General features: G+C 49.9%; 4 protein-coding genes across 10 annotated transcripts; 2 read left to right on the top strand and 2 right to left on the bottom strand.

Annotated features, from left to right (window-relative positions):
- Positions 1-4078: 4078 nt before the first annotated feature.
- Noto (notochord homeobox) lies at positions 4079-8413 on the bottom strand. Its single transcript, XM_028860184.2, has 3 exons — positions 8035-8413; positions 6957-7171; positions 4079-4397 (listed from the first exon to the last, which is right to left on the bottom strand). The coding sequence occupies exons 1-3, from the start codon at positions 8411-8413 to the stop codon at positions 4251-4253; spliced, it is 741 nt and encodes a 246-aa protein (XP_028716017.1). The 3' UTR covers positions 4079-4250.
- A 60053-nt stretch (positions 8414-68466) lies between these two features.
- Positions 68467-108700, top strand: Rab11fip5 (RAB11 family interacting protein 5). 3 transcript variants are annotated; one of them, XM_028860186.1, is made up of 6 exons: positions 68467-69034; positions 94738-95174; positions 95282-95969; positions 101152-103125; positions 106037-106226; positions 106474-108700. In XM_028860186.1, exons 1-6 carry the CDS (start codon positions 68604-68606, stop codon positions 106675-106677), a joined length of 3924 nt encoding a protein of 1307 aa, XP_028716019.1. In that variant the 5' UTR covers positions 68467-68603; the 3' UTR covers positions 106678-108700. The 3 variants fall into 3 exon arrangements, with proteins under 3 accessions (XP_028716019.1, XP_028716020.1, XP_028716021.1); XM_028860187.2 differs by having other exon boundaries at positions 68468-69034; positions 101458-103125; XM_028860188.2 differs by lacking the exon at positions 101152-103125 and having other exon boundaries at positions 68471-69034.
- A 1425-nt stretch (positions 108701-110125) lies between these two features.
- Sfxn5 (sideroflexin 5) lies at positions 110126-234134 on the top strand. 5 transcript variants are annotated; one of them, XM_028860191.2, is made up of 14 exons: positions 110129-110296; positions 126652-126720; positions 147775-147852; positions 157546-157572; positions 158061-158115; positions 160336-160361; positions 176283-176336; positions 177020-177076; positions 178245-178310; positions 190635-190725; positions 208217-208332; positions 210318-210403; positions 216549-216666; positions 231403-234134. In XM_028860191.2, exons 1-14 carry the CDS (start codon positions 110195-110197, stop codon positions 231469-231471), a joined length of 1014 nt encoding a protein of 337 aa, XP_028716024.1. In that variant the 5' UTR covers positions 110129-110194; the 3' UTR covers positions 231472-234134. The 5 variants fall into 5 exon arrangements, with proteins under 5 accessions (XP_028716025.1, XP_028716024.1, XP_028716022.1 ...); XM_028860189.1 differs by lacking the exon at positions 110129-110296 and adding an exon at positions 110452-111177; XM_028860192.2 differs by lacking the exons at positions 208217-208332; positions 210318-210403 and having other exon boundaries at positions 110126-110296.
- Positions 234135-242538: 8404 nt separating this feature from the next.
- On the bottom strand, positions 242539-259300 carry Emx1 (empty spiracles homeobox 1). Its single transcript, XM_028860194.2, has 3 exons — positions 258760-259300; positions 253150-253334; positions 242539-243096 (listed from the first exon to the last, which is right to left on the bottom strand). The coding sequence occupies exons 1-3, from the start codon at positions 259280-259282 to the stop codon at positions 242929-242931; spliced, it is 876 nt and encodes a 291-aa protein (XP_028716027.1). The 5' UTR covers positions 259283-259300; the 3' UTR covers positions 242539-242928.
- Between the last annotated feature and the right edge of the window lie 23973 nt (positions 259301-283273).

Genomic DNA, 283273 nt, shown 5'->3' with positions numbered 1-283273 from the left:
TGGCCAGTGTCGGAGTCCACCAGTGACGGCTGACAAAGTAGCCCAGGGGTAGACCCCTAGTCTTTCCCTAGCTACAAAACAGACAACAAAAACCAAAACAAAAAACCCAGTCTGTGTTCTTAAGTATCCATTGTTGCTTCTTTTCACGCTGTCTTGTTTTTGAGACAGGGTCTCACTATGTATCCCAGGCTGACCACGAGCTTGCAGCCATCCTTCTGCTTCAGAAGCCCCTCACCATCCTCCAACACTAAACAAAGCCCTTTTTTTAGACTGAGAGGTGTGGGACAGCAGAAGCCTGACTTACTCATTTTCACTTTGGCCCTCATCCTGAAAGGACAAGCAGTTTAGTGGCTGGGGCTCACTCACAGGTTAAAAACGCCCCTCCATCCGTTGGCAACATTTCTGCTAGTGTTTGCCTTGAATGCAGGTAGAGGGTTTGAGCCCCAACACTACTTAAAGCCAACACGATGAGCTAAGCCTAATACCTCCGAGCTCAGGTGGAGGCAGGAGGACCAGAATTTCAAGGTCGCCCTCAGCTACATAATAAACATAAGGCTAGCCTGGAGTACGTGAAAACCTGTCTGAAAAGAAAATTTAGGGACTGGAGACATGATTGGCAGTTAACACTTGTTGCTCTAATAGAGGACCCAGGTTTGGTTCCCAACACTGGTTCACAACCATCTGTATGTGACTCCGATTCCAGAGGGCTTTGATGCCCTCTTCCAACCTCCTTAGGCACCAGGCACACACATAGTGCACATATACACATGCAGACAAAGCAATCATACATATAAATTTAAACAAAAATTAAAAAGGAAAACATTATTTCCTTTTTCTATAAACCCTCCTGCAGCTGGCCAGACTGTCTTATTTTAAGCAGGCTGGACCAGTCAGTGCCTCTGAGTTGACAGGGACTCTCTTGACTTCGCAGAGTTGGAGTTAGGGAGCAGTAGTCAGAGGACCTCAGGTGTGAGGACCCCTTAACTAGATGCAGAAATGAAGGTACACAGGCATTGTTCTGAGGCTTGGAGAGGGGTGTTCCTGTTCCTGCAGCTAGACCTGGCTACCATACCTTATTTTGTTTTGTCCTTCAGTTGACTATGTAGTTCCTGAAAAGGGACCTATATCTGCTCTGCTATGGTTTCATAGTGAAACTTGGGGATTAGGTAACAGCCTAGTAATTATTTCATAAGTAACGTTTTTATTTTTTGTATATTTTGAGGCAAGGTCTCTATGTAGATCATGCTGTCCTGAAACTCACAGAGATCAACCAGCCTCTGCCTCCTGAATTTGATTTTTTTTTTTTTAAGTGAGCCAGTTGGGGCTGTTTGCCACATAAGTATGAGGACCTGAGTTTGAGCCCCAGCGCCACGTAGCAGGCTGGCCATGGTGGCACACGTTGGTAATCCTAGGGCTGGGGAGGTAGAAAGAAGATGATACCTAGGGCTCCCTGGCCAACTAGCCTATTCAAATGGACTCGCTCTAGGTTCAAGAGGAGAACCTGTCTCAAAACACAAGGAGAGCGGTTAAGACATTTAGTGTTGACCTCCAGCCTCCAGTGAACACATATAGATATGCAGACACACAATGAGTCAGTTGTTCCTGAAGGAGACAGCTGTGGCTAGACTCCTTGATGAACAGGACTTTTGAGTCCAGCATTCAGAAGGATTTCCCTGAGGACATGGACAGAGACAGGTTTCAATTTTTTAATTTCTCTTGTCATTGCGTTTTTTTGTGAATTTTTAAGTTTTTTTTTTTTATTTTTTACATGTATGAATCTTTGCCTGCATGTACGTGGTGCCTGCAGAAGTTAGAAAAGTGCTTTGGATCCCCTGAACTTGGGTTATATGGTTGTGAACTAAGAATCAAACCCCAGTCCTCTGCAAGAGCAACAAGTGCTTTTAACTGCTAAGCCATCTCTCTGGCCCCATTTTGTTTGGTTGTTTTTTTGTTTTGTTTTGTTTTTTTCCGAGACAGGGTTTCTCTGTGTAGTTTTGGTGCCTGTCCTAGATCTCGCTCTGTAGGCCAGGCTGGTCTTGAACTCACAGAGATTTGCCTGGCTCTGCCTCCTGAGTGCTGGGATTAAAGGTGTGCACCACCACTGCCTGGCCAGTCCCATTTTGGGGGTAAAATTTTGGTTTTCTTACAGTTACTTTGTGAGTGTGTCTGTATGTGGGTGGATGTGTGCATTGGGGAAGACAGTTCTCTCCTTCCATCATGCAGGTTCCAGGGATCAAACTCAGATCTTCAGGCTTGGCAGCAAGAGTCTTTGTTAAGGCTTCTACCAGCTCTTGTTTTTGACCTACCAGCATCTCACTGTTTACTCTAGGCTGGCCTCAAACTCACTATGGTAGCTCTGGCTGACTTCAAGTTCACCATCCTTCTGCCTTAGCCTCCCTACTGTTAACACTACAGGTCTTCAGATGGGGTGGTGGTGGTGGTGGTGGTGGTGGTGGTGGTGGTGGTGCATGCCTTTAATTCCAGCTCTGGGGAGGCAGAGACAGGCAGATTTCTGTGAGTTCAAGGCTAGCCTGGTCTACAGAGTGAGTTCCAGGACAGCCAGGACTGTTTCACAGAGAAACCCTGTCTTGGAAAAAAAAAAAAAAAAAAAAAAAAAAAAAAAAAAACCACTAAAGGTCTGCACTACCCTCTCAGATCCAGAGGATGGCTTCTTGAGACAAGGCTCTGGGTTCCCTTTAACCTGCCATTTAATGTCTACAAGTTGTTGGGGTTTTTGTTTTTGTTTTTCAAGACAAGATGTCTGTGTAACAGTCATGACTGTTCTGGAACTCACTCTGTAGACCAGGCTTGTGCGGCTGCCGCCGCCGCCGCCGCCGCCGCCGCCGCCGCCGCCGCCACCCAGCTAAAGTCCACTGTATCGTGTTTGCTGGGACTTTTGAAGCTCAGTTCCCACCATCCACCTTCCTTCCTCTTTTTTTTTTTTTTTTTTAAAGTAACAAACACTCTTTTTTTTTTTATTCATTTATTATGTATACATTGTTCTGCCTGCACACCAGAAGAGGGCACCAGATCTCATTACAGATGGTTGTGAGCCACCATGTGGTTGCTGGGAATGGAACTCAGGACCTCTAGAAGAACAGCCAGTGTTCTTAACCTCTGAGCCATCTCTCCAGCCCCCTTCCTTCCTCTTTCCCCAGGAAACTGGGCCCTGACAACAACCTCATAGAGGAAGATCAGGCCTTCTTTCTCCCCGTTACCTCACCTTAGCCCAGGAACTGTGGGTGAACAGTCTGCACTACAGAAATCAGCTCTTAAACGGTGGAGGCTGACTTCATGAGAATAAGCTCTCAGCAGGCTTCCTGGCAAGAAATGAGCAGGGTGAGAGGGTCATTCAGGGAGGAACTACATTGTCAATGCTGGGTGAAAAGGTGTGACAAAAGGAGGTCAACATAAATTGAGGGGGGAAAAGGTCGGCGCTTCAGAGAAAAAGTTGGTGGGTATTGCTCCAGGGAAACAATTACATAAACCTGAGCTCATATTGAAACTGGTAACAGACAAAACAGAAAACTTTGGGCAAAGCATGGCGGCTTTCACCTGTTATCTTAGCACTAGAGAGGCTGAGGGAGGAGAGCTTCCATGAGTGTGAGGTCAGTCTGTGCCACATAATGAGAATCTGTGTCAAAAAAAAAAAAAAAAAAAAAAAAAAAAAGCTGTCATCCCAGCATGTGGGAAGTAGAGGCAAGAGCCTCAGGAATTCAAAGTCATCCTCAGATACAGAGGTGGGTGGAGAAGATGAAGAGGAGTAGGGTTGAAATGTGGGACATTGTACCAAGTAGGCTAAGCAATGTGCTTCCCTCCAGACTCCAGGGAGAGTCTTCCACACCCAGATGATCATCAAGGGTGGTCCCTTCTCCACAGCGAGGCCAAGAAAGAGTGGATGAATCCGTCCTCAGGGCAGAGCTGGGAAAGGAGCTTCCATTTCCTAGGTGACAGGACCTTTAAACCTCACAGGTTCCACTCCCTGACCATGGGGCTTGCACTCTGTAAGTGCTTTACAGACCTCCTGTCACCCAGGAGAGATGTGTAAGCTGTCAATACACCTGCTGTCCTAGCCAAGGACGTAGATCATCCCATTAGTCTGCTCCCAGGGATCTCTTGTTTGATTGTTCAAGTACAATTGGTGTCCTTTGACTTTAAGGAAGCCCTTCACTGAGATGTGGGACTGGGAGGTGGTCCAGCAGGTGGCCCAGGAAGAAACTAGCCCACGTAGCAAGCCTCTGACTCAGTCCTTAACTGCCATCTCCTGACTCAGCATCTTCACTCTGGATGTTGCCATCTGAGCTGCTGGAGGGCTCTTCCATGGCAGAGGAGGAAGGAGATTTCAGTTTTTGCTGCTTCTGATACTTCACCCTGCGGTTTTGGAACCAGATCCTCACCTGTAATTGGGGGCAGTGGACAGGCATCAGCATTCAGCCAGCAGGTCCCTCTCACCTCCACTCACTTCCGGAGCTGCCCACCTCTTGCTGTCTGGACAAAATCTGTTCTTCCTGACAAGTCAAGCATCTCCTCCAAAAGGCCATTCCTGTCACCACCCATTCACCCCTGGTGTACCTTTGTTGTTTTGTGATGGAGTCTCATACCACCCGGGCTAGCCTCAGACTCACTGTGTAGCTCCGGATGACCTTGAACTCCTGGTCCTCCTGCTTCCACCTCCCAAGTGCTGGGATTGCAGGTGTGTGCCACCGTGCCCCGTTTAACGTGGCACTGGAAATTGAATCCAAGACTTGGTGCATCTGAGACAAGCACTCTACCAGCTGAGCTATGCTCTAGCCCCCAGGGAGTACTTGTGACTACAGTGTGCTGTGCTGTACTAGGTGACAGCGACAGTGGTAAGAGAGGCAAGGCCCCTGTCCCCTGGAGCTCACCACCTAGTGAGAATCAGAAGATGTAAGCGGAGGCACAGAGTCTCGGGTTGGGTGATCTCCTTGAGGAGAAGGTCCATCCTGGTGGGGACAGAGAGAAACAGACCGGGTAGAGCAGGGAGACAGCCTACGGGGTGGCCCTCGGTTGACATCAAACTCAAGGTGAGGACCGGCAAGGAGAGCAGAGATGCAAGGGAGGAAGGGCAGGGAAGTGGGAGTTCAGAAGAGCCAGGACACCCAGGACCTTGAAGGCCACAGGGAGGGAGAGTCCCTTTGGAGGCTTGTACATGGGATGTGACATCGTCCTGAACTGCACAGCTGGCTGAAGACAAAGGCAAGAAGACAGCCAGGAGACCGTAGCAGTGATCCGGGGTGAGGGAGGGAGATGCAGAGATAAAGCGGGGCGGTGGGAAAGGGAAGCAATTCCATCTGCGGTTTAGAGGTAGAGGGGACCAGTGAGGGCTTGCGGAGGGTTAGGAGTGGGAGGAAGAAGAGAAATCCAGGATGACTCCATTGTCAAGTAATTGGCTGGGGGTGTCTGACCATGGATAAGGAAAGGAACAGGTTTAGGGAAGAAAAGGAGTTAAGAATTGAGTTTTGTAAAGTTTGCAATGCCTTCCCAGAGACGTCTAAGTGGAGATTTTAAGAAGAAGGCAGTTAGGGGCTGCAGATGTAGTTTAATGGTAGAGAACTTCTGTAGGATGAAGTTCGGTTCCTAGCAGAGAAGTTTGGATTGGGAATATAAATCTGAGCTATCCACTTAGAGATGGCATTTAAACCATGGCTATAGAGGAGACTAGATGGCAGGAAGTCCCGAAGGGGAGAGTAGCCTAGAAAGGAGACAACGATGGCTGGAGAAGTTGGAGGAAGGCCAAGAGGAGAACGTGTTCAAGTCGGGGAGGTGTAGTTAATCATGAGAGCCGTGAAGCTCAGGAGTCAGCTGAGCGGAGGAACAGTTGTTGGCTTTGACAACTTGGATGTTTTGATGAAACAGAGGGAAAATCATCATGGTAGGGGTGACTTCAAGAGACACCAGAGAGCCGGTATTTGATCAGTTGGCAGAGCACTGGTCTAGCACACATAAATCTCCCAATTTGACACTCAGCACCGTGGTAAACACGTGTCATCCTAAGCATTTGGGAGGTGAGGCAGGAGGATTAGAAGTTCAAGATTATCTCTGGCTATGTAGCAAGTTCAAAACCAGGCTGGGATACATGAGAACCTGTTTCAAAACAGATAGGCAGACACACATCACACACACACACACACACACACACACACACACACACACGCACTCACGCACGCATGCACACGCACGGAAAAGCAGAGTGAATGGAAGAGAGGACAGGATGGGAGTGAGCACAGCAAACTCCTGAGAAGTTTGCCTACAATGGGACAGAGTAATGGCACAATAACAGGACAATATGGGGCCAAAGGAACAGTCATAACCTAAATATTGAGTCTCTTGAATACCCACTTGGTTTTGCTGACAGCCCCTTGTTTAGCATGGAAACACTCAGAAGGTACTAGAGGAGGCTGGGGAAATGGCTCAGATGACCCAAGTCTCAGGCTTGCAAAGAGCAGAGTTCAGATCCCCAGAAACTCACATGAATGCCAAGTGGCCCACCTGTAACTCCAGCCTCAGCAAGCAGAGACAGGCTCCCCAGAGCAAGCACCCCACATGGACCAGCTCTGGGTTTGATTGAGAGACTCTGCCTCAGCGAACAAAGGGAAGAGCAACTGAGAATGATCCCTGACATCAACCCTGGGCCTCCTCCACATGCACATACACTGGCACACAAGCGTGCCTGCCCACATGCAAAACATGCATACACATATGCAAAACACACAGGAAAAATAAAAAGGAGCAAGGGCTAGAGGAACATTACGTTTGTAATGTGACTCCAAATAGGAATATTATATGACATAGGGAATGTGTAAACCATTAGGGCCTGTCCCCCCAGCATCCTAGTCCAGAAAAAAGGTCATGTCTTCCTCCCATTCCTTACTATGAGCCTATCAGAAGGTGGTGACAATCCCCACACAGCCTGAGCCCCGGGTCCCTGTCCTCACCTGGTTCTCGGTCAAGTGCAGCCTGGCAGCCAGCTGGGCCCTCTTCTTCCCTACCAGGTTGTGCTGCTTTGCAAACACTCTCTCCAGCTCCTCCAGCTGCTGCAGGTTAAACATCGTGCGGACCCTCTTTTGGTGTCTCTCTGCGTCCTGAAGGTCCATGGTAGGTGCCCAGTCCAGAGGGCTCCAGAGGCCTGGACAGTAAGGCAGCTCCGAGCCTGAAGAACAACCAACAGCAAAGGAAGTCAGCCAGCAGCCACCTGCCCCCTTCCCCGCCCCTACACACACACCATTGAGGAGAGAGAAACTCACAGGCTCCAAATCTCTCCCCTCCCCTTGGCCAGGCAACTTAGGGCAGTGGGAAGACGCTGTACAGAAATAACCCCGAAAAACCCGGGCAGATGACTCAGTAAATCAGTAAATGGCACAAGACTGAGGACCCGTATTCTGATGCCCAGCACAAAGGAAAAAAAGAAAATAGCAGGGCTGAGCTTGTGGAGACAGGTGGGGGTGCTTGGGAAGCTTTTCGGCCAGCCAGTCTAGCCAACTGACGAGCCCCAGATTAAGGGAGAGGCCCTCTCTCAAAATTAAGATGAAAAGGACTAGAGAGATAGCTTGGCAATTACAAGCAATCGCTGCTCTTCCAGAGGGCTCAGGTGTCGTTCCCAGCACCCATGTCCAATGGCTTACAACCACTTGTAACTCGCTCCAGGGAATCCGATGTTTTCTCTGGCCACCTCAGGTGTACACACATGGCATACATTCACACATACACATAAATAAAAGTAAAAGCATCCTTAAAAAAATAAGGTGGAAAGGTATTGAGGACACCTGATGTTGACCTCCGATATCCACACCCATGTGCACTCACCTGCATACATATGAATATACATTAAAAAAATAAATAACCTGGAAGTGTAAAAGAGCCAGAGGACTAGGAAGGAATGTGTGAAAAGCTGTCTTCTGAACTTGACATGGTTGTTACAGCGCTGTGATTACAGGCACACACCATCGCCCCTGGCTAACTCTAGGATTTCCCTTCGATGCCATCTGCTACGGCTTCCAAGCTCCATCCCTGTACCTGTGAGGCCGAGGCCCTGCTGGCAGAAGAGGCAAGCCACGTTCAGTCCAGGCACGCAGGGCGTGGAGGACAGCGGGTAGATGCCCATGCTCAGGTAGGCGGGCAGCCAAGTCGCTGCCGAGCACACCCAGGGCAGGACCGGGTATGGTGACCTGGAGCTGAGGTTCAGACTGGCGCAGGAAGAGAGCTGCAGAGGGGTGGCAGCTGTCTCACGGCTCTCGGGTCTCGCCAGGATGGCCTCGACAGAAAAGGAGGACTCCAGGCGTCCCCGAGCTAGGCGCGGGACCACTGGGGACGCAGCCACGGGACAGGGGCCCAAGCGCCCCGGCTGGACCTCAGCGCCTGAGGGAACAAGCGGCTGGGGCTCTGGGCTGGACATGGCGCGACCCCTGAGGGCACCTACACTGGAGAAGAGCGGGAGGACCTAACCGGCTGTGCAAGGAGCTCACTAGGAGAAAGAGATCACCCTACTAACGGGACAAGAGACTTGCGAATCAGGATCCTTGGGACCAGCTGCTCGCCAGGGCTTTTAAACTTAGCGGGTGGGAGGAGGCGGGGCGAAGGCCAGACTTAATCTTCCTAGAGTGAGGCCAGGCCTCTAAAGTCCTGGCAGTAGCTAGGTTGCATCCCACCAGGGCAGGTTGGGGTGGGGTGGGGGTGTGTGGAGCGCGGGGTGGGGGGGTAGGGGTGGAAGGCAGAAAGGGGGTTTCCTCCACCCTGGTGCTTTGGAGGAAGGACTTTGAGCTTACTATAGCTCACTACGGCGCCCTCCCCCTCCTCCACCTGCTTTTATTTTAGAAGGTCTTACTGTTTAACTCTGGCTATCCTGAAACAGACTATGTAGATCAGGCTGGTCTTGAACTCACAGAACTCCATCTGCTTCTGCCTTGTGAGTGCTGGGATTAAAGGCATGCTCCAGCATACCCCACCCCCACCCTTCTCAATCTGTAGTCCAGGCTGGCCTCCAAATCACGAATCATGGCAGAATCATGGCAGTCCTGCCTCAGCCTCCCAAGTACTAGGATTACAGGCTTATACCGCGGTGCTTGGCTTCACTGTGGCTCTCTGATGATCCTAGATGTAGGTTCTCTGTGATCCCAGTCTCCCCTGCTGGTGTGGGGAACAGCGGTCTCAGGAGGATGGGGCAGTGCCTACTGTCTTGTTTTCCTAATCTTCACCCTTTTCCCAAATAATTTTGGGCCCTGCCTCGCTGCAGCTGGGACTGCGCCTCACGCTTGCTAGGCAAGCACTCAGCCAGGAGCTCCTGGGAGAGCCCTTCAAGCAGAACCCTGCTTAGATTCACATAAGGGCTGGAATTTTAAAATGGGTAAACATTTTATCCATAAGCACAATGAAAAATAAACTTCCTAGACTCCTCCTGCTCCTGCTCCTGCTGCTGCTGCTCTTTTCGATCTTTTTGGGAATGTCCTTACCCTCAGCCCAGGGTCTCTCTAGAAAGGTCTTTCCCGCTGGGCATGCTGGCACTTGGGATGCTGGAGAAGGAGAATCTAGAGTTCAAAGCCAAGCCTGATCTACAAAGCAAAACTCTGTCAGAACAAGAAAGAAGGGTAAGTCAGCAAGAGGGCATGGTGACACTCTCCGGGGACCCCAGGACCAGGAGGTCAAAGCCATCCTCAGCCACACAGAGAGTCTGAGGCCAGCTTGGGCTACATGAGACATTGTCTCAAAAACTCAGAGGCTTAGGGAGATGGTTCAGAGGTTGAAAGTTCCTGCTGTTCTTTCAGAGGACCTGGCCTGGAGTCCTACTACCCACTTGGTGGATCCCATTTAATCCCAGCACTCAGCAGGCAGAAGCAGGTGGATCTCTGAACTTGAGGCCAGCCTGGTTTATATAGCAAGTTCCATGCTAGCCTGGTCTATATAGTGAGACTCTGTCTTTTTAAGAGAACTAGACAGGTGCCTGGGGAAATGGCACAGTAGATAAAGCACTTTCCAAGCCAGCATGGAGGGCCTGACTTCAAGTTTCCAGAATCACATAAAATCAGATGTGTCAGCAAGTATCTGTCGTCCTCAGAGTTCCCACGGGGAGACGGAGTCAAAGAGGCTGAGATCCCCAGAAACTCCAGGGCCTTAGGAGAGAGGGAGAGAGAGGGAGATGAGAAAGAGAGAGAGTTCTTGTTTCAGACAAAGTGGGAGGGGAGGACAGACAGCCAAGTCTGTCCTCTGAGCCTCACCATACAGGCACCGCGACACTCATGTATACAGGTACGCTCGTGGGCATGCGTGGGCACACACACACACACATTTTGAAAAAAAGAGAAGGGGGAAAGGAGGGAGGGGTGGGAGGAAGAGAGAAGGAAAAGAAGGGAAGTGGGCAGGATGTTCTCTGTAGGCAGTAAAGAGAAAATGGCCCATGGTAAAAGAGAAAACAAAGGCATCACGTATAGTTTAATTAACATCAGGCCCCCAGGACACTAGTCAAAGTCAACTGGCAACACCTGTGAGATCCCAGTCAGGCCAGAGGCGCAAGGTAGACACTGTGAGGTTCCCAGGTCCAGTGGCCAGCAGAGCAGCCAAGGTCAGACACTGCGAGGTCCCCAGGTCCAGTGGCCAGCAGAGGAGCCAACGTCAGACACTGCGAGGTCCAGTCACAGAGACAAGGTAACTGCAGTGGCCAGCAGAGGAGCCAAGGTCAGCAGATACAAATCACAGATGGACAGAGGGGCTTCAACATGTGGACCACTCCCGAACTGAATAAGCAGTACATAGCGGCTCCTGATTATCTACCTGGTGAGCCTGGGAACATGACATGTGGACCCCCATTGGTCTGGCCTGGGAGAAGCCTAGAGAATTAACCAATCTCTGTAGAAACTGTCTCCAGCCTTTGCCCAGTTCCTGCTGGAGGCCCTATTCAAAGCCCCTACAAAGTGGCTCTGTAGTTCTCGCCACTCTTGAAAACCCTCCTAATCTTAGGAGTGTCTCTCATCCCCCCACCTTACTTTCTCATTTTCCTCAGTTTCCCTTAATAAACTTTGTTTACTTTGTTTTGTTTACTCCATGTGCTCCATTAATTAATCATCATTGTCCTGAGACTGAGACCAGCCACTCAAGAGGCAATTTTGGAGCTGGTCATGGAGGCACACGTGTTTAATCCCAGCATTTGGGAGGCAGAGGCAGGCAGCTTTCTGTGAGTTTGAGGAAGAAAGATCTTCCTATAATCAGCAATTTACATTATTATTATTATTATTATTATTTTATTATTATTATGTGTAGGGTAGTCATTTATTTGTGTCCCAACTTTGCAGACTTATCAGTCCTTTCTGGCTGTGTCTTTGGATAAATTGCAAGTTACTCTTTGTATTTACCATCTGCAAAGTGGAGAATAATAGTGGCTACCTTGGCTTTGAGGTTGGGCTTGAGTGAGGTAATTCATGCAATGCTTTAGAACTGGTCTGGAGTGTGGTGAGCACTGGGCTATGACAGTGGAGTCCTGAGAGTCCCAATTCCTGGGCTCTCCTGGCCTTCTAGCTTCCCAAATCAATGCCTAGCACTAAAACTGCACCAACATGTTGCAGCTGGTTCCATGTCACCCCGTGGTCCTGGGCTATTTGGGACATAAACGTGCTCCACTGCTGTGCCCAACAGAGGTAGAAGGAATCTTCTTGAGCATGCACTGATGTCCTGGTTGACCCAGTCAAAGCAAATGAGGAGTAAGTTCCAGTCTATCACTGAAGGAAGTCAGGGCAGGAACTGAAGCAGAAACCACGAGGAAGGACGAACACTGCTTACCTTGCCTAGGGATGGTACCTCCTCATCTCATCAAGTGGGTTGGATGCAGCCTCCTAGCATCGCAAGGGTTAGCTAATCGAAAAGAAAAGTTCCCGGGCGTTGGGGATTTATAGCCTCAGGGAGAGCGATCTTCGACTCGTGAGTCAAGCGCAAAGGCTCCTGGATTCGGTCCTCAGCTCCAGGAAAAAAAGAAAAAAAAAAGAAAAAAAAAAAAAAAAATTCCCTACAGACATGCCCACAGGACAGTCTGATGGAGGCATTTCCTCAACTGAGGTTCCGTCTTCCCAGGTGACTCTAGCTTGTGTCACTGTGACAATAAAAACTAACCAGGACACCTCTCCTGCTTTCTGAGCAGCCCAGCAAGAAAGTGAAGGTCTAGGGATGTGGCGACTAGCATGTGTGAAGCCCCGGGTTCAATCCACAGTACCTCATGAAAACTGGGCACAGTGGTGAACGCCTGCAATCCCAGCGTAGTGGGAGGGAGAGCCAGGCAGATCAGCAGTTCAGGGTCATCTCTGGCTACATAGGAGTTTGAGGCCAGCCTGGCCTACATGAGACCCTTTCTCAAAAGAGCAAAAGCAAAAGGCTAGGGAGATGGCTCAGTAGTTAAACATGTATTGCTCTTGCATAGTACCAGAGTTCAATTCCCAGCACCCACATTGAGCTGCTCACAATTACCTTTAACTCCAGCTCCAGGGGATCTGGTGTCCTTTCTGGCTTCTATAAGCTCGTCTCTCTCTCTCTCTCTCTCTCTCTCTCTCTCTCTCTCTCTCTCTCTCTCTCTCTCCACACACACACACACACACACACACACACACACACACACACACACACACACACCTGGGTTCCACCTCTTTGCACCTTCCCAGGTTTCTGCAGATGTAAAATGGCAGTTTGTGCAACTATCTGGGTTGGTGGCACACTTTCTCAGGGGCTGTATCTTGAGCTGCCTTCTCCAGAACCTTGATTCTACAAGCACCCAGGGATAGTGGAGATAGATCTGTCTGTTACCGGTGGTTCCACAAAAAAGACCTGATGCCTCTAGATAAAAGTGGAAAGCTGCTTCTATGACAGCAGGTTCAAGTTGGCAGAATTCAGGAGCTTGGTTTCCCAGCCTCACTAGCACCTGGACATATATATCTCCCATCATCCCAATCATTGATCTATTGTGTGTGTGTGTGTGTGTGTGTGTGTATGTGTGTGTTGCTTGTTTTGTACGTGGTGTATGTGTGTCTGGTATGTGCACATTGAGTATGCAAGTGTGTGGGCCCATGGTTAGACATGCGGAAGCTAGAGAAAGACATTAGGTGTTTCCCTATTGCTTTCTGCTTTATTCTATATTAGTTAACTTTTCTATTGCTGTGATGAGATGCCTTGACAAGAAGGATTGATTCAGGCTTACAGTTCCAGAGAGTTGGGGTCCATGATGGTGGAGCTAGCATGGCCTCAGGCCAGACATGGCAGCTGGAACTGAAAACTGCTCCCATCTTAAACCACAAGCATGAAGGAGAGAGAACTGGGATAACGTGTGGCTTTTAAAACTCAAAGCCCATCCCTAGGGACTGGAGCGAGCGACGGCTCAGCAGTTAAGAGCACTTTGCTCTTGCGGAGAGCCTGGGTTTGGTTCTCAGCATCCACATAATGGCTCACAACCATCTGTAACTTCATTTCCACTGGATGTGATGCCCTCTTCTGACAACCAAGGGCACCAAATATGCATGTGGTGCACATACGTGCATGCTGACAAAACATACACATAAAATAAATTGAGTAAATCTAAAAAAAAAAATTCTAAAGCCTACCGGCAGTGACATACTTCTTCCAAGGCCACACATAAGCCTCCCCAAACAGAGCCACCAGATGAGGACCAAGTATTCAAACATCTGAGCTCATAGGAGACATCCTCATTCAAACCATCACATTGCTTTGAGAAAGGGTCTCCCCAATAACTTCTTGGGATCTCCCAAGTGCTGAGGTTCGGGCACATACAGTTGTGCCTGGCTTTTTAAGCGGATGCTGGGAATTCAACTGAGGTCCTCATGCTTACATAGCATGCCCTCTTATCCACTGAGCCATCCTCCCAGCCCCCACTGATCTGACTTTTCAAGATTTATTTCTTTATTATGGAAGGGAACATGAATGACATTCATGTGGAGGTCAGAGGACAACTTGCTGGGGCCAGATCTCTCTTTCCATCTTGTGGGGCCTGAGGATTCAGTTTGGATTATTAGGTTTGGTGGCTGCAGCTGGTGCCTTTATAGGCTGAGCCATCTTGCTTTGCTGGCCTAACTTTTTTCTTTTCTTTTCTTTTCTTTTTTTTCTTTTCTTTTTTTCTTTTCTTTTCTTTTTCTTTTTCTTTTCCCTTCCTCCTTCTCCTCCTCTTCTCCTTCTTCTCCTTCTCCTCCTCCTCCTCCTTCTTCTTTGGGTTTTTTGAGACGCAGTCTATGTAGCCCTGGCTGTCCTAGAACTCAGAGAAATCTGCCTGCCTCTGCCTCCCCAAGTGCTGGGATTAAAGGTGTGCGCCACCACACCCAGCCCTTGCTGGCCTACCATCGATCTAATTTTTACCAAATGTTTGCTGCTCTGTGACTTTTCCTTGGGGAGACATGAATAGACATCTTCCTACCCCAGACTAAGCATCAATGACAGACTGAAGAAATGATTCTACCCAAGTCTACTGTAGTGAACCTATAAGGTCTTTTGGGTTACTTCCAGGGACATGGGTGGCTCAAAGGGAGCTCTGTCACCAAGAAGCCCAATACAGTATGGGTGACAACCCAAGAAAACTGCATCCATGGAGCTTCTGACTCCACCTCTGCCCTAGAAGAGAGTCTCCTCTCCCTAGTAATTAATTGCTCTGTTTCTATAACATTATGGAGGGACCTGTCAGTCCTGTAAGTTTCAGGATCTTCCTGAGCCTTTAACTTCCCTTTATTTTATAGGTATTATAGATTTCATTAAGTCCTCCCTCCTCCTTCCAGGAGAGAATGTTTCAAGTTGGAAGAAAAAGCTACACAGTGGAAGAGAACCGTGAAAGTGGGGACATGATTTGTCCCACAAGATAGCCTTGACACTTTCAGGCCTTTCTCACTTTCTTGAAACAAGATTTTTTTCTTTCTTCTTTCTTTTTTGTTTTTTTTTTTAAAGACAGAATCTCAAGTAGCTGAAGCTGGCCTGAAACGTGTTACATAGCTGGAGATGACCTTGAACTACTGACCCTCCTGCCTCTACCCCCAAAGTGCTGATATGAGTGGTGCAAACCACCACTCTAATTTTTGAGTTTTATTCATTGCTGGAAATTGAACCCAGGACCTGGTGCGTGCTGACCAGCACTGTACCAGCTGAGCTCTACCCCAAGACCTACTTCCTGCTTTGGGTGCAGGATGTTAATACCAGGGCCTCCTGTATACTAGGCAAGCTGTCCACTGAGCCATCTCTCCTGCCCTGTAGCAATTTTATAACCCCTAACCGGAAGCCGGCTGGAGATGGAGCTCAGTGGTAAAGCACTTCCCCAGCGTTCCTAAGGTCCTGGGTTTAGTGTGCAGCACCACAAACAAAAACCTGGAGATAGGGCCTGGGACAGGGCTCAGCACTCACAATGGCATTCACTGAACAAGAGTAAGGACAGATGCCGGGCAGTGGTGGTGGTGGCAGTGGTGGCGGTGGTGGTGGTGGTGGTGGTGGTGGTGGTGGTGGCAGTGGTGGTGGTGGCGTCGGCGTCGGCGGCAACGGTGGCAACGGTGGCAACGGTGGCAATGGCGCACACCTTTAATCCCAGCCCTTGAGAGGTAGAGCCAGGTGGATCTCTGTGAGTTCAAGGCCAGTCTGGTCTACAGAGCGAGATCCAGGACAGACACCAAAGCTACACAGAGAAACCCTGTCTCAAAAAACCAAAAAAAAAAGAGTAAGGAGTTCAAGTTTGGATCTCCAGGCCGGTAACAGCCAGGTGGGTGTGGTGGCCCACATGTGATTCCAGCCTCAGAAGGTGGAGATGGCATCCACAGAGCAAGCTGCCAGTGAGTAGAGCCGGGTTGGCCAGCTCCAGATTTGATTGAGAGCCCCTGCCTCAGTGAATAAGGTGGAAGAGCAACTGAGGATGACGTGTCCTGACATTAAACTCCGGCTTCCACATGTATATGTACCTACATACACGTGTGCCCACATGCATATCACACACACACACATGAAAATGGAAAAAGGGAAAGCAAACACTTGGAGACAACTTCTGAATTCCCTGGATACAGAATGCCTAGAAGGATTCTGCAGCCCAGAATTTTCTGAGGAAAGTAATTTTTGCCGTTCACTCAGACTCCTCCCTCCACGTCATCGTGTTTAGAACTTTTATTTTGGTGAGGGTGCAGCACTCTACCATGGAGCTGCATTGCCAGTACTGACTAGTTAATTAATTAATTAATTAATTAATTGTATTTTTAAAGACAGGGGCTCACTCTGTAGACCAGGCTGGCCTCAAACTCACAGAATTCACCTGTCTCTGCCTCCCAATGGCTTGAGTTAAAGGTGTGCGCCGTCATGTCCAGCCCCCTCTTTCACTTTTTTTTTCTCTTTTCTGCCTCTTTATTTTATAATTTGTTTGTTTTTTCGAGACAGGGTTTCTCTGTGTAGTTTTGATGCCTGTCTTGGATCTCGCCCTGTAGACCAGGCTGGCCTCGAACTCACAGAGATCCACCTGGCTCTGCCTCCTGAGTGCTGGGATTAAAGGTCTGCACCACTGCCCGGCTATTTTACAATTTTTAAATTCCAAGTTTAAAAATGTCATTTAGAATTTTAATTGAAATAATTACTTCATTTATGCAATTATTATTTTTTAATTTATTCTCTCATATTTTACGTTCTGACTGCAGCTTCCCCTCCCTCCTCTCCTCCCAGTCCCCTGACCCCCATCCACTCCTCTGTTTCCCTTCACAGAAGGGCAGGCCCCCTAGGGATATCAACCAACCATGGCATATTAAGTTGCAATAAGATCAGGCACTTCTCCTCATATTAAGACTTGACAAGTCAACCCAGGAGGAGGAAAAGGGTCCCCAAAGCAGGCAAAACTTCAGAGACAGACAGACAGACACTCCCACTGTTAGGAGTCCCACAAGAACACCAAGCTACACAACCATAACATATACACAGAGAGTCTAGGTCAGACCCATGCAGGTTCCTTGGTTGTCTGTTCAGTCTCTGTGAACCCCTATCAGCCAGGTTAGTTGTTTCTGTGGGTGTTCTTGTGGTGTCCTCGACCCTCTGGCTCCCCATCTTCTGAAGGATTCCCTGAGCTCCACCCAATGTTTGGCTGTCTCTGCATCTGCTTCCGAAATCAGTTGCTGGATGGAGCCTCTCTGATGATGATACACTAGGCTCCTGTCTGGACTTCTCCCAGGCTGTGTCCTCTCATTTTGAGACGAGGCCTCACCAAGTTTTACAGGCCTCGAACTAGCATCCCTCCGCTCCGGTCACTCACGGAGTTGTACTTACTGGCTTGTACCCAAGCCAAGGCTTTAACTTGTTCCTTGTAATAGCCTTTTCAGGCCCCATGGTGTAGGTAAGCCACAATTACTCAATCCTTCCTTTGCTGAAGAACATTCTGTAGCTTCCCAGCTTCTACCTCTACAAAAAAAAAATTTTTTTTCTTTTCAATGTTTAATGCGCAATTGATGATCTTATTTCTGTACAAAAAATTCTGCAAATAGGATTAATGGACATAAATTTATATGAATGTATATTTTATGTCACATTGATCTCCAGACTAGTTTTTAATAATTCAGCCCTTGCTACCTGCTATATCCAAGGAGCCAGCACAATGCCAAGGACTCAAATGGTCAAGTAAACAATATAAATATTTAAAGCTTGGTATGATGGTGCATGTCTGTAATTCCAGCATCAGGAGGTAAGGGCAGGATGATCAGGAATTCAAGGCACACTCAGCCACATAGCAAGTTTGAGACCAGCCCCTGCTTTTATTAGAACCTGCCTCAAACACACACACACACCACACACACACACACACACACACACACACACAGGCTGTTATAACTCAGCTGGTAGAGTGCTTGCCTAGCATGTATAAAATCCTGGGTTTAACCCACAGTACCCCATAAAACTGGGCATGGGGACACAGGCCTATAATCCTAGTATGTGGACATGAAAGTAGGAAGATCAGAAAATCAAGAAGATCAAGGTCATCCTCAATTGCATAGCAAGTTCAAGGCCAAGCTGGCAACATGAGCCTTCCCTCAAAGATGAAAACACAGGCTGGCAAGGTGGTTCAGTGGGTTAGAGCGCTTGCTAGGACTGTCAATCTAAATCCATCGCCACAGGGTCTGCAGAATGGGAGGAGAGAACTGGCTTCTGGAAATTGTCCTCTGACCTCCACACCTGTACTGTGAGCTACACACACACACACACACACACACACACACACACACACACACACACTGACTTTAAAAAACAAAACAACGGCCGGGCAGTGGTGGCACACGCCTTTAATCCCAGCACTCGAGAGGCAGAGGCAGGCGGATCTCTGTGAGTCTGAGGCCAGCCTGGGCTACCAAGTGAGTTCCAGGAAAAGCGCAAAGCCACACAGAGAAACCCTGTCTCAAAAACCAAAAAAAAAAAAAAAAAAAAAAAAAAAAAAAAAAAAAAAAGCCAGGCTTGGTGGCGCATGCCTTTGATTCAAGCACTTGGAAGGCAGAAGCAGGTGGATCTCTATGAGTTCAAGGTCAGCCTGATCTACATACTGAGTACCAGGTCAGTCTGGGTTACACAGGAAACCCTGTCTCAAAAACCAACAAAACAAACAAAAACAAGAAACAAGAAAGTAGTGGTGCATACCTTTAATTCCAGCACTTGGGAGGCAGAGGCAGGCAGATGTCTGGATCTTTGGGAGTTCAAGGCTAGCCTGCTCTACATAGTGAGTTCCAGACCATCCATAGCTACACAGTGAGACTCTGTTTCAAAAAAAAAGAAAAAGAAAAAGAAAAAAAGAAAGAAAGAAAAGAAAAGGAAGAAAGAAGTACACACAATTTATCAATATATTGTGTGTATAGATGTTTTTTTTTTTTTTTTTTTTTTTGAACAGTTTTCTTGTACTTTGCGCTTTCTGGACTCACTGTACTGTAACTAAGAATTGCTCTGCTCGATGCTGGATTAAAGCGTGCCACCACCGCCCGGCTTATAGATGTTTTGTCTATATGTATGTTTGTACACCATGTGTGTGCATTGTTCGCAGAAGCCAGAGAAGGGTATCAGAGCCTCTGGACCTGGAGTTGCAAGTTGCCATGTGGGTCTTGGGAACCAAACGCTGGTCCTCTGGAAAATCAACAAGTGCTCTTGACCTCTGAGCCATCTCCCAGTCTCCAAATTTATATATTTGTCATGGTTAGTAGCACGCACCTGTAACCTGGGAGGCTGAAGCAAGCCACTGGTCATGGGCTACAGGGGGAGACCTGTTCTGTTTCCAACACAGTAACTAAAGGAGAGTTGGCTATCCAGCTGTTCCCACCCCAGTTCCTCCCTCATCTCCCGCCTTCTCTGCAGTGAGGGGCTCTCTCTCCTCTCTCTGAATGCACTGAGCACTGATAGTGAACGAGGTGTGTGGCAGGAAGTGAGCGCGATACCATCAAATGGAGCTTTGCTTGGCTATCTCCCTTAGGTCGAGAGCAGGTTTCTTCCAATGAACTCAGGGGTGCCCTCGCTGAGATCTTAGAGCCGCTGGGGAGCTGAGAATTGGGGAGAGAGTCCCTTGCCACCCTTTCTCCCAGCATCCCTGTTTCCTGTTTTCTTTCTTCACTGTCCCTTTTACAATGGTCCCATCCCCCCACCCCCAAGGGGAGTCATCTCCATCCTAAGGCCACATGCTTGGTGATAACCATGAAGCTTCTGGAGCTAAGGCCTCCAGCCCACAGCCCACACCACAGGCTTCAAGTGGAGCGCAGCCTGCAGAGTGAGGGGACCTGAAGGCCCCCCGGGGGGTGGGGGGCCCTCACTTTCCCCCCTGCCCGAGCTTCCTCAGCTCCAGCGCACACCTGCTCCCCTTTCTCTGCCCCTCCTCCCATACCGCACCTGACTAAGAGCAAAGAGCAAACAAAGTTGTTTGTTCCTCCCTCCCCGGAATGCTCTGGCCCAGGAGGTGCTGTGTGTTGACACACACACGCACTTAGGCAGTTTCCAGGGCTCTCCTAACTTCTTCTTATGTGTGTTGCTTTTAAGACCCTCTGAAGTTCTATGCTCTTTAATTAGACCGAAGTTAACAAACATGTGTTTGTTTGAGCTCTTTTCTGTGAGTTGGGTTTTATGAGGGGTACAAAGAGCTATGGGTGTGTATGTGTTACGTTTCTGCCTTGGGAACTACCGGTCTCATGGTGGGGTGGGAGATGAGACAGAGAGACCCGTCTACAATTTGCTAATGCAGCTGCCAAGCCCAGGACAGAGTCTATGGGAGGATGAAAGGCAGAGAGGTTAGGGATAACTTATTTTATTTTTTTCAGCACCAGGGAATAGAACATGGTGTCCCAGTGCATGCTAGGCTAGCTCTCTGCCATTGAACTATACCCCTTTTTACTTGGAGACAGGGTCTTCCTAAAGTGTTTAGGCGGGCCCTGAACTCACTCTATAGCCCAGACAGGCCCTTAGCTTTCCGATGTTCCTGCTTCAGTCTTCCAAGTGGCTGAGCCAACAGGCCTGCGCTATTGGAGATGGTTTCCCAGAGATTTCCCTCTGTAGTTAAGTCCAAATCGAGCAAGGCTGGCCAGAGCACCAGAGTCTGGGTGAGATCCAGCAGAGGGGGAATTCTGTGGAAGGAAGAAGAGCTGGTCTGCGCCTTAGAGACTTCCGGAATGAGTAAGATAAAGGAGGATTGGTCAGTGAGGGGGGCAAGGATATAGCCTAGGCTGCCCTTGGCCTTGCTATAGCTGAGGACGACTTTGAACTCCCAAGCCTTCAGCCTCAGCCCCTCAAGTGCTGGGCTTGGGAGCACATGCCATAATGCCAGGCTTGAGACAGTCCATGTCCCAGCCACTTGGAACAGCCTGGTGCTGGGATTTGGCTGTAAATCTAATGAAAACCCTTTGATGTGTTGAGAAGGACACTGAAGACCCACCAAGGGAGGGAACTTCTCCAAAGGCAAATCTTGGTTCAGGCTCTGAACATCCCGGTCACTCTTCCTGGCCGCTGTGAGATAACACAGGGCCGGGTCAGCACTCCCTCAGTCTTTACCCTTTGGCCACGTGGGGCTTAGTGCAGATATGCTGCCCTTGAATTCTCTTTTTCCCCTCCTCTTCGAGTCAGTTTCTGAAGAAAGAGGCTAGAAAGAGGATGCCCCTGGACCTGATAGCGTTGCAAACACCACAAGGTGTGCAGGTGTTCCCACGACCCCCACCCCTCTCCCGTTGGTACTTTCTTCCCATTTCACACGTGTAGAAAACAGAACCACTGGTTTTGTGACAGGGTATCATAGCCCAGGCTGGCTTTGAACTCACTGTACGAGGATGACCTCAAGCTTCTCTCCTATCTCCACTTCCCAAAGTGCTGGGATTGAAGGTGTGCCCCACCATGCCCGGTTCATGCAGGGCTGGGATTGAAGGTGTGCCCCACCATGCCCGGTTCATGCAGGCTGGATTAAGTGCCCCCACCATGCCTGCTCATGCAGTGCTGGGATTGAAGGTGTGCCCCACCATGCCCTCTGTTCATGCAGGGCTGGGGTTGAAGGTGTGCCCCACCATGCCCTCTGTTCATGCAGTGCTGGGATTGAAGGTGTGCCCCACCATGCCCTCTGCTCATGCAGGGCTGGGGTTGAAGGTGTGCCCCACCATGCCCTCTGTTCATGCAGGCTGGATTGAAGGTGGCCCCATGCTGTTCATGCAGTGCTGGAATCGAACACCATGGATTCTGCTGCGATGCCAGGACTTGATCCAGGAAGTAGCCTGCTAATGGAGCCACATCTCCAGACCTGTGACTTCTCTCATAGCTGGTAATGTCTAAATTCAACCTGGATTTGTCCAGCTCTAATTTCAGTAAGTGCTAGGGATGTGGCTCCATTATGCAACACCTGCTTCATATTTTTTGAGACCCTGCATTTGATCCCCAGCCCTAAAGGGGAAAGAAAGAGCATGGTGGATTATATGTGGAATCCTAGTACTAGGGAATGCCACGGCCAGAGGATGACCAGGAGGGCTGATAAGATGGCTCAGTGGGTAAAAGCATTCGCCACTAAACCTGAGTTAAATCTCCAAGGACCAGCACAGTGGAAGCAGAGAGCTGACTCTCACAACCGGTCCTCTGACTTCCACACGTGTTGTGACTCACACATGCCCATACACAAACACATACACTCACTCAAAATAAAATAAAAGGTAATTAAAAGTTAAAAATAAAGGCATGATGGCAAATGCCTTTAATCGCAGCACTCAGGAGGCAGATCTCTGTGAGTTTGAGGCCAGCCTAGTCTACATGGCAAGTTCCAGGCCAGTCAGTACTACTTTGTTTGTTTGTTGGTTGGTCGGTTGGTTTTTCGAGACAGGGTTTCTCTGTGTGGTTTTGGTGCCTGTCCTGGAACTCGCTCTGTAGACCAGGCTGGCCTCAAACTCACAGAGATCCACCTGGCTCTGCCTCCTGAGTGCTGAGATTAAAGGCGTGCGGCACCGCCACCTGGCCAGTCAGTACTACTTAGTGGGACCATGTCTCCAACCAACCAACCAATAAAAACCAACAGTAAAGCAACAAAGACAAAATACATGTTTTAAAAAGTCAGACTTGGTAGCACCTATCTTCAATCCCAGCACTTAGGAGAAGTGCTGGTCACTGAGAGCCTGTCTAAAACAAACAAACAAAGGCCAGGGGCCTGAGAGATGGCTCAGTGGTTAGGGGGAGTACTGCTGCCCTCACAAGAGGTCCATCAGATGGCTCTAGGCCATCCAACGCCCCAGGCCTCCCCAAATCCTTCATATTTCTTTCTCTCTCAAGAGAAAATCTTAAAACAATAAACAAACAAACAAAAACTAGAGCAAAAATTTGAACTTGGATTGAGTTGATTTCTCACAGCCCATAGAGGGGAAAGGTAAGTTTTTCTTTAGAGATTGGGAGATGGGGTTAGTAAGAGTTGGGGTGGGGAGTAACTCTCCTTCAGAGCTGTTTTTTTCTTTCTTTCTTTCTTTCTTTCTTTCTTTCTTTCTCTCTCTCTCTTTCTTTCTTTCTTTCTTTCTTTCTTTCTTTCTTTCTTTCTTTCTTTCTTTCTTTTTTGAAGAGTATGCATGTAGCCCAGGCTGACCTCTAACTCTCAGCCATCCTCCTGCCTCTGCCTTGGGAGAGCTTGCCAGGTATGTGTTCCAGACCTCCTAATTGTCCTTTCTTTCCAGATCTCACAACGGTGCAGGCTGGTCTAGAACTGCATGTAGACCAGGCTAACTCACAGAGTTCTCTCTGCCTCTGTCTCCCAAGTGATAGGATTACAGGAATGTGCCACCATGTCCAGTTTTAATAGCTCTTTTTAAAAAGGTGGAGTTGGGCATGGTGGAGCCAGCCTTGAATCCCAGCACTTGGAGGCAGAGGCAAGGACATCTGGGTCTCTGTGGATTTCAGGTTAGGCAGTGCTGTGGGCTGCAGGAATCTATCATAAGAACTCAGCTGGTTATGGCAAAGTCACTACCTGGAGGGATCAGGGAATTCCTCCAGAGGAAGCCAAATCCCAAGGAGTTTTTGGTGTTACTTGGCTTGTTATATATCAACTGTATTCTGTTATGAAAATCATGTGTGCCTTCATAGTTTTCCCAATTGATTTTTCCCTAAGAAGGGCTAACAGTATGGACTGGTCACTCTCTGGACATACACATTCCAGGTATTTGGCGAACAGCCTCAGGAAAGGTTTTCCCTGGAATCAGATTATCTCCCCTAGCCACTTTCAAGGACTAAAGGAGATGCCACCCAGGTGGTCGCCCAATTTCCGAGGACTAACAGTGATAACAACCCACAGGCGAGTCTCCTGACTTAAATTCCACAAGGAGACACAGCCCAGGTGGGCCCCAACTTTCAAGGACTAACAATGATAGCAGCCCACAGGCAAGTCTCCTGACTTAAGGTAAATTCCACAAGGAGACATCACCTAGGAGAGGTGGGCGGTAAGTAACAGCTTTACACAATTTAGCTCGGACCCTCCCTTTATATACCCGGACTTCCAGGGCAGAGGACGGAGAAGAGAAAAGAGAATGGAAGAACTAGATGGGTAAGAACTTGAGAGGAACGAACTGAGATGGGGAAGAACTAGACTGAAGGGCTAGAAGAGAGAACTAGAGGAACAAGATGGAAGATGAGGAAGAGCCAGATGGGGAAGAACAAGATGAGGAAGAGCCAGATGAGAGAGAAGGAGATGGGAGAGGAGCTGATAGGGGAAAGAACTAGACAGATGAGAACCTAGAAGGGACAGAACTAGATGAAGGTATTAAGATAGAACCTAGAGGGGACAGTAGATAAATATAGAGAATTCAGGCAAGAAAGGAGCTAGGCATGAGAGCAGAACTGAAGCTGTGTATAAAGGATGTTATGTCAGAGGAATTAAAGCAAGTGGACGATAGAGCTCAGTGTGCTGAGATTCTATTTCCTGAAAATAGTCCTCGCCGTTAGTAGTTCTCTCTCCTGAGCCCCTGGGATGTATAATATTAAGGCTGGTCCCTCTAATATTATACAAGAAGGCAGGGCTAAATAGTGAGACCCCTTGTAACTTCACTACTCCAGAGGCTGAGGCAGGAGGGTTGCTTCTAGTTCAAGGTCAAACTGGGCTACATAATCAGACCCCATATCAACATTGCCCTTGCCATTCATTGGTGCCTACTCTGAGGATGAGGAGCACCATTGGAATGATAGAGAGAACTGAGTTAGGATGCCTTGTAAGCTGAGGAGTCAGAGTAGAGAGAGCATGATCGAACCACCTAGAAGTGTCTATTCTCAAAGGAAAGAAAAACAGATGCTGCCGATGGTATGCCCTGCAGATGCCAGGTGGTGCTGCACCAGGGGACAAGGACAGACCTTGTCACTGGCCTATTGATCAGCTCGGATGTTCTCTCATCCCATGTCACCTTTCAAGCTCTTCCAGAGCTGGACTTCCTGGTTGGTCGCTAAGCAAGCTGTTGCCACCGGCCCCAAGGCTGGGGTCTGAGCCTAGGGGAGCAGGCTGGGGGGGGCGGCTCTGGGGGAAGGAGTGCTGGAGGTCCTGGGAAAGCTCGTTTCCCAGGCCAGGTGCAGAGCCTGGCCAGGCCTGCTGAGGGTCCCCTAGTGGGATGGGGGCCTGACTGGCTGTTTGCTCAGCACAGACCTGAGATTCCTGTGAGGAAGTTTGTGTTCAGACTGATTTGTTTGCTCTTCACACTTGCACAAAGTGCTGCCCCTTGGGGGCAGGCCTAGGAAGGGGTATAGGCTGAACTCAAGAGTCCCCAGCATCCAGAGAATAACCTAGAAAAGCCACTGTCTTCAAGCTCCTGGAGGGAGAAGAGAGGGTTGAGCTCGGTTGGAAGCTGTAAGAGATGTGAGGGGTTCAACCTGCCCCCTCCTTTCCTGGAAGGAACAACATGAGTCTCACCCTGTGAGAATCTTGGGTAGAAGAACCTGGGTTTTGCAGGGACCACCCAGAGAGGAGCAAATGATCTTATTCTGATGTCCCACCTGGGAGGTTCTGACTTGGTTGGTCTAACCCGTGGCTACAGGGTGGAGGTCGGGGAGGCTAGCTGCTTCCCAAACCTCAACTGGAATATGAACAAGTGGAGCTGTGTCCTTACCTACTCAACAGGTCTAGCTTGGACTCTTAAGATCATTATTTACTTACTTATTCAGTGTGTGTGCATGTGTGTGCATGTGCCTAAGGAAGCCAGAGGTGTCTTCCTCAGTTGCTCTCCACTGTTTTTTTTTTTTTAGACAAAGTCTCGCTATGTAGCCCTGGCTGGCTTAGAATTCACTGTATAGACCAGACTGTCCTCAAACCCACAGAAATCCATCTGCCTCTGCCTTCCAAATGCTGGGATTACGTGCCTTCAACATCATACTCTGCTTTCCACCTTGTGTTTTGAGGCCGGTTCTCTCACTGAGATGTATTTCATCCCCCATGGCCAGGAGTGCTGGTGCACAGCACGACACCAGGCTTCCTCACATGGGTTCTGGGCACATGAACTCAGGTGTGACTTGTTTACGTCAATGGAGTGTGGAATCAGTGCTGCGTTATAACTTCTGAGGCCAGGCCTTATGATCTGGAGCCTTCCCTCACGGTTGCGTTGTTTGTTCTTTGGGTCCAGTGGCTATGTGAAGAAGCTCAAGAAGAGATAGAAAGAGAGAGAAGAGAGAATACACACACACACACACACACACACACAGAGAGAGAGAGAGAGAGGAGAGAGAGAGAGAGAGAGAGAGAGAGAGAGCGCCGGGCGGTGGTGGCGCACGCCTTTAATCCCAACACTGGGGAGGCAGAGGCAGGCCTGGTCTACAGAGCGAGATCCAGGAAAGGCGCAAAGCTACACAGAGAAACCCTGTCTCGAAAAACCAAAAAAAAAAAAAAAAAAAGAGGGGGGGGGAGACTGAAGTCCAGTTAAGATAATTCCTTTGGGGGCTGGAGAGATAGCTTAGCAGTTAAGAGTATTGGCTACTCTTCCAAAGGACCAGGATTCAATTCCCAGTACCCACATGGCAGCTCACAACTGTCTGTAACTCCAGTTCCAGGGAATCTGGCACCTCAGACATGCATACAGATGAAACCCCAGTGTACATAAAGAATAAGTAAATCTTAAAAAATATGTAATTTCTTTATGTGTATGAGTGTTTTGCCTGCATGTATGTCCATGCACATGTGTGTGTGCCTGGTGCCTACAGAGGCCAGAAGAGGGCATCTGATTCCCTGGAATTGGAGTTACAGACAATTGTAAACAACCTTATAAGTCTGGGAGTTGAACCCAGGTCTCCTGGAAAAGTACTTAGTACTCTTTACCACTGAGCCATCTCTCCAACCCCAGTTGGGTTATTTTTCCTGGAGAAATGTCTAGTCATCCTAGATCAGCCACCAATGACAAATCAAAGTAGCATTTCCATTCAGGTCCAGCTTGGTGGACCAATGATTTTATTAGACTTACTTACAGGTATATGAGGGTTACTCCCAGGAGCGTGGGTGATCCCAAACACTCCATCACTGCAGTGTGTGTAAACAATCTCACAAAAGCTGCATAGATGTGGTCTATGCAGTCAGGCCACCACTTCCTGTATACAGCAGCAGCTCCTGAGACCTCAGACAGCTGGGGTAGAGTGCCCCATCACTAGGGACCAGGAAGGGGTGAGTGGCTGGAGTCTCAGGTGGACCCCCTGAGGCTCCACCCTCCAGTGAGGGCCTATTGATAGGCTGGATCTTGTGACGACCTCAAGCTGGCAGGCACAGCTACTCTGCTTTCATGACTGTACTAGTCATGTCCTGTCCAGACACCAGCATGGACCTATTGCCCAGGCCAACCTGCCGGGACCCTAGATTTATAAATGCAGTTATCATCCTAGACAGTCTAGTCCCAGCACCTAGGTGGTTATAGCCAAGACCAACTACATGATTTGTAGGGGCCAGTGCACAATGAAAATGGGGATTGTGGTTCAAAATAAATCGTTTAGGATTCAAGATAACAATAGCAGAGCATTGACCGAACCCCAACGTCCCTGTGAGCTTGGGCCTGGGCACCCACAAGGTGCACACCCAAAAAGCCTGCTTTCTGCAACCTTATGTGATCGACCCTGGGCTAGGGCTGGGGTTCAGTTGTATAGTGCTTTCTTTAGCATGTCCACAACCTGGGTTTGAGTCCCAGCAATGCATTGAGCAACTGAGCATGGTGGCACTCACATGTAACCACAGCACCCAGGAGGTAGAAGCAGGAAGATTACTTTTTCAAGGTCACCTTTGGCTACATAGTTTTCAGTCAACAGTAGTTACATGAGACCATGTCTCAAAAGACAGCAAATAGGACAGGCATGGTAGTGTGTATACCTTTAACTCCCAGGGATTAAATCTACCTCAGGAGGTAGAGGAAGGCATGTCTCTGTTAGTTCAAGGCCAGCCTGGTCTTCATAGTGAGTCTCAGGATAGTTGGGGCTACATAGAGAAACTCTGTTTCAAAAATCAAACAAACAATTATGTTTATTTCATTCATTTCTGTCTGTCTGTCTGTCTGTGTGTGTGTGTGTGTGTGTGTGTGTGTGTGTGTGTGTGTTTTGTGCTGTATTGTGCTATGGCATGTATGGAAGTCAGAGGGACAATTTGTGGAAATTGGTTTTCTGTTTCTATCATGTGAGTCCATGACCATCTCAGGTCATCTCAGGTCATTGGCAACAAATGCCTTTACCTGCTGAGCCATCTTGCTAACCCCCATTCTCAAAAATTTCAAGCAAAGAAAGTAGTTGCCAGCCAGGCAGTGGTGGCACACACCTTTAATCCCAGCACTCGGAAGGCAGAGGCAGGCGGATCTCTGTGAATTCGAGGCCAGCTGGGTCTACAGAACAAGTTCCAGGACAGGCTCCAAAGCTACACAGAGAAACCCTGTCTTGGAAAAACAAACAAACAAACAAACAAACAAAAAAACAGGTGCTATTAAAAGCACAGTGTTTAGGAGTGGTTTGTTATATAACCACAGAAAACCAAAACACAGTCCACGGTGGTCTGATTCTTTGACAACACAGGAGGGACTTGAGGGGAGGCATAACATGTTGTGACAGTGACAATGCATTTAGCTGTTTTTGTCTGGTTTTGATAGGGTCTTTCTGTGTAGCCTTGAACTTGCCATCCTCCTGCCTCAGCCCCTTGAGTGCTAGGATTACGGATATACTTGAGTGGACTGAGAAATACCTAGGAGATTTGTTAGGCACACTTCTGGGTATATCTTCAAGGGTATAGCTCCCAGGACATCAGCTAAAGAAGAAAGACCTGTCCTGAGTGTGGTATCAGCCAGTGAGCTGGGGGAGGGGGCCGATGGAGGGAACGGGAAAAGGAAAGCTTGCTAGTGTGGGCCCTCCCTCTCCCCTTATCTCTCCCTGCCTCCCCTCTTCCTCTCTTTCCTCAGCTCCATCACACCCTCCCACCACGACACTCTTCCTCACCACAGGCCCAGCAACAATAGAGCTGTGACCATGGACAGTGACCTCTAAAGCCAGGAGCCCAGATCCTTCATCCTTCTCTGTGTTGACATTGCATGGGTGAAAGCTAGCCGTCACACGGGCCACTGAGTTGGGCATCCCCGGGTTAAGATCAGTGCCAGGCTTCTGGGGAGGGGAAATCTCAGTTCAGATGATGGAGAGAGGCTTCACAGACCGCAAGGCAAGGACTAAGCCAGGGCTGGAGAGATGCCTCAGTGGTTAGGGACACTTGCTGCCCTTCCAGAGGATGGAAGTTTGGTCTCACATTGGGTGTTTAAGTGTCTGTAACTCCAGCTCTATGGTATCTGGTACCCACTTCCGGCTTCCTCAAATCCCCTCTCCCACATTCATGTACACACACAGACACACAAACACATACAGCATAAATACATTTTTTTTTTAAACTAAGCTGGTGGCCAGTGAGCTGACTCATCAGGGAAAGGCACTGGCTGACAAGCCTGACCATCTGAGGTGAGTCCCTGGAGTCCACACAGGAGATGGAGAGAACTACTGTTACCCACAGAACCATCTTGTCAGCCCTCTTTTATTTGATTTCAGACAGGCTCTCACTATGTAGCCCTAGCCGGCCTGGAACTCACGATGTAGGCCAGGATGGCCTCAGACTCACAGAGATCTCCCTGTCACTGAGTACTGGGATTAAAAGCATGTGCTATCATGCCAGGCAATTTTGTGTTTGAGACAAGATCTCATGTAGCTCAGGCTAGCCTCAAACTGGCTAGGTAGCCAAGGACGACTGAACTCCTGATCTTTCTGCCTCTACCTACCTAGTGACAGAATTATAGGCCTGAGACAGGGACCACGCAGGCTTTTGTGGTCTTTGGGTATTATTTTTCTTTCTCATTATGTTCTGGTGCACCTAATACACTAATGTATTTTCCTCGGTTAATCTGCCTGCTGGCCTTTATTTCAAACCCTGGGGTGGGGGCATTTTCTTTTTTCCCTTTCTCTACAGTACCACCAGGTGGTATTAAACCCTTTAAACGGACATATTATTTTGTTTTTGGAATATCGCCCTCCTAGGTTCTGTCCCAGCCAGAACTCAAGAAAGCACCCAATAAGGGTCCGGCAGGTGCTAAATCGAGGACCTGCGGGGCCAGGCCTACGCAGAGTGTCATTTCTCATAGTGGGCAGCAGAGGGCGCGCGCAGACTGTTCGATGGGGGCGCCCAATTTCTGCCGCGGCTGCTGGGGACGCGACTGCGCTGTCTCAGTGATCCAGACTGGGGATGACGCTGGAAGGGAGAGGCCCTCACTGAGAAGCCTAGGAGCTGGGACCATTTTGGCTTACAATTCCCTCCAAAGCTAGGGGAAATGAAGCTGGCGTGGGGGAGGAGAGGCAGGGCCCTGAGCCCAGAGGGCAGCAGAGGACAGGGGAAACGGGATTACAGCCTCCCTTATTCCTAAATGAGGGAGCTGGGAAGCATTCAGTCCCAGAAGCTCTGTAAGTAATTTAGAAAGCAATGAGTTCAGAGAGCACAGAGCCGGGTAGGGACTTAACTGGTCAATTCACAAGTGTCCGGATAGCAGGAGAAGACTTCACAACTCCAAGGAGAGGGGATTGATTGCTACGGTTGTCCTGTCTCCCAAAGGTGGGGTCAGAGTGAGGCAGGGTGGAGCATCCCTGTGTGACTCCCGAGAAAAACCTAACACATGGCCCAAAGGAAAGGGGAGAAGGCTGACACCCCATTGCTGGACAGCTGAGGGGGGGGACAGATGCTTGTTCCTTTCATCTCTGAGATGAAGACGACCTGGAGGGCTTCCTGCAGGAGTAGGTTCGGAGTCAACAGGGCAGATGGAGGAATTGTCAGCTTACACCGGGAATGTGCAGGGAGGGAGGGAGGGAGGGAGGGAGCAGGGGCAGGGATCCAGCTAGGGACGTGGCTTCTGTGTGAGTCCCGTAGCATCCAGAAGTGGGCGACTGCCTTTCCACTTCTGAGAGCTCTGAGAAATTTAGTGTAAGACTCAGAAACACATCCCCGGCCAGGACCAAAGGAAGCTGAAGGCTTCAGGGCACCAAGCACTCAGAGCTGGGCTGGGGACCAGCGGGGTCTTCTGGACACCATGGATACCTGTGCGGGGACCTGCCCTGGTAGCCTGCGGACTGAGGATGAGAAGAGGGAAGAGCCATCGGTGGGGGTGGGGCGTATCTACCTGGCAGCCCGGAACTGAGAATGGGAGGAGGGAAGGGTCACGGGGTCTGGAGATGGTGAACTTGGGAGTGGAGGTGAGATGAGAGGAAAGGGGGCCTCTTTACCGCTCCCTCTTCTTCCCACGTCTTTTCTTGTCCCCCCCCCAGCCTGCTCTCTCTTCCTCTCCTTTCCTTCTCTTTCTCCTCTCCTCTAGCTTTTTGAAACAGGATGGCATAAATTCACTATGTAGCCAAGGCTATCTTGAATCTGATCCTCCAGCCTCCACCTTTCCACTGCTGGATTACAAGCATATGCTACCACCTCTTGCCGTAGTGGCCATCTCCTTCCCACCTCTCTCTCCTCCTCCTTTTCTTCTCTCTCTCGCTCTCTCTTTTCCTTTCATTTCCTTATTTTGATATTTGAAACAACCCTGTTTCCACCGGGAGTTGGCCCCCCACGTGCTCAAACTTCAGAGGACAGACAAGTTGCAGGTTTCGTGGCACTGGAAGGAGGGAGGCCTCCCTGGTCCTCAGCAGGCGCCCCTAAGCATCTCCCCTGGGTGCTCTCCCTCCCCGGGACCAGTGCTTAAGCGGCCAACGCCCCGCGGGCGGAATCGCAGGAGGGGGATTGAGGCGGCGCCCTAATCTCCGATACACTTGCGAGTCGGCTTCCAGCCCCGGGCCTGCTTCGCGAGCAAACAGGCGAGCGCGCACCGCATCCCAAATGCCGCATTTGAGCTGCGGGCGGAGGACGCGGGTGCCGCAGGCTGGTCAGCGCCCTTCCTGGCCTAATCCCTGCGAGGCCCAGCCGGCTGCGGCCGGGGGATTAGCGCGCCTGCCTCTCCGCTGACTCCCTAGGGCCGCTGGCTGGCGCCCCTCCCCTCCCCACGTCCTTTTCAACTGAGGCTCTCTGTCCCTAGGAAGGACAGCAGAGTTGCCAGTAGGGAGGTGGGGACACCTTCTGACTTGACTTGCAGGGGCCGGGGCGGCTCTTCCCAGGCTGGGGAGGACATGCCCGACCATGCTGTCCATCGAGGGGTACAGGGTACAGGGATTTATTGGTGTCGGTGGGTTCCACACCCTGTGAGCTCACTATGGGGCTGGGGAGATGCCTGAAACCAGTATCAGGGCCTCAGCACGCCTGCCCCTTCAGGTCGACCATGAGTCCTCACCCAGCTGTAGGGTGGAAGGCAGGGATTCAGGGGCTCCAAGCCAGGCAGACACAGGCTGCTCCACAAGTAGTTAATGAGAAAGGTCACACTAAGAGGAGAGAGATGGACTCTGTGGGAGTCTCGAGAACTGGATGGGCTTCCAAGGCTAGACCCTGTCTTATCTGGAGGAGTTCCTCTAGTGCCTCTCAGCTTTCACTTCCCAGTCCAGGCGAGTCATGGCTGTCTCCCTCCCAACCGAGGCCAGGAAACCCGAGCACAGCTTCTCTGGCCCGAGCTGACAGTGTGGTTTTTACAGACAGAGCAAACTTGATGCTGTGGCCTCCCCTCCCTTGTCATCTGTCTGGGTAAAGGAGGCCTAGATCCCCACCGTGGCCCTCAGCAGCCTGAGGAGTTCCTTGGAGTTTTAGGAACCTCAGCTTAGACTGAAACAAGGTTAGTCGCTTTGACACAGCTAAAAATGTCAGTTTCATGAAGGAGAGTGGGAGATTTTATTGAAGATTTTTTTTTTTTTTTTTGGGGGTGGTGGTGGTGATGGTATTTGTGTGTGTGTGTGTGTGTGTGTGTGTGTGTGTGTGTGTGTGTGTGGTTTTTTTCAAGACAGGGTTTCTCTGTGTCATTTTTGGTGCCTGTCCTGGATCTTGCTTTGTAGACCAAGCTGGCCTCAAACTCACAGAGATCCGCCTGGCTCTGTCTCCCGAGTTCTGGGATTAAAGGTCTTCATCACTGCTGCCCGGCTGAAGACATTTTAATATAGGTTTAAGCATGAGGACTAGGAGGAAATGGGCACTCAGAAGAAAGGAAGGCAGATCCAATAGCCTAGATGTGTGCTTCTCAGAGTTCTCATCATTGGTTTTTACAAGATCACTGGGTGGTTCCTGAAGGGCAAATGGCAGGCTTACAACAGGTAAGGTCAAAGTCTAGCCCACAGAACAGCAGAAAGGTGTCTTTACTGTCAACAGTTTTGTTTGAGAATCTTAGGAGATGGCTGAGCAATGCAATGAGACCATTCCCAAGGTCATAAACCTTAGGCCTGGGTTGCTGTTATTTTAACATAAACTGTCTATATATGAAAGGAATGTTGTGATGGTTTGAAAGAAAATGGCCTGCAAAGGGAATGATGGCACTATTAGGAAGTGTAGCCTTTAATCCCAGCACTCGGGAGGCAGAGGCAGGAGGATCTCTGTGAGTTCGAGGCCAGCCTGGGCTACCAAGTGAGTCCCAGGAAAGGCACAAAGCTACACAGAGAAACTCTGTCTCGAAAAACAAAACAAAACAAAAAAAAGTGTAGCCTTGTTGGAGTAGGTGTGGTCTTGTTGGAGGAAGTATGTCACTGTGGAGGCGGGCTTTGAGGTCTCATATATGCTTGAGCCATGCCCAGTGTCTCAGACCACTTCCTGTTGCCTGTGAGTCAAGATGTAAGAACTCTCAGCTCCTTCTCCAGCACCATGTCTGCCTGCACACTGCCTTGCTTCCCACCATGATGATAATGGACTGAACCTCTGAACTGTAAGTGAGCCACCTCAATTAAATGTTTCCTTTATAAGAGTTGCCGTGGTCATGCTGTCTCTTCACAGCAATAGAAACCCTAACTAAGACAATTCTCAGCTTCATGTCGGTAGCCTTTACAGCAAATGTTGGTTTAATAGAAGTTCCGTTCTGGAACTGGAGACTTTGATCAGACCCCAGAGGCAGGATTCCTCACCCTCTCGTGTCCCCATTATTTCCCTGCCACGGTAACACGCTGCACTCCTGGAAGGGAAGCTCTAGCTGGGAGCAGGGATGCTGGACAGAAACACAAAGACAGAGATGGAGGAGGACTCCAGAGCAAGCTGACCCCTGTGTCTCACTAAGAGGCCAGCAAGGCCCACTGAGTATCGGTTGTGCATGGTACTTGTACCATGGTACAAGGCAGAGTGAGCACCTGAGAGGAAGTGCCTCCTTGCCTCACCATGGTCTCAGGCCCTGAGAAACCCTTGCTCTGCCTCAGATAGCCATCACCACTGTGTCAACATCCCCACACTGCCTCATCCACTTGGTTGGTGTGACCAGGGGACTATGTCCCAGTGAAACAGCCCAAGGCAGAGGCCTCATCTCTTGCAGTCACTGCTAAGAGCAGTACTCAGCAAACACTCAGGAATTAGTAACTACCCTGAATCCACCACTCTCCTCCAGCCTACCAGAGAGAGCCAGCTGCATGGCCACATCTGGCTTGCTTGTTCTCTACAGCTAGGATCTAGCTGACACCAAGTGCTGCTTTGGTCTCTGGAGAGACACACAAGGCCCTCAGGGATCAAGCCCAGCTTTGAATTCCTGGAGCACTTAATGGAATGGGTCTCCTTCACACTTGCTGAGCTGGCATCCTAAACTCCACTTTTTTTGGTGGGGAGAGGAGGCATTGAGGCAGGATCTCTTTACGTAGCTTTGGTAGTCCTGGAATTCACTATATAGACCAGGCTGGCCTTGAACTCACAGAAATCTGTGAGTCATATGGGATGAGTTAAGGGAGGTGCAATTCCTGGGTCTTATGTAGGTAGGTAGGCTGGTGGAGGTTTCCCAGCTCTGTTTTTGTTTTTTCCAGACAAGGTTTCTCTGTGTAAGAGCATTAGCTGTTCTGGAACTCACTTTGTAGATCAGGCTGGCCTTGAACTCACAGAGATCTGCCTGCTTCTGCCTCCAAAGTGCTGGCATTAAAGTCATGAACCATAGGTTGGGGATTAGCTTAGTGGGAGAGCGCTTGCCTAGCAAGTGCAAAGCCCTGGGTTCAGTCCTCAGCTCAAATAAATGAATGAATGAATGAATGAATAAATAAATAAATAAATAAATAAATAAATAAATAAATAAAGGCATGCACCACCACTATACCCAGCTAGTTTCTGAGCTCTTCTCATGGCCACTAGCTCCAAAGAATGAAGCAACATACATATGTGTATGAGAGTACTGAAGTGTGTGTGTGTGTGTGTGTGTGTGTGTGGTCTCCTGAATGTGTGGGGTTTATTTGTGTCCTCAGTTGATGACGTGTATGGATTCTGTTAGGTGGGTGTAGGCTAACAAGGGTCTTGCCTTAGGGATATACATCTGAGACTTTGGTGTTCATGCAGTATGTCTTGAGTTATCTAGTTTTGTGGTGTTTGTGGAAGGTGAGGGCAAACAGTGTCCGTGGGATGTGCACGCAGTGTGTGCAGGGCTAGGAATACACTCATGTCTCAGGACTTCTGTGCGTGGGTCGATAAAGGCGCCTGCTGACTGATTCCCACCCCTGCTCTGGTTCTCCCAGACAGGCAGGGCCTGTGAAGACCGGTATCTCAGGAGACCAGGAGCTGAGGAACAGCAGTGACTGCCATAACCAGGGCTTGGGATTTACAAAGAGACAGGTGATGGCTGCCAATATGGGCAGAGGTCCACTTGGCTGTTCCAAAGCCTGTTAGAGATGCATGGTTTTAGGTGTAGTGGTCTATGACTATGATCTCAGCACTCAGGAGGCAGAGGTAGGAAGATGGTGGAGTCAAGGGACCAGCTGGCTACATAGTAAGACCCTGTCTCAAAAAACAAACAAAAACCAACAAGCAAAACAAAACCCAAAGAACCTGGCTGGTGGTAGATGCGTATAAATTCAATGCCCAGGAGAACGAGGCAGGAGGATCAGAAGGTTCAAGGGCACCTTCAGCTACCGTAGTGAGACCCAGCCTGGGCTACAAGAGACTCTCTCAGACAACAACAAGATAACAAGGCCCTGCACACATCACAGACCCCAGAGATTCTGGGCGAGAGGAGATGGTAAATAATGAAGTTTGAGTCTCAGTTCAGACAGCACACTGAGGCTCAGGAGAGGAACTCTCCAAGAAGGCTGAGCCAGGTGGTTAGAGGAGATAGAGAGGTGAGCCAGCCTGCAGGCCCAGGCTTGTTCACACACCATCCTTCTGGGCCAAGTCAGCCCCACACTAAGGCACAGGACTCTGAGGAGAGAGCAGGACCTGGATCCCAGCCCCTTACCGTTCTAGCCAGGTGCTCTCGTGCAGTTGACATCCTGCCTGCTGGAGGCTGGAGGGCTGAGCAGGGTAGACAGCTCACACTGTGGAGGAGAGGAAGGTCTGGGAGGACCAAAGGTGGTAGGTAGCAGGCCTAGTGGCTGAGGCCTGGGAAAATGACATAGAACCCAGGGACTTCCTGATTAAGAAGGTCAGAGGGCCGCTCACTGGCCACAGAACTCTGACAGTGGAGGAGACCTGTTACTAACTGTGACCTGTGGCTGTGACTACACTGTCTGGCCTTCGCTTTGCAGAGAAAGGGTTGTGATAAGAATTGTCCTTTCCCAGGCCATGTCCTTATTCCCAAGAGGAGCTGGGAGATGGTGGAGAGGGTGGCCTCTCTCCAGGCTGAAAACCAGCTTGTGGCTAGTATCTGGCTGGCTAAAACCTGAGCCTCCTGTGTGAAGAAAAATGTATGGCTCTTGCAGTGTTTCAGCTCCAAGAAGGACCCCCTCCCTTCCTCTCTCCCTTCCTCCCTCCCTTCCTCCTTCCCTCCCTTTCTTCTTTCTTTCATTCCAATAGTATCTCACTATGTCCACCAGGTTGGTTTCAAAACTTTTAACCTTCTGAGCACTGTGATTAAATGCCTTATTTTCCTTCCTCTTTCTTTCTTTCTTTCTTTCTTTCTTTCTTTCTTTCTTTCTTTCTTTCTTTCTTTCTTTTTCGTTCTTTGTTTTTAGAGACAGCATTTCTTTTCTCTGTGTAGCTTTGGCTGTCCTGGAACTCACTCTGTAGACCAGGCGCCTCAAACTCAGAGATCCACCAGCCTCTCTCTGCCTTCAAAGTGCTGGGACTAAAAGTATGGGACACCATGCCTGCCTTTTCTGTCTTTCCTAATCCTAAATAAAATTTAGAGCTTGCTGCGGCGGCTCACAGCTTCACATAATCCCAGCACTCAGGAGATAGAGGCAGGAGACTGGAAGGTGGAGGCTATCCTCAGGAATGTAGGCTTCTTGGCTATCCTGGGCTACATTCCGGTAATGAGGTTATTTATCTGCCCTCCAGGGCTCAGAGGACACAGAAGGGCAAGAGGCAGAGAATTCCAAGCCTTTGGAGGGCACAGAGAACGTGAAAGGGAGGGGCTGGCTGCTGCTTTAAGCAGCAGGGAGGGGAGTGATGGGAAAGATTTTTCATCCCCCAGTGAAACAACAACAAAAAAAATTATTTCTCCCATTTCCTCCTCCGAGATTAATGATAAACTGTCTGTCCCCTAAAAGAAAATGATAACGACTTTAATTTTACTTGCAGGCTTAGAAATGCCATTTCCACGCAAAACAGGAGCCGTAATCAGAGCTGAGCTGGGCATCGCTTTGATAGAAAATGGTTTCCTTTCTCTCTATTGCGTCCCTCCTTCCCCATGCAAACCGAGATGCCCGACAGCTAAGAACAATGCTCAATAAAGTGAAATCATATTTTAGTCAAAATAGGCTGAGACTGCTCCCAGCCAACTGTAAATTAGCATTTTGAGGGCAAATATGCAGACAATTTGAGATAATGAAGGCTGATTATTCAATCCAATGAATGTTAACTAGGAAGCGGGACCTCGGCAGCCTTATCTCGCTCTCTTCGATTTATTTTTTTAATCGTTTCACATTTGAACTCTTTATTTGTTTCTGTGTTCTGTGCAACACACACACACACACACACACACACACACACACACACACACACACACACACGAGTGCCCCTCCCCTCCTCATTCTGCCCAGGTTGTAGCACAGTGTCATTCAGGAGGTTGTCAGTTTGTCTATACTCACCTTAGGAAGGATCAACAAGCTTCACTGAGCTCCTGCAGTGTTCGGGATCCTTTGGGGAACTGGAGGGGCCCTGAGGTCTGTTGATGCTGTTAAACACAGGCTTTGTTTCTCTGGACTCAGAGTAGCAGGCGTTGGGCAGGACCTGGAAACTCGGTTACTGTTTGTAAAAGAGGACACCAGGGTGTGCAAGAATTGGGGAGTATGTGTGTACTTGAAATCCAAAACAACAAGAGGAATACAATCCTCCAATACACCTTCCTTGAGGTCTTGAGGAGGCTCCTCTGCCCCCCAAACCAGGGGCTGTGAAAAACTTCTTTAAAATGGCCTTAGCTTAGGCAGGACAGACTTCATGCTTTGTGGGCCCTAGATACAAAGCCAAAGTTCATCGAACCTTGATGAAAATGGCTGAAAAAGTTGACTGGCCACGGTGGCGCACACCTTTAATCCCAGCACTAGGAGTGCAAAGGTGGGTGGATCTCTGTGAGTTCGAGGCCAGGCTGGCCAGAGTGAGTTCCAGGCCAGCTAGGCTACATAGAGTGACCTGGTCTCAAAACAAAACAAAAGGCTGATCATTTCAAGACAGACAAAACAGAGTACAGGGCACACACCAGAGCAGCTGAGCGTGGCTCTTAGAGCCAGAGGCACCCAGGGGAGGGTCAAGGCATGCCGCTTTATACCTATACTCTCAATGCTCTGGAAGTGGAGGCAGGAGGATCATTATCAGTTACATAACCAATCCGAGGCCACCCTGGGCTACAGGAGACTCTGTCCCAAAACAAAGCAGGAGGCAGTGCTAGGTTTGGTGGTGCATCCCTGCAGTCCCAGGATTCAGGAGGCAGAAGCAGGAGGATCGCCATAAATCTGAGGCAAGCTTGGTCTATGAAGTGAGACCTTGCTCAAAATGAACATAGCTAGTTCTCATTCTCAATGGGTAAGAGTCTGAGAACCTGAGTTCAGACCCTGGGACCTACCTGAATAGCCTGGTGTGGCCATCATGGTGTGGTGTGCATGCACCCCACTGTTGGGGGTGTGTGGATAGGAGGATCACTGGGGCTGGCTGGTCACTAGCCTAGCTGGAAAACAGCAAGCTCCAAGCTCACTGAGAGACTCTGTTTCAAGAAAATAAGGCAGACCCATAGAAGAAAATACCCGAGTCCTCCTCTGTTCTCAGTGCACATGGGCACACACATGCAGACACCGTACATGTTCGTTGCTATGCACACAAAACGACACAGAGCTAGGTATGCAGAAAGTCTCCCCTGGAGCCAGTGCCCCCCATCCCCACCCCGCTCCCCGACCGGTCCTGTGTGCCACCGTCATATTCCTGCGTCTCTCCGCTCATTCTGGGCCCTCACTGGGTCTTCCTGCAGCCTCTCCTCCTTGAACTTGCTGTTCCACACCCAGCCCACACCCTGTAGGTTGTATCACCTGTCCCAGCCTCAGTCCCCACCTGTAACTGGAATTGTGGTGGGTGGGACCCGCTTGATGTGGTCATGGGAAGCTGGATTGTTTGATAAGGGTAACAAGTCCCATTTGGGCTAGCCTCAGGAAAGTGCCCACATTAGCTCACTGCTCTGGGAAGCCTCTCACATTGCAGCCCACAGGACCAGCTGCCCTCTTGTCTTAGATTTCCACATATTTGGAGTCTCATTTCATCAACCTAAGATTATAGAATTTTCTAGAACTTGCTCCTAAATGTCTGGATGTTCAGCTGACATCTCGTTTTTATCTCTTGCTTCCTCTTCTTGCTTTATCTTTCTTCTCAAGGAAGTCTTGGTTTATGTGTATGGGTGTTTTGCCTTTATGTACTTACCATGTGTATTTCTGGTGCCCTCAGAGGCCAGAGGAAGGCATCAGATCCCCAGGAGCTAGAGTTATAAAAGGTTGCAAGCCACCATGTGGGTGCTGAAAACAGAACAGGCTCCTTTGGAAGCTTTATTTACTTATTTTACATGTATGTGTTGTACAGGCACAGGGGCTCATGTGTAGCAAGCATCTGTGGGGAGGCCAGAGATGGACAGTGAGTGTCTTTCTCAGTTGATACCCACTTTATTTTACAGAGGGTCTCTTGTTGGACCCAGAACTCAAACATTTGGAGCCAACATGCTCTAGGGATTTGGTCTTCAGCTCCTGAACTCCTGAGTGCAGGGCTTACAGGCAGGGAACCATGATCATGTGGCTTTTTTAATTTTCATTTTTTAAGGTAGATGCTGGGGACTCTGAACTCTGGTTTTTATGCTTATAATGCAAGCCCATTTTCCACGGAATCTTCCTAGTGTCTTTTTCCTTTTTAAACAAAGCCTTAAACTCATAATGAAGCCTAGGCCGGCCTCAAATTGCTGACAGTCCTTCTGCTTCAACTTCCCAAGTGTTGGGATTTCAGGGCATGAGTCATTATGCCTGGCTACACTTTTAGAAGGATCTGTTTTTCCACTGCATCTTTCCTTGGGGGCTGGAGAGATGGCTCAGCAGTTAAGAGCACTTACTGGTTTAGTAGAGGTTTTGTGGAGTTCTCAGCACCTACTTTGGGCCACTCACAACTGCCTCTAGCCCCAGCCCCAGGGGCTTTAATGCCTCTGATCTCTTCAAACACTTTCACTGGAATGCAAATACCCACACACATATGCATAATTTTAAAAGATAAAAGCAAATATTATAAATAAGCTGGGTGTGGTGGCTTATGACTGTGTTTTGTTGAGACAGGGTTTCTCTGTGTAGTCCAGAACTCTGTAGACCAGGCTGGCTTCAAATCAGAGATCCACCTGCCTCTGCCTCCTGAGTTCTGGGAGAAGAGGCATGCCTCCCTATGTTTGTCTAGCATCTGACTTGAATCCTGGTACTCAGGAAGGAGAGGTGGATCTCTGAAAATTTGAGGCCAGCCTGATCTATATAGCATGTTCCAGATCAGGGAGGTACACATTGAGAACCTGTCTCAAAAAATTAAATCAAATTAAAATAAGCAAATCTTTGCTTTGTAAAAATGCTCAGTAGAGCTTTCTAAGCTTAACCCTGGCAGGCAAAGTACAGAACAGGCTGCGGATATCTTCTTTGATTCCCTGACACAGCCCATCAAGTGGATGCTTACTCTCCCAAAGAAGCCTTGTTCTGTGCACAGACTCCCTGGCTCCTTCCTGGCTTCCTTCACCTCCTGCTGTCCCTATAGGGCTCTGTGCTCCATAGCTGGTCCTTGGGCCTCAGGGAAGCTCCTGTACCTCTTAAACACTGTCCATGGAGATCTCAGGAGAGCCTGTGTGTATACCTGTGGTGTATGTGTTCATGAGTGTATACACATGTGCTTGCAAGGGATGCACATGTGCGTGCATTTAGAGGTCAGAAGTTGGTGTTCTATGCCTTCCTTAATCACCCTCCACCTTCTATTTTGAGACAGGGTCCCACTGAACCCAGAGCTCATCAATTCAGCTAGACTACCTGGACAGCGAGCTCTAGGGATCCATCTGTCTCTGCCTCCCCTAGGGATGAGGTGGGAGGTAACAGCAGCATCCCGCCATGTCCAGTTCTTCAGTTTTATTGTACTGTTGTCTTTGAGACAAGCTATCACTGTGTAACTCTATGTAGACCAGGCTGGCCTGGAACTCACAGAAATCTGCCTGCCTCTGCCTCCCAAGTGCTGAAACTAAAGGTGTATACCATGCCTAGCTTTGTTTATTTTAGATTTGTGTGTGTGTGTGTGTGTGTGTGTGTGTGTGTGCTGCGCGCGCGCGCGCGCGCGCGAGCTCTTTCTGCTCTGCCTTCCTGCATGTGTGCACCATGTGACTGGTGACTGTGAAGGTCAGAAGAGGGCATTGGATCCAATGGAACTGGAGTAACAGGCAGTTACTGTGAGCTGTCACGTGAATGCTGGAACTCAAACCCAGATCCTCTGTAAGAGCAGTAAGTACTCTTAACCACTGAGCCATCACTCCAGCCCTGATTTACTCATTTAAAAACAGGGTCTCACTTTGTAGCCCTGGCTGTCCTGGAACCCATAATGCAGACGTGGCTGGTCTAAGCATTCCCAGAGATCCTCCTGCCTCTGCCTCCTGAGTGCTAGAATTAAGGGCAGGTGCCACTAGTCTGGATTCATGTCCATCTCTTACGTGGGTGCTGGGAATTGAACCAAGGTTCTGCTGTTTGCATGGCTGTCACTTTACCATCGAGTCATCTCTCCAGCCCCAAATGCTCACCGTTGAGGGGCCCCAATATCCTGCTTCCAGCTCTCTGAACACACAGTTAACGGCTCCAGATTCATCCTCTTTATCCCCGGTTACCTGACAGAAGTGGCATTCTTGAGAGTTCCTTACCTGCCGCTATACCAAGGTTAGCTGCAGGTCCCCTGGCACAGCCTCCCACCTTCAGGTCACGGTCTGTCTCAGAGGCTGCCTGGCCAGCCTCGCCTGGTCCTGCCTGCGGAAACATCTGGGCAGAATCCTCCAGGGTCTCCTCCTCAGCTGGAGAATGGGGGGCGGGGGAGGAGCCAGGGTGAGTGGCAGCTTTCATGGACACCTCACTCTTCTCGACATGTTTACTCACAGGCTGTCTGGGAAGTGAGAATCCTCCCTAATGGGTGTTTCACCCAATTAAATAATTAACTCAGAGTGTTGCTAAGCATTCTGGGCTCAGGCTCCCCTTCCCGGAGGGGCCCTCCCGCCAGGCAGAGGCTGTTGCCAGCCGGGGCCTGGCCTGGGCCAGGAGGAGAAGCTGCTGGGAGGGTGCCCAGCTCCTTGGAGTGCACTAAGCAAGGAAAGGATGGGGAGGAGTTTAGATAAGGGAGCTGAGAGTCACAGGGGGGTGGCAGAACTTTCTAGAGCTTTTCCATTGGCTTTCTAAGTTTTACCCTCCCCGCCCCAATCCTTGCCATACCCCACTACAGGAAAAGAAAGAGGAAACCCTCCTCTACATGTATGTAGGAGCAGGGAACTCTCCCTGCCAGGTACACAGGCAAGGAGTCCACAGGGAGAAACTAAATGCATTTGGTTCATTCATGCTGTAGAATATCACTCAGCCCTCAAAAAGAATGGATTGCTGAGCATCTGTGGCGGCACATGTCTACAGTCCCAGCACTCGAGAAGGGGAAGTAGAGGCAGGAGACTTAGGAGTTCAAGGTTATCCTTGGCTATATATGGATTTTGAAGTCAGCCTGAGCTACATGAAATCGGACTTCAAAACAAAAACAAAAACAAAAAAATAATGACACCATTTATATGTGGATGTGATGGTTTGAAAGAAAATAGCCCCCTAGGGAGTGGCACTATTAAGAGGTGTGGCCTTGTTGGAGGAAGTGTGTCACTGTTGGGGTTGGCTTTGAGGTCTCCTATGCTCAAGCTAAGCTCAATGTGGCACACAGCTACTTCTGCCTGTGAATCAAGATGAAGAACTTGCTGGGCGGTGGTGGCGCATGCCTTTAATCCCAGCACTCCGGAGGCAGAGCCAGGGGGATCTTTGTGAGTTCGAGGCCAGCCTGGTCTACAAAGTGAGATCCAGGACAGGCACCAAAACTACACAGAGAAACCCTGTCTCCAAAACAACAACAAAAAGATGTAGCCCTCTCTGCTCCTTCTCTAGCACCAGGTCTGCCTTCATGCCACCATGCCACCTGCCATGCCAACAATGGACTAAACCTCTGAACTGTAAGCCAGCCCCAATGAAATGTTTTCCTTTATAAGAGTTGCTGTGGTCATGGTGTCTCTTCTCAGCAATAGAGACCCTAACTGAGACAGTGGACAGAATTACCGAGAAAGATAGAATGGCAGAAGATAACTTTGAAAAGTTAGGTTCTTGGGCAGGAGAGGCAGCTCAGTGTTCAGAGCATCAGCCGCTCTTGCAGAGGACCCTGGTTCCGTTCCCAGCACCCACATGGCAGCTCACAACCCTATAACTCCTCTTCCAGGGCATCTGACAACCTGTTTGGCCTCCATGGCTACTGAATGCACATGGTACCATAATACATACAAGCGAAACCACTCCTGTAAATAAAATAAATTTAAAAAAATAAAGAAAATAGATTCCTAACCTGAGTGAGTTAAGGTTCTTCTTTTTGAGTTTCTTTTGAGACAGGGCTTCTCTTTGTAACAGCCCTGGCTGTTCTGGAACTTGATTTGTAGATCAGGCTGGCTTTGAACTCACAGAGATCCTCCTGCCTCTTCCTCCTGAGTACTGGGATTAAAGGTGTGGGCCATGCTGGCCAAGTTAAGGTTCTTGAATCTGAATTTTTTTAATCATATTTGCTTCAACTCAAAGTAAGATCTCAGCACACAGGTGTGGGAGCCCACAGAGGGAGACTACCTAGTGAGAACTTACTCAGGGTCATAGAATCTGGGCTTGCTTTACCCAGCAGGGCTGCATAAGGATTTGGCCAGGAGAGTGTTTACCAGGTGTTTGGAAGTGTCTACACTTGGCTGTGTGGTGTGCTTTGATCTTGCAAGGGGAAGGTCTTTTGCCTCTCCCCTTGGCATATTATAAAAAGCCCCTTTGAATAAACAAAGGGGCTGAAGCCGGGCAGTGGTGGTGCACACCTTTAATCCCAGCACTTGGAAGCAGAGCCAGGCAGATCTCTGTGAGTTCCAGGCCAGCCTGGGCTACAGAGCAAGATCCAGGACAGGCACCAAAACTACACAGAGAAACCCTGTCTCAAAAAAACAAAACAAACAAACCAACCAAACAAAAAACAAGAAAACGAAGGGTCTGTTGGGTATTGACCCAGGCCCTCCCAAAGCTATCCTGTGTTTCTGTCTGTCTTCTTGTCATCTAGGTCTCTTTTTCTATCTGATATTTCCTCATTCCTCTCTCCCTCACCTAAGAAGCCTTCAAAAAGTGGGAGCAGGCTCCCACACACAGGTGTGCACTGCAGTCCTGTGTCTGGTGGCCCACAAAATCAAGTTTTCGTCTAGTACAGACAGACCATGACCTTGGCTTTTTCATTTCTTTTTTGTTGTTTTTGTAACAGGGTTTCATGTGTCTCAGGCTATCCCTGACCCTCCTGCCTCTACTTTCTGAGTTCTTGGATTATAGGCATGTGCCACCATGGTAGTTTCTATCATTTCTTTCTTTAAAGTTTGCTTTTATTATTTCATTTTTTTAAAAAAAATGTGTTTGAGTGCTTTGCCTGATTGGATGTCAAATCCCCTGTAGCTGGATGGTTGGGAATGGCCATGTGGGTGCTGGGACTTGAACCTGGGTCCTCTGCGTGATCTGTAGTACTGTCATCTTAACCCCTGAGCTGTCTCTCCAGCCCCCAGTTTCTATCATTTCTAATCTTCCCTTTGAGAACACTGTTTGCCTGGCATGGTGCCCATCTGCAACCCCAGCACTTGGGAAGTAGAGACAGGAGGATCTGAAACCCAAGGTTTCAGAATCAAGAAAGAGCTATCAATCTGTCAATCCTGTCCGTGTCCAGGCCGGGTGAGGTTTCCCGTGTTGGCTACTAATAATTTGGTCTTGATTGTCATTGAACAGAACCTAGAGCAGTGGTTCTCAACCTGGTGGTCCTGACCCTCTCAAAGGGTTGCCTAAGACCATGAGAAAACATAGATATCAGGGCTGGAGAGATGGCTCAGAGGTTAAGAGCACTGCTTGCTCTTCCAAAGGTCCTGAGTTCTATTCCCAGCAACCACATGGTGGCTTACAACTGTCTGTAATAAAAATCTGGTGCCCTTTTCTGGCCTGCAGGGGTACGTGCAGACAGAATATTGTATACATAATAAATAAATCTTAAAAAAAAAGAAAACACAGATATTTACATTGTGATTCATAACAGTAGCAAAATTACAGTTATGAAGTAGCAACAAAAATAATCTTATGATTGGGGGTCACCACAGCATGAGGAACTGTATTAAAGGGTTGCAGCATTAAGAAGGTTGAGAACCAAGCTGGGTGGTGGGGTGCATACCTGTAATCCCAGCATTCAGGAGGCAGAGGCAGACGGATCTCTGTGAGTTCAAGGCCAACCTGGTCTACAGAACCACTAGTCTAGAGGATGAGCCTCTGGATGTGCCTGTGGGGGGTGATCTTGATAGCATTAATTATGTGGTAGGATCCATCTTAACTATGAGACGGACCATTGCCTGGGCAAAGAATCCTTGTTTTTATAGAATAGAGAAATCCTGCTGAGCACTAGCATGCACTGGTCTGTCTCTGATCCAGCTCCTACTCTGAATTTCCCCACTCTGATGGACTGTGACCTGAACTGGGAACAAGAATAAACTCCCTTAAGTTGCTTTTACTAGGGAATTATCACAGCAGCAGACAAGAATCTAAGATGGGAACATAGAGAAGTCAAGGCCAGTGTGGGCCACTGAACTGAAACCTTGTGTCAAAAGACCAGGATAAATAAATAAATAATTACAAACCTGGCTGTGACCTTCTAAATAGATCCAATCTTTACAAAGTCTCAATTTTTCAGTCCCCAAAGGAGCAGGGAGCTGTCCTTCAGGACTTGGCCACTAGGTGGCAGCCTCGATACACTTGCCACCATTGCAGGTTCAACTCAGATGGTGATGACTGGTGATGGTGATAATTATGATTTGAGACAGCGTATGGCTTGGGAGCCAAGACTCGCTCAGCCTCCCTAGTCTGGGATTACAGTTTACAAGTGTGCTTCACAATGCTGAAGGAAGTTTATCTTTTAAACCATTCAGGATCCAAAATTGCCTCCCTACCTCCTGCAAGTCCCACGGGCTCCTGAAATGAGAGGCATTATATTTGTACCCAAACAAGATGGGGCTGGGTGCGTGTGGAAGGTGAGGTCAAACTCCAAGGTAATTCTGAGAGGGCCTGGCTCTCTCCCACTGTCGTCGTGGGCTGAAAAGGAAGCAAGGGCACCTCGTTTCAAACCGCAAATCTGCAGCAGCTGTGGCCTTGGGCACGTTCCTTATCCTCTTGGTGTCTGATTCCTCACTTATAAACGGACTTAGGTAATAGTGATAGCTCTTTCCTTTGAGGAAGTGTGTAAAAGAAGCACAAACAAACCGGTTAGTACACAGCTAAATCCCTGAGACACACAGCACTTGGAGCTGTTAACTACTCTACTCTCTGGAAGTGCAAAGAAGTTTGGTAAAGGTCCATTAACTGTGGAGTAAATGAAGCTGGATCCCATTCCCACGCTCCCTGGGGCAGGCGGGCTGAAGCTGGGCTTGAGCAAGTGGAAGGTGACCCTTTGATGGGATGATAAGCCATGCCTGGTAAGGCACCCTACATCCCAGCTGCTGTCCCCCCCCCCCCCCCCCCCCCCTGCCAACCCAGCCAGGCTGTTGAACCCTGGCCCCTGAGCCAGACCTCGCCTCCCGGTGACTCTGTGGTAAGCCTCTGTATTAGCTCTATGCACCCTCCAGGCTGCATCCTAACTGCCATTCCCTCCCTCACACCTCTGCCAAAGCCACCTCCCACTCCCGGAAGTCCCCACCTTCTCTCCTTTCTCAGATCTGACTGAAGGCCTTCTCTGCATGCCTGCTCCCGGAAGTCCTTGGCTCATTAAGGTCTCTGCCACACACCTGAACCCCAGGCATATTAAGACATGATGGTATCTACCTGGATGCCTAACCTGAAAATTGCCTTCTAAACATTAACAGTATGGCTTTATAAGGGCCTTGGGACTTCTTTTGGAATTGTTTCGGTGGATGGAAACACCATGGTGGAAAGCAGGCTCTGAGAAGTAGGTCTTTGTTTAAACGTGAATCCTGCCTGTCATGGTTTAAAAACAAAAATACTGGGGCTGGAGAGTTGGCTCTGTAGTTCAGAGAATTTGCCGTTGTTGCAAGGGATCAGGGGTCAATTCCCTGCACCCACGTGGAGTCTCACGACCTCCTCGGGAACCGGGCGTGAATGTGGCACACAGAAGTACAAGCAGGCGAAACACTCATACACAAAAAATAATAAAAATAAATTTAACTTAAAGGCATTCCCAGTAGAACACAAACCCCGTAGACTCACAAGAAAAGCCATTATCATTTTGTAGCTTTTGTAGGATTTGGCAGTAGTCCAGAGCCTACACATAGGAGTAGGCCACTCATTGAGTGACCTTATAATGAGGCTGTGTGGCCTCCAGACCTTAACAAATTCAACTGTTCTTAGCTCATATTGACCTTCCCAGAGTGTTGGTCCAATGATATCAGAGCTGGTCAAAAGTGCCCCCCGCCCCCATAAAACCAGCTCTGATGGTAGGTAAGTCTGCCACTCTAGCGCTTGTAGACCCCGGGCCCAACCTGCGTGCTCACTGTCATCTGCAGCCGATCTCCGCTGTCCCTGTGTGTCCTCCTCATTCCCTGGCCTACCTGGCTTCACACATTCTCTTCCTGGAGGGCCGGTGCCCCTCATTTTGACCAGATTAGGCAAAACACCACCTGCATGGTTCAGCTAAATGTCACCGCTTCCATAAAACTTCCTTTCCCAAGAAACTTGCCAGCCATGCCTGGTGGAGCATGCCTATCATCCCGGCAGCTGGGGGACTGAGGTAGGAGGATCGCCTCCAGCTAAGTCCAGCCTGCGTTACATAGTAAGTTCCAGGTCAGCCTGGGACACATATCAAGATGTTTTAAAAAATTTAAAAAGGTAGGGGTGCTGGAGAAATAGCTCAGCAGTTAAGAGTACTGGCTGCTCTTCCAAAGGACCAGGGTTCAATTCCCAGCACCCACCTAACAGCTCACAACTGTCGGTAGCTCCAGTCTCAAGGGATCTGACACCCTCTTCTGGCTCCTTCAGGTACTGCACACACACAGTGCACTTAAGTTCAGGCGAACACTCACACACATGATAATAAATCAAGTCTCAGCAGCAAAAACAAAAAGCCAGGCACGGTTGTACAGGGAAAGACAGTGCAAAGATTCCTCCATCCTGTATTCTTGCTGAGGCTATTTCAGCTTTCACTAGAATTTGATCTGCTTGATGGAGAATCCCATGAAAAATCACCCAACTCTGTTCTAGGCCCTGAGGTCAAAATGCCAGGACTAGCTTAGCTTCTGTTAAGTCACCTCTTGTGCCGCCACCCCACCCCCCGCAGCTGCTGAGTGAGACAACAGGATGTGGTTTTTGCCTTTAAGCCCCCCCCCCACCCCCGACCCTGTCCCAGTCTAAATGCTCAGGGCTACTCAGGTTCTGAATACCTGAGTGTCGTCCCATCCAGCTGGAATAAAGACTTTCAGTTGCTATAAACTGTGTCTGAAAGGTCATCTCCGGTGGGCTCCCTATAACACCTATAATCCTAGCACTTGGTAATGCAGTCAAGATCAGAAGAAGGTCAAGGCCAGCCTTCGGGCTGGAGGGTCTCTGCTAGATTAGTCAAGGCTAGATGAGACTCTTCCCCCACCTCCCAAGAAACTACGAGAGAGAGAGAGAGAGAGAGAGAGAGAGAGAGAGAGAGAGAGAGAGAGAGAGAGAGAGAGAACACTGCAGCAAGAGGATTGCTTTTAGTTCAAGGCCAGTCTTGATTATATAGTAAGACTGTCACAGAACCAATGTCAACGGAGAGGAATTCCTCACCATGACTCCCACCCCCCTGCCCCACACCACTCACCTGCTCACAGGACTCCTGTTCACAGCTGAGCAGGACCTCAGCTTAAATCAGACTGGAGGCTGTAACAATTCGATCTCATAAAACAGCACCCAACAGTCTGCAGCCTTTGTAAATGCGTTTATTTTGGAAAATTATAGATTTACATTGTTAAAATTCCGAAGTTAAAATGATACAACCCAGCACTCTCCGCACAGGCAGGGGGACCCCGCTCGAGCTGGAGTTAGAGGAGGTTAAGCTGGGAACCTTAGCCCAGCTTTTCTCTGAAAGAGCAGCGAGCACTCTTAACTGCTGAGTCGTCTCTCCAGCCCGGGTTGTTTTTTTTAACTTTGTTTTTTTATTTCTTATTTAGTTCAGGCTGCAGTGGTTTTACAATTCTTTGGTCTTCCGACTTTGTAGCAAAGGGAATTGAGGGGATATGGACGTGGGTAGTCATGGCAGTGGGCAGACGACCTCTCAAAGGAGGGCATGAGCGGCATCGCTTCCCCCTTGCTTTGCTCTCGATTACGTCATTCATTCTAGGGCAAGCTAGCTGCCTGGTCACAAGAATGCTCAGCAGGCGGGTGTGGTGGCACAGATCTGTAACCCTAGCACCGGGAGGTGGAGGCGGGAAGAACGGGCCTTTAAGATTTGCTTCATTTCTGGAAGAGGCTCAGACCAACCAAGCCACCCGGAAAAGACATTTTCCAGCCTATTGAGTTTCTTGCAGGCTGTGGGTGTCCTCCAGATCCCCAGCTTTTATGTCTTATTACCCATGCTGGGGTGACTTTAGAGATATAGCTGTCCTTGAGGCATTTCTGCTTCTGTAAGTTACCACAATGAAACCGAACTGGACTTTGTTGGTATCTGGAAAAAAAAAAAAAAAGATTGGCTTCAACTACATGGGGAGTTTGAGGCCAGCCTGGGCTACTTGAGACTCTGTCCCAAAATAAAACAAGACAAACTAGGATGCTCTAGCCACCCTGTGGAGAGACCTGTGTATCAAAGAACAGTGCTCTGCCTACAGGTGACTGCAGCCCAGGTTGATCCTGACTGGGACTTCATGACAGTCCTCAAGGGCTTGGACTCAGAACAACCAGCTAAGCTCCCCAATTTCCGACCCCAGATTGCTCCCTCTTTTCTCCTGATTGGCACTCGGGTTGTTCCATGAAGTCAGCTGCAGTGCGGACAGCAGACATTGACCCCAGCTCCTGTGGGAAGTGCAGGGCTCCTGGGAGCCTAGAGTCAACTGAAAGGTTTTGCACCCCTGATAAGCCTCTCCGCCAACGCGGCAATCCAAATCAGACCGAATTAGAAAAAGCCCTGGGTTTAGTGGGTAAAGCGCTCCCGGGTGGTTCTCCAGCCCCCCAGAGGGGAGATGAGGAGGAGAGACTGGAAAACCATGTGTCTGTTTTCTGGGACGCAGTTTAAATGCCCTGTGGGTGTGGTCTTGAGCATCTCTGGGGGAGGAGCCATTTTGGAGGCTTTGAGGAGAGGGGCTTGGGGAAAGAGATGGGGGAGAGGGGAGTCGAGGTGGAGCTTCCACCAGGGCATCACCCAGGCAGCCCACAGCTGTTTTTGTTGCTGTTGTCGTTCCCCCACTCCCACTCCCACACAGGGTTTCTCTGTGTAACCCTGGCTGACCTGGAACTCTCTCTGTAGACCAGGCTGGCCTTAAAGGTGCACACCACCACCACCACCACCACCACCACCCCAGCTTGTTTGGTCTTGTTTTGAGGTAGAGTCTCTTGGAGGCCAGGCTGGCTTTGGACTAGCTGTAGAGCCTAGGATGACCTTGTACTCCTGATCCTCCTGCCTCTGCCTCCCAGGCGATGGGGTTACTAGTGTGCTCAGCCAACCTGGTTTTACAAGGAACTGGAGCTGGAATCCAGGGCTTTGTGCATGCTAGGTAAGCCCTCCACTAACTGAGCTGTATTCCCAGTCCACATAGCTTGCGTGTATGCGTGCTTGTGTTTGAACATACAGCAACCTCATTTAAATCATATAGTAGTTTTTCTTTTCATTTATGTATTTATGTGCATGTGTGCAAGCGTAAGAGTGGTGCCACAGCATATGGAGGTCACACTAAGAGGTGGCTGGTTCCCATGTGGGTCCTGGGGATAGAACTCAGGTCATCAGGCTTGGGTGCCGTCACCTTTGCCTGCTGAGCCATCTCGTCTACTCTATGTGGCAGAGCCTGAACATTAAACTCACTGTGGACAGTGGGTGAACAGGAGACTACACTGTTACTGACAGACTTCTGTTCAGTGATAGCCCCATAAGATTGTATACCCTGTTGGGGCATTGTTGAGGGACAATCTTTTTGCACACTGTGAAGATGTGTCTCTGCTAAGGCACCTTCTGATTGGAGGCGGGCTTTGAGCTCTCATATATGCCCAAGCGATGCCCAGTGTCCCAGTTCACTTCCTGTTGCCTTCTGATCAAGATGTAGCCAGCACCACGTCTTCCTGCATGCCGCCATGTCCTGCCATGATGATAATGGATGAAACCTCTGAAACTGTAGGCACCCCATTAAATGTTTTCCTTTTAAGAGGGCCATGGTCATGGTGTCTCTTGACAGCAATAGAACCCTAAGACAGGCTGTCTCTGTCTAAAGTCTGAAAGGCCAGCTCTCACTCTGACTCCACCAGGTTGAGCTCAAGGGAAGGTGGCTCCTGTGAGTCCGAGGTGAGAGGTCTGCAAGGGAAGGGGCAATTCTGCCCTGCCTGGAGCACTTTGGGCAGAGGAAGGGACCAGGGCCAAGGAAGAGGGATGGTTGGTTATTTTAGTTAGGATTTCTATTGCTGCGACAAAACACTATGATCAAAAACGAGTTGAGAAGAAAGGGTTTATTTGGTTTACAATTACTTTCAAATTGTAGTTCATCATTTAAGGAAGCCAGGATAGGAACTCAAACAGGGCGACAGGAGCTGATGCAGAGGCCATGGAGGGTGCTGTTTGCTGACTTGTTCCCCATGGCTTGCTCAGCTTGCTTTCTTCTAGAACCCGGGACCACCAGCCCAGGGATGGCATCACCCACAATGGACTGGACCTTCCCCATCAATACCTAATTTAAAAAAAAAAAATGCCTTATAGCAGATCTTATGGAGGTATTTTCTCAATTGAAATTTCCTCCTTTCAGATAACTCTGTGTGTCAAGTTTACATAAGACTAGCTAGCACAGTCGGTTTCCTCAAACTACACAGACCCTGCTGAATGTATCCTTGCAAGCCACGGCAAAGAGTTTTATGCCCTTGGAGAGACAGGGTAGGGGTGGGGTAGGACTCCAAACCCTATTCAGGCTGGTAATTGCCAGGGCTCATGTCCATAGAAATTGTTGTTCTCCATATGAGCAGCAGAGGGCGCACCCAGCTAAATGCAGAGCAAACATGGGCTGCAGGACTGGAAGGAGCTATGCTATGGTCCTGAGCAGAACCGGGAGATGGACTCCATAATTTCTGATAACGGTGCAATGAGAAGCTGGCCTTGGTGATGCCTGACCGTACTTCCCGCACTTGGAGGAGGAAGCAGGAGGATCAAGAGTTCAAGGTCATCCTTTGCCAATCTGGGCTATGTGAAATTTTGTCTCAAGAGTGGAGAAAGTAAACGTGGGTGAAAGCTACCTATAGTGACTATAATCTCAACACTTGGCAGGCAAAGGCAGGAGGATTTCAAATTCAAGGCCCAGCCAGGTGTGGTGGTGCATAGGGCCATCCTGGTCTACATAGTGAGTTCCAGGACAATAAATAGAGCGTCACAGTGAGGCCCCGTCTCAAAATAAGTAAGTAAATAAGTAAATAAGAAATAAATAAGAAAAAAAATCAAATCAAGGCCAACTTGGTCTACATGGTGTCTTTAAAAAAGGGGGTGGGGTGGGTGGAATGGAGAAGTGTTCTCCCACCCTTGGGAGCTGTCTAAAAACCCTTTACCTGCCTTGTTCCGTTTTTGTTTTTGTTACTGTTGGGTTTTGTTTGTTTGTTTTTGTTTTATGATAAACGGACCAGAGAATTCGAAGGCAGAGAGATAAAACCAAGAGGCTGGATGAAGGATTCTCCCCTTACTCTGAGAAGCTAAATTCATCGGTGTTGTAAAAAACAAAAACAAACAAACAAACAAAAACAGGCCAGAGAGGCTGGTAAACGGCAGGAGAAACCCGGTCACTTGCAAACAAACACCCCCACAAAACAAATCATGAAGGTGGAATTATACAGCGATCTCACGGAGGGGGCTCCCACTTAGCTCTCCCTGTGCCCGTTGATTTGCTCATTATTTCTTCTCGGATCGCGGCTGTCTTCCTGAAGAACGCTCCTCAGCGGGGTTTTGCACCTGCTTACCCGGCTAAGCACAGCTTTTGTTTATTCTGAATCCTCAAGTTCACCTTGCTCTCCAAGGCTAGCTATGCTGAACATTTTATTCTAACATGGCAGCTGTTTTCTTTCCAGCCTTTGAGGTTATTATTCTGTTATGGTCTGTTTACCCTTGCTGGCGAGAAACTTATCCGTTCAATGGTTGCTTTCTTTGTTGATGATACGGCTTTGCTTTCTAATTGTCTGGGGGAAAAAAATCCTTTTTCTTGTGGAAGTTTTCAAATACTCTAAAACAGAGAGAAGAATACAATGAATGTTTTCATTTCCAATATCTGGTTTCAAAAGTTGTCAGTATTGATCTCCATTCTGCCCATCTCCCCACAGACTCCCCCCTCCCTGAGACAGAGTCTCACAAAGCCCAGGCTAGCCTTAAACCCCATATGTAGCTGGGGATGACCATGTATTTCTGATCCTTGCGCCTTCATCTCCCAAGTGCTGGGATTAAAGGCTAGCACTGCCATGCCTGGTTTATGAGTTTCTGGGAGTCAAACCCAGGCCTTTGTGCCTGCTGGGTAAGCTCTCTGGCAACTGAGAGACAGCCCTAGCTCCGGACCACATAAACTATCAAGCACAAAAACAAACTATGCCCTCTAATCACCATTCTCTGAAGGCTGAGTAGGAGGGTTGCTGGGAGGTCAAGCTGTGAGTCCAGGATGGCCAGAGATGAATACAAAACCTTGAACCAAACTAGACTGTGTAGCATGAATCTTAAAGAGTCTTATTAACAAAAACAAACCTGGAGCCAGGTATTGGGGTGAATTCTGGAAGATCAGAGAAGCAGAACAAGTCACAGCCAACCTCAACTCGCCAGTTCCTCAGCTGATCCTGTTTCTTCAGACTGGAAGCCTTTGAGTCCTCATCCATAATCTCAGCTAAACTGCTAAAAGCCTAAAAGCTTAATCAAGCCAAAAGCTTCTAGTTTCTGGTCTTCACGCCTTATATACCTTTCTGCTTTCTGCCTTCACTTCCTGGGATTAAAGGTGTATGTTACCATGCCTGGCTGTTTCTAGTGTGGCTTTAAACTCACAGAGATCCGAATGGATCTCTGCCTCCCAAGTGATAGGATTAAAGGCCTGTGCTACCACTGCCTAACCTCTATGTTTAATATTATGGCTGTTCTGTTCTCTGATCCCAGATAAGTTTATTAGGGTGCACAATATTTTGGGGAATACAATATCACCACAAGACTGAGCATGACCTGAGTGGAGGGAAGTGAAAACCAGGATTTCAGGTTGGAGAGAAGATTCTTGTCCCTGATGAAGGAGAAGAATCCATCCCTCTTCCCTTTGGAAGAAGAGAGTCCCCAGCTTCGATGCCCTGAGCTCAGTTATCTGAAGCCAACTTGGATCCTGAAATGTTAAATAGAAAATTCACACAAGAATGGTGGTATGGGTGGTCCAGCAGGTCAAGGCACCTGGCACCAAGCCCGAAGGCCTGAGTTCCATTCCCAGGCCGACTGGTGAGAAGAGAGAACCAACTCTGCAAGTTGTCCTTGACCTTTACACGTATGGGTGGCATATACGCACACCCCAGCTTCCCCCTTCCCACATACGCTTATTTATATTTTCCTTGTCCTCTTTGTCCTCTTCTTCAATTAGGGTCTCACTATGTAGCTCTGGCCGGCCTAGAACTCACAAGGTAGATCAGACTGACCTTGAACTCCCAGAAATCTGTCTGCCTCTGCCTCCCAGTGCTGGGACTGAAGGTATGTTCTACTATACATGGCTTTAAAATTTTTTTTTTTTTTTGAGACTGGGTTTTACTGTGTATCCCTGGCTGTCCTGGAACTCACTCCATAGACCAGGCTGGCCTCGAACTCACAGATATCTGCCTTACCTCTCCCTCCCAAGTGCTGGGACTAAAGGTGAGTACTACCACCACCCAGCTTTTAAAAATATGATGATAATGCTTTCTCTAATGGCAAAGCTTGGAAGACTTTATAAATGTTTTAAGACATAGTATAATCTTTTTCTAAGAATTTCAAAACAATTAATTATGAAAAAGTCCAAATATCTCTCTAAAATGAAACAGTGACTGAGCTGGCTACTCATCGCCAAGACAAAATACTTGAGACAATCAACCTGAAGGAGGAAAATGTGTTGGGGTTGACGACCTTGAAGGGTTCATTCAGTCCAGGGCCACTTGGCCCCGCCATTTCTAGGTCAGTATGTGGTGAATAAAGCTGCTCACCTCATGATGGCCAGAAATCAGAAAGACAGAAAGGCCCAGGATGAGTTACAGTCCTTCCAAGGACCAACACCCTCAACTGGGTGCACCCTCCTAAGTCTCTATCACCCCCAATAGCGGATCGAATTCTGACGCTGTCCAAAGATCAGTCTCCTGATGACATCAGAGCCTTTGTGATCTGATGATCACTTTCCAAAGCCTTGTCCCCAACACTGCTGCAGAGGGGATTGAGCCTTCAATACATAAGCCTTGAGGGGACACTTGGGATCCAAACCATAACAGGAGGCGGAGTAGGTTATATATCGTGTGAGATTTAAAAAAAAAAAAAAAAAAGCCCAGTCACCCTGGAGAGGGCACAAACATCAGAACAGAGTGCTTTAGTGATTCCAAAGTCCAACTTGGTGAATGGGTGAGGGGTTACTTACAGACTCCCGAGTGACCAACAAGCAAACCTCTAGAAAGTCTAACCCCAGCCTGGTTGATGATTTCCCCACAGCTGCATGGACGACATTTCCCCTCCACTCAGGAAGCATCCACAATCTACTTGCTGTTCCTTTTGTGTGCTGTTTTTATTATCCCTGAAGTATTTTGAAACAAAGTCTACACTTAGTGTCTCTCCGGTGGGTGGCCGTTTTCTTCCACAAATATTGTCCCTACCACACTGAACACAACTAATAACACTTCCGTCTTATTCTCGACTACTAGGTCACATTCCCTGATTGTCTCAAAAATGGCCTTCCATCTCCAGCCTGTTGGCACTGGGGTACACAGATTGCATTTAGTAATTATGGCTCTTAAATTTCTTTGAATCTAGAGTAGTCTTCCCCTTTTTTAATTTCTTGTGATAATGACGTGTTGAAGACCTGGATCAGTCAATCTGCGGACTGCCCTAATTTCTGCTTTTGTCTCTCACCTTCTTCGTGGTACCACTGAACCGGCTTTTCTCTGCCCTCTGTGGCTGCTCCTTGGAGCGCAGCTCTGGGGTCTTGACTAGGTGAGAGTTCTCATGTTGGGAGACCACTTTGGATCTGGACAATGTAGGGGTTTTTTTTTTTTTTAAGGTTAACTTTTATTTTCTGTGTATGAGAGTTTGCTCATACGCATGCGTGTGCACAATGTGTGTGCCTGGTGTCAGAGGAGGCCAGAAGAAGGTGTCCGTCCTCAGGGACTGGAGTTACAGCAGTTCAGTTCATATGGGTGCTGAACTGAACCTGGGTCTCTTCAGCAGCAGCAAGTGCTCTTAACTAATGAGGCCACGGTGTAGTTTTTTATTTGTTTGTTTATATGGCTGGTGTGTTTTGAGTCCAAATCTTACCGCCTCAATTAACTTAGTCAAGATAATTCTCCACCCAGAAGCTCAGAGGCCCACCCCCAGCTAATTCTAGACCTCCTCGAGTTGACAATGGAGGTTAACCATCACAGGGAGATTATTCTCAACCCGCCTTACAGGTAACTACAAGAGCCTTTAAGGTAGGAAGAGGGAGGCCAGAGGGGGGTGGCTCAGTGGGTAAAGACGCTTGCCGTGAGAGCCTGGCAACCTGGTTTCAATCCCTGAAGCCCACATGAAGGTGGAAGGAAGGAGCCAACTCTGGAAAGCGGCCCTCGGACCTCCGCAAGTGTGACCTCCACAAGTGTGTCGTGGTGTGCACACTCCTTCCCATTCCAGGATGATAATAAAATCAAACACTTTAAAAGGAAAGAAAAGCTTTGACTAAGGAAGAAAGAGATGGAAAATAGAAGCAGGAAGCTGGGGGAGCTAGAAGAAAGGGTCATAAAGAAAAGGTAAAGAGACAGATCCTCCCCAGGGCGTTCCAGCAGACTCAAGCCTGACTACACGGGCTTGGGCCCAGTGAAAATGATTCTTGGTTTCCATTTCCAGGCTTCAGAAGAAGAGAATAAATCTGTGGTGTTTTTTTGTTTTGTTTTGTTTTGTTTTGTTTTCTTGTCTTTTCTTTTTTAGACAGTTTCTCTATGTAGCCCTGACTATCCTGTAACTCACTATGTAGACCAGGCTGGTCTCAAACTCACAGAGATTCACCTGCCTCTGCCCCATAAGTGCTGGGATCAAAGGTATGTGCCACCATGCCAGGCTTCAATTTGTGGTGTTTTAAGCCATTGAGCAGTAGACACAATAGGAAATTCACGTGCAGTACTCAAAGGAGCCTGAAGCAAGAGAATCACGGGTTTGAGACCACCCTGGGCTCCACACTGAAACCTTATCTCAAAAGGGAAAAAAACTTAGGGGCATGGGCACCCTGTCACAAGAAACAAACAACAAACAAAACAACAACAATGCCTCCTCTCCCAGCCCCCCCCCCAAAACAACAAAGAAACCCAAAAAGACAAGAAAAGGAAAAATAAAACGAACCCTTACTGACACCCAAGTTTTATTTTTATTTTCTTTTCTTTTAGGGAATAGAACCCAGGACTTTGGGGATGTCGGGCCAACATTTTACACTGAGCACACTTCGGCCCTGATGTGTTTAAAAAAAATTTTTTTTTTTGAGATTATAAGTTAATTGTAGCATCTGCTCTTCCCTTTCTTCCTTCTAAACCCTCCTGTGTGCTCTCCCTTGCTCTCCTTCAAATTCATGGCCTCTTTTCTCACTAACTGTTACTGTCGATATAGATTTTGAAATGATAGCAACCACTTAAACTTTTTTTGAATTTCCCATTAAGAATGGATTTACGGCTTCACTGATGTTTTCTGGAAGACTGTGGTCCAGATTGTCCTCATCAGCAGGGCATTCTAGTTGGCCCTTAACACTGGTGCCTTGTCCTTCCTGTGTGTAGGCCAGCTGCTTTTCTGGGCTGTTAGTGGCTCCTGTCTCCTGACTGGCTATTGGAGGGTTCTGCAGCCATGTTTGCATCTGTGTGGAAGGGTGGGACTCAGGCCCTTTGCATGGCTGTGACATCGCCTTTACCAGCAGAGATCATAACTGCCTGCTTTTTGAGAAGTCCTTTTGCAGTTTCATTTCCTGTACTGGGCATTGAACCCAGGACTCCGTGAGTGCCGGGCAAGCATTCTTCCACAGAGCTACTACAGCAAAGGTCTCTACACCTCCACAGCCAGCAGAGTGACATCTCGGGGAGGCAAGAAGGCAGATGGTCCGTAACAGCTAAGTGGCCAGTCCAGTGTTGGTTCAAACTCCAGGAGTTTTACCTCCAGTGGTTTATTTTAGGCACATTTAAACACAGCACAATTTGGTGAAAACTTTCTCGGTGATAACTCAATCCTGTGTGCACAATTGTTGGTTGCGATGTGACGCTGCCCCACGTGGCTGGTCGCCGCCCCGGTGGCGGCCATGTCGGCGGAGGAGCGTGCTGATTAAAAGAATCACAGCCATGGTTACCTTTTTAGAGCTTTATTGCGAGAGAAGGGGAGAGAGAAAAAGAGAGGGGGGAGGGAGAGAGGGAGGGGGGCCGACGGGAGGAAGAAGCAGAAAGGAGAGGGGCGCACAGAGGGTCCACCCGCCGTCGAAGGCTGATGACGTAATTAAGGACCGAATCCTTACAACAGTGAAGCAAGTTAAATAAAGATTGTATGTGACTACATCAAAACTTTTTGTAAAGATAGGTTCTATCTGTAGACCTACTGAGAAAAACAAGCTTAAGATAAGGGTCTGGGGGAGGATCCAGTGTGATCTCTGGCCACAGGGATATCATAGAGGTCAACAGGCTAGTACACAGGTCTGCTTCCAGCCTTCTGAGTGTATTGTATTCATTCTCTTGAAGGAACAATCCAGTGTGCTAACATTCCAGGTTCCCCTATGCTTATTTCTTAGCACAAGGACCTTTGTCCCTCCTCCAAGCCCTTTTAGAGGTCCTAAAGTGGGGACAGAATGGCTACTTCTGAGGCTGCATGATTATTATTGTTACTATTATTTATTAGACAGGGCCTTATGTTGTCCAAGCTGGTCTCAAACTCACTATGTAGCTGATGAGCTTGAACTTCAAGCCTGCTGCTTCCACACCTGGAGTGTTGGGACTACAAGCATGCACTGATACTGCTGATTTATACAAGGGACCAGGAATTCTTGCGTGCTGGGCAAGTGCTCTTCAAACCAAGCTGCACATCTGGCTGAAAATCCCCCACTGATATAACCAGGAAGTTCATTCCCTCTGTCACGGTTCTGGTCTCTGGGATATTTGGGAGTCAGTAGTCGCTCACGTGTTGATCTTGGTGTTTTCACATGGCACTGATAGCCTTCTGAGAGCCCAATGGCCACCATCCACTTCTGCAACCCAGTCCCTTTGAGGGTGGGGAAAGTTGTTCTGTGTCTGAGACATGAACAGCACACCCATCTAGTTCACTTCAGTACACATGAGCATCTATGTTGGGGAATATTATTTTAAGGTGTGTTGCATTTGTTTAACTCTGTGAAGCTATGTTACTGTGCCTGTCTAAAACATCTGATGGTCTAATAAAGATCTGGCCAATAGTAAGGCAGGAGAAAGGATAGGCAGGACTGGGAAGCAGAGAGAATATATAGAAGGAGAAATCTGGGAAGGGGCCTTGAAAAGGAGGAGCCAGAGAAGGAGGAAGATTCCAGGGGCCAACCACCCAGCTACACAGCCAGCAACGGAGTAAGATTTACAGAAGTAAGAGAACAGGAAAAGCTCAGAGGCAAAAGGTAGACAGGATAAGTTAAGGAGAGCTGGCAAGAAACTAAGCCAAGCTAAGGCTGGGCATTCATAATTAAGAATAAGCCTCTGTGTGTGATTTATTTGGGAGCTGGGTGGCAGGCCCCCCAAAAGAGCCAAAAAACAAACAACAACACATCTATTCACTGGATGAGGTACAATACACAGTAAAGATACCTTGAAAGTCCATGTAAGAGCTGAGCTTGTGACCACGACTAAAATCCCAGAACTCCAGGGGTGGAGATAAAAGTACCACAAAGTTACTTAGAGGCCAGCTTGGTCTCAGTGAACTCCAGGCCCATAAGGGTTACATAATGAGACACTTGCCCTCCCCATGAATAAGAGAAAAAAATATTCAAAAGTCAGGTGTGATGGCGCACGTCTATCATCCCAGCATTTGGGAGATGGAGACAGAAGTTCACGGTCACCCTTGGCTCCACAGTTTGAGGCTAAGACACCCAGAGGAGGAAGGGGAGGAGGAGGAGGAAGAGAAGGTGAGGGAGGGTTTAACATTCAAAGGCTAAGCCCCGCCCCTCAGGACTCCTCCTATTCTCCCTTGATAAATAATACCCATTGTAAGGCCTTCTACTGCTTTGGATTTCCTGCAGCGCTGGTCTCCGGTCAGGCTTCTCAGGTTGGCCTTTCACACTCTGTCCTGTCCTCATCCCAGTGACCAATAGTTTTGCATAATCGTACCCACTGTCTGCTCCACCCCCTCCCCAAAGAATCCCACCAGTGCAGCTGGAGGGGGTTCCTCATTTACCCTGACTGCTGCGCGGCTCCTCCAGCCCAGGATCCCTTACCACGAAGGGAGGGACATGGAGTCTTTTGCTTTTTTAAAAGTTTTTGTTTCTTATTTTATGTAAACTGGTCTTTTGCCTGCATGTATGTCTGTGAAGGTGTCAGGTCCCCTGGAACTGGAGTTACAGACAGTTGTGAGCTGCCATGTGGGTGCTGGGAATTGCACGTGGGTCCTCTGGAAGAGCAGCCAGTGCTCTTAACCACTGAGCCATCTCTCCCGCCCTGTCCTTTGCTGCTTTGTGGCCGGCTTCCCATTCCCTGTGGGTAACTGCTCACACCAGGACACACCCACATCCTTGTCCAGGGCACAGCTGCGGAGGCTGCCAGTTCTGAATAATATTTTTTAGGAAGTATTCCCCTCCCCCATCCCAATTGTGAAATAATTTGAATCACCCTTAGAAAATTCCAAATCCTGCTGGGTATGGTGGCATACACTGCCATCCAAAAACTCAGAAGGCATAGGTGATAAGTTTTAGGCCTCCTGAAGGTCTCTCCGCCGGGATGCAGCAAACTGAATCAGACCAAATTAAACTACCAGGTTTAATGGGTAAAGGGTTCCCAGGCGATTCCCAGGCACCCCCCCCCCGCCGCGCCGCCCCCCCCCAGAGAGGAGATGGGATGTGAGACTGGAAGAACCATGTGTCTGTTTTCCGGGATGCTGCTGCTTATCTACCCTGTCCGAGTAGTCTTGAGCCTCTCTGGGGGAGGAGCTGTGTTTGGCGGGCTTTGAAGGGGTGGGTTTAGAGAGAGATGAGGGGGGGAGTTGAGGTGGATCTTCCACCAGACTCCCTCCAAACATTCCAGACTCTTTGGGTATAGGGATGCCAGGGTGCCAGGGGTTGAGGTGGAGCTCCCACCCAAACAATAGGCAGGAGAATTGTAAGTTCCAGGCCAGCCTGGGCAACAGAGTAAAACTGTTTCAAAACAAATAAACAAAGCAATCACTCTGAATGAAACGTAGCAGTACAGAGAACCTGGACACTTGGAGGCCATAGTTTGCCCTTATTTATACATTCACTCACGCATTCACTGATACCTTTCTAGACATGCAGAGTTTTTTTAAAAATGGGTTAAAATCCAATTCTGTTGAGACATATTTCTGGCTCCACTGCCCCAGCTCTGGGCACCTATAGTCCTTCCTGGTTGGTTCCTTTGTTTTTCTGGCATCCCCCAGATCTCTTGCCCCTGAGGACATCCTTATTTTCCACTATTACAAAATGACCCAGGCTCATCCTGTTTTCCCTTCACTGGTCTAGAATCAGTGATTTCTCCAAGTCTGCAATGGGTGTGGTGGGTGGTCTCCACTTCTAATCTAGAGGAGAAGGCCCTCTGGAGGGTCAACTCTTGCCAGGCCACAGACAGCAAGCTGGCAGACTCTTTCCTCTTAATGGCCCAGGGCCTCACCAGGCACACACTGCCAAGCTTCAGTGCCCTCTTAGAGCTGCAGTCCTGAGCCAGCAGGAAGCCTGAACTTGCCAACTGCTTAGGCCAGGGCAGGAGGAAGGAGGGTAGGGGCAGGGCGCAGGGGTGGTACATCTGGGTTCTCTTTGCCTTTTCCTGGAGGCTTCCTACTGCTTGGAGAGGAAGAGGGCAGGAGGTGGGAACAGCTCAGCTAGAGAGCTGGCCAACATGAAACAGACCCTAATGGAGCATGACCGACTCATGGTAGCTGAAGGTTAATAAAGAAGCTTTCATTTGAAAGACCTTGGGAATCTACTGTTCAAGTGGGAACTTCAGCTAACCAAAGAATGTGTGTGTGTGTGTGTGTGTGTGTGTGTGTGTGTGTGTGTGTGTGTGTAAGAACGTTGGTCAGTGTGAGAGGACCTGCGTTTAGTGTGGGGGATTGGAGTGGAGACTTCTGAGTCTGTAACCTTGGGCAAGCCTGCTCACCTTTTCCTATCTCAGCTACTTCTCCAGCATCATGTCCATCTGTATGCAGCCATGTTCGCTCCTGCAGCTGGAGTTATCTCCAGTCCCACCTGGGCCGCAGCCACTCAGACCCAAATAAACACACAGAGGATTATATTATTTACGAACTGTATGGCCATTTGCTCAAGTTTATTACTGACTAGCTCTTACACTTAAATTAATCCATAATTTTTATTTATGTTTAGCCACATGCCTTGGTACCTTTTTCTAGTTCTGTCTTTACATCTTGCTTCTCATGGCAGCAGCTGGCAGCATCTCTTGACTGAGCCCTCCTGTTCCCAGAATTTTCCTTTCTCTTTGTCCCACCTATACTTTCTGCCTGGCTACTAGCCAATCAGCACTTTATTTATTAACCAATCAGAGCAACACATTCACATCATACAGATATCCACAGCACCCTACCACGATGATAATGGACTAAACTGCTGAAACTGTAAACAAGCCCCAATTAAATGCTTTCTTGCAAAAGAGTTACCTTAGTCAGGCATGATGGCTAAGTCCCAGCCTTGGGAGGCAGATAATCTATGTTGAATTCAAAGCTATCCTGGTTTATAAAACAAGTTCTAGGACAGCCAGGACTATACAGAGAAACCCTGTCTCCCTATCTAGAAGTCCCCCCCACCACACACACATCTGAAATGTTGCCTTGGTCACAGTGTCTCTTCAAAGCAATAGAACATTGACTAAGACACCTGGGTTACTGGATCCTGTTTCTAAAAATGAAAACAAAACAACTAAAGCCTACAAAAGTTTGTAGCATTTAGATGGCCAACAAGCCAGAGTGTCATGGGCAATAAAATCACTACAACTGTTTTAACTGCAGCTTGCAATTTTCCAGTTGGTGACTTCAGGAAATAGTCTAAGCTCTCTCTGCTTGAGTTTCCCCATCAGTGAAGTGAGAGAAGCAAGAGAACTTACCTCACTCTCAAAGTTGTCTTCAGGGGGTGGGGGTGGGAGGCAAGGGAGATAACACAGAAGGTAAACAGGAGATTCCCAAACCCACAGTTTAACCTTTACTCTCTAGGGCCCTCAAATTGTATGCAGACAATGCAAAGATTAGAAACACAGCAAATTGCTGGCAGTGTTGATTTCTGGGTGGTACTTTTATTTTTCTTTATAGTTTATGTACTTTACAAATATTTTTTTTTTTTTGGACAAGGTCTCATGTAACTTAGGTTGGGCTTAAATTCACTGTGTAGCTAAGGATACTTACTGTGTAGCCAAGGATATTCACTGTGTAGCCAAGGGTGACCACGAACTTCTGATTCTGCTGCTTCCATCTCCCAAGTGCTGGCGTGTTCCCCCTCACCCAGTTTATGTGGTGTTGGGATGAAACCAGGGCTTCATGCATGTCTGGTTCATGTAGGCAAGCAGTCTACTCCCACCCCAACAGTGGAGATGGCCCTGAGTTTAAATCCCTAGGACCCACACAAAGCTGGTTGTGGTACAAAGCATACATTGGTACTTCCAGCACTTTTATTGTGAGATGAACAGTGGAGAAAGGAGAATTCCAGGAGCTCAAGGGCCAGCTCCGTGTACTCAGTCTAGGAGAAAACAACAGAGACCCTATCCAAAATGTGTGTGAGGATTGACTCTGGAGGCCACACACACACACACACACACACACACACGCACGCACGCACGCACACACACCCACGCCTGCTGTGGGAGGCTGACCAAATGGGCTGTGGTGGAGTGCCCCCAAGAGTCTCCTTTCCCTGCTGATCCTCCCTTTTGTGTTCCTGGTAGAGAGTATGTGGCCTGGCAAGTAGAAATTTGGGTGCTATATAAGAAATAAAGCACCGTGAACCTCCTGATAAAGGAAGGAAAACAATAATAGAACTAATAGGACTGAGGGAGGAGAGTGGATATTAGCCAGAAAAAGTCTGTGTCTGTCTTAGCAGGAAGGCAATAGATAACGGCCGGTGTCAAATTTAGCTAGAGCCACAGAAGCAATTTTTACAGCTAGGTGGAGTCATCCCCAAGGCCCAGGAACACAAATAGCTTTATGAGGTGTGTAGCTCAGCTGGAGAGAGCCAGAGTGAAGCCCTGGGGTCGATTTCCAGCATACCATGGGAGGTGATGGCGTAAGCCTGTAACCCCAGCCTTAGGAAGATGGAAGCAGAAGGATCATGGGTTAAAGGTTATTCTTGGCTACGTTTCATATTCAAGGCTACCCTGAGAGGTACATGAGATCCTGTTTAACAGAAACAAACACAAGTATGTCTGGATTGAAGCCGGGCATCCCAGCACTTTGGAAGAAGAGGCAGGAGGATGAGGAAGGAGTTCAAGGCCAGTCTGTGCTACACAGGACTCAAAATAAAAATAAGTTGATAAAGGGTCTGGCATGGTGGGAAATATCTTTAGTACCAGAACTTGGGAGGCAGAAGTAGGCTAATTCTTGTGTGTTTGAGGCCCACCAGGGTTATGTGGTAAGACCCTGTCTCAAATAAAAATTTAAGAGTAAGTATGATCGGACAGGATGATTCGGCAGGTGAAGCATGTGCTTGCTGTGGAGCCAAATGACCTGAGTCAATCCTGTGAGGAGAACTGAGTCCTGTGGATTATCTTCTGACTGCTACACACACACAGACACATACACACAGAGGGATACACAGAGAGAGAGACAGAGAGCAGCGGGGGGGGGGGGTGAGGGATAGAGTAAGTTAAAAGAGATATTCCTAGATATGGAGAGCTTTCTAATTCTCTTCTGATGCTTTTTAAATTTTATTATTTTTGGTGGGAGAGGGTGTGCTACAGTTAGTGTATCTTTGGAGGTCTGAGAACAACTTGCTGGAGTTGGCTCTCTCCTTCTATCATGTGGGTCCTGAGGATAAAACTTGTCATCAACTTTGGTGGCAATAGGGCCACCTTGGCGCCTCTTTTTCTGTTTGTTTTTTGACCGGGGTATGTTATGTACACATTTGTGAAAAATATTCTAGGCCAGGTGGTGGTGGCACCCGTGCCTTTAATTACAGCATGTGTGAGGCAGAGACAAGCAGATCTCTGTGAGTTCAAGGCCAGCCTGAACTCTACAGAGAGAGTTCCAGGACAGCCAAGGCTACACAGAGAAAGCCTGTCTCCAAAAAACAAAACAAAACTAATTTGTGTAGGCTCTGAAAGTTAACAACAGCAAAAAGTAAAGGCTCACCATGTAGCCCAGGCTGGCCTTGAATTTGCCTCCAGAGTCCTAGGGTTACAGGCTGTGTTAACATGACTTCTTTGTTATGAACCTCAGGCAAATTTATCTAACCTATAATTCTGTCTTCTGGAAAACCAAAATTCATATACAGGGTGGCTCTGAAAATGACGTGAGGTAATAAACACACAGCTCATGAGTCAGTGTTGGCCAACTCCTGCTGAAACTCAGCATCCATAATTATTAACCATTATCTTTATAATGAACCAAGTATGCTGGTAGTACTCAGGACCCAGTGCACAGTAGGCCTTTATCAATGGATTCAGATGCTGAAGATCAGCTCTGGAGTAGAATGCTTTCCTACTATATGTAAGGCCCTGTGTGAAATATAACTAACATAAAAAGTTTGTGAGGTTTTTGTTGTTGTTTGTTTGTTTGTATGGACAAGGTCTCACCATGCGGCCTGGAACTGGCTGGCCTGGAACTCACTATACAGACCAGGCTGGCCTCACACTCAAAAGATCTGCCTGCCTCTGCCTCCCAAGGGCAAGTGCTGAGATTAAAGTCGTGCACTACCACATCTAGCTTGACAAGATCTCACTTGGCAGTCCTGGTTGGCCTAGAACTCCTTATGCAGACCAGACTAGCCTCAAAGTCACAGAGATCTTCCTGCTACTTCCTTTTTTTTTTTTTTTTTTTCCCGAGACAGGGTTTCTCTGTGTAGCTTTGCGCCTTTCCTGGAACTGGCTTTGGAGACCAGGCTGGCCTCGAACTCACAGAGATCCGCCTGCCTCTGCCTCCCAAGTGCTGGGATTAAAGGCGTGTGTCACCACCGCCCAGCTATGCCTCTACTTCCAAAGGACTAGGATTAAAGGTGTGCACCACCCCGCCTGGCCACACAAAAATGTTTTAAATACGGCTGGGCGTGAGTTAGAGATTGTGCAGGGCCCCTGATCTAAAAAAAGAAAAAAAAAAAAAATCAAAACAGTGTGGTGGCTCAAAAAGAAAAAAAAAATCTGTCGTGGGGGAGTCTGCCTTTAATCCCAGCACTCGGAAGGTGGAGGCAAGAGAATCTGAGTTCGAACCCTAATCTATATAGCGAATTCCAGGGTATCCTGGACTGCATAGAAAGACCCTGTTTCGGGGAGGGGGGGGAGGTTGTTCGTTTGGAGCCCCACTCCAGTCAGTGACTTCTCAGCACGAAGGCGGCTGCTCCAAGCCATCACAGATCCTCAACTGCAGTGTCAGCGGAGGCTGTGGTGCCTGGCGGTCACGTGGAGCGGCGGGATGAAGGATAGGAGAGCATATGTGATTTGAGGGGGTCTCCGGAGTCGGCATCTATCCTCAAACACTCGCTGAGGGTGGTCTTCCGAGCGGCGAGGGCTTTCGGGAATAGAGGAGCTCGCCGGGAAACCTGGGACTGCCCAGGTAGAGCGCCGCGGGTAGTAGTGCAGAGGTCCAGTTTTCCAGTTTGGGGTCGCTGCCAAAACGGGGCGGGGCCATAGTAACCACGCCTACCCCTCTGCAGAGGCTGTGAGCCGCCTTCACCGGTTGACCCCTCCGTTTCTTCTCTTGCAGCTCCGCACTGTGCACACGCGAATCCGGTCGTGAATAAGGCGTGGCCAGCTCTTAATCCCTGCCCCAAATCCATGCAGAGGCCGCGCCCCTTCCGCTCCAGTCACCTTTTAGTACTGCAGTATTAGCTTGAGGGTCGGCCAGAGGGGCTGGGTCCGTGAGGGTGCCCCGCCTACATCTTTGCAGAGGCCGCGCCCCTCTCTGGGCTTCAAAAGCTCCAAGGCAGCTAAAGGCTGGTGAAACCAGGGGGCGGGGTCTGGGCGGAGCCTAGGCGGGGCGTGACGTCGAGGTGGGGGGGGCGGCCGCCCGGGAGGCGGGGCGGCGGGGAGGCGGCGGCCCGCTCGGCCCAGGCCAGCCCGCGGCTGCGGCGGTCCGGTTCGCTGCAGGCAGCGCCGGGAGCCGGCTGCTAACAGCATCCCGCGGCTGCCACCTCTGTCACTCTGTCCCCGGGTCAGACATGGCCCTGGTGCGCGACGCCGAACCGGCGGCCGGGTCCTCCCGCTGGCTGCCCACGCACGTCCAGGTGACTGTGCTACGGGCTAGCGGGTTGAGGGGCAAGAGCTCAGGCGCCGGCAGCACCAGCGACGCGTACACGGTGATCCAGGTGGGCCGCGAGAAGTACAGCACCTCGGTGGTGGAGAAGACGCAAGGCTGCCCGGAATGGTGCGAGGAGTGCTCGTTCGAGCTGCCGCCCGGCGCCCTGGACGGCCTGCTGCGGGCACAGGAGGCAGATGGGGCCCCTGCGCCCTGGGCCTCGGGCCCCAATGCTGCCTGCGAGCTGGTGCTCACCACCATGCACCGCTCGCTCATCGGTGTGGACAAGTTTCTGGGCCGGGCCACCGTGGCTCTGGATGAGGTCTTCCGCGCAGGCCGCGCCCAGCACACGCAGTGAGTCTGGGGCGCTGGGAGGGGGGTGTGCAGAACGGTTGAAGGTCTAACCGGGCGGGGCTGGTGGGACATTGGGACCCCGACCTCGCGCTCAAGGACACACACAAACCGACACATCAGTTGTTACTTCTCATTTTGGGGGCCCTCCGATTGTCTCCTAAACAGCCTGGTGGGCCTGGAAGGCCTGATGGAGTTGGCATAGTGACCAAGCGTTAGGAGTACATGGTCAAGGAAAGTTCGGAATGGGATTCTGAGGCTGTGTGAATTCAAGAAGGGAAATTTCAGGGCTTCAGGGCCTGCCTCAAAGAGGTGCCCGGCCTGTAGGGGAGTGGAGAGACTGGCTAACCTTGTAGACGCAGCAAGGTGAGGTTGTTATCTTTTAGGGCAAAATTGAAGGGAGACGCCTCAGCAAAACCTAAGGTTACACAGAACACGTGTGTCGTGAATGTATAGGGACGCCCTTTACCATCTGGTCACGCTCCCTGATCTGTGTCCAGGGTACCAGAACTGAGAGAATTAATTGGGCGACCTCCTTGGCTTAGGAAGAAGACCCCTGGGTCAGCTTGTCCCCGGTGAGGCAGTGGCATGTTTATAATACCTAGCCATTCTCCAGGATATTTTCCCTAGAAAGGACAGGAGGTGTTTTTGTTGGTTAGTTTTGAGACAGGATCTCTCTGTGGAGCCCTGGCTGTCCTGGAATTTGCTGTGTAGACCAGGCTGCCCTTGAACTCAAGCGTACCTCCTGCCTCTGCCTCCCCAATGCTGGGCTCAAAGGTGTGCGCCACCAAAACCTGGCTGATAGGATGTTTTAATCATTTATTTTGGCAGGGTTTGGCCTTCCCAGAGTTGAGATTAAGACCTAAGACTTGGCTGGGCAGTGGTGGTACACGGTTTTTTTAATCCCAACACTTGGGAGGCAGAGACAGGCAGATCTTTTTGAGTTTGAGGCCAGCCTGGGCTACACAGAGGAACCCAGTCTTGAAAAACAAAAACAAAAAACAAACAAAAGACCTAAGACTTGAAGTACCTTTTCCTGTTTGGGCCTGTGACCATCTGGAAGTCAGTCTCCAGGGCTGACCACCTCCTGGGGCCTCCTGGAGCAGTTAATTTCTAAGCCTCCTGGTTGGGAGGGTCTGTAAGGGAATGGGTGCAAGGTGGTATCTATCCTGTGTAGGAGAGCTGCTGAAAAGGCTTGCTGGTTTTGAGTACATTGAGGAAGGCTTGCTGGAGAGGGGTGAGCCTTGAGCCAGGTACAGAGGAAGAGGGAAGCAGGATTTGGATAGAAAAGGGTCCAACCAGCCGGGTGGTGGTGGCACACGCCTTTAATCCCAGCACTCGGGAGGCAAAGCCAGGCCGATCTCTGTGAGTTCAAGGCCAGCCTGGTCTGCAGAGGGAGATCCAGGAAAGGCGCAAAGCTGCACAGAGAAACCCTGTCTCGAAAAACAACAAAAAAAAAACAAAAAAAAAAAACAACAAAAAAAAAAAAAAGAAGAAAGAAAAAGAAAAGTGTCCAACCTTCCTTAAATGATCTCCCCCCCCCAAAGATGAATAGGGGAGGGCTATCCCGGCTGGCCTGCTGTGGCTGGGGTGGGATAGATAGGACTGGGCACATTCCAGACAGGGCTCTGGCCTGACTTCATCCCCCTCCCCTGACTTCTCTCCTCTTTCCTCATGACTTGCTGTTTGGCTGCTGGGTGTGGAGTCATGTGCTGCAGCTCGGGCCTTGCTTTGCCTTCTCTTTTCCTCTTTGGTATCCTTTCCCTCCTTCCTGGTCCCGGCAGACCAGGCACTGGGTGTGGGATGGAATGCTCTCCTCTGACCCCTTAGCTCCTTCCTTTTCCCATTCCCATCACCCCTTTTCTGTGTGGCCGTTCAGCCAGGGTGGTGGTTACATATGGGCTATGTTTTAGGGGTGGTGGTGGACGAAGGGGACAGATTAAAACAAATCAAAACAAAAAACAGGAACAGCAAGAACAAAACAAGTACAGGGAGAAGCTTCTTTGATTTGTTTTTCCCCCTTTCTTTCCAGTTCATATCCTTGCTTCCCTCTTGGCCTCGAATCTTGCTTAGTGGAGCTGGCTCAGCCTGCAAGTCCAGGTGGGCCTGTTTTCTGCCAAGAACAGTGCTCCCGGGAGACTTTGACGTGCTTTCCCTTGATCTGCATGGGAACCTTAATTTACTTTCAGAAGTCATCTTTTCCACAAGCATCGCTTCACGCCCACCTGGCTGCCTTCCTGCTAACGCATTGACCTGGCTTTTTTATGGAGTTGGAGAGGGCAGGAAGGCGGGCACTTAGGGTGGGCAAAGGAAAAGTCCACGCAGTTGGCCCCTCTGTTCCTCTAGTCCCTGGACCTCACAGCGTGCTCACCGACAGAGAACTAGGGCATCCACTTCTGCTCCTCGTCCCAAAGGCTCTAATGGCCACTCCTGGAGGCATTTCCTGGCCTGAGCTGCTGAGGCAGTAAGTCTGTGCAAAGCCCACGTGGCGAGGCAGAGAAGATCAGGGGTGACATCTCAGTTTTGGATACTGGTGGGGAAGTACTGTATTCACAGTAATTCTAGGATGCAGGGGCGGAGGGAGCAAGTGGTGGGCCCCTGTTACCGAGAGAGTCTGACTTGGGAAGAGCAGGCTGACTTGAGAGGAGGAGGCTGAGAAGTGGCATGGAGCAGATCCCTTTCTCAAGTGTGCTAGGCAGGCAAACTCTTGAGTGTCTCAGTTTACTAGTCTTTAAAATGGAGGTAACTTACACCTTCCCAGGGTTGATGTGGGAGATGACATGAGAATATGGAGGAAGACCTAGTGCAGTTCCCAGACACGTGTGTGTGTGTGTGTGTGTGTGTGTGTGTGTGTGTGTGTGTGTGTGAATGTTAATGTTTGTAGGTCAGTGAACAGAAGAGGTGGAAGGACATGTTGACAGCACCACAAGCTTAGAACTTAGACATCTGACTGTGGCTGCTGATCCTTTACAGCCCTCTGGAGGCCCAAGAGCTGCACCTGGGAAACATCCTTGGTCCTTAAGCCAGGCTCGGGTCACCCAATGGCTCCGCAGCTCTCCCTGGCAGCCTTGCTTGGTACTGCCCGTGCCCTGGAAGAAGGTACGCCGGCACAATGTTGGTTCCTTAACCTTTTCACCACGTCCCTGCAAGGGCCATGATGATAGAGATTGGCTCTATAGATTGGTAAGATGCCATCTGTAAAGGCTTGGTGTAATTCTCGATGGCTGCTTTCACAAGGGCAGGGCTGGGGTTGCTGTAGGACCTTGCTTCCTGTGCTATGGCTGTAGCTACCCCAGGGACCCCTGCAAGTCACTTCTCTGTGAGGCACTCTTCAGTGTGAGACGCTTTACTGGAGACTTTCGAAATATCCAAAGAGGAAATCTACCCCGACTCCTCCCATACCAGGGATGGAACTCGGTGGCTAGTGTGTGCTAGGCAAGCACATTATTGCTGAGCTGCATTTCCAGCCCTCAGAGAGGAAGCTCTCAAAACAAAAAAACATGGCACATATGACACTTGATCAGAACGCCTTCCCATCTGGAGCGCCATCTTCCTGCGTGACACCAGTGTTGGTGTGGTAGCTGGGACAGTTCCAAGGTGCTACCCACTGTTAGCGCTTACCACCACTGCCCCTACCCCGGAACGCCCAGTGGGTGCCAGGCTTGCTATTCTACCTCCTAGGACCTAGATGGGATAGTGGAAGTTAGTTCCTTTTGTTACCTGTGGGGTCAGATAGGGACACTTGGGCTCTTCTGGACCCCTGCTGTGGATGTGGCTTATACCACAGGGGGATGACCCCAAATAACTGGAAGGGGAAAAAGAAAGTAGCAAAAATTTTTGAATGAGGTTAGGGAGTCTGTTACAGAGCGTTTTGGATGGGGAGACCTGCTTTTTGACCCCCCGAGAGTGCTGGTTGGTCTGTACTGGGAGAGGAGGAGGCAGTACCATTCTGTGTGGACCCCCACATTTGCCTCCTCCCTGACCTGGTCCCAGCCGTGAAGCCTGTGGTCCAGAAATAAATCGGGCTGGTCCTCTGGAAAAGCCACGGCTGTGTGTTTGTCAGCTGGGACCAGTTGTCTTCTCTCATCATAGTCTAAAACTGTGACCATGACCAGGCTGCTAACTGCCCCCTGAGAGGCTTCGTCCGTTCCTGCCTAGCCTGTACACTGTTTTATCTTTTAATTTTTGGAGAGGGCAGGCCCAGGGAAGCTCATGGGTGTGGAAGTCTGAGGGCAGAGGTTCTCTTCCTGGCTGGTCACAACTATTTAAACTCTCGATTCTCCTGCCTCTGCCCCCTGAGAGCTGGGATGACTGACATGAGCTAGGTGTGACCTGGTTTTCAAGAAGCAGCCAAGGCCCACTCAGGCCCCTGCTTGAACCCCAGGTCTGGAGTGGAGCCTGGGGGCTGCTGGGAAGGGTTGTGGCCACACTCAGAAGGTGTCATTAGGATGAACAAGCTTCATCTCTCAATTGTGATCCAGTGGCCTACCCCTATTTGGGATTGTTTGAGCAGCATCATGGAGGGTGGGGTGGGGTAGGTGTGACTCCTCTCCCCGGCACAGTGGCTTCCTCTTTCCTTTGAATCTGACCCTGGCCCTGGCCCTGACTCCTGGGCCAGACCCAGGCAGTCACCAGGGGTCTGCCCACCCCACTTAGGCAGATGGGGACAAGGTACAAGCCGGCAGAACCACCATCCTGGTTGACCTTGAGACCTGGTTTTGCTTTAATTTTTCTTTGCAGCAGGGTTTCACTGCATATTTGAGGCTGACCTGGAACTTGCTGTGTAGTCCGGGCTGCAGCTGACCGCTCCTTGTTATTGCAGTCACCCTGGCGCTGTGACGCTTTTCTTGCCGCTAAACTGCTGGTCTGGCCTTCTCCAGATGTTTCCCTTGCCCTTCCCACCCTGTTCGGGACAGATGACTAACACAGTAACAGGGCGGCTGTTGCTCTGTGGAAATCAGCCCCCACGCTGCATTTCCCTGTATAGAGTGTGACCTCAGGCTGGATCCTGGAGGCCCAGTAAGACGGGTCCCTCTGTTCCCTTTTGAGCTGGCTTCCCTGTGGAAGAGAGGGGTCTTGATACATGGTGGTGAGGCCCTGTATAGGCCCAGTGTCTCCTCAGCCAGCAGGGAGCAGGGCTTCCAGAGAGGAGAGGCTATGGGGAGAGGCTTTAGCAGAGCACCTACCCTTCAGCCTAACTTTCGGTTTACCTCCTGTGCAGTGGGTCTTTTCTCGGAATTCCAGCCTCAGAGGTAGATGAGGCTGGAACATGTGGAGACTGGCTGGGGATAAGGAGAAGAGAGCCCAGGAGCTACTCAGTAGTCAGAAAGTGTGTGGTTCTCCGTGGCTCTGGCAGCCTAAGGAGTTATGGGTGAGCAAGAGCTGGCGTTTGGGTCCTGTGTGCATTGTGGGGTTTCTGTGAGTTGGGCACATAGCTCATGGGAAGCAGAAGGGGGGGGTGTCTCTGGGTTCTATACACCCTGGAGGGTTGTTTTCTAAGGCATCCCTGGAACACATGGTAAAGTTCAAGATGAGCCTCTGGGGGAGGGACTCTGGAGGTGGACATGGACATCTTTCCACATTGGAAACACTTTAGTTAAAGCCTGTGTTCTGGGGCCCAGACAGGAATCCTGGATACGTTCTGAGCAGATGGGTCCCTGGGTTTGCTATAGTCAAGGCTAGCCTCCTTGAGATGACATACAACTGGAGACTAGTTGGGCAGCCATCAGAGAGCCTCTCTGCCTCCCAGCCCAGGACTGAGGGCTCTTTCTGTCCTACTCTGGTCTGTCACTCACTAACTCCCTTCTAGGACTTCCCTTACCTCAGCGCATGCCCAGGAGCTTTCGGCTGCTACCTGCTTCATGGCTGAGTAGTTCTTGGCATACAGAGGTGAAGTGACTTTAGCACAGCACATGACAGAGTTTAGGACTTGACCTGGGCTCCTGACCACACCACATGGGAACATTGGTCCATCTCTGCTCCCCCCCCCCCCCCCCCCCCCCCCCCCCCCCCCCCCGCACACACCACCATGGGAACATTGGTCCACCTGTGTGGGGGGTGTACCCCTCCCACCCCCCCCCCGCCCCTTATACAAGTCTAGATGCTTGGTAGGACCTTGCTAAGGCTTCTTCTCACTCTCCAATACAGATCTCCAGATCTTGGGCTTGGCCTTGGGGACTTGCTTCTCCTCCTGGCAGAGCCCCGAATTTATGAGTGTCTATGGTTCTAACTGGTCATGTTCATCCCAGGGTATGAGTGTTGCTTGCTACCTAGTGTATCACAAAGGTAGGCTGAGGCCTGGGACACTCCTCAGACTTGGATGGGTCCATCCTAATCTCCCCAACTCCTCCCAAGGTGTGCATGCTTGATTGGCTGCTAGGTCTCCTGTTCTTCCTCTCAGAGACCAGGCATTTGCTGTTTGTTTCCCGCATTTTCAAGTCTGGGAAGCCTTTCCCAAGGTCCCCTGTAACCACTGTGCTTCGGAGGGAGGCAGTGAGACGGGTTCCCCTCAGGAGAGGGGCAGCAGTGTGTCTGAGAGGAGACTTCTCAGGAAGCCTTTACCCACAGAGCCGGCGGACAGCCCCAGAGGAGAGTCAGGAGAAGAGGTGTTTGTTCACAGGGCTGGAGGGGCCAGGCCCGGCTCCCTGGGGATGCAGAAGAGACCTGATGCGGCCTTATGACCAGAAGGCAGGGAAGGGACCACTTCAGAAGTGGGGAGAGACAGGGAGGGGAGCTGGGCTGAGTTTGGGTACGTCTTACCCCCCACCCTGAGTCAGCCTGCTCCCCTTCTCAGAGGCAGCCAGTTTTTCCAGCTCTGGGGTAAGCCTCCAAACTTATTTCCTGCATTACAAGCAAGCGAAGGGCATAGTTTCCCCTCCCTCCCTGTTTGCCCAAGTGCGACGTTCTCAGATGCAGCTCTGTACCTGTGACCCACCTGCCTCACTTTCCCACACTGCGAGAATTATTATTGGTGTTTATCTCTGCTGAGGTTCAAACAGGAGCTCCAGAGAAGGACAGTCATCACTTAGCTCTGGCCTCTCTGACTCAAGGTTCCTGGGAAAAGTGAGGTTACCCCCCCAGAAGCCAGGTGGGCTAGGTAGAAGTCCTTGTCCTTGTCCTGGAACTCCATGAAAGGTCGTCTTGTCAACTCCTTCTTTCCTCCTGAATAGTCATCATCGCTGCGTGGTCCTGGCCACCTCGTTCCTGGAGGCAAGTGACAGCCTGTAAAAGACCTTCCATAGACAATAAACTCAAAGCTTTTATATGTGGCTGGCCTACTTCTCAGCATGCTTTTCCAGAATTATCTCATTTTACTGCCCGCTGAGGGCAGCAGAGTGATCCCTGTTTCCACAAACATGGAAGACTGGGTCCCAGGACGGGAATGACCTGTCCAGGGTCTCAGGGCTTGTTAGTGGTGGACAGGTGCCTTACCTCAAGCCCGGTGCACTTTCCCTTGTCTGGCTCCGGGCCCTGCTCTCCGAATATCTGCCCTTGTTGCGTGGTGGTTGGACCGGCCTTCTGGCATTTTTATAGCATGGGGCTCCCAGCCCCTTCTGAGGCCAGCTGACACGCAGACCTTTGGAGCGTCAGGCAGTGGGACAAGTATTAGAGGAGATGTTTATGCGAAGGAAGTGGGGGGTGGAGGCTGAACCTGGCTGGGGTGTGCCGGGACAGACATAGGAGTAACTGGTGAATGCTAGTCTGGGTCCCCTCCAAGGGTTGTGGCTGCCAGGCCTGGCATGATGCCAGAGGAGAGGATAAGATTAGTCTTTGGGCCTGATAAAAGGCTCATTTGGGTCCTGGGATTGTGTCTGGCTCATAGTTTAAGTATAGAGACCAAGTCAAAGAGTAGGTTGTGGGGGTTAGAGGACAGGGACTGGCCTGAGAGCCCTCCAGTCCTGTCCTGTCCACTGGTGTGTGACACAGACTGCTTCCACAGGGTTTTTAGAGAAGAGGAGGCAGAAGATGGAGGGAGAAGGCAGAGGAGATTTGGGGGAGGGGGTGTCTCCTGGTTGTCTCCAGACTCCAACTGTGAGTTTTAGCTGGTGCTTTCCTGTTTTTAAATCTATTTTACCATTTCATTTTGCAGAGGCAAATAGCTTTTAAAAATCTACCCAAGGTCACTGGGCAGTGGTGGCATGTGCCTTTAATCCCGACACTAGGGAGGCAGAGGCAGGTAGGCCAGCCAGGGCAACACAGAGAAACCCTGTCTCAAAAAAAAAAAGATCCACCTAAGGAGCACTGGGGATGTAATATTGTTAGTAGTAGAGCCTTGTCTACTACTGTTCACCATGTGTGAGTCCTGGGCTCAGTCCGCCCTACTGTAAAAAAGCTAACACCCAACCCAGTGATGCGCTCAAGGGGCTGGAGATGCAGCTCAGGTGAGAGAGTACTTGCCCAGCATGCCAGAAGTCCTGGGTCCCATCCTCAGCACCACATAAGCCGGGTGTGGTCGCACATGTCTGTATTCCCAGTGCTTGAGACATAGAGGCAGGAAGATAAGGGCTTTGAAGTCATTCTCAGTTACAAGGTTCAAGGCCAATTGGCCTATATGAGACCCTGTCTCAAAAATAAAAACAAAATTCATTCAGTAAATAAGAGGCAAGACTAGAATCAGGGCTCTGTCTCTCAGCTGCTGGTGTGTGTGTGTGTGGCGCCCCACAATGCCCTTAAAGACACCCTCCCCCAGTTTCTTTCTCTGAGTAAGTAAATTGAGTCCTGCTAGTTCCGTGTCTTTATCTAGTGGATGGTGGAAGGTGCGTTGCTTTGTTTTATTTGCTCTTTTTGTTTTGTTTTGGGACAGTTTCCCAGTGTTACCCAGGCTTGCCTGGAAATCTTGAGCCCAGGGATTCTCCTGCCTCATCCTCCAGAACAGCTGGGAGCAGGTCCACACTCAGCTGGATGTTGCGTTTTCGCTCCTCTGTCAGTCATGCTCTGAGAAATGTCAGCCCAAGGTTATTGGCTTATTTGTTCCTGAGGTAAGGCAGAATATTCTGGGGTCTGGAGCGTGTGGTAGACGTGGCCTTTTTATGGTTGCCTGGGAGAAAATCAAGGCGCCCACCTATGGCCTGCTTCTTTCCAACTTGGCCTTGTCTCCTACCATCCTCCAATAATGCCATCCAATTGTGAATATATTAGTGGTTTGGCCCATGGATGAAGACAGAGCTCCGATCCAGTCACCCACAGTGAGGAACAAGCCTGCAGCACATTAGCTTTTTGGGGAAAACTCCATATCCAAATGCATACAGGAGGCATCCTGGGGTGTGGAATAGAAAAGGTGAATGAATATTGATTTCTACTGCCAATTTCTGGGAGAATCCAGCACAGGTTGGTGCTGCCAAGGCACCAGAAAACGTCCCCTGAGGAAGCCCCTGTCGCTCCTGCCTCCCCATTGCCCCTGGGTCAGGATTTCCTGTTTGAGACAAGGTCTCTGTGGGGCTCATGCTGGCCTTGAACTTGCCATGTTGCCAAGAATGAATTTGAACTCAGTCCTCCAGCCTCCACCTCACAAATGCTGGGATTACAGGCCGGCACTGCTGTGCTCTGCTTCCCAGAATTGTTTCCTAGAGTCTCCATTTTATCTACCACTGTGTCCTGATGCCCCCTGGGAGCAGGTACCTGTGTGTGTGCTCCAGTGTGTGTGTGGAGGTCAGAGAACAACTGGGGTCGCCTCTCCTGTCCACTGGGGGCTCCAGGGGTTGAAGGCAGGTCTCCAGGCTTGTGTTACAATGGTTTTACCTGTTGACCCACCTCCCTGGCCCCAGGGCTTTCCCTTCTTTCTTTCTTTCTTTTTTTTTAAATTTACTTACGCAGGTGTATATGGGTGTATAAATGTCATGGCACATGTAGAGGTCAGAGACAGCTTTCTGGAATGGGTTCTCTCCTACCATGGAGGTCCCTTGGATCAAACTCAGGTCATCAGGCTTGGTGGCAAGTACTTTTTTTTCTGTGTACTTTCCATCCATCTCTGTGGCCCAGGATTGTGTTTTTAAACTTCTGTTTTAGACACTTAGCTGCTGATACTTTAAAGAAATAAACAAAGGTGTCTGATTATTAATTTATGACAGAAATGACTGTTAAAATCTAAGGTGTTGTGCTGTGGATATTGCTCTATATAAATAAAACACTGATGGCCAGTGACCAGACAGGAAGTATAGGCAGGACAAGGAGAGAGGAGAATTGGGGAAACAGGAAGAAGGGGAGGGAGAGACACTGCAGCCACCGCCAGGACAAGCAACATGTAAAGATGCTGGTAAGCCACCAGCCATGTAGCAAGGTATAGATTTATAGAAATGGGTTAATTTAAGATATAAAAACAGTTAGCAAGAAGCCTGCCACGGCCATACAGTTTATAAGTAATATAAGCGTCTGAGTGATTATTTTATACATGGATTGTGGGACTGTGGGGCTTGGTGGAACCTGGAGAGAAACCCTCCAGCAACAGTGTTGGGGATCAGCCTGGCTTGGGACCTGTCACGGTTGTGCTGGCCCCGCGCTCTGCTCCCTGTCTTCTCTCTGGGCTGCCCTTCATGAGACGCTCTTTCTTCCTCCATCACTGTCCACAGTTCTGTCCTCAGTCATACCCTAGAATGCATCTCAGGGTCCACAGTAAAGCCACAGGTCTCCAGAAAGACATGGTGGCTTACACCTGTGATCTCAGCACTTAGAGAGGCTGAGAGAGGAGGATTGCCGAGTTCCAGGCCAGCCTAGGCTCCAGGTGAGATCCTCGGCTGGAGGGCTTTTTCAGTGATTAGGAGTGCATATTGCTCTTGCAGAGGACCTGAGTTCAGTCCCAGCACCCCATCAGGTGGCTCACAACCACCTGTAATTCCCCTCCAGGGGGTCTGATACCCTTTTCTGGTGTGCATGGACACTTGAATTCATGTGCACAAACTCATACACAGCTGCATACACGTAAATAATAAAATATCTTTCAAAAAAAGTAAAAAGAGCCAGGTGGTGGCGGCGGCGGCAGCGCACACCTTTAATCCCAGCAGAGCCAGGCAGATCTCTGTGAGTTCGAGGCCAGCCTGGTCTACAGAGTGAGATCCAGGTCAGGCACCAGAACTACACAGAGAAACCCTGTCTCGAAACAAATAAAAAGTAAAAACAAGAAAAGAAAGTCCTAGTTCCTTTGTGTGCTGGAGGCTGTCTCCTCTCTTCCCCCATCTGCCCCCATCTACCCCAGTCTGCCCCCAGTCTACCCCAGTCTGCCCCCAGTCTACCCCAGTCTGCCCCCAGTCTACCCCAGTCTGCCTCCATCTACCCCAGTCTGCCTCCATCTACCCCAGTCTGCCTCCATCTACCCCAGTCTGCCCTTTGCAGCCCAGTGCCTGTACTCTCTGTTCTTTTTATCTGGAATGTCTTCTGCCTTTCCCCTCCCCTCCCCGCCCTTCCAGCCCACTGTAACTAGCTGATCCTAGGCCCCTCCCAAGTCCCCTGGCCACCCTTTCACTCTGCTTTCCTGTGATGACTGCCGTCTTCCTTGGTTTATTTGCCTCTCGCTTCCCCACCAGGGTGTGAGTTCCACAGGACACTCTGTTCTTGTCCCTGGAATATTTGAGTGCAGGCCTGGCTCAGCAGCCAGGCTGGGTAGAGTGTTGCTGGCAGGACCCCTGTGCCTCTGGGAGGGATGGTGCTGGCCTGTGTTTCTGTGTGCCAGCCTGGGTGAACAGACGTCTGTTCACATCATCCCCAGTCACAACGGGGAGCTTCCTAAGGGTTGGGCGGGGCAGCGGTGGAGAGTCCACTGCTGAGTCCGAGCTCCCCTGAGTTCATGCAGGAAGCCCACACCCACCTAGGGAGGACTCATGTCTAGAAGTCTAGAGTCTGGGGATGGAGAATTATAATGAATGGCATCATGGGAATCTACTTCCAAGGCCCCAGGAGGTCCAGTTCCTCAATCAGATGAAGTACGGAACACAGAGAGAGAACTAGAAAAGTTGGGAGAGGAGACAGACAACCAACAGCCATGAAGAGACTTTTGGCTTGGGGGGCATTGTCGCGGAGGTACTATGAGAGGAAGGCACCATCCTGTGTTTTCACACAGTACCTGAAACTAAAGATGTCTCAGAATATTCTGGAACATTTAGACGGTCCTGACTCGTTCACATTCCTTTTGTCCCGTAGACCCTTTGAGAGGTTAGAGGCTAGCCTTTTCTCTTGTTTTATGGCTGGCCCCAACTCCTAATGATGCCCTCCAACTCCTAATGATGCCCTCCACCTCCTGAGCCTCGTGCTCACCATGAACACCTCAGTCCCACGCACTCACCGGTCCAGCAGATGTCTACCCAAGTACAGCGGGGCAAGCCAGTGCCGTTGGGCTTACTTATGGGAGCATGCTATGAGCACATTGACAGATGATATACAGGGGTGTGGGTGACCCCAGAATAGCTGCACTCCCTCACAGCCCCATCCCAGCATGACCTCTCCAAAGCTGCCCAGATGGAATCTCCCCTTTGGTCAACCTACTACTTAGATATTCTAGCGCCTTCTAAGGCCAGGAGCAGCTGGACAACATTCTGTGCAGCTAGGGTGTGGGAGATAGGATGGAGGGAGTGTCTGGAATGTATTCCATCTCCTTTTTGTTTTGTTTTTGAGACAGAGTTTCTGTGTTATATAGCTCTGGCTGTCATGGAACTGGCTATGTAGACCAAGCTGGCCTTGAACTCAGAGATCCACCTGTCTCTGCCTCTTAAGTGCTGGGATCAAAGGCATGTCCAGCAAAGCTAGTGCCATTTCTCTCTCTCTCTCTCTCTCTCTCTCTCTCTCTCTCTCTCTCTCTCTCTCTCTCTTTCTCTCTCTCTTTCTTTCTCTTTCTCTCTTTCTTTCTCTTTCTCTTTCTTTTCTTTCTTTCTTTCTTGCTTTCTTTCTTTCTCTCTCTCTCTTTCTTTCTCTTTCTCTCTCTCTCTCTCTCTCTCTCTCTCTCTCTCTCTCTCTCTCTCTCTCTCTCTTTCTCTCGCTTGCTTGTTTTGAGACAGGGTTTCTCTGTGTTTCCCTGGCTGTCCTGGAATTGATCTGTAGACCAGGCTGGCCTTGAAAGAGAATCTCCTACATCTGCCTCCCAAGTGCTGGGATGAAAGGCGTGCACCACCACAGCCTGGCTGAAGCTAGTGCTTTTAACTACTGATCAGGACTAGGAAGCTCGAATGTGTGATATTGGTCACATGATCAATAGCTTCCACTCCCTAGGAGGCAGGTTCTCTGCCTGGTTCCTCTCTCCCTCCCTCAGTTGCCTTCATTGGCACTCAGAGCGTTTGAAGACCAAGCTGATCACTATGGCCTTTGGCCAACTCCTTGCTGATTGCCAGGCCCTGTGTGCCCCTGGATGGTACATGCCTTCTGCTGGAACCTCTCAGCTTAAAGGTTGAGATGCTGGATAGGGAGGCCTGGCCCTCTGCTGAGCTCCCTTCCTGGACATTCTCAGTACTGGGCCTCTGAAACTTAGGGGTCTCTTTTCTTCTCAGAGTCTGGTCTCTGAATGGACAGTTTACAAACCTGCACACCTAGGATGTTGAAGACAGTAGTCAACATAGGAAAAGACATAGGCTTTAGTCCTGTGTTGAATCCAGTGATCTGGTTCTGCTCTCATTGTTACATAGGTCAGAGCAGTGGTGAGTATGCTTTTAACAGCTGTCAGTCAATATGAAACAACCTTTTTTGTGTGTATGTGTGACCAACTTTTGTGTATTGCCACTATGATATTATTGTCACACACATACAAAAACCTATTTTGGGGTGTTGCTTCAGCTAGAGGGGCTAGAGAGATGGCCCAGCGGTTAAGGTAGTGTACTTCACCCCCACCCCCCCACCATGTTTTTATGACTCAGGAGCTGCTTCCCATCCTGACCCGCACAGGGCTGTGAGGGTCTGGGGCATTTCAGTGTGCTGTGTTTGGTATAGTGAGGCTGTGTTTGGTAGAGAAGCGGCGATGAGCTCAGTGGCTTTTCAGGGCCAAGTGGTGGGCTAGAGGTCAGCACCCAGCCTCTTTCCTTCCTGACCTGGGTACTTCCTGGGCCTGTCTGGGCATCTTCTCCCAGTGGGTGGGGGTGAAGAACCAGGCCCCCTCACAGAGGTCACATGATCCCAGGACCTAGCCCTGAGAGGTCACTTAGCAATAGTTCTGTCCCGGCCATGGCCCTCTAAACCTTGCTGAAGGTGGGGCTGTAATTCAGTTGATGGGGCCTACAGAGCATGCATGAGGCCCTGGGTTCTATCTCAAGCACTGCATAAAGCCAAGAGTAATCCACACATGGGGAGGTAGAGGCAAGAGGATCAGAAGTTCAAGGTCACCCTCAACTGCTTATCAAATTGGAGGGCAGCCTGGGCTACATGATTCCTTGTCTCAGAACAAAACAGAAACAAACTTATGGAGAACAGCCTTTTTTCTACACAGAGCCATGGAGGCCAAGCCTAGGCTTTAGGGAAGCTTTCCAAGAACCCTGTCTGTCAGCTGAGCCTCCTCCCTCCCCAAGCTCATCTCCTTGACAAAGTCCAGTGGTCACATGTAGACCTGGGACTCAGCTCTCAAGACTCTTCCCCGTGACCCCAGGGGCAGAGAGCAGCAGGTGTGTAGCAAGTTCCCGGAGAGGTTAACTCTGGTCATGGTCTGGAACACTTGTCTGCATCCTCTCACACAAATGTGGCTCCAGGCAGCAACAGCCTGATCACCCTGTGAACCGGGCAGAAAGGGAGCCTTTTGAAAATATCTGAGGCTTTCAGAGTCTTCTAATTTTGGCATATGTGCGTAATGTGTGTGCATGAGAGTGCATGCCTTGGCACATGAGTGGAGGTCAGAGGACACCCTCAGGTGTCGATCCTTACCTTTCATCTCGATTGAGTCAAGGTCTCCTTGCTGTTAGCCACTGCGTCAGCCAGGCTAAATGGCCCAAGAGCTTCTGAAGAATCTCACTGTTTGCCTCCCGTCTCCTCCTAGGAGCACTGGGCTATGGGTGTGTGCTGGCATGCCCAGGTTCATATGGGTTGTGGGGATTTGAGTTCATGTCCTTTCACTTGCATGGCAAGGGCTTGACTGACTGAGCGAGCCCAAGACTTAGGCCAAAGCCAGGGGCCCTTCTGTAGTGTAAAAGGAACTAACCTCTGTTCTCCTTGTACTGCTAGCTTGTGTTAACTTGAAGTGCATTATGTATTCATAGCATTTTGGGGTGCAAGATGTGGGTAATGACAAGCTGCAGGGACTGAGGAACCTGTGCTTTGAGGACCAGGTATGTGTTGGGGGGTCATAGGTCAAGTGGGGTCACTGTTCTTGTGGCATTTCAGAAGCAGTTTGGGGGAAAAGAAACTTCCTGCATCCAAGCAGCAGTACCCCAAACAAAAAGCAGCATTGTCCCATTGGCAGTGGTGGGCACAGCTCTATTCCCAGCATTAGGCAGGCTGAGGCAGGAGGACCGAGAATTTGAGGCCAGTCTGGGTAATACCACTGGACTCTTGTCTAAAAAAACGAACAAGAAACTGGAGACAGAGACAGAAAAGCATGGCCTGACTTGGCTGGGCCCAGGGCAACAAAGGGTTCTTCTGGTTCCACCTGAGTGTCTGGGAATGAACACGTGGAGGAAAATTTGGTCTCTGACTTGGCAAACTGATGGAGACAAGTCAGGGACCACCCATCTTGTTCCCACCAGGGCTGAGTGTAGTCATCTGAAGGGCCCCCATCAATACGTCTGTCATATGTCTGCTTCCAGTCTGGACTTCATAGTTTATCCTAGGGGGAGTCTTGGAGTTGCTGGCACCACTGTCAGGCTTGGTTAAGGCTTTGGTCAAATCCTGATGGATTTGGGCCGAATCTCAACCCTGAATGGGAATAATGGGCCAGGCATCAATCAGCATGGGCCTTGAGGTTCTCAGGGCTGTGACATCCCCACTTAGGTAGGTCTGGGAGGGCAGGGAGGGGCAGGGAGAGTACTTGAGACTTTCAAAGTCAGGCCCCATCTTCCCTGTCCAGTCCTGGAGATGGAGGTGACCATTTGTTAGGAGAGGATGCCTGGCAAGGCCTAGCTGTTTGGGCCACCTTTGCATGGATGGAATTGTGGGAGCCTCAGTCTTTAGGGAGTCGCTGCTCACAGTCCGTTGCTCTTGGTTCTGTGGTTTGTGTCCGACTGTGTCTGCCCAGTAGGCAGTGTCTGTGGCTGCCTTCACCCTAGGCACCCAGTAGCTTGGTGCCTGGCAGATCTGGGTGGGGTGTATTTGAGAGGACTTGTCTAGGTCAGGAATGAGGAAGCAGGAATTTCGGCCATCTCAGCAAGCATAGGGTCACCTCTCTGCAGGAAGGCTAAGCTCTGGCCAAGTCCCCAGGGTGCTGCTCAAGGTGCCTGAACTGGTGGCCAGAGAGGTGTCAAGTGAGTGAGCTTGTTGGATGAGGGACAGGAGTGATGATTTTCTGTGTCCTGAGGCATTTTCAGCTCCAGACTTCTGGACAAGAGAGTCTGAGAAATGCTCAGTGTCTTAACCACGCTCTTTCTTTCTCCTTTGCTGTGATAAAGAACCCTCACAAAAGCAACTTCAGGGACAAAGGATGTTTTAGGTCCAGTCCACTGTGGCAGTGAGGTCATCCTGGCAGGAATATGAGGCAGTTGGTCACATTGTATCTGCAGTAGGAAGGAAGCAGAGAGCAGCAGATGGAATGCTTAGCTCAGAGATGCTCCTCCGTTAAGGTGTGTCATGCGACATCAGTGAATTAATCCCCTTAGATGTGCTTGCTTACTAGGTAACTTTCCATCATTCACACCAACAGTTAGTGTTATTAACCATCACCTCGGGCAAAGCCGTTCTTCCCTCCTGGCCTCCCAGAGAGAGACTTGAATTTCCTGGGAGAAGTATCAGATGGGGTGATGGCCTCACAGGGAAGAAGGTCAAGCCTCAGCCTGGGCTGCTGAGACCCCTGCCTTTATCTGGGCAAGTCCCAAGAGCCACCCCTTTTGGTGGCCACAGAAGCTGAGCGGAAGACAGAGCTCAAGCCTCGTATTTCTCCCTCCTATTACAGCCGTGATAGATGCTCCTTATAAAAGATTCAGGCCGTACAAAAATAGCCACGGAGGATGAGGCGGTTGGTTCCCTGCAGCCTCTCACCCCTGTATGCTCTTGTGCTGCACGTGACCTTCAGGCCAAGCATGGAGAAGGTCCATGGTCTGTAGTAGATTATTTTAAGGGGTGTTGCTTTTGTTTAACTCTGTGAAGCTGTGTTGCTGTGCCTGTCTAAAACACCTGATGGGCTAATAAAGATCTGGATGGTCAATAGTAAGGCAGGAGAAGGGATAGGTGGGGCTGGCAGGCAGAGAGAATATATAGAAGGAGAAATCTGGGAGGAAAGGTGGAGGAACCAAAGAGGAGGACTCCAGGGGCCAGCTACACAGCAAGCCACGGAGTAAGAGTAAGATTTACAGAAGTAAGAGAACGGAAAAGCCCAGAGGCAACAAGTAGATGGGTTAATTTAAGTTGAGGAAAGCTGGCTAGAAACTAAGGTGAGCTAAAGCTGGGCATTCATAGTTAAGAAAAATAAATAAATAAATAAATAAATAGCCCAGAGGCAAAAAGTAGATGGGATCATTTAAGTTAAGAAAAGCTGGCTAGAAACTAAGCCAAGCTAAGGCCAGGCATTCCTAAGTAGGAGTAAGAAGACTCATATGTGACTATTCAGGAGCTGGGTGGTGGGCCCCCAAAGAGCAAAAAAGAGAAAAAAAACAAACACTCGAACAACAGCAGTGGTCCATTCAGTGTTTCAGCGGCTGCTTGGGTTGGAGTCAGAGTCCATAACTTCTCTTTTCTTCCGTCTCTCAGCTCTTCTTGCTCCACGTGAGGCCCTGTCTGGATCTGGGGACAGTGACTAGGGCCTTGGTCTTTAAAGACCTAAGAGAAGCCAGACGTCATGGCACGTCCTTAATCTCAGTACTCAGAGGGCTGAGGCCGGAGAATCCTAATTTAGAGACCAGCCTAGGCTCTATAACAAGACCCTGTCTCAAAAGGAAATAACCCCCACCCCCTGGGTAGCTCACTGCTACCAAGCCTTATGGTGAGTTATTTCTGTATATTTGGATGAGAAACTTTACCACCCATACACACATTGAGACAGGCTCTCACTGTGGAACTCAGGCTGGCCTTGAGCTGGTCATTCTCCTGCCTCAGCCTACCAAGAGCTGGGATTATAGTTGTACACCTACCATGCCTAGCTACACAGAGAATTTTTTTTTTCTAGGGTTTCTCTGTGTAACAGCCTTGGCTGTTCTGGAACTCACACATCTGCCTGCCTCTGCCTCCTAAGTGCTGGGATTAAAGGTATACGCCACCATGCCCAGCTAAAAACACTTTTAATAAGCTAAAAAATTAGAAAAAATAAAATATTTAAAAATATTAACTAAGAAGGGAATGATGGTGCATGCTTGGAACAGTGCTTGGAAGACTGAGACAGGAGGATGGGTCTGAGTTCAAGGCCAGCATGAACTACATAAAAACACTCTTCTCAAAAAATAAGTTGTATCACCTGGCATTAATGACATTAATCCCAGCACTTGGGAGGCAGAGGCAGGTGGTTCTCTGAGTTTGAGGCCAGCCTTTGTTACAGAGTGAGTTCCAGGACAGCTAAGACGACACAGAGAAACCCCGTCTCAAAGAACCAATGATAATAATAATAATAATAATAATAATTATTATTATTATTATTTGTATTACTTTAAAAAGAAAGAAAGAAACTGAGCTTAACAGTGCACACCTATAATCTTAGCACTCAGGAGGCAGAGATGGGGATTACTGCAAGTTCAAGGTCAGCCTATTCTGAGTTCCCAGTCAACAAAGGCTACAGAATAGAAATCTGCCTCAGAAAATAAGAGAGAGGGAAAGGCAAAGAGAGGGGAAGAGAGACAGGGAGAGCAAGAGGGAGAGGGATAACACAGGAAGAAACCATGAAAGGAACAATACACGAGTTTTTTTCAACTGAAAGGCCCCAAAGTAGGCAGCACAGTGAACAAAGCCAGCACCACACCCGAAGATATTGCTCTGAGACTTCCAAACAAGAAGCACATAAAGAAAAGCCTAAAGGCTTCCAAAGGGGAAGCTGGCTCACGATTCCGGAATGAGAGCAGGATCCTGTCCTCATTGTCAACACCACACACAGGACAATGAATATCGAGACCAGCCACTCAAGGGGGATGGCATGAGAAAGATAGGTCAAGGTGGTTAGCATCGCCGCCAGCAGGCTCAGAGCCCCTTGTCCACACGGTGAACATACGAATATGCCTCACAACACTGGCCACTTGGGGTTCCTGGTAGGCAGAGGAAGTTAAAGATGGGGTGTGTCCTTATATAAAAAAAACTTTGTGCAGAGGCTGGGCATGGTGGTGCACACCTTTAATCCCAGCACTCTGGGAGGCAGAGGCAGGTGGAGTTCTGCAGGCCAGCCTGGTCTACAGAGTCAGTTCCAGGACAGCCAGGGCTACAAAGAGAAACTCAGTCTTGAAAAAAAAAAATTGTTTTTAAAATATATTTATTTTATGATCTTATGTATACAAGTGTTTTGTCTGCCTTGTGTGTATGTACACCATGTGTGCCTGGTGCCCTCATAGGTCAGAAGAAGGCATTGGATTTCCTGGGACTGGGGTTAAGAGATGACTGCAAGCAGACGTGGGTGCTAGGAATTGAACCCAGGTCCTCTGCACTGAGCCAACTCTCCAGCCCCGTAATTTATTTGTATGTGTATGAACTCTACATGCGTGCAGTGCCTGCAGAGGCCAGAAGGGGAAGGCGGATCTCCTAGGACTGGAGTTACAGATGCTTGGGAGCTGTCATTTGGTGCTGGGGATTCAACCAGTGCTCTGAACCACTAAGCCATCCGTGAGTGTGTGTGTGTGTGTGTGTGTGTGTGTGTGTGTGTGCGTGTGTGTGTGTGTGTGTGCGCGTGTGCGTGTGCGTGTGCGTGTGCGTGTGTGTGTGTATACTGTGTGCATACTATATTTGTACATGTGCAGAGACAAGATGAAGACATCAGGTGTCCTGTTTATCACTCTCTGCCATTATTCCTTTGAGACAGGGTCTCTCACTGAACCTGGAGCTAGGCTGATGGCCAACAAGCTCCAGGCCTCCCCCTGTCCCTGCCTCTGACAGTGCTGGCACACAGTCCACATCTGTCTTTTTACATGGGTTCCGGGATCTCAAACCCAGGTCCTCATGCTTGTCCAGTAAGCACCCTTCCACAATGAGCCATCTTTCCAGCCTCTTGGGCATTTAAAATTAAAAATCCCCCCAGAGGGCCAATGAGGCGGCTTGGCCGGTAAAGGCAGTTACTGCCAGGTCTGACCACCTGAGTTTAATCCCCAGGCCCCACACCACAGGACAAGACTAAAGTTCTTCTCTGACCTCACATTTGCACTGTGGGACGTAAACACACCCACTCTCTCCCTCCATCTCCCCCCAGCACACACTCACTAAATTAAAACTTTAGTAACTTTTTTAAAGACTTAAAACCATCTGAAACACCAATAATAGAAAAATTGTTTTTCAAATGTACAGCACGACCACGTGATGGGTTATTGTGTAGTGACTACACGTGTTTCTTCTTCTTTCTTTTTAATCGGATGTTTCACAAATGGCCATGTTCTCCTCTGCAGGAGTCACGATAATCTCTGTGAAGTTGCAGTTTTAGTGTTTGTGCTGCTGACCTGAGCACCTGCCACCAGCCCCATAGAGTAAGTCTTAAAAGAGGAAAAACGAGAGGGGCTGGGGAAATGGCTCAGTGTTTAAGAGCACTGGCTGCTCTTGCAGAGGACACAGGTTTAGTTCCCAGCATCCACATGGCAGCTCACAACTGCCTAACTCCAGGTCCAGGAGACCTGGTGCCCTCTTCTGGTCTTGGAGGCACCTGCACACACATGTGATTCACAGACATACATGCAGGCAAAACACCTATGCATATAGAATAAAATGTTAATTTAAAAAAGAAATGTATATTAAAACAATTTTATATGCATAAACATTTTCCATTTATTAGAAATGAAAGCAAATTTTCACACTAATGACATGAAGATGTTTATTTTTCCATAAAGAACTAAATCTCAGTGGGGCACAGCATACACACCTGTCATCCCAACACTAGGGAGGCAGAGGCAGGAGGATTGCTGCAAGTTCCAGCCCAGCCTGGTCTACAGAGTGAGTTCTAGGCCAGTTAAAGCTGTATAGTGAAACTTTCTCCAAAGAACAAAGCCTAATAAACCAATAATAAATCTTGGCTAGATATCTAGTATTGCAGAATGTAGAACATCTTCAACAGTTTTCAGAGCTGACAGATATTTTGATTTCATAAGCAATGCTGAGATTACCACTTCACAGAAATACATACTGCAAAATGGCAAAAGAATGTTTTAGTAGGGCCATTTCAAAAATTCCTAGAAAGTGTCCTAATTCTACCAAAATTTATTTAATGATTTTTTTAACTTTTAATTTTAAGCATTTGTATAGATTGCATGTGAGCATATTTTTTCTAATAAATTTAATCTTTGTTTTTAAGTGAAACTCAAGTCAACTCTAAAAGAAATTTTTGTATGTGTGTATGTATGTGTGAATACATGTGGGTTGGGTGTGCGTGTGCCTGTGCGTGTGCCTGTGCGTAGCCAGAGGACTACATTGAATGTCATTACTTAGGAGTCATCCATCTTGCTTTTTGACAGTCTTAATGGTAGGCTGAGCTGGTCAGCTAGAGAGCCTCAGGTCTCTGCCTGTCTCTGCATCCCCTGGTACATGCCCTGAACCGGCTGCTTTTCACATGGGTGCTGAGGTTCAACTCAGTCCTCCTGCTTGTGTGGAGAGCGCTTACTAACTGTCCCATCCTCCCGGACCCCAAACAGCAATTTTTAAGTCAGAGATTCTAATACATCCCCGAGAAATACTGTAATACAGAGTACCATGTGGAGGAATGAAGGCAGGGAAATTCGAAGGCTTTGTGTTTATGATTAAACTTAGGATTCTCTAAAAACAGAAAACTTGTGTATACAGTAATAACATGGAGATTCATAGCATGCAGTCGTCTCGAATCTGAGCTGAGGTGTTTAGGGCTGGTGTGATGTGTGCGGTGTGATGGGTGTGAACAATACAAAGTATGCCTGTTGGGTGTGCAGACCTGAGGCTGCAGCTTAGGAGGCAATAACAGCTTGGAATCATTACAGGTTTGATTTTGAAGTAAGTTTTGGTTTTTACCCATTCACAGACTTTTCTTGTCAATCTTTTCACAACTCCATGTTCAGTTCTCTGTGGGGGTCACAACACTCGGTTTAAGAAGCTGGACCCCAGCTTAAGGATGCGCTCCAACCTCTTCATAAAGATACTCTTTCCTCTTTGTAATGCTAAATAAGCAACCTGCAGAGGTTTGTGTGTGAATGTGTGTGTGTGTGTGTGTGTGTGTGTGTGTATGTAGATCAGAGGTCAATTTACAGTGTCTTTCTCTACTGCTCCCCACCTTTCTTTGAGACAGTGTCTCTCTTTGAACCTGGAGCTCACAGACTACCCACAGCTGCTGACCCGAGAGCCTAGGGACCCTCCTCTCCCTCAGCACTGGGGTTACAGACACATGACACCACACCCAGCTTTTTATGTGGGTGCTGTAGACCCAAACTCAGGTCCTCATGCTTGTGTGGCAGACACCTTACTAACTGATCATGTCTTCAGCTCCAGCAGGGGATGCTCTGAGAGGAAGTTAGTGTCCTGTTTCTGAGAACCTCTACTTTACAGGGGGTGTCACCTGCTGTTTGAACAAGTTACACAGGTCGCTCCACAGCTGTATTAGATCCTGAAGGACTTGGGCGATTGATTAGTGAAGTACACGCTGTACATTTCTGTGAGGATTCTGTTCCCAGAGCCTGGGAACACTGTCCCTAATGTGAGTGGCACTAGCCATCATGCTGTTACCCAGAGCTAGATACCTCTTTCTGGTGGGCAGCCTCCTCCACGTGCTCCTTCCTGCAGCTGAGAGGACTCAGAATCGAGGGAGGCATGGACCACAAACCGAAGCCTCTGACCCTATGAACTAAAGCAACCCTCTCCTCTTGAAGCTAAATATTGGGCAAAATGGCATCACAGCGACTGCCATGGAACCCGCTAATCCCAGGTCTGTGTGCCTGTGTGTTTGTGCAGTGCCTGTGGGGACCACAAGAGGGCATCCCTGGGAGCTGGAGGAACAGGCATTTGTGAGCCACTTAAGATAAGGATTCTCCCCGGGCGGTGGTGGCGCACGCCTTTAATCCAGCATCGGAGGAGAGCAGGCGATTCTGTGAGTTCGAGGCAGCTGGCTACAAGTGAGTTCAGAAAGGGCAAAGACACAGAGAAACCCTGTCTCGAAAAACCAAAAAAGATAAGGATTCTCTGTAAATACAGTGTATGTTCTTCAGCAGCCGAACTATGCCTCAGCCCCATTGAGTTGCTTTTATAAGGAGCAGTTTTAGTTTTAGATTTAGAGACGTGAATAAAAGTTTGAATTTTGTCCATCCCCCACCCCACTCCCAAACCACAAGTTCTTTTGTTACTAACATCTGGCCAGTGTAGTGCATTTGTTAAGGTTGAGGCACTAATATCAAAGCAGTAGAGGTTTTTTATTGCTTAGTTTTTTTTAAAGATTTATTTTTATTTATTTATTTATTTATTTATTTATTTATTTATTTATTTATTATGTATACAGCATGTATGACTGCAGGCCAGAAGAGGGCACCAGATCTCATTACAGATGGTTGTGAGCCACCATGTGGTTGCTGGGAATTGAACTCAGGACCTCTGGAGGAGCAATCAGTGCTCTTAACCTCTGAGCCATCTCTCCAGCCCCATATTGCTTAGTTTTTGAGACAGGGCCTCACTATGTAGTCCCTAGAAGTCTTTGTGTAGCCTGGACTGCCCTTGAACTTGTGGCATTCTGTCTGCTCATTCTGTATATTACACATTTTTTGGGTTCTGACAAACAGAATGGCACCATTTACAATGATGGTGTCATCTGGATAGTCTCACACCTATAAAAATTCCCCTTTCATTCATAACAGTTCTCTGCCTGTTCATTCCTGTTTCGCTCCCTCAGTCCCCTGCCAACCACTGGCCTTTTTCTTTGTTTTATTTTGATTTTCTGAGATCTCATTGTGTAGCCTAGACTGACCTCAAGCTTTCAGTGATCCTCCTGCCTCAGCATCCCAAGTGGTGGGATTACAGATGTGCACTGCCTGCCATGCTCTGCCCTGGTCTTTTTGTTGTGTTTTCTTGAATGTCATACAGTAGACTCTATGAAGCCTCACCAGGTTGACTTCTTTCTCTTACGAGTTCACAAATCTTCCTGTGTCTTCACGGCTCTGTAGCTCAGTTTTGTTTCTCATCGCCTGACATTCCATGTCGGCAGCAGTGTGTTTATGCATTTACCTACTGACAGGCATCTGGGTAACTTCCAAGTTTGGGCTGTTGTAAGTAGAGGTGCTATCCACTTCTGTAGGAGTTTTTGGTTGACACAAATTTGCACCCCAACAGGTAAAAGCAAGAAGTCCAATTGCTCCTTGCCCAGCAACAGTGCATTCAGTTTTCAGAGAGGTCCAGTTAAGTGTGCGTGGTGGCGCACAGCTGTTATTGCAGCCCTTGGATGGCAGAGTTCACAGTAGACTTCAGTTAGATAATGAGTTCAAGGCCAAACTGGGGTTTCTAAAACAAAAACAAATAAAGCTTAAGGTCACCCTTCTTCATACCATTATGGAACTACCTGTATAACTGAGAAACTCCCAAACTGGTCTATGGTGGAGAAAACCACATCCTGAGTCAGGAAAGCTCAGGTGCCACTGAGCAGGGCAGCAGGGACCAGGCCTTAGCACCCCTCCACCCACCCAGTGCTTTCCTGGAGGCTCACAGACCCCACAGTACCCCACAGCCATTATGGCCAAAGTAGGGATTGTCTCTGTGACTCCCTGCGGAGAATGTAGCTGAGGAATGTGTGTTTGGGAATGATGAGAGCCTGGCTCTGTGTGTCCCTTTCTTTGCCTGTCTGCTGTTCTGAGTCCAGGCCTCACTCCCAGTCTGTAGAACAACAGGGTGATGACACCCCTTGGGAGTACCTGGCAGGGTGAGAGTCGGGAGGAGAGTGGCTGAAGACACTCCTCTCCCCCGGCTCTCCTGCCTCAGGTCTCAGTCACGCCTGTCTGCTCCTCTTCACAGAACTATTCTTGGCAGGATTTGGGGTGAGTCAGTGCATGGGTGAGGAGTATGCATACATACACCAGTGTCCTGGGCCTCTGTGTCTTCTTTTCTTGGTGGCTCAGAGTAAACCTTCTATTGGGACTGGCCACAGGAGATAATGTGACTCATGGACAAGGCTGTCTATGCCAGGGGCCTGGAGACAGGGCAGTTTTCAACAGGCCCAGCCTCACCCCTTTGGGCTTCAGGGTTACAGGTAAGAAGTGATGAGGTACTGTGGGGTCTGTGAGCCTCCAGGAAAGCACTGGGTGGAGGGGTGCTAAGGCCTGGTCCCTGCTGCCCTGCTCAGTGGCACCTGAGCTTTCCTGACTCAGGATGTGGTTTTTCTCCATCATTGACAAGTTTGGGAGTTTTTCAGTTATCCTGGTAGTTCCGAACCCCAAGCTTGTGTGCCGGGTAAGGAGCTGGGATGGGGGTGGGGGTGGTGTATAGCTAGTCTCAGAAGTACGGAGGGGTCCGAGGTGCCTGTGACCAGAGCTCTGCCCTGCTTCTTCTCTTAGATGGTACAAGCTGCACTCCAAGCCAGGCAAGAAGGAGAAGGAGCGCGGTGAGATCCAGGTGACCATCCAGTTCACACGAAACAATCTGAGTGCCAGCATGTTCGACCTGTCCATGAAGGACAAGCCACGGTCCCCCTTCAGCAAGCTCAAGGACAAGGTGAAGGGCAAGAAGAAGTATGATCTAGAATCGGCCTCAGCTATTCTCCCAAGCAGCGCCCTGGAGGATCCTGAGCTGGGCAGCCTGGGCAAGATGGGCAAAGCCAAAGGTTTCTTCCTCCGCAACAAGCTCCGCAAGTCCTCGCTCACACAGTCCAACACCTCGCTGGGCTCTGACAGCACCCTGTCCTCTACTAGCGGCAGCCTGGCCTACCAGGGCCCTGGAGCTGAGCTCCTCACCCGCTCACCAAGCCACAGCAGCTGGCTGTCCACCGAAGGGGGTGAGCAAGGGGAGGGGTGGGCTCTTCCCAGCGGGTGAAGAAGGCCACGGGCAGAGGAACAGGGCTCTTCTTTCCAGGTGCTGACAGGGTGCATGTTTCTTTTCCAGGCAGGGACTCTACCCAGTCCCCCAAGCTGCTCACCCACAAGAGGACATACAGTGATGAGGCCAGCCAGCTACGGGCAGTTCCTCCCCGGGCTCTTCTGGAGCTCCAAGGCCATCTTGATGGCGCCTCCCGCTCTTCCCTCTGTGTCAATGGGAGCCACGTGTACAATGAGGAGCCCCAGCCTTCCTTACGGCACCGCAGCTCCATCTCAGGCCCCTTTCCACCCTCGACCTCCCTACACAGTGTCCCACCTCGGCCCTCTGAGGAGGGGCCTCGGTCCTCCGATGACTCTTGGGGCAGAGGCAGCCGTGGCCCCAGCAGCTCGGAGGCAGTGCCTGGACAGGAAGAACTGAGTGCTCAGGCCAAAGCGCTGGCCCTGGGGGCCGGTTGCTCTGGAGAGGAAGAGGGGGCCCGGCCTCCAGAGGGAAAACCAGTCCAGGTTGCGACGCCCATGGTGGCATCCTCGGAGGCTGTGACCGAGAAGGAGCGGAAGCCCCGGATGGGGCTCTTCCATCACCACCACCATCACCAGGGGCTGAGCCGGAATGAGCTGGGGCGCCGTGGCTCAGTTGGAGAGAAAGGGAGTCCCTCTCTGGGAGCCTCCCCGCACCACCCACCCACTGGGGAGGAAAAGGCCAAAAGTAGCTGGTTTGGCCTGAGAGAATCCAAGGAACCAACTCAGAAGCCCAGGTACATATTGAATAAGGCTACGTTGGCCCTGTGTGGAGGAGGTTGGGTGTTTGCTCCGGGGCCTGAGGCTGGGAGGAGCGGGGAGCAGGCTTCCTGAGCTCTGGCTTTGCTTGGTTAAATGGGGTATCCTGTCTTCCTGAGCCGAGGCTCATCTCGTGCCCACCAACACAGGTGAGTGGTAAGGACACAGTGCCCGGAGGGTCCCGTGGGTCCAGGTGGGCCCAGGCCCTGATGCTTGAGTTGGTAGTGCAAAGGGAGAGGAAGAGCATTCGTGTGCTTCCTGGTTTCCTGACCTCCATCTCTTGCTTCCCTTACCTCAAGGTGAGGAAGCCTTGAGACTGGCGACTGTGCCTGGCTCTGGGGTCTTGTCCCCTTGAGGGACGGGAGTTCAATAGTTACTGCTGCGTCCCTCCTCCTCACCCCTAGTCGCTTCCTAGCCTGGAAAGAGACCATAGCAACTCCCTTGAAATATGTCCACCCGCCAGGGCCTAGTGTTTCTTGACGCCTGTCGGGCGTGCTGGTGACTGCTGTTGGGAATGTGCCTAACCCTCTCTGTCCGCTGGTCCTGGTCAGAGCCTCTGGCCCCCACCCTGTGTTATTCCGAGATAGGGCGACTGCTGTATTGTTTGGCAGGGCCCTAAGGAGGGTCTCCGCGGGCAGGTCAGAAGTCTGTCTGTGCCCAGCCTTGGTGGCAGTCCCACCTGGTGTCTTGGGGCCAGTTGTTTCTCCCCTCAGCAGTCTGCCTCTCTCTCCCATTCAGTGGGCACAGAGGAGGCCAGGCCCAGGTGTGACGATGCTACATCTGTTTCCCAGCAGAGGGGAAGGGCTGGACCTTACAGCTCTAGATTCGCTTCTCGTCTCCTTCTGTCTTCCATTTTCCTGCTTCTCTGACTCCTGACAGCTTCTCAGACTCCAGAAAATGCAGGTCATTGATGGACAGAAGGAAGAGGGGGTTTCTGTCCTGGCCTTGTTCCTCAGCACCTGCCTGCCTGCCTGCCTTGGGTCATCTATCTGTAGGTGGGAGCTTCACAGCAGGCCCTGGGCCAAGCATCCAGGTAGGGCAAGAGGAGCCAGTCACCTTCGGGGACTGTGAGCCCTGGCACTCTAACCCTGGGTGCCTGTAGCAGGAGGGAAAGCTGGCCCAGGAGGAGCAAATGTCAGTTAGAATGCTGGATTAGAGATCTAGGGAGAAAGCTGAGACACAAGACAGCTCAGGGCATCCCCTGCAGGTTAGAAGCAGAACAGCTGTAACTAGTTACAGCTGGAGGATCTCTACCTGCAACCTGGAGAACCAGCCCAGAGGCCTTGGGGCATAGGACCCCTGTACCCAGCGGCTACTGTCACAAATCCTGAAAGTTTGAGTAAGGGCAGCGGCGCCCTCTAGTGACTCTGTGTGGCACTTGTGCTCCGTGGAGAGGCATGAGGCTGTGTTACAGAATCCAGTAGCTGCAAGATGATCCTCCTGGTCCTCCTGACACACTGCGCCTCTGTTGACGTGTGGCTGTTACCCATGATCTCTACTGATGTGAGGCTGAGAGGAGTCGGAATGGACAGTGCTCATCTGGGCTACAGGACCTGCTGAGCATTGGTCCGTGCCATGTCTGTGCCCTGTGCTTGAGTTAAGATAGGCCACACATGTTAGGTCCTCCTGTGCCAGGGTGCCTTGTTTTTTGTTCCTGTCTCTCACAGCAACCTTTGAACACACAGGAAGGGATCAAATACTAATGCAAACATATATTTAACTTAGGGGGAAATCTGGTGCAACAGAGAGAGAGCCAGGGGTGTTAGCAAATGGCATTTAGCACTGGTGTCTGCCCGGTCCCTCCAAGGTATGGCAGACAGATGGTGGTGATTGTAGAAAGAGTGGGTCATCTGGGGTGCCCTCTGGCTGGTGTCAGCATATTTCCTGTCCTATCTGGGTGTCTCTTTTCCCAGAACTGTTACTCTGTTAGCAGTGATCTGGTTTGAAGGGTGTTAGGAGCTCTACTTAAGCTTAGAAGGCCCCTCGGTGTCTCCTCGTTTGTCCTGATGGTTTAGGATAAGCACACCTCCTGGACATGTTTCCTGGGAGTTGGGGCACATCTTAGGAGGTGTCAGGAGCTTCCAAAGCTCAGGAGGGATGTTGGCCGGGGGCACATTAACTACAGGTAGTGTCTCAAAGGCTGGCTTTAGCCTTTGAGGACTGATGGTCAGGCTTCATAGAGCCACTTGCCACGCCTGTGACAAGTGTATGGAACACAGAGCACGTCTCATCCCAGGAAGCCCCAGCTAGTGGAGAAATCTGCTTTCTCCAGAGATGACCCCAGGGTGTGGTTTTAAAGAAGGTGGCACATGCCTGCAATCCCAGCACTCAGGAGGCCCTGGCAGGAGGATTGCTGTGAGTCTGGGGCCAACCTGGGCTCCATAGAGAGACACTATCTCAAAAAAACTTGAAAGGAGGGTGGGTGGAGAGAAGCATTGCAGTGAATCGGTGATTGACATCAAGTGGCAGGTCAACCAGTTGTCCTAAGGTTCCCACAGGCCCTGAAGCTTGTTTCCGTGGGTTGAAGGGACAGGGCTGCTTGGCGTCTCACTTCTCTTCCCAATAGTTGGCCCTGAGGGAGACAAATCAGCATGTGTTGTGCCCTCCTTGGGAGGGGGAGGCTGTGCCAGGCTGGCTGGATAGGCTCCCGGGTGCAGGGATGTTCTCAGGACACAACCTGCACAGAGGACCACAAAGGAATGCTCTTCTGCTGCCCTGCGCCGTGTGCAGTGGTAGGCAGGAGCCATGACCTTCAGAACATGTGCTTGGCTGCTGTAGGGATGGCTCAGCTGTTAAAGGCTAAGCTTATAACCAAAAGAATGTGTGTCTGGTGTGGAGCAGGGAGAGAGAAGATGGAGAGGCTCTGAGGGCGAGAACAGGCAGGGTGTTAGCAAACCCTGCTGGCTCTGGGAAACCTGCTGGGCCTGCTGCCTAGAACCCTGGCCTCAAGAGAGAGCCCTTTGCTGATTCCATACCAACCGCTTTGTGTGCATCTCTGGGGAACCACGGTGGGGAGGAGGCTACTGACAGAGCCTGGGGCTCCTGGTGCCCTTCTCCCTGAAGTGTGACTGGCAGCAGACTGCTGTGAGCCCGAGGGTGAGTGTGTGCACGTGTGTGTGTGGGGGTTTGTCAGGCAGGGCTGATCCTGCTGCTGTGCCATGTTGATGGGGTCACTAGGGCTACCATCACGAGAGGCCTAGAGAGAGGCTGTGTTGTTCAGAGTCCAGAGCACCCCAGCCCTGTTCCTGGGATGCAGCTTGAGTGCTATGGATGCTCCAAGCATGGTTGTGATCCAGATGGTGGTTGGTATGTTGCCTCTCATTCCCCTAACTTCCAGGAGTAGACCTGTGCCTCTGCCCTGGAACCTGCCAGGAATGAAGGGAGAGGAGACATTTGTGGGAGTTGGGACCCCAGGCACAGAGTTCTCCCCTTTCAGTGTCTTCCGCCTGTCTGGAGAAGCAGAACAGTGCTGGGAGCTGGAGGTGGGACATGAGAACTTTGTCTCCCTTCCCTCTCCATCTCTGCCTAGAGGTGGGACCAGACTGAGAATCTACCTACTATTCTAGGGGAGAAATTAAGGTCACAAGAGTCTTTGAAAGCTGGGTATTTGAAAATTACCTTTTGTTGTTGTTTTATTTTGAGACAGGGTGTCACCCTGTAGCTCTGGCTGCCCTGGAGCTTGTTATATAGACCAGCTGGCCTCAACTCAGAAAAATCTCCTGCCTCCTTGTGCCTCTGCTTCCCAAGTGCTGTTTAAAGGTGTGCACCACCACGCCTAGCCTTTATTTATTTTTTCTTTTTAAAGACAGGGACTCAATCTATCACAGATTGCCTTTGAACTTGCTATGTATTAAGGATGACCTTGGTCTTCTGGTCCTCCTCCCCAGTGCTAGGATTACGGGCTTGTGCAACCATACCTGGTTAATGCAGTGCCGGGCATAGGACCCAGAGCTTCATGCATGTAGGGCAAGCATGCTGCCACCTGAATTAGAGCCCCAGCCTCCTTTAAAATGTTTTGGTTTATTAAGACAAGGTGTCATGTAATCCGGGCTGACTCTGTAGGTGAAGATGACAGCATGCTTCTGATCCTCCTGCTTCCACACCCCCAGTGCCAGGGCGTGCACCACCTCGTTCAGCCCTGAAAGCTGAGTTCCTAGGAGAATCTGACTGCGTCCTGCTGCGGAGGCTCACCTCTTCCTCCATGCTTGTGTTTGGAGCCTCCTCTGCCTTGGTGGACCTGGACTCTTTCCTGTTGCTTATCAGGCCCTGTGTACAACCTGCCTAGTCTAGACCTTGAGTTCCTACAAGAGCGTGGCAAGCTCCAGACAGCTCAGCCTCTACCCTCCTGCCACAACCCACCTCTGCTCGTGACTGGCTTGCAGAGCTGCCTCGGGTCACCCCCAGTACTTTCTGGGAAGTTGCTGGCTGAGTGGGAAAGATGGATAGGAGGAGGTTCCCTGGATGCTCTCATTTAGGTAGGAGGGGGGAGTCAGAAGGTCCCAGGAACCTGGAGAACTGAAAGGCTGCCTGTGAGGAGGAACCCTGCTGGATAGCAGGGGTGAGGCTGCCAAGGTTGGGGTCTGACTGCTAGCCAGGCCACTGCCAGTCTGCTCACACTGGAGTGTTTGGTTTGCTTTCCTCTCTTCTTGTGTTCTAGACTCTGTCTGTCCTGGGGAAGCGAAGGCTCTTAGTTCAGTGTGTACCCCTTGATCTCATCTCCAGAGGGGTCAAGTGAGGGTGCTGCCTGCTGGCAGGTGTGCCCGCAGATGCCAGGTGCTCCTTAGCCAGTTCTTCTGCCCCCTCCCCATGAAATGAAAGGGGTGAGCTCTCTCGGGCACCTTGTCATGCCTGATGACAGCGCCATCCTTACCCTTTCCTGCAAGAGCTCGGTGGAACATAGTCTCTTTCAGTTTGCAGTCCCTGGGACCTTGCTTGGTTCTCTCAGTGCTGTCTTTGTCCATGAGCTCTCCCGAGATCCTTCCCTTTGGCACCTCATAAGAGTGGGCGCTTCCTTCATTTGGTCCCTGGGTCATGTGGCTGCATATAGCCCGTGTGATGGTGTGGCACCTGGCCTGGAGGTGGGGGTAGGGATGGTACTTGGCAGGGCTATTTCCAGTCTTAGCATTAACCAGGAGGCTCATGGTTTTGTCTTCTCCACAGCCTGGACGTGTCTCCTCAGGTAGAATCTGACCCAGCTGCTCCTCCTCACCCCTGCTCCCCCCAGGCTCCGGCCCCCCCCACTCCTGCTCCCGCTGCTGCTCCCATGCTAAGCACTAACCTTTTTGCAGCCACCTCCCCTGCCGCTGCCACTGCCGCTGCTGCCACCATTGTCCCCGAAGCCACCCCCTCTGGATTCTTGGGGGTCACCAACCCGTTCTTCACCTCCTTGCAGAGCAACCCCTTCTTCGAGGAGCTCAAAGCCGACATAGCACTAAATTCTCCTTCACCTGCTCCCTCTCTCCCCAGTGCCTCGAGGGCCAGCCTGGCCCCCCTGGCCTCCCCTGGGAAAGCCCTGCCTGAGTGGGACGACACCTTCAACATCTTTGCTGCTGGCAGGCTGCAGCCAGAGGCCAGGAGTGAGATTCTGGCCCTGGCAGGAGTGGGGCTGGAGGAGGATGGGCTGCAAGACCCAGGCCCTGGGACCATGGCAGTGAGAGCGGCAGAGCCCCAGAGAGAACCTGGGGGAGAAAGAGGTGGAAGCAGCGCCCGGCCGGAGCCCAGGGTGCCTGTGGACTCGGGACCGGACCAGCCAAGCTCGTGTGTGTCTGACCCAGGACCCCTTGGGTCTTCAGGGACTGGCCCACCCTCCAGAGCAGCCCAGTTGCACCTGAGAACTTCAGCCTCAACCCCAGACCGGGAGCTTCCTGCCTCAGAAGTGGGAGCCGCGCCGAGTCCAGCAGACAGCGGGGCATCTCTTTTCAGTTCCCCAGAAGTACTCAGTGTGTGGGAGAGACTGCCTGGGGACCAGGAGGAGGAGGTTCCCCGAGATGGAAGCCAGCTTTTCCAGGAGCTGAACACAGTGGAGGATTCCTGGCCTTGGGATGTGATCACCATTTCTCCTACAGCAGAGGTCGCTTCATCCATCATGCAGGGGGACTCCGATGAGGTGCCTCCTCCCAAGGCGCAGCCTGAATCACCAGCTGCCGTGCGCCCCATGGAGAGCGAGGGGCACCCCGCATGGCAGCTGGAGCCAGAGCCCGAGCAGGGATTGGATGAGGGGTCATGGCCTGGCCTGCCACCTCCCAAGCCACCACGCCTCTTCACACCTACAAATTCCCAGGTGGAGGAGGAGGAGGAAGAAGAGGAGGACCAAGAGGAGGAAGAGAATGCTACAGGGGGTCTGAAAAGCGGGGGGCCAGGGATAGAAGAAGACACCACCCCAAGTGCATTGGTTGTTGGTCCCCCAGAGTCTAAGGAGGAGGGGGTAAATCCAGAGTTGGAGGAATTGCACAGCCTGGCCTCTGGGACCCTGATGGGTGAGCCAGAACTTGAAGAACTAGTAGGAGATACGGAGCCTCCTGGGTCTGGGGCCTGTCCACCCAGGCCCACCAGCTACCTTGAGGGGCCCATCCCTAGATCCCATAGCTCAGCCAGCTCAACTCTGCTGAGCCAGATGGTCTGGGAGACTTCAGATACAGGGAAGAGCCTCGAAACCCAGAGCCAGGAGCTAGTCAAAGAGGGGTTTGGACCTCAGCAGGCTGATCTGTGGGCCTCAGAGGAGGAGGAGGAGGAGGATGCCTTGAATCCCTTCTTAGGTCAGGAGAGCCAAGATCCCCCCAGCCTCCCATCTATATCACCACCAGGGTCAAGGGGATCCTCTGTCCACTCTGGTCCAGAAGAGTTGCCCACACCCCCAGAACCTGCCTTCCCACCTCCCCCTCTCCCACCGTGGGCCAGCCACCGCCATGGGGTGCCAGGCCCTCCATGCCCTCCCCTGCCTGTAGCCTGGCCCTTGACCTCTTCTTCCTCCCCTCCCGAGGAGTCAGCTTCACCCCTTGGCCCCCTTGAGCTCTCCCCCACTGGGGGCTCCCCTACACCATGTGGGGAAGACCACGCTGCAGCCACCCCAGCCTCCCCGCTTGCGCTTCTGCCCTGGGAGACACGACCAGCTGAGGAGCCCCAGCCGAGTGGCAGGTGAGCATCCACTCAGAACCCTTCCCAGGAGGAAAGGGGCGGGGCATAGTGACACAGGAGTAGAAATGCTGCCCAGTCCAGCTTCATCTTCGCCAAGGGCACATGGTAAGGGTCTGCTCTCTTTGGAGGCAAGTGCTGAAGGCTTCGAAGCCACGAGCTTTGGTAGGACCAGCTCTGAAGCTCTTCATTTTATGTATAGGACCTTGCACCATCTGGGGTGGCCCCACAAGCTGGGGGTTTGGGAAATAGCATCCAACAAGGATAGGGGTTGAGGAATGAGGTTCAGGGGAGTCAACATGCCCTGGCAGGAGATGGGAGGGAAAGCTGCATGTGCTGTACAGAGATGCCATGGTCGGGGGAGTGGGGTTCCGCAGAGGGGCAATTCTTCTTCGGGCCTTGGGTGTATTAACAGGTAGCAGTGGTCCCACAGCAGATTCCTGTCCAGACAGGGTGAAGAAGCAGAGGGCTGGCCTTAGAGGAAGCTGAAGACAGGCTCAGAAGGAAAGGAAAGGGAGCTTTCCTTAAATGCTTTCCACACCCATAACCCTTAGAAAAGGCTGTTCAGCTGCAGCAGCTGCCTCACTGGCTTGCCTTGTCATTGGCTTTCTGGGCTGGGCTCCTATCTATTTAGGGCAGCTGAATGGACAGCAGATGCCTGTGTGGCTGTGGTCTCTATGGCATTAGGCCTTGGGCAGAACAGAGAGGCCAAGACCTCACCAGAGGTGTTGATGAGGTGAGGGTGATGAGAGCAGAGGTCTCAGTGAGTGTGATGAAGCAAGGGCGGCAGAGTTCAGAAGGACAGCAGTTTTCTAGAGGCCTGATGGAAGGAGGCTGGGCCAGGTGAGGTGGGGGTGCTCCTCAGATCTAGCCCTAACCTCTGTGAGGCCCCCAGCCTGCTCAGGCACCTGCTGGCTCATGTTCAGTTGCTCAGGGTTGCTGAGCATCTCTTTTGTGCCAGACCCAACGAATTCCCAGTCCATGTGGGTGAAGAGGGAGATTTCAGTGAGGGAAGCGGTAGGGCCTGCTGGTGACTCCCAAGAAATCAGGTCAGGGAGGGAATTTGACTCCCTAGAGGTGGATGGGGCTAGGCCCCACTGTGGGGAAGGAGAGGGTGGCTCTGGTTTCCTCATTTCCTGATGACAGTGTCTTCATCTGACCCATGTCTTGCAGTATAGCCTCTATTTATACTCACCACTTACAGGGTTCTTTTTCAGAAGTGCTTTCATTTCATGTCTATATGGAGCATGACCTTAAAGTGATGGGTGCCCAGAGTTGTTTCCATTTCTCAGATGAGTGGGTTCAGGCTGAGGGCCCAGCACTGCAGCTACTTCCTGAGGGGGTACCTCCATGCGTCAAGGGGTGACCGTTCAGACAGGTGGCCTTAGAGATACTTTCCTGCCATTTCCAGTGCAGACCCCAAGGTGACAGGACTGCTGTGCCCTGTGTGGGGACTTGATGTGCTTTCTGTCCTGAGGAGCAGAGCTGATTCTTGGGGTTGGCCTGAGCCTAAGTCAAGGCTGAGGCTAAGTGGCTTTGCTTCCCCTTCATTGCCTGAAGGCCTGAGGCCCCTGTAGGGTGAGAGTGGATTTCTGAGGTTCCCCAGGGTCAGGTGAGCTGATTTATGGGCCTGCTGCTTACAACCTACATAACTAGGTGCTAAGGCACCCCAGGAGAGGGTTATCTTAGCTTCAGGGAATCAGTCGGCTTCCTGGAGGAGGTGACCACTCATAGTTTTGAAACAGTAGTAAGAACTAAGATTTTGGAAGGAAGGGAAGTACCCCCAGGTAGAGGGGTGTGTGTGTGTGTGTGTGTGTGTGTGTGTGTGTGTGTGTGTGTGTGTGTGTGTGTTGGGGGAGCTGTTGTTGAGGCAGCTTCACTTAGTGGAGCCTGAATCTCAATGCTTCCCCTCTGCTGTGCTCTTTGTACAGATGTGCACCACCACATCTAGCTAAGAAATAGTTTTTGTTAAGGGTTGAAAGATCATCGTTGTTTATGACTGTCGGGGTGGAGCTGTGGGCCAGGAGGCAGAGCAGAGCCCAGGCTGTCTTAGAGTGATCTTATCTAGAGAGGAGCCATTAAAGGAACTGTCCGAAGTGGAAGGCCATCGATTGTCCTTTAGCAGATAGGGTGCAGCCAGGAGAGGAGAGGGTGGTGGAGGCTGAAGAGGGCACGTTGGAGGGCCTCCCAGGGGCCTGCTGCTGGAAAAGGCAGGCGTGAGGGAAACTTGGGGTAGAGCTAGGTGGACCCCAGGGACGCAGCTGGCCTTGAGGTCACAGCTGGGCTGCAGCTGGGGAGATACGGGATGTCCAGGAGGAGAGAGGAGAAGCCAGGGAGCTGGCAGCTGAGCCTGAGAAGAGGCTGGTAGAGGTCAGGACACTAGCTCCGGTCTTGAAGAAGGAGAGAGGTATGTGGCTGTGAGCTCTGAGAGGTGAAGGAGAGGATCCAGCAAATTCACTTGGCCTGGGCTAGCAGCCCTGAGGTGTTGGCTTGAGTACTTCTCAAGGTGAGAAGTTCGAAACTAAAGGCAGTCGTCAGTCCCCAGGCTCTGGGCAGGGTCGTGAGAGGAGGACGGTCAAGGTCGAGAAGAGTTTGCAGGCCTGTCCCGAGGCTTATGGTAAGCCCCCAGCAGAGAGAGGTGATGTCCGAGGAAGCACCACCAGTTTAACCCTCACATTCTCACAGTCTCGACTGCTGGGAAACTGAGAAAGTAGAGAAGGCGAGGAGCTGGCGAAGACTGGTGCAGGCACAGAGTCGGCAGGCCAGTTGTCCGCGCTGGATTGAAGCTGGTGGGCTGAGGTGCACAGGATGCTGTGCCCTGGGGACACCAGCTCTTCAGCAGGTCAGGTGGCCATGCAGAGCCGGCGACTCCACCCTCCCCTCCCCGCAGCTCACCTCCCTTTTGTCTTTGCAGTCCCCATCCCGTGAAGCCCCTCAGCGCTGCCCCTGTGGAGGCCAGCCCCGACAGGAAACAGCCCCGCACCAGCCTGAGCTCAGCCCTGAGCAGCGGACTGGAGAAGCTCAAAACTGTCACATCTGGCAGCATCCAGTCTGTGGTCCCAGCATCTCAGCTTGGCCCAGCTGTGGACACCAAGAGGCTAAAGGTGAGGCCCAGCAAGGTGTTGGGAGGCACCCGAGAGAGAGAGAGAGAGGGCCGAGTGAGGTGCGAAGGGCAGAGCAGGTAGCTGGCGGTTCCCCATGCCACAGCTCTGAAGTGGGGAGGATATCTCTGGCTTTCGAGATGGGCTGCTGCAGAGTCTGGGATTCTACAGTGCGGAAACAGGTTTGGGTGGGCTAGCTGGTGGGAAGGTCTGGGCCTCTCTTTCTTAGTTCCATCTTGTCTGGCCATAGGAATCTGCTGTGCTGGACCAGTCGGCCAAGTACTATCACCTGACTCATGATGAGCTCATTGGCCTGCTCCTGCAGCGTGAGCGCGAGCTGAGCCAGAGAGACGAGCACGTCCAGGAGCTGGAGAGCTACATCGACCGGCTGCTGGTGAGGATCATGGAGACCTCGCCCACGCTGCTGCAGATCTCCCCTGCCCCCCACAAGTAACCCTTCCCTCCATCCCTGGAGGGTTGCTGAGGGCCGGTGTGATGCCCTCCACTGACTAGTCACCTGAGTAGGGCACAGCCTGCTCTCATGGTCACCCTCTGCTCCCCTCCCTACCCTGCCTCTGCTGGGGTTGCTGGAAGGGGCCCCTTTGAACTCCCACTAGAGCCCTGGGTCTTTCCTACCTGCCCATTTCACACTCGTAGCTTTGGGCCCCCCCAGAGAATTGGAACAAGGATGTCAGCTGTCGAGATGGAGCAGGAGTGATCTGTGGGTTCTGGGGTGGTGAGCTGTGGTATCTAGGGCAACACTGTGCCAGCACAGATTTAAATCACCCCATGGGGTTGGTCGGTTGTTTCTTCTTGGCCGATCGTGCTGGAGGTCCTGGTATTGACTGGGACTGGGATGGGGACCAAGCTGCTTGCTTGTCTGTGCGCTGTGGACAACCAGGGCACCTACACCTCAGCCTTGTGCCTGTACCCTAAGAGTAGGGAGCCTGTGTGTTTTAGTCTTGTCTCTCTTTCTGTCTGGGGCTGTGTGTGGAGCATGTATACAGGTTGTTGTTGTTGGTGGTGGTGGTGATGGTGGTGGTGGTGACGTGTGTTGTGTCTTTGTGTTCTTCATCTGCTCCCTGCCCCTCTTCAGCCCCTCCCACTCCATGTCCCAGTGGTGATGGGTGGTGGGGCTGGGTGCAGGGAGGATGACTCCTTGCTCCTGAGGTTCTCCCTACCTCCCGAACATGAGACCCTCCAGGTTGGGGCTGCTCGTGTTATGGGGATCAGGCCTCCATGTCTGTTGTTACTACTTGTCCAGATGCCAAAACTGTGCTGCTGTGGGGTCAGAACTTTTGGAAACCAATTAAAACGTGCCTTTTGTGGGTGAGGACAAGAGCCTCTGGATGTGACCACTCTGGCTGTGGGGTCCCCTCCCTCTTATTGAGCACATGAAAATGGCTGTTAAGGTCCTGAAAGGGGGATGTGGACCAGGCTTTGTGCTTCCCTAAGAAGTACCTCAGCTAAGGCTCTGGCCAACCTGCTGCCACCTCCTAAGTCTTCTTCCCACCTCCTGCTCCTTCCTTGACCCCCATTCAGAGCATCCTGGGATACAAATCTAGTGCACAGTAAGCCTGGGGCTACCCTGCATCTTATTGTGTCTGGCCTTGAGTCCCAGCTGTGCTGGACCAGAGGGCGCGTCTGGGAAGTGGGAGGCTTCTCTCTGCCTTAGGAGACCTGTACTTAGGAAATGCCTGTGGCTCTCCAGCTGTTCTGTAAGCTGCTGTGCAGCCTCCCTCTTGCTCACAACCCCTTCTGTCTTTCCTGGCCTGGCTGAAGTGCATTTTGAAGCCAAGTATTTACCCTGTGGTCCAGCTTCTTCTTTGCTTGTGAAAAAAGCAGGTCTCGCCATGGCATCTGCAGGGGTCCTTGGTGGCTGTGCATTAGCAAAAAGTATGTGTGAAGGAGGTGAGATGCTGAAAAAAGATGAGTTGGGCCGGGTGGAAAGGCAACACCTGTTTCTTCATGGCAGGGTCATGAGTTCACTCAGAACACCTCAGGAGGTATGCTCTGTGGATGTCAGTCTTCTGCCAGCATAGAGCAGACAGACCCCGCAACGGGCCCCCACAGTACAGTTACCACCTCTAGGTCAACTCGGAAATGAAGAAAGCAGCCACCAGTTTCCAGGTTTTTGCCCACATGGTGGGGGGTCATTGGGCACTGAAGTGAGTCCCTCTGCTAGGCATGCCTCTGAGCTCATTTGGTTCCGGCCCTGTCCCTCGCCCTTCGCCCGTCCCTGCCGTTTGGTCTCCCTGTGTGGCCAGGGCAGGGGTGTCTCAGGAGAGGCTCTGAACTGAAGCCAGGGTTTTGCTTGTGTCTGCTCCATACCACACATTGCAGAGTGCGGCTGGCAGGCAGTGAGCAGGTACAGCTCTGCTCTGCCGTTGGTCTTCCTAGTTGAAACTCCTGTCTATAAAGAGCTTGTTCTTCATGTTTTGAGCACTTTATGAAGAATAAAAAGTTCGTGTACCACAGCTGGCCTGGTGTGTTCCTGTTTTGAAATGAGCGGGTGAAGGGGACTGCCTGTGGGTGGGGTGCCTGGTTCACTGGGCACTGACCACGGGCATAAATTCAGTGAGTGCCGTGGGGGAAGAAAGAGGGCAAAACTTGTGGTTTCTGTTCTGAAGCCACAGAGTTTAGTAAGAGGAGGTAGGATACAAACTAAAAATAAAAACGGTTCTTTGGTTAGCCATCGTCTCTCCCCAGCTTTAGGGTCATTTGTGAGTGCTGTTCCTTGTGGCTCAGCTATTAGTGAGTGGATGGGTACTTGGGCCACCTCCTGCTCATGCAGTGTCCAGAAGGACAGGAGGGAAACCTCAATCTGAATCCCATCCTGAGATGGAGGCTTCCCTAGAATCGAATAGTTTTGTCCTGGGAGACCAGCGTCTCCCCACCCATCTAAGCCCAGGCTGGCTCATCAACCAGGTAAGTAAGCTGGGACTACAGTGGCCATTCCGCACCATTCTGCGGGAGTATGTGTTTATTACCCAGTGTGCTCTGCTGCTCCCAGTGAATCACTGTTGCTGGTCCTTGATAATTAGGCTTGGGAGGGAACTTCCTTGTGTCAAAATGGGGAGGGGGTGTCTCTCAGGATGCTTAAGTCACTCCCTACATCTGAGTTCTAGTATAGGTCCTCCTATACCTGCATTGAAGATTTATCCAACCAAAATCATCCCTCCCCACCCACACCATTAGAAAGATATTTAAGCCCATAGTTGGTCAGCTAGCTGACACCTATAATTCCAGGACTTGGGAGGCAGAGGAAGAAGGGTCACAAGTTTGAGGGTAGCCTGTGCTACGTAGTTCCAGGGCTAGCCTGAGCTACATGGAACTAGACAAAACAGAGTGTCTTGAGGTTACAGAATCCTGAAGCGGATTTTGTGGAAGTAGAGTGATGGAATCGATGAATGCTTAAGCAGAGCCTAGAAAAAGAACTGCATCAAACCATGGTAAAAGTATGAGTAGAATGTTCAAGGGTCATAGTAGCTTGAGCAGGATTTGTTTAAGAGAATGGCAGAGTGACAGAATGGCTGGAGGCAGGGTTATGATAGAAGAAACGGCAGGAAAATCCCGCAGTGCAATCCCGCAGTGCGAATCCTTGCTGAAGGCCTTCTGAATTAACCCCACTCTGCCTGGAGTCCTTGTCTATTTGATCCCTGGTCAGGTCCGCGTTTGTTGGACGTCCCTAGTCCTAAAATTCAGGGCCGCGAGTATACCCGCACCTGCACACATTCCTAAGATTGCCGGTGCCTGCTGCTTTGGCGGCTGGAACCGAAACCAGGTCTGCGTGGGTGCAGCTCTCCGCAGTCTCGGGTTGTCAGGCTCAGAGCTGAGGAAAACTACACTCCCCACAAGGCCCTGCGCGCCCTTCTTGCTGCGGTTGCTCACGGCCAATCGGGAGAGGCAACTGTGGCGGGGGCCGAGGAGGGACATTTTAAAAGGGCTGGAGATTGCGGGCGTCAGTGGCCATGGCGGATACAGCGACCACAACCTCGGCGGCGGCGGCCAGTCCTGCAAACGCTTCCACCGATGCTCCCCCTTTCCAGCTGGGCAAGCCTCGCTTCCAGCAGGTAAGGCCCGGGCTGCGGCCCGCGGGTGGGAGGGAGGTACAGGGGAGGGGGTCGAGCCAAGTCTCCTGCAAAGTCACTTCAGCCCGAGGGTCTCCAACCCGCGGCCACCAGAGCCTACAGCTAGTGCGGGGACCTCGGCTGTAGCCGCTCTTTTCCCATTGGTCAACCGGATGGGCGAGGTCTCCCACCCTGGCTTCTTATTGGTGGGTGGCGCAGTCACTCCTCGGATACCCGCGCCCTGCCACCGCCCCCGTCCGCGTCGCGCGGTGATTGGCCACGCGGGTCGCGGGTCCCGGGTCCGAGTGGCTCTGAAGGGTCACTCTGGCAAGTGCGCCTTAGGCGCAAAGTTCCAGTCCTGTGCTGCATGGGCAGGTGGTGTAGCTGGGACGCTTCTCAACTTCTTCCCGAGTGGGACTGACCTTCCTTGTGAGCTGCGGGACAGTCGCGGGGCAAAACTCCCTGGTCACGCCCCACGGTCACGCTCCGGTTCCTCGACCTCCAGCATGGTGCTACGTGCATCCCAGGATGGGACCGCGTGCACGGGTGCAGCGACCCGATCCTTATCCCCGGGTCGGGGCTTCAGTGATGAGACCAGCCGGCCTCCTAATGCGCTCTGCGAGGATGTGGCTGGGACGCGGGAGAGAGCCGGGTGCGGGGAAACGCTGTGTCATCCTCGGGAGCCGCCGCGCTCCTCCGGAGGGTCCCGAGCGTGCCCTAGTCCCGCACTCGTTGCTTCCTGGCGCCGCGCAGCGCTGGCCCCCATCCACACCCGCTTGGACTCTTCGGGGTGCACCGTGACTGTGGTTAGCCTAACCCCGGGACACACAAACCTAGGAACCCATCAGGGCATCACTAACTCGGCCACGGAACCGGAGATCCAGGTCTGTGAGCCAGGGGCCTGGCGGCACAGTTCCAACGCCGCAGACCCTCCGGCTGCTTCCAGAGCTGAAGTGAGCCTGGCCTTGCCAGGAGTAGGGGTAGCAGATGTGCTAAAGAGAACTTTGAAGGAAGAAATGAAATGCAACAAAGGTGGGGTGCAGTGGTTTTTTTAGAGGGGTGGGTGAGCGTGGAGGTGAGATTGGGTCCAAATTCAGCCCCCCAACTTCACTGAGCTGAGCTTTCTGAGAATATGTCCCTAGAGTTTTTAAATGGGACTTGATTTCTTTTAAAAATAGACTGTCTCAGCATGGAGGAATCTGGAGAGACTTAATGTCTCAGTAGTGTAAAATGCCTCCTATGGCGACGCGGTTAGGGGTGCCTGTGCCTGGCCTTGAGTGACTCTCCATTTGTCTCCACCCCCCATTCTGCTCATCCTTCAGCCAGGCAGGCACCCCCCCGCTGGGAAACACTTGCTGTCTTCGGAACCACCACCCCGTGGTCCTATCAGAACGCCAAACTCCCTCCCGCACCGCACCCTCAGTGAGAATCTCAGCTTACTCTTCGGGAGTATTCCCTGTGGCCTTCAACTCTGAGAAGAAAAGGGGTTGATCTTACCCCGGGGCAGTTAGGCTTTCATAACATGCCCTGAGTAAGGGTTTCTTTCCCTGGTGTCTGGTATCTGGGTGGCACTTGGGACATCTATTTACTCAACAGACATTACTGAGTACCTTTTATTGGCTTTCTGCACTGGGCTATTTGCTCTGATCACTAGTGGAGTGAGTGTGTTTGAGGAAGGTTAGTGCCGGCAGCCGTTCATATCGGTTACCTCTAGAAGTGAAGTATGCGGTAACCTCGGCGGAGGCTCCCATTGCTGGCAGCATAGTGGCCTGATAAGAAAGGGTGCTCAGTGGATCTGATTCACGCATGCTGAGAACTTCTCTTTCCTCCACATCTGCCCCTCCCTCTGCAAACAGCTCAGCCGGCCACCCAAGTGCTGGAGTCATAAACCTAGATTCTACACTTCCTAGCCCCTTCAGTCCAGCCAGAGCTGTGATAGCTTCTCCCCAACAAGTCTTGTAGCTGCCCTCTCCAAGGCTAAGTCAGACTCTGTCATCCATTTCTTGGGCCAAGATGGGAGCCCCTAGCAGGTCCCCCCCTCTCCCCGGCTTCCAGTTCCGCTCTGGCCCTCTTCCAATCCTTCCCTTTTCTCTAAGGCAGACTCCCAGCAATGCGGGTCCGATCAGGTGATTCCCATACAGGCAGCATCCTTAAAAACTCTGCAGTGGTTTTCTCTACTTTTGAGATACAGACTTCGAATCTGAAGGGACCCAAAGTTCTGCAGGGTCCACTCTTGGACACTTGACTCTCCGCTTGCACCCTTCTTTCCACCATACTGGTGTTTTGTTTTGTTTTGTTTTGTTTTGTTTTGTTTTGTTTTTTTCAGCCCTCAGACCTATCGTGTTCCCTCCTGTGCCTGGGTCATCCCCTGGAACATCTCTTGTCCCAGCTCTCAACCCCCCCCCATCCCTGCATTATCCACAAAGCATTGTTTCCTGGAAGGAGCCTCATGCCCCTGGCTTCTTTATTACCATATGTTTCTACTTTTGATCGTATACTCCTTGGGATCAGGGATTGTGCCTACCTTGTTGTGGTGTTCCCCTCTGCTGTGAGGTTATCACATTAGCATAGTGTCTGGTGACTGAAGGATGTCACAGAGCTTTATGAATGAGTGAGGCTCTGCGGTGGTGTTTGTGGAATTGAATGGAATTGACTTACGAGTCTGTGATTGGAACGATTGGCCAAATTTTATCTAAATTGTGTCCTTTAGGAATCTTGTAAAATGGCAACATTGTTCCACTCTTTAAGAGGTAATTCTAAAGGCACAGTAGTTTGTTACATATATCCTGAGTAGGCAGGGTCCTTCAGGGGCTGCCCTCTAAACTCTGTGTAGCTGAGGATGACCTTGGATATCTGATCCTCCTTTCTCTACCTCCTTGCCTGGGCCCAACCATCTTCATCCCGGTCCTGGGTCCTGTTCTCAGTGTTTGGCACACAGTAGGTGTCTAATAACTGCTGATAATAGCCTTCACTGGCCTGGCAGATGTCTGCGGACAGTGGCTCATTAACTGTGGTCCATTCCCAGAGCCCACTCAGGGAGCACCCTCAGATCCCCACTTAGTCTCAGCTTCCCCCCACCCCAGAGTCTCATGAAGTCCATATTGTCCTCAAACTTACCTTGTAGTCAAGGACGACCCTGAACTTCTGATCTGCCTGCCTCCACCTCTGTAGTGCAGGGATTACAGGCATTCAACACCACACCTAGTTTTATGGGGTGCTGGGGGCCAAGCCTACGGCCTTGTGCATGCTAGGCAAGCATTCTATCAACTGAGCTACAGCCCTAGTGCTTTGAGTAGGATCGGAACTGAGGTCTTCCTTTCTCTCTGGAGGCCCTTCCTTCTCTGCTCAAGTTCTCTCTATGAAGGGAGGTAGGGGGAAGGGCAGGACTGAGCAGGATCAGCGTGTAGAGAAAGAAAGGGTGATGGATGGGTTTTGTCTATGGCTGTTTTTCTCCCCATAAGATAGATGATGCTGGTGGCCAAACATCTGCCCTGGCCCCCCTGCACACTGGCTTATGAAAATTTTATGGCCCTTCATGGCAGGTACAATGTCCTCTAGTTTTCAGGTGAGACGCTGCAGTTCACAGACAGATTCAGTGGCTTCCCAGGCTGCCTAGCTCCAGAGTCCAGGCTGACTTATTTACTGTCTTTTTTTTTTTTTTGAATTAATGTTTTACGGCCTTCTAAAGCAAACAAAAAGGGATCCAATGAGGCAGGTCAGCACTTTCATGGCTGCCATTCTGTGGGCAGGACAAAGGTACTTGTATCATGGAGAGAGATCTGCATAGTGTGTCAGTGGTCCTTATTCCGGAGGTTTTCAACCACACAGCCAGAGCCTTTCATCTTCCCACGCCTGGCTGCCCATCATCCAACACCAGCTTTGCCAGTTTAAGGTCGACCTGTTTCACATGTATTCCTCCCCACTCACAGCCAATGAATCGCTTTGAAGTAAACCTGAACATCCTGTCACTTCCTTTACTCACTAGACGGTGGGTATATCTAAAAACGAGGATTTGTGCGTGTTGTGTGAGTGTATGGCATTTGTGTCCCCTGTATGTGGAGACCAGAGGAAAACTTCAGCTGTACTTCCTCAGGTACCATATCCAGCTTTTAAAAAAAATGCTTTATATTTGTAGAAGTTAAAATAAAGAATTCCCAAACAACTCTCACACAAGGTCCTTTAATATCTCACCGAGTCAAGGTCCATTTGTCAAAAAGAGGAAGTCAAAACTGGTGGCTGGAGAGATGGCTCAGCAGTTAAGAGTGCTTGCTGGTTTTGCGGAGGACCCAGGTTCGGGTCCCAGCACCTGTGTTAGGTGGGTGGCTCACATAGCCTGTAACTTCAGCTCCAGGGGGCTCTGATACCCTTTTCTGGCTCCTATGGGTGCCCATACACATGTGTGGCACACAAAAAATTAAAATAAATAAATAGGTGGGTGAGGTGGTGAATGTCTTTAATCCCAACCACTTGAAAGGTAAAGGCAGGTGGATCTCTTTTAGTTTGTGGCCAACCTGGTCTACAGAGTGAGTGCCAGATCATTCAGGATTACAAGTCTCACAAAAATGGATGGAGGTCTGTAGAGAACCAAGGTTTGATTCCCAGCATCCACCTGGTGGCTGACAACTATCTGTAACTCTACTTCCAGCAACTTGGCTCCCTCTTCTGACCTCTGCCAGCACCACACACATACACACACAAAATGTCCAGGGAGAACATTCATACACATAAAAGTAAAGCCAAACCGTGCGGTGATGGCGCATACCTTTAATCCTTTAAGCACTTGGGAGGCAGAGGCAGGCGGATCTCTGTGACTTTCAGATCAGCCTGGTCTACAAAGTGAGTTCCAGGACAGTCAAGGCTGTTACACAGAGAAACCCTGTCTTGAAACCACTCACTGCCAAAAGTAAAAAGTTAAAAACAAAAACAAAAAAAAAAACCCAACAACCAAATAAAATTAAAAACCAAAAATCTATTTAATGTATGAATAATAAAAAAAATTAGATAAAAATCAGCACACTCCAGGCTGAATTGTACTTTGTTAGGTTAACGTCTCTTGGTTTCTAGGGTTCCAGGTTGCTTTTGGGTGGCATGTCTTTTAGTATCATTTGGTGTGAGTTTCTCACACTTTTCTTCAATTTTTGACCTCGACAGTGTTGGGAAGAACTGGTGGGATATTTGATAGCATATCTTCAGTGTGAGTGTACCTAGTGCATTCCTCATGGGTGGATAAAGCCGCAGGCTTTGAGGGAAGCATGCTCCAGAAGTGAATGTCCTCCACATTGCAGCTTGTTACAGGGGTTTGAAAACTGGGGGCTGGAAAGGTGGCTCAGCAGTTAGAGAGCATACAAATAGTCTTCTAGAGGACCTGAGTTCGGATTACTCAGTGGTTACTGGCACCCTCATCAGGGACTGCCTATAGCTGTAGTTCCAGGGGATCTGATGCTATGCCCCCTCTTCTGGCCTCCAGAGCAAAACCACACACACACACTTCAAAATTAAAAAAATTTAAATCTTTAAAAAATTAATTAAAATTGCTGGGCAGTGGTGGCGCACGAGGCAGGTGGATCTCTGTGAGTTCAAGGCCAGCCTGGTCTACAGAGTGAGATCCAGGACAGACATCAAAGCTACACAGAGAAACCCTGTCTCAAAACAAACAAACAAACACCCCAAAATACAAATTAATTAAAATTAGTGTTAATGTGAGTGCAATATTCTATTCCCACACCACATCAGCCTAACCCCCACTCTTTATTTTATTTTATTTTATTTGAGACTGTTTCTGTGTAGTTGTTGTCCTGGAATTCACTCGGTAGACTAGACTGGCTTCAGAGATCCACCTGCCTTTGTCTCCGCCTCCTGAGTGCTGGGATTAAAGGCGTGTGCCACTGCCACCACCACCCAGCTTTTTTTTTTTTTTTTGGACAGGGCTTCATGTAGCCCAGGCTGGCCTTGAACTTGCTATATGCCTGAGAACCTGAGAATGATTTTGACTGAACTCCAGATCCTCCATTTTCACCTCACAGCTGGGGTTACAGGCGTGTGCCGTCATGCCACACTCATTATCCTTTTTTTTAAAAATAACATTTTATTATTTATACGTCTGTGTGTATATGTGCACACACGTGTGCAGTTGTCCCTTGGAGCTGGAGTTACAGACAGCTGTAAGCTGGGTGACATGGATGCTGGGGATATAACTCAGGTCCTTTGGAAGATCAGCAAGTTTCTAACTGCTAAGTGGTTTCTCCAGTCTCTCATTATTTCTATTTTCTTTTCTTTTTTAAAAAACTTATTTTATTTTATAGGTATGCATGTTTGCTTACATGTATGTCTGTGCACCATGTGTGTGCCTGGTGCCCTTGGGTTCAGACGAGGTTGTCAGATCCCCTGGAACTAGAATTCTGGATAGTAATTCCCCTACGTGGGGTATGGAGTGTGAGCCACCATGTGGATACCGGGGATCAAACCTGGGTCCTCTGCAAGAGCAACAGCGTCTTAACCACCGAGCCATCTCTTCAGCCCTCATTATTTCTTAACATCAAATAATGAGTCACGTCACGTTTCCTGATTGTTGCCTGCTTTCTGAAATTGTTGATTTGTTTGAATCACACTCCCTGTCAGTCCCACTGTTGCTAAGACGCCTTCCCTGTGAGAGATGGGAACAATGCCTACCCCTGCTCCTAACGCCCCAAAGACCAACTGAGGTGTGATTCCACCGGAATTCACTCTGGGGAACCAATAAGCGTGTGAGGCTTACTTCCAGAGCATGGGCGGCTATGAAGCTGCCACCCTGGAAGATCTGTACCCGGCATGGATGAGTGCCTCCCCATGGCTGTGTAGGTGGGGCTTCCTCCTCTCATTTCCCCCCATCTATACCCTCTAATCTGAGGCCATGTGCAATTAGGACAGAGCTGCATGTGACTGTTGGGAGGAGCAGTGACTGGTCACACCGGTGAGGGTTCCGAGACTCTCCCTTCTGTTCCTTCTGTGATGTCTACACTCAGCCCTGAGGGTCTTCTTCAGGTAGTCAGAGCTGATCTGATGATGATGATGGTGGCACCTTGGCTGGGAGGATAGTCCTGTACAACACCCACACACCACAGTCCCGTGGGATGGCTTTGGAGATGGGGTCTGCCTGTGTAGCCCAGCTTGGCCTGGGACTCGAGCGCGCGCGCACACACGCACACACACACACACACACACACACACACACACACACACGCCCCTGCAACCTCCTGAAGAGTGATTTGCCTGTATAGTATGTGGTAACTTTCATGTTCCTTCTGCTTACTGGTTCTCTCTTTCCTCTCCTCATATATATTGCAGAAACTGGGGTGTTTCTCTTGTAGAATTCCCTTCATAAAGATGTGGCTGGGTGCATCTCTGTGGTGCTGTTTGGCCTGTTCCTTGGTCCCATTGTTTTTTTGTTTTTGGTTTTTTTTTTCCTGCCTTGTTTTTAAACGCTATCCCACGTTCCTAGCAAAAGAGGACAGCTCACCTCCCAGGAGCCTCTGAGACCTGCCTATCTTTCTTCTCCCTCCTCTTCTGTTTTCAGTTTCTTTTTTTCCCCATTATTTAGAGAATACTTCATTAGTTTTTGTAATCAAATCCACATAGATAAGACCTCACATATTTAACACAGTGCATTATCCCTGTACAAATGGAAAAAAATTAAGTTCATCATTTCTAGACCAATATAGCTGTTAATTCCTGTACAATGCCAGCTCAACACGGTAAACCGGGATACTTTTTTCCAAAGTTGCCAGCACAGCTAGTTTCCAAAAATTCAAGTTATATATATGTGTGTGTGTGTGTGTGTGTGTGTGTGTGTGTGTGTGTGTGTGTATTTATATAAAAAGACCAATAATAGCAGTATGCTATGCATCAATAGCAGCAACAGCTTTTTCAGGTTCTGCAGTCACTTTAACAAAATTGTAGAGACATCCAGCACACTCCATTAAAAAAGAAAAAAAAAAAAAAGAAAGAAAGTAAAAAACAAAATGCCAGAAAACAGCACAGTCCTGTTACTCTTATGATACCTGGCACCATTTTTTTTTCTTAAAAATAATTTGAAGCTGGGCATCGTGACACATGCCTTTGATCTCAGCACCCGAGAGGCAGAGGCAGGCAGATCTCTGTGAGTCCAAGGCCAGCCTGGGCTACAGAGTGATTTGCAAGACAGCCGGAGCTCCGTATTGAGCCCCTGTCTCTGAGGGGAAAGGTCTATATACACTGGGGGACTGGAGAGCTGCCCCAATGGTTAAGAGTGTGGACTGCTCTGATGGAGAGCCTGGGTTCTAGTCCCAGCACCCATGTCAGGTGACCTAAGACAGCCTGTGGCCCCTGCTCCAGGTGTGCACATACCTGCACACAGACACACAGCTTACACAAAATTAAAAATAAAACCTTAATGTGTGTGTGTGTGTGTGTATATGCATGTATCTTAGTCATATCCAGCCCCATTTCCCCCTCCCACTCACCCTGGACCCTATCAGACGTGTTCCTCTCCCATCTTCATAGTCTCTTTTTGTTTATTTTAAAACAACTCTGAGTCTCGTTAGTGCTGCCAGCATGTACATGGTTGTGGGGCATTTCTCTGGGGTGACCTACCAGCAGCCACACCCTTAAAGGACTCTCCATCCCCAGGAGTGATTAGCTGCTAATAGTTCCTTGTGAAGGGTGAGGCCTCATGAGCCCCTCCTCCCTCCATGCCGGAATGCTGACTGGCTTGGTCTCATGCAGGTACCCACAGCCGCCGTGCTCATGAGTGTGACAGCCCTGTGTCCAGAAGACAGCATCTCGCAGCATTCTGCTCCGTCTGTGGAGCTCCTGCGTTCCTCTCCAGCCCCTTCCACAATGTTCCCTTCTCCTTTGCCTCGGCAACCCCCCCCCCATTCTTTTCTTCCCTTCAGACTCAGATACTGATTTGGTAAGTTGGGGCCCCAGAACAGAAAACAAGTACATAGCTCTCTTCCTGTCTGTCCTTCCATCTACTCAGAATCGCAGTTGTTGGTTTGTTTACTCCCCCGCCCATGTTTTTTTAATTTTATTTGTCTTTTTTTTTTTTTTAATGTGAATGGATGTTTTGTCTGCATGTATGTCTTTGCATTGTGTATGTGCCTAGTGCTCATGGAGGCCAGAAGAAGACATCAGATCTTTTGGGACTAGAGTTACAGACAGCTGTGATTTGCCATATGGGTGCTGGGAATCAAACCCAGGTCGTCTGGAAGAACAGCCAGTGCTCTTAACCACTCCAGCCTGGTTTGTTCACTTATTTAGTCTTCTTGCTCTTTCAGAAATCTCACTTACCTGCTCAGATGCCTGGGGGTCAGAGCATATGCTGGGTGCTAGGCTGTGAGATGGACCTGAATGAACAGGCCAGGCTGCCTGTGGGATTCAGGGAGGCTTCGAGTGGCAAATTACACCCCTCACATCAAAGTTGAGAGGTTGATGTGGGCTGAATCGTGTGGCTGTGAGCCTATTTCTCATATAGCTTGGAATGAACTTCTAGAATCCTTTTATGAGCTGACTGTTGCCAAAAGTAGCTTTTGGGGGTTGTTCTGTGGAGGGGACTGGGTAGGTATCTTAAAAAATGCATCTTTTAATTATGTATGTGCATGTGCTTGCCCATGTGAGTATAAGTTCCCCAGAGGGCCAGAAAAGGGCATCAGGTCCCCTGGAGCTGGAGTTATTGGTAGCTTTGAGCCACCCAGTGTGGGTGCTGGGAACTGAACTCAGGTTTTCTGGCAAGAGCAGTATTCACTCTCAATCTCTAGCCATCTCTCTAGCCCTGGGTAGGTATCAAATAGATCCCGGTGTCTGAAGGCCACCCCAGACCAATAGAATCAGCATCCTGGAGCTCTGGCCTGCCTGGGAAGTCCCAGGTGATGCATGATGCTGATGCAGTGGAGATACCTTGCTGCTCGTAGACTCAGTGAAGGGTCCTGACAAATGCCCACTGGCTTGATCCTGTGCAAGTCCTTCCTGTAGAAGGGTGATTTAGAGGCTGAGACTGGGACTGGCAGGTCTCTCAGGCCTTTCCTGGGCTGTACCTGGGAAGGGGGGCAGCTTGGGGTTGCAGAGGGCGGGCGCTACCCACAGTGAGCTGACTCACCTCACTTGTGAAGAGAAAGGGAAGGAATCGGTTTTGTTGACTCATTCTTCCAGTAAAGAAACAGGGAAAGAAAAAAAAATGCCCTGTGTGATTGGGCAAAGATGGGGCTGAATGGGGGTGGTGGAGTATTGAGAAAGTGAAATGAAATCAGACTAAGAAAATAAAAACTGCATTCCTTTCAACAGGCAGAGAGGGACAGGCACAGATAAAATGGGTTTTCTTCAGGGAAACAATGTATTTTGTTTATTTTGAGACAGGGTTTCTCTGTGTAGCTCTGGCTGTCCTGAAACTCTCGCTCTGTAGACCAGGCTGGCCTCAAACTCAAGAAGATCTGCCTTCCTCTGCCTCCCAAATGCTGGGATTAAAGGCGTGAGCTACCACCGCCCAGCTGGAAACAATGTTTTTTTTGACAGAACTCAGAAACACTGTTTCTAACAAGAACTGAGGCCAGCAACTACTAAGTACTGAAGCTACTCAGCTGCTCCTCCATATTTCGTGTGTGTGGGTAGGTTTGCGTGTATGTATATGGATGTTTCTGCATGTATGTCCCTGAGCATACACATGTGTGCACTGGCATGTTGAGGCCTGAGGCTGCTGTCAAGAATCATTCTCCATCATTCTTCTGCCCTACTCTTTGAGCTAGGGTTTCTCAATCAAACCCAGAGCCTGCCTGTATGGCTGGTCTTGCTAGCCAGCTGGCTTTGGAATCCCCTATCTCTGCTTTCCAAGGTTGGAATCACAAATGGACCACCACACCACCTAGCATATGCTTGAAGGCGTGTGTCATAACTGCATCCATCTCCAATCCCCAAGAAATTCCACTCTTAAGATCATGACAGCCATGGCCAGAAGTTTGCTGTAGCAAGAATGAAAGATGTGGTGCTGGAAAGATGGCTGAGCAGTTAAGAGTGCTCACTGCTCTGGTAGGAGGATCCAGCTTCAGTTCCCAGTACTCACATGGCCCCTCACAACCATCTGTAACTCCAGTTCCAGGGCATCCAAAGCCCTCTGTCCTTCTTGAGCATCTGCCCATATGGGGTGCACACATACATGCGCATAAATGAACATACACACTATATATACTTAGAATAAAGCATGCACATTTTCCTTTTGTGGTGCCTCTCCTGTGGTAGGTAAGCATTTTACCACTGGAGCCAGGTCGTCAGCCCCAACCTATTCTGATTTTTTATTTTATCTTATTTTATTTTATGTAGCACTGAGGATCAATCCTGAGCCTTAGACATGCTAGTCAAGTGCTCTCCCACTTAGTTACACCCCTATCTCCCAGGTATACTTTCGATTGGCAGATCCAAGCCACTTTGCTTTTCATAATCAGCTCAAGCATTTAGTGGTCCCAGTACTGAACACTGAGCTTCACTTTGTAGTTTCCATGGAAACAAGACCCTGTGACCTGTCTCAGTTTGGACTTAGGTCAGCCTTTGTCCTGGCAACCTGGCTTTACTGGGAGTGGTTGATGAGTAGCTTCCTCTCTGTCTTGGCACACCTTTAGCAGACCTTCCGTGCTGGCCCCTCTGGTCTTTCTCTGGCAGACACCCGACAGTTCCCCTGCTGTATCGCCTCTTGTTGCAGTGAGTCAGTAAGACTGACCGCCAGACTCAAGGGTAGTCCTCTGGGGGAACGCAGGCTGTGTGCTCAGCATCCCAACTCAGGGCCCCTTTTGTGAGTCTCCAGCCTGTATTTCTAAGCACTTATTGAAAAGATCTGGAAAGGCCTTTACTTTTTTTTTTTTAAATTTTATTTAACTTTATTTTATGTGCATTGGTGAAAAGGTGTCAGACCCCCTGGAACTAGAGTTACAGACAGTTGTGAGCTGCCATGTGGGTGCTGGGAATTGAAACCAGGTCCTATGGAAGAGCAGCTAGTGCTCTTAACCACTGAGCCGTTCCTCCAGCCCCCATGGAGAGGCTTTACATATTTGAAATGTAATTAATCAATACAGAATTTTTATCTTCTGGATGGCGATAGCATGCTTCTTGCTTTTGTTACCCTGGCCAATAGCCTTAGAGTGTGATCAGACCACTAGGAATCCCATGAGTATTCTTCCTCAATCTCTTGTGGTCAGTGAGCTTGGCTTTCCTCTAACTGCTAGCACACTGTGGAGCACACAGTAGGTTCTCAGTAGGTAGTTCAACAGTGGATGAGAATCTGGGCATCAGTTTCTGACCACAGCCTTTACCTTGGGCTCAGTGAACTATGCTACCTCTGGGCCCTAGCTCCTTAGACATGCCCCCTGCTTCACCCCAGGAAGAAACAGGAAGAGATCTGGATGTCTCTGAGGTGCTGTGGGACATCTTCTTTGAGCACTGATCATGGTGTTTTTGCTCTTTGTTGGTTTATTTCTTTGCGGTCAGTTCTTGATGGCTCTGAGCAACTGCAGGGAGTGTGCAGTGTGCTTTCCCCGAGGCCTGGCTCAGCAGCCGTTTGCGGAGGTCTGCAGAGCAAAATGCTTTATCTGGGACTCCTCCCACCCCCACCTAGTGATTGTGGTAGAGGGGGACAGGGGACCATTGGAGGTTTGGACAGGATCAAGAGAGACCCCAGGGTGACTCAGAAGGTGGAAGTGCCATCTGTGCTGTCTTCCAGAAGTCACATCACTCGGGCCATTCCCTTGAAGAGTCTCACCTGCACCCTCTGCTCATCTGCACCTCTATCTGCTATCTGTCTGTCTGTCTATCTATCTATCTATCTATCTATCTATCTATCTATCTATCTATCTTTCTATCTGCTATTCTTTCTAGTCCTACCATCATTTTGAAGCTGCACCCTACCACTGTCCCTTCAGGAAGCCTCAAGACCATTGGCTGCTTATCAGTCCACATTCACTGCATGCCAGGTGTGTCTGGGAGTAGAAACCAGGAGCCAAAGAGGAAGAGGAGGGACCATCTAGGCGCTGCCCCCAGTCTCCTTGAGCTTACCATCAAGTGTATTTATTACTCGGGCAGGAGAGATGGCTAGGTGGTTAAGAGCACTTGCTGCTCTTGACAAGGACCGGGGTTCTGTTCTCAGCACCACATGGTGCCTGTAACTCCAGTTCCAGGGGATCTGATGCTCTCTTCTGGCCTCAGGCACCTGGCGTGCACATGGTACACATACATACACTCAGGCAAAGTACTCATACAGACAAAATAAAATAAAAGTTTTTAAAAAGAAAAATGTATTATTTAGCATACCAGCTTGTACTTTATATCCATTAAACATAGAATACTACCCCCCCTCCTTTTAAAAGCAGGGTCTCACTATGTAGCCCTGGCTGGCCTAAAACTTCTTAGGTAGTTTTCTTCTTCTTATGTAAAACTTCTTATGTAGGCTAACTGAAAGAGATCAGCCCTCCTTCCAGACTCCCAGTGCTGGGATTAAAGGTGTATACCACCATGCCTGGCTCATCTCTAGTCTGTTCAAGTCCCTTTTCAGTTCTCGTCTCAGGGGAGCTGGGGGCACTTGCAGCCACAGTGTCTAGAGGTGACCAGGCAGTCTGGAAACACAGCAGAGATACATGCCACTACTAAGGACATCTTTAATCTGGGAGAAAATAAAACAATAGCACCTGCTTGTCAGGTTTTGTGGCTACCCTGTACACTTAGGTATTTTCTTTTTGTCTCAGCTCCTTGAGAATAGGTCACATTCATTCATCCCATTGTGTGCCAGTGCAGACTCCGTAACTGTCATGTGGTCACTATGCTCAGGAGATTGAACATGCATGCAGTATTTTTATTGTTTTATTATTTTTTATGTATATAGGTGTTTTTTTGTGCATGTATGTCTGCATTGTTAGATGCCCTGGGACTGGAGTTATGGGTAATTGGTAGCCACGATACAGGTGCTGGGACCCAAATCCAGGTCCTCTGCAAGAGCAACAAGTGCTCTTAACCTCTGAGCCATCTCTCCGGCCACTTTACCACTTTCTAGAACCACACAATATATTAATTTCACCTTACCCCTTCCCCGTCCCAGCCCTGGAATCAGCCACTTCTTGGGGGAAAACCCTGGTTCTTTCAGGGACTGGATGTCATCTGGGCCTTCGTTCATCTTTTCCTATCCATGTGTCTTGGAGCTGTAGCTTTGTTGGTAGGGTACTTGCTTAGCATGCATGATGCCCTGGATTCAATTCCTGGGACCATAAAAGGAAATCCATCCTCTCTCTGTCTCCTCTTATCTCACTGCTGGCATACATTTTGTGAAATCATAATCATTTTTTTATATCGTAATTGTTACTTGAACATTAGAGTTGACATGGCGTTCACACTGATGAAAAGTCAGTCCATTAATGAATGGTGCAGTGGGGACCCTCCTTGTATTCTTAGGGATGAAGTTTTGCCAGGACAGTATGAACGAACATTGTGTCTGTATGAGGCAGGGTTTCTCTGTGTAGCTTTGCTCCTTTCCTGGATCTTGCTCTGTAGACCAGGCTGGCCTCGAACTCACAGAGATCTGCCTGGCTCTGCCTCCCGAGTGCTGGGATTAAAGGCATGCGCCACCACGGCCCGGCGTGTCTGTATGTCTTATGATGAGACTAGTTGCAAGCACTTGGGCTGTGGGAGGTTGAGGAAAACATCTCTGGCTTAGGAATGGTGCCGAGGCTTGTTCTGGTCCCTGCTCCGTACAGAGGTAGGATGTAAGTAGTTATGGAGGGGCTGTCCCCGTGTAGGCACGGCAGGTGGGCAGGAAACGCAATAGGGAATAGGCTTGGAATGAGATCCTTGAGATACCTCAGGACCTTGCAGGGCCTTCACTGGGAAGGGCAAGGATTGGAGTTACTGCAGTGTGTGCCGCCCTAGTAACCATCGAGGGGGTGAGTGGCAGGCAGGCCGGCCTCTCTTCCTTCACTGTACGGAGAGTGGTACTTGGAGCTGTGGGACTCCAGGGAGGACTTTGGGGCCAAGCCCAGAGTGCAGTGAGGCATGAACCTCCCGTGCCTGCACCTCGCCCCTTCATCCTTGAGCCAACACCCTCTTTCCCCGCTGAGCTCAGCCTCCGCCCTATTGGCTCGGTCCTCAGGCAGCAGGCCCCGCGGCCCTGTTGCTTGGTTCCCTTTCACTGTGCTTGAATGCCTGTGGCCTGCTTAGCACAAAGCCTCCTTTCCCAGGGCCCCTGCTCCTGGGCCAGGCTGGCCCCTTATTCTGCGCTTCACTGTGGCAACGGGGCAGTGAGTTGAAGGAGGGCCGGGGCTGGGCTGTGAGTTGGGGCTGCCATGCTTGGGCTCTGCCTGTGGGGAGCTGCGCCCTGGAGGCAGAGCAGGACCTTGGAGAGGGGCCGTGTGGGAGACAGGCAAGCTCTCTCTCTCTGGAGTTCCTGAGCAAGGAAGGTACCTATGCACCCAGGGATGCTTGGGTGCTTCAAAAGTGCCTAGACTAGATCTCAGCACAGTGGGAGGGAGGGGGAAACATGGGGGACATCTGGAAGAAAGGTTGGAGAAGTCCTGATATTTATATATATATATATATATATATATATATATATATATATATATATATATATTTAAGATGTGTGATGCCGGGAGGTGGTGGCGCATGCCTTTAATCCCAACATTCGGGAGGCAGAGCCAGGCGGATCTCTGTGAGTTCGAGGCCAGCCTGGTCTACAAAGCGAGTTCCAGGAAAGGTGCAAAGCCACACAGAGAAACCCTGTCTCGAAAAACCAAAAAAAAAAAAAAAAAAAAAAAAAAAAGTGTGTCTGTGCACATGTGAATGCAGGTACCCACAGAGGCCAGAAGAGAACATTGGATCCCCTGGGGCTTAAGTTACAAAGTTACAAGCAGTTGTGAGCTACCTGATGTGGATGGGTGCTGGAACCAAACTCAGGTTCTCCAAAGAGCAGCAAGTGCTCTTAATGGCTGAGTTGTCTCTTCAGCCCCAATCATGATGTATCTTTTTTTTTTTTGTTGTTGTTGTTGTTTTTTTTTTTTTTTTTTTTTGAGAAAGGGTCTCTCTACATAGCCCTTGTTTTCTTAAAACTCACTCTGTAGACCAGGCTGGCCACAACCTCACAGGGTCTGCCTGCCTCTGCCTTCCGAATGCTGGGACTAAAGGAGTATGCCACCACACCTGGCAGCATGATGTATCCTAATGGTCTCTCTGAGTTGATTTTAGGAAGCTCCCAGCCCTGGGAAAAAGACCGAGGCCTCGGTGGCCTCCATCTCCCACGTGGGAAATCCTGGGGACTGTGGGTAAGGCCATCAGTGTCCTGAGCTTGGATATAGCCTCTGACCTCCTCTCCCCTCCTTCCCTAGACATCCTTCTACGGTCGCTTCCGGCACTTCTTGGACATCATTGACCCTCGAACACTCTTTGTCACTGAGGTGAGTCTCACAGCAACACTCTCGATGGCGCCTCCCTGGCCTTTGTGTCTCGTCACTTTGGAATGCATGGGTCATTCATTAGAAGGGATGAGGAGGTGAAGGGGGTGAGGAAGGTGAGAGGTGAGAGGAAGGTCATACATCTTTGTAGTTGTCTAGCTCAGCCAATCAGGAGGGCATGCCTACGTGTGCTGTGAGCCTTCTCCCATGATTCCATTGGTGCTCACTGTATTCTTTGGAAAGAAACAGCATTTTTATTCCTGAAACTCTCAATGGTATTTTTACCAGTTATGTAAATTATATACCCAACACAAAAGTTCAAACAGGGTCCAAGGTGGGGCTCAGTGATAGAGTGCTTACCTACACGTGCAAGACCTTGGGTTAGATTCCCAGCATGGCTGGGAAGGGGGAGGGTATCAAGCAGTCTAGATGTGGTTAGCAGAGCAAAAGGCAGATACCTTTCATTATCCTCCTTGCTCAGTTCCTGTCTCTCCTAGGTAACCATTATACGTGGCTTTTAATATCTAGACTGTTGTGCATTATTTGCCTACAAAATTGTACAGTTCTATGAATTTTGACATACATGCAGCTGCATATTCATGGACATGATCATGTGAGAGATGGCTCGGCCGGTAAGTTGCTTGCCTCACAAGCATGAGGATCTAAGTTCAGTAGCCAGCACATACATGAAGAACGAGGCACGCGCTTCTAATCTCTGTGCTGGGGAGGCAGATATAGGAGCCCTGGGCCTCCCTGGAGAGCTAGTGTATGCCAGTCAGTGGGCTCCAGGCCAATGAAAGAGCCTGTTTTAAAGGAGGTAGATGGCAAGCCCAAGAATGACACTTGAGGTCATCCTCTGGCCTCCGCATGCACACGTATACAAGCATGTAAGCAACGGCACACACAGGAACACCATGTACACGTGCACTTAGAAAGAAAAGCCAGGTGCAGTAGCTGAATAAGCTGGGGAGGTGGAGACAGGAGGATCACTGTGGTGTTCCACCGGTGCAGTCACATGGATGAGCTCCAAGTTCAGTGAAATTCCTAATTCAGAAACATAAGGTGGGAGCCGATTGAGGAAGGGACCCCATGTTAACTAACCTCCGACCTCCCCATGCACAATGTACACCCAAGCCCATGTAGCTGCACATGCTTATACACATGCACACTGGGTGTAAAGCATTTCCATCATCCTAACAGCTGGCTTGTGCTTTGTCGGGGCCAGTCCTCCCTGTCCCCAGGTCCCATCAGTTTCTCATCTGTTCTGTTGTTCTAGACTGTAGTGTGCTAATGGAATTCCACAGCCACCTCTTCCCTCAACAGCGTGCTTTGACGTTCCCTGTGTCGCTGTGTCTGTCAGTCGGTCATCTCTTAATGCTGAGAAGTGTTCCGTTGGAAAAATGTTCAAGAACTTGTTTGTCCGTTGACTGGTTAGTGGACATTTGGAGCTTCCCCCGGGCCTGACTATGATGAATAAAGTTGCTGTGAACGTCCTTTGTGTGGATGTATGCCTTCTTCTTCTTCCTTCCTGGTGTGTTTTTGAGAGAGGGTCTCATAGGTAACCCTGGCTGTGTTGTAACTTGCTCTGTAGACCAGGTTGGCCTTGGGAACAAGATGGCTAGCTTGTAAGGCAAGTGTGGAAAATATATGTTTAACTTCTTGGGAAACTATCACATTGCTTTTCCAAGTGGCTCTCCATGTGACATTCCCATCGACGATGTAGGAGACTTCTAATGGCTCCACTTCCTCGAGTGACACTTGCTATTATCTCTTGATCTTATCCAAAAGGCTGAGAAGCAATATTATGAATTGGAAAAATAATTCTTTGCAGGGGTAGCTTAAGAAGGGTGTCTTTTCATATGAATTTGAGAAATGAATGTGGGAATTCATATTCATATAAAGTAGCACACATTTATTAAACACATATTGAATAAGACAGCTTGTGGTTTTATTTTTATTTATATTTTTGATTTGCATGCGTGCATGCATGTATGCTTGTATGTGTGTGTGTGTGTGCGTGTGTGTGTGTGTGTGTGTGTCTGTGTGTGTGTCTGTGTCTGTGTGCATGCATGTGCGCACGTGCGCCATGGGTGTTCTGGTGCCTGTGGAAGCCAGAAGAGGATGTCAGAGCCATTGGAGCTGGAATTATAGGCAGTTGTGAGTTGCTGAATTGAGGTGCTGGGAATTGAACTTGAGTCCTCTGGAAGAGAAGTAAATGCTCTTAACTGTGGAGCCATCTCTCCAGCCCCCTTATTTGTATTTTTTATTATATTTGTTTATTTATTTTGCATGTAGGTATGTCAAGGGGTGTGAGCTATGGCATGAGTTGCAGGAACTGGTTCTCTCCTACCACATGGGTTCTGGGGATCGAACTCAGGTCTCAGGCTTGATGGCACATGCCTTTACTCACTGAACTATCTCACCAGCCCTGTATGTTTAAATTGACACATAACACACCTATCTTTGCAGTTGCATGTCATGATTCTATACCCATGTACCTCTGCCATGCGGAGCAAATACGTTGGTCCCTCTCAAACATTTGTCGTTTCTCTGTGGTGACTGTAAACGTTACACATCCATTAGCCTGTCAGAATCACAAAAGTCTGCCCCACCGGGGCCTGCTGTCACACATCCCATTCTACAGAGTGGAAAGTCAGGACTCATCATGCATACATTGCTGCCCTGAGGCAAGATAAGAGCAGGTACAATGCAGACTTGCTGCTCAACAGGTTTACATTCCTGTTTAGAAAATCTGAGTTTCGGCTAGGTGGTGGTGGCTTCCACCTTTAATTCCAGCACTTGGGAAGCAGAAGCAGGTGGATCTCTGTGAGTTTGAGGCCAGCCTGGTCTACAGAGTGAGTTCAGGATAGCTGTTACACAAAGAAACTCTGTCTCACAAACAAAACAAAAACAAAAACCCCAAACTGAGTTTTGGGAACTTGGCCAAGGTCACTCAGCCAGCAGCAGAACTGAGCTCTGTCCCTGAATGCCCTGTCCCGTGAAGCTCCTCGCTGAGCCTGGGAGGTAGCCTCCTGACTACCAGTGCTGCCCTGCACCTCTCTGCCTGGCAGTGGCTCACAGACCCCGGGGTGGACTTGCTCATGTCTTCAAATATATGCTTTTGTTGCTGTCATTTGTGGGTTTGGATTTTTGAAACAGGGTCTTGCTGTAGAGCTCTGGCTGGCCTGGAACTCACTAGCCCAAGCCAAGCTTCAAACTCATAGTCTTTGTGCCCAGGTCTAGCTCTTATATTTTGAAAAACCCCAACACATTCGTATATTACTAACCAAAGGCATGGTGGGAAAAGAACAAGGCTTTCTGAGTACATGGGCATTGAACCATCCTCTAGGGTGCCTGTGGGGCACCCTGGTTATATGAAGTATAGGGATAACCTGATATGTGGAGGTGATTGCCTAAACATTTGGAAGAGCACCAAACTTGAAAAGAAAAACTACTTTTCCAGCTCAGTAATATTTCCTCCTAGAAAGTTCTAGAACTGTCTGTCTTAGTTAGGGTTTCTGTTGCTGTGAAGAGACACCATGACCACAGCAACTCTTATAAAGGAAAACATTTAATTGGGGCTGGCTTACAGTTCAGAGGTTTAGTCCATTGTTGTCATGGTGGGTGGGTGGCATGGTGACATGCAGACAGACATGGTGCCGGAGAAGGAGCTGAGAGTCCTACATCTTGATCTGCAGACAACAGGAAGTGAACTGTGTGCCACACTGCATAGCTTGAGCATAGGAGACTTCAAAGCTACCTGCACAGTGACACACTTCCTCCCACAAGACTACATCTTCTCCAACAAAGCCACATCTAATAGTGCCACTTCCTTTGGGGGCCATTTTCTTTCAAACCATCACACTGTCCGAACCTAGATACAAGCATAGTTTTGAAATTCCAACAGAAATGCCACTTGCTTGGTGAGGAATCTATGGTTAACTTAAGGCTGGAGATGTTGACAGTGGCCTTGAGGGTCTGGTAGGGAATGGATGAGGGGACTTGGGAGGCCCTTCAATGCGGCTCAGATGGCCACGGTCAGGGAGGCTCTGGGAACGGAGGAAGTGCTGCAGGACCAGATGCCACCTGTGCTAGGAACTCCGTGTCCCTCCTCCAGGGCATCTCCTCGCTCCCACACTCAGCATTTCATTGGCTGTTGCCTTCCATCATCTACATCTTCCTTCAAATCTTGCTTTTGTTATTGTTGCTTATTTTGATTTTTTTTTTTGTTTTTCAAGACAGGGTTTCTCTGTGTAGTTTTGGTGCCTATCCTGGATCTCACTCTGTAGCCCAGGCTGGCCTCTGAACTCACAGAGATCCTCCTGGCTCTGCCTCCCGAGTGCTGGGATTAAAGGCCTGCGCCACTACCTCCTGGCCCACTTATTTTGGTTTTATTTTATTATTTTCATTTTTTTTTTTTTTTCTAAAAGAGGGTCTTGTTATTTAGTCTAGGCTGACCTGGAACTCACTAGGTAGTTCAGGCTGGCCTTGAACTCTCTGCACTCCTCTTTTCTCAGCTTCCCACGTGCAGGGATTATAGGCATGCACTACTACGCCCAGTGGAACTCTTACATTTGAAAGACCACAGCCTACTTACATATTACCAACCCATTTTGGGCTATTTTTTGTATTAATTAATAATAAGCAAATCTCACACACCCCCACTTCCCATTAGCAATTAAAATGTCAAAGCAACTAAAACTCTTACTAATTAGAAATTAACCCAAGCAACAGCAGTTTTCAACTGTTGTTCAGATTGCGCACATAGTCTTCCCACCTAGAGATCCAATAGGTTTGCAGTGAGTGGATCTGCCTTCCTCTTCACTGACACACCAGAGTGGAGGACGGTCTCCAGGAGCACATGGCAGCCTCTTGGGAAGTTAGTATTCTATCCTTCCCAAGTCTGCAAGGGCCCTGCATGGACCTTCAGGCTAGCAAGGCAGCAGTCTCAACTCTCATCGGAAACAAAGGTAGTGAGAGGAAAGAGCCTCTGGCCTTAGTGTGCTTTGCTGGGCTGCGGGACACATGGCCAGGACCCCCCTATACTAGAACTCATGTCTACAGCACCCTGCTTTACTCCCAGGCCTGTGGCTGGTGTCCTGGAAGGGAGTGTGGGGTGGCGACTGCTTGGTTGGAGATCTGAGGGTAGGAGGACGGTAGAGGACATGAGAAGGTGGCTGGGCGAGCGGAAGGTCCCCAGCGAGGAGCGATCCCAGGCAGCCTGAGCCACCTGCAGCCCCAGTTCCGAGGCAGCCTTGGAGTCTGGAGAGGATCGTCTTCAGAAGGTTTTGCAGCTGTTGGCTTGCAATTTATAACTGGCCAAGCTTTAAAAAGATTCCAACCCTTGTATGTGTAATGAGGCGGAGGCAATTTTATCCACCGTAATTTCTCTTAGGAAGAAGGCTGTCTTTGTTCTCAGAATGCCTTGAACAAGGCTTCAAAGGAGGAGGAGGTGGCTCTGCTTGACAGCGGGAAAGAATTGTGTTTGATTCTAAAAGGGGAGAGGAGGGGGATGGAAGAAGAGGAGCAAACAGTGGGGAGGGGAGCAGGAAGATGGGTGAGCTGGAAGATTGGCATAGGAGGTGAACAGTGAGATGAGGCTGGGCTCTGCTGATCTCATCCCGTGCTGGAGAAAGTTGTAAACGCATGCGATTGTGCACTCCATGGCTGTTCCAAGGAATCCTCGGCACAGTCATTGTGGTTCATGTTGATTGTTTGGGTGCTTGGAGGGCTGATGAGGCTCCTGTCCAGGGCACAGTGTACAGCATCCAGCTCATCCAGGGAAGCTTTCAGAAATGCATGAGAGATGCCCCGCCCTTCCATGTAGGCTATGGAATGCAGTCTAGACCTCTGAAGGCAGGGCTGTGCTACATGGTACCTGTGTTTTTGTTTTCTTTGGGGAAGGGGAGGCAGATAGGGTCTCACATTCTAGGCCAGGTTATATACTGGAACTCAGTATATAGCCCAGGCTGGCCTCAAAACTCATAATGTAGCTGTTTTAGTTAGGGTTTCTATTGCTGTGAAACAGACACCATGACCACAGCAACTTTTGTAAAGGAAAACATTTAACTGGGGTGGCTTACAGTTTCAGAGGTTTTAGTCTATTATTGTCATGGTGGGAAGCATGGCAGCGTGCAGGCAGACATGGTGCTGGAGAAGGAGCTGAAAGTTCTACATCTTGATCCACGGGCAACAGGAAGCGAACTGTCTACCACACTGGGTGTGGCTTGAACACATATGAGACCTCAAAGCCTGCCACCTCAGTGACACACTTCCTCCAAAAAGGACACACCCACTCCAACAAGGCCACACCTATTAGTGCCACTCCCTATAGGCCAAACATTCAAACACAGGAGTCCCTGGGGGCCATTCTTTCAAACTACTATAGTGGCTGGTGCTGTCTTTGAACTTCTGACCCTCTTGCCTCCACTTCCAAAGTGCTGGGACTACAGATAGGTGCCTTCCACCATCCATGGTGATTTTTGCCATTGTTGTTTTGAGACAGGATCTTACAATGTAACTTTGGCTGGCTTGGAACTTACTATGTAGACCGGACTGGCCTTGAACTCCCAAATCTACCTTCTAAGTATTGAGATTACAGTTCTGTACCACCATACTTGGGGATTTTCTTTCTTTTTAAAGACCGTCTCTCATCTTGTAGCATAGGCTATCTTCGAACTCATTATGTAACCCAGGCTGGCCTTGGACACATAATAATCCCCTTGCCTTTGCCTCCCAACTTGAGACAACACACTTGGGTCCAAGTTCCTCTTAATTTTATCTGAAGGTAGCATGAATTGGCTATTCTGATTTCAATCATCAATTAATGGTTAACAAATGATCATCCTGAAAACAGAGTGCTAGCCAAAATAGTATCACACACACACACACACACACACACACACACACACACACACACACACACGTATGTATTTTTATATACATGGATATTTTGCCTGCATGTATGTCTATGTACCATGTGTTTGCCTGGTGCCTACAGAGGCTAGAAAAGGGGCATTGGATCCTCTGGAACTGGATTTATAGACAGTTCTAAGCCACCATGTGGTGCTGGGAATTGAACCTGGGTCCTCTGGAAGAGTAGCAAGAGCTCTTAACTGCTGAGCCATCTCTCCAGCCCCAGAAATATTATCAGTAACACCCACTCAGTACTGATATCGATGTAGTAAATCAACTACGTTGAATGCATTATAGATTTGAATAAATAACTGTAGTGGGGGATGGGGTGGTAGCTCGTGCCTGCAATCCCAGCATTTGAGATGAGGAGGCAGAAGGGTCAGGATTCCAATCTAGTGTCAGGTACGTGAATCCTGTCACTCACAAACAAACAAACAAACAAACAACAGTGGTGCTGGAGAGAGGGCTCAGTTCTCTTCCAGAGGCCCCAAATCCACTGCCTAAAATCCATGTTCACAACTACCTGTAATTCCAGCTCCAGAGAATCCTATTGCTCTCTTCTGGTCTCTGTGGGCACACACATACACACAAAAATACACCACACATACACACACAGAGACATACACGCACACAGACACACACACACACACACACACACACACACACACACAGACACACACGCACGCACGCACCTACATAGACACAAACACATACACATGAAAAAAGAATAAAAAATTAAGTATAAAGCGAACAAATAACTCCAAGTAACTACTGGTGTTGACCTGGGGCTGTCACTGTGGGAGGAGGGAGATGAGAGAAAGTGCCATGTGGTGTTGTGTTTGAATCAAGGACATCAGTGTGAAGTCAGGACCTCATGTGGGCAGGGATCTGTGGAAACTATCTGGGTGGGTAAAAGGCCAAGAATGGCCAACCCACATTCCCACGTGGGGGAGTTGGGCACCAGATAATGGGATTGTATTGCTAGTAATCCATGGAGTCTGCTTAATGATCAAAGGAATTCATTTGGGGGTTAACTCACAAGACAGAATAAAGGAATTTGTCACAGAATCCTGGAAGGGTGAGGCACGATCTAATGCTGTTCTCTGGCAAGCTCTGCCCTGGTCCATCCCAGTGTCCAAACCATGAAGTAGCAAAGAGAGTCCCTTGCATGCATCCCAGGCTTTAAGCTCCCCCCCCCTTGAGGTACACATGTACCTCAAGGTCATAGGTAGGTGTAACAGTTACCTGCTACCTCACCAGGAGCGATGCTTCATGGCATGGCTAAAACAGCTACCCACTACATTTGCCAGTTTCCTGGTGTGCTCACTGGAAGGGCAGAGATGTGAACTCCAGTACCTTTGAACACACCAGCATTCAGTCCCTGGGTCCTAAATGCCACTACACAAGAACACATAGGACTCATTGAGAGATGGTGAATCCAGGTTAGAGGCAGAGAAAGTCGCTGTGGAAAGCTGGAGACTGCTGTGGAGGTGAGTGATGCGCACACAGTAACTGACTTGAAGGAAAACACTGGCTGTGTTTGGACAAATTTGGCATTAAGAGGATGGGTAGATTCTAATTACCCCCCCCAGGGAGAAAACAAGTCCACAGGGGCTGGCAAGATGGCTCAGCAGCCACAGAAAGCACTTGCTGTGCAAGCCTGGAGATCGGAGTTCAAACCCTGGGTCCCCAGTAAAAGTGGAAGAAGTGGACCACACAGCGGTCCTCCTGACATCCACACCCACATTACAGCACGTTGCACATGCAAGGATAATAAATAAAATTTATAAAAAGTCCACAAGTCCAGTTATACTAAAATGTGGTGTAGCTAGAGTTTTCCTGCCTGGCCCACAGTCAGGACAAATCTCTCTCACCCGCCAGTCCCACAGCCACTCAGACCCAACCAAGTAAACACAGAGACTTATATTGCTTACAAACTGAATGGCCATGGCAGGCTTTTTGCTAACTGTTCTTATATATTAAATTAATCCATTTCTATAAATCTATACCTTGCCACATGGCTTGTGGCTTACCGGCATCTTCACATGCTGTTTGTCATGGCAGCGGCTGGCAGTGTCTCTGACTCAGCCTTCCACTTCCCAAAATTTTTCTCCTCCTTGTCCCACCTATACTTCCTTCTGCCTGACTACTGGCCAAGCAGTGTTTTATTTACTAACCAATCAGAGCAACACATTTGCCATACAGAACATCCCACAGCAATGTGGGGTTAGGGGGTTTGATGGCAGGCACTGTTTTGCTTTTTGACCCCCAATATTTATAGTTACTTTAGCTCATAGTGTCAGAGGCTTCCGTTCATGGTTCATGTCTCCCTCGATTCTGAGTCGCTGATGACGCTGCAGGAGTGTGTGGTAGAGGCTGTCTACTGGTAGACATCTCTGGGACGACAGTGTTATGGCTAACGGCACTCACATTAGGGACAGTGTTCCCAGGCTCTAGGAACAGAGTCCTCACAGGAATGTACAGAGTATACTTCACTAATCGCCCAGGTCCTTCAGGGTCTAATACAGCTGTGGAGCGACCTGTGTAACTTGTTCAAACAGCAGATTTAGATCAAGTTCACGGGCGACACTAATACTGTAAAGTAGAGGTTCTCAGAAACAGGACACTAACTTCCTCTCAGAGCATCCCCTGCTGGAGCTGAAGACATGATCAGTTGGTATGGTGTCTGCCACACAAGCGTGAGGACCTGAGTTTGGGTCTCTAGCACCCACATAAAAAGCTGGGTGTGGTGTCATGTGTCTGTAACCCAGTGCTGAGGGAGAGGAGGGTCCCTAGGCTCTCGGGTCAGCTGCTGTGGGTAGTCTGTGAGCTCCAGGTTCAAAGAGAGACACTGTCTCAAAAAAAGGTGGGGAGCAGTAGAGAAAGACACTGGAAATTGACCTCTGACATGTACACACACACACACACACACACACACACACACACACACACCACACAACACATACACGAGTATTACAGTATTTCTCGGGGATGTATTAGAATCTCTGACTTAAAAATTGCTGTTTGGGGTCCGGGAGGATGGGACAGTTAGTAAGCGCTCTCCACACAAGCAGGAGGACTGAGTTGAACCTCAGCACCCATGTGAAAAGCAGCTGGTTCAGGGCATGTACCAGGGGATGCAGAGACAGATAGAGACCTGAGGCTCTCTGGCTGACCAGCTCAGCCTACCATTAAGACTGTCAAAAAGCAAGATGGATGACTCCTAAGTAATGACATTCAATGTAGTCCTCTGGCTACACACACACACACACACACACACACACACACACACACACACACACACTTGCACACCCAACCCACATGCATTCACACACATAATACACACATACAAAAATTTCTTTTAGAATTGACTTGAGTTTCACTTAAAAACAAAGATTAAATTTATTAGAAAGAATATGCTTGCATGTAATCTATGGATTAACAAATGCTTACAATTAAAAATCATTAAATAAATTTTGGTAGAATTAGAACACTTTCTAGGAATTTTTGAAATGGCCCTACTAAAACATTCTTTTGCCATTTTGCAGTATGTATTTCTGTGAAGTGGTGATCTCAGCATTGCTTATGAAATCAAAATATCTGTCAGCTCTGAAAACTGTTGAAGATGTTCTACATTCTGCAATACTAGATATCTAGCCAAGATTTATTATTGGTTTATTAGGTTTTGTTCTTTGGAAAAAGTTTCACTATACAGCTTTGACTGGCCTAGAACTCACTCTGTGGACCAGGAACTCATAGTAATCCTCCTGCCTCTGTCTCCTGAATGTTGGGATGATAGGTGTGTATGCTGTGCCCCACTGAGATTTAATTTTTTATGGAAAAATAAACATCTTCATGTCATTAGTGTGAAAATTTGCTTTCATTTCTAATAAATTGAAAATGTATACGTATATAAAATTGTTTTAATATACATTTCTTTTTTAAATTAACATTTTATTCTATATGCATAGGTGTTTTGCCTGCATGTATGTCTGTGAATCACAAGTGTGTGCAGGTCCCTCCAAGACCAGAAGAGGGCACCAGGTCTCCTGGAACTGGAGTTAGGCAGTTGTGAGCTGCCATGTGGACGCTGGGAACTAAACCTGTGTCCTCTGCAAGAGCAGCCAGTGCTCTTAAACGCTGAGCCATTTCCCCAGCCCCTCTCGTTGTTTCCTCTTTTAAGACTTAATCTATGGGGCTGGTGGCAGGTGCTCAGGTCAGCAGCACATGCACTAAAACTGCAACTTCACAGAGATTATCGTGACTCCTGCAGAGGAGAACATGGCCATTTGTGAAACATCCGATTAAAAAGAAAGAAGAAGAAACACGTGTAGTCACTACATAACAACCCATCACGTGGTCGTGCAGTGCATTTGAAAAACAATTTTTCTATTATTGGTGTTTCAGATGGTTTTAGGTCTTTAAAAAAGTTACATTTTAATTTAGTGAGTGTGTGTTGGTGGGAGATGGAGGGAGAGAGTGAGTGTGTTTACGTCCCACAGTGCAAATGTGAGGTCAGAGAAGAACTTTAGTCTTGTCCTGTGGTGTGGGGCCTGGGGATTAAACTCAGGTGGTCAGGCCTGGCAGGAACCGCCTTTACTGGCGAGCCGCCTCATTGGCCCTCTGGGGGATTTTAAATTTAAATGCCCAAGAGGCTGGAAAGATGGCTCATTGTGGAAGGGTGCTTGTTGGACAAGCATGAGGACCTGGGTTTGAGATCCCGGAACCCATGTAAAAAGACAGATGTGGACTGTGTGCCAGCACTGTCAGAGGCAGGGACAGGGGGAGGCCTGGAGCTTGTTGACCATCAGCCTAGCTCCAGGTTCAGTGAGAGACCCTGTCTCAAAGGAATAATGGCAGAGAGTGATAAACAGGACACCTGATGTCTTCTTTTTTTGCTTGCTTGTTTGTTTGTTTTTTGGTTTTTTAAGGCAGGGTTTCTCTGTGTAGCCCTAGCTGTCCTGGATCTTGCTCTGTAGACCAGGCTGGCCTTGAACTCACAGAGATCCTCTGTCTCCCAAGTGCTGGGATTCAAGGTGTGCACCACAACCACTGGGCCTGACACCTTATGTCTTCATCTTGTCTCTGCACATATACAATATAGTGCACACACACTATCAAGTTACAAGTCAATTTTTTTGTCTATTTGCATGCATTTTTGTCATACCTACCACACTGCGTGTAATAGGTGCTGGGAACCAAACCCAGGTCTTTTGCAAGAGCAGCAAGTGTTCTTTTTTTTTTTTTTTTTTTGGTTTTTTCGAGACAGGGTTTCTCTGTGTAGCTTTGCGCCTTTCCTGGAGCTCACTTGGTAGCCCAGGCTGGCCTGGAACTCACAGAGATCCACCTGGCTCTGCCTTCCGAGTGCTGGGATTAAAGGCGTGCGCCACCAACGCCCGGAGCAGCAAGTGTTCTTAACTACTGAGCCATCTCTTCAGGGCCATCCTCCCTTAATATAATTTAGGCCATGGTTGGATTTTAATGCTCTTAGGCTAGTTGGCCAGGATGCACCACCTGTCCCATGACCAGAACTTACCAGTTTACTTCCCTGGTCCTAAGATGACTGGAAAACTGTGTATCTCTGGTTCTTTCTCCCTCTGACCTTGCAGAACATGGCTCGTAGTCAGGAGGAGCTAGGGACCTATCTCAGCTAACCAAGTTTAGCCTGATCTCCTAGGAAGGGAAAGGGTTGAGGATGATGTCCAAGTTAGCTTTAATTACCAACCTGACACAGTCTAGAGTCATCGGAGAGTAAAGCCTTGGTTATAGACTTGCCTAGATCATGTTAGTATATGGGCATACCTGTGAGGGACTGTCTTGATTGTTGATTGATGCAGGGGGGCCTTGGTCCACTGTGGGTGGCTCTGTCCCTAGGCAGGTGTTCATGAGCTGTATAAAAAAGCTAGCTAAGCATGGGCTGGTCAATGAGTAAGCCAGAGATTAAGCCAACAAACAGCGTTCCTCCATGTTTTCTGCCTTTGAGTTCCTGCCTTGACTTTCCTCAGTGATGGACCATGACATGGAAGTGAGGCCAAATCAACCCTTTCCTCTCTATTTTGCTTTCGGTCAATGATTTGTGGCAGCTACAGAAAGGAAACCAGAATAAAACAAGAGATGTCTGAAGACTGCTTACAATGCTTGTAGCTTTGACCCCAAGTTCCTCTGCTTGAATCTCAGACAAAAGACCTGTCCCTAGACAGGAGTCAGCTATGGAATTGTCAAGGCAGGAAGTGGCATAAACCTCGGGCTTCCTGTCAGCTGTGCACCCTTCTGCCTCTTAGTTCTCCCCATCCCAATCTCTCGTGTTTGGCTCTCACACTCTCTGCCTGGCACATCCCTACCATTGTGTGGGCTGTTTCCTTATTTATTGTATGTGAGCCGATTGTGACTTAGTTCTGGGACTCAGTTCTCTCCTTCCACCGTGTGGATTCTGAGTGTTAAACTCGGGTCACCAGACCTAGTTTCAAGTGCCCTTACCTAATGAGTCATCTCACAGGTCCTGGGTCAGTTTTAGATGGTAGTGAAAAAGGGCCTTATCTTTCTTTCTCAGTCTTCCTCTTCCTCCTCTCTTCCCCTCCTCCTCCCTTCTCTCTTCTTTCTCTTCCCCTCTTCTTCCTCCCTATATCCCTCCCTTTTCTGCTCTTCCCTCTCCTCTCTGTCTTCTCTTCCCTCTCCTCCCTCCCCTCCTTCCCCTTTCCTCTCTCCCCTACTGCCTCTGACTTTCCCTCGGCTCTTGGCCAGATGCTGCTGCCACCATCTTGTATTATCTATACCGAACAGTAGATGGTAAATTATAAATTTGGCTCCCTCTGGCACTCCTGCTTAGGTGCACAGGGTGCATTAGTCCAGGTGGTCTAGAGAAACAGAACTAAGAGAAGGAATGCATACTGTACAGATGGGATTTGTACTAAAGTCAGTGGTCCGACTATTTCAACAATGGCTGTCTTCTGACAGAAAGTCCAAGAATCCAATAGTTGTTTGGTCCAGGAGGCTGGGTGTCTCAGCTGGTCTTCAGTATACTATATGCTGGAATCCTGAAGAAGTAGGCTCTAAGAAATGGACTTGCCAGATGGGAAAATAAGAATCTGGATTTAGGGTGGGTCTTCTTGACTGGAATGATGCCGTCAAGAGTCCCTCACAGGTGTGAGCAGCAGTTTGGGTTTGGCTAATTCCAGATGTAGTCAAGTTGACAACCAAGAGTGGCCATCACATGGAGGTTACAAAGAAGTTTGCATTTTATTTGGGAATGGGTTGTGGTGCCAGTGACTATTATTTTGGATCTCTGTGAGTTCAAGACCAGCTTGGTCTACAGGATAGCCAGAGTTAGGTAGAGAGACCCTGTTTAAAAAATAAAAATAAAAAATAGAGTATTTTTATTCTTTGAGAATTTCCTACATGCATTCAATGTATTTTGTTCATATTCATCCCCAGCTCTTCCATTTAACTCCCAGATCCACCCCACAGCCTCCCATGTTCTGTCTTAGTCACTGTCCTCTTGCTGTGAAGAAACACCAGGACCAAGGAAACTCTTATAAAGAAAGCATTTAACTGGGGGCTTGCTTACAGTTTCAGAGGGTTAGTCCATTGTCACCCTAGGGGAGCATGATGGCATGCAGACAGGCATGGTTCTCGGGTTGTAGCTAAGAGCTTTACATCCTGATCTGCAGCAGAAGATGACACTGGGCCTGGTGTGGACTTTTGAAACCTCAAAGCCTACTCCCAGGGATCCGTCTCCACCAAGGCCGTATCTCCCAATCTTTCCAAAGAGTTCACCAACTGGGCACTAAGAATGCAAATATATGAGCCTATGGGGCCAGTCTCATTCAAACCATCATAGTCTCTATATGTCATAAAAAAATAATAGTCCACTGATTCCAGTCTGTGCTGCTCAGATACTCCTAGGTGTTGGGTCATCCAATGGGGCGTGGTCAACTCATACACCCTTAAAGAAGATGGACTCTCCCTTTCCCAGAATCCATCAACTATCAATACTCCTCCACTAAGGGTTTCGGCTCATGAGTTCCTCCCCAGCTCCATGCTGGAATGTTGACTGGCTTGATCTTGTACAGGTCTTGTGCCAGCAACAGGAACTCCTGTGATCTCAAAAATTCAGTGTCCTGTTATGTCAAGAAGACACTGTTTTGTCCCTTCCTTCCTAACTTCTGGCGCTTTCTGCCTCTTCTTCAGTGAAAGTCCTGAGCAGGCCGGTGGTGGCACGCTTTAATCCAGCCTCAGAGGAGAGCAGGCGGATCTCTGTGAGTTCGAGCCACCTGGCTACCAGTGAGTTCCAGAAGCGCAAGCTACACAAGAGAAACCTGTCTCGAAAAACAAAAAAAAAAAAAAAAAAAAAAAAAAAAAAAAGAAAGTCTCTGAGCCTTGGGGCTGGGGGTTGGTATAGATGTCCCATTATGGCTGAGCATTCCACAGATACTTCTTCTCTGCACTTAGACCAGTTGGGAGACTTCAAGTTATTAACATCCAACACACAAACCAACTCCTCTGATGGAGTCTGGGAGCTGCACTCATCTACAGGCAGGAGATAGGGATTTAGAAAATGGCTATGTCCATTTAGCAAAAGAATAGTAGTTTGACACATGGGGCCTCTGAGCTTCCCAGGCATATGATGACCAGGTTTACAGTACCAGATCTGGGTTTCCTGCTTTAGAGTAGAGAGGGCCTTAAATCCAACCAGAAAGCAGTTAGTCACCCCCATAACTTCCATACCATGGTTGCACCCATGGGCACACCTTGCCATGCCACACAAGTTGGTACTGTAGCTCACAGGGTTCACAGCTAGGTAAGACTGTGGATGACCTTTCTCTCCTAGCAACCTGCATGTCACCTTCGGAACTGTGAAGCTAGCCAGTAGGGAGGAAGCTTCATGATCAATACATACTTGGTTTCTCCATGCCTTGTGACCTGTGTGTGTGTGTGTGTGTGTGTGTGTGTGTGTGTGTGTGTGTGTGTGTTTCTAGAAATAGGGTCTTACCATCAAGTTCTGGTGGTCATCCATGAGCAATGGCAATAACCTGACTTGTTTTGGGTTTTTGAGACACCTCTAGTTTATCTTTTGATACAGAGTCTCATGTAGCCCAGGCTGGCCTCAAACTCACCATGCAGCTGTAGCTGAGGTTAGCCTTGAATTCCTGACTCTCACGCTTTCACTTCCCAAGTAATAGGATTACAGATGTGCACCAACACACCCAGCTCTAACCCCCCCTTTTTGTGTGCTTTCTTTCCTGTGAACCCCTGCCCCAGTCTCCAAGCCTGTTCTTGCTTCCTACTGCTCTCTGCTTGGGGCTTTCCAGCAGATCTAGAGGGGGCAAGATGCTCCTCTGGCCTATAGTCTGCTGCTAAAGCCTGCCTCCTGTACATGTGTTTGCGGAGGGCCTCTGGAGACCATACCCCTGTGGGATAGAGAGAGGCTCAGGCTCATAGGCCGTAGGCAGGCAGGCTGGCGATGGGGAGTTGGAAGCAGCAGCATCGGCCCCAGCCTGGGCCTTCATCAGGGGCCACAACCCAGCAGCCTGCCTGAGCCAGCTGGGCCCCTCACAGCTTTTGCATTCAGGGGCTGGCTGCCTGTTTGTTCCTGGTTGAAAAGACTTCCTACCAAGCTCACCCAGCACTGACCTCCCAGCGTTCCTCCTCCTCCAGGCCCTTCTGCCAGGCATCATAATACAGTGGCTGAAGAGCGGGGCACAGCAGGCAGACATTTCTTGTGAGCCCCAAGCCTCCCTAAAAAACCCCCAAAGCAGCTAGCTCTTGTGGCCTCTCCACACAGGTGACTGGGGCCATGTCCATCCCACAGGACCTTTGAGCAAGGCTTAGTTAGGCCAAGTCCAGCCTAGAGGCCCAGAGTGAAAAGGTTCCTTCTAGCTTTCTTCCATTCGGGCCCTCCGGCCTGTCTGCAGGAACTTTGGCTCCCCTTCTCCCTTACACTCTCTGCCAAGCCCAGGGCTTAACGGGACTGATTCTTTTGGCTCGAAGCTGCCTTTGATGACTGTGTCAAATGAGATGGAATCTGGCCAGGTTGTTATAGGAACTCAGGAGAATCCCTGGGGTGGGAGAAATAACGAGAATTCAGGGCTTTTCACCGCGTTTCGGTAGAAAGTAGAGCGTGCATTGTCCTGGTCCGTAGACACGCAGGCAGCAGGAGGATGCCACGCAGGCTTGGGGAACCTGAGCACCTCTAGGAGGTTTGGGGGTGCTGGGAGTCAGGGGTGCCTGGCAAAGGTTTAATGAAACTTAGTTCCAGTGCTAAATCCTGCACTGCTCCTTCTGCAGCCTCAAGCAAATTAAAACAGTGTGATCCAGTTTTGCTGAAACACAAGGCTAACCGTGGCGGTACACACCTGCTGTCCTAGCACTTGGGAAACTGAGACAGGAGAGGCTGCCTGCGAGCTGGAGGCTAGCCTCAGCTACATGGTGAGATCCAGGCTAGCCTGGGCTACGAAGTGAAGCCCTCCCCTTAAAACACAGAACAAGCCAGGCAGTGGTGGCGCACGCCTTTAATCCCAGCACTCAGGAGGCAGAGCCAGGCGGATCTCTGTTGAGTTCGAGGCCAGCCTAGGCTACCAAGTGAGTTCTAGGAAAGGCACAAAGCTACACAGAGAAACCCTGTCTCGAAAAACCAAAACACACACACACACACACACACACACACAGAACAAAACTAAAGCAAAGGAAGAAAAGAAAAAATGTTCAGAGTCTGGACTAAAAGTTAAGTTTTTGCTGTGGTTATTCTGGTGTTGTGTACCATGAATGAGTTTTTTTTATGCTTTCCTGCCTCTTCTGAGGTCTTTCTTTTCCTTTTTCTTTTTCTTCCTTTGGCCTCAAACTTGAGATTCTCCTGCCTCAGCCTCTTGAGTGCTGGGATTCCAGGCACGTGCCATGGCCGCCCGGCTTCTTTGTTGCTATTTTTAACATTTTTTTATATGTGTGTGAGAGTTTGTGCATGTGAGTGCAGTGCCCATGGAGGCCAGAAGAGGTCCTTAGAGCCTCTGGAGCTGGAGTTACAGGTTAGCCCTCTGATGTGGGTGCTGGGAATCAAACTTGGGTCCTCTGCAAAAGCAATATGTTTGCTTAACCACTGAGCCATCTCTCCAGCTCCCAGTCTTTGTTGTTTTGTGAAGCAGGGTCTCACTTTGTAGCCCAGGCTGGCCTGTAGCTCACTGTGTAGCCCAGGCTGGCGTTGGACTTCTGATCCTCCTTCTTCCACTTCCCAAATGCTAGGATTGCAGGTGTGTCCACCATGCCTGCTCTTTAAACATCATAAATGGCTTACATATTTGGAGAAGTGGGGGACATGCAGCTGGAAAGAAAGCAAATTACCCATTTTGGAACAGACAGATGAGGAAGGGATGTGGTGGACAAGTGTGTGCTGCTCTTGGTGAGCAGCCCAGCTACAGCAGTACAGCTTACTCAGGCTTCCTGCCCATGCATGTGGATCTTTCCTGAGCTGCTTGGGTTTCCTTCCAGCATGGTGGCTCCTTCTAAGAGAGGACCATCCTAAGAGCAAGGTGAAAGAGCAAGACTTTATGGTCTAGCCTTAGGTAATACTGCCTCATATCTACTACCTTCTGTGTGTTGAGATAGTTACAAAGTCTCTCTGAAATCAAGGGGAAGGCACATAGACTTTCTCTAGACTTGGCTATGGAAACATTCTAGAAGACTCTGGGACAGATAACGGGGTGACTATCTTTAGAGGGTCCATTGTGCCAGTGAGAGTCGTCTTTGTTGTAAGGTAGTCATTGTTTTCTAGGTTTTGCTTTTTTTTTTTTTTTTTTTTTTTTAAACATGGATCTCATATAGCACAGGCTGGTCTTAAACTTGCTGTGTAACCACAGCTGACCTGAGTGATGCTCTCGCCTCCACCTCCTCAGTGTTAGGATTACAGGCATGCACCGTCACCTGTCAGCTTACTTGCTTACTTCTTAAATTGCTGTATAGTTTCCCTCTCCTTCCTCTTCCCTCCTTCCCTCCCTGCCTCCCCCCCTCTCCTTCCCTCCCTCCCCCTCCCTCTGGTTTCTTGTGTAGCCCGGGCTGTCTTCAGACTCACTATGTAGCCAAAGCTGTCTTGAACTCCTGATCCTTCTGACTCCACCTCACAAGTGCTGGTGTTAGGTGTATACCACCACCTAGGAAGTAAATTATCATTCTGTCTCCCTGCCCCCAAGGGGTCTACATAGCCCCCATTGGAACTCACTATGTAGACCAGGCTAGCTAGAAACTCACAGAGATCTGCCCGCCTCTGCCTCCTGAGTGCCAGAATTTAAAAATGTGTGCCACCACACCTGGCTTCCTTTTGTGACAGTCTCACTTGTAGTGTACACTGGCTTGGAACTTACTCTGTAGCCCAATCTGGGTTAGATCCCATGATTCTCTGCCTCTGCCTCTAATACTGGTGTTGCAGGCAGACACCACCACTCCTAGAAAATTATTGTGTGACATTTCATTGAGTGTGTATAGTCCAATTTGTGTATCTACACTTCTATTAGTTATCTGTAGTCTTGGCCATGCGTGGGAGCTGCTGTGAATGTCTTTTTTTGTTTTGTTTTTTGAGACAGGGTTTTTCTGTGTAGTTTTGGTGCCTATCCTAGATCTTGATTTGTAGACCAGGCTAGCCTCGAACTCACAGAGATCTGCCTAGCTTTGCTTCCAGAGTGCTGGGATTAAAGGTGAGCGCCACCACTGCCTGGCACTGCTGTGAATGTCTTTATCCAAGTCTCTTGGTGAATGAAAGCCACCTTCTATCATCAGTGTTGCTTTGAAGAATTAAAAAAACAAAACAAACAAACAAAAAACACAAGCAATTAACTCTCTTTCCCTCTTCCAGTCTGTCAGGTATTGTAGCTATAAGTACTTGAATAGGTAAATCTGTCAGTATTTTTAAAAATTTTATTCACTTATTTTCTCTCTCTCTCTCTCTCTCTCTCTCTCTCTGTCTCTCTCACACTCTCTCTCTCTGTGTGTGTGTGTGTGTGTGTGTGTGTGTGTGTATACAAGTATGTGTGCACACGTGCCTCGGTGCATGTGTGGCATTCAGGGGACAGCTGGTGAGAGTTGGTTCTCTCCTTCCACCACTTGGATTCCAGGGACTGAACACAGGCAATCAGACTTAGCCACAATCACCTTTGCTCACTGGGCCATTTTGCCAGCCTCCTGCCAGTATTTTTTAAATGACAAAAATAAGTCATGGAAATATAATGTGATTATATCCACCTAATAAAAGCTTTCGATGTTACAATTGAAGTTAAGATCTTCCTGACCCATGTCACGCCTTGGTCCTTTTTTTTTTCTCCAACCTAAAGTTACTCCTGTTATGAGCTTGGTGGGTCTCCATTTTTTTTTTCTTATTTTCATAGGCACATAAATATATTCCTAAAAATCCTTGTACCTGCTGCCCCTTCCCGTGTGTCTGTGTGTCTGTGTGTGTCCAGTGAATGAAGTTATACTGCTCGGCCATTTTGTTCTCACTCAGGAAATTGCCCCGGATGTGGTCAGGAAATGCTTGCTTGGTTTTGTGTTGTTTCCGTCCTCAGTGCTGGAGATGGAACTCAGAGCCCAAAGCCTGTGAAGCAAGTGCCCTGAGCTGCACCCCAGCCCTTACTTCACTTCTGGGGTATGTGTGTGTGTGTATACATGCACATGGGTGTGCATGGGTGTGGAGGCCAGAGGTCAACCTCAGGTGTGGTTCCTCAAGTGCTGTTGACCTTTTTGTTTTGAGACAGGGTCTCTCCTGGCCTGGAGCTCTAGCTCTAGCCAGCAAGCCCCAGGGATCCCCGTTTCAACCCCTCCAGCTCTGGGATTGCAAGTATGCACACCTCACTTTATTGTCTGGTGCCTTCTGGGGGACTGAACCCAGGTCCTCACGCTTGCATGCAAACACTTGACTGCCTAAACCCTATCCCGAGTTTTACTTCAGGTTTTGGGTGGGCCGGCCTGATCTGTTGTGTGCCACACCATTGCTGTTGAGCCAGGTCCCTGTGGGAGGACATTTAGGCCGGACCCTTTCTGCTGTTTCATGTGTGTTCTGAGGGCTGTGGTCACGCACTGTGAACGCCGCCGTCACTCTGGTTGAAGGAGGCCCTGTCAGAAGTACTGGTCCGACGCCACATAAGGCCTCTTCTCTTTCCTCCACAGAAACGTCTCCGAGAGGCTGTGCAGCTGCTGGAGGACTACAAGCATGGCACCCTACGTCCAGGGGTTACCAACGAGCAGGTACCTCTGCCGGGGTCGGGGAGGGGTGTGGGGGGGGGCAGGAAGATGGGATCCCAGAATCTTGTGGGTAATATGCCAAAGTTTTTCTTTTTTGTTCAGAAACTTTATTTCAAAACTTAATCACATATTTTTTTAAAGAAATAGTTACACATAGTTCAAACAGTTACACTTTTTTTTTTTTTTTAAAAGCATGAGTTGTCGCTCCCCAGTCCCGCTCCTGGTCACCGGAAGAACTCCGTTTAGCCGTGTCTCGGGTGTAAACCATCTGCATTTGTCCATCTGAACTGCTCTTTCTCAGCTGTTTGGCACTGGCAGTTGCCATGGTTGAGGATTCAGCTCTCTTACCCTCCACTTCTATAAAGACGCGTCTTCCTTCTAGTGCACCCCCTCCTCACACATTTAATCATGGTTGTGAGATCTGTATTCCAGCTGCTCATGTCACTCCAGTTATTAAATAACATTTACAGAACAGTCAAGTTGTGTGTACCATGACTGTTCCTTTTTCAACTTTACGTTTTATCTGGAGTTAATCATGTCTGTGTTTTTTTACTGATAAACTTTGTCCACTTCTAGCCCTTACTGTATCTTCTGCGTTCAGTATTTCAGAGCCTCCTTCTGTGGAAATCCCCTGTATCGACATTCTCCCTCGCCTACATCCACTCAGTCCCGGGTCTCTCTTTTGTTCGTGTATTCTATAGTTATGGTGAAACACTTTCTGTAGCTCCCCGAAATGGGTGGGTGAGAAGGATGTTCAAATCAGCCAGGAAAAAGTTGAAATAGGTTGTTAGCGCTTTTGTTAACTTTTTTTTTTTAGATAGGGTCTCACTGTGCAGTGTTGGCTGTCCCAAAATCACCGTGTAGACAAGGCTGGCCTCAAACACGCAGAGATCCACCTTAAAGGCATGTGCCACCACTCAGACTTACCTGACAGTTTGGGTGAGAAAGTCCTAGGTCGACAATTATTTTTTTCCTCATAATTTTGAAGACCAAGGCTTATTTTCTCCGGGTCTACAGTCTGGCTTTTGGAAATTCTGATGCTGTTTAACTTCTGATTTTTTCTGAAGGTTGTTAGGATTCTGTCTTAGGAGTTCTATTGCTGTGAAGAGACACCGTGACCACGACAACTCTTATAAAGGAAAACATTTGAGGCTGGCTTACAGTTTCAGAGGTTCAGTCCATTGTCATAATGGTGGGAAGCATGGCAGCATGCAGGAGGACATGGTGCTGGAGAAGGAGCAGGAAGAGACTGAGACACACTTCCTCCAACGAGGCCACACCTCCTAACAGTGCCACTCCCTATGAGCCTATGGGGGCCTCCCCCCCCCCCAAACCACCACAGTTGCCTACATTCCTTCTCTGGGATTATTTATGATCCTCTTCATCCCCTCTTCCCCTCTGTCTCCTCCCCACTCTGCCTCCCCTCCCTTCCTCCTCTTCCTCGTTTTCTTTTGAGATAGGATCTCATGTAGCCTGCGATGGCCGTCTTTCAGTATAGACAAGGATGACCTTGAACTCTTGATTCTCTTGACTTCAGATTCTCTCCATTTTAAAAGTGCTTGGACTGCAGGCCTCACTCGTTAGCTCAGCCTCAAACTCAAGGCGCTCCTTCCTCAGCCTCTTAAACCCTGGGATTACAGGTGTGAGTTCCTATACCTAGCTTACCCTAAGTCTTTTAAACATCATTATTTTGGATTTTTGGTGACCCCCTTAAATCTGAAAGTTCTTAGCAATCTTGGCAAACATTTTTACATTGTTTTTCATCGTTGTTTTTGAGACAGGGTCTCACTCTGGAGCTGGCTAACCTTGAACTCAAGGTGATCCTCCTGTCTCAGCCTCCCAAGTGCTGGGATTAGAGGAGTGAGCCACTATATGCAGCCATACTGTGTCTTTGATAATTTCTTGTCATTCCGGAACTCCTAGGCTTCAGATGTTAGATGTATTTTGTGTGCTCACATGTCCACCATATGTACTTGTTACTGTGTGCATGTGCACGTACGGGTGCACATGTGTGCAGTAGTGTGTAGAAGATAGAGGGTGTCTTTCCTCAGTTGCTCACCACCTTTATTTTTTGAGAGATGGTTTCTCACTGAAGCTGTGGATCATTGATTTGGCTACGATGGTTGGCCTTGCTCTTCAAGGGTCCACAGTCTCTGCCCATTACTGGGGTTACGCGTGTACACCGTCACACCAGGCTGTTACTCAGGTGCTGGGATCCAGTGTCAGGTGTCCATGTGTGCATGGCAGACACTTCCCCAAGAGGACCGTCTCCCAAGTCCCACATGTGGACACCTTAAACTGGCGCTCAGCCTTCCCTCTCTTCCCCAGTACTAGGGACTGAACCCAGGGTCTGCTGTGTGCTAGGCCAGTGCTCGCCTCGGAACTACACCCTCTGCTCTCAGGTTTCCTATCTCCCTTTCCTGCTTCATTCTGGCGCTACAGGACAGAGAGCAAGGATGAAGCAGGGTGCGCCTCTCTCCTCACAGGACACCCCACCCCGAGACAATGACAGTGAAGAGAGGTGACCGTGCGGCAGATCCACGGAAGCAGAAGCTTGCTCAGACTCAGGGCAGCTAAAGAGTTTCCCTCCCTCCCCCTTCCTTCCCTCCTTCCCTCCTTCCTTCCTTCCTTCCTTCCTTCCTTCCTTCCTTCCTTCCTTCCTTCCTTCCCTGGTGTTTTGAGACAGGGTCTCTCTAGGTAGTCCTGGCTGTCCTCCATGTAGATTAGGCTGGCCCTGAACTCACAAAGCTCCTCCTACCTCTGCCCCTTGAATGCTGAGTTTAAAGGTATATGCTGCAACACCGGCCTGGAAGAGTTTTCTTACTTGAGATTGACTGATGAGAAGCCAGCTAGTGAGGAGGGCCTGGGTGGGAGGGGTCCACGCAAGGATGAGAAAGGCGTGGGCTAGGCAAATTCGAGGAGGGGCTGGTCCAGACAAAGATGCACACACTGTGCTCAAGGTCCAGGGAGGAGCACCTCAGAAGAAATGAACAGGACAGATGTACTAGGTGCTGGCATGGCCCAGTGACCTCGGTATGTCCCTTGGCCCTATGCCCACGCAGGGCCCTGAGGGAGTGTTGAGACAGGAAGCCCAGGCAGTCAAGCGACCCGGTCTGTCTGTCTTGGTGTATTTGCCCTCCGGCCCTGGGCAGGGAGGCAGGCTGTAGGCCTGTTCCCCAGTGGTGTCATTTCTGGCTGGCCTTGGGTCTGCACGGTGAACCTGATCCTCCAGTCCTCTAGCCTGGAGGAATCCTCACACCTTCCAGTGTCCTTGTACCTTTCGGAAGTAAGGCCACTTCCTGGCTCTAGCCTGACACCTGTGTAAGGTCCCTCATGCTCCATTCCCCCTGAGCTGGGCCTCTTGGGTCCTCTCTCAGCTCCCAGAGTTTTGGGGATAGAGGCCACATTATTCTCTCTGCTCCCTCGGATAGCTGCTGTCCTGTTTTTCAGCCTGCTTTGTTTTCTGTCCCCAAAGCCCCTACGGGCCTCCCGGGAGTGGGGGAAGGGCCTGGAGCTTGGCATTTAGCTGCTTCCTGTGCTGCTGCATTCTGGCTGACAGTGGCAGTGCCTGGTGGGTCCATCTGGTGGCTGGGTGGCACAGTACGCTAGGTGTGAGCCTGCCACTCTGGTCCCCGGGAGCAGCATCTCCTCTGCAGAGCCGGAAAACTCGGGCTGTGTGTGGTGGCTGTCACAGTGCTTCCTTCCTTAGGTCACAGTCATGGAAGTCACAGACCGCTGGCCTTCTGGGAATAGAGGGGACAGAGATGACAGGTCAGCTCCACAGTAGTGTGACATTAAGGAGAGGCCCAGGTTCTAACTCAGGGATGGCCCTGCTCAAGTATCACGTCTGGGATATCTGAAGAGTCCCACAGAGCCCTGGGGCTTGGAGTAGGCAGTAGTCTTGGTCACTACACCTGTACTCTGTCTGCTCCAAGATCCTTTGGCAGGTGTGTGGTCAAAATCCCGCAGCTGGCCCTGCTGCCATGAGCTGCCTGGATGCCTAGTGTGTGCTCTTAGTGTCTCAGCCATCCGAGGTGGTTTGCTCCTGGAGCCTCGCTTGTTCCTCTGCTCACGGACAGCTGCTAGCTTCTCCGCCGACGATTGCCTTCTTAAATGATTGCCATACCAATGAATGATGCATGACCTGCAGAAGTTCCATAGTCTAGAGTCTCTCTCAGCCTGGTGGGTCAGTCTCCTCCCCCAGCAGTTCTATTCTGTTTCCATAACCCTTGGGAAACACCTTCCAGAATCTTCCACGTTCCTGCTTTCTCAGATATGTGACTTTTTGTCTACCTCCCGAGTCTCATGATCTTCTCTCCTTCCTGGAGGGAATGTTTTAGTTTGGAGGAAACTGCTGTACTGCAGGTCTCATGTGTTCCAGGCTGGCTTTGAACTCAGTATATAGCTGAGGATGACTTTGAACTCCTGCCCCACCCAGAGCGCTGGAATTATAGGCATGTGCCACCATGCCTGGTTTATGTGATGCTAGCATGAAACCCAGGACTTCAAGCATGCTGAGACAGTATTCTACCCACTGACCTGCCTTAGTGTTTTGCACTGAGAAATCTATCTTTCGCGCTTAATATTCAGTAGCTGCTTAATAAACATTTGCTCGCTAAATAAATAATTTTATAATAAATATGAAAGTAAATATCCCTACCTTCATATTACAGAAGAGGTATCGGAGGCTCAGAAAGATTAAATAAATCACCCCACATCTCCTAGTGAGCCAATGGGAGATTTTGAATTCAAGTCTGGATTTCTCGGTAGGGCCTGACCTCTGCCCGGAGGAAAGCATTCGTGCATGGAGGAGCCACAGCTGCTGCTGGTACAGTGCTGCAGAAGCAGGCAGGACATCCCTCTTCATTCCTGTATCTGTAGCCGGGGGCTCCCTTCACTCCACGTGGGCTTGTATAGGTACATGGTACCTGGGAGTTACCATGGCAACCCAATTAATGGTACACGATAATACAGTGGGCCCGACTGATCAATTAGGAAGTTTTTGTTTGTTGAATGGAGGCGTCCTTCCCTACAGAAGGGTCCCCTTCAGGCTCTGTTTAATCACCTTCTGGAGGTTGTTTTAAATAGACTCCGTCTTTGCTGCCTTAGGAGGTTTAGAGAAGCAGCTTGCTAGGAGACAGAGGGGAAGTAAGCGAGCCAGACTGGGGGTGGGGCCGTTGTTCTCCCTCTGGGTTCTGGGGTGTGTCCTGCCTCCCCAGCGGCATGCGGGACCCCAGCCCACCCCTCCTTTGGTCTCCACTTGAGATTGAGCAGGTTCCGCTGAGACACTGGCCACTTCTGAAATCAGTGAATCTGTGTGTTTTAACAGCCACCCAGATGGCTTCCCCACACTGCCCTTTGTCCCTGTTCTCCGAGTGAGCCAAACAGTCCCAACTCTCAGATCCATGCAGGGTCGTTACTAAAGCCAGCCAGTCTCACCGGGCCAGGGCTGCACAGTTCCATGTTCAGCCAGAGGCGCAGAGGGTGCTGGACCGAGGACAGAGGAGGTCAGTGCTAACCCTGGGAGGTAAGTCCAGAGTGAGGGAGCCTCTGTGTGCTGCTGTGAAGATCCTGGCCTGGGCTCCCGCATGCGTGGCCAGCCACTGTGACTCAGTGAGCCTTCCACACATAGTTGTATGTCCTAGGATGGTTGTTCTCGGCGACCTGCTTGCACGAGTGGTCTGTGGAACTGTAGCTTTTTCCTCGTGGGCAGTACCTGCTGCCTCTTCTGAATCCAGCATTTAATTCATGGGTCCAGCAGGTCGCAGGGGAAAGTCCAGCCAGAACTGTAAGCCCACTGTCCTTAACCTGTCCTTTTCAGTTGGTGCTGTAGACTGAACAAGAAGGAGCAAGGATTCTACCTCCTTCCTCTTCTGATTGATTATTGTTGCTGTTATTTGAGACAGGGTCTCGTGTAGCCCAGGATGTCCTTAAATTCATTACATAGCTAGGATGGCCTTGAACTCCTGATCCTCTTTCCTCTGTCTCCAGGATTGGGGGTTATGTAGACATATGACATCATGCCCAGTTTTGGTTAATGATTTATTTATTTGTTTTTGATTTGTTGAGACATTTGCTCTCCAGGCAGTCCAGGCTGGGCTGGAACTTGCCATATACCTTAGGTTGGCCCGGAACCAGGCTCCTCCTGCCTCAGTCTCCTGAGTGCTGGGGTTATAGGTGTGCTTTGACTTTAAAAAAAATGTACAAGCCAAAGGTATGTGGGAATTTAACCAGGAGTACAAGGCAAGATGGTGGCTGTGCCAGGGCCAAAGTGTCGGACCCTGTGTATGGTCACTTTGCTCTTGGCAGCAATCAAGTACCTGCTAAGAAGGGAAGGAATGTTTGTTTTGGCTGGTGCGTCTCTACCCTCCCTTGGTGGTGTTCCGTCAGCATCTGCAAGGCTGTAGTGAGCCCTGCCTAGTTCTCACACACAGGAGGGGGAGAAAGTCGAGGGTGGGGAGCACTGGCCTGGCAAAGGTGCTCCTCACTTCTCCTCTGCCACAGGAGCTCAGGCACATGAGCCCCTCCCTGGTGTGTGTGTGTGTGTGTGTGTGTGTGTGTGTGTGTGTGTGTGTGTGTGAGAGAGAGAGAGAGAGAGAGAGAGAGAGAGAGAGAGAGAGAGAATCTCAGAGCCACCTGCCAACTGCTGCTCTCTGGTTATGGGGATTTTGTTGGATATTTAATCCTCCATATACCATAGGCATCAATAAAGGAACTGGATGCTGGGCACCTTATTTCATTAAAAACTAAAACAAGGACAAAAACAAAAAACTTTTTTTTTTTTTTTGAGATAAGGTATCACTATGTAGCTCTGACTGTCCTAGAACTCACTATGAACAGGCTAGCCATGAACTCACAGAGATCTATCTGCCTCTGCCTCCTGAGTACTGTGATTGTAGGGGAGGGTGGCCCCTGGTCCCTACAGGACACACCCAGACACCAAGTTCTCAGCAGAAAGGAGATTTATTACCCTGGAGGGGCAAGTAAGGTGGGAGTTGGGGGGGGCACCTCAGGATTAGGTAAAGCAGACAGCAGCAGCAGCAGCAGCAGCAGCAGGGGTCGTTTTTCTTTCTTTGCAGGAGTGGGTTTTAAGGAGAAAAGGGGAAATCTGTGTAAGGGAGTGTTGGTACGTCCTTATTGGACAGGTTAGCCAGTACAGTCAATGAATTTTGATTGTTGAACCTTGGAGTTTTGTCTCAGGAATGAGTCAGTGGCCAAGTAAGGGAATGGACCTCAGGGACTAGCTTTAGGAATGCAACCTAATGGTTTTTAGTGAGGGAGAGGAGGGTAAAGGGCAAAAATCTGATGGCGCCGTGTTTGCCATGCTTGGGCACATGTTTGCCACGTTAGAGAGCCCTTCAGTGGTTAAAGGTGTGTGCCGCCAGGCCCGGCTCATGAAAAATTTTAAATGCACATTATTTCTTTTTTTATATTAGTTAACTAATTGATTAATCTACAGTCTGAATCCAGGGTCTTGAGCATGCTGGGCAAGTGGTCTTGTCCTTTACAGTCAGCCCTACCTTTGAGATTTACATACACACACACACACACACACACACACACACACACACACACACACACACACTAGTTTTGAAAAGGTAATATGTAAACATATTCTAGAAGCAGAAAAAGAAGTTTTGGGGGGCTTCAGAGATGGCTCATTCAGTAAAGTACTTGCCATGTAAGCATAAGGGCCTGAGTTGAATCCCTAGCACCCATGCAAAAGCCGAGCATAGAGGTTGGCATGCGTCTTGAAGCAGGCATTGGAGATGCAGAGATCCGTAGAGCTCACTGGCCAGTCAGTCTCGCTGAATCAGAAAGAGAGTGATCGAAGATTCCTGACATTGACGTCTAGCCTCCACCCGTTCATACCCCTGTGTGCGGAAGTCTTAGTTGGGGGTGTAGCTCAGCTGATAGAGTGCTTTCCAGTTATGCAGGAAGCACTATGTAAAATGTGGCATGCACCAGGAGGTGGAGGCAGGAGGATTAGGATTTCAAGGTCATCCTCGGCTACGTAGAGAGTTGGAGAGCAGCCCGGGATACATAGACTATGTCTTGAAAAGCGAAATAAAACATGGGGCTGGAATGATGGTGCAGCAGTTAACAGTACACCCTGCTCCTGCAGAGGACCTGAGTTTGATTCTCAGCACCCACACTGGGAAGTGCACAATGGCTTATAACTCCAATGCCAAGGGATCTGGTGCCCTCTTCTGGCTTCTGTAGGCACCTACACTCATCTCTACATAACAACCCCTCCCATGTACACATATGCACATAACTAAAAGTAAATAAAATATTTTCTTAAAAGGAAGATTGAGCCGGGCGGAGGTGGCGCACACCTGTAATCCCAGCACTCGGGAGGCAGAGGCAGGTGGATCTCTGTGAGTTCAAGGCCAGCCTGGTCTACAGAGTGAGATCTAGGACAGGCACCAAAACTACACAGAGAAACCCTGTCTCAAAAAAACAAACAAACAAAAAAAAAAAGGAAGATTGAAAGGGAAGAAGAAAAAAGGGAAGGAAGGAAGGGGAAAAGGCAGGCAGGTGGCAGGCAGGCGGCTTCCCATCCAGAAGTGGTAGAGCTAAGGTTTGTCCCCTCCTTTCCCCTTGCACCATTCTCTCTCTCTCTCTCTCTCTCTCTCTCTCTCTCTCTCTCTCTCTCTCTCTCTCAAGATACTTCAGGGTTTTCAAAGTTCTCTTTTGTTCCCGAGTTGTCTCATTTCCTCCGAATTCTTCCTGTATGTATACATATCCAGGCTCACTGAGAAGGGATCTTTTTCATTTAGGTATTTCAAACATCAATTGGAAGTAGGGTCTCAAGTATCCCAGGCTGGTTTTGAACTCCTGACCCTCCCGTCTCTACCTCCTGAGGTGCTGGGATCACAGGCACCCAGCTCAAATATCTTTCCACAAGCCACTATTTTATCCAGTGTTGATGTTTATTTTTCACGTGTTCTTGATTCAAAAAGCACGTGTTATCATGGTACCCACTTGTGGCCCTAGCTCTGGGAAGTAGAGACAGGAGGTCAGGTGTTCAAGGACACCCTGTGCTTCAGGAGCCCTTGTCTCAAAATTCCCTTGGCTAGAAAAGATGGCGCCGGCCAGGTACAATGACATATATGTACAAAAATGTCATAGTGATGATGTGCTAATTAAAACTTTGAATTTAGCAAAAAGAGGGAAAACAAAACAGAACAAAAGTGGGCTAGGGATGTGCCCGGTTGGTGGTGTGATTGCCTCACACGCTCAAGGCCCCGAGTTCCAGCCCAACGTCTCCATAAACTGGCATGGTGGACCACCTTAATCTGAATACTCTGGGGGTGGGGGCTCCAGGAGGATCCAGGGTCATTGTCAGCTACATATTGAGTTTGAGGCCAGGCTAGGCTACAGGACATCCTGTCTCAAAAATAAATAAATTGGGGACTGAGAGGTGGTTCAGTGGCTAGAACACTGGCTGCTCCTCCGGAGGACTTGAATTCGGTTCCCAGCTCCCACACTGGGCAGCTCACAACTGCCTGCGACTCCAGCTCCAGGGATCTGAAGTCTCTGGCAACCTCTACAGGCTCACACACAGGTGGCATATACTCACACATATAACATGCATATATACTCATAAATAAAAACTGATCTTAAAACAATAAAAAGAAAAGAAAACATGGCACAGAGAACTGAAACTTCTTATTTCTCTGTCTCTTCTAGCTCTGGAGTGCACAGAAAATCAAACAGGTAATCGAGTTCTGGGTTCCTTTTTTTCTCCTTCTCTGTGCTTTCCTGGACCCATCCTCTCCCTGTCCTTGGGGGTCTAGCAGAAGCCCTAATTCCATGACTAATGGGGACCCAATCTCTCCCCACCCCTGCCTTCCTCCCAGCACCCCATTCTGATCTGATTGGCCTCACCCCAGGAACTCTGGGAGTTTCAAGAAAAGACTGGATTCTGTCCACCGAGTCTGATTCTGTGCCTGCTGTGCGCCAGGCAAGGTTAAGGAGACTTCCAGGGGGGCACAGTCTTGCCCCTCATGGGCTTGGAGGATGGGTCAGGAGGAGGATGCTGACCATGGTTTATGTCTGAGTTTTCCTTTATCCCGAGAAGTGGTGAAAAGCAATTGTCCAGGGGCATCCCAGGGCCACTGGCGGGAGGTCTTCTCGGGGAAGCTGTCCTTGCTCTCAACCTTAATCCTCTGCTTGTTCTCCCCATCTTCTCTCCCCACCATCAGGCTATCCTACACCCGGACACCAATGAGAAGATCTTCATGCCTTTCAGAATGTCAGGTGAGCTCCTCCTGGTTCTGCCTACCAGGGGTGTTAACTGTGGCCCCAGCCACATGCTCAGATATTATATGAAAAAAAAAACATGTATTCACCCCAGAAAGGGTGCCGATGGCATCCCAGAGAAACCGTGCACTCAGATCTCTTGGTAAACCACCAAGTTTTATTAGGGTTACTTAAAGGAGTGTAGCTGGCGCTCCGGCAGGGGCATTACCAAAAATCCCATCCCAGGATAGGCGGCAGCTCACGACAGCAGCATCCCTGGCACCCCCTGCCCACCTTGCAGGCAGCTCCACCTGGAGTCTCCCCAGCAAGCGTTTACTGCTTCTATAGCCTCGGGGAAGGCCTCGGGGATCTTGTAACTTTCTGAGCACCCCACGTCTTGTCGCAAGTACCTCCATCCTCTGAGGCCCCCTTCCTCCAGCAGTGACTATTTCAATTTGAAGGCAGAAGTCACAGCACAGCACCAGAGAAGGATATGGCCTGTCACACATACAGCCACACTCCTGCCCACATGTTCACGTCAGCTCAACCCTGTTGGACACGGACCAGGCACACACCTGCCTCACTTCCCACCTGTGTGGTTGCGGTGGCGCTGTGGCCTCTGCAGTAGATTTTTGGCCTCCGCTGAGTCACAAACCCCTTCCTAATGGCAACCTCATGTCACCTGTGTTGAGCAAGCTCTGCTTGTACAAGTTACATCTGACCCCGGCAACCCACTTTTCCTCACTGTCTGCTCCCTGTTCTAGGCCATAGCATCTAGGTGGACTCACTGTCCTCTGACATTGTTGCTAAATACCCTTCCCTTCTGGATAGCATGCAGTGTGTACTCATGACCCTGTGTGTTCTGTGGAATCAATGTGCACGGGAGTCATGCGTTTCTGCCCCGGGAAGTCCCCGTCTGGTAGTTCCTAGAGGGCTGTTTTGTGTGTTTCACACTCGGGGCTCAGAGTACAGTTGTTCGGGTTGAGGTGGAGGCCCTTCCCCTGGTCTGAGAGGTTACAGGTTTTGCCCCGAGTCACTCTGCAGAGGGGTATACACTCTGCAGAGGTGTGCTGCCATTTCTTCCTGGCCATTTTTACCCACCCTGATTCGTGAGAATGATGCAGAGGGCTACTGTCTGCTGTCTTGGAAAGGCCTCCACCTGGCTAGAAAAGGAGACCTCGATCAGACCAGACACCCACCCCCCCACCCCCCCCACCCCCGCCTCAGAAAGCCTGACCTCAGAGACTCAGTCACGATGTGGCTGTCTGATGCATTTTGTAAACTGGGGCACTAGCTGTTAGGAGCCCGGGCTTCGCTGTGAAGGGCTTAGTCAGCAAAGGCTCTGAACAGGTAGAACCTAGAGTTAGAGCTGTGCACTGCCCCTCCACTGGGTAGAGCAGGCTCTCACCCCGGCTTGCCTTCTTTTATAATTCCGAACCTTTCTGAGGCAGGCATTCAGTTCAGCCCCCTTATTCCACCCCCCAAACTTGGCCCTGTCCCCAGAGGGAGGCGCAGGAGAGCCGCGCGGCATCAGCACATAAAGCGGTGTTTGTTCAGGACGTGAACCTGGGTTCTCCATGCCACTCAGATAAGTGGTCCCTGCTGCCTGGTCACCAGCTGACTGTTTACGGTCAGTTAGAGGTATAAGGGACAGGAAAGTTGCCCCCTGGCAGCAGTGAGGAAGCCTTGCACACAGGCCAGGAACCTCACCACTCAGTGCTCTGTTGCTCTCCAGGGCTGGCCAACCAGAACACTAGCGCTTTGAAATGCTCTAGCATGGAGCACATGCCCATCTCAGGTGGAGAGGGAATTCCGGTGCCAGGAATGGCTGTGAAGTGGGAGAAGTAAAAATAAGCTAAAGGAAGACGCTTAGGGCTCCGGGGGGGCGGGGGTGTGTGTGAAAGCCTAGGGATGGGGGATTGTGTCTCCCGGAGGAAAAGGTTCAAAGGCCAGCTGGTGACAAGCAGCAGGCTCTTCTGTCTGTAGGCCAGCCTCTGGATTCTGGAGGCTGGGGAAAGGGGCCCGGGGTGGGGGTGGGGGAGCGGCGGCGATTGTTGAGGGGTGAGCCCTTTGCAGTGGGAAGGCTGAGTTGAAGGAAGACTGTGGTGTCTCTGTGATTGTCCTGGACTTCTTCACCAGGGCCCTGGGGCGGACGGAGCAAGCCCCAGAGACTTCTGGGTATCTCACGAGACCCAGAAGGTTCATGGGACCTGACTCTTTCTCTCTTCCCACCCACAGGTTACATTCCTTTCGGGACGCCAATTGTAAGTCTTACCTGCGAAGGATTTTCTTTTCCAAAATGAAACTTCAAATGTCTAACTGCATCATTGCTCATAAACACTTGGCAGAGGATAGTTTGCTGTCCCCGGGGGGCTCGGCTGGGAGAAAGGGCACACACATCCTCCTTCTCCTTGCTGCTGTACAGTGAGTGCCGCACCAGGAGCTGCACCCACCCAGGGTGAGGAAGTGCCTTGGACCCTCACTGGAGACTGGAAGCTTTCCAGAGGAACCGGGGAAGTGGGAAGACAAGGGCACCTTGTGAAATTGAAATTGCAAATTAATTCAGAAAGGGTTTCTGGTGTTCTTTTTGTTTGGTTTTGGAGTCGGGTTTAGCCCTGCTCATGATTTCTTTCCTGTGTTAAGTATTCTGTGTTATGAATATGGATTAAGTCTGAAAAACAGTGTTGAATGAGAAAATAGTAGCACAGTAGTATTACTCGCTGATGTCATTTATATCATGTTTAAAAATGTGCAAAGTGATAGTATATATAGTGTATGGGTGTATGTTCTGTGTATCTGTGAGAACAGCCCTGGGATGACAAGCAGGAGTCACTGTACCTTTCCCCTTGGGTAGAGGAGGTTGGAACCCGGCAGGAAAGAGGAGTCATCATTTCTGCTGGTTCTTACAGAAAAGGCAACATTTCCACAGTCCTTTGAGGAAGTGAAAAGCACCAACAACAGAGAGCACATCATGTTATCCCCTAGACTTGTGTGTGCTTTAAAAACTTAATCTTATACATACGCACTTTTAATTTTGAAAATGGTTTGTTTCCCCCATATTTCATTTTTTATTCAACTTTCCCCACAATGCTCTCGATCAAACCTAAGACCTTGTGCTCGCTGAAGGAATTCTTTAGCACTGAGCCCCATCCACAGTCCTTGGGGGTCTTACTTTTTTTGTTTGTTTGTTTGTTTGGTTTGGTTTTTTGAGACACTTTCTCTGCATGGCCTGGATCTCCTGATCCTCCTGCTTCAACCTCCCAAGTGCCAAGGCTACAGGTGTATACCGTTACACTTGGTTTGAAATAAATAAGCTATAGGTGTCCCTGTTTTTGTTTTTTGAGATAAGGTCTTATGTAGCCCAGTCTAGCCTTGATATGTAGTTGAGGTCGACTTTGAACCTGTCATCTCCTGCCTCCATCTCCTGAGTCCTGGGATTACAGATGTGCACCACTGTACTTGCCTTATGTGATTCTGCGGTTGGAACCCGGGACCCGCTGAGTGCCAGTACTCGGCCAACCAAGCTAGATCCCACCCTCTCTCAGCGGGGTTTCAACTTCTTTTCTGGCTTGTCAATTATACTTAGTTAATTTTTCCATTTTGTTCCTGGTTTATATTGGAGCAATTGTTTTTTCACTGGTTTTGAATTGGTTCTTTGGAAGGGAATCCTCCTGATTCTGGTGGTGACCATTCACTCACATTGTTTTAGAGCACAGATATGTTACATTTTATATGTAAGCATTATAAATCTGGAGAATTAAATAGCAAAGATGAGTTGTGTCCCTATCCGGTGCTGTGTCGTGTGTGTGTGTGTGTGTGTGTGTGTGTGTGTGTGTGTGTGTGTGTGTGTGTTCTTGCCTGAGTAGGAGGGGGCTTGGCATACTGTTTTGTCCTGTTTTTTTTTTCCAATTGAATAACTATTATTACAGGTGTTCAGAGGCTCAGAAGCAGAGACTCTGAGGAAAAGGAGCTTTCTAAGATTGCATTCACCTAACACTTGTCTCATAAAGGACTCTGAATGAGGTTGGAGACACAAAGGCAGAAAAGACAAACTCTGCCCTCGAGGACTTTGTCTGCCAGGGGAGGCTAAGAAGCCTGGCTGCAGGGGGATCCAAATACAGACAGAGAGAGATCAAGAACTTCATTCAAGTTGGGGGCATTGTCTTTTTTTTTTTTTTTTTTTTTTTTTTTTGGAGTTCAGCTATGCAGCCCAGGCTGGCCTCAAACTCCCAAGCTTGTCTCAGATTCCTGAGCACTAAGATTATGGTCCTGTGCCACTAAGCCTGGCTCTTCCTCTAGTCTTTGCTTCTATCCACCTGCCAGTGTTTTGGAAATGATTTGGAGTCTTATCAACAATTGTCTCAAACATCATGATTACGTAGGCCTTGTGTCTGGCTAGAAGGCTCTTTTGAGTAACATTTGGAGCTTGTGGACCATCCACTGTATGCACCATGGCTTTGCAGGCAATGTCTTCTTTCCCCTCTGAGGCATGAACAATATTTGGCTCAAATGTATTTTCTTTTGTAAGTAAATTTTTCCATTTCTTTGGGAATCATTTGATATATTTTTCTCTTATCTTTGGAGTTCAAAAATATCTCTAGGATTAAAAGAAAAAAGATGTATATTTTATACAAGTAATATATGAATATGTTCCTTGGGATTCAAAAATACCACCAAGAGTTTTTTTTTTTTATATATAAAGAATATTTTAATGCTAGCACATGCCTGTAATCTCAGCATTTTGGAGATGGGGACAAGAGGATCAGGAGTTCAGGGCCAGCTTCAGCTACAAAGAGTTCAAATCCCTAAGATACGTGAGACTGTGACTAAAAGCAATTAATATTTAAAAATAAAATATTTAATATTTATATAAGCAATACATGAATGTCTTCTTAGCTTTGAATTCAGACAATATAAGCAGAAGCACAGGTGTGTACATATAAGTTATCATGTACAGTTATTCTTTTGAAGTCAGATTCTCTGGCTTGTGCTTAGAGTTTGAACTCTACCAAAGGCTGAGACAGGAGGATTACCTGAACGGTGCAGTCAACTTTGAGACCAATCAGGTCAACACAGTGAGGTTATTTCTCAAAAAGAAAAGAAAATAGGAAGAAGGAAAAAAAAAAAAAAAGGCTACAGTTGTAGAATGCCCAGTAATAGTCCAGGTTGGCCAGGTAGCCAAGAATGGCCTTGAATTTCAGGTCGTCCTGCCTTCAACTCCAGCTTTCTGAAATCACAGACATGCATTGCCACACTTGGTTCATGTGTTGCTGGGGATGGAACCCAGGTTTGGTGCATACTAGTCAAATACTTTACCAACTGAGCTACACCTCTGGCCTGGTATTCTTTAAACAATATTTTTAATACTTTGTTTCTGGGGGTGTTGCGCACATGCCATGGTGCATGGCTGGAGTCAGTTCTGTCTTTCTACAAGGTAGGTTCCAAGACTTGAACTCAGGTCATGGGGTCTTTGGAACAAGCACCTTTACCCACTGAGACATCCCTCTCAGGCCCCAGCCTGATTTTCTTATTTCTTGTCTTGAAAGTGTTTATGGCTGTGGTTTGCCTTTAAAAGGTACTGGTAATCATATATTTTCGTGTGTACAGATACATAATATAAACCTATGTTATTGTTTTCCAAATAAGTTTGAAATTATAATTTTGAATCCTTAGTTGAGATTTTTAAAAGGATTTCTTTTTAAATTTTTTGTGTGTGTACACAGGTGTCCAGGTGGCCATAGAGGCCAGAGGTGTCAGATTTCCCTGTAGCTAGGGTCACAGGTGATTGTTACCTACTTAGTATAATGCTGGGAACCAAACTTGGGTCCTCTGTAAGAGCAATATGTGCTTTTAACCATTGAATCATATCTCTGGCCCTAAGATTTATTTTTAATTATGTGTTCTTGTGTATGGGTTTGCACATGTGTGTGCGGGAGTCTGCACAGGCCAGAAGAGGGACTGGGATCCCCTGGAGCTGGAGTTACAGGAGTTTGTGAGCTGCCTGATGTGAGTCCTGGGAACTGAACCCCAGTCCTCTGCAAGAGGGGCGCCTGCTCTTAACTGCTGAGCCATCTCTCCAGCTCTTGGTTAGGATGAAGTGGTTCCTTTTAAAAAAGTGTTATTTGTTATTACTATAGCTTAGTCTTACTTTGTAAGTCTGTCATTTAGAATTTATTGTAGTTTTCTTTGTAGCATAACTGTTATCAGTTATGTGCAGGATTATCTGCATATTACAGAAAATGCAGAATAACAATGACTTAAACAACATAATTTTTCTCCAATGTCAAAGAAGTTTGGATGTGGGTAGAGCTGCCCAAGGCCACCAGGAACCCAGTCTTCCATTTTCCATCATTCATTCTCAGTGCTGGTTTTTATTGTACATGTCACCTCACAGCCCACGTGAAAGCTGCTGGAATCCAGTCATATGCACATTTCAGTGAGAACAAAGAGGATACGTGTGAAGTATCTCCCAACTGAGTCATCCATCTTTGAGGAGTCTCCCTGGGAGTCCCATACGACCGTGGCATTTCATGGGGTATTTAGCTGGTACACAATTGATTCTCAGTCACATGGGGATTTTTATGAATGAGAAAGAAGGATAGCATAGTTAATAGGTAGGCATGCAAGAGTCTGTCAGTCATTTCTGTGTTTGCGTGTGTGTGTGTGTGTGTGTGTGTGTGTGTGTGTGTGTGTGTGCACGCACATGGTTGTGTATGTGTAGGTCAGAAGACAAGCGGTGTTGTTCGTCAGGTGCTGTCCATCTTGATTTTGACGCAGGGTCCCTCACTGACCTGGAACTCACCAAGCAGTCTAGGCTGGCCAGTGAGTCCCAAGGATCCTCCTGTTCCCATTTCCCCTCTGCTGAGATAAACGTGTGTCACCACACCTCGTACCTCACTTCTTTTTAAAGTGGGTCCTGGGGGATTGAACCCAGGTCCTCATGCTTGTCAGGCAAGCACTTTACTGACTGAGCCCTGACATAATAATTTTTTATAAACATTTACATTGATACGTCATTTGACAATGTTATTAAACCAAAGACCTGGGCATCTGAGCTGGTCACTCACAGGTAGCTATGGGCTCATGACCCACTAAATGACCAGGTGGATTCTTGCAGAGTCAGTGGCTGCCCTCAGCCAGGACAAATCAACAAAGCGGAGGGCTTCAGCTCTGCTTTGTTAGGGTGCTTTTGTGTTTGCTTTGAGACGGGGTTTCGCAGTATAGTGCAGTCTGGTGTTGAATTGCTGATCGTCCTGCCTCAGCCTGCTGCACGCTCGAGTGTGTGCTTGCCGCTCTGTCTTTACCCTGAGGGCTCCCCTCATGCCTGAGACAAGCCCATTTGTTGCAGGGAACTGCAGCCCTGTTGGTGTCCAAGCTTGGCATGCTGGTCTCCCCTGCCGTGGGCTGTGCACTGTGAAAGCAGATGTGCAGTGTGGACCAGTCCGCAGAGCCTCTGAGTTAGCGTATAGTGTGGAGACAGGACACCTCAGAGCAGCAGTGGTCTCTCCACTGAGGCAAAACAGGCAGCATGGCTTGGGACATGATATCCCGGTAGACAGCCCAGCAGCGGACCTTCTTCTGAGCCTCAGATAGCCATGTTCCAAGATTCAGAGCACTGGGCCAGAGGTGGATCTCCAGTTGAGCCCATGGATGTGGAGAACCCATGGCTTTCTGTCTCTGCGCTTGGACATGGGCAAGCACCATGGCAACTCACAGGTCCCACTCTTGACTCCCATTACCACCAAATCAAAACCTAACCTTATATGGAAGGACATGACTGCTTCTCCAGCGCTTCCACCTGAAGCCTGGCACCCCTCAGTCCCAGTAGCCCCTCTAATGTCCTGCTGTGGCCTGACAGCCCGGAATACTCATTCATTACTGGTCCTAAGGGCCTGGAAGGTTCCAGTCCACACCTTCATGAAGCTCCTGGTCAGAGTGAGTAAGAAATCATGCGCGTGTAGAAGCCACTGAAAACGCTTACCGAAATAGAAACGCGGGTGCCAGCGAATGTGCTAGGAACTGGGCCCCTGAGTGATGAAGGGAAGGGCGAGGAAGGCTGGCAGGTACCTCAACTGAGAAGCTCCTAGATGCCACATCCAAGCAGCCTCCTGCCTACAGGAGCATCCCTGCTCGACCCCATGCCCTCCTGCTTACCCTGAGAATAACCTCACTCCCTACCCCAGGGGCTCCGGAGGGACGAGCTGGTTCTCACACGCGCGGGTGCCAGTTTAGTCAGCAGATTTCACAGATCCACTGGCACCCATGTCGGGGCTTATTTTAAGCTTAACATTTAAAGATGGGAACTTTCCCCCACTTTAGTGTGTGGCAAAAAGATCCCAATTTATACAGAAGCACGGATGCTAAGCCAGTGTGCCCAGGCCACTTCTGCGGCTGCTGTGGCCCAGTACCCATTGTTTCAGGGTCCTTCAAGAAGCTCCCACCATGGGGGTGCTTCCTACAGTCAATAGCCCTTTCCCCAGCTTCTTACTGTAGTATGGAACACTGTCCTTCCCATGAGCCCATAGTAGAAGGGGCAAGGCTCCCTGCCCTGGGTCTGTGTGACTCTTCTGCCTGTACCCTGCATGCCTCACATGCCAGGAGCTCTGTCCTTCATGGGCCTAAGGCTGCCTGGGTACATTTGCACCTTCCTCTTCAGCTCCATGCTCCTACCCAGCCTGGAACTTTCAAATCTCAGGAGGAATACACAGACCATGAGCCCCTGGCCAGTGAGTCTGATGCCCTATCTGTCTATCTATCTATCTATCTATCTATCTATCTATCTATCTATCTATCTATCTATGAGACAAAGCCTCAGAAATAACTGAGATTGTCAACTAAACTCACTAAATAAATGAGGATGGCCTTGAACTCCTGATTCTCCTGCTCCACCTCCCAAGTGCTAGGATTACAGGTGTGCACCATCGAAACTGGTTCATGCAGTGCTGGGCATGGAACCTAGAGCTTTGTGCATGTTAGACAAGCACTATACCAACTCAGCTACCTTCCTGGCCATAGATTCTGACTTCCTTGGGACATTCTAGGCTTGCGTTACACAATCCGAGCCTTTTCTTGCTGCTCCACATGCTCCCATGAGTATAGAAACCCCAAGACTCAGAAGGCACTCCTGAGGTCACTGAATGTCCACTGTGTGGGTGGGGTGAAGGTCTACTTTATGTTGGGGCTTGTCCATCTCTCAGGGCTTTCCTGGCATCCCGAGTCCTTCCTAACCCAAACTGCTTTCTCCAATATCCTAATCCCAGTCTTAGTTTTTCCCCCACCCACTTCCAGTGCTACCAAATAACAGTCATTTTGACCCCATTCATACCATGCAAGAGGTGTCAGTCCAGTTAAAGCTAGACGCCGCCAACCAAGGTTAGGCACAGTCTTGATAAAAGGTACTTCTTGAGATGGCCGCATCCTTTAAATAGCAGTGACATCCCCGATGCACCAAAGTGTTACTTTTCATTCAGATCATTAGCCATAAAAGTCAGAAGATGGAGGCAAAGCACAGGGGAAAAAACCTAGCAAGCTGTTGGGTCCCCCAGCTGTGGCAGGTCCGTGAGAGGCAGCTGTTGAGGAGGAGGAGGAAGAGGAAGAAGAGGAAGAGGGGGAGGAAGAGGAAGAGGAGGAGGAGGAAGAAGAGGAGGAGGAGGCGGTAGGAAGGGAAGGTCTCAAAAGACAGGTGCTTCACTGGTGAGGGTTGTGACATCCTCTGACTTCTCACCTCCAAAGCTGAGGGCAGTTCTGGGGAAATAGACTGCAAACCTGAAGCCAGCCGAGGTGAATGTAAGGAGGAAGGGGAGGATGATGGGAGCCTGCAAAGGAGCTGGACCTCGATCTGAATGGAGACCTGAGGAATGGAGAGAGGTGCTGAGCTAAGAGGCAGTGGGGTGGAGGGTGAAGTTACTCCTACCCTTTTCCTGTCACTTGGGAAAATTTGGTGGTATCCTGTGGTGAAGCTCAACATATGTTTCACTGCCCAGTAGTTTGATGTTTTTGTTGCTTGTGTGTGCACACACATGCACATGCCGGCGTACAGACTTGTGTTTGGAGGCCAGAGGTCAACATCAGATGTCTTCCTGAACTGCTTTCCACTTTGCTGTTTGAGACACTGTCTCTCCCTGAATCTGGAGCTAACCAGTGGTCTGGATGGGCTGGCCAGCTAGCCCCCAGACTCCTTGTCTCCACCGCCTCAGTGATGGGATTCCGTGCTGCTGCATCCAGCTTCTTATGTGTGCGCTGGCGGTCCAACTCAGGTCCTTGTACAGCAAGGCATTTACTAACAGAGCTGTCTCTCAGTGCCCTGTTTAGATTTGTTTATTTCTATCTTATGTGTGTGTGTGTCCTGCATGTGTGTGCATGCACTGCCCATGGAAGTCAGAAGAGGGCATCAGATCCCTTATAACTGGAGTCATAGACAGCTGTGAGCCACCATGGTAGGGGCTGGGAACTGAAGCCAGGTTTTTCTGCAAGAATAAGTGCCCTTCACTACTGAACCCCACATGTATATATATGGGAGGGGGTACAGTCTTATGTAGCTCAAGTAGCCTTGAACTTGTTATGAGCTCTGCACAAAGGCTTTCTATCAACAGAGTGATATGGGAAGTGCCAAGGTGAAGATGCTGCTCAGGTCTGAGCTTGGCCTGTGTGCCCCCCCCCCCCACTTCAGCAGCTCAGGTAACATACAACATACACTACCACTCCCCCCCCCCCCCCCCGCTTCAGCAGCTCAGGTGATACTCCTGGCCGGGAGACTGGGATGTTTGAGGTGCTGTTTGAGCTCAAGAGATGGCTCAGAGGCTAACAACACTGACTGCTCTCCCAGAAGGCCTGAGTTCAGTTCCTAGCACCCACACTGGGCAGCTCACAACTGCCTTTAATCCCGCCTCCAGGGAATCTAAAGCCTACATGTAGCCTCTGTGGGCATCTGCACTCATGCACATACCCACACATGTACACATAAATACAAACGCAAAGAAATCTAAAAAAAAAAAAAAAAACCAACCTTGTCTGTCTATAGCAGTTAGGACGCTGAAGGAGCGATGGAATAAGGGGGTGAGTTTTCTTTTGAACTATTTTCCAGGTGGGAGCTACTGAGCCCATTCTCTATTGTATCCTTAGAGGGGCACACATTGTCCCTCTTCGGCCCCAGAGCCCAGGTGGGTGGGGTGCTGAGCAAGGTTGTTTGGGAGCCGATAGCACGAGAGAAGACGGTAATGCCAGGCGCGCTGATCTCAGTGCCAGCAGCGGCGTAACTCTGTTTGTGGTGTCCCTAGACAGTGAAGAATGCAGGGCTGCGCCACACACACCCCACACTCGGCGCACATTCTTAGGGACTCCTCTTAGCGGGAATCAGCCTCTGGGAGAGGTTCAAACGGAGCTGGTTCTGGTCCTTGCTGTCTATCTATGGTCTGCCGCGTCTGGCTGACCCTTGCTCCTCCCATTCTCCACAGGCTTGTACCTGCATGTGACACGCCTGAACGCATGTGTACAAGCACTCACACGAGGCTTTATGTTCTGAGAGGATGCTCAGCTGTGAGGTGCAGGCTGTGGGGCTCAAAGAAGCGGGGCAGGCTAGACTGGAAGAGGAACTAGACTGGAGGAGGGTGACACCGCCACCTGACGTCCGGGAACATGTGCCAGACATGGAGCCAGATTCCGTCTGCGCCCTTCCTCCTCTCCTGACTCTCCTGAGAGATGCCAGGGCAGTCCTTGATTTAACAGGTGAAGACAGGTATGAAGGAAGAGCTCCGGTAACTTGCTTGGGTCAGTCTTGGCTCCAGCATCCGTCGATCACTAGTCCACAGCAGGACAAGTGATAGGACTGGATGGCCCGTGGTACCCACAGATGTGTGGAGAGGACAGCCAGCAGAGGGCTGGAGCTGCAGAGGGGACTCCAGCCACTGCATGAACTAGAAATGCAAAGATGGATGTGTGATTTGGCCAAGGTCCTGCAGCGCGGGAGGGTGGGGGCGGGAAGAAAGCCTGGCTGTTGGCTCCCGCTTCCTCTACTTCCACTTTCCCTGGTCCCCATGCATTCTGGGCACTCTCCACCATGTGTGGCCATGCCTGCCGCGCTTCCCTCTTGGAAGAGGTGTGATCCACTGGCATCAGCCGGGTGGACTGGCTCCCTCTCTCCCTCTCTTCCTTCCCTTCCCCTGCCATGTTCTGGAAAGGGCAGCAGGAGGGAATGTGGGCAGGTTGCACCAGAGATATACATCTGAGAGCTGAAGGGAACATTTATTTTTAATGTAGACTGAAAAAGAAAAGGAAGTTATAAAATGCCTGCTCTTGCTCCTGGGACTGTGCAGATGGTGCTGTGCATTGCCTAATAGGGAACGAGGCTGCATCATGTGCTCTGGGCCCTGCCTGGCTGTAGGGACCCAGAGGGCAGGGTCCTAGAGCACCTGCCTCAGACCCCAGAGGGCCCTTTGGTGTCCGTGCTCTGCTATCTTTACCCTCTCCAGATTGTCTTTTGCCAATTTCTGGGACATTTTCCTCAGTCAGACCAGTGGCTCTGTTGTCCCTGGTGCCTCAGTTGCCTGGCTTCTGTCACACATACACGAACACACACTGACATACATGCACTCACGCACACATGTCTAGCACAGCAGAAGTCAACTTCTTTGGTCAATAGTCAACCCTGGCCTTCCTAAAATTCTGCTCGAGTGTTAGTGTCCATTAGCCTTGCTCACTCCCATGTGCCTCATTGACCTGCCTGACTCGTCTGGACTTTGTGTTTTGGGGTTAGGGAGTATTTGGGTTAGTTTTCTCTTCACTGTGACGAGATGCCCGATAGACACAATTTAAGTAAAGAAGGGGTTGTTTGGGTTTGTAGTTTGAGGACATTGTCCCTCATGGTGAGAAGTCACGGCAGCAGGGACTGAGGAAGTTAGTCACATTACATCCACGGCTCAGGAAGCAGATGAATGAAGTGCTCAGCTAGCTCTCTGCTTTATAGGGCTGTCTACATTGCGTGTGTGGGGTCTTCCCACCTCAGCTAAATCTTACCACCATCACAGGGACCCTCTAATCTCCCCACTCCCCACCCTGCCATTGCTGGAAGCTTCGGGGCACACAATATACACTATGCCCCATTAACAGGCCAGAGCAGTAACTGAACCTCCTCTTTCTTTGTGCTCATGGAGACGAGCTGGAGGAGTGCCCTAAAATCAGAACCAGATCGCCAAGCTGGAGATTGAGAGACCCAACTCTTGAATTTACTGTAAAGGTTTGGGAAGATCCCTGCACTTCTCAAGGCCTCGGCAAAATATGGAAAGTCGTCTCTATTTTATAGTGCCCTCCTTGTTATCAGGTTATGCTAGGTGATCCATGTTGGCAGGGTCAGCCAACAAGGCGATCTCTTTAAGAAAGGCACGGAGAGGTTTCAATGGTTTGAGGTACTGGCATGGACACCAGGCTTGTGTTACGTCAGGCAGCGAGGATTTTCAACATAGTCAAACACTCGTTAGTCAGAGTCATGTGCAATGGGAGTGTGTCTGACATAGCCTAAGTACAAATTTATTTAGGGCTCTGGATTATTCTAGAAAAGATTATATGTCAGCTTTAAAAACGCATACTATAGAACAAAACAAGTTAAGTTAAAAGTGACACCCAAAAAACGTTAGCAAAGAGAAGACCATGAGGCTGGGAATGGGTAAGAAAATGAGCAGTGTGGTCTGTATCCATGAGGTCTGTGGACAGAGAAAGCTGGCCCCAGCTGCTGCTTTTTCCTTTAATTATTATCATTATTATTATTATTATTATTAGTAGTAGTAGTAGTAGTATGTGTGTGTGTATGTGTGTGTGTGTGTGTGTGTGTGTGTGTGTGTGTGTAACATTATGTATGTGTGGAGGTCAGAGGACAACTCTGAGGAGTCAAAGTGTAAGTAGTTCTAAGGCTGGAACTCAAGTTGTCAGGCTTGCAGGCACACACCACTGAGCCATCTTGCTGACCCTGACCTAGGTTTCTTACCGGTCAGACACAGGTAAATGGCCCAGGGACTGCAAGACAGATGCAAAGCAGTTGCTTGGACATGCGACCTCTGATTCAGAAACCAGAAAGTGTCTTTGAAGTAATTCAGTGAGGGAACCCCATGATTCAAAGTGCAGTGACCATCCTGGACAGCAAGTGCCTTGGTGGTACACAGAGTCCTAGGTAATGGTGTCTGAGGATGTTCCTGGTGGCTTAGGCATCATCCAGAAAGTTGGGATTTGGGGGTGAGGGTTGTATTGCATAGTCTGCAGTCTGATGATATATAAACCACACATGTTGGGGTACCTGCACACTCATCAGTGGACAGTCCGAGTTGCCCCAGTTTAAGAGGTGGCCACTCGTGTGCTTGTGTGTAAATACGTGATGTGTGCTTGTGTGTAAATATGTGACCCCCCCCTCCCCTCAGCTTTCCTCTGTCACTCAGTTCAGTTTCTCTTTACTCTGACTAGAGACCCAAGGAACGAAAAGAAATACCTGGATCCCTTGGGAGACAGTGCCTCACAGACGATGGGGTTACCTCTCCAGACACTTGGAACCTGAGAATAGACTTTTAAACTGATCTGGGGGAGGGGTGTAGATGGCTAAATCTGAAAAATGCCTGTTATGCAAGCGTGAAGACCCGAGTTTGGATTCCCGGAATCCACTGGGAAAATCCAGGCACAGTAGTCTGTGCTTGCAACCCTCGCGTGGTGGAGGAGGGGTGTGGAGACAGGTAGATCCCTAAAGCTTATTGGCCCGCCAGAGATTTAGTTGCAGTGAGAGCCTGCCTCAAAGCATAAAGGTGGTAGAGCTAGAGAGAGATGGCTCAGTGGTTAAACACGTTGGCTGTTCTTGCAGAAGACGTGGGTGAGCTTCTCAGCTCATGGCAACTCACAACCATCTCTAACTCCAATCCTAGGAGATCCAACACTCTTTTCTGGCATCTGTAGGCACTATATGTAAGTGATACATAGACATACATGTAGGCAAAACACCCATATATGTACATTAAAAATAAGTAATCAATACAGGTGGAGAGTGATTGAAGAACACATTCTACATCTCCCCGGGCCTCCCCATGCATGGGCACACAAACACATGCCAAACACAACACAACATACGCCGGGGTACAGTATGTATGGAACTGATCTAGAACTTCAAGGTCAATATTTTTCCTCATAGGACAGAAAGGTCAAGCTCCAGAAGAAATCATGAATCGGAGACCACAAGGCTAAATAGAGCTGCAGCTGAGGCCCATGGTCTCCTGCCTAGACCTCCGTGTATTGTCCTAAGTGGCCAATGCACAAAAGAATCAAGTAGAGATTCACCTGGAAGAAAATTCCTGTGCATAGCTCCTGTCAGCGCTGTGGAATGGCTTCACGTTATATAATTTTATTCAAACTGATATGGGCCAACAAATATAAATGTGCGTGTGTGTTCACTGTTTTAAAACATTTTAATGTTTAAAACATGATTTACTAATGCTGCTAAGGATGTCTAGAATTTGATTTACTGCATAGTATTGAATGTTTATACTTGTTCCTTGCGGAAATTCTTGCCAAAGAGCCATTTTATCTACAGGAATAATAAATAAGTCAATATGTGGATGGCTGTGCACATTTTCCCCATATGCAGCCGTACTTGGTAGATGCTGCTTTACACACAAACACTCCAAAGGTAAACTCAAGAGACTTACACAAGTCCTTGATGTCCAAGGCGCAGCCAGTGTCGAGATCAGCCAGGCATGGTGGTGCACACCTGTAAGCCCGGCACATTCGAGGCAGGGGCAGGAGGATCAGAAGTTCAAGACCATCCTCAGCTACGTAGGAAGTTCTGAGCCAGCTTGAGCTATATTAGACTCTGTCTCAAGGGGGGGGGGGGCGCCGCAGGTAAGATGATTCAGTAGTTAAAGTCCTTGCTGTGATGACCTGTGTTCAGATCCTTGAGTTTGGATCCACAGATCCCATGTAAAACGCTGGAGGTGGCAGTGTGCATCTATAACCAAACATTTCCATAGTGTGATGGGAAGTGGAGGCAGGAGAATTGTCCAGAGCTCATGGGCTAGCTTGCCTGGAGCATGCAGTGCAGGGACAGAGACAAGAGAGACCTCACCTCAAAACAAGATGGAAAGTGAGAATTGACTCCTAAAAGTTGTCCTCTGCCTCCAAATGCATGACCCTTGGTGTTTGTGTGTGCAGACACAGCCAGAGACACAGTCACAGCCACACACACACACACACACACACACACACACACACACACACACACACACAAAATCAGGCTGGAGATGTAGCTCAGTGCTTGCTTGGCATGCACAAAACCCTGGATTCAATCCTCAGCACCCCAGCATGGGTCTGTTTCCTGCAATCCTAAGACTTGGGAGATAGAGGCAAGACAGGAACTTCAAGATCATCCTCAGCTATACAACAAGTACAAGGCCATCCTAGGACACATAAGACTGTTTAAAAAAGGTGTGTGTGTGTGTGTGTGTGTGTGTGTGTGTGTGTGTGTGTGTGTAGAGATGGTTCAGTGCAGTGGTTCTCAACCTATGGATCGCAACCCCTTTGGGGTTTAAATGGCCCTTTCACAAAGATTGCATATCAGATCTCCTGTATATCAGGTATTTACATTATGATTCATAATAATAGTAAAATTACAATTTTGAAGTAGCAACAAAATAATTTATGGTTGATGGTCACTACAACATGAGGAACTGTATTAAAGGGTCGCAGCATTTAGGAAGGTTGAGAACCACTGGCTTAGTAGTTAAGAGTCCTTGTTCCTCTGCCAGAGGACCTGAGTTCAGCCGCTAGCACCCACATTAGGCAATTTGCAAACGCCTATCACTTCAGCTCCAGGGGATCCAGTGGCCTCTTTTGGCCTCCATGCATAGAAACACACACAGAGGGAGAAACACATACACATAAATAAATAACAAATTCTTTTACAGGTAGCCAGCAAGTCTAGATTCCAGTGCTATTTGGGTTTGAGGCACAATGGGTCTACAAGCATACCTAGTGTGTTTGTTCATCCATTCATCCACTCGGTGTGCTGACTTCCCGTTGAAACAGAATGCAGTGTAAAGGAGAAAGGGACTTGATTTTGCTCACGGTTTCAGAGGTATTGGTCCATGGTCACTTGGTTCTGCTGCTTCTAGGCCTGTGATGAGGCAGAGCACTGTGGCAGAGAGCACATCCATAGTTGAGCAAAACAGCTCAGGGCGTATGGACAGGAGGCCGAGAGCATGCATGAGGGGAAATGCCTAGAGACAGGCTATGCCTTCAAAGGCACCGTCTCAGTGACCTACCTCCCCCCAATAACTCATGGATGAGTTTTGTAGTGCCCCAATGACTAAGCCTTTAGCACATGACCTGTGGCCCAGTCGTTAGGTTAACTACAGTGTCAGTTTACTCTTGGTGAAGGCTTAGCAGGGGCACATTTCCCCAGATTCTATGTGTGAATCCCTTGAAGGACGTGGAGATTATTTAATTCTCACAAGAATCCTATAGTGGAAGGGTTCGGTCTACTTGAGGGGAAGAGGTGAGGTTCCTTTTGCTTGCTCGCTTGTTTTTGTTGCTCCCTCCAGTAATGGAAATAAATAAAATCCATTGTTAATAGAAAGGCAGAAGTCAGAAGACCATGAGAAAGTAGTCTGGAATGACTTCCATGGAAATCCACAGCTAATTCTGCTAACTACAGTTGCTGTGTGTGTGTGTGTGTGTGTGTGTGTGTGTGTGTGTGTGTTAGTGTGAGTGAGTATGTGTGTGTGAGTGTGCAAGTGTGTATGTGTGTGTTGGGTAGATAGCTGTATTTTTTCTTTCATATAAAGAGGATTACACAGTAATGTAATTCTACACTCACTTGTTTTTATTGCATCCAGCCTCACCGTAGGCATCACTGTGCACCTGCATACCAGACCATACCAGTGTCCATATAGCTCCAATTCCCTCTTGTCCACGGCTATATACTTGTGCTTTGCAAACTCATGGGGTAAACCAGGCATGGTGGTACACACCTGTCATCCCAGCGCTCAAGAGGCTGCAACAGGAGCTATGATTTCAAAGCTAGCCTGGGTTACCTAGTACATTTCCGGTTAGCCTGGATGCAGTGAGACTCTGTCTCAAAAAAGTAAAACAAACAAGCAAACAGAACCCCCAAAAGCTTTGGGCATTTCTGTTGCCTTCCTAACCTACCCCTCTCACTTTCCTAGGTGGTGGGTCTTCTCTTGCCCAACCAGACGCTGGCATCCACTGTCTTCTGGCAGGTAAGAACCTGTGGAGAGGGTTTCTGAAGGCAGGCCCCCACACGCACACATTGGTATGGAACTTCCTCACCCCATTGTCTTCTGCTTCATCCAGGCCCCTGGGTCGAGTGCTTCTGCCCCCCTGCCCTTCTCCCTAAACCACCAAGACCTTGTTCTGCGGAACAGGCCCCCAGCACACAGTGTGATGCCAGCCATTTGTGTCACTTTAACCTCCAGATGGAGGTGATGCGGTGGCCGTGTACCCTCACCTGGAACACGATCGCATGTTAGTGGCAACTCATTCTCTCCATTGGTTGCTTGACCCATGGTCTCGACCAGAGGCCTGCAGCTTCTTTCTGATGTCAGGGTCATGCTAACAAGGAAGAAGCTCCTGTTGCTTCTAACAGAGCCTCTGGCCGGCAGAGAGGGGTCAGATGGCGGAGGCTCTGTAGGAGGTGAATCCCACTAGCTTCTGGATTCTTCCGGGACAGTTTGTACGTTCAGATCTTGGATGCAAATGGTGTCAGCATCCTGAGGACCGTACCCCCACCCCAAGCCGCCCCACTCACCCAGACGCCACCTCGGCGTCCCCATCTCTCTGTACATGTAGAGAGAGTTTGCCATGATTTCCGGCAGGGGTGGAGGGGGGGGGCTTCCGTAGAGGCGACCGTCCCTTCCCTCACGTCTCTCCTTGTTGCCTTCAGTGGCTGAACCAGAGCCATAATGCCTGCGTCAACTATGCAAACCGCAACGCTACCAAGGTGAGTGTTGCTGCCTCCCCTGCGCGTGGCAGGTTCAGGTGGGAGCGACCCGGTCAGAAATTCTCTCTGCAGTGCGACAGGCCACCATGGGGGTGTCAAGCACTGCCCCCTTTGAGCGCTTGTTTATGCCGCCAGCCCCACAGGCAAGCGGCATTCAGCTTGCTTGGCATGGGTCAGCAGGAGCCTCTGGGAAGAGCCCTGCAAGAGGTGGGTGCAATAAGGGGAGGTCTGTCAGGTGTGAGTTCTGCTGGCTTCTGGGTTCTTGCAGAGAAGCTTGTGCACTCCGATACTGGACCCAGAAGGCATCAGCGTCCCAAGGTCAGAACTGCCCTAAGCTTCTGAACTCACCTAGGAGCCAGCTCAGTGTCCCCAGCTCCAGATTGCTGACCATACAGGTGGTCTCTGATAAGGCCATCTTTCCTTCTGGGCCATCCTCGGATCCAGAGGAATCTAGGTTCCCTCTGAGAGGCTGTTCTTAATATTTTCTGACGGTGGCAAAGAGAGCAGAGTTAGAAGCTGGCCTTTGTAGTGGGAACTTGAGGGGCCAGAGACTCGAAGGATCCTGTCTCATCGAACCCTGCATACCTAGTCTCTTCTTGCAGGTCTCACCCATGTGGTTCCACTCAGTTGCCTCCTATATAACCTTAAGCCAGCTACCTCCAAACTGCAACTGTAGCAAAGACAGGCTCTTCAGCTTTCCTTTAATTCTTCTTTATGTTGGGACTTGAGATCTTTTGTTCTGTGGAACTACTGGGCAACAGTAATGTACTGACAGTGAAGCCCCCTGATGCCTGGGCTGAGGGGCCTGTGAGAGCCAGCTAGACTGGCTGGTGAGACAATGCCATCTCACACAGACAGTGTGCCAGGCCTAAACACCTGCTCACAACACAGCCTTCCTAATGGGACCCTAACAGCTTGGGCATAAAGGACCTGTGTGGGCCCCTTCTGTTTCCCACCGTCAGTCAGCAGTGTCTGCCCAGATCTTTCTAGAACAGGGCGGAAGTAAAGGAGCCCAGTGATACCTGCCCCTGCCTTGTATGTTCTGCTTCGAAGGTTGCTGAGGGAGGCCTGGGCCCCTTTGGCTTCCTGAGGGAGTGCTTCTCGCTGGCCAAGGAGACCGCTGGAGCTTTGGACACCCAGTGTGTCTACCTTTCTGCCTGTCTTCCAGCCTTCACCTGCATCCAAGTTCATCCAGGGCTACCTGGGAGCCGTCATCAGTGCTGTCTCCATCGCTGTGAGTAACCACCCAGCTCCCGTGGGCTGCTGCCAGGGTGTGGGCAGTGGGGTCTGCAAGGGATGCCCAGCCGTGTTTCAGAGAAGAGGCCCTGATAGGAAGAACACAAATTGGCACTCCAGGGCATCGGGGAGGATGGAGATGCAGAGTTCGGGGTCGGGAGGTCGGCCATCTCTCTGTCCCTGCACCCAGCACTCTCTTTAGAACGGCTCCACTCTTTGTCTCTCTAGTGCAGGATTTTCCACAGAGCAGCCTCTGGGGCACGGTCTCTGGCTGTCTACAGTCCCAGTTCACTGCTTCCAGACTCATGAATTTCCTCTCCCTAACTGAGCTAGGGGTCCCTGGACAGCAACTGTGTGAAGCCTGAGGCTCCATGAGTAAAAGGTGTGTGTGTGTGTGTGTGTGTGTGTGTGTGTGTGTGTGTCTTTTTCTTGGTCTTTACTTGTCGCTTAGAGAAGGCCATTGGCCTTCAGTGGAGCTGGTATAGAGGGGACAGAATTGTCTCTATGCAACCTCTCCAGTCTTGGCTGGAGGGACACTCGTCCAGCCTCCCCGGAAGGTTTAGAGAGCTCTTCAAGCCCGGCTCAGGTTGAGTCTTTGCAGACCAGTAAGAATAAAGCTGGAATGAGTGAGTGTGGGATTGGTGGTTCCCAGGTGGGGACAGCAGGCAGGCAACACAGTGTCTTGGGTCACAGCCAGAGCGAGGAGTCAAGCCTCCGAGACATTGTCCAACCTTGTTCCTACCCCTGTATGTATGTCACTTCCTGGGTCCCCTTTGGAGTGGCTCCTTCTAACCAACTCCAGGGGGTGAAGTGCCTTCCACTTCTGACACTAATAACACAACAAATGCATTAATTGTTAGCAAAGAACGGAAGTACGAATCAGGGCTGGGAATGCGGCCCGGCCGGTAGAGTGCCAGCCTAGCATGTGCAGAGCTTTGGTTTTGACCCCCAGCGCCACGTGAAACAGGTCATGGTGGTCCGTGCCTACACCCAGAACTCCTGGGGCGGAGGCAGGAGGACCAGAAGCTCAGTCATCCCAGGTATGTAGTGAGTTTGAGTCAGCTTGGGCTCCATGGGGACTTCGTCTTGACAACAAAGATGACTGAACAGCCAAGAGCACAGGCCGCTCTTCCAGAGGACCTGGGTTTGATTCCCAGCACCCTCGTGGTGGCTCACAGCCGTCTGTAACTCTCTTCTGGCCTCCCCAGGTGCTGTACACGCATGGCGCACATACATGCAGGCAAAACACGCACATAAAAGCAATTTTTAAAATTTTTTAAAAAAAAGATAGAAAATGCAAATGAGCATGAAGAAAGGATTCACATACACTAATCTTTTGATAAACCCTCTTCCTCGTCTCCTCTGTCACTAAACATAATTGTACACACTGTGTGTGACAAGCCATGCATCCTACACACGCATCGCTATTGCTGTTCTTCTAAAGTAGAGCTTTGGGGCTGTCCTCAAGTGGCCTCTTTTATTTCACTCCCACGCAGACCAAGCCATCTCCAAGAGGCTGTTAAGTGGGCCATCCCTTCTTGTGCCTGGGATCTCATTCTTCCCTGAAGCCTGTGCCTTACCGCCAGTTAGAAGCTATATGCAGCCAGACCTGTGTAGACGGCTCGCTGTAGGAACACTGCAAGTCTGCCTGCTGGCCCTGCAACCCTGCCTGAGCCTAGTGTGGGAGTCAGAAAGACGGAGGCTTCCTGACTCTGCTGGGCCAGGGCTCTCCTGAGAGGGGAGAGGGCTCATTCACCACCTCCCCGCTCAGGGAGGCAAGAGGAGTTCGGAGCCTCCCTGGCTCAGCTATTTCAACGGTCTCTCCCTTCCTGGAGATGTTCTGATGAAGCAGAAGGGTCTGGGAGGAGGGGGCCCACACAGGGAAGGGCTTGAGTGAAGAGGTCATTGCTCTGGTACCTTCCCCTTGGGCTCGTGGCTCAGGAATTCTACTTCTGAAAGCTCTGGCCTCTCTTGAGTCCCAGTCCTTAGGATCCAGCTGGTGGTGGGGTCCTGTTCATTCCATCCTTACACTTCCCAGGCCTGTACCGTGCTCAGATAGCCTGGTGGAGGAACACAGAACCCGGCAGAGTTACTTGGGCCTTGGGCCTTCACACTGGGCTGTGCCTGCACAGTGCGGGACACCCTCCCCCTCTTTGCTCGGTTCCCAGATTCCCCCAGAGGAGATTTTCCTTGACCTAAGTCCCAGAAACCTCTTGTTCTTCCCACACTCAGTCACACCCTGTCCTCTCATTGTCCCCAGTGGATTACAAGTTAGCTAGGGACAGGCATCTGTCCTGTCCCCCGCAGAGGGAACCATAGAGCCCTGTGCCATAAATACCTATTAATTAGGCTGCTGATTGATCGCTGGCCTTGAGAGGCCCCTCCTCTCCTCTCCAGGAGCCTGAGCCTTAGCTGTGGCGCGTCCCTCCGCCTGACGACTTCACACAGCGAGGGCCTCACTCAGGCAGATGGAGTGGAGTTCCTGACTTGGAAAATCGGCAGCTTGCTTTCTTTTCTTTTGTGTGTATAAATCACAAAACTGCCTGAGACAGGGGCTTGATTTTATTTTCCTCTCCCTTGTTCCCTGGAACCCCAGGCCCTGCAGCCTCATTAACTGATTTCGGCTTCAATTAGAGACAAATCCCCTCCCAGGGCGAGCCTGTTAGGAGCAGATGACCTGCAAACAAGTGTCACGGCCCCAGTGGTTGGCCCAGTTCTGGCATTAATTAAAACGAGTCCCTACAAGCAGGTGGCTAGATGGGGCCTGATGGGCTGAGAGCAGATCCCAGAGACTGAGCTAAGCTGAGGTGCGGCTTCCTCTGTGGGGTCTGCAGAGCCTCTCTCTCTCTCTCTCTCTCTCTCTCTCTCTCTCTCTCTCTCTCTCTCTCTCTCTCTCTCAGGAGAACTCTTGACCTTGGCCAGTAGCACCCCCTCACCAATCAGACATTCCCCCCAAATGGAGCCTCATGCTGGGCCCTGGACTGTTGGGGTGAGAAGCTTCTCTGGGGCCCTCATAAATAGATTTGGCAATGTCTGGGCACTTGCTTTAGAAGAAAAAAGAAATCCCGTCTTAAGTTATTTTTGAAACCTAACAGTTTGCCGTCTTTTAACAAAGGAAGCCTCTCGCGGTTTTCTTTGTGTTTTTCTTCTGAAGTTCATGTGGAATGCTTCTAGGCTGGCCTTCATGATCTCTGTGAAGGGAGAGAGCAGGCAGGATCCACGGTCTTTCTGCAAAGCCTGGGATGTGCCAGACACTTTGCAGGAGCCCTGGCTGCAGCTATGGCCTTCAAGATGCTGGGAGGGTGAGTGGAGAGCATTGGGGCCGTCAGAACCCTGGTGGCGCTGACTCTAAGGTACCTAACTCAGTCCCAGGGATGATACATGACACAGATGGAGAAAGCCAGCAGAAGGCAGGGCTGGATGTCCCAGAGAGAGGGCACAGCAGATTCAAAGGCATGCAGGGAGATAGGAACGGATTCTGGACACCATCAGAAGTGTGTCTGCCATGTAGAGAACAGTGGTGACAGTGACAATAAGTTATAGCAGTGGTCTTCGTTAGGGGCTGTGAATGCCACAAAGGGAATCCGAGACTGGCCAGTGCAGGGTCTTGGGCAGAAGTAGGAGGTGGCAGGTGCAACCCACTGACCACTAGTTCCTGGGTGGGGATGGACCTGGGGCTGGGGAGGAAGGCTTAGTGCTGACATCTGTGACTTGCCAGGGGTGAGTTGGTGGACCCTAATGACAAGAGACACTTTGGTGTCCTATCCCTGACTCCTTCATCTTCAGCCAAGTCTTAGCTACATTGGCCTCTCCTCAAAGAACAATGCAGACCCCCCTTCCCCAGTCCTTCCTATGTTAGATGCAGCATTTGTCTGCAGGGAGAGGCCCAGGGAATCTTCTGGTTCTCATCGCTTGTCGGCGACCCCACCTGCCCTTGACGGTCAGGCTAGTGACCAGCCATTCAAGCAGTAACAATGGCTAATCCTTACAGAGTGCCAGCGCTGTGCTAGTTCAGCCCCATTTTACAGATGGGGAAATTGAGCATGGACTGAAGTCTAGATAGAGCAGAGCCTCTGCACCCCACCCCAGCTTACTCACATACTCTTCAGTTAGCATAAAGGCTCCTTTGTCCTGTTTCCACTAGGGCTTACTGAGATTTGAGAAGAAATATTACTGTACCCTTGGTAGGCTGGTCCCCCCCCCACAGGCACCCCAAGATTAGCGGAGACTAGAGGTGGCTCTTTAGATCTACCACCAACCTTCCGACTTGGTTTCTGGACGTCTGTCTTCTGGCCAACATTAAGTCAGCGGTATGAGTCAGAGCCCACCTTGCCTCCTGAAAGGCAAGGTCTGACTGGCTGTTCGCAGGGGCATAGCCAGGCCTCCTTTCTGTTCTCAGAGTTCCCAGGGTAGTTGGGACAGAGTGGCACCCATGAATCCTAGTCCAGGCTATCGTCATGCTACTTCCCCCTAAGGTGACTTCTGGGTTGGAGGGGCCATGGCATAGACCCAGCAGCCGAATCTGAAGCGTTCCAGAAGCGTGCAGATGGTGGTGCCCGCAGTGGCGAGTCAGACGTGAGAAGCAGCCCTGCATCTGTCCTGGGGAGGACAAGGGTCTGATGTAACCGGTTTCCCACAGCCAGCGCACTGGTCCCTACGGAACGCAGTTCAGGCTTTCGGGGTGACCACCGCTCCCCGCAGATCAGCCCCTCAGTGGCAGCTGGAGCTGACTGTGGCTGTTGACCAGCTATCCCATCCATCTTTGCTGCTGTGCCCGTGAGCTCACCGCCAAGCCACAGGGTGCCTGAGGCTAGAAGACAGTTGACCTTCAGGAAGGGTCGCCAGTCGGTCCACTTGGTGGCCAGGTTTAGTTTACATAGCTGTGCCCTCTGGTGGGAACTTCTGGTACTTCAGTGGTTTCCTGACCCATCCCTTGCCTTCCAGGACCCACACAGACCTTTGGGCGTGTGACTGTCCAGTCACCCAAGCGAGGTCTAAGGTCTGATCTTATTCCTCCTGTCTCTTGCCTTCTCCCGCACTGTTCTTCAGGACCCCTTAGACCCCATTGGCAGGTACAGCAGGGTTTGCAGAACCTTGCAGACAGCCCAGTGTCCCGTGACTCCGAGTCTCTGCAGAGACTTCCTCCCTCCTCGATCTCTACCTAGCTGCCTCCTACTCACCCCCAGGGTTCAGTCAGCTGCACTTCGTCTCTGAAGCTCTGGTGACTGACCTTCAGGGCCCCCTCCCCCGGTTGAGTATGACGTGAGCCTGGAAGGTGCCCACAGACCAGGCAAGCTCAGTGTTTGTCAAGGAGATGCAATGGTTTGCAAGGCCGGTCTGCTCTGTGCCCTCCCCGTTTCTCCTCAGACATCATTCATTTTGATGTATCACTGAGTCCACACTTATTTTACCACAGACTGGGAATTCAGTGGGCAGGTAAGAGAGACAAGCCTGGGCCCTGGTACTCAGTGTCTGTTGGGAGAGATGGATTTCTGTACAAGTCCACAGATACGAAATATTGTGGTGTTTTTTCAGTTATCAGAGGCACGCATTATTTTGATTTAGAGACGTGTAAAAAGGCAAACACATTTGTATTTAGAGACTGAGATACGTGGAAGAAAGTTCTGGCCTTGGGCTGGGGGTGAGGTGGTAAGCTCAGTTGGTGAAAACGCTTGCCCTTTGCCTTGCAAGCTTGAAGGCTGGAGCTTGATTTCAGAAGTCGCATAAAAATCCGAGCGTGGGCTGGAGAGGTGGCTCAGTGGTTAAGAGCACTTGCTGCTCTTGTAGGGGACCAGAGTTTGGGTCTCATACTGGGGCAGTTTACAACATCCTGTAACTCCAACTCCAGGGGGGCCCATGCTCTTCCGGCTTCCACAGGCACTCACACGTAAGTATACACACACACACACACACACACACACACACACACACACACACACACACACACGTTAAATTAAATTTAAAAGCCATGCATGGTGGCCTATAGAGAATGCTAGAGAAGTGGAGACAGACAGGCAGCTCCCTAGGGCTCACCAGCCAGCCAGCCCAACTTACTTGGTGACTCCAGGCCAGCGAGAGACTGTCTCAGACAATCAAACAAACACAAAAATAAAACGTGAACAGCATTTGAAGAACAGTGCCTGAGGATGTCTTCTGGCCTACACAGAGACACACACAAGTATGCATGAACACAAAGCACACACACATGCATGAGTACACATGAACACAAAGCATGTGCACACACATAGACACACAAGTACACATGAACACAAGTCACACACACACACACACAAACACCCCTGTAGTGGTATTTGCTCTGACCATGACCTTGGGCTATAGGGCCTGAAGGAGGCTATGCTTCCTACCTTTGTATGTGACCTCTTCAAAAGAGAGGAGAGGGGGTCACGTGGTCCCTTCTTCCATTTATTTATTTATTTATTTACTTATTATTTATTATTTTTTATCCTTGCGTGATCGGACCCCAGATGACCTAGGAATTGAACCCGGTTCCTCTGGAACATCAGTCAGTGCTCTTAACTGCTGAGCCACCTCTCACTTCTCTTTGCAGTGTTTGAAGATTAGCTACCTAATTGAAATATATCTATGTATATCTAGAAAACTTAACTAACATGACTACAAGTTTGATTATCATAGATGACTAATTATTAATCTGTATTTCTTAATTATATAATATAATTTTAAATGAGTTACATAAGCATAATACCTTAAACAAGAGTAGAAATATACATATAGTATAACAAGATTAACTTTAAATTTATATCAATAAACCAAAATCCATAGCAATGTAAAATATTTCAAACAAGTTGTTGCTCTTTAAAAGTAGATTCAATAATCTACCCTTTCATCCTATCATGTCTATATCCCCTTTTCTTCTTTAAAAAGAGATTGCATTTATAATCAACCTGTTTTAAATAAAAATAAACATTCATAAACAATATTTTGGGAATTTGAGTGTAGCTTTTCGTACTATTTCCTTTTTTTTTAAGAGGTCAATTGGCAAGAAGCACTGCCTCCTTCGGGCTGTGTAGCCCAAGGTCATGGGCAGAGCGAATACCACTACACACCCTACGTAATGTTCCAGTTCCAGGCTCTTCCAGCAACTGTCAGGGAGCACCCGAGCAGAGAGGAGGGCTGACATTTAGGTTGAAAGGGAGGCATGATGGGAACAGTGCTCAGAGGCCCTGGGGTGGGGGTGGGGAGACCTGGTTCACAGGAGGACCTCCCCAAGTTAGTACAGAGTGAGGTCGTTCAGGGCCCTCTGGCTCCTGGGATGCCGTGAGAACCGGTGAAGGCTGTGTCCATTTTCTCTTCTAATATTTAAAGTTTAGTGTGTGTGTGTTGGAGAACAGGGTCGGTCAGCTTCAGGAGCCCGTTTTCTTCTTCCAACATGTGGGCCCTGGGGATTGAACTCGGGTCGTCAGACTTAGCGGCAAGTGCCTTTTCCCACTAAGCCTTCCTGCTGGCCTCAATGCTCACTTTCAGAAGAGCCCTTCTGTGGCTTCTGTGAAGAGCCAGCGGGGAAAACGGAAGTGTAAGCTGCTTAGGAGAAGGTAGGGGGAGGTGACAAGGGGAGGTGACAAGGGTGAGTGGAAGCGGAGGCAGGAGAGCTGCAGCCATGATGCCCGGGACCAGGCAAGTCGCTGGGGGCTGAGTGGCTTCCCTGCGAGCCTGGAGAAACTCTTGTCTAGGAAGTTCCAGAATTTCTTCAGGAGCCTTCCAACTGGTAGCAGACAAGGATGCCTGGGTGAGGGTGAGGCAGGGTTCGCCAGCCTTTGCTGGGGAGGAGCAGAAGCTTTAAAGGCACAGTGCTAAGGCCTGTTGTGACAGAGGGGTCCCCAGGTGGCTGCGTGTCCAGCTCAAGGGAGGACACAGCCAGGTAAGAAGTGAGATGGCCGCTTCCATCAGCCTACCTGGTGTCTCTCCGAAGGCCTTGCAAAACCAAGGTTGCTGTCGGCCATGAGGCCAATGACAGACACCAAAGGTGTTATGTCATGGGGTGCCCACCTGACCTGCTGTTCACGCGTGCAGCTCCTACTAAAGAAGAAAGCTTTGGGGGCTGGAGAGGTGGCTCACTGGGTCAGAACACATACTGCTTTGACAGAGGACTCAAGTTCAGTTCCTAACACTCAAGGTGGGCTCCTCACTTCCTCCAACTCCATCTCCTGAAGATCTGATGCCCTCTTCTGGACCCCACAGTCATCTGAACTCACGTGCACATACCCACACACAGACACACACATATGAATAGTTAAAATTTTTTAAAAAATCACCATACATGGTAACACAGACCTTTAACTCCAGCACTCTAGAGGCAGAGGCAGGCAGATCTTTGTGAGTTTGACTTCAGTCTGGTTCACATAGTGAATTATAGGCCAGGCAGGGCTACACAGTGAGATCATGTCTCTAAACGTAAGTGAATAGATAAAAATGAAATGAAATTAAAGATTTTAAATGCAGTCTCTTTCTTAAAAGGTGGAGTGGGGAGCTGGCGGGCTCCTTTGACTGGAGCTCAGTTGGTAGAGTACTTGCAGAACACACTCAAAGATCTGGGTTCAATTCCCAGCATTGAATAAACCAGCCACACACCTGTAATCCTAGCACTTAGGAGGTAGAGGCTGGAGGACCAGGAGTTCAAAGTCATCCTCGGGTAATTTGAGGCCATCTTGGACTACATGAAATCATGTCTCAAAAAAAAAAAAAAAAAAAAAAAAATCAATGAAGGATTAAAAACAACAACAACAACAAAAACTAGCAAGCCCCACATGGATGGGGTAAAGTTTAGCAAGAAACACATATCTATCTGGAAGTAGGCCAACATACCCACGCCCAGAGAGGGATCTAGGGACTACAAAGTGGAGAGAAGGTCCATGCTGAGTTGGGAGTTCTCTAGGAGGCAATATGGCTGCCTCGCCCACCCACCAGTAGTGGGTGTGGAGTTTATGCCAAAGACACAGAGGAGGCAAATGGCCACTTACCCTCACCTCCTCAACAGCCATACTGCCCCCAGAACCTTGGACAGGGACAGACAGCCTGGGAAGGATCCCAGGAAGGGCTGCAGTTCGGGGATTGAAGCCCGTCTGTTCTTGTTTCTTGGGGTCCTTTGGCCTGGAACATTTGGTGGAGCCTATTAAAATTAAAAAGCCAAGTGGCTGGAGGCTCAGAATGCCAGCTCATTTTCCCTGGCATGGTAGGTCCTGTTTAAGGGAACCAGCTGGCATTAATGGCACACAACTCATCACGAACAGCAGCTAGCGATCAGAAGAATCAGAGCTAATAATCAGGTTCAGGAAAGATAATGAGATATGGAACAGCATTGCCGAGGGTCCCCCAGGGTCTGTTTTAACAGCCTCCAAAATAAGCTACAAAACAGAAATTAACCAAACAGGGGCTCCATTTGGGCAGGGGGGAAAACAAACAAGGTAGAGATTTGCACACGAATTCCTAGTGTGGCCATGCCCACGCTCAGGACCCGTGGGACAGCGGCCACAGCCCGAAGGAGGCACTGGGCCTTCCGTGACCACTTGCCTCCAAGGAGACTGCGAGGTCAGAGCTGCTGGTGAGAAGACGAGCTTCTTGCCACTCCAAGGAGACTCTGGCCATTCTTTCCTGCCTCAGGTCCCCATTTGCATGGGGCAAACCAGCCAGCTAGGTACCCCTTCAAGACAGCGACAGTCCTAGCCAGTGGGGAGAATGGCCAGCCAGGGAGGGGTCAGTCTCGGGCTGGCACAGCAAGTCTTGGTGCGGGCTGCAAGCAATTGTCTCTAGTCTCCCACTCCTGCACTCCAGCTCTGCCCAGCCTAGGAGGCTGCCAGCCATGCAGAAGCTTATTAGGCCTCCTTGTTCTCTTCCGCTAAGACTCCTGCTTCCTATTCCTCAATACTTCATCATCTTTATGCCTGCAGCTACCTGCTGGGACAGGGATATGTCAAAGGCCCTACCTCCCATTTATGCAACACCTGGACCCCAGTGCCTAGTGGGCCTTTGTCAGGGATCCCATGTTAGGTGCATGCTCCATGGTTTGGGGGTATCAGGCCATTGCTTCTTTTCTTTTCTTTTTTCTTTTTGGTTTTTTGAGACAAGGTTTCTCTGTGTAGTTTTGATGCCTGTCCTGGATCTCGCTCTGTAGCCCAGGCTGGCCTCGAACTCACAGAGATCCGCCTAGCTCTGCCTCCCGAGTGCTGGGATTAAAGGTGTGCGCCACCACCGCCCAGCACGCCATTGCTTCTTGAGAAGGAGGCTGTGTTAGTTGCTTTCTCATTGCCGTGATCAAACGCCCACAGGATAACCTAAGGAAGGGAGGGTTTAAGGCTGGACCCTCGGTTTGAAGATGCTGTCTATCACGGCAGGGAAGGCATGGTGACGTGGAGGTGGCTTGTCATACTGCAGCCACACTAGGAAGCGAAGCAAGATGGATGCTGGTGTCCAGCCTGCTTTCTCCTTTTTATACAGTCTAGGATCCTGACCCACATTAGGATGACTCTTCTTCCCTCAGTGGACCCAACCTAGAAGCTCCTTCACAGACAGACCCAGACGGTTATTTTCTAGGTGATCTTAGATTCTGCCAAGGTAATGGTGCTAACTATCATGGAGGCCAGTTGGAAAGCAGGGGTGGATCTTTGGAATCGGCAGGCCCTGGGTTCAAATCCTAGCTTTACCTGTCACGACATAGCTGTCTGTCGTTGGCAAAGTCACTAATCCTCTCTGAGCCTGCCTCTTCGTGGTGAAAATATTTTGCTAAGCCATTGCATGTGATAGCTGGGGTGTAGGTCTGTGGTAGGACGCTTGCCCAGATGCCAGGTGTCCTGGGTTCATCCCCTTGCACCTCGAAAATAAAAAGTTCTTGCAAGTAAACGTGCTGATAGCACAAAGGAGATCTCCAAGGCAATCCACTCCACTTCCTCTTCATCTGCAGCATGGGCTCTGCCCTTCACGCATTCCCTCTGTACTTTTTTGGTGAGGCTCAAGAGGCCGTTTCTGAGACACTCAATGCTGAGAGCTAGGGATCCGTGGACTTGGTGAGCTCCATCTGAGCATCGGTACCGTGGATGGGCCAGTGGCATTCAGAAAGGCCCTGCTGTATCATTGAAATATGGGTAAACTGTCAGTTCCCGCCACTCAGCTGGCCCTCAAGCAAGCAGTGAGGACACGAACAGGGCTCTGAAGGTCGCATGACCGTTAGGATCTACATGCAGCACTGGCAGCCCAGGTAGAAGTGGCTGGCTGCCCAGGGGATGATTAGCTGGCACACCCTTGTCCCATGCTCCTGCACTAGAGCCTGGGCCCATCTATTCCTGCTCTACTGCAGGTACTCAGCCTCCTCGAGGCGTCCTCAAACCCCTACAAACAAAAAGGCTGAGTCCAGAGCCAGGGTGAGAGCACAGGATAGCCTGCTAAGCCACCAGGAGTCCAGAGCTGAATACAGGCCAGATCTTGCCAAGACCCTCACCACCTCCTTTTCACAGGATGGACCATCAGGGCAGGGCTGGCTGGGCCTCAGTCTGGGGTACCAAGACTTGTGTGTGGGTCATATCTGCTGTCTTTCCATACCTGCTACTCATCTAGCTTCCCCTAGACGGTCCTCTGGTGGCCGAATCCACCTTCCTGTCCCCTAGAGAAGTTCCCTCTCAGCTGTGCGGAGCTCTCCACCTAGTTGTCTGCCTGTACCTCTTCCCCAACCACTAGCTCATGGAGCGTGTGCTCAGGGCTGCTAGATACAGCATTTAGTGCTGCGTGTACGTAGAAAAGGCCCGCAGTCCTTCCCTCCCACAGGGCCAGGGTCAGGGACCACACTGACGAGCGGAGGACTAAGTGCTTGGAGAGAGGGTACGAGGGAAACAGGATCAAAGGTCTGCCAGCCTGGGAGAGAGGTGACATGTCACATGGCTGCACTTCCTGCCCCTCTCGTGTGTCAAGCTCATTCCTTTGGTGTACGATCTTACCACAACCCCTGAATGTGGTAGAAATAACTGTGCTTTTTCTACCACCAGGCAGTGAAGTAGAGAAAGGATAATGAGTCACCCGCATAAGGTTCCACGGCTAGTAAGTGACAGAGGCGGTAGACTTCCGAGCTGGTCCCGAGGGAACAGATGTGGCCTGAGGTGGGTGGGTCACCCCAGACCTAGGGACCAGGTCAGCCAAGGCTAGAGGCCAGAAGACCCAGTCGACCTCAGAGGGGCTGCACCTGGGTGTGGGGTGAGGGCGATTGGAAGGACCCCCTCCTGCTCTCCCTCCAGCTCTGCTCCTCCCTCCCATGAGCCCCTGCAACATCATGCATCTTCTTCTGTCTTCTTTCCTCCCCAAGGTGGGCCTTAATGTGCTGGTTCAGAAAGCCAACAAGTTCACCCCGGCCACTCGCCTTCTTGTGCAGAGATTCGTGCCCTTCCCTGCAGTAGGTAAGATCTGCACACAGATGGGTGTGTGTGTGTGTGTGTGTGTGTGTGTGTGTGTGTGTGTGTGTGTGTGTGTGTTGCATGGTGGGGGTCTGCGGGACTTCTAAGCACCTGGGTGAATGGTGGCCCTTTCACGTCCTATCTCCCTGATGCCTACAGACTTATGGCCAGGAGATCTGGACCAAAATTCCCACAGATAGAAATGCAGGACCCGCCTGCTCAGCGCATGGCATGCAGTCTTAGTCAAAATTCTTGTGTGTTTGTTTTGTTTTGTGGTGTTGGGGATGGAACCTGGGACTTCGTGTACACAAGGCAAGCATTCTACCAACTGAACTCCACCCCCCCCCACCTATGTTTGTTTTGGACAAAGTCTCAGTCTGTAGCTTAGGCCGGCTTGGCACTCACTATGTGGTGCAGGCTAGCCTCAGACTCCTGGGAGACTTAGCACAGAGGTTGTTTGCTCATTTGTTTTGAGACAGGGTCTCATGTATCTCAGAGTGGCCTCAAACTTGCTATGTAATGGAGCATGACCTTGAACTTCTGGTCCTCTTGCCTCTACCTCCCCAGTGCTGGGATTACAAGTGTGCATTAACACACTCGTGGTTTATCAGGTGCTGTTGATCTAATCCAGGGCATCCTGCATGCCAGGCAAGCACTTTGTCAGCTAAGCCACACCTCCACCCCAGCACAGGGAGATTCCTAACCTGGATCTCCAGGCTCATGACGATCGGCCGACAGAACACCATGGATCCTGTGACCTGTGAAAAGTATTCACACCAAACTCTAACAAAAAAGTTTACATTCTTTCTATCATGAGTATGTCTAGCAAATAGTAAAAACCAGGATGTGGGACTTTGTCAGCAGGAAACCCATGGCACTCCATGCGATATTGCAGATGTCACTCAGAGGCCTGGAAGTATTGCTTCTGTGCAGGGCACACCCAAGTAATCATATGTGATACTTCAACTGCTATATCCTACTTTTTCATCAGGTAATAGGCATATTGATTAGCTGACCTTGGAAGTGCACATTTGTATTACCAGCTCATGGGAGGTGTAGACAGGAGGATGAGAAGTTTAAGATCATCCTTAGCTATATAGTGAGTTTGAGGCTAGCCTGGGCTACAGGTATCAACCTGAGTTCAATTCCTAAGACCCACATGGTGGAAAGAGAGAACTGATCCTGGAAAGTTGTCCTCTGATGCTCACACATGCCCCCGCCAAGTAAATACATTTAAAGGTACATCTATTACTAAATCACAATCAAAAATTTTTGGTAACTTGTTTTAATTTCTTTATAAACCCTTTGAATTTTGTTTTATACACATAGAAATATCAATCTGAGAGGGACGTTTAGTCTTCCCTGACTGTCAGGGGGTCCCTGGGCACAGGGCAGTCCAGTTTCTGCTGGATCCTTAGGGTGCTGCAAAGCTTGGCCAGGCTCTCAGGAAGCAGCTCCCAGATTCAGGAAAGGAGACCCCTGTGCAAAGAAGTTTTTTTTTTGTTTTGTTTTGTTTTTTTTTTTTTTTTAGAAATAGCTATAGATCTCTGTGAGTTCAAGGTCAGCCTGGTCTACAGAGTGAGTTCCAGGACAGCCAGAGCTACACAGAGAAACCCTGTCTCAAACAAACAAAAACAAAAAGAAATAGCTGTAGACACAACAAAAAGCAATTCAGCATTTGTTGTTCAAAGGAGTATACGTGAGTACTAGAACCCTAAGTCAGAGTTCCTTTCTTTGTCAGAGGACAAAGGTGTGTGTGTGGGGGATGACCAGCCCAGCTCAGGGCCTGAAGGTACTGTAACCTTCTAATGTCAGTGCTCACTCTAAAGGCTGAGTCCGTCTGTTCGTCCATCCCCACCTCCCACCCCCGAAGCTCATAGCCATGACCTGACCTTCCCCTCAGGCCTCAGCTTCCTGTATGTAATATGTAGGCTTGGTACTCTCCATCTATGGCCCAGAGCTGCACGTGAGGCCACGGACCAGACTCCATTGACAGGAACTCGCTGTGGAGCACCTACAGAACAGGGCGACCTCGCCGGCTCCGTGCCCGGCGGCTAATAAACTCCCAGAACCAACCACCCAGTGGAGCCTAGCCAACCCAGATAATTGCTATAGCAACTCCACACTTGTAATGAACTCTTAGCTATTTCTGCCGTGGGCCATTAATGGAATAACTCTTTAAAGCTGACTTCGTCATGGGGTCTAATTGAGCAAGGAACGTGGCTACTCAGTGGCTGGGCTTACAGCCACCGGGGCTGGAGGGTCGGCGGCAGCCTAGACTGGCTCTGAGGTGCCACCGAGATGTAATTGGGACTTGGGGGATGGGAGGGCATGCTTCAGATAAGAACTTTGCCAGTGGCTTGTTCCAGCCCTGTCCAGCCCGCACTGTGCTGTGTGACCTTGAGCTGGTCTTCACCTCTCTGGGACTCCCTCGGGAGAAGAGGCCTTTCCTCTGTGAGACTCTCTGACCTGCTCCTCTCAGCCTTAGCCTGATTCCCCTCCCATCTCCTCCTCGGGACAGCCTTCAGCCTCCTACCCAAGTCTAGCTTCTGACAGGCAGCTTGAGGCCCCTGTACCCATAGCCGGTCGTACCCACTGTGCTTTGCAACTTGGTAGTCCACACTCCCACGGCCTTGGGAGAAGCGGGCTCATCTGCAAAGAGGCTTCTGTTCGTCACTCTGGTGAGTGATTGCCACGGTGTCATGTGAGGTCCAGGCCATCATCTGCTCCCTGCACTTGTCTCTCTGTACCATGTCCCTCCGTGCCCTGGCCAGGACGGAGCATCTCAAAGTCACTTGGCCCTTGCCCTCTGCAACAGGCTGGCTAGCCACTGTCAGCCTCAGAGAAACTTGCTCAGAGCCTGCTTCACCATGTAAAAGACCACTTGCCCTTTAGGGCACCAGGACGATGGGAGGACTCTGTCACAGGAAGCAGTGGGATGGGAGAGGGTTTGTAAGTGATGGGGGTCCTGAAAAGACCACAACCATCCCTCTCTTCCTAGGCAAACAGGGAAACTCTGGAATGGTTATGTTCCCCACTTCTCCAGCTTGCTCCTCTAAAGGCCTGTCCAGCTGACAATCTAGGTATCTAGGCCTCTCTGGGGCCTCTGCACTGCTACTACCCAGAGCCCAAAGTACTCACCCTCCCCACCCCAGCTCGGAATGCTTGTTCCCTTTGTCCAAGTCGGCTGCTCTGTCCTGGGACCACCTCAACAATGTCACAGGCCTGTACTAGGTTTGCAGAGCCCAGAACTCCCAGAGGCCACCCAGTTCTCCTGCCTTTTGCCCTCTGTTATGTCTCATTCAGTGCTGGGAGGGATCTAAGGCAGAGCTTACCACCTCATTTTACAAAAGAATATACAAATTCCAACTGGGAACTACACCTTGCACCCAGAGCTGAGGCCTCCCAACCTCACCCAGGGCTGCTCAGTCTTGTCCTTTGGAGCTGAGAAACTTAGATGTGTGTCCTGGGAGTGGCCAGGCTAGGCAGTGTCTCGCAGTGAGCATTCCGTCTCCAGGATTTTTCCAGGAAAAGCCCCTGACTTTTCGTCTAGGATTGTGTGAGCACTTGTGTGCATGTGAGTGCCGAGCACACAGGAAGCAAGCCCTGGAGGCACTGCTCTCTCTCAGGGAGGCTTTCTGCACCCACAGTACCCTGCCCTGGTCTAGAACAGCAGTCATGTGGGAGATCTTGCTTTCTATTTATACATGGAGATGGTAGGAAAGAAGGTGAGCCTGGGAGCGTGTGTGCTGGCATCAGAATCGATTGGGGACTGGTAATTAATTTGTTTAGACCTTAATTAATTCTCCAGTTCTTTCTTATTTGTGGACTGTCACGCTTAATTGTGCTCAGGAGCTCCAGCTTGGAGCAGGCCCTCCGTTAATTGATGTGTGGCTGCCGGGAGGTGGAAGTTAATGGTTTGGGAAGCTGGGCAAACAGTGCCGCCATTAAAGGTCAACAGAGGAGATGCTGGAGAAATACACACCCCTGGGTCCAGCCGCTGGTCTCCAGAGCTGAGCCCCACTCTATAGGAGCAGGTCCTAGAGAGGCCTCTCTGTGAGGCCTTGGAGGAAGTGTGCAGGGAGGCAGCACTGGGTGTAGGTCTCATGACAGACAACTGTGAGAAAACAGGCATGCCTGTGGTCAGGGGTGGGTGGAGCAGAGCCTCTAGAGACGTGGAAATAACTGTAGTCAGCCACCTCAGTGCATCTGGTAAGAGCTGGTGCCCTGGCTCCACGTCTGCCTGACTGTACCCAAGGAGAAGGAAACAGCAGCAAGTGCTCTTGGGTAATGAAGACCTTATCTGAGCTCTGTGCACTCCTGAGCTCGAGCCTCTGTATCAGTTACTGTTCTCATGCTATGACAAAAACCGCCTTAAGGAAGGGCAGGGTCCGTTTCTGTACAGTTTGTTAGTTAGACAGTATAGTCCGTCATGGCAAGACGTCATGGCTGGAGCTTGAGTCCCTTCGTAACTGTGGTGAGCAAGCAGAGGGGGGTGAATGCTGATGCTCAGCTCCCTTTCTCCTTTTCATTCAGTCCTGGAACGCAGCCCATGGGCTACTGCTGCCCACATTCAGGGTGAGTTTTCCCACCTCAGTAGACCCAATATAGAAACCCCTCATATATCAGTCTCCTAGGTGATCCTAGATCCTGTCAAGCCGAGAATCAGGGTCCATAGGATAATAAATCTTTCATAGACCAGAAATTCCATCCTTGGCTAGAAAGTCTGCTAGGTCCTTCCTAGGGGTCCCTTTCATGAGTTGTCAAAAAGTGTTCCACTGCCATAAAAATTGTTTTTTTTTTTTCTGTGTTTCCTAGGGAGCTATTGCTTAGGCTTTTGGAACGTCTGGGCGTGGGGGAGTGTCTGCTCATTCTTCATACCCAGCGAGCCTTAGATCTGCTCCTTTGTGGCCTCTCCGTGCCTCAGGCCACAGAGGTCTCCGTGACATTGACCCCCCCTTTGCTGCACCCCAGGAGGTAGCTGGTCAGTGTTGCCTGAGCCTCAGGCCCCCCATGAAAGTGTAGCTTCCCATTACTCGGCTCCTGTGAGTCAGAAGGCAGCCGTGTCCTGGGCCCTGTGACAGGTGTCCCCCTTGGGGTCAGTGGTGCTTCAGGGAGCACCCGCGTCCCTTTGAGGCGCCTCTGGAGGGTGGTAGAGCCTGCTTGGGCCTGTTCTATGCTTGCTCTCGCCTGAGCCTACTGCAGCTCTACCCTCTGCTGAGCCTCAGGCACATGGCTGTGCTGACCCAGATGCCCACTCTTCCCCGGGCCTCAGCCCTCCACCTGGCTGCCAAGTACTCTGTGTCTGTCCAGGGCAGGCTGCTGAAGTTCAAGTTTGCTTCCCTCGTCAGAGTATGTGGATGTCTCGGGTACCATTCCTCAGGCCCCTCAGCCCAGCATATAATCAGGGTGCATATTAGCTACTTTCTCGTTACTGCGACCAAATACCCGCAGAGAAGAAACTTAAGGGAGAAAATCTTCCTTTTGGCTCACAGTCTAAGAAAGAATACACCACAGCGGTGATTCATAGCAGCAAGAGCCTGGGATGGCTGGTGACACTGAGCCTACAGTCAGGAAGCAGAGAGAGAGAGAGAGAGAGAGAGAGAGAGAGAGAGAGAGAGAGAGAGAGAGAGAGAGGAAGAGAGAGAGAGAGGAAGATGAATGTTAGTGTTCAAGTTGACACACCCATTTTCATGTGTGTGCATAGGCATGTTTTTGCATGTGTGGACACATGTGAGTGTGCATGTATATGTGTATGTATGTACATGCGGATCCCTGGGAGTTTGAGGCCAGCTTGGTCTACATAGTGAGTTCTAGGACAGCCAGAGCTACATAGTGAGACCCTATCTCAACAACAACAACAACAACAACAACAACAAAAAAATGTGAAAATTGGAGGGGCTGGGAAGATGGCTCAGTTGCTTGCTTTGCAAGCACAAAGACCTGAGATCCAACCATGTAAAAGAACCCATGTAAAAACTCTAGGCATGGCAGCGTGTGCCTCCAATCCCAGCACTGGAAAGGCAGAGGCAGGAGGCTGGCCAGGCAGCCTTGCCTACCCAGTGAGTTCCAGGACAAAGAGAGTTCCTGTCTTAAAGAGGTGGTTGGAGTTTCCCAGGGTGGCTCCTGAGGTCATCCTCTGGCCTCAAGCATACACACATGTGCACCCGTACACACACGAACACACATTACGTGGTTACACAAATGTCAAGGTGCCACGACCTGACTTGGCTGAGGGCCTTGAGGTGAAATCCTGTCTCCACCTTCCCCAGCCCTGGAATTACAGGTGCACACTGTCACACCCACCTTTTCCCTGGAAACAAGGGATTGAGGTTAGGGCCTTGTGCTTCTGCAGCAAGGGCGCTACTGAACTGTCTGCCCAGCTACCTTAGCAGGAATCTAATAGACAGAGATGACCAACTTCAGAGTTAGCTATACCTAGAATGGACAAGCTGATTTTTTTTTTTCCAGTTTAGAAATTTCCAGTCCCGAGTTGGTCATGCTTCAGTACGGGCTGCGAAACTCTCCCCTGATTCTCAAGCGATTTAAAAGAAATCTGGGCCATTTAGAGCTGCCTCTCAGATGCAGTACTGGGTCATGCTGTGAGAGTAAGCAAATATTAAGGACAGCGTGCCTGTTTGGTGAGCAGTGTTCCCCCAAAGACAGAGGGGCTGTGTTCTGAGGTTGACGAGAGAGCGTGTGAGTTTGTCCGTGTTGTGACGTGTGTATGTGTGTGCCTGTAAACGTGCAGGTCTCTGCTGCTTGGCCTGAGAACCTGGCTATAGGAGTTGCCTCTGAAGAGGGATGAGGCTCAGGGCCAGTGTGAGAGGAGACTCACTCCTGTTTGATTATCCACCTTTTTGTGCAGTTTGAACTATTTACCATGCTGTGATGGTCAATAATGTTTGTCGGTCCAACAGGACCTAGAGTCACCAAAGAGACAAGCCTCTGGCCATGCCTGGGAGGGATGATCTCGATTAGGTTAATTAATTGAGGTGGGAAAATCCACCCTATGTATGAGCAGTGCAGCACCACAGCTGTACACAATGAGAAAGGGAGCAGAGTATCCAGCATTCATTGCTCTTTGGTTTCTGACTGCGGATACAAAGTAACCAGCTTCCTTTTGCTCCTGCCATCATGCGGCAACTGCCATGATGGACTGTATCCCCTGGAACTGTAAGACAAAATGAACCCATGACTCCTGGACAGCATGTGGGCTGTATTACCCCCTGAAGTGATGGTGGAGGGGAAGAGGACAGAAGCACGTTTGCCTGACCCTCCTTGAAGGTGAGGAAGTGGAGTTTGGAAGAACTTTGACCAAGTCTGTCTGGAGCTAAAAATGGTAGCTGCTTTCTGTTGCTTGGCTACAAAACAAGCCAGCCTGGGCTACATGAGATTGTCTCAAAACAAAAGTGACAGCAAAGGTGTATGAACGCCTGTTTGTTTATTGTATTCATTTAAATATAAACAAGTTCAATGGGATCAAGTAAACATACTCTCCTCACAATAGACTTGGGCTGGATTTGTTGTTGTTGTTGTTTTTTTTTTTGAGTCAGGGTCTCTCACAGTCCATGCATGCCTTGAACTCACTATTAAAATGGGAAGAACCTAGAACTTTCTGATGCTTTTGACTCCCAAGTGCTGGAATTATAGGGATATATCACTATACCTGGGAAACTTTGGAAATCTTTCCATGAAAGTCATAAAATTCTAACTTGCCCCTTTTCAATAGGATCTAGCCACAGTGATTCTTTCCATGACAGTTTTTTTTCTTTTTTTTCAATTTTGAAATACTGTAGCTAGGCATCATAGCCCACACCTATAATCCTAGCTTGGCAAAGCCAAGAGGATCATGAGTCAAAGGCCAGCCTGGACTACAGTTCAAATTCTAGGACATCCTAGGTTATATAGCAAGACTCTGTCTCAAAAATTAAAAGTAAGTGAATTAATGTATAATAAATTGTGAAATATTTCAAATACAAAGAATATTAATTGAGGTAACAGAAAAGATTAGATACACTCCCTTGTGTCCTCCACCTTCTTGATGGTGATGTCTCCAAAGAAACTGCTGGCCTGCCCTCAGTGGGCCCTGCTCATTCATATTTCTAGATCCTGAGATAGGCATATGCTCCAGAAATGATCACGTCTACTGTTTATGAATTGTGTGTGTGCACGTGCATCTTGCACACATTTGGGTTGTATGTGTGCTGTCCAGGGAGCTCCAGGGGTCCTTCTGTCCCTGCCTTCTCAGGGCTGGGGTTATAGCACAAATAACCACATATGGCTTTTTTTTTTTTTTTTTTTTAACACGGGTTCTGGGGAACCAAACTCAGATTCTCATACTCATGCAACAGATGCATTATTGACTGAACCATTCCCAGTCCCTGTTTGTGCATTTTAAAATTTTGATGTGAACTGTACCACAGTGTGTTTGTGTTAATTACTTTCCCATTACTGTGATAAAGCACCACAACCAAGACAACTTATAAAAGAAAGTGCTTTCAGAGGGTTATCCACGATGACAAGCAAAGGCATGGTAGTTGGAGCAGCCAAGAAGTCACATCCCAAGCAGCAAGCAAGAAACTGGAGAACACTGGGAATGGCACCTCAAAGCCCACCCATGATGTGCCTCCTCCAATAAGGCCACACCTCCTAATCCTTCCCAAACAGTTCTACTAACTGGGAACCAAGTATTCCATCATATGAGCCTGTGAGGACCATTCTCATTCATGTCTTTTGTTTGTTTGTTTTTAGTCCCTCTCTCTGTTTTGCTGTGTGTGTGTGTGTGTGTGTGTGTGTGTGTGTGTGTGTGTGTGTACGACTGTGTACACATGCTCACAGGCTAGTAGACAACTTTCAGGCATTGGTTCTCTCCTTTCACTATGTGGGTCCCAGGAATTGAACTCAGGTGGTCTGGCTTGGTAATGAATGCCTTTACCCTCTGAGCCATCTTGCCACCTCCTAGGCTTGTCTTTCAGAAGCTTGCTTTTTATTATGGTTTTGAGTTTTTTTTTTTTTTCTGTGTTAATACACACACACATCTGGGGTCTACAGTGTGACTGTCCACAGTCGATAATTTGGGACTGTTTCTCTTTCTACAGCTGTGCACATGCTCCCATGAACACACGTCCATGTGACAGGGATGGGCTTTTTTTTTGAAAACCTTATCTGTATGTCTGCCCAGGGAGCTTGAGAACAGAGACATAGATCTGAGCCCTACCTCAGACCGTATCTCAGCAGCATGGCTGTGCTGAGAATCCAGTAGCTGCAGCTGGAAAGGGAGGAGTGTGTTAGAGTGCGTTTCTGGTCCTGTAGGCTCTCGCCAGACAGAAGGCAGCTTTTCAGATCCGCAAGGTCTGGATTTCTATCTCCCAGTCCTGTGTCCTCTTGAATATCTCCCAACTTCAATATTATCACCCTTTTAAATTTTGTGTCCATCTAAAATAGTCTCTTCTCAAATGCACATGTACATACACACTTTGGTTTTTAAGACTTACTCTTTATTTTTAAGTATGTGTGTGTGTGTGTGTGTGTGTGTGTGTGTGTGTGTGTGTGTGTGTGTACATGTGTGCAGGCACCTGCAGAGGCCAGAAGTGAGTGTTGGATGCCCTAGAGTTTGAGCCAGTTGTGAGGCATCTGACATAGATGCTTGGAACCAAATTTGGGTCCTGTGTAAAAGCAGAAAGTGTCCTGAACCCCTGAACCTTCTCCCCAGCCCATCCTTGGTTTTTAGTGTTAAGCTGTGTGGCCCAGGCTGCACTTGGGTTGATCTTCCTGCCTCTGTCTCCTGATGCTAAGGTTATGTTCTCATGCCCAGCTGCTGTTTCTCATTTTCACTGACTTATTTTTCCTCTTAATTCCTAATATAGTTGAGAATTTTCTTAACTTTATTCGACATTTGGGTCTTCAGATAGAAGCCCTGAGGTGATCTGAGCTTCATAAAGAAAAGTACATTCCAAGGCAGATTAAAGACCTAAATGTGAAAAGTAAACATTTTAATTTTTTTTCGAGGAAATATAGATGAACCGTGGCAGAGTTTCTTAATGACGCAGAAGTACTCGGAGGAGGGAAGGATTGCTTATTTGAGGACATATTAAACTGTGTGGCAGACGATACCATCCACAAAGTGGGAGGATCAGGCCACAGTCCAGCAGCAGCCATTTGCAAACCATTTGACCAATGAGGATTAGTTTCCAAAATATAAAGAGCTCTTGCAAATTGATTTTTTTCTTAGATTCAGAAGTCTGTCTTTGACTATTCATAAGATTGAGTTCATGTTTATCAGGTTTTTTTATATTTCATTTCATAAAACTCTGAGTCTTACATTTTCTGTGATTTTGACCACTGGGTCTTTTTCTTAATGTGTGTGTGTGTGTGTGTGTGTGTGCGCGCGCGCGCGCGCATGCATGTGTGCATGTAGAGGCCAGAGGTCAACCTTCCTTGGGTACCATCCACCTCTTTCTTTGTATAATTGTGTGTGTGTGTGTGTGTGTGTGTGTGTGTGTGTGTGTGTGTGTGTTGGTTTGAAAAAGAATGGCTCCCATAGGCTCATATATGGGCATGCTTGGTCCCAAATTTATGAACATGTTATGAAGGATTAGGAGGTGTGGCCTTGTTGGAGAAGGTGTGGCCTTGTTGGAGTAGGTGTGGCCTTGTTGGAGTAGGTGTGTCACTGTGGGGGTGGGCTTTGAGGTTTCAGAAGTCCATGCCAGGCCCAGTGTCTCTCTTTCCCTGCCTGCTGCCTGTGGATCTGGATGCAGCTCTCAGCCACTGCTCCAGCGCCTGCCTGTGTGCAGCCCTGCTCCCCCATGCTGATGATGGACTAACACTCTCAAACTGTAGCAAGCCCCCGATTAAATGTTTTCTTTTACGAGAGTTGCTTTGGTCATGGTGTCTCTTCACAGCAATAGAAACCTGAAGACAGTGTGTGTGTGTGTGTGTGTGTGTGTGTGTGTGTGTGTGTGTACAGTGTGTGTGTGTGTGTGTGTGTGTGTGTGTGTGTGTGTGTGTGGTGGGGTGTGTTGCAGTGCTGGCAGGGGTGAGGGTGTGTCGGATCTGCCCGAGCTGGAGTAACAGGCTTGTAAGCTAACCAAATGTGCATGCTGGAACTGAACGCAGGTCCTCTGCAAGTGCAGAATTCTTTTTTTAAAAAAAAAATCTTATTTTATGTGCATTGGTGTTTTCCCATGGGTGTCAGGTCCCTTGGAACTGGAATTGCAGACAGTCGTGAGCTGCCATGTGGGTGCTGGGAATTGAACCCGGATCCTCTGGAAGAGTAGCCAGTGCTCTTAACCGCTGAGCCATCTCTCTAGCACCCCTCTTTTTTTTTTTTCCTTTTGAGATGAGTATCTCACTGGCCTAGAATTCACCAAGATGGCTACCTAGCGAGCTGGGTGGCAAGCCCCCGCATCCACTTGTTTCTGTGTCCTTGGCGCTGAGGTTACAAGTTCAAAGCCCTTATGCTCCACTTTTTACGTGCGTTCTGGCTGGAACTTGGGTCCTACAAGACAAACACTTGGACAGCTGAGTATATCTCCAGCTCCTTTTCTTAATAATTTTTAAAGCTCTTTATTCTGTATGGATATTTGGGGCCAAAATCAACAAAGTGGCTTAAATAATCAAGAGCTTACCACTTTGCAGAGTCTCAGATAGGACACCCAAGTCCTGCTGTCCTTCACGTCATCTCTGCAGCTGTCCAGTGGGCTTTTTCTGCAGACTAGACCTCTCATCATCAAGGTGGTCACAGTAGCAGCTCTAGGCATTGCATCCAAACCTGACTGTGCCCAGAGACTAAGGAGTTCTGACTCTTGTCTGTTACTCCTCAGATGGGAGCAGTCCTTCACAGCACCCCCAAAGACATTCCTCCCTAGATAGGGTTTGGGTCACAGGTCTCTTTCTAATCACTGGCAAGGGAAGTCTCTGGGTTAATTTTTGAGGGTGGAATAGCTCCTTGGGAGTCAGTCACCTTCACCCTCCATGGCTTCATATAAGTTTGTCTATCATATTTAATCAGTATATTTCCCCAGCTTCTCAACTTCCATATTTCCTTTTTTTAATTAAAAATTTTTAATTAAAATTTTTCCTGTTTTTCTTTGTGTGATAGAGTTTCACTATGTAGCCCTGGCTAGCCCAGAACTCATTACAGAGACCAGGTTGGCCTGAAGCTCATAGAGGTCCTCCTGCCTCTGCCTCTGCCTCTGCCTCTGCCTCTGCCTCTGCCTCCTAAGTGCTAGGATTAAAGCATACACCACTACACCTGGAGACTTTTATATTTCTTTCTTTCTTTCTTTCTTTCTTTCTTTCTTTCTTTCTTTCTTTCTTTCTTTCTTTCTTTCTTTCTTTTTTTTTTTTTTTTAGACAGAGTTTCTCTGTGTAACAGCTCTGGCTGCTCTGTAGACCAGGGTGGCCTCAAACTCACAGAGATCTACCTGCCTCTGCCTCCCAAGTGCTGGATTAAAGGCATGCGCCACCACTGCCCGACTTGAGCTTCTCTATCTCAAAGATGGCTTTTTAGGTAAATAAACCACGATTGCATTCCATTGTAAAATTTAAATAATATAGAAACATTTAGTGAAGAAAATATAGAAATCTCTCGAAACAGGCTTCCTAAGCCTCAAATTGCATTCTTTCCTCCATGGGCAGCTCTGGGAGACAGGTGCCTTCCAAAACATTATCTATAAATTTATGTACACATGCACTTGGCTCTGTCAATGACAGGGCTTGACATAGTCACCTGTCTGCTCTCAATATCGTTCTTCGTGTTGTGATTTGTTTTGGAGGGCGTCCAGTGTGAGTTCCCTAATGGTGGACATTTAGCTTGTTTCTAATTATTTGCTCCTTACAAACAGCGCTATAATTAACATCCTTGTAAATGTCTCTTTGTGCATATGGGCAAGCATTTCTTTAGGGTAGCTATCTATGGTTTGGCAATTTCTACTGCCTTTAATTGCATTGCCTGGTATCTGGCAGACGATCTTCTGCATGTACAATAACTTTTCGTGTCCGTGCACCATTATAGTGTAAGTTTTAAAAAAGATGTTTCAGGCAACAATTAGGAATCTAAGTTTGAGCGCAAGTTCTGTGTGGATGGCTGTGGTCGGCTGAGGTGACAGCTGAATGAAACGATCTTCCTACCCGTGGTTAAATTCACATGGGTCCTGTCAATTGTGTTGGGTAGCAGGTATTCCCCTGCACCCTGACAGTCATTGTGATTGTGTGTGTGTGCATGTGTGTGTGTGTGTGTGTGTGTGTGTGTGTGTGCGCGCGCGCGCACCTTCATGTTGTACACTCTTGTTCCACAGCACCCGTGTGGAGGTCAGAGGAGAACTTGTAGGGGTTGGCTCTCCCTTTCTGCCACGAAGGCTCCAGGGACTAAATTCAGGTTGTCAGCTTTGGTGGCAAGTTCCTTTCCTCAGTCCCACTGAGCCATCTCACACGCTCACACTTGGTATTTTGAATCAGAGTCTCTCACTGACACGTAGTATTTGCCTATTAGTGAGTGAGGCTGGCCAGCCAGCCTTCCTTGGGCATCCTCTGGTCTCCACCTCCCCAGCACTGGGATTTCAGGCATGTACCACCACCCTACCTAGCTTTTTCCTTGGGTTCTGGGGGTTGAACTCAGGCCCTTGTACTTGCACAGCAAGGATATTACCAACTGCACCATCTTCTCAGCCCCACACATCACAATTCTTAGGATATTAAGATGTGGAAAATGCATATCAGAGTTGAGGAGTCACGGTATCTCATCTTCTCCAAGTCCATAGCCTATGAGTCTTCCTGCGTGTGTCTGGAAGTCCTCCTCCTGGGTGGGTTGGTGCCTTCCCAACCGTCAGTTCCTCACGCGGGTGTGTGCTGCTTGCCCGAGCCCCACTGACCTCTTGTCTGTCCCGGGCGGGTGGGTTCAGAGGTGGGCTCCTGAGAGCGTCCCTCACATATTTCCTCGGCTCTCGCTGTTTCTCACGCTGTCTCCTTGCTCTGCACGCTGCTTCATCAGCTCTCCCCATCTGCATGGATTTGCACGGCAGTGGGTCCGTGCAAGAACATCTGTGGCCGTCAGGAGCGCGGTTTTTGCCCTCCCCCCATTTCAGGATGTCTCCCAGCATTGCTGCTCCAATGTCAGTCATGCTTGAGTCTTGAATGGTGTCGATCTGAGTTGAAAATGTGCCAGTTTTTATAACATTATCGCTAATAGACTGCTTAATTAACCTGCTGATATTGTCGATGGTAGATCTGTCGGTGTGTCAAAAGGGAGAGCCATGCATCACATTCTCTCTCTCTCTCTCTCTCTCTCTCTCTCTCTCTGTCAGGATAGGAGAGCTCTGAGCTCTGGGACAGTCTGGGGGGAGGAATAGCAGAATCAAACAGTCCAGATGAGGTGGTAAAAGTGCAGACCCTGCAGGGGCCATGTGTCCTTGCTTACTACTGGGGATGATTACTACAAGGGCGGGCTGTAACTAGACAACCACTGCAGGGTCAGCAGAAAAGATTGTAAGGCACGTGCCGCCTGCGGAGCCAGCCACCTCAGAGAATGCTGTTCCTGGTTGGGGCTGGTGGTTGCTTTGACTTTGACACTGAGCATCTCTTTTTCCCATCTAGACAGCTTAGATGACAGGGCCATTGTTCCCCAGTGGCGCCCTGGAGAGGCTTGCTGAGGGGACAGAAAGAGGCTGAGCTTCACTTTCTTTTGTGATTTGGGGTGGAGGGTTGAAACAGGACCTCATATAGCCCAGGCTGGCTTGGAACTCGATTTGTAGCTGAGGATGACTTTGAATTTACAATCCTCCTGCCTCTGCTTCCCTCTGGAGTGTTAGCATCAGGTCCACATCACCACTCCTGGTCATCACACTCTGTATTTATTTGTTTGTTTGTTTGTTTGGTCTCACTTGAGTTCTGTATTTGAACTAAAGTTCTTCTCTGCCCTGCTGTCCTTACACCCACATTTGGAAACTGGCGAGAAAGTGAGTGGCCACCCCTGCTCCTGGGGCTGGCCTACCCTCTCCTCCAACGCCTGGCTCCCTCCCTCTCTCATCAGCCCTCCTACACTGTATGAGCACACACAACACACAGCAGTCATATGAGCTGCTTCCCACCTCCTGCCTCCCTGCTGAGTGCAGAGGCTGGCGGTCAGTGTTGCCTGTGTCCTGAGATCCTCTGGAGCCCCTAGGTGCAGTACTGGGAATGCCCAGCAGGGGGGACAGTGCTCACTGTCTGCTTGGGGACAGGAACAGTGGTGCTGGGACCGGTGAAAGGCATCCTTGAGGGTAAGAGTTCATCCTCTCGGGCAGAAAACCCCACTCAGTGATGTTCTCATGTCTTCTGAGAACTTGGTCTGGCAACCCAAGGGCCAAAGGGGTTGCAGAGTATCCCTGTGGCCACTAGAGGGCGTGTCACCAACCGAGGTCGGGAGCAGCTTCCCAAGGCCACCATAAGAGGCCTATTTGGGTCCTGGGCATTCTGGTTCTTTCAGGGGCTCACCTTTGGGACGGAGCAGAGAGAGAAACAGGGCCAAGAATGAACTCCAAGCCTGGATGTCCCCAAACTCAGGCACCATGCCCATCTTCCGTGACCTTCCCTGCTGTCCCGTCTTTACCGCAGATTCACCTTCCTAATTCTCTTCGGATATGGTTAAGGTGTTCTCAGACATTGTGGAACTGCACTTGAGAGGCGGAGGCAGGAGAATTGCCAGCTTGAGAGTGGCCTGGGCTGCACAGGGAGACCCTATCTCCAAACAGACCAGGGTGTGAGTTTCTCTGTCAGTGCGTGATTGACATTTGGGGCCAGGTAATACCTTGTTGTAGGAATGCCCTGTGTATTTATTGTAGTGCCATTCCACAGAAGCTGTGTTTCAAAGCATCAACGGTCTCTACCAGCCATGCGCCAATAACACCCCCACCCCAACCCCCAAACCATAAAAAAAAAAAAAAAAAATCTCTCCCCACTTTGCCCCTGATTGGAAGTCACTGTTTAGACAGGTGAATGTGTCTGTTGTGGGGACAGGAGCCATGAGGCTTGAGTCCTTGCCACAGAAGGTCTGCCACGGTGAGCGTTGATGAGCATCATGTGGCAACAGTGGAGCCGCTCAAAGATAGCATATGTGCTCGAAATACATTTCAGAGCTTGTTCGCTCTCCTGCTCTCCCTCTCCAAAGACTGCAGAGCCTCCTGGTCTTCGCCTCGGCTTGTTCCACCTCCCTACTTTTTTGCAGTAGGAGAATGAAGCTCAGAGACCCCCGGGTCCCACACCAGCCCTCACCTGCAGAACCCCGTTCCCCAGCTGTGAGCGCCCTGCGCTGCTGGGCTCCCCAGCCATTGGCTCAGGTCCCAGGAGCATCTGTGGGCTCCCTCCCACTCCACTTGCCCACTGAGCCCCACCACCCTCCAGCTCCCCAAACCCGGGTGCCCCCCCACTGGAGAGGGGGAAGCAGCAGGTGTTGATGCTAATCAGTGTTCACAGCCCAGAACTGCAGTCGCTCCCAGGCTCACACACTCCCCAAAATTAAACACTCATTATACAAAATTAATTGACATTAATTAGCAAAAATTAAAACTTTAAACACAGCAAGGCGCTTTGGGGGGAGGAGTGGAGCAGGCAGGCTCTGCATTTGTCACCCCCCCCACATTTCCCACCACCCACCTACCGCCCCCAAGTCTCCCCATTTCCATCATGAAGCAGGGCTGGAGGACTTCAGGGCAGATCTATATCCGTACACCACCATGAGCCTGGGCCTGGCCTGTGAGTCCCAGTTAAGGGGAGCAGGGCAGCCATACCAGACATCTTCATCCAGGAACCTCCTCTCAGCCATAGGTCCACAGGAGCTCAGTTGAGACAAGGGAGAAATATGACTAAAGGAAGCAACTCAAACCACTGAAAGACTGCTTGCTCCCCCCGACCCCCATCTCTAGGTACCTGGAGTTCAGGCACCTCAGCCTTTCCACTCTGTTCCCCTTTGCTGTGTGACCTCAGTTAAGTCACCATTGCTCTCTGAACTTGTGTTCTGTTCCTCTGATGAGGAGGCGATGCTGGGTGACTACAGCGGTCTGCTCTGTCACCTGCTGTTATGGATGGAAAGCTCTTGGTTTGCTCTAGTGAGACATGAGGGATTAAATATGGGGAGTAGCATTTAAAAGCATATTATGACCCAAGGGACTGAGTTGCTTGAACATCAGGCCCCAGGGGGACACATCTCTTGGACAGAGAGCCTTCTAGGTGCACATCTGCTTCCCTGCCTAGGGACCAGGCCCAGAAGAGAGGTGAACAGCGCCCTCTATAGGTGGCAGCTCACAAAGCCGTCGCCATTTCCACCTGTTACTTTTGGTCTATGCTTCCCAGGTCTCCAAGGGTCTTGGCATCTTTCATCTGGCTAAAAGCAAAACAGAGTACTCCGCCTTTCTGCTTTCACAGAAATCTTGGGGGTTGGGAGCCCTGGCTGGAGGTTGGAGCCAGGCAGGAAGCCATCCGTGCCTCACTACGCCTCTCTGTATTCCTCTCTCTCCAGCCAGTGCCAATATCTGCAACGTGGTCCTGATGCGGTATGGGGAGCTAGAGGAAGGGATTGATGTCCTGGATGCTGATGGCAACCTCGTGGGCTCCTCAAAGATCGCAGCCAGACATGTGGGTTTCCCAGGGGCTAAGCCCTGCCAGGAATGGATTGGTGTTCTCATACATAGCCTGTGCATTCCTTGAGATCTTCTGGTCACAGAACCTTGGCTTGGTTCTCTAGATATCTCCTCCTCCTCCTCACTCTAGTCCCCATCTCCCATCTGTGTGAGCCCGGGCCTCCAAGTCTATTCTCAGCCGTTCTTGATCACCTAGATAGTCCCTTACTGCTGTCCAACATCCCTGCTCCCACTCTACTGTGAAATGTCCCCATTTTTTATCCCAGCCCCTAGAGCACAGCTCCTCTGAGGAGGTGTTAATTGGAGAGGGCAGAGGAGCCTCCCCAGGGCTTTTTCTCTGTGCCCTAGGCCTTCACATCCCCATGGCTTGTGAATGGGAAGCTGCAGGCAGTGGTATGTGGCTGCTACCTTGCTGGGGAGCTGCAGCACTGTGAGTGCTAGGGTGTCAGGCTGTGGGAGATGTTGTGGCCCCTGCAAATGGTTCCTTGTAAAGCCCTCTTCATTAGCTCTGCCCCCCCACACACACCACACACATGCACACACACACACACACACACCAGTACACATGACCTGTGCTTTCTCAGCCTTCCTTTGATGGTAGTTGGTGGCTTGCCCTACTGTCCTGGGTTCCAGGCTGTGCATGGTGGCAGTGAAACAAGGGATCAACCATGAGGGGATAGAACATCACAGATATCCCAGTCTCTGTGCCTCAGCAGTTCTCACATGGAGACTGAGTTACCCCTGTGCACAAGACCTTGTGGAAAACCCTCTGATCTTCTCTTCCCTCTTCATCCGTCTCAGGGGAAGTCAGGGCCCATCTAGACCCTGCAAGGGCCAGGGCTGGTTGCCATGCCAGCCCTACCCTCTTTGTTCCCTGTCCTGGCTCTGGGAGAAACTTCAGCCCCCAGTCCATCATCAGAGGGAATCTACCCTCAGATTCCTACACTGTCCCAATCCCATCCTTTCAGAATGTCCTATGAGGAGAGCAGAGGTGACAGCCCTTCCTAAAGGTAGGTCACCCAGCTCCTCTGCAGATCCAGGCTTCTTCCAGCCTTGCTTGAAAGACATCTCCTTGGAGAGACTTGGAGATCTATGGGCTGTGAGCCATTCCTGGACATTCCTCTAAGAACAGGAACCATGAGTCAAAGGGACTCTGAAGTGGCTGTCCAAACTCAAAATTGCCACTTAGCTAGGCCTCAGGCTATGCCTCCCAGGGTCCTGCAGAATCCCAAGCAAACTGGAGCAGATCCATTAGATCCTGAGCATGCTCAGCCAAAGCTTGTGCCCCTAACAAAGCTCACCCTTTCTCACTAAGGCTCATCAGGCTTGGGGAGCTGTAGCTCCGTTGGTGGAGTCCTTACCTAGCACACACAAAGCCTTGGGTTTGATCCCCAGCACCACATAAATCCAGGGGTGGTGGCTCATGCATGTAATCTCAGTATTCAGGAGGTGAAAGCAAGAGAATTCAAGGTCAAGAATCCTCAGCTACATAGTTCAAGGCCAGCCTGGGCTATAGAAAGACAAAATAAAAAAAGACTTCGTTAGATCCAGAAGACAAAAGATCTTATAGATCTTTGTCTTTAAGGGATGCCGTTTCAAAAAGTAACCCCCAGCTTCATTCAGCTTGGGAGCCCCCCTGGCCTTCCAGGCCCCAGTGATTTGTTGCTGGTTCAGTTTTGACAGCATCTCAGGTCCCCTGTGTACTCTTCTCCCAACCCCTGTTCCCTGCACATCCCAGGCTGGGGAGGCTGCCCTTCCCCCATGCAGAGAGTCTGCTCTTCTCAAACACATGTGGGTGAGGGGAGGCAGTATTGTCTGGTGCCTGGGATCCAGCTCTGTGTGCACCGCTGTGAGCAAGCCCGGGCTGCCAGATGTGCTGAACAGCGGTGTGCACACCTCAGAGTCTGGGTGGGATTTGCTTCCCTGGTGCCTGTCCCAGCCCCGAGCCCCCCTCTCACCCCAGCCTGTCCCCATCCTCAGGCCCTGCTGGAGACAGCACTGACACGTGTGGTCCTGCCTATGCCCATCCTGGTGCTTCCCCCGATCGTCATGTCCATGCTGGAGAAGTAAGTCAGGCTGTGGGGACAGAGGGGGTGCCTGGGAGAGGCCCGTGGGACCTGAGGCAAAGGTAGGGGAGCCATGGCAGCCTACCCAGTCTGTTTCTAGGGTAGAAAGCACCCACTCTGTCCTCTGTTGTTCCGGACAGTGGTGTTGAAACTCATGACTTTTCCTATGTGAACTGGCTGGTGCCCAGTGCCACCAGGCTGCCTGTGGAGAAGCAAGGTTCTGCCTTGGTGGAGGGGGCAGGAGAGCTGGCAGTTTGGGTGGGAATCAGTCAGAGTGACCCTGTGAGTGTGAGTGTGAGTGTGTATGCATGTGCACATGCTCTGTTAATGAAGACAGTGTGAGATAGGAAGCCTAGATTTTCAACCTCACTGAGCCTCTGCTTACAACTAGAATAATAGTCTGACTGTGGCTCGCACTCTCCTCATCCAGAAGATGAGGCAGGCTTGCCATGAGTTTGAGATAACATGGGGTACACGATGAATTCTGGCCATCCTGGTCTACATTGTTAGATCTTATCTCCAAAAAAAACTGAACAAACAAACAAAAAACAAAAAACAAACAAAAAATAGGCTGGAAGCAATGACATGTGCCTTTAACCCAAGCTTAGGAGGCAGAGGCAGACAGATCTCTGTGAGTTCAAAGCCTGCCTGGTCTACATAATGAGTCCCAGGCCACCTGTCTTTAAGAAAACAAAACAAAACAAAAACAACCAATAAATTAATTATAATAAAGCTCCTTCAGAGAAGATCAAAGGCCAACTATTTGTCATGTCACTGTCCACATAATATAGGGAACAGCACAATAATAATAATAATAATAAAAGGCTCCTACTTATTGGGGAGTCTGTAATAGGATAGTAAAGATTAGGGTGCAGCTGGGAAGAGGCTGAACAGGGAAGGAGGGGAGAACCTCAGTCCAAATGCATATGGAGGTCTAGCAGGCCTGGGGAGGGACAGGGAAGGGCCCTGGGTGGAGGGACACTAGAGGCACAGAGCGTGGCTGGCACATGCATGTCCCTCTCTCTTGGACAACTGCCTTGTGGAGATCCTCTAGGATCCAGCATGCTTGAAGGAAAGTATGCCCATTGGGGCAAACTGACCAGGGTCCTATGTGCCCATCAGAGAGACCTTCCAATCCCAGAAATGGGTAGAACCTCTGTATCTGAGCATTGAGATTAAAAATTGTTCATCTGGCCGGGCGGTGGTGGCGCACGCCTTTAATCCCAGCACTTGGGAGGCAGAGGCAGGTGGATCTCTGTGAGTTCGAGGCCAGCCTGGGCTACAAGTGAGTTCCAGGAAAGGCGCAAAGCTACACAGAGAAACCCTGTCTCGAAAAACCAAAAAAATTGTTCATCTGGAACTGGGATGGTGGTTTAGAACTCAGAAGGCTGAAGCAGGAGGATTGTCATGAGTTTGAAGGTAGCATGGACTACATAGTGAGTTCCAGCCTGGGCTAAAAACCTTGTTTTAAAAATACATTAAGAAAGAAGGAAATGAATGGAAGGGAAGGGAAGAAAAAAAAAAAGAAGTCAACCTAGCGAGGAAACTCCCAACCAACAAACATGGACAAAAGTAAATTGGGGGTGACCCTTTGTGTCCCTGCTTTGTGTACAGCCCTCTCCTGAACTGAGGCTGTCCCCAAATACCAGTGACTGAAAATACGGATAGGCAGACCAGGAGCAGGTGAGGAGGGTGCGGTTCTTCAGTGCTGAGGCCTGCGGTGGGAAGCGTGGAGGGTGCTCATTGAATACTGTTAGTCACCTGTCACTGGCGCAAGTCTGGTGGGACAGAGCCCTCACCTGGCAGATTAGGTGGAGAAGTTTTCTTACACACAGGCATCAGAGGACAGCCGGAGCCAGCGAAGCCGAGGATTGGCTGCAAACTAAGACCCACAAAAAGCTGCTGAGGGTGAATGGAGTCTCATCGGCCCAGACTGGTGTCACAAAGCAGCTGAGGAATCCAGAAGCCCTTGGCTCTGGCTTTATGGCCTGGGAGAACTTGGCTGGCTGGGACAAGCTAGGCTAATCCGTGGCAGACAGTCCGAAGCTCCAACCCTCCTCCCTGTCTGAGTACCCAGCACCCTCAGCACAGTTCACAGGTACCCGAGAACTACACAGGAGCGGCTGGAAAGCCAGTTCAGCCAGGCCAGTCAGAGGCTTGTCCTTTGACACGAATTTGCTGGAGAGGAGCAGGATCTGTGATGCTTTCCCAGTCTGCATAGGAACTGAGTTTGTAGAGTTGAAGGAGGCTTGGCATGGCGTTGCTTTGTCGGCTTAAATTGGTTTTAGGAGTTATGGGAAGTGGTATGGGGATTATTTTGGCTGTGAACCCTCCCAACCAAGTGTCAGGAGTGCTGCCTGGCCTGCCTCATCCCAGGCTCCAAGGAAGCTCTAGGGTAGGGTAATGAGAGGTCAGTGGTCTGGGGCTCCATGCGGCTTACTAATAGTTGATCTTTTCTGGGGGTTCCTGGGATGATTTTGAGGAAGAGTTCAGTCCCAGTTCCCTCGGGAATATTGAGATGGATAAGACCCAGTTTGTACACGCAAAGGCTTGTTGATCTCACGCCCACTATAAAAACACGAGCCTGGATGGCAGGTGAGGCAGGACACTGAGCAGAGCCAGCTGAGATGTCTAATAGGGAAGTATGCTTTTCCAGCCTCAGTTTCCCACATAGAAAACGGGGCCACTGTTGTCTTGCTCCCCCGGGCTTGGCATTTGGCGCCACCCAGCATCTTTTTCCTGTGAGGTGGCCAGCTGTGCTGTCCAGAGTTCTTTGGTGCGAGATTTCAGGGCAGGTGGGAGGTGGGCACCCCTACCCTCTGTAGCCAGGTCGGGTGGGGAAGTCTGGACAGCCAGGGAGGAAAGACAAAAGCACACTTACAAAGCAGACTTGCAAATTAATGGAGCGCAAAGTAGGGCTGCTCTGGAAGTGCTGAAGGAATTCACCGCAAGGGGGGGGGGGCGACCAGCTGTTGTGTGGCAGCCGGGGTGGGACCCGCCTCGCTTGCCTCTGGCCTCAGTCTATCCTCTCTGGCAGGAGCGCTGGGGTCTGGAGCCTGGGCCTCCAGCTAGGATTAGACAGAGGTGGAAAGAAACTCTGTGGGCACCATTGTCCCTGCCCCTGAGAGCCAAAGAAGTCTGAAGTGCACGAAGTAGAGGGACCTCCACCTATGCTGGGAACACCTTCTCTGCTCCCCTTGCCCACACTCAAGCCTCATATTCCACACCTTCCCTGCAGCCCCTACCAGCCAGTAAGCTGGGTTCCGAGCCAGGGCTGGAAGGCCCCCAGATGTAACACATCATCGCAGAGACAGGTGTCGATGTAGGGACAGGAAGGCTATCGTTTGCTCCCCAAGCCCTGCGACCCTGGTTCAGAATACACTGGAAAAGTGCATCTGGGGGGGTGGAAGCTGGATGGAGGTCCTGGCCCCACCCATGGTAGATCCCTTAGTCCGCTCCCCCAGCTCCTTCGCTGCCTGTGATCCGGGTCTTTCCTTTTTCCAAGCATTCGCACATCTCTCCATCTGCATATTTTAACTCCCCCAGCTGCCTTTCCAATCCCTGCCTGCCATTTCCCTCTTCTCCCCTCCCCCCATCCTGCTGTGTTTTCTCTTGGGGGCTCTGGACCAGACTCTGCAGGCTTCTCAAAGGTTGCAACCCTGGGGCTCCCTGGACCCACTTGCCCACAAGGGACTTCAGCCAGCCTCCCTTCAGAGAAGCCAAGGTCACAATCTCCATGGATGGGAGTTTGCCCAGCGTTACTTCCAGGAAGTCACCATTCCCAGCTCTAGGTGATCCTCAGGGCTGTGCCTCCAGGAATGCTACACCCTCCGAGAACTGCTGCAGAACCAGGAAGACAGTCCAGAGTCCCAGGCAGGAGAGGCTGATCAGAGCTACACGCTTCACAGGGCTGGTTTTGGCCTCATTCCAACCCCTGTGTGACTCCAGAGGAAGCCTGTGAGGCCCGGGGCTAACAGAGACTGGGGGGAGACTGGGGAGCCACTCCTTTGGGATTGAGCTTGATTTTAGCACCCTTGCCTTACTCCGCTTATTCCTTGGGGGACCCCATGCCCCAACCCCAGTAACTGAACCTAGCAACAATCCAACATCCACACAGAGCACGGGGTCCGGGCCAGCCAGGAAAGGCAAGAGAACAATGCACCTGTCAGGATTCGCATCCTCTGTGCAGGCAACAGCAGTACCAGCAAAAATGATGCACACTTACCTGCTGCTGAGCTGGCTGACCTTTGGATTTGCTTAGAGTTGATAAGCAGTTGGGTCTTGGTAACACCTGAGTGAGAACATGGAAAGGCAGCCGCCTCTCCGAAGTGTGATCTGTAGATTCACGAATGCCAGTTCCTGGGTCTAATGCCAGCTGAAGGAGGGTCCCGTGGAATCAGGAGCCCTTGGGGATTTACACTGTTAACCAGACCATTCCAGTATACACCAAAGGTCTGAGAACTGCCCCTCCCAACTGTGCTATCTGCCGCGTGTTGAGTTTGCCCCAAAAGGGAAGGGTGATAGGGGGGTTACCTGTCCCCAAGACTAGGACCCTGACCCAGAGGGATGGATTAGTCAGTTTTCCTTTATTCGAATAAACGTCTGAGATAACTTAGAAAATGTTTATTTTTTTATTTTGATTTGATTGGATTTTTTTGAGACAGGGGTTCTCTGGGTAACAGCCCTAGCTGTCCTGGAACTTGCTGTGTAGACCAGGCTGGCCTCGAACTCACAGAGATCTGTTGCCTCTGCCTCCCGAGTGCTGGAATTAAAGGCGTTTATTTTGGTTCTCACTTTCAGACAATTCAGCCTGTCATCCAGCTTTACCCCTGGGGCTGCAGGCCAACATGGGGTAAATAGGTAGCAGAACAACCTCTTCCCTTTATAGATTGAAAAGGTGGTAGGGGAGGGGCTGGAAATCTCTCATGCTCTTGAAGGGCGTCCCACCTCAGTGAACTGAAGACCCCCGCCCCTCCCCTCCCTGCCCCGCCCCAAGCCTTAGTTTCTGCCATCTCCCAGCACACAGGCTAGAGAGCAGACCTCTAATGTGTGGCAGTTTGGAGACACTCAAGATCTAGACAGTGTACAGCAAGGGCCTCTCCTCTGTGATTGGGGCCAGACCTGCTGCAGTGGGGGAGAGGAAAGAGCGCCTGTTGTCATCTGTCACTCGGGCTGGTCATTTGAGGCTGCTGTGGCTACTGAGACCAGGTTTAGTGCCCACCTAATATCTCTAGCAGACAATCCAGGTATTCTTCCTGCTGGAATTGCCAGGTCTCCATGGGTGGAATGCCATAGATCTTGCCCAATGGTGGTTTCTGGTAAGTGTGGTGAGTAGGTGCTTATCAGCTAGGGTGGGCCCCCACTCTGTCGCAAGAACTCATTCAAACTCGGCACCCTGAAGAGAAGTTTTTCACACTTCTCTCCTGCTCAGGAATCATGCCCCCCAAATCCTGCCATAGAGAGTGGGTGACAACTGCATCATGTTTGGGGGTGTAGCTGTTCAAAGGGTCCTGAAGTCAGGAGCTCGGAGCAGCTCAGGATAATAAGAGCAGCCACAAGAGTCCAGCAGCCACAAGAGTCCAGGGCCAGTCCCTTGGCCACGCCTGCCCTCCCCATGGCTCTTGGATGGAAGTGGTAGTCAACGGGATGTCTTCAGTTCTCATGCATGATAAGGACTGCCTCTCCCTGATCATGTGCATGTATTTGTGTATGTGCATGTGTGTATGTACACAAGTATATTCTGTGTCTTCTCCCTGCATGGCACATACTGGGGTTTTCCTCTGTTGAATGCATCTAAAGACCATCCCGCATGTCTCTTCAGGAGCCAGGGATGACAGTCTCTCCTGCCCCACTCCTATCTCCATGAACAGGGCTAGACAACTGTAGAAGGGTGTCCCACTGTAAGAACTTGCTTATGATTTAAGTAGCTGAGGATTCCTTGCTGGGTCCAGCAATGTCCTTCATAGCTGGGTGTGGGGAAAGCAGTAGTTACTAGTGAAAGATAGTGCCCATTCTACTTAGCTAAAGATGCCCTGGGCTGCGGGATCTGCTGCCTTGGCCCTGAGGTAGCATGGGACCGAGCTTGGCAGCTCATGGCTATCCAGCCCAGGCTGTGCACCTCACACGGCCCTCTTTCTCTCCACAGGACAGCTCTCTTGCAGGCACGCCCGCGGCTGCTCCTACCCGTGCAGAGCCTCGTGTGCCTGGCAGCCTTCGGCCTGGCCCTGCCACTGGCCATCAGCCTTTTCCCGCAGATGTCAGAGGTCAGTGGGGTTAAAGGGCAGGGCAGGGAGGAGTCATTTATTGACAAAGACCTAACCCATGCTGACTGCAGTACTGAGCCAGGCTCTGTGGTGAGAACCATGAATGAAGCCAGGTGTGATGGCTCACATCTGTAATCCCAGCATCTTAGGCGATGGCTTCCGTGGGGTGGAGGAACTGAGGCAGGAGGACTGCTGTGAGTCTGAGGCCAGCTTGAGCTACAAAGTCGGTTGGAGACCAGCCTAAGCTACAGAGTGAGATTCTTTCTTAAATTATAACAACAACAATAATGCATAAAGGAAAAACGAGGAACGAGCCTGGCCCAGGATGACCTTTTCAAAGATCAAGCAGCAACACAGGATGCTGTGGAATAGCAAACAAAGTTCGAGGAAGGTTAGGGTGGGAGAAAAGAGGCAGCAGAGCAAACAGAGCCTGGAGGGAAGTGGTGCTTCCTGGGGCCTGGAAGCTGGGTTGGAGTTGGCCCGCTGAGCAGGGTTTGGGGACACACAAGCGAGGGATAAGTCCGTATGAAGGTTCTGAGGTAAGATGACATTTGATACCCGAATGAAGTCTGCCCTGTGAGCCGTAGTGGGGAGAGATGAGGTGAGCCAGGTAAAGCCCAATGGCCCCGGGTGGTGCTGAGAACCTGAAGGCTGAAGCCGGGGGGAGATAGCATCCAAAGGGCTACACAAAGGACTCTTGATCGGGAACGGATGGTCTCCATGGCTGCTTCATGAAGCTGAGTTGGATCTCTGGAGAGGGAACCATCAGGAAGCTGTGGCGGGCATCCAGTGAGAGATGATGGCGGCTTGGACCAGGCTGTTGGCAGTGGGCATTGAGAAGCGGGGCCATTGTGAGAGAGGGGCAGCCGCTTCCTCGGGATTTTCGAGAGCTGCATGTGGTGGGAGGGGAAGGGAGCCTGCAGGATGTGTGCCTGGCTCTCTGGTTTTGAAACCAGAAGGCAGATGTAGTCATGTTGTCACAAGATGGAGATGGGGAGAGGGGAGGGTTGAGGGAGGACAGAGAGTTGAGTCAGTTAGACCTGTGGGTGGGAGGACCCTGTGGACCCTGTGAGCAGAGGTGCCCTGTGGGGAGCTGGCTCCAGGTCTACAGTCTAGGACAGTGTCTCGTGCCACAGGAACAGGATGGAAGCCTCCAGGCAAGGACAGTGCCAGGCTCACGGAGATTGGGATGTTCAAATTCCTTGAGATTAGCGAATACCCCTTGTCCTTAGACCATAAAGGCAAACCTTGTCCCCAGTGGTAGAGTGTGCAGCATAGGGGGTGAGGGGTGGGGCCGCAGCAGACCTCTAGAGCTCGTGTGCATGCAAAATGGAAACACCAGGAGAGAATAGAGGACTTCCGAGAAAGAGTAAAGTCCAAGAAGAGAGAAAAGGACTGGAGCATAGACCAAGGGACCAGCCTTGGCAGGGGCGAGCCCTGCTCCCGGTAGCTGCTGGAGAGGGTGGGCAGGTGGCAGGTGCAGCTGTAAGGGGAGAGGACAGGGGATGGCAAGTCAGAGGCAAGGGCCAAGAGAGCAGAGGACCAACCTGCTGTTCAGAGTGGCTGAGCTTGTGGCCAGAGGGGGACACTTCTCCAGAGTGATTTGAGGACAGCCCTGCTTCAAGAAGTGCCCAACTGGAGGACGGAGGGCAAGCCGGGGCTCCTGGGGGAAAGTGGCAATGGGGGTGGGGGTGTGGGGAGGTTAGTGAAGACTGGAAGCCCAGGGCCTTAGTGTAGGGGCTGGAGTCACTTTGGGACACTCACGGTTGGGACCCTGGTGTGCTGTGTGAGGCTAAAGTTCCCTGTGCCTTCAGTGCTCTTCCAAACCTAGGAAAGCTGAGTCTGGGAACTCCCAGTGGAACCCAGGGCTACAGGCACCTCTAAACCCTGGAAACAGGGCAGAGGTGACTCTGAGGTCTCTGGCGACAGGACTGTGCTGGAAGCTCTACCTGTGGAGAGGATCCAGGACAGAGAATCCCCAGATCACCAAGTCAGAAGCCATCCCAGCTAGAAAGGATCATCCCATGTATCATCCTCCTGGCTTTACAGGAAAACAAGACTGAGAACAGCCATGGTTGGGACCAGCCCTCAGTCGCAGAAGCCAGTGTTGTTAGGAGGGGACGCTCTGGAGGCCATACCCCGGTACAGATGGGGGTCTAGTCAGCTGGTCCAAGAGGCTTTAGTCAAGGTCCAGACTCCTTTGTCCCCATTGCCTGCTCAAGTATATGGATGTTAGTGCTTTTGAGCGTCTAGCCACATTCACTTACCACAACCCAAACTTCTTATAGGTTGGAAAGAATTGCATGAGGTCTTTGTCCTTCAGAAGAGAGGGTAGTAACATGCTCTTCAGAACTCCCTGCTCAGCTGCACCTTCCCCAACAGGGTTCAGGCCAACCTGGATATTATAGAGTATTTTGAGACCTGTCTGCAACCCAAGGCACCAAAGTCATCAGCCATTGGTTTCTTCGTTCACCTTCCCAATTAATTCTAACAAGGTGATACTCCTGCAGTACAGGGATCATGTCTCATGTCCCAGAAGCCAGGGGAATTTGCCATATGAGTCTGGACTTGCTTGAGCTGACCCAACCTTGCCAAAAATCACCAAGGCTGTCAACAGAAGTAATCGCTGAAGTACTAATTAATTAGCTAGGAGACTTGGAGACCAAGTTCAGGAACTGGTGCCTAGGATGGCTAGCTTGCTGTGACTGGTGTGGTGGCCGACTCTCTAACCCCGGAGCTTGAGGAAGAACTTCTATTTCCCCTTCCATGCCTGGGAGAGAGCTTTGCTCTTTTCAAATGAGGGTTTCTGCTCATTGAAATGGCATCATGGTCAACTCAAAAATAGTAATTAAGCTACCTTGACTTGAGGTCACACCATTAGGCCTCTGCTTGCCTTGTATTTTAAGTCCTTCAAGTCTAGTTAAGTATCAAGAAATGTTACCAAATCAGTTGAGGTCATTGACCTCTGGGGGAGAGTTTTGCCTAGAGACACAGAACCTTTGGTGAGGGGACTCTAGCCAGCCTGAGCATGGCAGACATGGCTCTGGCAGGCCTTGCCCTTCCCCCATTCCCTCTGCCTTGCTAAAAACCATTAGATTACATTCCTAAAGCTAGGCACTGAGGTCTATTCCCTTATTTGGCCACTTCCTCCTCCTGAGGCTGATTAGCAAAGTCCAGCTATCAGAAACTCCCCTTTGGCTGCCCTAATTAACATGCTCAATCAAAATTAAACACCTCATCCTAACAGAGGGTTTCCCCTTTTACCTTTATAAACCATTTGCCTATGGGCCATGTCTGTCCCTATCCAGAGACTGTCCTTTGTCCCTCTGAGATAAATATTCTTTCCCTCTCCCTTGTCCCTTCTCATCCTCTGACTCCGGTCTTGGTCTCTTATTCCCACCCTTCATCCCTCTGGGCAAATAAATCTCTTCTGTGCTGAGAACTTGGCCTTGGGGCGTCTTGTGCTAAATATCGGTCCTCTCATTTGGTACATTGAAGGGACTGGAGGAGGAGATGTTTGAGAAAGAAAGGTCAAGTTTAAGCTGAGGTACGGAGTGAACCTGGGGGAGCAGATTCAGGAGAGCCAAGGAGGGGAAGGGAGGAGGAGTGGGGAGGAGGCTTGGAGAGGGGCCCAGCAGAGAACATGTTCCTGTGTTCCAGCGAGGGCACTGGGGCAGCTGAAGGCTGAGGATGTTGTCCACGTTGCTCATAAGAGGCAGCTTGTCCAGACAGGATTCTGTCACACTCTCCAGCATGCCCACACCTTACTATAAGAAGAGGGACCAAGCCAGGTGGTGGTGGTCCACACCTTTAATTCCAGCACTTGGGAGGCAGAGACAGGCAGATCTCTGTGAGTTCGAGGCCGGCCTGGTCTATAGAGTGAGTTCCAGGACAGCCAGAGCTGTTACACAGAGAAATCCTATCTTGGGGGAAAAAAAAAGAGGGACCAAGTATATACGCCAGACTTGCCCCTGCTTATCTATCAGTACAACAAAACTGACCTCCTCTAGACAGCCTGCCTTTCCTAGGGAATCCACCTTCATATCTACAGGGACCTTCTGTGGGGGTACCTCTTTGTTTTCTAACAGAACGGGGCGGGGCGGGGGCATCTAGGAGACCAAGAGGTGGGATCTGGAATAAGCTCTGAACTTGGGTATGAGAACTAGATCTGGCCTCCTGCCAGGCCTCAAACTCACTGACTGGACAGGGAGAATGTATCTTTCTTTTGACCTGGAGGATAAGGGTGCAGTTGGAGCATTGGTTAGACCGTGGTGTCCCAACAGCACCTAGAATAAGTCCCCTGCCCCATGGTCTCCCGTGAAGAGTAGGCTACTCTCTTGTGACTGGGACAGTCTTCTAATCTCCAGAAGCATGTATTCTGGTGTTGAAAACGAAGTAATTAAATGTCCTTGGGTGTGGTGACTCACACCTATAATCTAGCCCTTGGGAGGCAGAAGGAGGGGATCCCCACAAATTCAAGGCCAGCCTACAGCAAGTTGTAGGCCAGCTAGGATAATACAGGGGGATCCTGGGTCCAAAAAACAAACAAACAAACAAACAAACAAACAAAGTAAAACTGAGTATGATATCACATACCTGAGCCTAGGTGATCAGAGATTCAAGGCTATCCTTGACTACACAGTGATTTTGAATCCAGTTTGGACTACATAAGACCTTGTCTCAAAAAAAGCTGAAATAAAGTCATAAGGGTAGTAGTTACGATGGAGATAAAGTCAGGGGTATGCTATGGCTTGCTCCAAGGGCCCTTGAGGTAGGGTAGGTTGTGCGGGGCTCCCTAGTTGACATGGTCCTGACTTAGGGCCGCCTTTCAGACCCTGTCCATTGTGAATATTAGGCCTCTGAATAAGCAAACTTAATCTACTCCTCTGCCCCATCTGCGTGTACACTGGTGTCTTAGACTGTCTTAGGGGAACATCCAGAGTCCAGTCTTTGGGTTCACGGGCTTGGCTGTCCCCGGAGTCTGGACCGGGCAATGATGAATGCCCCTCCGATTCTGACACGCAATGTTTTCTACCTGGGAATGTATCCAACCCAGCAGTTTAATGAACCGCAGGTCTCCTAGGGAGCAAGAAGCAGTGCCCTGGCCAAGCCTCCCTCGCCCTTGCCTCTGTCTTTCTTAATTCCCTGAGTCCTCGGGGACTCTCCCATATCCAGGCTCTCCCCTCCCCCTCTGCTCCCTGGGGAGCTCGGGGGCTAGAGAAGGGGCTGCTGTACAAGCGGGAGCTATTGTTCCACAATCTGGTTTTGTCCTCATCTTGTTGGCAGGCGGCAGGAGAGGAGCGAAAGGTTAATGAGGCGCTGTGAACGGGGACTGCAGCGGGCGGGCGCCGGCTTGGTGACAGGGAGCTAATTAGGAGCAGTTTAACAGGAGGAAAAAGTGAAATCTCCTCTTCACCAACTGTCAATAATTAGCCGATTTGGTGAGGTTGAAATGTGTCCACAGAAGAAGGCGGGGCTTGTCTGGGGACGAGTGGGGGTGAGGGGGTGGGGGGGGGCAACTGAGGCTCAGCCCTGTCTTTAGGTGTGTGTGGGGGATTGTTGTACTGGGCCATCCTGCAGCCTGGGGCCTCCCTTCCGCCGCCCTCTGGCTGGCTTTTCCTAGCTTGATCCCTATATGGCCCCAGTTAAGACCTCAGCCAAAAGGCAAGTATTAGAACTCAGTTTCTTCCAGTCTCTCTGCCCTGTAGGAACCTGGAAGTGAAAATAAGAGGCAGGTGCTGGAATCAGAAGGATGGCAGCCACGCTACTCAAAGTCCCATGCTGATCCTCAGGCGCCTGCCTTGCTCACAGTGTGAGTGTGCCCTCTGAGTGCTAGCTGAATGGTGCCAAGAGGAGGCTGGGCAAGGCCCTTGGCCTCCTGTGGAGCATGCCTTCCTTGTCATCCCCCGGGCGGGCGGGCGCTGTCCACCCAGCTATTCCAAGGCAGGCGGTCTGGAGATCAGGCCCAGCCTTTTACTAGCAGGGAGGGTGTTTGTTGCTGCTGAGGCCTCCTGGGGGCCCAGGAGTCATGTTCACAAGCCGGAAGGTTGTTTCCTGTTGGGCCTGTTTGCGCTGTCTGCTGTCTCGTCTTTTGTTGGCCCCTGGCCTTTGGCCTTTCCTGACACCTCAGCAGATGGACGTCTCCTCCCCAGTCTCTAGCTTTTGCTGAACACCTTAACTGGAAGAAAAGGCATCAATCAGCCCCGCCCAAACCCCCTCCGTCCAGCCACTCCCCAGCTCAGGCATGGTGGGAGGAAGGCTGGAGCCCTCTTCAGCACTATGTGCACACCGTCTTTCAACTTGGGACTCTGAAGTAATTCTTAGCGCCACATTCATCTCTACTCAGCCCCCACTGCTCACCTCCTCTTGTCCCTCTATAGTTTTCATAGAGAGGAAACAAAGAAGTACCCTCCCACCTAAGAATGCGCCCCTCCCATGGGTACTAGAGCCGCTCTGTCTAGCCTCATCAGCCCCGCAGAAAGGGATAGCACTGGGGGACCCACCTGGCTAGGCAGCGTGACAGCCCGACACAACAGAAACCAATACCCTCCCCAATTTGTCTCCCTTTCTGGGAGAGCAAATTTGAGGGAAGAGTTGGGAATCTTCTAGAATGCCTGGTCCCTGGGACATTTTTCTTGATATTCAGGATCCATCCTGCCTCAAACATGTAGGCTCTGGTCTCATTTCTAGCCTTAGGACAGAGCCTCCCCTCCCTCCATGTAAGGCTGAGAGCCCGACTCTATCACCACCCGACACATTTGGTGCCCCCTGACTGTTGCCCCCTGCTCCTTCTGCTCTCCCAGGACCCAAACAAGGTCAGAGGCAGTGTCTAGCAGGCACTGTGTCCCTCCTGAGTCCATAGGACCTTTCACTGTCCCTAGAGGATTGTTCCTCTTCCTCTTTAGTCTCACATCCATCTTTGCTTAGAGATGTTTGTTTGGGGTTTTTCTCGTTTGCTGGTTTTAATCAATCCCCACTGAACGCCGAAGCAGGCTATTTTTGCTGTCAGAAATCTGCCGCCTCCCCGCCCGCTGCTTTCTTGGAATTTGCCCACAGGACCCCCCAGGAGGGACAAACGGGGATGGCAAAGCCACTTGGATCCCAGGAACGCCAACGCCACCTGTCATATTGCCTGTTCCCCACCCCCCCCATCCTAACCCATGCATGCACACAGGCCCACACACGTGCATACCCACTAGTATGCACACATTCTCAATGATATGTTTCAGGAAAGCCACCTCCCAACCTGTCCTTCCCAGGTCTCCCTCCTGGAACCTGCTAGAATACCTCACTGGATTCAAGATGGAGTGGAGGATTTGCTGGGCAAAGTTTTCCCTGAGTGAAAAGCACTAAGTGAGAAGGGCTTGGAGCGTGCCTAGACTACCGCAAGGGCCGAGGCCTGTGAGAGGTGTTATTGGCTAGGGCTGGGCAAGATGGCTACAATCTCACCCTTGCCCCATAGCATCATGCGAGTTTCTACCCCCTCCTAAGACCCTCCCACCCACTTCTAGCCGTTATCTTTGTCCTAGAAAAATTTCCCTACTATATAAATGTGGAGAAACTGAGTCCTCAAGGCTGAGAAGACAGAGAGAGACAGACTCTAAGGTCAGTCCACCAGAGGGCACCCAGGAACAATATAAAGTTCTGAAATGAAGCTAGGGCTTGGAGCACTTGCTGGGTCTACAAAGTTCAGGGGAGGAGCCCCATATTCGGTGTGTGTGTGGGGGTGTCTTTAGTTCAGTTTGATTGAGTTGGAATATTGAGTCATCTTGAGGGGATCTCCGTGTGGATGTGGAAGCTGTAATCTGTCTTTTCTCTGCCCTAGTCTTCAACCAGAGATGTGATGAAGATAAAGACAAGTGCTGGAAATGCTCAAGGCCACAATCTTGGGTGTGGCATGAGATCAGGGGATCCCTCCAGGAGGAGGCAGATATACCTCATACCTCAAGAGCAGAGCATCCAAGGAACCCTGAGAAAGCCCTAAGAGGCCTTGAGCAGGCCAGACATGGTCTTCGCTCAGTGGAAGTTTTGCCCATCCAAGCTTCTCCACCAACAGGAAGAGTTCTAGAAGGTTCTGGGAGTAATAGGCTGGGAGGTGGCTTTGCTGAGTCTGGAATCAAGGCATCTAGGTTTGTTTTGTTTAAGACAGACTCTTGTTATCTAGACTGGGCTGGCCTAGAACTCTCAATCCTCCTGCCTCTGCCTCCCAAGTGCTGGATGATAGGCATGTGCCACCATGCCTAGCTAGAGTGTGACTTTCATTCAGAAGGCGGTTGGGGTCCATCATGGGTACCAGAGGCCTAACTCAGGCACTCAGGGGTCCAAGCTCAGGCCTCAGCTGCTCCAGTACCCCAGTTTACCCTTACCCTTCAGAGACTCTCAGATCAGTTTCGGAGACTGATGTGCAGTGTGTATATGAGCAGAACCCAACGCTGGCTCGGTCCTGGTTAGAAAAGTGGAAGATGGCTGCCCAGTGGACCAGCCAGGCTTTGGAGGCCTATGTCAAGTGCTGTGCCACCTGCTTGCCTCGGAGCCCAGACCCCTGGGCAGGCACGGAAGTGGCTTTAGGCTGTGTCACAGGGTCAGGCTGGACGTCCCACCCCTCTGCCCTTCTCTTTGAAAAGGAGGTAGGAAAGCCCGCCATGGCAGCAGAGGCAGGGGGAGGGAGTGCTTTGTAGTAGGGAAAAGCCCCTGAGAATGGGGCACGGCTGGGGGATCCAGTTTCCTGTTTATGTCTCTGCACCTTAGCTCCAGGTTCAAATATGTAAACTATCCACTGGGCCTGGCTGCAGGTGTGTGTGTGCTCCCAGGCTGGAAGGCAGAGGTGCCCCCAGTGCATTCCTGACTGCTGGCCCCCACCCCAACCCAGGGTGTCTGGCTGCAAATAACTCAAGGTTAACCCTTCCCAGACCATGAAGGAAAGCTGTAGGGAAGCTAGGGCTCTGGAGCTAACTGGGCCTTGGAGTATTTAGGGGAGATACTGGACATGGTACTCTGCATTTTGGGGTGTCTCCTGAGAGGGGGCTTCATGGTTCGAGCTTGGTCTGCAGGAAGGAAATGGGGCTGATGAAGCAGGCCCAGCAGATTGGTAGTGCTTATTTCATGGCAGGCTGAACACATTCATGGCATCGCCAGTTATGGGGCAAGAAGTACCACCCAGCATGTACTGAGCAATACCTTCAGCATCCTCTATGGTTCCTGCAGCTCCTGCTCTCTGAGGCTCTGGTACCTTCTCCCAGACCCTTCTCTATGAAAGCCTCAATTCAGCTCTACCAGCCTGGGCTTGAAGAAGCCCACCAGATTAGACACACAGATTCCTGGTGGCCTCAGTCAACAGCCTGAAGCTGGGGCCATCTCTTTTTCCTGTGGCTTTTCAGCACCATCTCATCACCCTGGAGCCTGGGGCAGTTGCCTTGTGGATATAACTAAGTCCCAGCCTCCTCAGCCCACCCCTCAGGGCCCCTGGTGCTGGTGCCCCTTCGGGCTGTACCTATGCCTCTCTGAGCCTTCTTCTCTTCATTCTCCAGAGTCCCATCTGCTAGCAACTGTGGCCACGGTGCCAGTTCCAATGTGGCATATAAAGCAGAATTGTCGCTTCCTAAAGTCACCTCTCAGTCCCATCCAGCAGCCCAGGAGTCCTCAAAAGAAAGACTAGCACTTGTCCTTCGCTCTGGGGATGGGGGAGGGGTTGGAGCTGGAGAGGGCAGCTGGAAAACCTGCAGTGTCCAGCCATACTGTGAACCACAGGTTTGGAGGACAGTGCCAGGCAGGACCTGGAGAAATTCCTCGGGAGAACCTTGCCCCCCTGCCCTCATCTCAGAAAGGTGGCCTACGATCTACTTGGATATGGATAAGAGGAGGGAATGGTGGCCTGATGATGTAGGCAGCCCCAGGGTCCTTGTCCTGGCCTCCCCCAGTTAGCCCAATGGGGAGGGCCCTTGGTGGTTCGTACACACCTGAGATCTGAAGATGGTAGCTCATTGGCCCCACACCCAGCCGTGGCCAGAGAACTGGAGGGGTCCTCACAGGTGGCTAGCTGACCTGTCTCACAGTGGAAGTAGGGCTGTATGCACCCAAGGGTGCTGGGAAGTCTCCGTTTCAGGAGGTTCCCCACAATCTAGCTGCGGGGGTGGGGGGTGCAAAGCGGTCATTGGGACCACTGTGAGACGTCATTGACTTGGTCCAGAGGGCCTTGAGGTGTCTGGGTACCCTATGTCACTGTTCAGCTGCTTGTGCTGGCCGCCTAAGGCTGCCTTCCTGGGCTCGTTCCCTTCCCCACCCCTCGAATGTGCCTGTTCCCCTCCATCTGCTCTCCCGGGCAAGCTCCCCCACTCTGGAGGCACTGGCTGTGCGCGCACATCCGGCTCCCTCTTGCCCAGAGCCCAGAACCCTGGGCCCATCTGCCTCTCAGGCCGTTCCACCCAGGAGACCCACAGGCACCCCAGCCTCAGCATGGCCAGCCCACCCGCCTCCCATATTCCCTGCCTCTGAGAATGGTATCACCACCACCCCAGCTCCGGAGCTAGAATTAGGAGTCATCCAACGCCCAGTCATCCTCGACACCTCCCTCTCACCCCCACATGCAATTGGTCATCAGCTCTGTGGATGTCATCTTCGGAAAGGCTCTTTGGCAGACTCTTCCTCCTGCCCCCATGGGCAGCGTCAGAAGGCAGGACCTAAGAACTTTCTGGTTCCAACAGCTGTTCCTCTGGGAGGATCCCCTACCCCCTCATTCTCCCTCCCCATCCTCCACTCTGCCATGGCCAGAGGGGCCTTTCTAAGCCTGGGTGTGCCCATCCCTGCTCACTGTCCTTCCATAGCTCCCTAATTCTCTTGGAGAATGGCTGACACCTCCAGGTAGTCTAAGATGTCTTGCCCGTCCGAGGCTGACATCCACGTGTCCCGCGTAACCTCCCTCCTTCCTGTCCACAGCACATGCTGACTGGCCAGCCAGTTTCTTCCTCTTAATAAACCAGCAAGTATGGCTTGCCTTCTCTCATCCAAATCCTCCATTCTCTTCCTGGCCCACCTCCTCTGAGAAGTCTCCCTTCCTTGTTCCTTCTCCAGTACATGGTAACCCCGAGGCCCTCCCCAGTTTCCATGGTACTTTGTCTCTCAGGAATCCATCTGCTTTCACTTTCTGACTCCTCCCCTAGACTTCCAGCTTCTCCAGGGCAGTGGGCTGGCCCTGTCGGTCACTGCTCGCCCAGTCCGAGTGTGTGGAGTTGGCTAATGCGAGCATATACACACACTGAATGAAAATGAGCAGGAATAGTGACTCTGTCCCCAAGACCCTACTCTAGAGTGCCTGGCCACCTCCCCCAGGAGGCTCGCACTGCCTGCTTCTCCCCACACTTGTTTCCATTCTACCTGCTGCCCTCAGCTCAGTGGGGGGCCCAGGGGAGCCTGGATGCCATGATGGAGGGGCCTCAGTCTTGTAGGGGGTGCTGTGTTCTGTGGGAAGTGGGCCCTGCAGGCCGTGGCCCTGGGCCTCGGTCCTCCACCTCGGTGGTGAGCAGCCTCTAGGATTTTAATGCGGGCCTCGGTGCTTCAGTGAAAGCTGCATGGGGAGCTGCTAATAATGGCACTAAAATAAAATATGCTACATCTGTTATGGGTAGCAGAACAAAATTAGCTGCTCACACCTCTGACATCCAAGATGTCTTAACTTAAAATACTCCTTGGCTTACTTTACATCATTTACTGATTATATTTAAAAGAAATACAATTTTGCAATTACTGTTCTTTCCAGTGTGGTATCTATGCATCATTTTCCTTTTATGTTTATATATTTCTCCTTCATTAGTGCAGTCTGAAGGGTGATTAGGATTCTTCAAACATTTTACAGAGGTTAAACGTTGATTAAGATTTAATTATTACTGTAAATAGCTTGGAATGACATATGGTGCAAAAGCCTGACATATGTGCATTTGAATAAATGAAGTGCTATTTCCCAGGATGCCTCGGTAGCTGTTTAACAGCTTTCCCGAAGGGTTATGTTACACCTCATGGTAAGATTGCTGGGATGTTATATTTTGTTGGTTTTTGCAGCTGAAAGCTAAGAACAGTTTTCCAGTTTTTTAAAAACATTGAATATTTTAAATACCTAAATTGTTTTGCACAAATTTTTGCTAATTTGTCTAACTAGGTTAAACATTTTCAAAAGCATTTAGATTTTTAAGCGTGGGCGCTGTGCATTGTGTCAGTGGCAGCATGGGGACCAGGGGGGCTGGTGGGGTGGAGGGGGCTCAGGGTAGAGGTGTGGGGCACGAGCAGGTGGTTTCAGGAGAGGGGTCCTGGGTCCTGAGCCTAGCTCCTGTCTGTTTGGCCATCTCAAGTAGCCAGAGTGCTGGGATGTTGAGGAGGACAGGGATGGATGCCCCTTCTCCAGGGCCCCATCCATGCCCACCAGCTCTAGTCCTCACCAAACTCTTTCTTGCCTGGACCTTGACCTGGGCTCCCTGGCTTGACTGGGCTCCCCAAAGTCTCCCTTGTTTGTGCCACCCTCTGGCCACCTCCTAAGGCCTCCAGGACTTCACATGTAGTATGTACCTAGGATCACGGTCAGCTGAGCTACAACAGAAAGGCCTGGTAGTTAGTTCTATGATCTTGCCTGGATCGCATGCCAAGCTGGGGTGGAAGGGAGGGGGGATGGTGTCAGCACTAAGAGACCACCTCCCTCACTGGTCCACTTCATGCTATCCTTTCTGGCTCACCCTGGAGCTGAAGGCCAACATCTGGGCGGTAGTCTCTAGGTGCTTGCTGCCCATTTTCTTTCCAACCATTAGTCCAACCAGAGAGACTCTAGCACTGTGCTCGGCCTTAATGACTCAGGGTGAACAAGATCTGCACAGGCCTGCCTTTGGGGGCTCTTGTGATCTGACGTGGAAAGGTAGAAGATGAGTGAGCGGTCAGCCCCCCAATGCTGGGATATCACTCCGATAGAAGAAATTCGAGGGTCTTGAGCCAGAAAGGTTGTCCTCACCAGCCTAGATGAGCAATGGTCTACACTAGGCCTATGAAGCTGACTGAAAACAGGAAGATTGGGTGGAAGTGAGAATGGGTGGGAGGATGCCTCTAATAGTCAGGGCAACCCAGGAGACTTGGGGGTGAAGCAGGGAACAGCCCAGTTCGTCTAATGAGCTCAAAGAAGTACCTATGTCCTGTGTCTGCGAGATAATGGGAAGCCTAGCCGTGGAGACCACTGAACCATTTTTTTTTTAGTGATGATAGGGGCAGTCAGATCTGAGATTCAGAAGACAGTGGGCTGAAGTGGATGGGAGGAAAGGGAAGGGAAGGGGGCCTAGGGTCTTTAGTCAGACAGCCATTTGATAAGGGTGTTATTGCCTGTCACATGGAGCTGGGGCTGAGGCAGGGGAAATAGCAGACTCAGTTCTATTTCAGAATGGTTGAGTTTATGTATCCATGAAGCATCCGCCATCTTTGACTAGCCAGCAGTCAGCTGTTGGCCTGTGGCTCAAGGGAAAACCACAGCTGGACACTCCTCAGACATGACAACCACCAGGGACTCAGCCAGACCAAGTCCAAGTACTCCAAGACGTGTCCAATAGGTGTTGTGAAAGGAGGGTAACAGTGACCTTGCAGAGGGAGGTTTTCATAGAGGATAATGGGAACAGGAGCCAGATTTACTGTGGGCTGAAGCCAGTGGGAGGTGGACAGGTGGATTTGACCAGGATGGACAATTTAAAGAAGCATGGTTGCTGAGGAGAAGAAATACCAGGCCGCAGGCAAGCCTGCCGTGGTGCAAAAGGAGTTTCCTCAGATGCAAGGTCCTTATGGCATGTGGAGACACTCACAGGGAGGAGTCAGTGCTCCGCAAAGTTGGGAGAGAAGTACGTCTAGGAGAAGGCTGTGCAGAGGCAGGAGGAAGGTGGAGCCAGGTGGAGTTCTGCCTTCTAAGGGGGAGGGACAGCCACTGAGGGGGGCAAGAGGGAGGGGCAGAGTGTGGACCCTGGTAGGCTGTGGGTTGTGAGTCTGAGGAGCTCCTCACTAGTGCCACTGAGGTAAAGCCGGCTCAGCAGCTCAGGAGGGGGAAGCCATGGGGAGCTGCTGAGGTGACAGAGAAGACTCAACCCAGTGGCCTATGTAGAGGATGGGAGATGGACTTGACCGGGCAGGGGCCTGGGGGAAGCTGCTCCCGCAAGGGTCGCGCTGCAGTCAGGGACGGTGGATTTTGAAGATCTCTGTGAGGTGGTCAAGTTGAAAGGTGGATGCATGGGCAGAGACCTCTAAAGCAGGATTTCTACCATCAGGGCTAGAAGGATCCTTGAGTCTGGGAAGGAGCTGAAGTCATGGTCCCTGAGATCTGAACTGGGGTGCGTGCACCACGTGTGTGTGTGTGTGTGTGTGTGTGTGTGTGTGTGTGTGTGTGTGTGTGTAGACAGAGATGGAGTCTCTGAGACTTGCAGTATTATTGGTCCAGGAGAGTAGTGAATGGGGTGCTGCCAAGGGAGAGGCTGGTGGTGGGGTAGAGGAATGGTCTCACATGTGCTGGCAGTATGGGGAACAAGAGCATTTGAATGAGGGAAACCCAAAATCTTGACAAGAAAGAGGCTAGCCCTGAGCTGGAAGGGTGATGTAAAAGGAAGCATGTGTACCCTCACTAGGACGTGTGGGCACTGGCTGGTGGACGTGCACAGAACTCTGGGTACCAGATCCAGGGCACCTCTCTTCCTGGCCCTCCCTAGCCCTTCACTCTTCTCTTTCTCTCCTCAGATTGAAACTTCCCAGTTGGAGCCTGAGATAGCCCGGGCTACAAGCAGCTCGCACAGTGGTGTACAATAAGGGGCTGTGAGTGAAGATCAGCCGGCCTGGAAACACAGCACTATCCAGGCCGGATGTTTGGGGAGGGGAAGGAGTCTCATGAGCGATTTCTGCAGGGAGGGGCTGCCTGGGAAGCAGTCAACCTCCAGCAGTAGGGAGACTAACCATTCACATTTTAACATAGGGGAGAGGAATTCTGACACATTTCCTACACAAAAAGAATCAAGTGCATCTCCGGGCCTTACATGGGGTCGTCTCCACTCCACTCAGCACAATTCCGTGTGAGCTGAAGAAGTGTAGAGCGCTCCTGGGGTAGAATTAGGATCCTTTTATATGTTGCTCTTTTTTGTTTGTTTGTTTTAATTTTTTTTTTTTAATTAGAAGCAAGTCTGAGCCTTGGTTGCAGCTGACCAGAAGTGGCAGGTGGACATGTGGAGGGAGCCAGAGGAACCTGGGAACTGGGTTGGATTGATGGACGGAAAGTGTAATGGCTAGGCCTGATGGGCCCCTGGATTAGAGAAGGGAAAGGAGGGGAGGTGGTCTGTACCCCACAAGATGAACTAGCCATAATCAAGGTTCTCAGGAATTGGCTCGCTTGTTCAAGGAGCACTAGAGACCTCTGGAAGTTTCCGGGAGCAGCGGGCTCTGAGGTAGCCAGCTCCTGTCCACACCACAGTGGAGTGAGAATCAGTGACCTCAGGCATAGGTCATCTTTTATGGAGCTCTTATGGATTCTAGGCCCCTGAGAGCACCCCAGCTCTATTCAGGGAGCCTCACAAGGGAACACTGTTTTGTGTGAACAAGAAGAGGAGCCTATCTAGGCTCTCTGGGGAAGGTTCTTTTCCAAGAGTAGCTGGAGTTTTATACTGGGACAAAGGTGGGCAGAGCCCACTGCAGTCCAGTCTGTAGCCATGACACTGTCTGTCACATCCCACACCTTCCCGCATGGGAGAGTCTCCTGCTTGAGGGTACAAGGCCAGAACCCTGGCAACTGCCTGAGAGGTAGTGTCATCCCAGTTCTGACACGGGCAGGCTCTGTGGTGATGAACAAGCCACCCACATCTACGAGCTTCCATCCCCTGCCTGGGAGCAAACGGTCGAAGCGAGCTTCCTACCAGGCCTTTAACTCCTCTGCCTGACTCACTCAGATGCTGCACATTCCGAGCATGTCTCTAAGGTGGATTCCGGTCCAGAAAATGCATCAGGCCCCTCTGGAAATGGCCAGCACTTGGCCTCAAAAAAAGGACCTTGCCCTTCTGTATGTGACCCCCACATCCCGGAAGACCTTGACTTGTGCCAAATACTTCGTGGCTGTGGATGAGGTAGTATGGATGATGCCCGAGACAAGCATGGGCTGTCAATCCATGCACCACCTCTCACTGCTGCAGACTTGGAGGCCTCTTTGCTGCTGGCTCCTGACTCCATCTCATTTGTAGACCATAGGGACCATAGAAGTAGCTCTACCTAAGGAGGCAGGGTCTGGGATGAGTGGGGTGACTCCTGATCTGAAAGATCCACAGAAAGGAAGCACTCTTCTTCACACGGCCCTCATCTGATCCTGCTAGAATGGGAGCTCTGCCTTGTGACCCTGGAACCTCCCTCTGGTGACTCTGGAAGGGGCTGAAGGTGAACATGTATGGTTGCAGTAAAAGCCTGGCACAGGGCATCAAGGACAAGGCCACAGGTGGCCTTCCAGAGTCTTAAGGCGATGTAGCTGCAGTGAGGTGTGTCTGCCACGGTCTCCAGACCTTGACTGCGGACTAGATCGTCTGGAGCCTCTTTTGAAAAGTGCATTCCCAGCTCTCTGCCCCCATTTATCATGGAGCCTTGTCCTTATGCATTTTATCTTGGGACCAAAACTGCCCTCACCCAGCCCTGCCTCCCCAGAGGTTCCACTGACCAGGGCCTCTTCCAGCTTTCCCTCTGTACTGGCTGTCACTGTACTGGCCTCAGCATCCCTCATCGGTTTGCTTTGTGTGTGGAGGTGATTTCTACCACACTCCTAAATCCAAGCCCAGGTGAGCTGAGGGGGCAGCTCCTTCGGGCATGCAGTGGCAAATGGTCCTTGTGGTTGGGTGATGGTGACGGAGGGTGGTGAGCCATGCTGCTAAACCCTGTTCTGACTTCATAAAATCCACGAGGGAAGCTTTCTGTGAGTGCAAATGCCCCTATCTGCTGAGGCTAGCGGAAGCCGGCCAGGGGAAAAGGGCGCAGATGAACTCTCATTGGATCTAGTTTTGCCAGCAGTTGGGGTATATCTGCAGCAAGCTCTCTAGCCCTGCCATTCCCGGCCTCCTCTCCTGGGTTCTTTAAACATTCCCTAAGGCTCCAAGGATGCTCTTTCATCTCTGGAAAGCAATTTGAGAGTACAGGAACCAAAAGTCCAAGATGCCAAGATGACCACCGAATCGGGACGGCTGCACACTGCCGATTCCTGACTGTGGATGTCTTCTGTCTGAAGCCTCTGGCCTGGGGGAGAGTTGGGGGGTGGAGGTGGAGAAGAACCAGTGGAGGCCGGTCCGTGGTGGGCTTCCAGCCTTGGGCAGGTATGAGTGAGGCCCCAACACGTGTGCCTCAGCATACCTAGGGACTTCAGACTGTCTTTTTAACCTCGGAAAACGTCTCAATTGATGTGATTTATGCCATACTAATGAGCTGTGGTCAATAAACATGGATTTAAAACATGAGGGTGTGGCTTTGTGAGTTATAGCAGGGCGAGAGGTAAAGAATGAAGAGACCCAGAGGGAGCAAGTGAAGGCAGCCTGGGGACTTGGTGGGAACACCCCCAAAGGAAGCTGCAGGCCCAGGGTGTGGGAAAGGGGAGAGGAAAGGGAAGAGGAGTGTGTGGAGACAGGAAGCTGGAAAAGAAGGTGGGTTGAAACCACAGAAGAGGACCAGCTTGGATGGAAAAATGATTGCCTGCAAGCCTGAGCAACTGAGTTTAATCCCCAGAAGCCATGGTGGAAGGAGAACTGATGCCTGAAAGTCATCCTCCGATTGCCACACGTACACCACAGCATGTGAGCCCCCGCCCCCGCCCCCCATCCCACCCCACACACATAAAAATAAAGAAAAAAGGACTCACAAAAGAAGCCCAGTGGCTGGATGGCTCTGAAGAGACTTACCTTAAGGAACAGAACACATCAGGAGTTCAATAAACTCTGCGTAGTGTGGACCCAGGAAGGGGACACCCTGGACTGCATGGCCTGGAGACCTATAGGGGATCTGTGCCAAGTGCAGGTACGATGTTTCCTGTGTGTGTGGCTTCTGGAATTCTGCCCCCTCCCAATTCCCTCATAGTTCCCCATGTGTTGGCTAATTTTTATGTCGTCTTGACACAGCTATAGTAATGAGAGGAGGGACCCTCAATTGAGGGTGCCCCCATAAGGTCAGGTTGTAGGGTATTTTCTTAATTGGTGATAGATGCGGGAGGGCCCAGCCCATGATGTATGATGCCATCCTTGGGCTGGTGGTCCTGGGTGCTATAAGAAAGCAGGCTGAGCAAGCCATGGCGAGCAAGCTGGTAAGCAGCTCCCATCCATGGCCTCTGCATCAGCTCCTGCCTCCAGGATCCTGCCCTGTTTGAGTTCCTGTCCTGGCTTCCTTCAGTGATGAACCTGTGATATGGAAGAGTAAGTGAAATAAATCCTTTCCTCCCCAATTTGCTTTTGGGCATGGTTTCATCACAACCATAGTGACCCTAATTAGGACCCCCCAGGACCAGGACTATCACCTCCTAATAGATCTGGCTTGTCTCCCAAGCTGCCCTCTAGAAGTCTCCAGGGGGAAGGCCTGTCCTCTTCTGGGGACCACTGAGCATAGTCCAGCCCTGCAGAGAGAGGCTGAGGTGGGTAGAAAGCATGTAATAGGCAGATGCTGGCCCAGCCCCAGCATGGCCAGTGGCTGTTGTGGGTACTTCCTTTTGTGTGTATGTACAGGTTTGTGAGCATGCAGATGCATATCTGTGCACACTTGTGTGGAAAGACCAAGGTCATTTCTCAGGAGCCCCCTTGATTTTGAAGTCTCTCGCTGACCTAAGGCTCACCAAGTTGCCTAGACTGGCCAGTGAGCGAACCTCAGGATCTGCCTGGTAGAGGTAGATATAGAGGTAGAGACCTTTCTACTGCTGAGATTACAAGCATAGCTCAACACATATGGCCTCATTATTAATATTATTATTCTTGTTGGTGGTGGTGTTGTTTTGGTTGATTAGTTTTTTTGAGACAGGGTCTCTCTGCATAGCCCTGACAGTCCTGGAACTCACTATATAGACCAGGCTAGCCTCAAACTCACAGAGACCCACCTGCTTCTGCCTCCCAGCTCCTGAGATTGAAGGCACGTACCACCACACCCAGCCCCCTGGCTTTTGAAAAGTGGGTTTCATCACTTTGCCAACCGAACCATTCTCTGGTGCAGGCTCTTCTAAACTGAGACTTGGTGTACTTATCTACCAAATGGCACGCCCAGGGTCACGCGCTGGCTCATTGGAAGAGTAGAGAAACCAGTGGGGGATGCACCAGACCCTTCTCTCGAGTCTCCTAATTATCCCGGGTATGGGCAGGAGGCTTGGGCTCTGGGCCTCACTGGAAGAAAATAAGAGGGAAGAGGGAAGACAGAGAGAGAGGACAGGGTCCCTATTCAAAGTGATACCTTGAGGTCAAGAGGCTACTGATCTCTGGGGAATTTCTTTGCTAAGAGCCTCACAGGCCCCACAGCCCCCATCGGGGCGGAAATCCTTGACTCTCAGGACATACACAAATCCCTCCTGGGAACTGTTTGTTGTTTTTAGCTGAACTGGGGACTCAGCTCCTGCCCAGCTCTGAGATCATTAACACTTGAAGAATGCAGACCTCTCCTTCCCTCTGTGGACTGGCCTGGATCTAGGCTTCTGCCTCTCACTCAATCAAAGACTAGGAGAGTCAGGATGCTTGGGCAGGGGGAAGGGTGTGAGAACAGTGATGAGTGACCCTTTCCTGAGGCCGGAGGATGCTGGCTTTATATTCGGAATGAGGCCTTCTTCAGCACCTCCTGCCCCCACCCCCAGCTGCTGTTGCTCCCGCCATCTCATCTACCCCCTAGTTAAGCCCTCAAATGGGAATTTCTCATCTGCTTCTCCCAAGTCCCCTTTCTACCTTTTTCTGTAGTACCAGGTATCCCTAACGGCAATGGCCAAGAACTGTCTCCCAACACCCACACATACACCTCCAGGCAACTGCTATCAGCCTTTTCTAAGGTCAGAGGATGCCTCTTCAGTCAGTACAAAAACCCCGGGCCCCACTGCAAAGCTCTGGGAGAGGTGGAGAGATGGAAAAAGAACAGATCGGGGAAAGAGGAGACAATGGACGGACTGGCAGGCCACAGATTCTCCCCCGGAGACTCCGTGCACCCCCACTGCGGACGGAGGGGCTGCTATCAGTCCCAGGCCACCTGACGTTGCTCTCTTCCTCCTCCTGGAGAGGCGACAGAGACGGCTCTGGCCACCCCAAGAATGAGCCATATGAAGTCCATTGTATTCCCAGAACACAGGCAAGATCCTGGGGAGGCGAGTGAGGCCACTGAGGCCTTGTGGAGAGGCGCATGGAGGGGGAAATAGACACAGTGCGGCTGCTGACAGACAGGTAGGGAACACTACTTGGTCATGGGAGGTGGGGAAGTCAGGGCCTGGGCCAGCATGGTAGAGATGGGTAGAGAGAAGCGAAGTCACTGGGCGGGGGTGGCAGCAGGGAGCCAGATGACCTCCTGTCCTGTTTGGGAGACTAAGAAGAGAGGATGCTATAATTCTGAGCCTACCAAGACAGAAAGGAGACTAAATCTGCAGGAGAGGCAGCCATTCCCTCTCAGAAAGTTCTTACAGGTTTCTGGAAGACAACCAAGTGAAGATGTCAGGAGACCAGCAAGGCCTGGATATATAGGCTTGCATCCTGAAAGCCGGTTGAGGTGGCATATGCCTGCCGGCATCCCAGCACTTGGGAAATGGAGGACGGAGGATCAGGAGTGCAAGGCCAATCATTCTCACCCGGCTATCTGAGGCCCAACCTCAAAAGCAAAGCAAAAGACTTGTATACAGAATTTATCTGTTGGCTGCATCTAGGAGTTCAGTACGTTAGCAAGAAGAGAGAGGGCCTAGGGTAAAGCCCTGTGGAAGCCCCACTTCTCTGTGGCCCAAGGGGAGCCCAGAAGCTGCCAAGAAAGCTCAACCAAGGCAAGCTGAATGGTCACAGTGCGGTCAGGGCCAAAACAAGCTGTGTGGGCTGGGAAGTCAGTAAGCCTCTGGCTCCTAACCTGTGGAGAAGTGTGTGTGTGTGTGTGTGTGTCTGTGTGTCTGTCTGTGTGTCTGTCTGTCTGTCTGTCTGTCTGTGTTTAGGTGCCCTCAAAGGCCAGAGGCATCAGATCTCCTGGATCTGGAGTTACAGGCACTGGTCAGCAACCCAACACAGGTGCTAGGAAGTAAATCCAGATCCTCTGCGAGAACAGTGTGCACTCTCAACTGCGAAGCCAACTCATCTCCTCCCTCTCTCCAGTCGCCATCTTATCTTTTGAGCTAGGGTCTCTTACTGAACCCAGAAGTTACCCATTTGGCAAAACTGCCTGGCTAACAAGCTTCCAAGAATCCTCCTGTCTCTGTCTCGCCAGTACTGGGATCATGATTTTTTGGGGGGATGTTTATGTTTAGATGGGGACCAAACTCAGGTCTACACGCTTGCACGACAAGCATTAACTAAGTGAGCCGTCTCCCTGGCCCCAAGTGGAAGTCATTCTTCAGATTTGGTTGTAAGCTGGCAGAGAGATATGGCTGTATGTCATGGCAGCCTGACACTGAAGTCAGTGGGCCTAGGAGGGAGACTCAAGCAAGGGTCACAAGGGACTGGAGGCAGGAAAAAGATCAGAAACCGAAGAGTGTGTCCTGGAGAACAGACAGACTGGAGCCCACCTCAGAGAGCTCTTGAGACCTTCAGGAGAGCCAGGAGGTTACAGGAGGCAGGTGGAGAGGAGGAACTAGACACAGACGTGTCCAGGGAGGATGGAGAGCCAAGAGTGAGGTCCTGTTAGAGGCGCCTGCCCCTGAGGGTGGGCTCACAGGAGACCATGCAGTCTAACTTCCACCGCTGGCATCATGTGCAGGAAAATGGGATTGGCGGAGCAAGACTGAGGGCTTTATCCTTCCGGACCTCCAACTCTTGTGGACCTCTTTCTATCCAGAGTCATCGTTCCTGTCTGGGGTCTCCTAACCAGCTGTCCTCTCCAGGTTCTGCTGGTCACTGCTCCTGCCCTTCGGGCCTAAGGGCTATACAGCCTTCCCGTTTTTACTAAGATCTATACATTCAGACTCCCCCTCTTTCATAGGGTGCTTCAGCATTGCCTGGCTTTTCCACATTTGTTATTTGTCCTTCTTTGTCAACTGCCCTTGGTTACCCAATCTAAACTTCCCTTCTCTAAGTGATGTGAAGACATGCCTTCCAAGGCTCATTTTTCCCTCTGAAGATGGAAGGCACGAAGTTGGGGATGTAGGTGAGTTGGTTCCCTGCACTCACATAGCCCTGGCTGCGTTCAAGCTCCAGCATCACTTAAACTGAGCATGGTGGTACACCCAGGTAATCCCAGCACTCGGGAGCTGAAGGCGGGAGGATCAGAAGTTTAAGTTCATTCTCAGTTTAACATTAACTATGAGGCCAGCCTGGGATACGTGATACCCTGTCTCAAAAGGGAGGGAGGAGGAGGAAGGGAGGGAAGAGGAAGGAAGGAAGGAAGGAAGGAAGGAAGGAAGGAAGGAAGGAAGGAAGGATGGATGGAAGTAGGGTTCTCTGCTGACAGCAGCCTGGAAGAGGCTTGGAGAGAGGGTTGACATTCTAAGGCCTCAACCGTAAGAAGCAAGAATGGATTTATCAGAGGGTAAGGGCTGTTGTGCCCAGAGTGCAGAGGGTGTCACTACCACACTCAATCATCTGGCGTCCTCATGGCCCGACACAGTAGGTGTAGAAGTGGTCTGAGCAGATTTGTAACTCTGCTAGCTGGGTACAACCAAGGAGAGCAGGACAAGGGCATATCAGAGAGAGAATGGGGGAATACCTGGGAGGGTGCTGGGGGGGTCCCCCACTAAGGTGAACAAGCCAGCAGGAGCAGCCAGCCAAGGATGTCTGAGCATGTGACTTGAAAGTGCTCTTCCCGGGCGTGGAGAGCTGGTGACAAGAAGTGAGGTGCTAGGTAGGTTGTCCATTGAGACCCCAAGGTCTTGGGGTGGGCAGGAAGAGCAGAAGCTGCTAGCTTCGGTCTTGGACAAATGAGGGGGGATGGCCGGGATGTACAGCCACACTCTGCGCACGTGCACGGCACACATGCACAGCCACACACCCACACCCACCCACACAGTCACACTCTCGCGCACGCCCACAGCCCTCCCAGACACTCCAAACACCCTCACATGCACTCACCCTCACACGAACCCCAGACAGCAGATGGGGTGCTCGGGTAATTGGTTAAACCTGTTCCCGATGTCTGGCTCCGCCTTGGCAGCGCCCGTCTGACAGGAAAGCTGGCTGGGCCTGTACCGCTAAGCCTGCTGCCCCCCACCCCCTCCCCCTGTGTGGCTGCCCTGGAGCAGGGTCCCAGAGAGGCCTGTGGGCTAGTTGGCTCCTCTCAGGCAGAGCCTGGCTCTCTAGTCAAAGAATGCCTTGCTGCCCTGTGGGAAGCAACCAGAGCACCTGTGAGGAGAGGGTTGGTAAGGACAACAGGCACCAGGCAGAGACCGGAGCTGGGAAAGTTCGGTGGACAAGAGGAAACAGTGTGATCGCTCCCGGAGAGGAAGCACATGGGCTGGGCCTGAAGAGTTAGGAACTCCTGCTTGCTACACTTAGTGCTGCTTGTGCCGCTCTGTGCTCTGAAGGAGCTCAGAAGAATCAGGCCATCATTCTGTGGGGCTCTGGAGGTCAGCACCACAGATGGGAAGTGGCCAGGCCCGCTTGCTTAGGAGGCCTAGCCTGGCAGCTCACCCGGACAGAGGGAGATACAGGGGAGGAGCCAGTGTCCACTCTCTGGCCCTCTGTGGGCCTGCCTCTCCAGCAGGAGCCACCGGGAAAGAAGGAGCAGCCGTCCCTGTCTTCTCTCGGTTCGGCTGCATCTGCGTCTCTTCGTCTCTTCGGGAGAGACTTCGGTTTGTTCCCTGGAGAGGGCCCAAAAACTCCCAAATTAGCAAACCTGGCAAGCCCGCAGCTCAGAAAATAGTTCATCCTGATTCCATGTTTTTCAGGCTCACAGAAGCCTTTATTAATGAAGTCACAACACCAATATTTACCGTCTGCGGGAGAGGCACAACATGGGGGGATGGAGGGGGCTCCCTGCCCCGCCCCAGCAGGCCTGCCTAAGAAGATTGGCAGGTTTCCGGTCTTTCTAGTCCTTTATTTTCTTGACAGGGCATTCTGCTGTGATCTGCCAGGACCCATCCCCCCACCCCACCCCCGAGCCAAGCATGGTAGGATCTTCAGAGGAAGGGCTCGCCCGTTCTGTCCCACCACCACCAGAGCTGAAAGGGAACCTCTCCTCACTCCCACCCTGCCTGTTCATGCACACCCCACACACACAACTACTGCACTTGGTTGGCAGGAAGAGTTGTTGTGGGTTTTTAATTCAGACTTCGCCAGGTGAAGACTTAAGATTCGAGGGATGTGTTCATTTGATGGAGGAGGGATCAGGAGGAACAAAGTCTTTTGGTTTCTGGAAATTGGAATGGACATCAGCTCTCGAGACAGGTAGAGCAGAAGAAGGTACCCACAGGACCGTGGGAGTGTTCTCAGCAAAAGAACCTTGTGTGCCTGATTTCTGCACCTAGCCCCGGCAACATGAATGAACCTGGCTCAGAGGTCCACAGGGTACTCACCAACGTCCCAGATAGGAAGAACAGCACAGGCCAGCAAAAGCCATGGCAGCTCACTCAGGGACACCAGGAGCAATGTAGGAGAGGCCACAGGTCAGCACAGGACTGAGAAAGGGGTGACACTATCCTGCCTTGTAGCTAGAGTTTTCCTGCCTGGCACACTGCCTGATCGGGGAACAGAGCCCTCCTGGTCACAGCATGGAGGATCTTCTTGGATATTCACAGAAGCCACTTAGCATCCATGCTCTTCCCAGAGAGCAGACTGGGGTCAGGCAGGTGGCAGGGACTGCTGAGGGATGCTGCGTTGACCAAGTGTGACTGGACACCACTGTCTAGCCAGGAATTGATGAGTTGTGTAGGACAGACGTGAGGTATGGATGAACCAGAGGAAGAGGAGATGAGGGACCCAAAATGGAGACATAGGGGTTAGGGGGGAAAGGAGGGTGCTTCTGCAGATGAAGAAACAGATTACTCAGGAAATGGATGGATGTGGCTGCCAGGGGATCTTGGGACAGTGGTTAGTGATTGCCATTCATGTCAGCAGAGTGCTAGAGTGGACGGTTGGGGAGCTAGTTCATGGGAGGTGAAGTAGAGGCAGGCCTTGGTGTTGGTTGGGGACAAGACTGTTGGAAGTTCTCCTGGATGGAGGAAAATGTGTTAAGGGGGAAGGACAAATAGACCAACTAAAGGGCAGAAGGACAAGAATCGCTGGACCTGCCTTGCCTTCCTTTGTTGATGACCTCTGCAAGCCAAGCTCACCATCAAGCCCATGGACACCAGGTGTGGTGGCTCATATTACAGTCCAGCACTCAGGAGGCTGAGGCAGGGGATTGATGTGACTAAGAAGCCAGTTTGGGCAACAGAGTAAGATCTTGTATCTGAAAAAGAAACAAACAAACAAAAACAAACAAACAAACAAACAAACAAAGCTGCCTCGGGTTGTTCAGGACAGACACACATCTGTGTGGGGCCTGGACTTGGGAACCTCTTTAACCTATCCCCAGGACTCCTTCCTCTGGATTCTCCTCAGCTTGAGAAGCCACTAGAGTCTGTATGTGCAAGGAATCTCTGCCATCCTAACCCGCCATGCATTTGGAAAGACCCAGCCGAGGCGTCCCTTCAAGTTCCTGGGCCCTGAGCACCCTTGCTGATCAGCCCCCACTGTGCTGAGAACCGAGACTCACCAGCCCAGGCTCTACAGTTGAAGATGGATGGCTGTGTCATTAAGAGAGAGATTTTTATTGTTCCCATAGGGAAGGGGACATGAGAAGATCACTAAGAACTAGAGCAGGTACCTGGAAAATAAATTAAAACAGAAAGTCTCAAAACAAAGACAGAAAGAGACATGGAGAGCAGCTGGGAGGCTGCAGTGATGGCTGACCCACCCAAGCAGCAGGCTCTCCACCAGAAGGCTGAGCAGTCCCAGGCCTCAGCCAGCCCATTTTCTTGTCCCTCTGACAGTGATGGCCCCAGGCTCCAAGCCCTGTGGGGCCGTGACTCGAGGCCTCCCTGCAGCCTGGCTAGGGACTGGCCAGAGTCCAGCTTGGGCCCCCTGGGGCCCTGGCCAGCAGCAAGCAATACTCTGCCCGTGTGGGCTCATGATTGTTCCCCTAGTCATTAGAGGTGACATCAATGTCCTCCCCGTTGGCCTGCTTCGTGGCGATACGCCACCGGTTGATATGGTGAGAACCCTTCTTCTTCTGTTCGGACTCAGGCCCTTCCTCCTCCAGCTTCTGCCGTTTGTATTTTGTCCTCCGATTCTGGAACCACACCTTCACCTGGGCCGGGAGGAGGGAGGGGCACAGGTAAGAAACACCCAAAGCAGCCGCGATGGCCTCTACACTCCAGCTAACCTGGGAGTCAGATGGGGAAACTGAGGCTACAACAACAGGTCAGGATTTTCTCTTCCAGGCATCTGTGACTTGGCAGGTCTGGAGGACTGCTCTTCAGATGCAAGTGAGGAGGGCTGGGAAAGGGCTGGGCCAGAGATAAGGGCAGTTTTCCAACCTCTCTCCAATAAAGACAAAGGAGGGGGCGTGGCTCCCGGTCCCTGCAGCCACAGTGAGCAGACAGAAGAGAACCCTGCCAATATCCAGAGAAGATGCAGTCACCCCCAGAGGACCCGAAGCACACTCCACCTCCTGTGCTGGTCCCACAATGCCTCACAGAGACAGACAAGGCTTCACGACCTGGAGTTGGAAGAACATGGCCTGTAACAGCCAGACTACATCTAAGCTCCCAGAACCATCAATGGATACTGAAAACTCACATGCTGTCTGTCAGCCTTATTCATCCTGGAACCCTGTCCTAGCAGTACTGTGAAATTTTCCTACCCACTTCAGAAGTAGAACTGTGCAGGCCAGAGCTGTGTGGTGGGGTACCCTTGTCCCTCAGGTACCAGCTCCTTGGGGGCAGTCTGAAATTCACCCATGAACCTCTGACTTCCTTGGACAGACAAATATGGGGCGAGTTTTGTCTGAGGCCACATCCCCACACACAGGGTCAACTCTGAACCTCCTGATCCGACAGAACTGGCCCTTGTGACCCATCTAGATGCCGCAGGTCACACAACAGCCAGAAGAAATATTGGAGGACAGAACTGAGCGCCTATTTGAACATAGGGAGTCTCCATTTCCGAGCCGGTCAGTGGGAGTCTCTGTAAGAAGAAGGGTGGGGCTTGCGCAGCTGGACAAGCATCTTCTGTGATGATAGGAACAGGCCTGCGGTTCTAGGCATCTCCAGGAAGCCCCATTGAGTCCCATCTCTACCATCTTCCTCCTCTCCTAGCTCCAATCAGTCCTCCTTCCTCCTCCTCTCCCAGCATTACTGGGTGTCCACGACACAGCTCACACGTCCTCCCATGAGCGGCTCCCCATGCACTCTCAGTACTTCCACACCATGGAAGAAGCATGAGCCCACCCACTTTGATTGTACATCTCTTCCCTTAGCCTTGAGCATGAGCCAAGCCCAAATCCTTCTTGGTGCTAGCAGAAGAAATTGGGGTACCCTCCTCAGCTAAGTCTCTTCTTTCCTAGGTTCTTACGTCCCGCACCCACAGGAGAGATGCTTTTGGAAACCCTTGTTGCTCCAAGGCACCTCCTGGTCTCCTGTGCCGGTGGATCCTCTGGGTAGGGGTTGTGGGGAATGGAATGGCAAGTCCTGAGGTTTTCCTGGGAATATCAGCATGGTTAAAGCAAGCATGGGCTGCCTGCTGTGGCTGTGCAGACAACATGGGTGAGTTGTTTGTGTACCGTGGTGGTGGTGGTGGTGGTGGTGGTGGTGGTGGTGGTGGTGGTGAACAGTTCTGGCAACTGCAGTGATTGCGGAAAGGGGCTCTAGAACCCAGGGCTGGGCTGAAGGCCGCCCTTGGGGACAAGCACACACAGCTGCAAAGGCAGGCGGTGGCAGCCAGGGTGGGCCTGGCATCCTGGCTGTAGGATGGTTTCATGCCTAGGATGTGCAAACCTCACACACCCTTCCTCCCTGTCATGGAGGCCCTCCCAGGTTCTTCTCACAGTCCCAGCAAAAGGCCTCCACTGAGCCATCTGTCCTGCCACTAGGTTGGTGGTGGGAACACTGATGCTCAGTGCTCCAAATGCCACCAGCTCAAGGCAAGGAAGCTGGTCCAGGGAGCATCTGGCTCCTGGCCTTGGTGGGTGAAGTTGAGGGAGGGACTCCTTCCCTCCTTTCCAAGGCAGGGGTCACACTTGTAGCCTGTACACCTCTCTTCAGGTAGACGGGAAAGGCTATTGGGTGCTCTGAGCTCAGGACGTCTGGATTCCATGCCCACTTAGGCCCTGGATGGTTCTCAGCACACCACTGGCAGTCAGCCCAGCTCCTGCCCTCCACCCCAGAGCACACTGTGACTGTGCCATCCAGTGGGTGGATGAGCTTACCCTGCCTCCTGTGTATGACTCAGATCTGGATACAGGATGTCACATCCGACAAGTCCAAGTGGGCTGGATGCAAGCGGTTTCAGGTGGCAATGGACAGCACCCAGAGACAGAGGTCACTTTCTGCACCCCTCTCCCTTGCCCCATCCTCAAGTTTCCTTCTGGAGACTCATGATTACAGTGGCCTCTAGTGGGACGGACCTAGCATGCTACCCTTGCCTGGCAACTCTCTTCCAACGAAGAAAAGTGTCCATGGCAGAGCAGAAGCCCAGGGCACAGCTTCAGGCCTAGCACATCACATGAAAGAGGATCCCAACTATTTTTTTTTTCCCAAAAAGAATTAAGGTCGCCGGTCTTCAGTTGGTAGAGTACTTGTCTAGCATGTACCAAGCCCCAGGACCACACAAGCTAGAGGTGATGGCGATGTCCATAGTCCCAGCACGTGGAAGGTAGGGACTGAAAGTCATCCTCAGCTCTATAGTGACTTTGAGGCCAGCCTTGATGACATGAGTCCCTATTTCAGAAACAACACTGGGGACAAGAAAGCAGCTCGTTCCCTCTCCAGAAACCAGGGCACAGGCCTCTTCTTAAGCAGCCTGGCTGTCCTCTGCAGAACAGCCCTGGGCTGGGTATCCAGACGCTGTTTCTAAAGCCTGTAATAACAGGGACAGTTGTGACTTCGTAATAGTACAAAAGCCAGGACGCAGAGTGTTGGTACAGTGTACTCACAGCCCTGGGAGACAAAAATCTATGCATGGACGAGGAAGAACAGAAGGGAACGGACCCAAACCACCCGTGGCTTTTGTCTGTTCCCTTAACTCTTCTGAATTTTCTTTAGCCCATTACTGATATCAAGAGTTCTTCCCCCCACCTCCACCCCCGGATTAAATATAAAGAAAGGAACTGACTTGCCAGGACAATAGGAGATGACACCCTATAACCAAACCAGCTAGGCGACCCTGGGGTCAGCCCTTTGCTAGAGGGCAGAGGCCCTATAAGGCAGGCAGATCACATAGTGTGGCTACTAGCTCCACGAGAACCAGTTGCAGGAGGCCATACCTGTTAATATAGTCTCTCCACCCAGCATCAATATGTATTTACCTCTCTTAGCCCCAAAGACACGTGTGGGACGCTGGCTGGAGGCCCCACCCACCCAACTTGACCCCGGTTGTTTGAGGGAGAAGCTCCTGTGGTCCCCTGAATCCCCACTTCACTGAGTATCTCCCAATTTTGTAGTGAAGCCAGCTAGACCCTTCTGAGACTCCCCATTTGGGGCTGGATTATGTAAGCTGGGACTCTCACTTGGCCTTCAAGAGCCTGCTCAGGCAATCCTGGACTCCAGGGAGACAAAGACAAAGCAGTGTCTTCTTCTGGCTTTGGAGTTAAGGCCCAAGGCCCAGAGGCCTGTCCAGGTGTGGCCATCCAGTTGGACAGAGGTGGAGTGACCCAGCCCTGTACTGTAGGCAAGTGGTACCAGGGACAGATCTGGAAAATGGGAGGAACCATCAGAAGAGACCTAGAACGAATCCGAAAAGGGGCTGGGGCAGTGCTAAGTGCTAAAATGCAGAGTCCTTTAGTGGACATGCTTTTGCAAGAGGGTTTTTTGTTTATTGGTTGGGGGAGGGTTGCTTTTATTTGGTTTTGGTTTTGGTTTTGTCAAGACAGGGTCTCACTATGTGGCTCTGGATGATCTAGAACACCCTATGTAGACCAAGCTGTCCTGAGCATCAATTCTTAATTCTGTATTAATTGGTTTGGGAGAAACCAAACTGTTTGGTTAGCTTCTACGGCCACCTTAACACACCCTAGAATTTTCTGAGAAGATAATCTCAGTTGAGGACTTGCCTAAATCAGATTCGCCTGTGGCCGTGTCTGTGGGAAATTCTCTTGATGATTAATGTAGGAAGGCCCAGCCCACTGTGGGCAGAGCCATTCCCTGGACAGGTGGTCTTGAACTGTGTAAGAAAGTTAGCTGAGCATAAACCTGCCTGCCATCTGCCAAGCAACATCCTCCATGGTTCCTGACGCACCTCTTTGGCTGTGAAGTGAGTTCCTTGGCGACCTGTGTGAAACAACCAGTGGGCCTGCTACCTTCAAGTACCTGCCTTGACTTCCTTCAGTGATGGACCGGAATTAATCTGGAATTGTAACCAAATAAACTCTTTCCTCCCTTAAGGTTTTTTTTTTTTTTTTTTTGGTCAGGATATTTTAGAAGCAGCATAAATAAAACTAGACTAGATAGGAAAAATTTGTGCACAGGAGACTTGAAACCAGGAAGAGCACAAGGAAGAGAGAGTGGATACACTACTTGCTGGACCCACTGTAGAGAGGGCAATGCTCATCTTGAGTCATGTGGGATGAAGAACAAGAAGCTGCTCTGGATGGACCAACATACCACTTCCTCAGAGGACTGTACGTTATGGTGAAGACGTGTATGCGTGAAGACGTGCACGATGGAGTGAGCTTACACATATGTGGAAAACAGCTCCTGTTAGTGTTTCAGAGCTCACCACACTTAATGTCTGCTGTCTTGAACAAAGGAGGGCTCGCCCCAGCTTTCTCGCCCCTCCTCCAATCTCAGCCTTTCAGCTCCAGGTGCCTGTACACTGTTCAGAGAAGTCCCTGTCCTGTCTTCAGGACGTCCAAACGTCCCTGTCAAGATCTTGTAACTCTGACTTGGGAAGTTCTCCTTATGGTCTACTGTGCTCTCCTCTGTTTTAATTTAAGCATGTCTTCTTAGTCTGTCGGTCTCAGACACAGAAAGTCCTTAGAATAGACAGCAGCTTGGCGACATCAATCAAACCACACTCCAGCCTGCTCTCTTCCCTGCCCTCTCTTGGGGATCCGAGTCTTATCTTTTGATCATGTCAGCCTTCCTATGCCCAGAGTCAGCTCAACCCTCACTCCCCCAAGCCGAGGTCACTTCCAACTTGTCCACTAGCTGTAACCCTCTCTCCTCCTAAGGCATCTTGTGTCCTGCTCCCTCCAGGCATCCTGGATCCTCACCCTTACTCTGCTAAACTCACCTACCTCTCAGGTCTGTGTGCCTGTCCAGCACCTCTGAGAACCACTCTTACCTCGCTTAGCTTCTCCGTACCCCACCCACCACATAGGTCTTCTAGACTATCAGGAATATGGAAACACTTGAGTCAAGACTTAGGAGAAAGGATTCATCATCCCAGAGCCACAGTGAGTTCATGTCAAAGGTTTTTTGACTTTTCTCTAAAATTTAAGTCACTTGGATATCTCCCTCTTACCTATCTCTCCAAGGGCAGAACATTCCATGGCAGGAAGCACCCATCCCAAATGTCTGTGAGGAAAACCCATAGGTAGATAAAGCCTCCCACGATCTCTCTCCCTCCCTGCTCTCAAGCCCCAAGATGGCATCTGGTTTTGACATCTCTATCTCCATTTTAATTTGCCCTCTTCAAATCCTTGTCTTCCTCTCCTCCCATGTATAATCCAAACCTTCCAGGTCAGAAGCCTGCTGAGAACCTCCCATCTATCTGGTCTCCTCTGATCCCCCTCAGCCTGAGCTGTGACTGCAAGAGGCCTCCGGTTGCTTACCTGCTTGACCTACAGGTATGTAGCATTGCACTTAGCCTCCACCATTAGGTGAAAATTCTCCAAGGCCCAGGACCACATTCCTGCCTTTTCCCTCACAGCTCAGCAAAAGTAAAAGGCAGACACTGCTGGTCTATTCTAGGGGTCACTGGAACACTTAAGTTAGCCAGGGACAGCACTCATTCCCATGTGTCCTGCCCACCAACATCTGATGGGTACTGGATGCATTGGCCGGCATTTTGGTGTCCATGGAAGTCAGCCTGGAGGCATCTCACATGGTGAGCACACATTCTCATGGTGTTAGAGGTGCTGATCTGACCCAGGTCTAGATTTGCCAAGCAGTCATATGGATGCAAGCTTAAATGAGTACCTTCCTGGTCATACCCCACGGCTGCAGCCCAGCAGTGAGAAACAAATAAGTATAACACAAAAGGGAGAACTGTCTGCATCCCGAGTTCCATCTTTCCATCTCTTGGACGGAGCACCTCATGGGTCATCCCAGCATGAACACCACTCCTAGCTAAGCTATACAGCTCTGCACCAGGTAGCTCAGGCTACCCACCTCCCAACCCCTCAGGCTGGAGCTCTGCCAACACAGAGCTCCTCATCTCACACTTATCCATAGCCTGCCTTTGTACCAACAATCCACTAGGACAGTATGAGTGGACAACTGGAGGGAAAAAAATTGTGGGGAACAGCCAAGGCAGAGAGCAAAGGAGTAACTGAAAAAGCCTGACTGTGTGTGTGGGATCAAAACAATGTGCCTGCTCAGTTAGTACAAGTGTTTTATTTGCTGATTTGAGATAGAGTCTCACATAGACCAGGATGGCTTTAATATAGCTCAGGATGACCTTGAGCTTATGAGCTGCCTGGTTCCACCTCTCAAGTGTTGGGATTATAGATATACACCAGTCTGCCTAGCTGAAACTTTAAAAAAATATTATGTGTTTGAATGTTTTGCCTGCATGTACATGTGTACCACAAGCATGCAATGCCCGTAGAGGCCAGAAGAGGGTGTTAGATCTACTGGAATTGGAGTTATAGATGGTTGTGAGATGCCATGTGGGTCTCAAAATTGAACCTCAGTCCTCTGGAAGCACTGAGCCATCTCTCCAGCTCCATGCCTGGCCTTTATTCAGTACACATTCACTGAATATCTACTCCATGCTGGACGCTGTGCTGGATCCTATGAAGGAAATAAGCTTGACCTCTGCTTCCCTCAATCAAGATGCTCAGACCTATTGTTCACCATAATTACTCAGGGAGCTGTTGGAAAATGTTCCTCCCTTGGACTGCATCTTGGATGTCCTAAGAGCATCTCCTGGATATCTCTGTATTTTAAGAGCTCCCTGAGAGGTGGATGCAGCTGATCTACAGAATGACATATGGCCATGACAGATAATTAAGTCATAACAGCAAAATGTGATGCATATTAGGAAAGGGAAGGGAGACACTGTGAGTTCTGGGAACATGGAGGAGGGATCTCATACACACACACACACACACACACACACACACACACACAAATACAGAAAAGTCAGAAATAGAAAGTGGATGGCTAAGCCTCACAAATTCAAGGCTGGAGACGACTCTGGCATTATTTCATTCAGCCACAGCAATGTGACGACTGGAGCCTGGAGAGAAGTTTGAGCCAGAGCTGAGTTGACAAGATGATGGGTAATCATCGGCAGGTGTATGAAGACATTGTTAGTTGCCAATAGCTCTCTAAAGATGGATGGTGGACATACAGAGGACAAAATGGATGAGATAATCAACAGATGGGTACATGGAGGTTATTGTTAGAAAGAAAAGCATCTAATTTGGAGAAAACATTTACCAATTTGGGGAGAGAGTTTAATGAGTGTAGACAGATACAAGTTGCTAGATAAAAGACAGTTACATATGCGAGGCAGAGCACAGAGGCCTGACAGATGTAGGTATCATGTTAGAAACACATAGCAGGGAGCTGATTGGAGTAACAGATACTTGACAGGTAAGTTTGCATGTCGAATACTGAGAGATGGATGGCTAATTATACAGCGTGTGTCCAAACAGTAAGTTTCAAGGACAACAGAAAGGTAGCTCTGACGATTGATATTGAATGTGGCAGGAAGAATGTTGGCCTAGGGGACACCTAGGCAAGGCCTTTATTATGCTACTAATTTGACATACTACTTTAAGCAGAGAGAATGGACCTGACAAGGAATAGGAATGGATGTTACTTGAGTTCATGTAAGATACCTCTAATCCTCAAATAACTTTTTCCAGAGGAAGAAACAGCTGAGAGAGGTTAAGCAACTTGCCCATTGCACACAGCAGGCAGCTAGGCATTCAAAGTCACATCTGCTAACTTGGGTACTCTGCTAGCCCATCTCTCCCCTCAGGGCCTTTACCTGGAAAGACAAGGCTACAAGGAAGGTTATTCTCAGCCCCCCAGGTAGTTCTGTGACAGGGAGGGGGTGTTGTTCTGTAAGTAAAAAGAACTTCATTCCTGAAGAAACAGGATTAACTAAGAATCCTGATGGTTAGCAGGGCTAGAAACTCTCTTTGGTTTTGTTCTAAATGTATGTCTAAAATGTCCCATAATAAAAACGAAAGCAGCAACCAGCCTGTATGAACTGGCATTGTTGGAAGCTAAAATTGACAGGAAGCTAGATTCAGTTTGAAAGAAAATTAAACATGCTCTCACTGTGCTAGAAAATGGAAAGTTTAAAAACAATGACATGATTTCAACAAGTGCTAATCTGTGGGTGGTAGAATTATAAACTGTTTTGTTTTCTTACATTTCTGCAATTAACATTTAATAAATATTACTTTTTACATGAAGTTAATTATAAACACCATTCTTAAGCTGACACCTTGTTTTAAACAATAATTGTAAAGCACTGTTTGCCAGGAGGGAAAAGAGGTGTTATTTTATTAGCTTATTTTTTAAACATTGCTTTCTTTAAAATAGTTTTTAAAATTAACTCTGTTGCTTTGTAAGATTTTTTTTTTTTCAGTTAGAGCTGTCCACGAGCAACCCCTGAGAACCTACAGGTTCTGCAGTCCCGTGGTACCCTGGAAGGAGGTCCTGCTTCAATTATTTTAGGGGTTGCAGATATTGTCATCAAAATACCAGGACCAGTGGGTGAGATCAGCATAGGGAGCCTGGGGTGCATCTAGGGCTCTGTCTGCCCCATGTTATCCCAGAAGCGACTGGGAGGGCACAGCGGACCGCCCCCCCCCCAAGAGGGGTGGTTGAGGATTATATAGCAGGGGGAGAAAGGGAGGAAAGAGCAGCGGAAGGTTCAGTACCAGCAGAGAAGGAGCTGAGCGTCTGGGAGCGGGCAGGGTCCGAAGGCCTAAACTGGAAAAGAGTCCAGTACACCAGCTGGGGGAGAGTCCCTCAGGTGCTTCAGTCCTTGGACTCAGGAGTGGACCGAGCATTTGATGGCACTTCCACCCGGTGTTCATATGTGGCGAGGTTCTTACAAAAATAAAAATAAAACCCCACGCTTGCCTCCTTACCGTTCCCTAGACTTCTTTAATGTTTTTCCTTAAATAATAAATTACTAAACCCTACCTGGGAATTGTAATTATCCCCCCATTCAAGCCCCCCAACACCAATGCAGTTCACTCCCTCTCCCACTCAGGAGCCCTGCATCCTTACTTAGTCTACTGTCTCAGTTGCCAAGACACTTTCAGAGGCTTATGGCTTTACGGTGAACAGCGAACATGCCACGGTCCTCAGAGCCCTAGCTGATGATGGCCCGCGTGGGGATCAGGGTCACTCTCACACTCCAGTCAAGGGGCTGACCTCGACTGGCTCATTCCTTCTTCTGTTGTGAAGCTGACACTGGCTTTCTTTGTCCACACACCACAGGTGCTGGAGGTCAGCTGAGGTCTCACTCGCTTTGCTTACTAACATCAGCGCAGGCAGGGCAGAGGAGTCCGATCACCACCCCTACCCCACCCCGCCGTCCCCAAACACACGCGCAGACTTGTGGGTGCTGTGTCATTTAGACGAGAGACAGGCTAGAGCTCTTCGCGGCCTGGGCGCACTGCGGATCAAATTCCATCTACTACGCTTCTGGTGGGATCCTTAGTGCTGATTATAAGACCTGGGAGAGCTGGGCAAGTTGGCTTACGTATGTGATCCCAGCACGCAGGAGACAGAGAGAGGAGGATTGCTGCGAGTCCCAGGCCAGCCTGGGCTACATAGTGAGACCCTGTCTCGTTACAAAACAACACTCCTGCAACTTATCAGGGCAAGCAGAGAAGGGTTTCGGGCGATGCGACGCTGCAGGTGGCTTATGGAACCCGAGGGGTAGGGAGCCCTGCACCCAACCGCCCACCTCAGGCACCCTGAGGCTGCAGCAGGGGGATGCTTACCTGCGTCTCGGAGAGGCTGAGGCTGCCAGCCAGCTGCTTCCGCTCGGCGCCCACCACGTAGTGATTCTTTTCGAAGGCTCGCTCCAGCCGCAGCAGCTGCGAGGGTGAGAAGGCCGTGCGGATCCGCTTGGGCTTGCGTGCGAAGGGCCCGTGCAAAAGCAGCCCGTCCTGGGGAACGTCGCTCGCTGCAGCCCAGAGGCGATAGCAGCACGCGCAGGTACAGACAGAGAGAAGGGGCGCGGTGAGTCGCTGGCCTCTGCCGCGAACGCCCTGCCACTTCTGCAATCCTGACACGTCCTCCACTTCTCCCTTTTCCCTTGCCGCTGCCCTGAAACCACACTCGAGCGCTACCCGCAGGGGACGACAAGCAGAATCAACTCTTCAGCCAAGAGGCGAGTCCAGGCCTGATGAAGGCCCTACCGGCCCAAATTCAGCGTTGCCAGGGGAAGCAGAAAGGCCAAGGGATGACAGAAGTCCCTTAGGTCTCTTCCTGTGCCCTGAAACTCTACCTCCACCCGGACCCCAAAGACTGATTAACTTTTAATTATCTAGTCCTGAAGTGTCCACATCTTAGACCAACTATAGAGAGGACAGGACTGGGGGTCAGAAAGGTAGGGAGGGAAGAGCAAGGCTGATAGGTAGATAACTAGAAGTCATCCAAAGACCCTAAGGCGTGCTTAAAGTACTCCTACAGCTAAGTGCTCAGGCTACTACTAGCCTGCTGAAATGTCCCTGCTAGCAGGACTAGGCTCCACAGCACGCAGGAGGTAAAAGCAAGCCAGGTCCAGCAAGCAGACAGACCCTGGAGTTCTCAAATCTCCTTCTTTCTGCCTCTCCCTTCTTCCCTCCGGCCTTAAACACTGTGAAGGCAGGCTCCTAACCGAAGGCTGGAAGGAAGAATGGACGCTGTTCTCATGGGAAAGGCTCCTGCTTGCTCCCTGAGTAGTCCTGAGCTGAAAGAATATGGAAGGAAATATCTAGAAGCTGTCCTCCCAATATATAAATATATATATATGTATGTATGTATTACAGATATATCCATTTCCCTGTGGCTGTGTGTAAATATACACTCCAGCTTCCCATCGTCTTTTCCTCCCATTACTGTACAAGATTTCAGAGTGTGACTGTCCCTTGGCAAAGCTCCCACACTCTGCTCCTACACTGAAAAGGACTGAGTAAGACTGGGGTGGTGGTCAGGAAGTATAAAAGCCAGAGCAGGCTCCTACCCACAGCTCCAGCTTGGTGAACACCCCCCACCCCCCACCGGGCCCTCACACAGTTTCACATTCTCAGGGACTCAAAAAAGCTCTGAGACCCAGCATGCACTGGTTCTCACACAGTGGCCTGTATCAGTTCCCCTGACCCAACAACACAGAGTCCTAGATGGGATGTTTTGACAGATTTAGCTGTGGAGATTGACTGATCCAATTAATTTCTTCAGAGATGGCTACTAGGTCGACTCAATTGGACCTACTGCTTTGCTCTTAAGACAGTAATCTGGACAATTCAGACGCAACCTCCCCTTTCTGGAAAAGCTCTGTAAGTGAATCAGTCACGTCATGAGGTGCCCTTGTTAAAATGTATCTGGGAGACTAACTGTATCCCTCTACCGGTTGACTATTCCCAGGCTTTGGAGGCCTAGCCAGTCACCTGGGTTGCTGGGATCTTGTTTGGAACACAGTTGTCTGGGATTGGCCACCTGTCACCTGCCCATTTCAAGTGGTTGGGTCTGCATTACTATACAACAAACAGGATGAGGGGATGTCACTGAGGAGTGAAGGATGGACATCTGCCCCCTAAGCCATTGGTGATAAAGGCAGACCTAGGATCCTCAGGCCTGATTGAAGAAGGAGGAGTTTCAGTTGGGTAGAAGAAGGACAGTTAGAGGAGATCGTCTCCCAGAGAGAGTAAGGGGAGGGGGGGGATGAAAAGCCTATTTTTGGAGTGAATAAGAAGACTCAAAGTCTTGGGTGAGGACCAGTCTGGAAGTCCAGGGAAAGGTGAGAGATGTGGATGGGAAGCCTTTATTGAATAAATTGCTTCAAAAGCCCACATTATTCAGAGTCCAGGTAAAGCCCCAACTGGGGTTCCCTGTGGACAAATGATCCAGAGTGGGGTCTGCGGGGAGAGCCTGTCTATCTCAGCATTCCGAGGGTTGGTATCCGTTGCTGTCTGGTCTAACCTATAGCTCTATGCTGTAAAGTTGCGTGGAAAGAGCACTCAGGGCTGAGTAAGTGGGACGAAGAGGTGTGCAGGAAGTGTGGAACTGAGATGGAGTTCTGCGGCTGTGTTCTTTACTGGCTGGAGTGAGGAGCCGGGGAGTGTATCAGTCACCTGAGTGGTGGAGGAGAGTGCTCTGTCTTTTTAAACCCCACAGGGTGAGGCCTGTCCTGACCAAAGGCTTCTTGGCCTCCAGTCCTCCGGTCTTGCTTGGCTCAGGGAAACTGAACGTCCTGTTGTAGTGGTTAGCATGCACCCCAGTATGTGTCCATATACATGGGCTGAATCGTAGTCTTCCTGACCCAACTATGAAAGCAGCAGGAGGCTATAAAATTATCCAAAATATTGATAAACGATGACAAGCTATTTGATTAAAAAACCCAAAGCTTTTTCCAGTGAGAAAGATGTTTAGCACTAAACTAAACACCCGATGATATTAACCAGTAGCTACATGTTTCTGTAAAGACAAGGGTGGCAGGTGTCTTGTGTACCTGGGAGCTTCGTTCTTTGACCCGTGAGAAAGGGTCCACCCTTCCCTACCACTTCCAGGGGAGCCTACACAGTTCTTGACTGGGCCACAGGACAGAACAAGCTTGCCTGGGATGCAGCCTGTTTGGACTCAGCAATTTCAGGCTGTGAGAGAGGGTGTCCGTTTCAGACACCCATAGGAGAGGAACATGAACCCATCTTTCCCTGGAATTAGGAGTTAAGATGTGAAAATCCCCACATCTCTCTGCAGGCCTCTGCAAGGTGATGGCTGGGAGCTAGCAATGGAGATTCTAAGAAGCAAGCTGCGGGAGGCAGCGGGAGCGAGAATCCAAAGCGCCTTCGGCTGGGGCTCCAGTCCTAGATGGAGAGGCCGCTTTAGCTAAAGGCTTGGAGCCCCGCACCCCGGGCGGAATGGCCTGGAGCTAGAAACGGGAGAGGTTGATGGTAGAGTGAAGATAACCTCTTCCCTCCTCCTCCTGCTTGAACAAAGGCGCCTTTGGAAGCTAGTACCCACAACCGCAGCGTGTTGGGAGGGCTGGGTCTCTCTTAGTCCCCTTCAGATGCAGCTCTCCAGTCCAGAAAGTTCCTGATCTCTGGGAAATATCACCAAAACGACGCCAACCTCGCTCAACCTTCGCGGGTTCCTCCCGTTTGGCCCCCAGCTCTGAGGTCCTGACCGTGCACCCCGACTTCTCTCTTTGCTTAGGGGAGAAGCGGCTTCCAGGAGCCACCGGCTCGCGTTGCCCGAAAGCGCTGCGCACAGAACGCGGACACGGTTCCTTTTCGTTCTGGTAGGGTTTCGTTTCTTGCATCAAAACGGGACTGAAATGAGCATCGTGGAGACCCGGTTCTCTAGAAAACGCGGCGCCGGAGGGCCTGGGACGGCTCGGTTTTTAGCCCCGAGGCCCGGCGGAATCTGGAGGAGGCAGCAGCGTCTTGGGGACGCAGGCTTCAGGGCCGCCGGGTCTCGGAGTTGAAAGGGTCGGTCAGCGCCCATCAGACTTGCGAGTTCGCAAGCGCAGCCACACTGGAATCCTTCTCCGCGTCGAGACGCGGTTCTGGAGAGAAAAAGCCCACCGTTTGTGCAACTCCACATCGTATCAGCTAGGACCGATGGCTCAGAGAGCAGCGGAAATTTCCGAGAGGGTTTTGCGGAGAATGTGTTGGCTGAGGATCTCCGAGCCCAAAGCTGGATCTCTCAAAAGGCGCCACCAGCCCGGGTTGAGCGGGATCAGCGCTCGAGGTCAGAGGTGCGAAAGGTGGAGAGAAGGACCTGAGACTCCGGACTAAGGGCGGGAAAGTCCCATCCAGGAGGCACCTTGAGTATGTTGAGCCTCTTGAGTATTCCTAGCCTCAGCTAGGCTAGGAACCGGCAGCACCCTCTCCTCTAGGGCCCCTGATCCTTCACCAGCCCAGGTCCCTTCAACCGTGGGCTCACAATCTTTAAGGCTCAAAACTCCGACAGCGGGCATGAAGCTGAAGATAGAGCCCACCCGGGGATGAGAGTAATTAGCTAAAGCTGAATAAAACCTCATTTTAGTAGTAAGCATTGATGTTAAGTGGTGGGAAATGCTAGCTAAAGCAGCTAATACAGTAGGCGTTTTCCTTCCCGCCTGGGAAAATCTTTGAGGAGAAAATCTGCCCACCTAAATGCTTGCTGAAGTTATCACGTTATTGGATGAACGGGATTTTCTCGGTTAGTATGTGGTGGCCAGGTGAGACTGGGGTCATTGTCTGACAAACCAAGGCCCTCTCCAAATAGCTTTTTCCGAGGCAGTCAAGTAACTATAGTTCAAGCTTCAAAATTCTTTTTATTATATAAATAATTGTATCAAATATCAGATTCACCTTGGCCTGGCCACGTAGCCTTGGCTTGCTGTCAAAGTAGTTCCTGGAGTCAAAGTGCCAACCTTGTCTTCTTTTTGCTGCTGTTTCATGAAACCCTGAATTTACCCACGGAAACTCAGAAGCCTGAGGTCCAGTCTATACCAAAGTGGGAACTAAAGCAATTGCTTCAGGTATCAAGGCCAATCTTTTTTTTTCTTTCTTAATGAAAATAAAAACTACAAATCCCAGGAAGAAAATGGACTGCAATAAACACAACTCTCTTTTCTTTAAGAAAGTCAGATAACTGGTAGTGTGTGTGTGTGTGTGTGTGTGTGTGTGTGTGTGTGTGTAAGGCGTTTGGAGGGGTCTTAATTAACAAACCAATTGCGGTTGCAGACCCTGGCGGACTAAGACTAGCTATGACCTTAAAAGCCCTTTCCCCCGCCCCCCACTCCAGAAGACTGTCCTGAGCGTCTAGCAGCCAGTGGGCTCCCTGAGGAGGTCAGTGGTGAAGAAAGCCTGTTTGCTTTCTGCAAGCCTTCCCCACTTTAGGTGACTTGGAGAAGTGTGGCCAAGGTTGCTGAGAAATGTCCCAAGACAGCAGAGTGAACACACCACACTGCCCTGCTTCCCACAGAACCAGGGCGCGCATGTGGACTTTCTCCTACCCCGATGCGCCAAGAGTTGTGATGACCACGAGAGCGAAGTACGGTCACAGCTCAAAGCTCTGGCGCGGGAAGGGCGGAGGGCCCCGCACTTTCAGGGATGGGACCAGTTTGGTCGTAAAGGAAACTAAGGTTGGCCAAAGGAGGGTCAGAAAAAAAAAAAGCTACTAGGATGCTCCTGGGCTTGTGTCCTAACCAGCCTCATTTTTTTTTTTTTTTTTTTTGAAAGCGTGGAGGTCCCAACCTCACTTCCCGGGTGGGAGACCAGCACAAACAGACCACAAGCTAATCGCCTGCGCACAGCCAAGGCTGATCCCCGAGCCTTGTCCGCAACAACTTCTGAACAGCCCCGCCGTGACACCGAGCCTCTCCCGCGTCCCCGTGTCACGGACACAGCGTGGACACTCACCCTGGAAGCGGTGGCCGAAGAAGCGATTCCGAAGCACCCAGGGGTAGAAGTGGAGAGGGTCCCGGTGCTGGGCGCCGAAGAAAGAGTGAGGGGGTTGCAGCGAGGAGGCGCCCAGCTGGTGCGCCGGGTGCACTGTCAGCGCCGGGTGGTTCATGGCCTCGGGGAACACAAGCTCGGGCCCTCCGTAGAGCGAGCGACCGGCGCCCGCGGCGGCAGCGGCCGGAAAGCCACTCACAAAAGCCGCCTCGGCCGCACTGGGGTGAGGGTAGTTGAGTGCCGTGGGCCTGAGGGGTTCCTCTGAGGCTGCCACTGCCAGCGGATGGGAGCCCGCGCCCCCACTGCCAGGGCTCCCGCCCGTGCCACCACCATCCTTGGCCACCAAGGATTCTATGGTGAAACCCCGCTTGGCCGCAGGCTGGAACATGATCGCGGCCGCCGAAGCGGAGCGAGGTAGCGGGGCTCTAGGAAGCGCTCGGTTCCCTGGCGCTGCCGCCCTGCGGGGTGTGCACGGAGCCAAGCACATGCACTCACGCCCGCACTCCTCACCTCCCCCGCCCGCCCGCCCGCCCGCGCTCGGCCCTTGCGGGCGAGCCTGGCGCGGAGCGGCGAGGGGCGTGCGAGAGTCCTAGCACCGAGTTGAGCCACTGCGCACGGCCAGGAGCGTGGTACCCGCGGCCCAGTGGGCAGCTCTCGGCAACCGCCCAGGCTCGGGCTGCGTGTGCTACTGTGAGTCGCTTCTGCCGTCCTCCCGGCTCTCTGCTTTACAAGTCACGCCGCGACCGACCCCCGCCCGCGATCCTCCAGCACTGCCCGGCTGGGCCTCCGCGGCTGCTGTGCTTGGAGAGAGTTAGCGGGCACCTGCCCCGCGCTCGCCCATTGGCCGCCGCTCACCTGCCCCAAGGTGGGGGGCGGGGCGGGGCGGGGCGATGGATGGCGGGTGGGGGTGCGGTCCCCAGTCGGAGGCAAAAACCGGACTGGAACATTGGCACTCGATCTAGTGTCTCCCCTCCCCACCCCACACCGCTCTGCATCTTGATTTTCTGACTCGGCCCTTTAGCTGCCAAGGCAGACTGGTCTGAAGGGGACATCTGCAGAACTGGGTTCGAGGAAAAAAAAACATCAACTCTTCCAGAGTGAAACGCAGTTGAACCCACTCCCTTCGTCCTGGGACATCGTTTCATTTCTTAGGGAACTTGGATCCCAGCGTAAGATGGGTGTTTGGGGTCCAGCCTAGATACTCCGGAGAACCTGCTCCGCGTTCGCCTAACCTAAGGGAGCCCTCCCGCTGCTCGCCCACTACTGGCCTCAGGAGCAGTATTGTGAAGCTGTGGTCATGTTCTTGAAATTTCGCGTTTTCTGGATATTTCGGGGTACAGCGCTTCAAACGGGACGTGCATTCTTTTCACCAGGGGCCAGGTTCGCACCGTCCGGAAAGAAGCCGCAAGAACCCATCGCTCCGCAGCTCTCCCGCAGCAGTTCGCGATGCTCCATCCAATGCAGAGGTTTTACCAGGCCCCGGTGCGGCCACTGTCTCGCACCGGACCGCGGTCCTCAAGCGCAGTGCGATCTCGGGCTCCAGTATTTCATGACCAGGCCAAAAGGGGTCTTTGGGTCACTGTTTCCTAAATTGGAGCTGGCCTTGTTGCTCTCCTGCCTCTCAAGAGGACAGGCCAGCGGTCATTTGGTAACAGTGGCAACCTGGCCTCTTAGACATTCCTCTTCCACCTGCGACCGCGGGGCAGTGCGCCAATCTTCTCAGGCTACTTTCCATTGCATGCACTAAGCCCGAAGGGCGAGAGGGCAGTTGACTATTAGCACCTGTATTCTGTAAACTTTCCACCCCAGCCTTCTAGGATGCTGTGGCCTAAGAGGGCTTTGGTTTAGGGGGTCCGGACCTAGCACTTGCTCACGCACGGCTGGGAGGAGGTCAAAGAGAATTCTGCTTTCTTGTCGCTGTCCGGGTGGGTCCTACCGGCCGAGCACGGCCCGAGGGCTCACATCCGAGCTGAGCCTCCCGAGACCCGAAGGGTAGTGGGGTCTACACACTCTACAACTCTGCGGGGACTCCAGGCCAGGTCTTGGTAGCGGCCCGCCGGAATGCCGGGAGCCCTGGTCCGGTAGAGCGCTCCGGGCGCCCTTGCAGCTACAAAGCGGGTTAAAGTCTATTTTCCACTCGACTGCTCCGAAAAGCCCCCGCAAGCCGGTGCCATTCCGGCCCCCTTGGGCGAGTTGGGGAGGAGGTGGCGAGAGGAGGCTGAAAGGGGACTTCACCGTGCAGCCCCTTCGCGTCCTAGACGACCCAGGGCCGGACATTCGGTCTTCCCTGGGGACCCACTCGTTACCCGATTTGCGCCGAGCGCCCAGGCTCTCACTGGCTTCTCCTGATCTCTGCCGCTTCCGGTGATGCTTTTCCCCCACCGCGTTCCTGTCTCGGCCTGTCCCCCTTCACCTCCGGCTTCTCTGTCCACACAACGCCTAATTCCTCCCCTTTTTCCTTTGCCACGTCCTGCGTCAAGGGACGTGCCTGGCTGGTGGGGGTTTGACCACTAAAATGGCAGAGGTGAGGATTTGGAAGATGGTCTTGTTGGAGCAAGGCCTGGACAGAGACGTAGGTTCCAGTGAATAAAATTGTCTAGGCCTATGCTCTGGGGCGACAACCAAGTACTAGGCTCTCTATGAAGAAGACAGAACCCGCACCCTTGCAGGTCTCTGGGAGCTGAATCCTATCGGCCCATCCTTAGGCTCCCCATCTTCTACCTGCACGTAGCCTGGGCAGTAGTTAAGAACTCGTTAAAGGAGGCAAATCAGGTCGGAAAGCTGGGACTCTCTTCAACATTCCAGTCTTGGATCTAAAGTACCTTGTTCTGGTTCGTGACTACTCCTAAGTCACAGACTTTCTAGACAACAGCTTTCCTTGTAGTGCTTTTGAAATTCTTTGGCACCCAGTTGTCATTAAAACAAAACAAATAAAACCTTCTACAGATGATGAAGTAGAGTACAGGGGAGCTTGACCTGAGTCTGGTTACAGTCTGGGTGGAGTTGGAACTGCCCAGTGGTGCTGGTCCACGCCAGGTTCCACCCTTAATCTGGTCTCTGGGGCTATGGGCTGCCCAGACTCACATCCCTGGGATGAGATGCTGCCTTGCTCTGGCCAGAGTCTTTCCCTCACCCTTCATCAATCTTCCTCTCCTGTAATTCCCCAGTTCCCTTCTGTCAGTATGCAGGCATTAATCCCCTGCCTGTTTCCCTGTGTCTGGTCCCCTCGGGGCCTCTTCTTTCTAGCTACTCCCCTGCAGCAATTGGAGAGGTCGCTAAGGCTTGCATCTCTTTCTGAATTTTGCATCACAGTTCTGACTTTCACCCAGCTCTCTCTTTCTGCCCTCTGCTCTGCCTGCCCTCCACAGCTTGCAAACCTCTCCGTCTGCCACCTGTCCTTACAAACACACCGCTTCCTTTCCCCTTCAGACTGCTGCCCACTTTACCCACCTGGCTCTTCCTGCTCATCCAAACTGATGAGCTCTGCAGAAAATGGAGGGCCATCACACACACACACACACACACACACACACACACACACACACACACACACACCACATCTGCCAGGCTGTTTTCATCTCACTCTACATCTGTCCAACCTATTGCCTTGATTTCTTTGGAGAAACCTGGCTCCTACTCTGCTGAACAAACCTGACCTGTATTGGTTCTGTCTCTTTCTCTTTCCTCAGTCTCTGAGACGGCATGGACCCAAATCCAGACTCTGTGTACTAGACCATGAGACTTGATCAAGAATCTTGCCTCGGGGCTGGCGAGGGTGGTGCTCACCTTTAATCCTAACACTCAGGAGACAGGAAGTTTGAGGCTAGCCTGGTTTGCAGAGTTCCAGGACAGCCAGGGTTACAAAGAGAAACCCTGTCTTGAAAAACAAAACAAAACCTCAGGTGCATACCCATTAAGCGTTCTATGGGGAGTCTGCAGAGATTAAATCAGGGAACATGGTGAGCAGCGCCAACCCCCCACTGCATAGAAGCTCTGAGTTAAAGTTACTGTTGCTGCCCCTTTGTTGTGATAAACTAAGCAAGCATCTTCTAGTCTTCCCTTTAGCTGCAAGGCTATGGTGCAAGGTCTGGCCAAGCCAGGCAATTTCTCCATCAGAGCCTCTGGTGGGAAACACCGTCCACATCTCTTGTATTCTCCATCTCCCTGCCTCCTCTTCAGCCTACCTCCCCTGCATGTCGCTCCACCCCCTGCCTCCTCTTCAGCCTACTTCCCTTGCATGTCTCTCCACCCCTCAGAAGATTTTTTTCTGTCCTCACGTTTCCCTCTGTCTCTTGACTTTTTTTCTTAATCATCAACCTTTTCTTTTTCTTTTTTTCTTTGAGATAAGATCTCACTCCATAAACCCAGAACTCACTATGTAAATCGGGCTGCCCCTAAACTCAAAGTGATTCTCTTGCCTCTGTCTCCTGAGAGCTGGGATTATAAGTGTGTGTCACCAAGCCCAGCTGACCATCCAATTTTCTGGATAACATTAGCCTCTGGCCAAGTCTCTCATTTCCTCTGTACTCAAGTCCTTGCAGCCAGACTTCTACCCCGTCATGACAGGAAAGCGGTTTGCAGAACTCCCAAACTTTCAGGACCACGTCCTTGCAAGAGCAAAACATGCTTCAGATGATGACAGGCACAGCCTCCTGGAGTTATTGTGAGGCTGAATGAGTTACAGTCCCCACATGGTGGACTTGGGGTCCACCCAGCTGCCTTTGCTTTATAGAGCTGTATTCTCCAATTTGGGAGTCAAGAGCCACATATACTAATTAGGTGAATAATGCTGACTGCCCAAATTTAAATGTTCTGAAAATATAAATATGTACTATACTTGAAGACACAAGCAAGAAGTCCAGCAATGTAAAATAATATGCAGCATGCTGGGTAATTGGGTATTAGATAGACTTAGTGTTTTTAAAGTGTAAAGTATCTTATTAATGTTTTCTAAATTAGTTGTACATTGTAATGAACATATCAGGTTAAATGAAGTTTATTAAGATTTTTCTGTTTTCTTTTTAGCTTTGTTGTTGTTGTTATTGAGACAGGATCTTATTATGTATCCCTGGCTACTCTGGAACTCACAGAGATCTGTCTGCATCTGTTACCATACCCAACCTGTTTTCTTTTTGACCATTCAGCATGGCTTCTATAACACAAAATTCCGTGTCTCATATACATTTCTATTGAACAGAGTTGCTACAGAAAATAGATTTAAAAATAAAAAAGGATGGAGGGGTAGGAGTGACACACGCCTTTAATCCCAGTACTTGGGAGGCAGAGACAAGTGGATCTCTGTGAATTCTAGGCTAGCCTGGTCTAAAGAGTGAGCTCCAGGACAACCAAGGCTACACAGAAAAATCTTGTCTTGGGGGAAAAGGGATTTGGGAGCAGAGAAAGTGGATTTAAAGTGTTTATTTATGTTTTTGAGACAGAGTCTCCTGTATTTCAGATTGGCCTTACTGTGTAATGAAGGATGGCCTTGAACTGTGCTCCTTCAGTAAGCTGTGTGCCCAGCCCTCATCAGGAAAATCTTGGAGTAGATCCATAGATACTTGCAGTTCTTTATATGGCTTAGAACATTAAGAAGTAGAAAAAGAAGGAGGAGGATGGGAAGGAAGAGGAGGAGGAGGAGAGGGGATGAGGAGAGCTTGGTGACCCACACCTGTAATCTCAGCACTCAGGAAGCTGAAACAAGATAATTCAAATTCAAGCCCAGTCTCAAAGGGAGAGAGGGCCTACTTGTACAGTTTTATAACACGCTTCCTTATACTTCTCCATCAACTGAAAGAATATTTGCCTCTCATTAAATATTCACTGATGGATATATTTTATTCTTTATAACATTTCACTGGGTTGAACTATTTGTGTGTGTGTGTGTGTGGTGTGTGTGTGTGTGTGTGTGTGCGCGCACTGGGGATAGAGCCCATGGCTTTGTGCATGCTAGGTTAAGTGTTAAGTGTTCTATCACTGAGCTGTGTTGCCACCTTTTAAACAGACCTCCCCATCTTATTTCATCTTTATCGTATGCATCTATCTTATTGCATCTATAGCGTATGTCCAGCTTTCTTTTCTATATAAATTTCCAGAAATGTTTTTTTTTTTTTTCAATCATAATTGTCTTTGGACTCTGCAGCATCAAACACCTCCAACTGCCTTGTCTTTTGGAAATTCTCTCCCCTAATTTTCCAAAAGGGCAATTATCTGGGACCACTGCCTCTGAGAGTTGCTCTTTCGCTGTGTCCAACACAGTAGATGTCCATCACAGTGTCCTTAGTTTAAGTCTCTTCTCATTTCCCTCAATTATTCTATTACCATCCAGTCTGTCTATCTTCTAATCTATCTTTATGTATCTGTGTGCACACTTGTATGCATTTGTGTGGAGGCCAGAGGTCATCACTGGATGCCTTTTTCAATTACTCTTCACTTTGTTTTTGTTTTCGATACAGTCTCACTATGTAGCCCTGGACAGTCTAGAATTTGCTATGTAGATACAGCCTTAAATTCACAGAGATCTGCCTAGCCTCTGCTTCTCAAGTGCTGGTATTAAAGGCATGTGCCACAATGCCCAGATCTACCTTATTGCTTGACCCAAGGTCTCACTGAACTTGGAGTTCACTGATTTCGATTGACTGCTGTAGTCAGCAAGCCCTGGGGATCCTCCTATCTCTAGTTCCCTAGTTGTGATAGTTTTCAATGTCAGTTTGTCACAACTTCGAATCACCTGAGAAGAGAGCCTCAAGTCAGAAATTGTCTAAACCAGGTTGACCTCTCTGTATGTCTTTCTATGGGGATTGTCTTGACTGTTAATTGTTGTAGGAAGACCCAGCCCATTGTGAGTGGCACCATTCCCTAGGCAGGGACTCCTAAGCTATATGAGATAGAAGAGACCTAAATGAGAGCGAGCAGGCAGCATTTGGATGTTTTGTGTCTCTCCTTGCTAGATTGTGGATGTGATGTCTTCATGTTCCTGTCTTGACTTCCCTGAAATGATGGGCTGAAACCTGGAAACTGTAACCCCAATAAACCATTTCCTCTCTGATGTTGCTTTCTGCCAGGGTGTTTGCCCCGGCAATGGGATTGAAACCAGGACACCAGTGCTGGGATGACAGTCATGCTGCCACACCTGTCTTCTTACACGAGTGTCAGGGTCTGAAATCAGGTCTTCCTGTTTGCATGGTAAACACTTTCCCGACTCAGCCGTCTCCACAGTCCTCTATCTTGACGCGGGTTCCCCACAGGTTTGTAGGTTTTCCCAGATCAAATTGCTAAACTGTACATGCTTGTCCTATCTTCTTGGGTCCCCACAGGCCCCTTAGACATTTACTCTGCTCCAAAACTGAGCTCCACATCTCCCCTACCAAACGGGTGCCTCTCTTTGGCGTCCCTCTCCTGGTAGTGGGCCCTCCTTTCTGCGGGACACTGGGACTCCCCATGCAGAGGTGCCTGGGGGCCTCTCTTTCTCAGCAGTGCCCTGCAAGCCCACTCCTTCCTTTCCACTCTTAACTTTCATGCTTCTGGCCTGACTTGGGCTTCTGTGTCCTTTCCCCAATGACACCCTTCTAATAAGCACCTAAAACCTTGCGATTTCTCCTCTCTACAGTTCATTTTACATGTGGCCGCTAGACTCCAATGTCACAATTCTACACTGTTAAAATTTTTTTCACACAGTGGTGGGACATAGGACAATTTCACAAATAAATGGTGACTCCGGTTTTTATCTGCACTATGGAGATAATAATAAATGCATTCTAACTGAGTCAGAAGGAGGCAATTGATATCCATTAATATATTACTCTTAGACACAGTATGCACTCAGACATTAACTGTTAGTGTGACTCTTTCTTTTTTTAAATTCTCACTGGTAGGGCAGGATCTGTCTGGCCTTAAATTCATAGACATGTTTCTGCCTCCCAAGTGTTATGCTTAAAGACATGTGTCACCATACCCAGTTCTAGAAGTTTTAGGATTTGACCTTTTTTGTTTGCTTTGCTTGCTTGCTTTGAGACAGGGTCTCACTGTATAGCCCAGGCTGGCCTTGAACTCATAGAGATCTGCCTGTCTCTGCCTTCCAACTGCTGTGATTAAAGGGAGTGCACCCCCACACCTGACAGTAAGTGTCTGGCCTCCATGCATGGTGTCCATGGATGTCAGAAAGGCCTGTCAGATCCCCTGAAACTAGAGTTACAGATGTGAGTGCTGGGGGCTGAATCAAGTCTTCTGCAGGAGCAACAAGTACTCTTGACTTCTGAGCCATCTCTCCAGCCCCCTTGTTCTCTTTTTAAAAGATTTAAAAAAATGTTTAATTATGTGTTTGCATGTGTGTCGATATGTGTATGTGTATGTGAATGGGTGTGGAGGTACCTTCAGAGGCCAGAAGAGGGCGTCAAATCCCCTGGAACTGAAGTTACAGGAAGCTGGGAGCTGCCTGAGACAAATACTAGGAACCAAACTCCCATCTTCGGCAATAGCACTGTTTGCTCTTTACCCCTGAGTCACCTCTCTAGCTTGGCCTAAGAAACCCCCATCAGTGAGTCTTTACTTTCTGGCCTCCTGTCCTCTGCTCCCTTGTGGGCAGTATGCACTGGACAAGATAGCCACCAGCCAGAGCATTCATCCAGGGGAGTCACTCTGTATGTCTAACGTTTTCCTCCTGTAAGCTGGGATCAAAACGTCACACCAACCGCAGGTAGCCGCCTAAGTTCAAAGAGAAGGGGAATTGCCATAAAGGCACGCAGTGAATGACATGGACTGTCAGGGCCATGAGACTTTTTCTGTCTGTTCACTGCTGTGTTTCCAACACTCAGCCCATGGTTGCCTGACATACAATCAATACTCATTAAAGATTTTTTGACTGAATGTATTTATTTGAGAAACACGGGCTGGAAAGATGGCTCAGCCATTAAAGGTTAGGCTCACAACCAAAAAATATAAGAGAAACACATTTCAGGGCTATGATTGTTCTGAGACAGTGTGAAGATGTAACTTCCCTACCTTGGGGGTTTGCCGTGAAAGAAGAGGTGTGGTCTCCTGCCCCTGAGTGATGGCTTCCTTTCTAGGACATCTAGGAAGGAGAGTCCTGCTATAGAATTCTGTGCAGCTTTGGAAGAAAACTCAAGATATCTTGAAATTGGAACCTGCTCACTAATGGACAAACTCTCAGTTGATGTGCTGGTTAGTTTTTTTTTTGTCAACTTGATACAAGCTAAAACCATCTAGGAAATAGGGAATCTCATTGAGAACTTGCCTGCTTCATACTGGCTTTTAGGTAAGTCTGTAGGGCATTTTCCTTGATTAATAATTGATGTGGGAGGGTCTAGTCCACTGCAGGTAGTTCTCTGGGTTGTATAACAAGGTAACTGAGCAAGCCAGTAATCAGTGCTCCCCCAGTGTCTCTGCTTCAGTTCCCGCCTTGAGTTTGTATCTTGGCTTCCCTTAGTGATGGATCGTGATATGGAAGTGTGAGCTCAAGCCTAATAACCCCTTTTCTCCTCAAGTTGCTTCTGGTCATGGTGTTTTATCACAGTAATAGAAGAGCAAACTAGGGCATTGGCAGTGAGTTGGTCCAGCAAGGACCTTGGCAAATCTAGCACCTGGGAGTTGTAGAGTGGACATGGTATGATTATCAGCAAGAGCTGGAGCAGGAAGATTGAGCAGGTGAGAAGTGGGCAGAAGCTGGAGACAGAGTTTCTTCCTCAAACTACAAAGATTGGAGCCCTGAAACAGAGGAAGTTAAAAGCAGCAGATGCGTGGGCCACACAATGAAAAACTCTAGCCCCTCAGTGGCACTCAATGTCAAGGTATGTCAATAGTCCTGTCCCTACCTGGTTTGAGGTTCTTCCAGCCTGTTCAAAGCTCACCTCCCTGCTGCCCATTCACACAAATGTGCTGACTTGTGTCTGAACAACTTTGCATTATTCAATCCACATGTTTCTTACTCTTTTTCATTGGTTGAGTGACCTGATCTGGATCATTGGTAGCTTCTTTCTTCTGAAACCTGGTGATTTCAATAGGGTGTTAGCTTTGCTTCTAATGATCTGGTAGACTATATATGAGAAGATCCTTCGGCTGCAGAAACGGAAGAATCTATTTTATTTGACTTTTTATAACAAGTGTTCTATATCTGTATAAATATAGACAAAACAATATAAAGAACACTCATAAGCCCTGTCCCCAGGCCTCACAGTCATTAATATTACCCACTTGGGTGCATTCCTTTGACTCTGAGGTACATTATGTCCATCATGTTTCATCCCTATATATCTCACCATGAATCTCTAGGAGGAGTTTTTGTTTGTTTGTTTGTTTGTTTGTATATTTTGGCTTTTGAGACCAGGACTCTGTAGTCCTGGCTATCCTGGACCAAGCTGACCTCAAAATCAGAGATCTGCCTGCCTCTGCCTCCTGAGTGCCATGATTAAAGGCATGTATCACTATTGCCCCGGCTCTATGAGGAATGTTTTTATTTATTTATTCTTGTTTTGTTTTGTTTTCAAGATTTTTTTTTCTGAGACAAGGTTTCTCTGTGTAGCTTTGTGCCTTTCCTGGAACTCACTCTGTAGGCCAGGCTGGCCTCGAACTCACAGAGATCCGCCTGCCTCTGCCTCCTGAGTGCTGGGATCAAAGTCATGCGCCACCACCACCTGGCACAAGAATGTTTTTAAAGTGTCCTCTTTACTTTTTTTTTTTTTTTAGATTTAGTGTGTGTGTGTGTGTGTGTGTGTGTGTGTGTGTGTGTGTGTGTGTACACATGAAGGAAGGTACTAAGGAGTCCAGAGAGGATGTCAGATATTCTGGACCTGGAGTTACAGGAAGTTATGAGCTACTTGATATGGTTGCTTAGAATTGAACTCCTGTCCTCTGAAAGAGCAGCAGTGTTCTTCACTGATGAGTCATCGCTCCAACCCCACCCCACCCCCAGATGAATCTTTTTCTCGTGGGAAACTTCAGTCATCCTTTGTAAAGATAAAGGTATTAAACAACGACAAAAAGCCCAAACATCTTTTTACCACTCAACACCAACCACCAGTATCTTCCAGTCTTAGAATAACATCACAAGATTAAGGAAACCCTGATCAGTGGGTCACGGATTACGGCAGCTTGGATGAAAACACTGAGTAGGCTCCCGAACTGGGGTCTGGCTGGGACAGAAGCCAGGTAGACCAGAGTTTGGACCTTAAAAGAGAGTGAGGGGGACAAGAGATAAGGCTTCGGAGCAGCCACGGCAGGAAGTCAGATCCAGATCCCTGAAAAATGACACCCCGAGGATCAGACAGAAATCAGGCTCACAGAGGGAGGTGGTGGCACACATGCCTGGCTATCTGACTGGACAGAGGGGAGAAGAAAGGGAGACCTGGCTGTTTTGAGTTTCGAACTATAACCCCACTCTGTCCCGAATGTGGGATCAAAACTGTTAGAAGAGCCTAAAAGGTTCAGAAGCTGAAAAGGTAGTACTGCCAGCCCAACACACAGGAGTAGAGGAAGACATTTGAAAGTCAAATCATTCCCCTGGATAAAGTTCTAAGAAAGGTTATGTATGAGGGGCAGTACACAAAATACACAGAGGGAAAAAACAGTATCATGAGAGTTAGCCAAACCCATAAACTAGGGAATCAAATTTGCAAAAACCCCACATAAATTAGAATTTAAAAGGCTAGTGCCTTAGCTCGGGGTAGAGTGTGTGTCCAGCATTTAAGGGGTCTTGAATTTCAACAACCAGAGTAAATGAAAGGAGATAGGGGACAGAGAATATATGCAAAAAAAGCCAAAAAAGATATTAAGCAGAAACTTAAAGGACCAGCAAGAGGTCTTAGTGGGCACCCACTTGTGGCAGACCAATCCCTCGAGCCCATGGAAGGAGAGAACCAACGCCCGAGTGTTTTTCTCCGATCAGACCTCCCCAGAACTGCATCAGCTGGGCTTGGAGGTACACGCCAGTAACCCCAGCACCAGGCAGGTGAAGGCAGGAGGACTAGGAGTTCAGGGTCAGTCTGGGCTACAGAGATACCATCCCTAACCACCACCACCACCAAATGATCTATACAAAAACAGTGCCGGGCTGGAGAGATGGCTCAGAGGTTAAGAGCACCGACTGCTCTTCCAGAGGTCATGAGTTCAATTCCCAGCAACCACATGGTGGCTCACAACCATCTGTAATGAGATCTGGCGCCCTCTTCTGTATACATAATAAATAAATAAATGTTTAAAAAAAAAAAAAAAAACAGTGCCAAGGAGAAAGAAGCCTTACAAGAAGCAGAGAGAAATGGTGGGTTTTTAGAAGGTAAAGACAAACTAACTCTCAACAGTGCATGCCAGGAAAGCGCAGAGTACGTCATCAAATCACTGAGAGAAAAACTACTTACAAGCTAGAATTGTACTTTTAGAAAACAGTGTCTTTTGAGAATAAGAATGAAATAAAGACATTTCAGACAAATAATAAAAAAGGGAAATCTCCATCAACTGAACCTCACTGAAGAAATTTCAGGCAGAAGGAAAGTATCTGCAGAAGAAAAACACCTAAGGTGAAAGATGAACAGTGAATGGTGACCATTGACAGCAGGGGACAGTGATATTCCTGTAGAATTTACAGACTACAGTAGCACACAAGTTGGGGTAGTGGTGACCAAAGTTAAAGCAGATGGTATCACACATTCTTCTGAAGGGAGGTCAGGACGGTGGTAAGCTATACATCTTAGGAAGTTAGGGGCCAGCAAGATGGCTCACTGAGAAAAGGCACCTGCTGCCAGACCAAATGACCCCAGTTCTATCCCTGGGACCCACATGGTGGAAGGAGAAAACCACTCTGACCTCCACGCATGTACGTGAATAACTAAATATAACAAAACATTTTAAAAGTTGGAAGGAGTTAAACATACTTAATCAAATGTCCAGGGCCACCCTCAAAGGACCACACATGGAGTATCACTTCCAAATCAGTAAGGGAGGAAAAAAGTTCGGTGAAAAAAGTGGGGTAATAGACAATTAAATAACAATAAAGCCATTTCCTAATGAAAATTACAATCAAGAACACTGGAGAGATGGTTCGTCTGTTTGGAGCACTTGCTACTCTTGCAGATGACCTGAGTTTTGTTTCCACCACCCATATCAAGTGGCACACATCTGCTTCTAATTCCAACTCCAGGGGATCTGAGGCCCCCTTCTGGCCTCCATAGGCACTGCACTCACATGTGCATACCCACATATAGACACACATAGACATATACTTTGAAAAAAACTTTTAAAAAAATTTAATAAATAGAAAACCTTGCATCCAAGGTTTTTTAGAACAGTGCAGGAGTTTGTCACAAGGCTGAGGAGCCCTGCTCTGGGACACTCATCTGCTTAGAAAACAACCGAGAAAACATGGAAAGCATCTTAACAAGAAGTGTTAGAGAATCTGTCACTGGCATTCTCTTCCCGGAGACGGAACACAATTGCTGAGCAACTCTAGATAAACACTGAAGTCACAGGAATCTAAAAATTGATGTCAAAACAAAAGTTTGAGTTTCTATTTCTCACCAAAAAAATTTCCAAGAGTTTATCATCAAATTACAATGTCAGTAGGAGTAGGGAGGGGGAAGGAGGGATTTCTCCAAAGGAGGAAGGCTGGGCAGACACGGAAAGGTGGGTATAGGTGGTAGCTCATTTCTTTTCTTCTCTCTCTCTCTCTTTCGAGACAGGGTTTCTCTGTATAGCTTTGTGCCTTTCCTGGATCTCGCTCTTTAGACCAGGCTGGCCTCAAACTCACAAAAATCCTCCTGCCTCTGCCTCCCGAGTGCTGGGATTAAAGGCGTGCGCCACCACTGCATGGCTGGTAGCTTATTTCTAACCATCTAATCATTTCTAACATGATTTGAAATTTGAGGGGAAGTAATGACTACCAGCAACCCCAATAGCCTCTAAAGTACAAAAAGCTAAAGGCTTTTTGTTTGCTTGTTGTGGTTTCTACGTGCGCATGCGTGCCTGTGGAGGTGAGCGGGGACCCTTAGGTGCTGATCTCCGGTTTCCATTCATCTTTGTGTTTGTTTGCTTGTTTGTTTGTTTGTTTGTTTGTTTTTGAGACAAGGTCTCTCACTGAGACCTTAGGCTAGGCTTGCCTGCTAGTGAGCACCGGAGATCTGCCTGTCTTCCTCCTAGACGTAGGATTACAAATGCAATCCACCACCGGGCAGCGGTGGCGCACACCTTTAATCCCAGCACTCAGGAGGCAGAGCAGCCTGGTCTACAGAGTGAATTCTAGGACAGCCAGGGTTACACAGGGAAATCTTGTCTTAAAAAAACAAAAAAGAAAGAAAATATGCTTTTTCTTGGAAAACCATTTCTGTCATGAATGTAGGAACCCAATTTATGATTATGCAGATTGACTTTTGTGAGCCTAACATAAACTGGAGTCACTTAGGAAGAAACAACCTTAATTGAAGGATTGCCTCCTTCATATTGGCCTATGGGCATGTGGGGGGGGGGCATTTTCGCGATGAAAGACCGATATGGGAGAGCCCAGATCAGTGTGGGCTTGTTGTAGTATTTTCTTATTGGGACTACCAGTCCACAAATAAAGACACAGAGACTTAATAATGCTCTCAGCCTTAGCTTAGGCTTGTTCCTAACTGGTTCTTACAACTTAAATCAACCATTGATATTAATCTATGTTCTGCCACGTGGCTTAGTTACCTCACCTCCATACTGCCCATCCTGCTTCCTTCTAGTCTGGCTGGCAACCCTTTTCTGCCTAGATTCATCCCCAGTTCCTATCTTTGCCTGGAAGTCCCTCTTATTCTCTCCTGCCTAGCTATTGGCCATTCAGCTCTATTAAACCAATCAGAAGGCATCTTGGCAAAGACATCTTCACAGTGTACATAAAGATCCCACAACACCACCTCCTGGAAGGTGACTTTGGGTTCTATAAGAAAGCAGCTTGAGTGAGCAAGGCAGTAAGCAGCACCCCTCCATGGCCTCTACTTAGTGCCAGCTTCCTGCTTGAGTTCCTGTTCTGACTTCCCTTATGATGGATGGTGATGTGAGAGTATAAGTTAAATAAACTCTTCCCTCCTCTACTTGGTTTTGGTCAAGAAGGAGAAAGTAATACAGAAACTGGTACTGAGTGTGGAGTCTTCCTGTGATGGATCTGACCATGTTGTTTTGTAGGAGAACTGTAGAAAGATTTTGGAGTTTTGGGCTAGAAAAATCCCATTGAGTGCTTAGCCTTAATGAGCTATTATGAATGCCCGGAATATAGGAGCTATTATGAGTGCTGCTGCTGCTGGAGTCCTGGCTTGTGACACTCAAGAGGGAAGCAAGGGCTCTCGCAGGGCCTTTCATGGGATGATTTGGAGTAAGATTCTACAGAATCAGCAAACCTTTGCTTTGCTGGAACATTCGATACTGGTCAATGAGAACTGAAAATTCAGCTGTGGTTAAGGAGACCACCATTATTGAGGTGAAATCATCTAAGAAGTTGTGATGGCTAATTTTATGTCAATTTGACACAGGCTAGAGTCATCTGAGAGGAGGGAACTCCAATTGAGAAAAAAATGCCTCCATACAATTGGGCTGTAGGCAAGCCCGTAGAGAATTTTCTTAATTAGTGATTGATTTGGGAGAGCCCAGCCCATTGTGGGTGGGATCATGCCTGGGTTCTGGGTTCTATAAGAAATCAGGCTGAGCAAGCCATGGGAGCAAGCCAGTAAGTCGTGTTCCTCCATGGCCACTGCATCAGCTTCTGCCTCTAGGTTCCTGTCCTGACTTCCTTCGATGATGAACAGTGATATGGAAGTGTAAGCCAAATAAACCCTGTCCTCCCCAACGTGCTTTTTGATCATGACATTTCATCACAGCAATAGAAACCGAAAATCAGAAGTGTTTCCCCAGGGTCACCACATAGAAGTGGTGGACCAGACAGGGTCAAGGCTTCTTCTAAAGCTGGCACCTGAATTTGGAATTGTGTAAGAATCTCCCAGGTGATACCTGTTTTGAAGGCAGGAAGGGGGTAGTTTCTTGATAGCAGTTGAGGCTTGGCACTGCAAGAGGTCTAGGAGAAGACACTGGCAAAGGGGTAGCCTCAGCTGCAATAGAACCCCCAAGATTGAAGGGTCATAGAGAGAGTCTGAGGCTTGTCACCATGTGGTAGATTTGGAGTCCCCGGAGAGAGGTCAGGTGGCCACTGGTGAAGCTTCAGTTGCAATGGAGACCCCAAGATATTGGAGATGCCACAATTGTGGGGGTCCACCAAGGGTGACAGCAGATGTGGCATGGAGCCAGGAGACCAACTGTGTGGCCTGTGAATAGGAGGACTGGGGAAGTGGAATTGTCCAAGCCCTTTGGAGCTCAGAAGATCCCGAGTGAGTCCTATACACTGGACATCGATCTATTTTCACTATTGGACTATGATTTTGCTTTGATCTGATTCCACTTGGAATAAGAATTATTTAACTTGTTTTTAATTTATAGGCACCCACAGTGAAGAGACTGGGCATTTAAGAGACAGATTATGGCCATTTAAGAAAGACATCAATTTTTTTTTTTAAATATAGTCTCACTCTGTAGCACTGGTTAGCTTAGAACTCACAGAGATTTCTCTGTCTTCCACATTCTGAATGCCAACACCTAGCCTGACATTGAACTTTTAAAATGTTGAAAAATTTAGGATTTTTAGAAGTTGGATTGTGTCTTATATTATGATATTAATCGGAGATCTTGAAGAGAAACAAGAAAGGAGAGGTTATGGTTTAATAGCGATGTATTTGTATGTCAAGTTGACAAAAGGACAGTTGTACTGGTTAGTTCTTGTTAGCTCCATACAACCTATAGTTACCTGGGAAGAGGGAACCTCAATTAGGAATTAGCTCCATCTGATTGGCTTGTGGGCAAATCTGTGGGGGCATTTTCTTGATTAAGGATTAATGTAGGAGGGCTCAGTCCACTGTGGGAGGTGCCTTCCCTGGGCAGATGGGCCTGTGTTGTTTGAAAAAAAAAAAGTAGTTAACAAGCCAGTGAGCAACATTTCATGGCCTCTGCCTCTAGGTTGCTGTCCTGAGCATCAGTCCCAGCATCCCTCAGTGATGGACTGTAAGTCAAACACACCCTTCCCTCCCCAAGTGGTACTTTACTGAGCCATCACTTCAGCCCATGGACTGAGATCATTACTATGGATATTGTTTCCAGGGGTCACTCATGAGCGACGGTGAGACAGCTGATGGTGCCCTGAGGCTTCGCGCTCCCCTCCACTCTACAGCAGTCTTGCGTGTTCGACCCTCCCTTCTCCTACTACCTCCCAAGTACTGGAACCCCAGGGGAATACCACCACTCCTTAATTATGCCAGTACTCGTGGGTGCCTCTGGTGTGGTTATATCACCAGGGAGGCTCTTCTAGTTGATTCTGATAGGAGTGCTTTTTACAAAATGCACGGCTCAGTCTACACTGGAGCCATGTTCACCACTGGAAGGTTTAATGGCATTTCTGCATCTACAGAGGTTAAGCCAAGAGCTTCATACACACGTTGTCACGCACATAGTGGGGTTTTAATGGTGTTGGTTTGTCAGGATAAGAAAACTCCAAAGCAATCGCAGGACTGTCAATTCTTTGCATGACACTATTCATACATCTCTGAAAAGCTGGCAATTTTTCAAAACATTTGTGAGCTGAGTGAAGATGCAGCACACAGAAAGCTCAGGGGTTGCTGGAAACGTGTTGGCTTACTGTTTGTGAGTGAGGGCCTTCTGCAGATTGTTTAGATCCGGGGAAGCTGGATCAGGCTATTCTTGACGTGCACAGGTGGCTGGGGCACGCGGGGCTTGGCTGACTCTGCCTTCCCAAACTATCTTCACCTAGTGTTTACAAAAATCCAAAACAATGGGCTAAGCGCGGCAGCCATTTTTTTTTTTTTCCTAAAGAGCTTCTGATTGAAACTACAGACATTTTTCTCTCTGCCGTCAAAGGCTGAAGCAAAATTTCATGGCTTGTCATCTGAGAGAAGCGATAAATATTTCGAAACCAGTTGGGACAGAACAGAAAACCATGCCAATAAGCAATCCCCCAGGGGCTCAAAGTGGGAAAATGGTTTTTCAAGGAAGAAAATGTTCGTGTTAATTCAGGTAGTACATGTTCCTCATCACAGCGTCAGAAAAACAGTTTAGAATAAATGTTTATTTCCAGTAAATACTGGCCATTATGACTAAACTATTGCTTTTCAAAAAAACAGTAACACCCAATGATAGTGCCCATCTTTAATGCCACACTCAAGAGCTAAGGCAGGGGGATCATGAGTTTGAAGGCAGCCTTGGTTAGGTAGCAAGTTCAAGGCCAGCCTGGGATGCACACTGAGATTTGGTCTCAAAAAACAGACAAGCTGGGGGATGGCTCAGCTGCCTGTGGAAGCAGGAAGACCTAAGTTTGGATTCCCAGCACCATGGGAAAAGCCAGGTACAGCGATGCATGCTTGTATCCCAGTGATGGGGAGTGGAGACAGGAGGATCTCTGGGACTTGTCAGCCAGCCTAGCAAAGCTGTCAAGGTCCAGGTTCAAGGAGAGACACTGTCTCAAAAACTAAGACAAATAGAAAGAGCTAGAGGGGTGACACTCAACGTCAACTTCTGACTTCCACGTGCACATGAACACACACATAAAAACAAACAGTAACAGCAAAATGAAAGACACTTCAGGAATTCTGAGATAGCGTATTAGATGAAACAAAATTATAAACATTCAAAAACTTTCGGTGTCTTTGCCAGTTATGCCCACATCTCCACACACACGGCCATGGTCTTTGGTGAACCCAATGGCATTTCTTCTGACCACAACTGACTGTGGGAAAGGTCTCTATGGGATTCACTTGTGACTTTGGGCAAGGCTCAAACAAGGAGTCTCTCTTGTAGGCCTCTAAAACGAAGTGACACCAGAAGTGGCGTGGATAACAGGCCAGAGGGCCTGACCATGCCTGCCATCCGCCGGGGAGTCAGGGCCGCCTGAAGCACCGAGGGCTGGCCCTGGGAACCTATGGCAGCTCTCTTCCCTACAGTGCCAACCCTGTTCAACCAGGGCCTGCCTGCCTCACTTCCCCAAGCCAGCGTTCCCCTAGCTGGCACCCTTTGGAGTTTACAGACCCCCAACTCATGGTTGGCATTTGTGTAAGTCAAGAAAGATGTGTGGTAGGGATGCAGGACTCCCAGAACCACGGCCAGAAAGGAACAGAGTAGTGGTGGGGTGTGGCTCTGCAGGACTCCAATCCCACCACTGGGCAGATGTTGAGTGGTGGTGCGTGGTGCCTGGAGGATAAGGAGCTCAAAGTCATCTTTGGCTACCTGTGAGTTTGGAGCTTGTCTGGGTTATAAGTCCCTATCTCAAAAAGCAGAAAAGGGGGGGCAGGGTGGGAGGCTGAGAGGAAGAAGAAAGAAGAAAGGAGGAGGAGGAGGAGAGTACAAACAAGCCCTTCTCCTCTCTGTCTCATTCAACAGAGCCGGAGTCCAGGGGGATTCTCTCTCCTATATCTAGCTTCCAGTTTCCCTCATCTATGCAGAAGCCATTCTCTCGCCATATGCCCCCATGAAGGCATGAAGATCCACCTACCTCCAGCAGCAGCCCTCTCCACTCCATCTCTGTCTCACCTTCCTGCCGTGTTAGCCAGGCTCCAGCCCCAGCACCTGGCTGCCAACCTCGCCTTCCCCAGCACGCCTGTGCTCAGGCAGGAAGCATCCCAGCAAGCAGGGCGAGCCCTTCTTACCCTAACACACAGGCTAGAAGCTCTCATGTCCCATCATCTGTACCGTGTGGTTCTGTCCTGCCCTTTCTATCAGGCTGTCGCTTGGCAGCACCGGCCTCAATCTTGCCGCTCTGACCCTCTTGTTTCCCGGACACCCCCAGCCCTCCTGTGCCAACCTGTCCTCCATCCTAACAATGGAGCTACAACAAGAGCCACAGCACAGGCCAGCCAAGCTTTCTCTGCTGCCATGGAAGCTTTCCCCTCTTCCTTCTGTGCATTTGTTTTTCCTTCAGGATGCTTTCCATAGCTGTGCTAAGTCAAATTTAGCCAGGCTATCCAGTTCTATCCAGTTCTAGAAAAGCCTACAGCCCCCAAATGACTCTGTCACATGGGCTTGCCTTGTGCATCCCATGAGACCTTGGTAAGTACACGGAGGCGTGTCAATACGGGCGCACTTCCCAGTGGTCAGTAGAGACTCACCTAACACGTAAGCTGTGCCCACTGTTGTGCTTGGGCATGGGGACAGAGCCATGAGCATGAGAGAAAGAACATGGCGGCCTCTCCCACAGAACTTATCATCGAAGCTCATTGGCTGGAATAAAACAAGGGGGGTGATAGCAATATGGTGTGAATGGTACAGTGGGGGCAGCAGGTGTTTTGGGGGCACACAGTAGAAGCACAATATCAAGAATGCCAGTCATTTATCGCCCATCAGGTTCCTGTCTGAGAAAACACCAGCCTAGACAGTTACGTATATTCTGCATCATGTGAAGCCAGCACCAATACCCAACCACTGCAGAATTTGTCGGCTGAAGTGTCGACACATGACCTGTGGAAGCCAACCCACAGCCTGGCCAAGGACCAAAAAGGCACTCCCAGAGAATCCTGGGCCAGCTGGATCCTCGCTCTCAGAAAGGAGAACCGAGAGGGTTGGGGATGCCGCTCAGCTGGTAGAGTGCTTGCTTAGCGTGCTTGAAGTTTGGGGGTTCATCCCCCACATGGCACAGAGCCTACACTTAAATCACCAGCCCTTAGGAGGCTGAGGCAGGAGGATAACTTCGAGTCTAAGGTCAACTTGGTCTACATATCAAGTGCTAGGCCAGCCAGGTTTCACAGGGAGACCCTGTCTCAAAAGCAACAAACAAAAACAAAAATCAAAACAAGAAAACCCAGCAAAACTATGTTCTGGAGAAGGACTAATACATCTTTCTCCTTCCCTTCCTTCCTCCCTTCCTTCCTTCCATCCTTCCTCCCTCCCTCCCTCCCTCCCTCCCTCCTTCCCTTCCTTCCTTCCCCCTGCCCCTCATTCTTCCTTCTCTCCTTCTTCCTCTTTTCCTTCTTCCCTCCCTCCCACCTTCCCTCTCTCCCTCCCTTCCTCCCTTCCTCCCTCCCTCCCTCTCTCCTCTTTCCCTCATATCCCTCCTACTCCTCTTCCCAATTATATTATCTTCTATTACCAAGTAACTCATGTTCTCCATGGAAAATATTTTCAAGATACAGAAATCCAAAAAGAGCTAAATAAAACTCTTCTAAAATCATACCACATAGATACTATTATTTTATAACCTTGCTGTTACTAATAATAGCTACCATTTTCTGGGGCTTTTGGACTTTCTGTGCTTATTCTATCAACTCCTTGCAACCCTGTGAGATGAGTTGTCTTACTTAACCTATCAAAGGAGGACCTTACAGAGCCAGAAAAACTGAAGCATGGATCCAGGTAGGCTGACTCAGGTGTTAAAATTCTGATGTACATATTGCTGACCTTAAAAAAAAAAAAAGAAAGAAAGAAAAAAGAAAAAGATATTGTGCGGGCAGTGGTGGCACATGCCTTTAATTCCTGCAGTTGGGAGGCAGAGACTGGTGGATCTCTGTGTTCAAGGCCAGTCTTATCTGTATAGTGAGTTCCAGGACCGCCAGGGCTACACAGAGAAACCCTGTCTTGACTCCCCCCCTCCCCGCCCCAAAATGATCATAAACTTACATGGACTCTTTTTCTTTTCTTTAGTTTTAAAAAGCATTTATTTATTCATTTATTTTGAGTGTCCGTACATGTGTGGTGCACATTCCACAGAGCACGGTGGAGGCCAGACAACAAGTTTTGGGTATTGGTTCTCTCCTTCTACTTTACGGGTTCCAGGCATCAGATTCATGTCCCCAGGCTTGGTGACAACTGCCTTTACACACTGACCATCTCACCAGGCCTCTGTCTGGTTTTGCAAAAACATATTTTGAAAGAACTTCAAGTTAAGATGTAGTCATGCTTTATGCACCATGCATTGCTTAAGTAAGATGTGGGTTTTTTTATTATTAATTTTTTTTAAAAAAATGACGGAGTGGGGGTGCTGAGCATGCCATGGTATGCTCCTCTCCTCTCCTCTCCTCTCCTCTCCTCTCCTCTCCTCTCCTCTCCTCTCCTCTCCTCTCCTCTCTCCAGGAGGAGATGGATGATCCAAGGAGATCCAAGGAGATCCAAGGTGGATGTCCAAGGACAACTCCGAGGCATCGATTCCCTCCATTCACCTTTAGGAGGGTCTCAGGGATGGAACTCAGGCTGTCAGGCTTCCATGGCAAGCGCGTTTCCCCCCTGAGCCATCTCTTGGGCCCTCAAGTAAGACGTTCATGCTAAAAAACAAGACAGACATGAGTTGAGAGAAAACGAATCTTTGCAGTCCTACCACCCGAAAGACCACCGTAGACACTGAGATGTCCCCCACCATTGCTGTCTTGGATGTAGGATTAGGAACACAGATGCAGTTCTGAACCCAGCACCACCACCCTGGCAAACTCCCACACGCTGGAACTGCTGGAGGTCCTGGCGGTTAGGTGCACACTGAAGTGTGTAAATGTGTTTGAAACCAGATCACTGGTGTGGACTATTGCAAAAGCTTCTTTTATCTAACTAATTGTGGTGTGTGTGTGTGTGTGTGTGTGTGTGTGTGTGTGTGGTGAGAGAGGTCAAACCCCCAGCCTGTGCATGCTAGGCAAGTGCTCTACCTCAGAGTCCCACCCCACAAACCTCTGCACAAAGGCGTTACAAACTACCCTAGCTACAGTAGGAGAGAGAGAGGAGAGAGAGAGAGAGAGAGAGAGAGAGAGAGAAGAGAGGAATTGGGCCCAGTGATCTGCAGAGCTGGTCCCTATTCCTGAAATGCCCAAGCTGAGGGAAGTCACTTCCGGCCTGGCCTCAGTTCCCTCATCTATACCGTGAGCAGCAACTCTAGGGTGGGATGAATGTCACTGGAACTTCATTTCTGGGTTATCTGCAGCACTGGGGACGATTCCTGACACAGTTCCCACCCAGCTCTGGCACAAGAAAACAAGAGGCCGGGAATATGAAAGGGCTGGGTCAGGGCACACCAAAGGCTTAAGGACCCCCAAATGAGGGTACGAGTTCTATTTTCCTGGAGGGCTGGGCCAGCCAAGCCGATTAGGGGCCCCAAGCAGCTGTGGGCCGAGGAGGCCGCTGGGAGTGAGGGGATTCAAGCAGCTCTTTCCCACCCTCTCCCCCACCAGCCTGCTCTGTGTAAAAATTCCAAACTCCCAATCAAACCCCCTTCTCTTTTCTCCTTTCATTCACCTGCCCATCTTCCTCTCCTCTTCTCTCCTTTTCTATCCAAACTCATAATTAATCGCTCAAGGCAAAAGTAATGAATGTTAATTGGCCATCTGTAGGAAGACTAATTAAAATCTACCACGCTGGGGTTTAAACATACCTATAGCAACGGACTGAATCGGGAATGAGGCGAGGAGGGACTGAGGTAACAGCTGAAAGACTGCAAAACACCATTGGGCTTAGGTGTGAGGGAAGGACGCCAGAGAGGGGCCGAGATGCTGGAGAGGGAGACATGGAGACGAGGAAAAAGCCCTCCCGGACTTGCCTCGCCACTGCAGGGCCTGGCGTTTTGTCACTGTTCTGCTTGGTGTTTAATGAACACATTTGCACATTTTCTTCGGGCTGGACATGGCTGAAAGGGTGGCTAGAGTTTGTCAACACACAGTCATCCCCCAGTCATAGGTCTGCACGCACTTAGTTCTCCGGGAACACCTGCCCTGTGTAAAAATCGTACATATGCACACACACACAGCTTTGCAGACTCCTGCGTAAAAGGTAAGACTCTGTTCCACACACACAAGTGCACACCCATGTGTGAACTGAGGGCAATCCAGGGACACAATATGTGATTAGACGTAATCACGTGTGTACACACTGTTCATGTAACATGGGGCTTAAAGACACAAACCAGAAGTTATTAAAATACAGACGGTGATGCACACTCAGGTCGCTTGCACCAACCGGCCTCCGGTGCTTGAACCCATCCATCTCTGTGTGTACATACTGTTAACTGGAACTTTCTGTATCCCAGTACTCACAGGTTCACATAACACTTTTCCATGTACAAGAAAAGCTAAATGCTCACACTCTATGTGACTAATAAAGGTGGAAGTCACACACACACACACACACACACACACACACACACACACACACACCCTCTGTGGGCACTCTTCCCACAATGCCATACCCTGTCCCCCATATACGCTTCCTCCTCCCCATAGAATGGAACTGCTTCTTTCCAGAAAAGAGCACAAAGACCCTGCCTCAGCAGAACCTGTCTTAACCCCCAGGCCATCCCTGGAGCTCTCCTCATAGCCTCCGTTCACTTTTGCTCAAAGGTTAGAATATGTAGAGGCCAGAGGGTAATGTCAGGGACCTTCCTCTGGCACCCTGCATGTTATTTTTTTGAAAGAGGATCTCTCCCTGAACCTGGAGCTTACCA

Source organism: Peromyscus leucopus, chromosome 3 (genome assembly GCF_004664715.2).
Source record: "Peromyscus leucopus breed LL Stock chromosome 3, UCI_PerLeu_2.1, whole genome shotgun sequence".
NCBI lineage: Eukaryota > Metazoa > Chordata > Mammalia > Rodentia > Cricetidae > Peromyscus > Peromyscus leucopus.
This window is presented reverse-complemented; position numbering and strand designations above follow the sequence as displayed.

Coding starts and splice junctions, on each gene's coding strand:
- Noto (XM_028860184.2), bottom strand. CDS start 8,413: ATGTCCAGCCCAGAGCCCCAGCCGCTTGTTCCCTCAGGCGCTGAGGTC. Junction 7,172..8,034: donor GCAGGGCCTCGGCCTCACAG/GTACAGGGATGG, acceptor GTTGTTCTTCAG/GCTCGGAGCTGCCTTACTGT. Junction 4,398..6,956: donor TGCACTTGACCGAGAACCAG/GTGAGGACAGGG, acceptor CCCCAATTACAG/GTGAGGATCTGGTTCCAAAA.
- Rab11fip5 (XM_028860186.1), top strand. CDS start 68,604: ATGGCCCTGGTGCGCGACGCCGAACCGGCGGCCGGGTCCTCCCGCTGG. Junction 69,035..94,737: donor GGCCGCGCCCAGCACACGCA/GTGAGTCTGGGG, acceptor TTCTTCTCTTAG/ATGGTACAAGCTGCACTCCA. Junction 103,126..106,036: donor GAGCCCCAGCCGAGTGGCAG/GTGAGCATCCAC, acceptor TTGTCTTTGCAG/TCCCCATCCCGTGAAGCCCC.
- Sfxn5 (XM_028860189.1), top strand. CDS start 110,467: ATGGGCGAGGTCTCCCACCCTGGCTTCTTATTGGTGGGTGGCGCAGTC. Junction 147,853..157,545: donor CAGGGGTTACCAACGAGCAG/GTACCTCTGCCG, acceptor TGTCTCTTCTAG/CTCTGGAGTGCACAGAAAAT. Junction 178,311..190,634: donor TCAGTGCTGTCTCCATCGCT/GTGAGTAACCAC, acceptor TTCCTCCCCAAG/GTGGGCCTTAATGTGCTGGT.
- Emx1 (XM_028860194.2), bottom strand. CDS start 259,282: ATGTGCTTGGCTCCGTGCACACCCCGCAGGGCGGCAGCGCCAGGGAAC. Junction 253,335..258,759: donor CTTCGGCCACCGCTTCCAGG/GTGAGTGTCCAC, acceptor TCTGGGCTGCAG/CGAGCGACGTTCCCCAGGAC. Junction 243,097..253,149: donor TCAGCCTCTCCGAGACGCAG/GTAAGCATCCCC, acceptor CTCCCGGCCCAG/GTGAAGGTGTGGTTCCAGAA.